Source organism: Chiloscyllium plagiosum, unplaced genomic scaffold (genome assembly GCF_037043375.1).
Source record: "Chiloscyllium plagiosum isolate Xiang-an unplaced genomic scaffold, Cpla_swu_hap1 HiC_scaffold_12, whole genome shotgun sequence".
NCBI classification, from domain to species: Eukaryota; Metazoa; Chordata; class Chondrichthyes; order Orectolobiformes; family Hemiscylliidae; genus Chiloscyllium; species Chiloscyllium plagiosum.
In genome coordinates this window covers 34751365-35036850 of record NW_028270150.1, presented here as the reverse complement: position 1 = coordinate 35036850, position 285486 = coordinate 34751365, and the positions used below count along the sequence as shown (strand labels likewise).

The following is a 285486-nucleotide window of genomic DNA, read 5'->3' as shown; positions in this document are numbered from 1 at the left end:
CAATCTTAATGTTCTTTAACGTCTTTTTTTGAATTAAAACTTTATTAGAAATCGTTTTGAAAATAAAACCTATGATACCCACGATTGACTTAAAAGTAATGACCAATGCTTAAAATATTAGTACTTGCTGAAAAGCATTTGGTAACAACATGCAAATTCCTTATGAAAACCCTACATTGTGTGACAAAAAAATAGATTTTTTTCTTATCAATAACACATTTTATGCCAACCATTTAATTGAAGATTCAATTTAGCAAGTCAGAATTTGACATAAAATGAAACTTATAGATTGGAAATGAAAGTTATAACAGTGATCAAGTAGTAAAATAAATGTCCTTCAGTACAATGATGCATCCTGATATTACATTTTGTTGCAACTGTAAAACAATTATTCATTTCCTTTTATTCAGTTTTTCAAGGAGACAAGGAAATGGGGCAATCACTTTTTTAAATTGGTGCTAAAATTAATGGCTATTAGGCTTCATCCTGATGGCATTTATCTTTAAATCGTCGTTAGTACTTGAGTTGTTTTCCCTTCTCCTCCAAATGAAGAGATTCTCCTTGATGTCAGAGAGCATTGCACTCCAAGAACCAACACAAATCTGAATGACTTTCTGGACTCACATTCAAGCCCACATGTTGTCCTTTGCAATTTCTCCAAAATGCTAACTTGAAACAGATGGTTCCACTACCAGAAACTTAGATCCAGATACTGTTAGAAAAATGGTCACTCTGTGTGGTGTGACAGTAATTTAGAATGAATATACACCATATGGTGAACAGAAATCCCTCACTGGAAGGGTGATATCTGGGCCATCCACCAAAACATCCTGAAGTTTGTCATCTTTTCCATGCATGTCTGCACTTTAGCATATGTAAACAATGTCATGATGTAGAAAAATATGCTGCACAGTCAAAGTAAATAAATCATTTAAAAAATCAACAAATTATAGTAAATATCTGGTCGGCATGGACAAATTGGACTGAACAGTCTATTTCTGTGCCGTACATCTCTATGACTCTGTCACCACTTAGCTGTATGTTTCCTTTGGGGAATTGTTGATCATGTCCTAAGTGTAGCTGAACCTTAAATGTCAGGAAACCCATGATCTTGTATGACAGACTATCAACATCACTGAAAGGTCAGGTTACAGCCAGCACCCGACAATTCCATATCATAAGTACAAAATTCAGAAACTATCCATTCAAAACCAGCTAGTTGTTCCTTTCATCCAAACAGCCATCTGGAGTTGTAATCAGCCAGCAAAAGCTAGACACCAATCACCAGCAGCCTGCCAGTGGCACCCAGCTATCGATAATCAATTCACAGATAAGCTGGGTGGACTGGAAGATGATGTGTTTAGAGAAAGTTGAGGGTTTGTCATCAAGGGAGAGTTTGGAAGCTAATCTCTCAAAGAAATTGACAGCTGAAACTACTACGATCTACCCAGGAGATGAAAAAGAGGGTAGTGCAGTATTTGGTTGCCAAAAGACATGCTTACACACAATGGAAGGTAACCCATGAGGTGAGAGAGGTGTGCTTCAGAACCTGGCTGTAGGTAACCTCAATAGAACATATAAGTATCTTCAGTTTCCCTTTTGGGATTAAACAGTATTTTCTCCCACCCACCTTTCTCCCCATTCTCCTATTCATTGTTGTAAAATTTACTACACTCCTTCCTGGTCTAGGTAGGCACAGTGTCCTACCCCTGCATCACCACAGTTGCCACTTGACTTCATATTCTGCCATTTCCAATTTCACCTCACTCCCAATGCTGTCATTGCATTTCCTTGTCCATCAACAAAACTCTGAGTTACTCTTCTCACATTCCATTACCAAAGTTAATGCCACCGTTGCCTGCTTTAATCCTATCTGAATGGTGATGCTGCTCCTTTTTAATTCTGGTTTTATCCTAGTAAAAGAGGAATGAATTGATGGTTAGATGTTATACATATGTTTAATTTTTTTCCCCTTGTACAAAGCTAGAAGCAAGCTACAATAGTGAGGCAGGAATGTTTCGGTAGGAGACTGTCTGGGAATTTAGGACCATTCATTAATTACATCTATGATAGTGCATGGGACTGGTTCAGTCAAGTGGGCAAAAGCTTAAAGTGTACACCAAAACCTTATGTAGACTCTCCACTGCATGAGAACAGAAGACTATGATGGGAAACCTGAAACTAGAGAAAATAATATGTACATATCCAATGCAAGAAGTTATATTTCTGTACTGAACCCCAGAGTGACCAATATATTTCAGAGTCTTTCTGATTAAGAATTTGTGTGAAATGTATATTGATATTAAAAATATTATTTTTGGTTTTAAAACCTGCCAAAACAATAACATTATAAGACATTTAAGAACTCTGTCTTTTAGTGCGTAATTGATGAACATTTTCTTGGTACTTAATAAAGTGTAACTACATGCAAATTTCAAAAAAATGCAGGAGATATTTAGGCAATTACAAAGTACTCCTTTGTCCATATATAGTTTACTTTCAAGTAAATATTAAAATCTTTCTGTGCATTCCTCCAGATATTTTCAGTCCTATATATTTGTGTACTCAATTTTGAAATGTTAAACATTTAGAAAAAAGTCATATTTATATGTAATTTACAAGATATGTTTTGAGAATCATGTTTTGAGAATCAGAATTGATGTGTAGCATATAATGGATAGAATATGAAAGCTTGAATACATAAAAATAAAGTAACCATCGCAATTTTTGTAGAGTTAATATTTTATATGCAAATACATTTTGGATAAATTTAGATTTCTCTCTTTTGTAATATATTGTAGTTAAATAATTAGATTATACCTCAAATGAAATGAATATTTATTTTCTATGACTGAGAAAAGTTATATTATTTACTTCTCTTACTTTGTAAAACAAGTACAAATTTTGGCAATACTTTATTTCTTAACTTAATTTAAATATTGTCTCCTATGTGTAGTTGATTCAGTTTTGCCAATTAACCTGTCAACGCAATATTAATCAGTAAAGACCAAAGGAACATTTCAAAAAATTTAACTTCTAAAGTAAATTTTAAATATTCATTGATCATGAATCATTTTGTTTTCCATTTCATTGTAATACGTTCTATGGAATACACTAAACTTGGCAGGTTTTCAATGTCTTTAATATTTCTTATTATGAATACATTTTTCTGTTAAAAATAGCAATGTGTACTGTGTTTAGACATTTACATGAATATACCAATGTGTTGTCATAATGCAGTTGTATTATTGGTGAAGGTTTGAAAAAAAAGATTCTCTTTGTCAACTTTATTCAACAATGAATTATCAAAAACGTTTTGTCCAGTTTTGAAGAATGCCTGCAGATTATGTTGAATTACTACTATCTTCTGAAGTTACTGTCATAAACTTAGCTGTGAATGAGAAGTCTCTACTTTATTCTAATTAAAATAATTTCTTAAATATACTTACTTTGCATTATTCCATAAATTATGTTAAATTGTGAATGACTGAGTGAATCATTATGCAAGTGAAAGGACAGTCAAGATTTGAAAAGGATATTCAGTTCTTCAAAACTTAGATCTCAAATGCTGTTTAGCTCAGCATCCAACAACATTTGAACAACCCTCAGTATGCAACAGTGCCACTACTTCAAAGGCCACATAATTTGCTTGAGACACTTTGGGTCACAAAATTCTTCCAAACTTGCATGATTCTTTTAATAATTATTTTCTGAAGAATATGTTGCTTTCCTTGAAATTACATCTGTGTGTAATCATCCTGTTCTTAATTGAACATTTAAATTTTAACCAACTTCAACTGATATAATCTCTTAATTTTGAGCTCCTTTTTGTCAATTCTTGTATGGGTGCAGTTATTTTAGCTAAATCCTTCAAAAGAGTTCTACAACAGGTAAACAATCCAAAGATCTATCTGTCAGAGCAGGGCATTCACAGTCTCTATATTGCCTCCAATTGATTGCGGGCATGTTCCCACTTTTTATTCAGGCTGGCTTTAAAACACAGCTGATTCCAGCAGCTTGGAGATACTCAGCTTTGATAAGGAACACAATTAGAAGATCATCCATATGTTGGATTACTGTGCTGCTTCTTAAATGTCATGTAATTTTCCACTAAGTGCTTCAAATAGCAACTTCTATCAAATGACTTATCAGACTCCATTTCAGAAACAAATATGGTAAATAATGTAATGTAGACTTGGTGATTTTAAACGGTGCTTCTTAGATGCCAAATACAAGTCATTGGAGTCAAAGATTCTCCCATTTTCGAACACTTCGTCTCAAAAAGCTCGAACATGGGCATGACTGGTCAAGGGCAAATCTCTAAAAGGGAAAGTCTTTAATCCAAATTGGATTCCTGTAAATTTATAAAAGCACACATCTAGTAATGTGGAAATTAAAAGAAAGGTGCCAGCACAAAGTTAAATCTGCTGATGTGAGAAGGGTCAGGGCACTGAGTGATATGTCTTAATTTCCCTCTGTTTTAGAAATCTGAGTTCAAATTGGATGTCCGACAAAGTGCAGCTTTTCTGTGTTTTGGAACAATTTGAGCTTAAACAACACAAAAACAATGTTTTCAAATTAAAATCAAAAAATACAGTTTACTCCATTTCCAAACATTTGTCCAATCTTTACTATGACAATCTTTAACTATAGGGTGAGAGACCGCCTTTTCGCACTGGGGTGCATGGCCCAAGTAAAAAGTGGAAATATCCCCGCAGTCAATTGGAGGCTATAGGGAGACTGACAAGGCCCTGGATGTGCCAGATGGAGCTTGGGATTGTTTACTTATTGTAGGACCCTTTTTGAAGGATTTAGCTAAAATAGCTGCACCTATGCAAGAACTGGCAGAAGGGAGCACAGAGCTAAAGAGACTGTATCAGTTGAAGTTGTTTAAATGTTCAATCAAGAAGCTATAGTCTTTTCATCTTTTAACTGTTTCTACCATATCGTCATCAAAGCCTGCCGCAGCTACTAACCCTGCGGTCGTTTCTTATATTAGCAGTAACTCATCTGCACAATTGATGGCAGAGCGGTAGATGTGATCTATATGGACTTCAGTAATGCATTCAACAAGGTTCCCCAAGGGAGACTGGTTAGCAAGGTTAGATCTCACGGAATGCAGGGAGAACTAGCCATTTGGATACAGAACTGGCTCAAAGGTAGAGGACAGAGGGTGGTGGTGGAGGTTGTTTTTCAGACTGGAGGCCTGTGACCAGTGGAGTGCCACAAGGATCGGTGCTGGGTTCTCTACTTTTTATCATTTACATAAATGATTTGGATGTGAGCATAAGAGGTATAATTAGTAAATTTGCAGATGACACCAAAATTGGAGGTGTAAGTGGACAGTGAAGAAGGTTACCTCAGACTACAACAGGATCTTGATCAGATGGGCCAATGGGCTGAGAAGTGGCAGATGGAGTTTAATTCAGATAAATGCGAGGTGCTACATTTTGGGAAAGCAAATCTTAGCAGGACATGTACACTTAATGGTAAGGTCCTCGGGAGTGTTGCTGAACAAAGAGGCCTTGGAGTGCAGGTTCATAGCTCCTTGAAAGTGGAGTCGTAGCTAGATAGGATATTGAAGAAGGCTTTTGGTATGCTTTCTTTTATTGGTCAGAATATTGAGTACAGGAGTTGGGAGGTCATGTTGCAGCTGTACAGGACATTGGTTAGGCCACTGTTGGAATATTGCATGCAATTCTGGTCTCCTTCCTATTGGAAAGATGTTGTGAAACTTGAAAGGATTCAGAAAAGATTTACAAGGATGTTGCCAGGGTTGGAGGATTTGAGCTATGGGGAGAGACTGTACAGGCTGGGGCTGTTTTCCCTGGCGTGACAGAGGTTCAGGGGTGACCTTATAGAGGTTTACAAATTCATGAGGGACATGGATAGGATAAATAGACAAAGTATTTTCCCTGGGGTCAGGGAGTCCAGAACTAGAGGGCATAGGTTTAGGGTGAGAGGGGCAAGATATAAAAGAGGCTAATTGGGCAACTTTTTCACACAGGGTGGTACGTGTATGGAATGAGATGCCAGAGAAAGTGGTGGATGCTGGTACAATTGCAACATTTAAAAGGCATTTGGATATGTTTACGAATAGGAAGGGTTTGGAGGGATATGGGCCGGGTGCTGGCAGGTGGGACTAGATTGGGTTGGGATATGTGGTCGGCATGGACGGGTTGGACTGAAGGGTCTGTTTCCATGCTGTACATCTCTATGACTCTCTAATTACAAATAGAAAGTGGTAATGATCATTTCGCTTTTTTTCTGATGCATCTACCAACTTTTTGTTCGTGGTGGGCGGGAATCCCCGTGGATCCCAATTATCTTTCAGCTTCCTCTTTATCATGTTTGACTGTCGTTCTGCTATAAACCAGGTGATGGAGCTCTCTGACCCACTCAAAGTTTACAGCCTTTCCCTGTTCCACGATTAGCAAGGTTAGATCTCATAGAATATAGGGAGAACTAGCCACTTGGATACAGAACTCGCTCAAAGATAGAAGACAGAGGGTGGTGGCGGAAGGTTGTTTTTCAGACTGGATAACATCCCTATGGATAACATCCCTATGACTCTATGACATGAGTCATTTATTTCGCCTGCCTGTAGTGTGCTATCTTCCTGGTCAGCACATCTTCCCACTAGTAGTTCCTGAAACGGTCTGACTACTCAGTGTGGCTTTTTGCCTTTTCTCCCCTAACACTCTCCCATTCTGCTAGCCTGGATATACCTTCTTGTCCGGCAGCTGTTGACCTGCGTCCTTTTTCAGATCTTTGGATTTCGTCCAGAACTGCCTGTATAGCTCTCTGCTCTAACTTGGGTTGGTAATTTGAAACATACTTACCCAAGTGCAATGCTAGTGCCTGGGATGTGACATAACTACCGGTGACCGCACCATACTGTTATAGGGATACTTGAAAATTGATTTTTAACTTTGTCCACCCCAGTCCAATACCAGCACCTCCAAATCATGAAATATTGAAAGAGGACTCCAGAAGAACAAATGGCGATCGTTTATTTGACTTGGAGGTGCTGGTGTTGGACTGGAGTAGACAAAGTTAAAAATCACACAACGTCATGTTATAGTCTAACAGGTTTATTTGGAAGCACCAGCTTTCAGAGTGCCACTCTTTCATCAGGTAATAAGATCATGATCACAGAATTTATAGCCAAAGTAGTCCAGTGTATTGGAGATGTGATACAGTAAACAATCTTAGATTAAAACTTTCATCTCTTAGAATGGGATATGCTGGTTTCTGTTCTTTTAAATTACATTCTCAAGATAGCTCAGCTTTTCTAACAATAGGTGTGAAGTCTGTCTGTGTCCCAATGTTGAGTCAGACTGACAAGCCCTCTGCATAGTTGTATGGAGTTTTACATGGATTCATGCAGTTTTTGAGCAAAATGAAATGTAATTCTGCAAAAACAAATTCACACCATGAATTTATATGTGTGCACGTGTAGGAACAACAAAGTGAGTGTGCATGTGAGTTGTGTATGTTTGGGTGTGAGTGCACATGATATAGTGTGTGTATATGTGTGTGTGTAAGTTTGGTTAAGTGTGTGTGTGAGTGTAACGGGGTATGTGTCTGTGAGAGGGTGTGTGTGGGGGTGCGGAGGTATGTGTGTGCATATGAGAGAGAGCTTGTGGATGAGAGGGTCTGCGTGGATGTGTGAGTATGTAGGAGTGCGTATGTGTGAGAGAGAGTGTATTGTGCAGTGGGGTCACCTGTAGTGTGACATGAACCCGAGGTCTTGGTTGAAGCCATTTCCATGAATACAGAGCTTCTACTCAGCCACACTGCATTGTTGCTTGTCCCGAAGTCCGCTTTGGAGAATGGGAGAATGGTCACCTGAAGGTCTGAGGCTGAATGTCCTGGACCTAAGCTTATGGGGTGAACTTATTTTTGCAGAATTACATTTTATTTTGCTCAAAAACTGCATGAATCCATGGAATACTGTTTTGAGGCCTGGGACCGATTGGCCATGATCTGTTGAATGACAGAGCAAGCTTGAAGGACTCTGTATGTTCTTATTGACACTTAGCTGATCCTGGGTTAAATTAAGTTTCATTTCCCACTTTCTTACGAGGATCTACAATGTTTGTACGTTACAATTGCGGCTTAGCCAGACATGATGCAAATCTGGTCTGTCATGCAGTCTCGGACTGTTGAGATCATGGCTACAGACCTCAGCATTCTGCAGGGCAGGTGGGTGAAAGTGCCTGATAAGGGGGAGTCATGATTGCAGGAAAGGTGAGGCAGTGGTGTGGACTCTGGGACAGGTGAGGGGGTGGTGCAGACTCTGGGACAGGTGAGTGGGCAGTGACAACTCTGGGACCGGTGATGGTGGTAGTGCAGGTTCTGGGACAGGTGAGGGGGCAGGGCAGACTCTGGGACAGGTGATGGTGGTAATGCATACTGTGGGACAGGTGAGGGTGCAGGGCAGACTCTGGGAGAGGTGATGGTGGTAGTGCAGACACTGAGACAGGTGAGGGGGCAGGGCAGACTCTGGGACAGGTGATGGTGGTAATGCATACTGTGGGACAGGTGAGGGTGCAGGACAGACTCGGACAGGTGATGGTGGTAGTGCAGACACTGGGACAGGTGAGGGGGCAGGGCAGACTCTGGGACAGGTGATGGTGGTAGTGCAGACACTGGGACAGGTGAGGGTGCAGGACAGACTCTGGGACAGGTGATGGTGGTAATGCATACTGTGGGACAGGTGAGGGTGCAGGACAGACTCGGACAGGTGATGGTGGTAGTGCAGACACTGGGACAGGTGAGGGGGCAGGGCAGACTCTGGGACAGGTGATGGTGGTAGTGCAGACACTGGGACAGGTGAGGGTGCAGGACAGACTCTGGGACAGGTGATGGTGGTAATGCATACTGTGGGACAGGTGAGGGTGCAGGACAGACTCGGACAGGTGATGGTGGTAGTGCAGACACTGGGACAGGTGAGGGTGCAGGACAGACTCTGGGACAGGTGATGGTGGTAATGCATACTGTGGGACAGGTGAGGGTGCAGGACAGACTCGGACAGGTGATGGTGGTAGTGCAGACACTGGGACAGGTGAGTGGGCAGTGACAACTCTGGGACCGGTGATGGTGGTAGTGCAGGTTCTGGGACAGGTGAGGGTGCAGGGCAGACTCTGGGACAGGTGATGGTGGTAATGCATACTGTGGGACAGGTGAGGGGGCAGGGCAGACTCTGGGAGAGGTGATGGTGATAGTGTAGACTCTGGGACAAGTGAGGGTCTTAGTGCATGCGATGGGACAGAACAGACTCTGGGACAGGTGAAGTTGGTCGTGCATACTCTGGGACAGGTAAGGGGGCGGAGCCAGCTGACGTGTGGGGGCGTGGTCCCGGTATCAATGCGTGTGCGCATGCTCGTGCGGGTTCAGCGCCTGCGCGGTGTTTCCCGGAGGTAGCCGGGCTGTGTTTACCGAGCGGCCGCGGACCCGGAGTCGGGGACATGGATAAACTGAAGAAAGTGCTGAACGGGAACGACTCGGCGGAGGACGGAGGTGCCCTGAGTGAGGTCAGCCTCCCCTGGTTTCATTAGGAATACTGACCTGGAGTTACATGAGGCCGGGGCCAGGACTCAGGGACCAAGTGGGGCAGAGGCTGGTTACAGGAGGAGGACATCTGTGTGGAGGCCAGGTCTGGCTGTGATACACACACACAGTGTAGGCTCCCTCTGACTACCATGAGGAACCTGCCTCTCAACCCTTCAGTGTTACTGTGAAACATCAGGCTCAGTGATGGGTTAAAACAAGGAACAGCCTGGGGTTGTAATCAGGGTGATAAGTGAATTGCGATCGTCGAACACCTACCATTAGTTTTCACGTAATAAAACATCCCAAGCTGTTTCGCCTTAGCATTGCCAGCCAACCTTGGCATGAGCTGCATAGAGACATTAGAGTAAGCATCCGAAAGCTCGATCAAAGAGGTGCTTTTAAATAGCGTCTTAAAAATGCAGAGGGTTAATGAGTCTGCGCCAGGGCTGAAGGTCTAGGCATCTAAAGTGATGGAATTTGGAAATGTACAAGTGGCCAGAATTTGAGAGTGAATGAGAACATGTTGGGAAATGTAGGGTAGGGTGCTGTGGTGAGTGTATATATAGTACATACAAGGATGAGGATTTTGCATTGCAGAATCTGGATCAGTATCCATCAGTGTTGTGACGATGGGTGAAAGGGATTTAGTGCTGGTAGTTCTATATGAGCTGAAATTTATGGAGGCTGGAAGGAAAGTCCTGAAATCTGGCTGCACAAAAAGCATATTTGAATGTTTCAATTTGGAGTGAATGAAGGTGAAAGTAGTCTATCTTGCTCATAGTATTGATTCAGATAGTGATTTTTTTGAAGTGGTATTTTGTCCAACTAGCTTAACAAGTGTGCTCAGAGATATGCTACACTGATTAGCAGCATGAGTAGTCAATTCCCTGACCCTGCTCTGCTTTTCAACGAGGCTATATCCATTCTGATCGTGGCCCCAAATGCACATTCCTGACTACATCTGATAACCTTTGACTCCCTTTTGAGTCAAGGATCTATTTTGTGCTGCCTTAAATATATTCAGTGACTCACCTCCACCATTATCTAGGAGAAAGAGTTCCAATGACTTATTATCCTTTTGAGAGATAAAGAATTCCTCAACTCCATCTTAAATGGGAAAGTGCTTATTTTTAAATTACCTCTTTAATTTTCTTAGATTATCTTTAATCTAATCTGTCCCACAAAGGGAATTACCCTTACACCATCCACCCTTTTAAGTCTCCTCAGGGTCATCTGTACATGAAGTTCAAAGCTCCAATTGATGTAGGACCAGGGGTCTGACCTTTCTTTTTTAAAATATAACAGCCCCACCTCCAATCCCAGATATCATTCACATTTAAATGAGCATTCTCTGAATGACTTCTAACATATTAACATCCCATCTTAAAATAAAGACAACAAATATTCCAGATAGGGCCTCACCAACACTCTGCCTGTCCCTCCTTGTATATATTCTCTTGCTTAAATTTTACCTTTCTAATCAAGCAGTACCTGTGTATATAAGCTACCAACCCCAAAAAAAAATCTTTGGAGTTCTCAGTCTTGCTTTCTATTGTATCTTATATCTACTTTATAGTATCATGCGTGTTGAGTCTGAATGCACAAGCCTGGCTTATTGATATTTACTATCTTTCAACACAGTCAATGGAATCCCATATGGTGGTATATGTAAGGGTGCAAGTTTCAGTTCATGGGCATTTCAATAAACAGATTGAGTCAGTCTACTGTGAATTCAAGATTAAGTGCTGGAAAATGGCTTCATGGTGTTAACAAGTTCCTTGGTCTGACTGCGAAAGTCAAAAGCAGAGCTTTTTTGTATCTGCACATATGTAATTCCTCTCCGCTCATGGTTATTCCAATATTATATCTGATTTCCAGAACCATTTGCAGTTTAAATAGAGCCAATTTGAAAATAAAAGAATTATAGAACAGCTATTGCTGGAATCAATTTCTGTTGTTCATCCTTTTAGGCTTGTGTTTCTGTGTGAACTTCACTACACTTCATGCACTCTACAGATGCTTTTTAGAAGTTTTACACAATCATAAGCAGGGCCTGTGATACTATGTGAAATGTGACAATTGTGAAATTTAATAACTTGCAGTTCTAGATGTATCATTTCTATACTTAGTGTTATGCACAAGTAACAGCATATCAATTTTGGGCTGACACAACGTGAGCAATTTACATTGGTGTATCAATAGGGCAGAGTTGTACTATAAATTTGTGCGCTGCTACTTTGTAGTAATATATTACAGTCAAAAAAAAACTTTTGTATTGCTCTTTTGTTTATAATTCACTGTCTCTCATCTGGATGATGTAGTACTATAGAGACTTATCTGTGTTGAATGTTATGGGCATGAAGATGGAAACTTTATGTAGGAGTTTTTAGCATTAGGAGTTAATGCCTGAAGAAATTAAGTTGTATTTCTTACACATCCCAGTCTGAAGGTGTGTGTATTTGGATTCACCAGACCCTGCTTTTGTTCTGCTTCATATCATATCAGAATTGTTCAGTCAAACCTTTTTTAGCTATTTGTAGTTTCCCTGAGTTTTGACTGGACCCTTAACCATGTCCACTTTTTTTTTAAACCATGTGTTTATTTGTTTTTACTGTGTTTCCTTCCAAATTCAGTAGTCTCATTCAAGCTCACCAGTTTCCTATTCCATTTAATTATCTTGCAATTTCAGCTACCTCCAGCGTGATGGCACCACCAAAGACTTCTTTTTCCTCCCTTTCAACTTAATACACTCCACTAAACCATGCATACTTCTGCACCCACACAAAAGACCCAGCTTTTCTGCCCCCTTTTCTTGGAATGGCAACTTTTGGTGATTCAGCAGTTTCCAATCAGGCCTTCCCCTCTTTGATGCTTTATTCATCCAATTGCCATCTCCCTTTTTATCATTTATTCTTTCTTCTCTTTCACATTTTCACACATCTTGCCTTTTGTTCTCCATGAAATCCCCACCCAATCCATTCTTCCTCTGCTTCTGCAATTGCTTAAAACTAACCACTTCTAATTCGAAAGGCCTTTGACCTGGAATGTTAATTCTGTTTCTTTCTCCACAGATGCTGCCAGGTCTGGTGAGTATTTCTAGCATTATCTACCTTTATTTTCTGAGCTAATATTTGCATTCCCTTCATCAGAACCTTGATGTTGGTGTAGCTTCTTCCTATTTCTCTTTTGCATTCCTGCTCTCTTCTAGCATCTATCTATGGATGTTTCATTTCTGTGAAGGGTTTTGGTCTCTGGCATGTCAAAACTGCTGCACAAGCTTGCTCCACTTCAATTTATTTTAGTTCTGTTTTATTTAAGAATTTGCAGCTGGTAGGCCACCTTTGGCAAAAGTAACGTCAAAAAGCCTTGAATGCTTTTGTTGAAACTTAGCCTTATTTATGGACCAAATGCATAGCTTGGGATATACAGTACTCTGCCCAAGCGGCAAGGCACTTGAGGGAATTATTTTGATATCGGTCTTCTGAAATTCGAATTAATACACTTCTCCAATCTGCCTCCTAAATAGGATTACAAGGCAATAAGAACTGTAAGAAGGAGTAGTCATTCGGCCTTTTGAGAATTCTTCGCCATCTAATAAGATGATTTCTGATGTGATTGCGCCCTTAACTGTACTTTCCTATGTGGCATTGATAACACCTGTAGATTAAAAACCTATCTAGGAGAGTCTTCAATTATCCAGCCTGTACCACTCAACATGGGGAAGAATTCCAAAGGATAACAATCAATTCCTTCTGAAATCCATCTTAAATGGGAGACCCCTTATTTTTAAACTGCCCCCAATTCTAGATCCCACAACAAGGGGAAGTATCCTTTTGCCTCAAGGTACTGAGGCATCTTCCCTGTCAAGCTCCATCAAATTCTGTATATTTCAGTAAATCACTTTAAATGTATAGAGCCAATTTGTTCAACTTTTTTCATAAATTCTTCATCTCAGGAATCAGATGAATACCCCTTCTCATGAGCTCTCGATGCAAATATATCCATCCTTAAGTAACAGATAAATATGTACACAGTACTCCAGATATTGTCTCACCAATGCCCACTACCATTGTAACAACACTCTACTTTATAGTTTGTCCCCCTCGCAATAAAGGTTAACATCCCATTTTCTTGCCAAATTACTTGTTGTGCCTACATTCTGACCTTTTGTGATTCATGCACAGGAGCATCCAAATCTCCTCTTACAACAGCTTTCTGCACTTTGTAGTGGCAAAGTATTGTGGATGCTAGAAATCTGAAACAAATAGTGCTAGAGAAACTCAGCAGTCTCACAATTCTGAAGTCATACCAGACTTGTAACATTACTCTGTTTCTTGCTCGACAGATGCTGACAGACCTGCTGAGTTTCTGTCCATTTAACGTCCAAAATTGTCTATGTATTTAATAATCTGTATAATTCTTCCAAAGAGAAATCCATTTGTCTTTGCATTATTTTCTTTAGTAATTTTGACTGCATGAGCTATAGTTAATTCCAGGTATGTCTACCACTTGGAAAGCTTTAATTATGTAACATTTGTGTTAGCATACCCAAGGGAATCTCAAGCTGCTGATGTTTTGAAGCCATTTAGATGCTGCTCCCAAATGAAAACTAAGCTAGTTCTGTATTCTTTCATCGGAACACGTAAAATGTAGAGTGTTAATTTTTACGGTGAATACACTTCCTTTCTGGCTTTCAGAATTGCTTCTAAAGTGTCTGGATAAATTTCCATCAAAGTTCACCACAACATATTCAAATTATTACAAAACAGATTCTTATTTGTGTAAATTTGCATCTGAACACAGGTAGGAGTTGTGTATTTATCCCAGATGGATTTTTACATGTTGACTTATCAGTAGGAAGTAGCCATCTGTTCTTACAGTCACAGCTTTTTAAAAAGAATATTTAGTTAAAGAATATTGTTCAGTGATGCAGTAAGTAATTAGCCATGATCCACAATGGACTAGAGACATCTCTCTCCATTAATTTTTTTTAAATTCACTGGCAGGATATGGTTGCTCTGGCTGTTATCAATATAAAGCAGTTTACTAATCTTCAAGTATTTTTGTAGGACTGTATTGCTTTCTCAATCACTTTGTATTTTGCTTATATAAGGAAACCTTTGCAGCTGTAAAATGCAAAGCATTGAGAGTATTTCAGCCTTCCTATTGAGTAATTGTTCATGAACCATTTGAGAACTTACTTTGCTTTTTACACTACACAGCAGTTTTTCAAAAATAACTGTTCATTGCAACAATCTGTCAAAGCATTTCAACTTGCAGTGATCAGTCCAATTCTCAAGAATACCAATAAGGGGAAAACCAACATTTATAATGTGTGAAAGAGGAGTTTCTAAATTCATTCATGGGATGTGGGTGATTCTGACGGGGTAAGTATTTCTTGCCACTCTTTAGTTGCTGTTGAGAAAGTATTGGTGAGCTGCCTTCTTAAACCCACATAGTTCATTTGGTAATCACCCATTATGTTATTAGGGAAGGACTTTGACCCAGCAACACTGAAGAAACAGTGATATAGAGTCATAGAGATGTACAGCATGGAAACAGACCCTTCGGTCTAACCCGTCCATGCCAACCAGATATCCCAACCCAATCTAGTCCCACCTGCCAGCACCAAGCCCCTATCCCTCCAAACCCTTCCTATTCATATACCCATCCATGCCTCTTAAATGTTGCAATTGTACCAGCATCCACCACATCCCCTGGCAGCTCATTCCATACATGTACCACGCTCTGCGTGGAAAAAGTTGCCCCTTAGGTCTTTTTATATATTTTCCCTCACTCTAAACCTATGCCCTCTAGTTCTGGACTCCCCGATTCCAGGGAAAAGACTTTGTCTATTTATCCTATCCATGCCCCTCATAATTTTGTAAACCTCTATAAGGTCACCCCTCAGCCTCCAACGCTTCAGGGAAAACAGCCCCAGCCTGTTCAGTCTCTCCCCATAGCTCAAATCCTCCAACCCTGGCAACATCCTTGTAAATCTTTTCTGAATCCTTTCAAGTTTCACAACATCTTTCCGATAGGAAGGACACCAGAATTGCATGCAATATTCCAACAGTGGCCTAACCAATGTCCTATACAGCCGCAACATGACCTCCCAACTCCTGTACTCAATAAGGTAAAAACAATGACTGCAGATGCTGGAAACCAGATTCTGGATTCGTGGTGCTGGAAAAGCACAGCAGTTCAGGCAGCATCTGAGGAGTACTCAATACTCTGATCAATAAAGGAAAGCATACCAAACGATATGTTTCCAAATTGGAATGATCAGTGACTTGGAGGGGTACTTGTAGTTGGTGGTGTTCCTTGTATATCTGCTGCCCTTGTCCTTCCAGGTGGTATTGGTCAGGGTTTGGAAGCTTATGTCAAAGGAACATTAATGAAATTCTGCAGTGCATCTTGTAAAGTGGTGGACCGAGTGAAAGTTTAAAGGTGTGGTGCCATTCAAGTGGGCTGCTTTGTCCTGACTGGTGTTAAACTTCTTGAATGTTGTTGGAGCTACACTTGTCCAGGCAAGTGGGAGTATTCCATCAAACTCCTGACTCATACATTGTACGTGGTGGCCAGGAGGTGAATTACTCAATGCAAGATTCCTAGCCTGTCACATACGATATTAGTAATAATATTTATCTATCCAGTCTATTTCAATTTCTGGTCGATGGTAACTTCTGTGATGGGTGATAGTTGTGGATCCAGTATTTGTAATGCCTTCACTCGTCAAAGGGTAATGGTTCATTTCTTTTGGCAGTTAGTGCCAGGAAATGGCTTTCAGTCCGAGCCTAAAGCTGCATGTGGTAATGGATTGCTTCAGTATTTCACTGTCATTGATGAAATAGCTAAAGATGACTGGGATTAGCACACCAGCCAGAGAAGCTGAGTGGCAAGATAGAGGAACTGAGATGATTGCATTCGGCAATCAACAACCAACTTTTCTTTTTGATAGGTATGACTTCAACTGGCAGAGTTTTCTTGATTCCTGTTGATTTTGGTTTGGTTTGCTAGGCCTCTTTAAGTCACTGTCATCTCAAAAAGAGTTCAGCTTTGCTAATGCTGTAGTTAAATCAGGAGCTCAATGTGCATGACTTCGGAGCCCAAACTGGGCTTCGATGAACAGGTTCTTACTGAACATGCAACTTGACACCACTCAGTGACCACATGCAGTACCTTATGCTTGATCAAGAGTATATGGAGTGTGGTAATTAGGTAGGTTGGAAGTATCTTGCCTTTTTCTGAATATGATATACGTGGGCAGTTTTGCACATTGTTGGCTAGCTGCCAATGCTGTAGCAGTATTTGGCTAGAGTTGTAGGTAATTCGAAAGAGCAAGAATTTAATGCTGTTGCTGGAATGCTGTCAGGAACTTTAGCCTTTGCAGTAGAACATAGAACAATACAGCGCACAACAGGCCCTTCGGCCCTCAATGTTGTGCTGATCTGTGAGGTAGGAGGAGAAAGTGAGGGCTGCAGATGCTGGAACTGTGCGGAGGCCTATAAAGAACTCAGAGCAGTGTGGCCTCTCCTCTCCTGTTTCTAACCTCAACCCATACTATCTCAGTAGATAGGTCCTCGTCAAAAGTTCTTTCAGCCACCGTTATACTGTCCTTGACTAACAAGGACACACCTCACCTTTTTACCGCTTTGCCTGTTCTTAATGAAAGATCTAAACCTTGGAACCTGCAACATCCATTCCTCACCCTGCTCTATTCATGTCTCTGAAATGGCCATAACATCGAAGTCCCAGGTAACTATCCATGCTGCAAGATCACCTGCCTTATTTTGGATACTTCTGGCATTGAAGTAGACACACTTCAAACCAGCACATTCCTGTGACCGTGAAATCCTGTCCATGCCCTCCCTACTCTCATCCCCCTTGTGCACTGGAACTACACCTCAGGTTCCCATCCCCTGCTGAGCTAGTTTAAACCCACCCGAATAGCACCAGCAAATTTCCCACCCAAGATATTAAAACCCTCTGGTTCAAATGAAGACTGTCCTGTTTGTAGAGGTTCCACCTTCCCCAGAATGAATCCCAATTATCCAAGTACCTGAAACACTCCCTCCTGCACCATCCCTGCCTATTCCTTGCCTCGCTATCACGTGGTATGGGTAACAAACCAGAGATATAACTGTTTGTTTTAGCTCCCTAAAATCCTGCCTGACATCCCTATCCCTCTTTTTACCTATGTCATTGGGACTATGTGGACCACGACTTGGTGCTGGTCACCCTCTCCCTTCTGGACCCAAAAGACACAATCTGAGACATCACGGACCCTGGCACCTGGGAGGCAACACAACAACCATGAGTCTCATTCGTTCCCAACAAACCTTCTATGTTACCCTCTAACTACTGAGTTCCCAATGACTAACACTCTCCTCCTCCCTTCTGTGCAATAGTGAAAGACTCTGTGCCAGAGACCTGCACCCCACTGCATATCCCTGGTAAGTCCGCCCCCAACAGTATCCAAAATGGTATATTTGTTTTTCAGCGGAACAACCAAAGGGGATCCCTCCACCGACTTTTTTTTCCCTTCAAACAGTTACCCAGCTTACTTCGTGCCTAGGAGCAACTGTTTCTCTGTAACTCTTATCTATCACAGCCTCTGCCTCCCGAATGATCCGAAATTCATCCAGCTCTCACTCCAGTTCCCTAACACGGTCTTGGAGGAGCGAGAGTTGCAGAGGTACTTGGATGGAACTCTAATGGCGTCCCACACCTCAAGCATCATGCAGGAGGAACATTCCTCTCCTTGCACCGCCATCCCTGCTAGTCCCTTTAACAGAAAGTGAAAAGGAAGAGAAGCTTACCTGATGTGTCCTTGGTGTTTAAGGTTAGAGGAGATGATTGGGTGGGAGGCCCTACAAAGGTGGGGTCTCTGGTTTAGAAAGCACTCACTTATATAGCTGGTGGGAAATGGAAAGTCCCTCCTTTCCTAGAAACCTCTGCTCTCTGATGTCAAATGTAAAAGCTCAAATCAGTGACTCACCACTCCTGACAGGCCCCTGGTCCAAGCTCCCACCCTTCGAGCTGCTGCTGAAAAACAGAAATGGAGGACTCCCGTATTCGAGGTAAGTTTTAAGTGCTTCAGCAGTTTCTTGGTATTTATGTAGGGTGAATCAGAATTGGTTAAAGAATGACAACTGTGATGCTTGGAATCTTAGGATCATTCACTCTGCACTTCAGGTTGAAGATGTTTGTCACTTATTTAATTGTCCACCATCATTCGCAGTTGAGTTATGGCAGGATTGTGGTACTCTGATTTAATTCGTTCATTGTGACATTACTTAGCTCTATCAATTGTGTGTTACTTATTTGCTCGACATGCAAGTAGTCTGTTCTGTTGCTTCACCAGGTTGACAACTTATTTTTAAGTACACCAGATGTTGCTTCTCGTGTCATTTTGCACTCTTTGTTGAACAAGGATGATCCCCATGCTTAGTGATGTTAAGTTGGCGGATGTGCCACGTCATGACATTACGGATTGTGATTGATTGCAGTTCTGTTGCTACTGATGACCCACAGCATTTCATGAATGCACAAGTTTGAGTTTCTACATCTGTTCCATCTCTATCCCTTTTAGCACAGTGGTGCCATACAGCATAATCAGTAAGGAGCATTGTCAATGTGAATGTGAAGGAGCCTTTGACCAAGTGAGACAGCGCCCCGACCTTTATACCGCTGAGGCTAAATGCCAGCTCGCGGACACCTCCTCCTACTGCCCCCTTGACCATGACCCAAACCATCATCTCCCAGACCATCCAGAACCTCATCACCTCAGGGGATCTCCCAACCACCGCCTCCAACCTCATGGTCCCACAACCCCGCACCGCCCGTTTCTACCTCCTGCCCAAAATCCACAAACCTGACTGCCCTGGCCGACCCATTGTCTCAGTCTGCTCCTGCCCCACAGAACTCATCTCTGCATACCTCGACACGGTCCTGTCCCCCTTAGTCCAAGAACTCCCCACCTACGTTCGGGACACCACCCACGCCCTCCACCTCCTCCATGATTTTCGCTTCCCCGGTCCCCAACGCCTTATCTTCACCATGGACATCCAGTCCCTATACACCTCCATCCCCCATCACGAAGGACTCAAAGCCCTCCGCTTCTTCCTTTCCCGCCGTACCAACCAGTACCCTTCCACTGATACCCTCCTTCGACTGACTGAACTGGTCCTCACCCTGAACAACTTCTCTTTCCAATCCTCCCACTTCCTTCAAACCAAAGGAGTAGCCATGGGCCCCAGCTATGCCTGCCTCTTCGTAGGATATGTGGAACAGTCCATCTTCCGCAGCTACACTGGCACCACCCCCCACCTTTTCCTCCGCTACATTGATGACTGTATCGGTGCTGCCTCGTGCTCCCATGAGGAGGTTGAACAGTTCATCCACTTTACCAACACCTTCCACCCCGACCTCAAATTCACCTGGACCGTCTCAGACTCCTCCCTCCCCTTCCTAGACCTTTCCATTTCTATCTCGGGTGACCGAATTGACACGGACATCTACTATAAACCGACCGACTCCCACAGCTACCTAGACTACACCACCTCCCACCCTGCCCCCTGTAAAAACGCCATCCCATAATCCCAATTCCTTCGTCTCCGCCGCATCTGCTCCCAGGAGGACCAGTTCCAAGGACCGCAATTTCCCCCCCAACGTGGTCGACGATGCCCTCCACCGCATCTCTTCCACTTCCCGCTCCTCTGCCCTTGAGCCCCGCCCCTCCAACTGCCACCAGGACAGAACCCCACTGGTCCTCACCTACCACCCCACCAATCTCCATGTACAGCGCATCATCCGCCGTCATTTCTGCCACCTCCAAACGACCCCACCACCAGGGATATATTTCCCTCCCCTCCCCTATCAGCGTTCCAAAAAGATCACTCTCTCCGTGACTCCCTCGTTAGGTCCACACCCCCCACCAACCCAACCTCCACTCCCGGCACCTTCCCCTGCAACCGCAAGAAATGCAAAACTTGTGCCCACACCTCCCCCCTTACTTCCCTCCAAGGCCCCAAGGGATACTTCCATATCCGCCACAAATTCACCTGCACCTCCACACACATCATCTATTGCATCCGCTGCACCCGATGTGGCCTCCTCTATATTGGGGAGACAGGCCGCCTACTTGCGGAACGGTTCAGAGAACACCTCTGGGACACCCGGACCGACCAACCAACCCAACCCAACACTTGAGTGGCTCAACACTTCAACTCCCCCTCCCACTCCACCAAGGACATGCAGGTACTTGGACTCCTCCATCGCCAGACCATAGCAACACGACAGTTGGAGGAAGAGCGCCTCATCTTCCACCTAGGAACCCTCCAACCACAAAGGATGAACTCAGATTTCTCCAGTTTCCTCATTTCCCCTCCACCCACCTTGTCTCGGTCAAATCCCCCGAACTCAGCACCGCCTTCCTAACTTGCAATCTTCTTCCTGACCTCTCCGCCCCAACCCACTCTGGTCTATCACCCTCACCTTGACCTCCTTCCACCTATCGCATTTCCAATGCCCCTCCCCCAAGTCCTTCCTCCCTACCTTTTATCTTAGCCTGCTGGACACACTTTCCTCATTCCTGAAGAAGGGCTTATGCCCGAAACATCGATTCTCCTGTTCCTTGGACGCTGCCTGACCTGCTGCGCTTTTCCAGCAACACATTTTCAGCTCTGATCTCCAGCATCTGCAGTCCTCACTTTCTCCAAGTGAGACAGTGGTCAGTTGAATATATTTGGAATGTTGTTCTAAGTGGGAATTTGGTAAAAAGGAGAACAGAGTTACTTCAAGGTTTTACTGCAAGATGTAAAGACTGTAGAGTGAGAGGTGGATGGGAGAAGATAAAGGACTATAATTGAGAGACCCGCCTGCAGTGAGACAAGCATCAGATTGGTATCGCAAACCACGACGTGAAGCGATTGTCGCGAAAGCAGCTGAATTTATTTTATTGATTCGTTGGATATGGGCGTCGCAAACTAGACCAGTAGTTCTTATCCATCTTTAATTGTCCAGTGGGCAGTTAACAGCCTACTACATTGTTGTAGGCCTGGAATCACACACAGGCCAGGTCAGATAGAGATGGCAGGTTAGTGAACCAGAGCGGTTTTTATGGCAAACGACAATGGCTGATGGTTACTATTCAGCCAGCTTTTTATTGAATTCATATTTTACCACCTATGGTGGGACTCTAACCTATCACTAGACTATCAATCTAGGAACTCTCAGCTGATGTTCCAGGTTCAAATCCTGCCAATAGGAATCTAGAAGAAAATTCTCTACCAGTTGAAGTCATACCTATCAAAAATTAAAGTTGGACATTGATTGTTGAATGTAATCTGTAGGGCTGGAAATAAAGATGGCACATTTTCTACCCTAAAGGCCATTAGTGAACCAAGTTTTTTTTTGAGAATGTGTAATGGTTTATTATCACCATTAATTATTATCACCCTAGCTTTTAGTTCCAGGTTTATTAGTTGAATTCAAATTCCAACATGTTGTAGTGAGTTTTGAACCAATGTCCCCAGTCCATTAGCCTGGACCTCTAGATTGAGCTCAGTGATATTACCATTATGCCAATCCCTGCACACTCTGGATTGCATTGTGCAATAAACTGGCTTGCATGTCCCAGAAAATCTGGAAAGCTCAAGTTGAAATCATGCAACTAAGTATTACAATGGGGCCTTGATGAACTATTTGGGGTGACAAACATTTTTCAGAGCTTTCAGATAGTTGAACATATGGGTAAAGTCTTTGATACTCTGTGTGGGTTGATGGGCCAGATGGAGTTTTCAAATTCACTGCATGTTTGTCAAATAATGAGCAAAACTGCATCATTTTCTATTCAGGCAGCCTTTCTACTCAGTGGAAGCAGTAGAGCAAAAATGAGCTGGCAAAGATTAAATGCTGCAAGGAAGGAGGGATCATGTTAATTTTAAATTGTTTTCATTCTGTTAAATTGATTTGGTTTTTGAATTTCCGAGACTAGAATGTTCACTTACCTCAAATAAGTTTGTATGTCGAATTTTTCAGTGCTAGCATAAGACAGATGAGAGTTACACTTCTGTGAAAACAATGCTGAAAGAAGAGGAATTAATGCTGATTTTCAGGTAGTTTCTCACATCAAGGGAATTGCTACCAGTGGTGCTTATCAGTGGTATAGATTCTAAACTTTATGGGATAACTATTTGATGTTAGTGCAGTGAGAGGCAACAATGTAATCAAATGCTGTGAATGATCATTGATTCAGTGAAATTAGTTCTCTTGATTAAGAAAATTAGCAAGCAATGTCTACCAGAACAGGCTTATCTTGAATGTTGCAAAGCTTCTTAACATTAAAGCTGCATTCATCCGGACATGCAGAAATTATTTTGTCACACTCTTGATTTTGGGCTTTGAAAGCTTTAGGGAGTCTACTGTCCGAATCCTCCAACTCTGGGATGGTGGGTAAAGTTTCCAGCTGATGCACATTGTGATACATATATCTTTAAGCCTGAAGGTGATATCAGTGACAGCAGAGAACCAAAACCTTTGGCACATTTTTAAAAAAAATTTGCTAGCTAAATCGTGTTAATCATTAACATCAAAAGGCCAAGGATCAGAAGGTAATGACCTAAACAAAGGCTCAAATGGAATGCAGAACATTGGTGCTCTGTTATCCCCTCCAGAATCCACAATGATACATTTCCAAAAAAAAAATTGAATAAGAAAATAATTGATGCAAGCATAATGTTGTACATAAGGTAGACTTCTTAGCTCCATCAATTTTGCCATTAATGTGAGGAAATAGGCTCATCCTATTCTCATACTTTAATATTACCTTTTCCTTCATTCCCCTATGCAATTTCACTTTGAACATAGCTTCTACCTCAACCAGTAATGCTTGAAGAAGCCCATTCCACAGTTGACTCCGATTTGCTAGGCTACTTTAGCAACGTGTACATTCACTTGCAAAAAGCATGTGTTGATGCTTTAAGAGGAGTATCCCCCACTGCTTCCTCAGGATGACTATGGGTGATCAATAAATGTCAGTTTTGTCTGTGATGCTCAAATCTGAAGCAAATTTTCCTTGTAAAAATATTCAGTTACACTGAAGGGAGATGTCAACAATGATTTACATGACGTCAGATTAAAGCAATAATGTAGGCCATTTATCCTTTTTATAATGTACCTTTTCTTTTTAACTAGAATTTATGTACAGTAGGTAGATGACAAAGGTATCCATGATAACTGGAAATTGTTGAAAAATTTTCCTTTCACACACTCTGCTTTTCCCCATGCAGGTAATTGAGGGAACCACCTTAGGATGGGGAACCAGAGTGAAAGGCTTTCTTGCCTGCTTCGTAGCAGGGATTATTTGTTCCATATTGGTAAGTTGATTTGGAAATACTGTGTGCTTTGGAAATAATAAATGAAAAACTACTATATAATTTTACTGAATCCTCATGCCCCAAAATAATGTTAGACATGCTAGAAGACACTACATTTTATGTTGCCAGAAGTTGTTTTCATTTCAATTTCGATATGGAATGTCCAGAACTATATTTGCAGTGAACAGGGACAAATATATCCAAAGTGCTTTATGTTCTGTGAAGGAATGAACTTGATGATTTGTTTTTAATGAGTGCAGAGGTGGGTGTGTGAGATTGAGTATGGGGGATGGTAGTGTACTAAAGCTATCACAGCTTTAACTGTAATCCCATTTGAGTATCTTGGCCATTATTAATGAAATATGCCTGCTTCAAGCTTATCCAAATTAACATAAAGGCAAGCTCTACAAACCTCTCAGTTTGGGACATGCCAGAGTAATTCACCTCTTGACTTCATTACAATCTTTGTCCAAACATGGATGGGTAGGGGATTACTCTCTGCTAGGAGTTGAGTGTACTACAAAGGTAGATGATTTGAGGTCAGTCATCTCAATTCCTGTTCATCTCTGCCAGAGTTCCTAATGTCCTAGGACTAGTCGTCTTTAGTTGCTTCATCAATGACCTTCTCTCCGTCATAAGATCAGAACTGGGGATGTTCACCAATAATTGCGCAGTGTTCAGCACTATTCATGACTCATCAGATACTGAAGCAGACAGTGTACATATGCAGCATAATCTGGATAACATGCAGACTTGGGCTGAGAAGCGACAAGTAACATTCCAGCCATATAAGTGCCAGACAATAACTGTCTCAGTGAATCTAACCATCTTCCCTTGATGTATAATGGTATTACCATCATTTAGCAGCATCACAATCCTTTGGGTTAGCTTTAATTTGAAACCGACCTGAACCAGCCATATTGTGGTTTTGAGAAGAGATCAAAAACTGGGAATTCTGCAGTGGCTAACACATCTCCTGACCCCAAAAGCCACAAAGTACAAGACAGAAGTGTGATGAAATACTTGCCCAGATTAGTGCAGCTCCAAAACAACTAAAGAAACTTGACACCATCCAGTACCAATCGTGCCTGCTAGATGATACCATCTAGATGATGCCATTCAGCACCCATCAATGTTCCTTCAACAGCACCTTTCAAATCCAAGACTATCTCGTCTAGAAAGACTAGATTGGCAGATGCATGGGTAAACAAGTTTACCTCCAAGTCAAACATCATTTTGATTTGAGGAATTAATTGCTGTTCTTTCACTATCAGTGGATCACAATTCTGGCATGGTCTTTCTAACAGTGTTATTGGTGTACCTACCTGAAAGACTATGGCTTCAATAAAAGACACAACCACCAACTTTTCAAGGGCAGTTGGTGAATGGCAATAAATGCTGGCCCATCAACAATTTCCCACATCTCGTGAATAGATTTAAAACAAAATTAAAACAAAATTCCGCATGCTTCTTGCTGGATAGCGTGAAAATGTCTTGTTCACTGATCTTTACATTTTCCTTGGATTTCTGGTCCATTTGAACCTGTCTCTGAAAAGGTTCAGTCTGCATGCTGAACCTTGTTTGTGAAAAACTCAATGCTAATAAACAGGAATATTTTAAAAATTGCTTTAAAGTTGATTAATTTAAATCATTCAACAGCTTAGCGAGAACTCTAGATTTTCTGTTGACTCAGTGTTATTATTCAGTTCACTTGTGCGGCACAATTTATAGAACATCAAAAACTCATCAAACATTGAGAGTACAGTCATACAATGTTATTCATTGGGAGATGTAATGTGAATTGTAATGATATATCCACTGCAAAATTTGATATACTTGCAAACTATGTTACTGTTGAATTCTGGAGGAGGAAGGACTAAATGGAGGTGAGGAAGAGAACAATTAAAAAAACCTGAGAATCCATATTGGAAACGAGATGAAGACCAGGAGGTAGACCAAATATGGGCAAAGACAGTGAAACAACTTAAAACCAGAACCTGGACACCATTTTGATGTAGCAGCAGGGGCATTGATCCTTGCAAATAAATGATAGCTAAGACTTCTTTGGAAAATCAATGAGTTAGAAGCTAAATCATTAATTAATGTTAAGGATGCTCTCTGCCTTGTCCAGGATATGATGATGTGATTTAAAGGATGTTGCAAAGATTTGGAAATCTGATAAAATGTTTATAATCATTATGAACTGGTCATGTATTTTCATCAAATTTATAGTATCTGCCACTCAATTATTGACCAGTTCTCTTGACACCACCTCTGCTCATGAATGGATTTGAAAAATATTATGAAAGGTTTGCATGGTTTAAATCAGAGAAATGTTTAGATATGTTCCGCTCAAACCAGAAACTCCTCATGATTCGTGGTCTTTGAAAAACTTCTGGAATGGAGACTTCAGAGGATACCACTAAACAAAATAAGAACTGGCATCATATAAAAATCTTTATAAAAACAAAATCTTGATCAAAGGTTTCTTCCATAAAATTTCCTATTTTTCTTCTGCCCTGCCATAGGTGGCCAATGTTCAATACTTTTCTACTGGGTCTTTCTCTGTGATATTGTATATTTAATTCTGTTGTTTGTCGCAATTTAGCCAGGAAAAGTAATCTGATAATCCAGTTTCAATGTTCCACAAACTGTCACAACATGTAAAAAATCAACTTAACCATTAGGGTGATCAATTTCAAAACAGAAATTGCTGGAAAAGCTAAGCAGGACTGGCAGCATCTATGGAGAGGAATCAGAATTAACATTTCGGATCCAGTGACCCTTTGTCAGAACTCAAAGGGTGATCAATTTGTCTGACTGCTATTCATGACAAAAACAATTCACATCAGTTTGTTATTAAGTGTGAAGGAGCAAAAATGGCCTTTCATAGAGTGATATGCGCTTCTTGTCAGACTTGTGAGTTTAAGGAGCGTTTATGGGTTACTGTGGATTATATCTGCAATAAATGCGGTTGGTTGCGAATCCTATCAGATCGAATGGAACGGTTGGAGAGACAGTTAGAGGTAATGAGGAACTTTCAACAGCAACGGTATGTGATGGATGGCAGTTATAGGAAGGGGAAATAGTCGCAGATATGGTCACATAGATGGGTTAACTCCAGGAAAGGTAAGAGAGATAGGCAGTTGGCGCAGGAGTTTTCTGTGACTATCCCCATTTCAAACAAGTATGCTGTTTTGGTAAAAGTAGAGGGTGATGGATTCACAGGGGAACGTAGCACGAACAGCAAGTTTCTGATATTGACACTGGCTCTAATGCAATGAGGGGTACGTCGGGTTGCGAGAGATCAATTATGTTAGTGGGCTCTCTAGTCCAAGGTACAGACAGATGTTTCTGTGGTCAGCAGTGAAAAATCAGAATGGTTATGTTGCTTTCCTGGTGCCAGGGTCAAGGATGTCTCAGAGGGTGCAGAATGTCCTCAAGGGAGAGGGGGGCCAGCAAGAAGTCAGTGTCCACAATGGAACCAAAGACATAGGAAGGGAAAAGGTTGAGATTCTGAAGGGAGATTACAGAGTGTTAGGCAGGAATTTAAAAAGGAGGTCCTCGAGAGTAGTAATATCTGGATTACTCCCAGTGCTATAAGCTAGTGAGGGCAGGAATAGGAGAATAGAGCAGATGAATACATGGCTGAGGAGCAGGTGTATGGGAGAAGGATTCACATTTATGGGTAATTGGAATCTCTTTTGGAGTAGAAGTGTCCTGTATAAAAAGGACGGATTGCACCTAAATTAGAAGGGGACTAATATACTGGCAGGGAAATTTGCTAGAAATGCATGGGAGGGTTTAGACTAGTAAAGTGGGGGGATGGGACCCAGGGAGATAGTGAGGAAAGAGATCAATTTGAGACTGGTACAGTTGAGAACAGAAGTGAGTCAAACAGTCAGGGCAGGCAGAGGCAAGGTAGGACTAATAAATTAACCTGCATTTATTTCAATGCAGGGGGCCTAACGGGAAAGGCAGATGAACTTGGCATGGTTAGGAACATGGGACTAGGATATCATAGCAATTACAGGAACATGGCTCAGGGATGGACAGGACTGGCAGCTTAATGTTCCAGAATACAAATGCTACAGGAAGGATAGAAAGGGAGGCAAGAGAGGAGAGGAAGTGGTGTTTTTGATAAGAGATAGCATTACAACTGTACTGAGGGAGGATGTTTCTGGAAATAGGTGCAAGCAAGTTATTTGGGTGGAACTGAGAAATAAGAAAGGGATGATCACCATATTGGGATTGTATTATAGACCCTTTAATAATCAGAGGGAAATTGAGAAACAAAGTTGTAAGTAGATCTCAGCTATCCGTAAGAATAATAGGGTGGTTATGGTAGAGTATTTTAACTTTCCAAACATAAACTGGGACTGCCATAGTGTTAAAGGATTAGATGGAGAGGAATTTCTTAAGTGTGTACAAGACAATTTTCTGATTCAGTATGTGGACGTACCTACTAGAGAAGGTGCAAACCTTGACCTATGCACTGGAAATGAGGCAGGACAGGTGACTGAGGTGTCAGTGGGGGAGCACTTTGGGGCCAGCAGCCATAATTCTATTAGATTTAAAATAGTGATGGAAAAGGACAAACCAGATCTAAAAGTTGAAGTTCTAAATTGGAGAAAGGCCAATTTTGATGGTATTAGGCAAGAACTTTCAAAACCTGATTGGGGGAAGATGTTTGTAGATAAAGGGATGGCTGAAAAATGGGAAGCCTTCAGAAATGAGATAACGAGAATCCAAAGAAAGCATATTCCTGTTAGGGTGAAAGGAAAGGCTGGTAGGTATAGGGATGACTAAAGAAATTGAGGGTTTGGTTCAGAAAAGAAGGAAGCACATGTTAAGGTATAGACAGGATAGATTGAGTGAATCCTTAGAGTAAAAAGGCAGTAGGAGTATACTTAAGAGGGAAATCAGGAGGGCAAAAAGGGGACATGAGATAGCTTTGGCAAAGAGAGTTAAGGAGAATCCAAAGGGTTTTTACAAATACATTAAGGACAAAAGGTAACTAGGGAGAGAATAGGGTCCTTCAAAGATCAACAAGGCGGCCTTTGTGTGGAGCCGCAGAAAATGAGGGAGATACTAACTAGTATTTTGCATCATTATTTACTGTGGAAAAGAACATGGAAGATATAGAATGTAGGGAAATAGATGGTGACATTTTGAAAAATGTCCATATTACAGAGGAGGAAGTGCTGGATGTCTTGGAACGCATCAAGGTGGATAAATCCCCAGGCCCTGATCAGGTGTACCCTAGAACTCTGGGAAGCTAGGGAAGTGATTGCTGGGCCTCTTGCTGAGAGATTTGTATCATCGATAGTCACAGGTGAGGTGCCGGAAGACTGGAGGTTGGCTAACGTGGTGCCACTGTTTAAGAAGGGTGGTAAGGATAAGCCAGGGAACTATAGATCAGTGAGCCTGTCGTCAGTGGTGGGCAAGTTGTTGGAGGGAATCCTGAGGGACAGGATGTTCATGTATTTGGAAAGGCAAGGACTGATTTGGGACAGTCAACACTGCTTTGTGCATGAGAAATCATGTCTCACAAACTTGATTGAGTTTTTTGAAGAAGTAACAAAGATGATTGATGAGGGCAGAGTAGTAGATGTGATCCATATGGACTTCAGTAAGGCATTCGATTTGGTTCGCCATGGGAGACTGTTTAGCAAGGTTAGATCTCACAGAATACAGAGAATTAGCCAATTGGATACAGAACTGGCTCAAAGGTAGAAGACAGAGGATGGTAGTGGAGGGTTGTTTTTCAGACTGGAGGCCTGTGACCAGTGGAGTGCCACAAGAATCAGTGCTGCGTCCTCTACTTTTTATCATTTATATAAATGATTTGGATGTGAGCATAAGAGGTACAGTTAGTAAGTTTGCAGATGACACCAAAATTGGAGGTGTAAGTAGACAACGAAGAAGGTTACCTCAGATTACAACGGGATCTTGACCAGATGGGCCAATGGGCTGAGGAGTGGCAGATGGAGTTTAATTCAGATAAATGTGAGGTGTTTGTTTTGGGAAAGCAAATCTTAGCTGGACGTGTATACTTAATGGTAAGGTCCTCGGGAGTGTTGCTGAACAAAGAGACCTTGGAGTGCAGGTTCATAGCTCCTTGAAAATGGAGTCGCAGGTAGATAGGATAGTAAAGAAGATTCTGGATTAATGGTGCTGGAAGAGCACAGCAGTTCAGGCAGCATCCAAGGAGCTTTGAAATCGACGTTTTGGGCAAAAGCCCTTCATCAGGAATAAAGATGATGTTTGGTATGCTTTCTTTTATTGGTCAGAGTATTGTGTACAGGAGTTGGGGCTGTACAGGATATTAGTTAGGCTACTGTTGGAGTATTGCATGCAATTCTGGCCTCCTTACTGTCTGAAAGATGTTATGAGACTTGAGAGGATTCCAAAAAGATTTACAGGGATGTTGCCAGGGTTGGAGGATTTGAGCTGTAGGGAGAGGCTGAACAGGCTGTTTTCCCTGGAGCATCGGAAGCTGAGGGGTGACCCTATAGAGGTTTACAAAATCATGAGGGGCATGGATAGGGTAAACAGATAGTCTTTTCCCTGGGTTGGGGAGTCCAGAACTAGAGGGCATAGGTTTAGGGTGAGAGGGGAAAGGTATGAAAGGGACCTTGGGGCAACTTTTTTATGCAGAGGGTGATATGTCTATGGAATGAGCTGCCAGAGGAAGTGGTGGAGTCTTGTAAAATTGCAACATTTAAAAGGCATTTGGATGGATATATGAATAGGAAGGGTTTGGAGGGATATGGGCTGGGTGTTGGCAGGTGGGACTAGATTGAATTGGGATATCTGGTCGGTGTGGATGGGTTGGACCGAAGAGTCTGTTTCGTGCTGTACATCTGACTCTATTAACAGAAATTAATTCAATTTATTGTACATGCAACTTTAACAAATGGCAGAGAAAAGAAAGATTGCTAATCGACTATTATGCAATTTAAACTCTATCCCTTTAAAACTCCAATGCCCCCACACATTCACAAATAAAATAGACAGAAGTCAGAATTTGATACACATTATGAATGGAAACATATAGATTGGGAAATGAAGTTTGCAGGGCAAAATTAGAGATCCCAAGGATGGGTTAAATTGTTCTTCACAGTTTTTGATTTTTAACAATGCTGACAATATTGTTTGTAAAGTCATAGTAGTTCTGCACGTTAGTAGTTGATTTTCTGGGCATGAGTATTGTCTTAAATAACTTTGTTTAAAATTGCTGGGTTTTCTGTATTTTCACTCTCGCAAAGAAAAGGGGCAGAGAGACATTTTCTCTGCCATATTTGGCGGTCTCTGGATCAAGATGCAGCTTAACCCATCGGAGAGCTGTTGTCAGACTTGCTTTCCTTAATTTGGAGATTTCTGGAGCTATTCTGTTTCAAAGTAACAATCTCACTGCTTTGAAAAGCAACATTTCCTTGCTCAGCTAAAAATGGCTGCCATCTGATCTTTCCAAGTCACGAAATTCTCTTGGCATTTCAGCTTTATAACAGTTTCTGACTTCCATTCCAGTTTATAGTCCAAACAGGAAAAACATTTTGTTCCTTACATCTTTCCTGTTGCAGTACATAGGGACATTCCCAGTGGTTTCTGCTACAGTTAAATATGGTGTTCTCAAAGATTTCAGACTTGATGTAATTACTTTCATGCTTTCCTTCAATTCTACTTTCACTGGAAGCCAACAGCACTTAACTACATCTCTTTAATGTTATCACTGACTGCAGACCTATTGCTATTTGTAGCTCCAGTTTTGACAAAACTGAAGTTTTTATTTGGATCCTTTAGAGTTTTTTTTCTCCACTTTCCGTTGAACTCTGAACCCAGCTATGGTTTTAAGCTCAAGTTAAATATTTCTCTTATTCCGAATGAAAACTCACTTCAGCATGTCTTTTCTACCTGAAAAATAAAATGTGGTATAACACCTACAGTAATCAAATTGTGTTTCCGAAGGGTTGACCAGAAATAGGCTTCAAGTTCATTGTGTCTTGAGTTCTGTGGTGGGAAGGAAAAACCCCATCAGACTAGAAACAGTGTGCCATTGACAGAACTGTAGAGACTAATGTATAAATTGCTCTCAGGATTATTCTTGTTCATTAGAGATGTAGGTGTAGCTGGAAAACATTACATTTGTCACTCAGCGATAGGTGCTGGGATTCTGAGTTTTAAAAAAGACTGAAGATTTTAGAAAGATGCAGCGGGTTTGGGAGCATCTATGAGCAGAGAAAGCGTCAACATTTTGAGTTCAATATAACTTTTCTTTCAGGACTAGAAGCATTGTTTCCATCTTAGATACTGCCAGATATCTTGCGTTTCTCTAGCATTCTGTTTTCATTTATTTGTTCCTAATTGCAACTGCAAAGATGTACCAGGACATCATCTTGGAGTATTACAATTCTTGCAGGGAAGGTGCTCTTGCTGTACTGCTAGTAAGTGTTATTTTTTTAACATCAGTAAAATAATATAATCATTTAAATTCTTAGCTCTGCTGTGACAACCAATTGAAACTTGCTCATGCCTCCACCAATACTGATCCAACTTCTGTTTAGACACAAAAGCACAAAAATTGTCTTGTCATTATTTCCTAAATTTTTGTGTATAAAATTGTGGTGCGAGTTTGTGATAGTTGATGAATGTTTTGTTTGCTGCAATTCTTTCTCAGGGTGTCTGTTTTCTCTGGATTCCAAAAAGAGGCTTAATACTTTTCGCTGTCTTTTATAGCATTGGAAACATAGCATCCATTGGTAGGTAAGTAACTATTAAATTGCAAATATTAAGGCTATTCGACTGCAGTAGAATCAGAGCAACTGTGCTGCATTTTAATAATTTGTCAGATTTGTAAAATAACTCTGAGGTTGTGGTTCCAAACTTTAGCTGTGGGAATCATGCTTACTTTGAGCTTGTATCTTATTTAAAATGTATTAGTTTCAATCTTTAAACATTACAAATTAAATCTATTCTCAACATTTTGCTGATGTTATTTTATGTTGAGCAGATTTCAATATTGTTGGTGTATCAATGTTAGAAATCTCTTTTGTCTTTGCTTCTGGTTACATTCGTTTGCTGTAAATTGTGACTGAATGAGATGTCAGTGCTTTTATTTTTCACATTCAATGTACATTGTAGTTTCACAAGGCACAGAATAAAGCTCCTTTCTACAGTGTCCCAGTTGTGTGATTTAGCTCTAGTGACTTGGAACTATTCTGCTCCCCATTATTTTCTCAATCCCTAAACTGGGTATGCTGTTGCACTTCTGAGGGAAGCATTTGAAATTGAGGTGAGACAGTTTGAATTCACTTGATTTGCATTTGTGTAGACTGTTTTTTATATTCTCTTGCTTTGGGCTGCGTTTAAGAGGAGTCTGTTAGAATAGGTTCTACCAAGAAATTCGTGGTCCTGTTATTTGAACTGGATTTGCATTATTCCATGAGCAATATTAGAGGTCCAGCAGGAATTTAGAAACTTGCAACTTGTTGTGGTGTTGATCTGCAAAATAATAGTTAAAAGTTTTTAAAAAGTTGTCTCTCGACTGCTAGACTTCTTGTAAGGTTTCTTACTAGTTGCATGATGTATCAATGGTATGCCTTCTAGGTTTCCTTGGTTAATAAAAATGTGTATTGGCATCCCCTTGAATGCAAAGAGCATCGTGGCTGAACTTGATACAGTTCCTTCCATTCCTTGAATGATTGGGATGTTTGGGTGTTCGCAGGAACTCTAGCTAGTTGGCAACTGTCTACTTTATTACATTGAAATAATTGTACTGTATTACTAATGCAGAAGAAATATCTTGCTGCTCAGATCAGCAAACCAGGCAAAAAGGATTAAACGTGGGACCTTCTTAAATTGCTTGACTCAACTACTTGCTCCCTTATTAACCTAATCCAGGGGATCGTTCTTAACCAAAACAAATTATTAATAAACTTGACATGATTTGTATTCATCAAGTACTTAAGTAGTTTCTTGCACAAAGTAGATCTGCCTTGATATTTGTATGTTTTTCTGTATTGTGATACTAATTTAAAATGTTAGAGAATGTTAATTTCTCAACAACAAGTTACTAATTTGTAAAAACTAATGATTTTATCAGGTTGCAGTTTGAATATATTGTGTTTAGTTTCAAATATCAGATTGACAAATTGTTTTGGAAACCAAGTTATCATGTCAAAGTTGAAAGCAGAATGGAAAACATTGAAATGATCTTTGAAATTTTTGTAATGTAACAGGGCAGTGTTTCAAAAACGTTTCCATTCTGTTTTGTTGGAATTTATTCCAACTTCCATTACTGCAGAAGGAAAGAGCAATCTTATCACATAAACATGATAATTGGTTTGTATTCAATCAGAAATAATGTAACTTGCAATTTTTGTGACACATTGTACTGTCTTATTTTTCATCATAGTACGTTATTTCTGATGGGACCTGTGAAACAAATCAAAAAAATGTTTGAGCCTACTCGTTTGGCTGCTACCATTGTGATGCTTGTAAGTTTCAAAATACTATTGTCATTATCTGTCTGCTGGAGCTATTGTTAATTCTCTTCTGTATTTAAAAGCAGACTGACCTTTGAGTAATTAGCTAGTACTTAATTTAGTTTTGATTTACTGCAAGCATGATTTCTCATTTGTAATCTTGTTTATCTTGGCTAAAAAGGGAGCTAGAACAGAAAATTTAAACAACCTTCAAAATTAGAAATGGAGATTGTTCCTCTTCATACTAAGAGGAGTGACAAATGAGTTTCCATGTATATGCTGATAGTAGCCTCCTTTGCCTCTGGCTTTACCTTGCTGTTTACAACCTTGCTGCTGTACTTGACTGAGAGATGAGCTTTAAGTCACATATCCTTACCACCATCAAGACCACCTCTTTCCACTTTCTTAACATCACTCATTCAACAAGTACTCCTGTTCCATTAATTTTTGCCTTTGTTGATTGTTCTAGCATGTTCCCAGTCAATTCTGCATAAACCTTAAATTACTTAAAACTCTCCTGCTGTTGTCCTAGTTTGTGCAAGTATTATTCATTCATTGCCCGTGTGCTTACTGCCTTAGCACTGGATCTCAGTTAAACAATGATGACTTCAACTTGTCATCCTTGATCTCAACCTCTTTGGTAATATTTTCAAACTCAACAAACCTTCATGATATCTATGCTTCTCTAATTCTATCTTTTTGAATATCTCCACTTTTAATTGCTCCATCGCTGTCTTCAACTGCTTAGGCCGTATGCTCTTTCATTCTCTCCTCAAAACGTCTTCCCCTCTTGGCAAATCATTTCCTCCTTTTAAGACTCTCCTGAAAACTTATATCTTTAGTCATACACCTGGTTGTCTGATCTACCTATTTTATGTGGCGTGTTATCATATTTTATATATTCATTTATATATTTCATATATTAGAATACTTCTGTGAAGTGCTTTGGGATATTACTATGGTGGCAAATGCTGTATAAATACAAATTAGTTATTAAGAAGTATAAGTGGGCTGAGTTTATTTCCTCTTGATACCCCTGAACAGTTTGAGCTTTTACAATTTTTGCTTACAGAGCCAATTGCAACAGATGTTGGAAATCTGAAATAAGAACAAAACTGCTTAAAATACTCAGCAGGTTTTGCAACACCTGTGGAAAGAAACACAGTTCATGTTTTAGGTGGAGATGATCTTTCATTTGTTCTGAAGACAGGTCATTTCGACCTGAAATGAAATGATACTGATCAAGGGATCCGCATTTACATGCATCAAGTTTGGAGTACTGCAAATACAACATTATCAAATTCAGAACATGTTATGGAGCTGTTATTCCACAAAATCATTCATTTATTTGACAATAGCAATTATGCCATCTCATTCTAGTTCTACATTTGAACTGATCATGCTCCATCCTTTTTCATCTGGGCACTTAAACTTTCATGTTATTTTCTTTTATTTATAACTGCGTTATTTATAATTGGTCTGGAACACCAGAAATTGCTTTAAAAATATTTATTACAGTTAGATTTATCACTTCAAAGCAAACAAGGACTCATTACCAGAACCAGAGTGAAATATACCAAATGACTTCATTTAAAAACTGTACTCATGTTTTAATTGGATTGAGCAATTTTATTTTCTGACAGTTTGGTAGGAAGTGGTACAGAGAATGTTTGTTTGAAAAATGGCTATTTTGAAATTAGTTATTTCAGAAGAGGATATAGTTATATTTATGTAATCTACCACACTCCAGTCTAAATGTTTGTTTTTTAAATTAACATTCAATAGTTGAATCGAAATGGAAATGGTTTTTCAAATTTACATACTGTTCAATTGTTTAATAATGCATTGCCTGAGAAGGAATTGTAGCTAAAATCACTTTATTCAATTAATTCAATACAGATGAAACTATTTTAGTCAAATAAGACTAGTTATGTTCAAAATAACTTCATTCTCAGAGAAGAGGAGAATGATTGTTCTATTATGTCATAGACTACAGTGCAATTGTATTTCAGTCCTGATTAATGATGAACCATTTTATATTTATGAACATCGGAACAGGAGTAGGCCATTCAGCCCCTTGAACCTGCTCTGCCATTCGATTAGATTATGGCTGATCTGTGACTTAACTCCATATGCCTGCTTGTGCCCATATCTCTTAATACTCTTGCTCGATAAAGTTATCTAACTCAGATTTAAAGTTAACAATTGAATTAGTATTGACTATCATTTGAGGAACTACTCTTTACCTGTGGAAGTGCTTTCTAACATATCTCCTGAATGGCCTGGTCCTAATTCTTAGACCACGGCTCTGGTTCTAGAACATTAACCAATGAAAACAGTTTACCTTTATCTACCCTGTTAATATCCTGAAGACCTTGATTAGATCACCCCTTAACCTGCTAAATTCTCATGAAAATGTGACTAATTTGTCTAATCTCTCCTTATAATGTAACCCCTGAGGTCCAGGTATCATACTTGTAAGGCTGTGTTGAACTCCCTCCAGGCTCAAAAAATGTTTTTCCTAAGGCGTAGTGTCCAGATCTGCTCTCAGTAAATGAAGTAGGATTTTATGTAACTGGATGTAAGTTTGCTCGCTGAGCTGCAAAGTTTGTTTTCAGACGTTTTGTCACTAGGTCACTAGGTAATACCTTCAGTGAGCCTCCGAAAGAAGCACTGGTCATGTAGCCCACTTTCTATTTTTATGTTTGGGTTTCCTTAGGCTGGTGATGTCATTTGCTGTGATGACACACTTTCCTGTGATGTTTTTTCCTGTTCTTTCTCTGGGGGTGGTAAATGAGATCCAAGTCAATGTGTTTGTTGATAAAGGTCCAGTTGGAATGCCATGTTTCTGGGAATTCTCGTCTGTGTCTCTGTTTGGCTTGTCCTAGAATGGATGTGTTGTCCCAGTCAAACTGGTGTCCTTCCTCATCTGTATGTAAGGATACTGGTGATAATTGACAAATCTCCTGGCCCCGATGGGCTACATCCTAGAGTTCTGAGGGAGGTGGCTGAGGAAATAGTGGAGGCGTTGGTTGAGATCTTTCAAAAGTCACTGGAGTCAGGGAAAGTCCCGGATGATTGGAAGACCGCTGTTGTAACCCCATTGTTCAAGAAAGGATCAAGACAAAAGATGGAAAATTATAGGCCAATTAGCCTAACCTCGGTTGTTGGTAAAATTCTAGAATCCATCGTTAAGGATGAGGTTTCTAAATTCTTGGAAGAGGAGGATCGGATTAGAACAAGTCAACATGGATTTAGTAAGGGGAGGTTGTGCCTGACAAACCTGTTAGAATTCTTTGAAGAGGTGACAAGTAGGTTAGACCGGGGAAACCCAGTGGATGTGGTCTATCTAGACTTCTAAAAGGCCTTTGATAAGGTGCCACACGGGAGGCTGCTGAGTAAGGTGAGGGCCCATGGTGTTCGATGTGAGCTACTGGCATGGATTGAGGATTGGCTGTCTGACAGAAGGCAGAGAGTTGGGATAAGAGGTTCTTTTTCGGAATGGCAGTCGGTGACAAGCGGTGTCCCGCAGGGTTCAGTGTTGGGGCCGCAGCTGTTCACGTTATATATTAATGATCTGGATGAAAGGACTGGGGGCATTCTAGCGAAGTTTGCCGATGATACGAAGTTAGGTGGACAGGCAGGTAGTACTGAAGTGGGGAGGCTGCAGAAGGATCTCGACAGTTTGGGAGAGTGGTCCAGGAAATGGCTGATGAAGTTCAATGTGAGCAAATGCGAGGTCTTGCACTTTGGAAAAAAGAATATAAGCATAGACTACTTTCTAAACGGTGAGAAAATTCATAAAGCTAAAGTACAAAGGGATCTGGGAGTGCTAGTTGAGGATTCTCTAAAGGTAAACATGCAGGTTGAATATGTGATTTAGAAAACGAATGCAATGTTGTCATTTATCTCCAAGAAGGTTGGAATATAAAAGCAGCGATGTGCTACTGAGACTTTATAAAGCTCTGGTTAGGCCCCATTTGGAGTACTGTGTCCAGTTTTGGGCCCCACACCTCAGCAGGGACATACTGATACTGGAGCATGTCCAGCGGAGATTCACACGGATGATCCCTGGCATGGTAGGTCTAACATACGAGGAACGGCTGAGGATCTTGGGATTGTACTCATTGGAGTTTAGAAGATTAAGGGGCGATCTAATAGAAACTTATAAGATAATACATGGCTTGGAGAGGGTGAATGCTAGGAAATTGTTTCCGTTAGGCGAGGAGACTAGGACCCGTGGGCACAGCCTTAAAATTAGAGGGGGTCAATTCAGAACAGAAATGCGGAGACATTTCTTCAGCCAGAGAATGGTGGGCCTGTGGAATTCACTGCCGCGGAGTGCAGTGGAGGCCGGAACGCTAAATGTCTACAAGGCAGAAATTGATAAATTCTTGATGTCACAAGGAATTAAGGGCTACGGGGAGAATGCAGGTAAGTGGAGTTGAAATACCCATCAGCCATGATTAAATGGCGGAGTGGATTCGATGGGCCGAATGGCCTTCCTTGCACTCCTATGTCTTATGGTCTTATGTTCTTAATGGGTCATGTCGTTTTGTAGCTAGTTTTCTGCCTGTTTGTCCAATGTAGTGTTTGTTACAGTTCTTGCAAGGTATTTTGTAGATGACATTAGTTTTGCTTGTTGCCTGTATAAGGTCTTTATAGCTGCTGTTTTAGTATGCTGGTGGGGTTTGTGGGCTACCATGATGCCAAGGGGTCTGAGTAGTCTGGCAGTCATTTCTGAGATATCTTTGTAGGGGAGAGTGGCGAGGGTTTCTGGGTGTGTTTTATCTGTTTGTTTGGGTTTGTTGCTCAGAAATCGGCGTACTGTGTTCATTGGGTATCCAGTCTTTTTGAATACACTGTATAGGTGATTTTGCCTCTGCTTTGCTCTGCCCTCCTTCCCCTTTTAACAATCATCAGGTCCTGGAGATTTGTCATTCTTCAGTTCCATTAATTCCCCCATTATCGACTGACTTAAGCCAATTTTATTTAGACCCTGTCCCTCATCCTCAGTTAATTTCAGGGCAGCATGGTGGCTCAGTGGTTAGCACTGTTGCCTCACAGTGCCAGGGACCTGGGTTCAATTCCAGCCTCTGGCAACTGTCTGTGTGGAGTTTACACATTCTCCCCGTGTCTGCGTGGGTTTCCTCCGGGTGCTCCGGTTTCCCCCCACAGTCACAAAGTTATGCAGGTGAAATGGCTATGCCAAATTGCCCATAGTGTTACATGAATTAGTCAGATGGAAATAGGTCGAGATGGGTTACTCTTCGGAGGGTGGTGTGGACTTGTTGGGCCGAAGGGCCTGTTTCCACACAGTAGGGAACCTAATCTAATTTCTTTGGGACTTGCAGCAAGTTATCCTCCTCTCTGCTGTGAATACTGAAGCAAAATATTCATTCGCTATGTCTGTCATTTCCCCATGATCACTGACAATATCCCCACTCTCAGCCCTTCAATGGGCCAGTAATTCTCTTAACCAGCTGCTTTCTCTTTATGTAACTATAAAATATCTTGCAAGAAGTTTGACATGAAGAACAATAAGTTTCCTTTCATAATTGTTTTGAGTTGCTTTATAACCATTTTTATAAGCCACTTTGTAGTCCTCTGTTGGTCTCTGTATTTGTCTCATTCTATGGGATCTATACTGCTCTTTACGTTTTTATAAGCCCTTTCTTTTAATTTTATGCTGCCCTTAACGCCTCAGATGTCTACTGCTGCTTTTTTTGAGAGATGGAACTTTTTGCTTTTCATGATGACAAACTGCTTCTGAATAGCATTAAATGTTTCTTTGAATATCCTCCACTTCCTTGGTTGTTTTATCTATTAGCAGAGCTTCCCAGTTAAAGTCAGCTTTGCTTAACTCCAGAATTCTAGTATCCACTCTTTTTACTAATTTCCTATAACTATGACATAAAACTTAATCATGTTATGATCATTATTTGAAAAACAGCGCGCTCACTTAATAAATTAGGCTGATTGCTCATCAATAGATCCAGTATTGCTTGTTTATTTGTCAAATCCAACTCACATTGTTATAGGAAACTATCCCAGACACATTCTAGGATTTTGCAACCTTTCTGGCAGGTGCTTGTCTATCACTCTAAGATTAAAATGCCCCATTAATACTATTCTGCCTTTGTGACGTAGTTGTCTTATTTCAGCATTTATTTAACCTAGTACTTATGAGCCGCTACCAAGTGGTCTATATATGATAGTTATTTCAGTTTTAGTTCCTATAGGCTCCTCGGTTCCACCCATAAGGCCTTCACTGATGTTTTCATCTCATTAAATCACTCCACCATATTTGCTTGTTAAATTTGAATAAATTGTTACCTGAACTGCATTAACTAATAAAAGTGCAAACTTGTAAATAAGAGCAGCAGATCCCAGTGGGTACTTATCAGTGAGGTTAAGACAAGCACTGTTCAAGCACAGCTAATAGGAAACTTTAGGCTGTAGATCCATTATAGACTTGTATGGTCCCTTTGTAGCAACAGATGTTTGGACACTTATGATAATACAATACACAACTCTGTACTGTTGTAAATCTGGGTATTCCCATGTGGTCCTTTGTTGCTATGTAGTGTAAGTCTAGGTATTTCCATGTAGCACTATGTTAGGTACTAACAGCATTACAAAATGGTAGTCATGATTTGGAGACACCAGTGTTGGACTGGGGTGTACAAAGTTAAAAAATCACACAACACCAGGTTATAGTCCAACAGGTTTATTTGGAAGCTCTAGCTTTCGGAGCGCTGCTCCTTCAGGTGGTTGTGGAGAATAAGATTGTAAGACACAGAATTTATAGCAAAAGTTTACAGTATGATATAACTGAAATTATATATTGAAAAAGACCTGGATTGTTTAAGTCTCTCATCTTTTAGAATGACCATGTTGGTTTCAGGTCATTCTTATGTAAATCGCACAAACTTTTTTAAAAGTTACATTCTCAAGTGAACTTTAACAATTAGTGTCATGTCTGCCCAGATAATGTCTTGAAGGTGTTAGCTTCCCTGTGTGGGTCAGTTTGTGCCACAATGGTCAGACTGATTCTCATCAAAAGGATGGATTTACAGAATCTTATATGAATCCATAAATCCATCTTTCGATTAGAATCAATCTGACCATTGTAGTACAAACAGACCCACACAGGGAAGCTAACACCTTCAAGATATTATCTGGGCCAACATGACTCCAATTGTTAAAGTTCACTTGAGAATGTAACTTTTAAAAAAGTTTGTGCGATTTACATAAGAATGAATTGAAACCAACATGGTCATTCTAAAAAATGAGAAACTTAAAAAAAAAAAAAATCCAGGTCTTTTTCAATATATTTCAGTTATATCACACTGTAAACTTTCACTGTAAATTGTGTCTTACAACCTTATTCTCCACAACCACCTGATGAAGGAGCAGTGCTCCGAAAGCTAGTGTTTCCAAATAAACCTGTTGTACTATATCCTGGTGTTGTGAGATTTTTAACTTTACAAAATGGTGGTAGTTCAGTAGGATTTCCATTGGTGATCTTTTGCTATGGGACTTTCCTCCTTCATGAATCTGATTATTATCTTTTGGTAAACTTTATCCTAGTACTATCCCCAGCTAAAAAGTGTGTTCCTTTTCTGCTCTATTCCTAAATTTCTGTATTCCTAGATTGATTTGTATCTTAAAGAGTAACAGTCCGTTATCTTGCAACTAAATTTCCTACCATTTGTATTTCCATGACGACTTTTGAATGAATTGTAAGGGACCGGGGAATGAAGGCACGGCAAGTGTAGTTCTGAATATTTAGCCTGGATATTTACCAAGGAATGAAGTGTGCAAGATTCAGAAAAGATTGTGGGGAGAAAATATTATTCAAACTGCCTTTTTTCTTAAAACCACAAATATAGATTTGTAAAGTGATTAATAATGTGTTTGTTAATAGAGTAGTTTTACTTTGATGATCCAGTCAGCGCATGTGTGTCGGAATGCTAAATTTTATAGTTATGTTGAGAGTTTGTCTCAGTGTGACATTTTTATCTTGCAGCTTTGCCTCGTGTGTACACTATGCTCTGCTTTTTGGGTATGTTTTATTTATCCTAACTAAAATAAATATAATCAGGCTGTTTGGAAATCAGGCCCATTTTATGCAAATGTCTAATCTACCTTCATTTTCAATTGCAGTGGAAGAAGGCAGCACTTGCTTTAATATTTTGTGTCTTGCAGTTCTTTGCTATGGCCTGGTAAGTAAGCATTTGTGTGCTCAATTTTTTAAAACAAGATGAGGCTTTTTGTCCATTTACATGCATGGCATAATTAATATACTTATTTGATGCTTTACATATTCACTGTAAATGAAATGATTTTTCATTTTGATTTTTCAACTCATTGCAAAATGTCAAGAAAACTGGGCCAAAATGGCATGCGTTACATTACAAGCAAAATTATCTAACAACAGCAGTGTAGGTAATGGTTATGGAAAATTTGCTGCTCTCCTTCTTCACTCAGTACAAACAAGTTCCTGAACAGGGCCTTCTAATCAGCTGGATTCAAAATTAGTTTGTGAGAAGGTGACATTTTCTCCTGGTTTCAAAACCTACTCACTAGTTTGGACAAGTAGTATAATCATTTGAGTATGTTAAATTTGTGAATTTAAAAATAATCTCAAAACTGCTGGGAGAGCTGGTGTAATTTGGAAACAAGGGTGCATTGTGAGTAAACTAGCTCAACAAACCTCGAGGGCACACCTCAATTGACCTGATTTTACTGTTCGAGTGAAAGCAACAGCTTTGACCTTCCAGGATTCTGTCAGAAGATTATTTTTAAACAAAACATTGAATTGTAGACTATCTATAAGCTTTGAATATTTGCAAGTTTAAAGTTGCATGCATTTCTAATAACAAAACTTGTATATATTCAAGAGTAATGGAGCCGAGAGTAATGGATACATCTGTGTGCTGTCTTCACCAACTAAAAACAGGCTCCTGGAAACAGCCTCATAGCCAGCAAAGGGCTAGATTCAAATTTTATTAAATAAAAAAATTAGTTCTAAATTAGTCAGCTGAGAAGGTGACACTTTCTCCTGGTTTCATTATATTGTATAAAATAAAAACAGTAACGCGATTGTGTTTACTGTTCCCATTTGTCATTTTCTATACAAATAAATTGATGCAACCTCATAGGATTACACAATATTTGCTTTGCCATGAGCTCATTACCTTAAAAAAAAACAATGTGTTCTTCTGTTCCTTGATTGAAAGTGATAGTTTGAACTGTGAATCAACTCAGTCAGTTTATTAACTTGCATTCTTATGTTAATGAATCTAAGACTGAGCATAATGTAAATTCCTTGCTACAGTTGTTAGTTTTTCTATTGAAAAGCTCTGTAGAATATAAAAATTGTGTATCAGAGGCATCCAATTATATTATTTTATACATAGAAATATTGACCAAAAAAATTAGTCACAAGGTTGAACTTAAACAGATTCAATCAGCTTTGTGTTCAGTTTATTTACCGGTTATGCATAATGCTGTTTTTTGCATACTCCAGGCAAGGGAAGCCCATGGCTGGGCTGTCCTTTTTGATGAAGTAGAACTGTTTCAAATAAGTTACCAAGAATAAGTGGTTCAGTTTAGTGTTGGTACAGTAACTCCAGTGACTCTTGTCTCCCTCTCTTTGTTACAGGTATAGTATATCATACATTCCATTTGCAAGGTGAGTTGTACAATAATCATGAACTAGGTTGACTGTGCTTCAGGGCAAGAAATAAAATTCAAGAAATACACAAATGCATGTTTAGGTGCACTCTTCAACAGAATTGAAAGTTGAAGATGTTTTTTTTTTAAAAACCTCTTAGCCTGATTTCTTCCCAGCTCTGATGTTTGGACTCTCTATATTTTACCTCCACATCAAAGAAGTATTAAAATGAGTGTTATCAATCTGAGTTAATGATTCTGGTGGTGACTTTTTCCACTGGAGTCAATTATGAACATCCCTACTTGTAGGGCTATTGAGGCAGCAAGAGGTCACTGTCCACATTGGAACTAACGACATAGGAAGGGAAAAGGTTGAGATTCTGAAGAGTGATTCCAGAGAGTTAGGCAGGAATTTGAAAAAAAGGTTCTCAAGAGTAGTAATATCTGGATTACTCCCAGTGCTACGAGCTAGTGAGGGCAGGAATAGGAGGATAGAGCAGATTAATGCATGGCTGAGAAGCTGGTGTATGGGAGAAGGATTCACATTTTTGGATCATTGGAATCTCTTTCGGGGTAGAAGTAACTTGTACAAGAAGGACAGATTGCACCTAAATTGGAAGGGGACTAATATACTGGCAGGCAAATTTGCCAGAGCTGCTCGGGAGGATTTAAACTAGTAAGGTGGTGGTGGGGGATTGAAACTAGTATAGTGTGGGGGCCGGGGGGGGGGGGGGTGGGGGGGAGAACCCAGGGTGATATTGAGGAAAGAGATCAATCTGAGACTGGTACAGTTGAGAACAGAAGTGAGTCAAACAGTCAGGGCAGGCAGAGACAAGGTAGGACTAATAAATTAAACTGCATTTATTTCAATGCAAGGGACCGAACAGGGAAGGCAGATGAACTCCGGGCATGGTTAGGAACATGGGACTGGGATATCATAGCAATTAAAGAAACGTGGCTCAGGGATAGGCAGCTTAATGTTCCAGGATACAAATGCTACAGGAAGGATTGAAGGGGAGGCAAGAGAGGAGGAGGAGTGGTGTTTTTGATAAGGGATAGCATTACAGCTGTACTGAGGGAGGATATTCCCAGAAATACATCCAGGGAAGTTATTTGGGTGGAACTGAGAAATAAGAAAGGGATGATCACCTTATTGGGATTGTATTATAGACCCCCTAATAGTCAGAGGGAAATTGAGAAACAAACTTGTAAGGAGATCTCACCTATCTGTAAGAATAATAGGGTGGTTATGGTAGGGGATTTTAACGTTCCAAACATAGACTGGGACTGCCATAATGTTAAGGGTTCAGATGGAGAGGAATTTGTTATATATGTGCAAGAAAATTTTCTGATTCAGTATGTGGATGCACCTACTAGAGAAGGTGCAAAGCTTGACTTACACACTGAAAATAAGGCAGGGTAGTGGAGGTGTCAGTGGGGGGAGCACTTTTGGGCCAGCGACCATAATTCTATTAGATTTAAAATAGTGATGGAAAAGGACAAACCAGATCTAAAAGGTTGAAGTTCTAAATTGGAGGAAGGCAAATTTTGACGGTATTAGGCAAGAACTTTCAAAAGCTGATTGGGAACAGATGTTCGCAGGTAAAGGGACAGCTGGAAAATGGGGAGCCTTCAGAAATGAGATAACGAGAATCCAGAGAAAGTATTTTCCTGTCAGGGTGAAAGGAAAGGCTGGTAAGTATAGGGAATGCTGGATGACTAAAGAAATTGAGGGTTTGGGTTAAGAAAAAGAAGGAAGCATATGTAAGGTATAGACAGGATAGATCGAGTGAATCCTTAGAAGAGTGTAAAGGCAGTAGGAGTATACTTAAGAGGGAAACTAGGAGGGCAAAAAGGGGACATGAGATAGCTTTGGCAAATAGAATTAAGGAGAATCTAAAGAGTTTTTACAAATACATTAAGGACAAAAGGGTAACTAGGGAGAGAATAGGGCCCCTCAAAGATCAGCAAGGTGGCCTTTGTGTGGAGCTGCAGAAAATGGTGGAGATACTAAACAAGTATTTTGCATCAGTATTCACTGTGGAAAAGGATATGGAAGATACAGACTGTAGCGAAATAGATGGTGACATCTTGCAAAATGTCCAGATTACAGAGGAGGAAGTGCTGGATGTCTTGAAACGGGTAAAGGTGGATAAATCTCCAGGACCTGATCAGGTGTATCCTAGAACTCTGTGGGAAGGGGGAGAAGTGATTGCTGGGCCTCTTGCTGAGATATTTGTATCATCGATAGTCACAGGTGAGGTGTCGGAAGATTGGAGGTTGGCTAACGTGGTGCCACTGTTTAAGAAGGGTGGTAAGGACAAGCCAGGGAACTAAAGGTCAGTGAGCCTGACGTTGGTGGTGGGCAAGTTGTTGGTGGGAATCCTGAGGGATAGGATGTTCATGTATTTGGAAAGGCAAGGACTGATTAGGGATAGTCAACATGGCTTTGTGTGTGGGAAAGCATGTCTCATAAACGTAATTGAGTTTTTTTTTCAAGAAGTAACAAAGAGGATTGAAGAGGGCAGAGCAGTGGATGTGATCTATATGGACTTCAGTAAGGTGTTCGACAAGGTTCGCCATGGGAGACTGATTAGCAAGGTTAGATATCACAGAATACAGGGAGAACTAGCCAATTGGATACAGAACTGGCTCAAAGGTAGAAGACAGAGGGTGGTGGTGGAGTCCACAAACCCACACCGACCTTCAGAAGAGTGACCCACCAGACCCATTTCCCTCTGACTAATGCACCTAACACTATGAGCAATTTCGCATGGCCAATTCACCTGACCTGCACATCTTTGGACTGTGGGAGGAAACCAGAGCACCCGGAGGAAACCCACGCAGACACTGGGAGAATGTGCAAACTCCACACAGTCACCCAAGGCTGGAAAACTTCCTGGGACCCTGGTGCTGTGAGGCAGCAGTGTGAACCACTGAGCCACTCTACCGCACCTACAGTTAGTAAGTTTGCAGATGACACCAAAATTGGAAGTGTAGTGGACAGTGAAGAAGGTTACTCAGATTACAACAGGATCATGATTAGATGGGCCAATGGGCTGAGAAGTGGCAGATGGAGTTTAATTCAGATAAATGCGAGGTGCTGCATTTTGGGAAAGCAAATCTTAGCAGGACTTATACACTTAATGGTAAGGTCCTCGGGAGTGTTGCTGAACAAAGAGACCTTGGAGTGCAGGTTCATAGCTCCTTGAAAGTGGAGTCGCAGGTAGATAGGATAGTGAAGAAGGCTTTTGGTATGCTTTCTTTTATTGGTCAGGGTATTGAAAACAAGAGTTGGGAGGTCATTTTGCGGCTGTACAGGACATTGGTTAGGCCATTGTTGGAATATTGCATGCAGTTCTGGTCTCCTTCCTATCAGAAAGATGTTGTGAAACTTGAAAGGGTTCAAAAAAGATTTACAAGGATGTTGCTAGGGTTGGAGGATTTGAGCTATAGGGAGAGGATGAACAGGCTGGGGCTGTTTTCCCTGGAGTGTCAGAGGTTGAGGGGTGACCTTATAGAGGTTTACAAAATCATGAGAGGCATGGATAGGATAAATAGGCAAAGTTTTTTCCCTGGGGTCAGGAAGTCCAGATCTAGAGGGCATATGTTTAGGGTGAGAGGGAAAAGATATAAAAGAGACCTTGGAGGCAACCTTTTCACAGAGGGTGGTACGTATATGGAATGAGCTGCCAGAGGAAGTGATGGAGGCTGATACAATTGCAACATTAAAAGGCATTTGGATGGGTATATGAGTAGGAAGGGTTTGGAGGGATATGGGCCGGGTGCTGGCAGGTGGTACTAGATTGGGTTGGGATATCTGGTTGGCATGCACGGGTTGGACCGAAGGGTCTGTTTCCATGCTGTACATCTATGACTCAGTGCTCAGTCATTCTGAACAAAAGTGTGCATGTCATTAACTGATCAAATATGGATTGTTAGTCTTTCAGATTGCTTCTGAAAGGAGGTGTCTGACCTAATACGTTAATTCCGCTGTCGACACTGGTGCTGTTTGATCTGCCTATTTTGAACCTTTTCTAATTGTATTTCAGTTTCTAGCACCTATTTTGTTTTGTCATCAATTTAACACTAAATTTGAAAGTATGAAAATCTTCATCCTGCTAAGTTACATTTTAAACAAAAAAACTACTTCCTGAATGCATACTGCATTACATTTAAGAGAAAACATGCTGTAACTTTGAATAAGTAGTCTAAGCTTCCCTTAATTCAGGGTACAGCCCTTGTATATTTTTGTATTCACACAACAGTAAGAACAATTCATGGAGGCTACTTGTGTCGTCAATTTTGCATTTAAAATAGTCTTTCTCATCTTTCTCATTTGGTATAGTAATTGTTTTCTCCAAATCAGAAGGCTGTGGATTCTGAATTCTAAGTTGGAATTTCAGTGAAGCATGATTAAAAGTGCCATGGTTATGTTGAAGCTTGATGTTTGCTCAGGTGTTTGTCAAAGAATCCATGATGCCTTGTGCAAATTACCGATATATTCTTATTCCCTGTTCAATCTTAATTCCTCAACCTAAATAGATTAACTGGTCTTTTATTTAACTGCTGTTCATGGTACCTTTCGGGGAGCAATTTGGTTGTCACCTTTTCCTGCACAAAATCATTTCAACAATTAAAAGGTGTTCTATAAAAATAATTCATTGTGGTCCAATTTGTATGAAAGCCCTGCGCATCCCAGATGCTACCACTTAACATCAAAGTTACATACAAGTGATATCTGCTGTTGCTGCTGCCTTCTGGTCATATTCTTTCTCCTTATCAATAGGCTCATTGTCTTATTACCTGCAGTACACACTTCCAGGATAATTTTGCTTGCATTTTGCCTGCTATGCATAGCCTTTTAATGATCTTATCATGCCACTTTAACAGTTCAGACTGCTGCTACTATCAAAGGAGATCTTGTTGGTTTTATAAAACAATTTTGGTACATATGTTAGTATTTCTTATCGAAATTTATAATGTCTTAAATTTTGTCCAGACTATACTTGTTAAAAAAAATTCAGAGTTTTAGGTCTGGCATAAGTGAAATTGTCAAGGTTTCAATTATTACTTAACATAAATCATGTTTTGTGTGTTTGGGAAACAATTCAACCATCTGTGTTTTAAAAATGCTAAATATTGATTTTCTAAATGGTTGAGTACAAGAAGTGACGTTTGAATATTTTTTATTTTATAGAGATGCAGTGATAAAGTGCTTTACAACATGTTTGGCATGAAGCTACGTATAATGGAGGAGGAACACTATGCTAAGAGTGGGGCATCTGTTATGTTTTTTGTGCCTGTTTACACACAATCCTCTAAGTGTCTTAATGTATGCTGCAGTTAATTCTCTCTCTCTCTTTCCTAAAGCATAATTTCTTACCCACAATTGGATAGTTTACAAATTTTGTTACCCTTTTCATAATTTTAAAAGGGTGATTGTTATCCTGAAAAGCAACATTCCATTTTCTAGGTAAAGATATGGTCAATACAAATTCATACTTTGAACACAGTGTGTAACTTTTCAAAAAATGCTGAGTCATTTTTAAAAACAAACAAGTAATTTCTAACAGTCTTTCAGAAATTGTACTATCACTTTTATTTTCACAAATTGATCCAGGAATATGGTGATTTAACAAGTGAAATCCCAAATTGAAAACACTGAAATTTATTTAGATATTGATAACTGTGCTAAACATTCGTTCTTAAATTCTGGTTAAAGAGTGACCTGATGATGTAAATGTATTGCCTTAACAGTGTGGTTAGTGCTAATACTTCTACTGTTTGACATTTGCGGTTTTTACAAAAGTGACTATAAATTATCAAATGGCTTAAGATGTTACTGTTAAGCCTGTTAACATTTTCAACAAAACAAATTTGATGATCATGACAAATGATTTGCATTCCAAATTTAAGATCAATAAAAGTGCCTTCATTTTGGGGAATTCCAAAAATTATTTCCAGTCATCAGCTGCAGTCTGAGTTGAACAGTTTTCAATATACAGTACTGATATCTAAAAGACCATGTAATTGCTAAACAGGTTTCTTAATGTATTTTTATGCCTTAGATGTTTGAAGATGTGCCTTTTGTGTCAATATGATGTGTCTCTAATAAATATAAAGCTGAAGTAAACCTAGTTGTGTACAAGATTTCTAGAGGCTTATAGTTTTTGCTGTATTTTACTTCAGACTGCCTGCAAATTATGCTTAATTGAAATGGTCAGAGCTTCATAAATGTATAATTTTTTTGCCATAATATTTAATACAGATGTCTTCAACACTATATTACTATTTTACTGAGTAGTTTTAAATCTTAATTACTTCTATAACCTATAATTTTGGTAAACTGCATCTTTGCTTATTGCAACACCTTCCCACCACCAAGCCTAGAATTCACTGTTTAAAGAATTAATGTTTATAGACAGCTATTCCAATCAATAATTTTATGATCTGTAATGACACGATGTAAAATACTGCACAGTTTTGATTTGTACTACTCTTTTCTGGTTATGAAGTTTTGACTTTATAGACTCTTCTTGAAGAGAATGTGAAAAGAAATTCCCAAACAATTTAACACATTTTCCATTCTGGATTTTAGTAAAATGTAATGGGATCAGGTTAATATATTATTCTGGAGATAACTGTAGCTTCCAGTAGTAATGGAAGTAGATAAAAATTGATGCTATTTTTGAGATCAGAGATGACTACGTAACACTTACAATTCATAAACAGTTTGCCACATATACAATTGCTAACACTATCATCTTTAACATAACAAACATTATGCCTGCTTAAAGTGGGGTTGTGTATTTTGTTTTTATTTCTTTTTGAATTTGCTTTCTTACTTTCTCCCTCCTTTTTCTGAGATCCATTGCATATTGAGTAATGTGAATATTAAAATAGTTCCAATTTTCTATTACATTTGTATGTAATCAGAGATTGTCTTGTATTCTGACTTAGTGTACTTATTACAATCTGCTGTGCCTACATTTGAGCAATGAGTGCCTTAGAGCACATGTGCATTTTGGAATTATGAAGTGCTTCTTTGTTTGGCTGCTTTGTTTACAACCAAATTTGAATCTTTATTACATTGTCTTAAATACTGGTAAACTAATTGTCCTGAAGATATTTATTATTTCTCTCTTTGCCTCTTGAAATTTTACCAGTCTATTAAACACTTTGAGAGCATTTGAACACTAATTACATTTTGTATTGGACGGTTCAGTCATAACTTTAAACAAATGAAAATATATCTTTCAAATGTAATCTTCAAGGAAATTGAAATCCATTATTGTGCATATTACTGTTGAGCTGAACTCAGTACAGATGGAGGGCTAACCTTAGCAATAACAAAACCAGAGAGACACAATATTTGCAGCACTCTGCCTTTAATAAATGTTTCTAGTGGATGTGGAAAATTGGAAGGGGAAAAATATCCACCTTTATTTTTCTTTTGTCACCCTCTATTACTTGGCCATTCTATCTTTCCATTTAGTGACAATTAACGGTAAATAAATCTTACAAGTGTAGGTGCAAAAGCCACTAAACAAAATTAAAAGTTGCTTGTTTATGAAGCCATGAGGTCAGCATGTTCTAGCATTTGTTATAATGTTTTACATAATTTAGTATTTGTATAATTTGAGTTTTTGATGAATTTTTTTTGTCTCGATCTAGAGTTGCCTGTGTGAATCATTTTGCTGCAGTTATTCCATGTAGTATTTATACCAACTATGAATGGAATGCTGACATCTTGCACTTTTTTATATTTGAAGTCTCCTTTGGTTCAATTTATTTTGTAACTTTGAAAATCTACATTAAAATTGTGCAGTTACATTTTTAACTGGTGCAGTTTCAAGAAAAATTACAGACATGTGTATTAGATTATTTTCACTTTTGACAATTCATGTGATAGATGAATTAAGAAGGATACTATATACAGGTTTGTTTTTTTTAAAGCTGTTTCTCCATTTCCAATAACAATGGTATTTGCATGTAGAGGCAACTGGCTTCAAGCTAGAATTTAATTTTGTGGGCAACAATTCAATATTAATATGTTGAAAGTTATGGTGGAACTTGTGTAAATGACAGTGTACTTCTATAATTGTATTGCATATTTTGGAATCTATTCGTATTTTTCTGGATATTGGTGTGGCAGATTAATTTCAGTTGTATATAGATTAGTGTAAAGTAAGTAAAATAAAATGCATGAACTAACTACTTTTTGTGAAGATGCAAAATCTACGTACACTAATGCTATGTCTAACTTTGTATTAGTGCAACCTGTTTTCATTAAAATGAAGCCAAAAAACAATATATTGTATTTAACATTTTACTTCCCTAAATGGAATCAAAATCATCAGTTACCGTAATTTTGATATAAGAAGTTGTTTCAAGTTTCACTAAATACCCAGAGGTCCATAATTGTTATTGGAACTTTGATCATTGCCTCTTTCTTTAATGTTTTAATATCCAATTCTTGATTAACATATCAGTTGTTAACTTAAAACTTTTGAGAAGCTAGCAACATGAGAATCTAGGTACAAATATCATTTAAAATGTCATGAACAGACACTGGAATCAAGCAAACTGAATGCTTTAATATGTCTAGAGAACTAGAAAACATTGTGGAAAAGTAGAACAAGAACACCAAAGAAATTATCTTGGGGATACTGCTGGCTTTGGAGAGTGTGGTATAGATTTGCCAAAATAATACCTGGACTTCCAGGGTAAATTATAATCTAAGATTACAGAAACTAGGGTTGGAAACCTCGGAATTTAGATGGTGTAAGGATAATTTGATTGAAGTTTTCATGGTAATAAGGAAAACAGATCAAGTAGATGATGGAAGCTATTCCTGCTGAATGAGGAGTTTATGACTTGGGTCAGAATCTAAAATTTATAGCAAAATCACTTAGGAATGAAATTAGGAAGCACGTCTGCATGTAAACGGGTACATAATTGGAACACTCCTACAAACAATCAGCTCCACCCCAGGCCATTGTTGGAGGTGTTTCTCAGTGTCCAAGGTCCAACCATCTTCAATTGCTTCATCAGTGGCCTTCCTCAAATTTTGAGGTCAGAAGTGAAGATGTTCACTGGTTTGCATTCAGTAATATTCACAATACCTCGAGCTGCATAGATTGCTTCATTAACACATAGATGACGTTCAGATTTAAGCCGTTATGTTGCAAGTCATGTTTAAACCAGACTAGTACGTGACAAGACGATCTCAACCAAGAGAGAATCTTAGCATCCCTTTTCATACTGTAGCTGAGTTCCCCAGCATCAACATCCTAATAATTTTTAACCAGACCCTTAACTGAATCAGCCAATCATATACATGTCAGTACAAGAGCATGTCAGAGGCTGGAAATTCTGCATTAGGTATTATATTTCCTATCTCCCAAAGCCTGTCATCTCTAAATCTGAAGTTGAATGTTGTAGTATATTCTTCATGTATCTGGAAGTGTGCAGTTCTAACAACATTTATGAAGCTTACTATTCCGTTGAAATAGTCTGCTTGCTTGCTTGATATTCCATCCACATTGTAAAAATTCTGCCACTGTTACACTGAGGTTGCAGTTTGTACCATGCACCACAGCAACTCGCCAAGACTTTTCCAACAACACCTTTTAAAGATCTGCAACATATAGAAGAACAAGGAACACTATCATCTCCAAATCTCCATGAAAGACATATGCCATCCTAACTTGGAACAGTATTACTGTTTTTAAAACAGTAATCCCCTCCCCAGCACCAGTGTGAATGCAGGCCAGCTGCCACATAAAGTAGTTAAGCAGTTCACAACTACCACCTTGAGGGGAATTGGTGATTACTAATAAATAATATTCTTGTCAGTTATATCCACATAGAATCATAAAACATTTACAGCACAGAAAAAAAGTCACTAGAACCATCAAGTCTGTACCAATCAATTTACAAAAGTTTACTTAAACAATAGCCTTGCAAGTTATGGCCATTCAGGTGCAGTCCTGATATCTGTTAATGCTTCCGCTAACCTTCCAGGGAGTAAGCTCTTGATCTCTGCCAACTTCTGGCTGAAGAAATTTTTTTCTCAAGTTCTCTAATCTTTCTACTTTAAATCTATCCCCTTAGTCACTGCCAAGCCAAATAAGCACTTTTCACTTCTTTTTCAAGCCTTCACAATTTCATACATCTCAATCAATACTCCCCTCAACCTTTTTGGTTCCAAAAAGAACCCCAACCCATTCAATCTTTCCTAATAGCTGCATTATTCCAGTACCAACAACATCCTCTTAAATGTCTGAATGCTCCTCAGGGGAAATACATCTTTTCAATGGAGGTGATCAGAACTGTGCACACTATTCAGAAAGATTGTAGCCTAACTTAACGATTTGTAGATTTTAATCAACCGGTTAGGAAATTGTATGATGCATGCAAAAACAGGAAGGGCTGGAGAAAACCCTGCACATCTGGTAGCATCTGTAAAAGGAAAACACTTAATATTTTGAGTCCAGTGACCCTCCTTCAGAGCTCTGTAGCCACTCAGTCCCATGGTTGACCCTAGTGCTAGGGAGGTAGTACATTGTCACAGATTCATGTTTGCAGCCACTGAAATGCTTATCTACTGCCTTAGTTATCAAATTATATATCACTGTCTTCTAGAATTTCTTTTGTCTACTGGGAAGCTGAGTCACTCCTAGTATCATCATTGTCCTCCCCTGTGTGATATCAGTTTTTAAAAATGCGTTTTTGTAAATCATCTTCTCCAGTTGACCACTTAAAGTATCCTAATAATTTAAATAAAATAACTTCTCAAAAATCTGATCTGGAACAAAATTGAAAAGCCGCCTTAGAGCAGAGTGAATAAATTAGGAAAAAGCTATTACCTGCTCTGTTGACAGTTGTCTTATTAACTATTCTTGTTCTGTCTCAAAAAATAATCTATTCATCGTTAAAGATGTACAAACAGTATTCTTGCGGCATTTTCAAAGATATATTAAATTAGCAAAATGCTTTTTGTGGTCATTTCAATATTGGATACATATTTGCTTACTTTTTTTCACAAAAAGCAAAAAAAAATCTAAATCCTCTACTTAGCGGAGTCTGTCGTCTTGAGTTTGAATGCTGAACTGATTATTAACAATGAACATAAATCCCAAGGTGAAAATCCTGACTACAAAGTCCCAACTCATTGGAGAGATTGATTCCTTCACGTGCTTCATAAATATCTTCAGTCTTATGGCGCTTTGCCCAAGGAGTTATTCTTTAAGTGTGAACATCAATTTCTGCAGTCAGAACGCCAGGGTCATCAAGACTGAAACCATTTCTGCTACTGATATCTTGTATTTAGTTGCCAATTTTAAATGGAAAACATCCCAAAGGATTTTACAGGAATGCTACCAACTGATCAACTTAAAATCCATAAGCAATAGTCCTGCCTATTGTTCCACACGAGCAAGTCTCATACTGTGTACCAGTGTTATGCCAGGAAGTTCAACCAATGTCACTTCAGCTGACTTGGGAATCTTCTGCAGGTCAGATGGCAGGACAAAATATCAAATTCTGAAGTGCTCAGTTGAGCTGATCTGCTCAGCATCAACATTATAGTGGGAGACCAAAACTGATTTGGATTGGACATATAGTCAAACACTCACCAAAGTTAATATTCTTTGGAGAGCTTGATTCTGAGGCAAATGCTCATGAGACCAAAGGAAATACTGCAAAAAGGCTCCACTGAGGTATTTTGGTGTTGACTTGAAGTCCTGGGAGATGTACTTGCTACCAAATAATAAATGGTATGGCCTCTATTTCAGAAGACAAAAGCAAGACACAAGGAGAGGAAAGCCTGTGCCAGCAGTTTGTCCAAAGCTCAAATCTTTGAGGTGTCCTGCCCTATTTACACCTGGCCTTTCAAGGCACAAAACAAATTTAGTAGTCAACTACATGCCCATCAGAAAGTATCCAGTAGGAACATGACTCAGCATAGTGCAGGGCTCTAATACTTCTCCTTCTCACCCTGGGCATCGCTCACCTGCACCCTCCATTCATGGAGGCTGGTGTTGGTCAAGTACCAGCGTTATCACAGCATCATGGGACATCTCCCACTCATAATACAGTGCAGCATTTCAATACTGCACTTTGGAGCTCACTGACACCCATTGACAGGCTGCTTTGCATACAAAGCCAGGCACACACTTCATATATCAGAACAGGGTGTGCAATTGAGCCCTTTTCTTGCACTCTTAGCATGCAGTCAATTTGCACCTATATGGATGTTAATGACATCTCTGACTTATCTCTGACTTGCCTCTTTGCCCATTGGCACCTCATTCACAACTTAAAGGTTCACAGAACTTCTATCTTGACTTGCCTTTTTACACAGAAGGCAAGCAACTTGTCATGTTTGCAAGCAATGATCAATCAAGGGGTGGGCTTATTGGTATACAGCACCTTACTGCATTAATGTCACATCTCTAGTGTGTGCCAGCAGTTTATACAGCAAACACAAAGTCTGATGGAATACTCTTCTGTTAACTCAAGAGTACAATCATCATACAGGATTAATTGCACAATAAGTCATGGGATTCATCTGAAACCAATCCAGAGGCTTGGACACAGTCGACCACTTGGGGCATTTAGGGTCAGGGTTCCATTTCATTATAGTCCAGGAATTGGGCCATGATCAATCCTGCAAATTGAGTGCAACCAATCTAGGGATTGATTTAAGTCAGTTGTCCAGGGCAGCACAGTGATCAGTGAGATATCTGGTCAGTCATCAGTCAGGACTGATATTTGAATTTGGTAAGGGGAAGTGGGCTACAGTCACTCTAAGGGGTCTGTTCACTGCTGAAGGTGGTTGACAGGAGCCAATGTTTTGGTGACGAAGTTAGGGAAGTAAAATGTGGGATGCAGAGGAAGCAAAAATAGCAAAAGGTGATAAGTCAACATGTAAAGACAATAGAGCATGGGGAGGGCAAGGGTCATCGTGGAGGCCAAGGAGGTAGTTGTGGATATGTTCACTGAGCTAAGAAGTCGATTTGCAGTCATTTCATCCCCTGTCTAGGTGACATCTTCAGTGCTTTGGAGCCTGTTGTGAAGTGCTGCTGTGTTGTGTCTGCTGTTAGTCTTGGTCACCACCACCCTGGCTTCAGCTAGGGACAATGCATTGCAGTGTTTGCCATGATTAAGCTGTGGTCCTAGAGGTCAGGGGTAAAGTAAGAGAAGAAGAGTTGAATAAAAAAGTTTGGTCAGAACAGGGGGAGTCTCAAACCTCATCAGATCGCAAGTGAAGGCAAGGCAGAAAGAATTGTGAAGGTTTGTTGGGTCATGTAGATTGACAAGGTAACTCTGCAACTTACTCTATGTTGCCTTCCATCTTTATCTGCACAGCAAATGCACAGTGGAAATGAAAAATGCCAGCTCTCCATGGCACCTACCACCTTGTCAATGCAGATGACCAGTCCCAGATGCATGAGTACCGGAGGCAGCAAGATACAGATGACATTGATGGACTCCTCCAACCTTCAATCCAATTTCTTGAGTGTCTCTGAGAAAACCTGTTTCTGTTTGTGCATTTGATTGAAACCAATAATAGCCAACACCATCTTCAGACTAGGGCTAAGCAAGCGCACAGTCTCCAATAGTTCTCTGACTGCCAGCAGTCTGGGGTGTCTCTTCCTTAGCCAGCTGTGGAAATGTGCAAGTTGTGTGCTCACCAGTATGTGCACCAGAGTCTAATTTAGCAGAAATACCCAACAAGCTGCCAGTGTCTGAGCTGGTGGATGGTACAGGCGACAGATTGGCTACTACTTGTTCTGAATGAAGTCTTCCTTTGTCTTTTTCATGAGAGGTGCATGAGGTGGGGTTTGGAGGATTTCCTCTCTTTAGAGTGGAGACTGTGCAGATGATGTTCATGCCTGCAGAAGATGAGAGATGGAATTAATTGAAAAATAGTCACATTAAGAATACTGTCCTCATCTGCTTAAGCAAGAATTCTAATATCATAGGTACTGAGCAAAATGTCATGCACCCCGCCAACCATCTTGGCCTTCTCTGACCTATTGTGGGCAGCTTTCTCTTGAAATGAAACAAAAGGAGCAAATGAATGAACTGGAAATGGCACCGCTGTTGGTGTTGAAACAAGTGAAGACAGACAGTGAGTTGACCCAAGTGAATGAGTAGGAAGCAGAAAGGATAGGCAGGGTTAGCTGTCTGGGTGATCGTGGTGGATGTTAGCAATTCAGGGAAGAAGTTGCATGCAATAGTGATAATGGTGGACCATAAGCCTTAGTGGGAGGTGTGTGCAGTGTAGCATTAGAGTGAGTATGAGGTAGCAAAAAGAAGATTGTGTCTCATACCCTTGCAGAGCACAGAAGGCCATTAACCTTTTTATGATATTGCTGGCTATGCCCCTGAACTGTATTGACACAGTGCTGTCTTCAAACCACCTAACAGGTCTGCTGTCTCCTCCAACACTCAGTCCAGCAGGACTCCCAGGTTACTGCCAGTAAAGTGGGGTGCCAACTTACCTCTGAGCCATTTCCTGTGTAGTCCTATGAAGGGCAGTTCCAAGCTTGCAGTATTTGAACTGGGTTGAAACTTTATTGCTGGAACAGCACAGCAGGTCAGGCAGCATCCAGGGAACAGGAGATTCGACGTTTCGGGCACAGACTCTTCTTCAGGAATGAGCAGAGAGTGTTCAGCAGGAGAAGATAAAAGGTAGGGAGGAGGGACTTGGAGGAGGGGCGTTGGAAATGTGATAGGTGGAAAGAGGTCAAGGTGAGGGTGATAGGTCGGAGTAGGATGGAGGCGGAGAGGTCAAGAAGAAGACTGCAGGTCAGGAAGGCGGTGCCGGGCTGGAGGGATTCGGCTGAGACAAGGTGGGGGGAGGGGGGATGAAGAAACTGGTGAAGTCCAAGTTCATCCCCTGTGGTTGGAGGGTTCCCAGTCGGAAGATAAGACGCTCCTCGTCCGACCGTCGCGTTGTTGTGGTTTGGCGGTGGATGAGTCCAATGACCTGCATATCCTCGGTGGAGTGGGAGGGGGGAGTTGAAATGCTGTGCTACAGGGTGGTTGGGTTGGTTCGTCCGGGTGGCCCAGAGGTGCTCTCTGAATCGCTCCGCAAGTAGGCAGCCTGTCTCCCCAATATAGAGGAGGCCACACCGGCTGCAGCGGATGCAGTAGATGATGTGGGTGGAGGTGCAGGTGAATCTGTGGCGGATATGGAAGTTTCCTTTGGGGCCTTGGAGAGAAGTGAGGGGGGAGGTGTGGGCGCAAGTGTTGCACCTCCTGCGGTTGCAAGGGAAGGTGCCGGGAGTGGAGGTTGGGTCGGTGGGGGGTGTGGATCTGACAAGGGAGTCGCGGAGGGAGTGGTCTCTACGGAAAGCTGATAGGGGAGGGGAGGGAAATATATCCTTGGTGCTGGGGTCTGTTTGGAGGTGGCGGAAGTGACGGCGGATGATGCGCTGTACATGGAGATTGGTGGGGTGGTAGGTGAGGACCAGTGGGGTTCTGTCCTGGTGGCGGTTGGAGGGGCGGGGCTCAAGGGCGGAGGAGCGGGAAGTGGAGGAGATGCGGTGGAGGGCACCGTCGACCACGTCGGGGGGGAAATTGCGGTCCTTGAAGAAGGAGGCCATCTGTGTTGTACGTATTTTGAACTGGTCCTCCTGGGAGCAGATGCGGCGGAGACGAAGGAATTGGGAGAATGGGATGGCGTTTTTACAGGGGGCAGGATGGGAGGAGGTGTAGTCCAGGTAGCTGTGGGAGTCGGTTGGTTTGTAGTAGATGTCCGTGTTGATTCGGTCGCCTGAGATAGAAACAGAAAGGTCTAGGAAGGGGAGGGAGGAGTCTGAGACTGTCCAGGTGAATTTGAGGTCGGGGTGGAAGGTGTTAGTGTAGTGGATGAACTGTTCAACCTCCTCGTGGGAGCACGAGGTAGCGCCGATACAGTCATCAATGTAGCGAAGGAAAAGATGGGGGGTGGGGCCAGTGTAGTTGCGGAAGATGGATTGTTCCACATACCCTACAAAGAGGCAGGCATAGCTGGGGCCCATGCGGGTGCCCATGGCTACTCCTTTTGTTTGGAGAAAGTGGGAGGATTGGAAAGAAAAGTTGTTCAGGGTGAAGACCAGTTCGGTCAGTCGAAGGAGGGTGTCGGTGGAAGGGTACTGGGTGGTACGGCGGGAAAGGAAGAAGCGGAGTGCTTTGAGTCCTTCGTGATGGGGGATGGAGGTGTACAGGGACTGGATGTCCATGGTGAAGATGAGGCGTTGGGGACCAGGGAAGCGGAAATCCTGGAGGAGGTGGAGGGCGTGGATGGTGTCACGAACGTAGGTGGGGAGTTCTTGGACTAATGGGGACAGGACCGTGTCGAGGTATGCCGAGATGAGTTCGGTTGGGCAGGAGCAGGCTGAGACGATGGGTCGTCCGGGGCAGTCAGGTTTGTGGATTTTGGGCAGGAGGTAGAAACGGGCGGTGCGGGGTTGTGGGACTATGAGGTTGGAGGCGGTGGATGGGAGGTCCCCTGAGGTGATGAGATTATGGATGGTCTGGGAGATGATGGTTTGGTGGTGGGGGGTGGGGTCATGGTCAAGGGGACGGTAGGAGGAGGTATCTGCGAGCTGGCGTTTGGCCTCAGCGGTGTAAAGGTCAGTGCGCCAAACTACTACTGTGCCTCCCTTGTCAGCTGGTTTGATGGTGAGGTTGGGGTTGGAATGGAGGGAGTGGAGGGCTGCGCGTTCCGAGGGTGAGAGGTTGGAGTGGGTGGGAGGGGTGTGGGAGTTCAGGTAGCGGTTGAACTGGTCAATAGCTGGATAACAAAAATGGAGCTGGTGCTGGGAAACCCAGCAATTATAAGCATTCCCGTGGCTGGTGAGCACAAGATAGCAGAAAAGTTTTGCTGTGGAGGCATGGTGCAGAGTTAATGATGTGAGCAGCATAAAATTGCATGAGAAAACATGTAAGAGCTCACATAGACAAAGTCTCCGTGAGCCTCATTTGGGGAAATTCAGACCGTTGTTGCAAAGTGGCTGATTCATAACTATTCTTTGACGTTCTGTAAAAAACATTATTCAGTTCCCTTTGGTCCTCAGGCCAGGAAAGGGAACTTAATGTCGCCCCTACCAGCGACACCTGAGAAAGAATTCTTAAAAAGTGATTGTGGGATCCTGTTGGTTTATACCACTTAAATTCACAAGAAACTTTTATTCTCAATTTTATTCAAACGATGAAGAATGCAATGCTAATATTTCCATTAACTGTGAAAACTGAGTACCAAACTGGTTTGTATCATCAGTACTACAATAGAAAAATATTCTTCACAGGAATTCTTCATTTTGGTATGAGCCAATGTTAATATATCATACAATAATCAAGGAAACATTATATTTACTATAGGCGAAGTCCCATTATGAAATTTCTACTTTAGTATTTTTAACAACCTGAAATTGTAAGAAAGGATTGGGTTGAATTTGTAATTTTACAACAGACTTCAACTATTAATAAAAAACAGTTAATCTACATTAAATCATGTTAAGTTGTATAATCCTAGGGTACAGTCTATCTGTGATTAAAAGCATGACTGGGCAGATGGCTATTTTAGTAATTCAATTATATCTTCACCCTGTGCAAAGCAAAATGCTGCTTGAGGTTGACGACAATATTGTACAGAGTAGGAGATTGAGTTTCTGGGAGATTAGGCTTCTGTAGGCTCTGGTACATTCAGGACCATGTTCTTCTTTCAATTATTTGGATAATGTACAGGAGATGGAAATATTAGTCAACTATCTTCTTTACATTTCAGCTGATGTGGGAGATTTTGTCCAGAATTGTGAAGGGAGTAGGAACAAAGAACAAAGCAGGATGCTCATATATCAGCTGGGTGGTTGACAGTTAATACCTTTCCTTAGTTATTCAAAACACCTGTCGACATTTATAGATTAAGTAGTTTAAACGAATATCTCAGACAAGACAATGATAAAAGCTTAGCATATGTAATCTCATTCGTGACTACAAATTACAATCACCAAAATGTTTGTTAATGAAATTAGGATTTTTCCTTTTTAAAGCTTTTATTGTTCTCACCTTGTGTGAAGCTTATGTAGGATTTATGGTGCATCTTTTGCTTCTTTCTGTCTCTATTGTTAGAATATTTCCTAAGTTTTATCTGCTTCCATAACAAATTACACTTTGAAAAAAATAAAGAGTGATACAAAATTGAAATGACAGGCTCAATAGAGCTTTTAACAGAATGAAACAATCTCAAATTTTCTTACATTGTTCCTACTTTTATTGAACGTAGAATACCTAAGTGATCTGTTTGTTACATATGGTTGTGAGATGTATTAGATATTTGTAATTCCAATTCACTGTTAGACTTATTCACTGGCTCTGTTTTTCTCAGAAACTATCTAAATTAGCAGCAATGGAAAAATTAGGAATTGTTTGTTACCACATGTTAGATTAGATAGTTTGGAAACATTGTGATGTGAATGAATTAATTTAATATTTTACTGGCTGTGTAATTACTTATCATATACAAAGTGATTCTGATATTAAGGAAAAATGCCCAACAAGGAATATATTTTATCTGAGATTTGGGACAATATCCCTTCAAAAGAATTTCATGCTTTATTAATATTAAACCATTTTTAAAGCCACAAAGGAAAATATCTATTTTTCTAAACAACCTATTCAGATATATCATATGTCTGGAGCAGGTAAGACTTGAACCCAGGCCTCCATGGTCTAAGGTAGGGACTCTACCACTGCACCACATAAGGGCCAAGGCTCATATTTAAATAGATGCACCTGCTGTAGTGTAATCTGTGAAAGTGGATAATTGGAGCTTTGCAGACTCGACAGTTTGTTGCTAGTTGCTCTGGGAACAGAACCTAACATCACAACCTCCGATAATGTTTGTATAACACCTTCTGAATTAATTTTAGTTTTTCCCAAGTCTTAATGGAGTTGATATGTTATTGGCACTGCTTCTTTCTTTTTATTCTATCTCCATTGTCACACTCTTTTGCAGCCCTATAGTGAATTGTATTTTCAAATAAGTGAAAAGTCATCTGTCACTGAAAAGGACCAGAGAAAAAAATAAGAAGTTCAATTCAGAAGCAATGATTCCTCCGGGTGCTCCGGTGTCCTCCCACAGTCCAAAAATGTGCAGGTTAGGTGAATTGGCTATGCTAAATTTCCCGTAGTGTTAGGTGCAGGGGTAAATGTAGGGGAATGGGTCTGGGTGGGTGTGCTTCGGCGGGTCGGTGTGGACTTGTTGGGCCGAAGGGCCTGTTTCCACACTGTAAGTAATCTAAGTAATCTAAATACTGAAAGGAGCTGCTCTTAGCTTGTTGCTGTAGCTCATTCAAGATATAATTTAGTACAACTTCTTGATGAATTTATGCGTGCCACTTGCCCTAAATTATAGCTTAATAACTCCCAGGATCTATATTGTGTCAAAGAATCATTGCTTGAACTGGTTTAGAGCAGACAATGTGATACCATTCCAGCTGATTATGACATTTAGTTGTGTACCTATAACAGTCCACCCTGATCAAAAAAACCCACACAGAACTGCAGATGCTGGAAATCAGAAACAATAGGAGAAATTGCTGGAAAATAGCAGCGTCTGTGGAGAGAAAGCAGAGGTAATGTTATGTTCTGAAGAATGGTCACTGGGCCCAAAATATTAACCTGCTGAGTTTTTCCAGCAAATTCTGTTTTTGTACCATCCCCTCTGATGTCTGGCTGTTGAAAGTCACGCGACAGGAGTGCAGGAGACATGGGAAGACTGACATTCTAATATTTTGCCTGAATTTTTCCAAAGAATCTGAATTAGGGGCAGTTTAGTCCATTTGACATCAATTATAAGGGTACTGCAGAGCAAATGAGGAATTGTTGATTATTTTTCATAAATTATTGTGAACTAGAATATTTCTGGTGACAATTATTTCAGAAAAAAATTAAAACCAGCAGAAACATTTTGCACAATACCATTTATGGAAAATGGAAACAGATAACTATCTATTTGAAACAAGTAAAACAGATAAAATCAATGAGAAGAAAGAAAGGAAATTGAATATTTGTAACTATTATTCCCTCTCCTCGGGTACCATTCCCCAGCTTTCAAATCCATTACAGAAGGGCTCATGCCCGAAATGTCGATTCTCCTGCTCCTTGGATGCTGCCTGACCTGCTGCGCTTTTCCAGCAACACATTTTCAGCTATAAAACTAGTGCCACCATCTCCAATCTGGCCTCACCAATCTATGCCCAATTTTCCAATAAATCACTTTTTGAATAACTCCAAACAGAAGTTGGTTCCTACCTCTGGCAAAATGCTGAAACAGGCCTTATCAAAGTTATGAGTGCCATCCCCTGTAGTTAACCATGATGCATTTTCTTTCTTTGAAAGGTAATTAATTTAGATAAGGATAGGCTTATACATATCAATAGGGCCAGCACAGAATAGGCATGTTTGTTGCAGGGATTAATGCTGAAAAAGATATACCTGTCATCGTGCACTGATCACTGAAGTTTAATGAGTAATGTTGAAAAACTGTAGCTAAAGCTAATTGGGGTCTTATTAATGGAAGCATTCAGTATAGATAAAAGGATATCATTTTAACAATATACATATTGCCGGTTAGCTCATATCTGGAGGGCTATAACTAGTTTTGCTCTTCCTGCAAATTATATGATATAAAAACCTTGGAAAAGCTCCAGAGGAGACCTTTAAGAATGAATCCTTATTTAAATAACTATAGTTAATCAGTTATGATCACTCATATGCACAAATTAGGAGTAGGAGCAGACCATTTGACCCTTGAACCTGCTCTGTTGTTCAATAAACTCACAACTAATCTCACGACGATTATGCACTCAACTCCACTTTCCTGCATACCTAAAATGCAGTTTGACTAGCTTGTTAATCAAGAATCCATTTACTTCAATCTTGAAAATATTCTTTGATCCTGTCTCCACCAATCTCTGGAAGAGTATTCCACAGGTGTCAAACTTCTAAGAGGCATGTTTCTTGCCATCCCATCTTAAATAGGTGACCTCTTATTTTTAAACTTCCTAGTTCTAGGGTCTCCCACAAAAGGAAACATCCTTTCAGCAAAGAACCTATCAAGTTCCTTCAGGAACTTACAAACATGGGAACAAACAAATGTGGAGCAAGCATAGCCAGTTTGACCACTCAAATCTGTCCCACTATTCAATAAGATCAAGGCTGACATGATGGAAACATCAAATTTCTGCCTATCCCAAATAACCTCTCACCCCCATGCAAATTAAGAATCTACATTTGCTTTAAAAATATTCATGGATGATGCTTTTACCACCTTTAAAAAAAGGAGTTCCAGACTGAGCTGCCCTGCCCTCAGAACGTACCCGACATGCAGTGTGATTTTTTTTCCTCAGCAGGCTTCTTCCCCTTCTAGTCCTGAAGATTACTTTTGTTTCTCCAAGAATATTAAGTTGGTAGGGTGTGGGCAGGAGATGTATTAGTTTGTAAAAAAGTGTTTATTCATTGTGGTATGTCCATCATTGTGTGGGGCAGGTTTGATTGATCAGCTGGTGCTTTCTTACCTGACAATCTTCTGCAGCCTTTGACTCAATTGACCAAAGATGTAAAATTAATTCAGCAAGTACATTTCATTCTAGCATACAAGCTGCATTTGTATCAAACCATTTTTGCATTGTTGACATTGGGACACTTTAAATCAGTATCAGCTTGATCTTATTATTGTTGATTATATTGATCGAGAGCTGTGTAACTGGTTAGGGAAAAGTTATACCACCTCATATGCACCATGAGGTATTTGAAATGAGTACACTACCACATCGAAGTATGTCACTTAAATTATGCAAATACATTTGATTTACTGTGGCTTGATTGCAGATATGAAGAATGAAGCCTATCTCATTTTTCACTCCCAGGTACAATGCAAATATTTAAACATGCACTTTTTGGATATTTTCAAAGATCTAAACTGACATTAAATAAAAATCAACTCACATTCAAAATCTGAAAATAATTTTGTAAACAAATTGCAGGAATTGTATGAAGTGTCTTAAGTAGGTGATTAAAATATGACCGGGCAGGTTAAATAAGTTATGCAGTTATTAAAATGTATAAATATGACAGATTAATATTAATAAGCTTTAAAACCTCCTGAAATGACAAGCTAACTTATCTTCAAAGTATTTCATTTGCTTTACAACTGATACTGATATTTATTTATTCAAAAATAAGAAATGAAATTCACAGCATTAAAGTTCTGTGAACCATCAGAAAACATTGAGCTATAAAAGGTAATTCAGCTCATCAAACATATTTATTTTAGAGACCTCAATTAATTTACCCTGATGTAGGCTGTACTCCACTTATCTAATCTACTCTGCTTCTTTTGGCACATTAGATCCATGGGTTATGTATTATTACTGTGATCCCTCCGTGTAAGCCTAATGGCATGTTGTTTTAATGGAGGTATTAGGCATTTAAGGGAAATGGATTAATGTTGTTAAAATAGAGAAATTTTGTGCATTCATATGCTAATATTTCAAGTAGTGACTGTTGGGGTCATGTAACTAACAACAAAATGTCTGTTCAGGGATTGTGGAGATCAGCTGATTTTTCTTCCACAAATATCTGGTTGAAAACATTTAAAGTGTATCATTAGTGTTAAACAGGCACACAGGTTTTTGGCTTTATAAAGGCAAATGTTACATAAGCAAGGCAAATGTTGTCAGCCATTGAACAGACTTATCAGATACAATCATGGGTATAATTCATTAAGAAGGCTATCAAAACTTTGGAGAGGATGGAGATAAAATTTGCTAGCTTGTGACCCAGAATGAGGCTCCTCAGTTACATGAAGGAGCTGAGAAGCTGGGATTGTTCTCCTTAGAATATAGAAACTTATGGTAAGATTTAAAAAGGCATTCACACTATGAAGGGTTTGACTGAAAAAAATAAAGAGAAACTACTTCCATAAGGATTGCAGGAAGCATATTTTTAGTCTCTATTTAATATTACTGCACAATCTGAAAGGATAGTATAGTGATTGGAACCAGGTAGATATTGTTGACTACAAGATCCTTGTTTGGGGTTGTTAACCTAGGCCCTGGCTGGCCAATACAAACAAGGGATCTACCGCTGTGTGGAAAAAGGAATATAACCAGGAAATTTAGAATCTTCTTGTATTAAAAAAAGAGGATTTAGAATTTCAGCCCAGGGGACTGACTCTGAGCTGGCTGGCCACACAACCAGTATGTATTGCTGCTTTTGGTTTCTGCTATGGAGGAGAGTTTTCTTCCTTTCCCAAAAAAAATATAAACAGGGGTTTAGAATCTCCTCAGTTGAAGACCACCTCACCTACCTGAACTTGGTAAGTCACGGGACCTCACCTTGCATCAACCTCACATCATACCCATACAGGGCCATTTCCATGGTTCCAGTACCAAACCTTGTCCCCTGAATTGAATTGTCCCTCTCGCTTAGAGGGGGCACTTGGCTGGCATTGGCCTTCCTGCTTCCATTTTACCCTCCCCCCAGGTATGGAAATATCAGGTTTAACCTGTTGCGGAATCTTCTCCCCATCATAACAACAGGGATAACTCCAGCTGGGTTAATCCAAGTTACTCTGGGGACTAACTCTGAGCTGGCTGACCACAGCCAATATATTGTGGACAAGTAAACAAAGGGTGACTTGATGATAGGATACCGACCTCTCTGCAGTTGTTTCTGATAATGGGAGGAATTTAGCAGAATTTTTTAATACAGCATTGTCTAAATATTTGATGGAGAGAACTTGTAAGGATATGGGAATGCTAAATGTTTTTTCAATGAGTTAGCATACACTGGATGACTGATTTCACTATTGCAATGTAGGTGATTTATTGATTCTATTTATTAGCTAATGCATTAAGAATAACTTGAAAGATGAAAACAGCACGAAAAGTGAAACTGAGATGTTTAAATAATTTCTTTACACCTGAGGTGGACCTTTCCCGACAAGCTTTGATTTGCATTGATCCAGGGAACAAGCATTGCTTAGAATCTACTAGGACTCCAAGTATAATTGAATAATGGAACAATACTTTAATATGTACATAATATAAGATCAAATTTCTCAGATAAGGAAATTTTGCTTTTCCTTCAAACCTAGGGATTGAGTAGTGGCAGGTACAGAGAAGAAAGAAACTTGAGCCTAGAGTCAGATTAGCAATGGTTCAAATGGGTTGAATGATCTACTCGTACTTCTAATTCTCCTGTTCCTATCTCACTTTGAACCATGGTAATTAAAATGTCATAATGCATAACAAGTGTAGAATTGAAAAACATGAAGCATAGAAAATAACATATAAAATATATAAAAACATATTTATAAATCACACTGACCAGGTGCCAAACATTTTTTCTTCACAACCCACATCACATAAATGAATATAAAAACCAGAATTACCAAAGGACTAAAAACAAGGAAAGCGAAAGCAATAAGGACTGATAACAACAAGGATACTGAAAGCTGTTTTCACTCTGTCAATCTCTCTCAAGCCAAGAAAGTAACAATGAAAAGCAACTTGGAATGATAGCATTGTACTAAGAGCTCCAACTCTAGGACATTTGTAGTTTTGTCCTTACAGAAGAGATAAGACACAATTAAATTAGAAATAGATCTTTTCATTCTCGCAACCCAAGAGACTCTTAAGATTTGTAATTGTATTTGCTTTTATTATCCTGTTTGTACTAGTTACCTTTCTCCTAAACCCATTTCTTTTAAAATATTAATGTCTATGTTCATGTGTTTGAAAACATATACTCTGATTCATTGTAAGAAAACCTCAAAATTGTGTCGCCTTCATTTTGACCTGGTTAATTACATTTTAGTGAAGGTGTGATAGCTGAATGCTCAAAGAAAATTGTTGCAATTGACTAAAATGGGGGGTTGAGAAAAAGGGAGCTGAACCCCCCCCTTCTTACCTGGTCATAACAAGAGACACACAATAAATGTTTCCATTCTGAATTGTGAAATATTAACTTTAAAAGTTGGTAGATTTGTATTAAAAGAAAAGAATTGACTGATGTATTTTTTGTTCAAATTGTGTTCTAGATACATCTTTGTATGGGCTGTACTTCTGAAAACCATATTATTATATGAGCTTATACAATTGATACTCTTTATTACCATGAAAATATAATGATTCTCATGCAATATTCATATGATTACCAAATAATTATGGACAGATCAAGCCATTTGTCTATCTGAGTGTGATCATCAGATCCAGTTTGGCACTAGTATCACTGCCAGTGCATGTGGAATTTGACATACCTTTGTGAGATCTCAGATGGGTCAACTGGTTCTTCTCTGAAGACAGCAGCTGCTTTAGAAGAATGTGTCCACCAAGTCCAATGAGATACATACAAACATAGCAAATAGGGATGGACTATTTGGCTCCTCTAGCCTGGTCCACCATTCAACAAAACCATATCATCCCAAGACATAGAAGCAGAAGTAGGTCATCCTGAATGGGGACATAGCTGAGTAGATAATTCTCAAGAGTCTCACTCGTTTTTTCCTAATAACACTTGATTCCCTTACTGAATAAAAATCTGTCTGTCTCAAAGTCAAATATTCTTAATGGCCCTGCCTAGAGTGCTCTCTACAGTAAAAAAGATTCCACACATTCACTACCTTCTGAGAAAATAAATTCCTTTTTATCTTTGTTGTAAATATGCGACTCCTTATTCAGAGCATGCCCTTTGTTACTGGACTCCTCCTCCAGGGAATCAACCTCTCCACATCTAACCAGTCATGTCCTCTAAGTAACTTGTTAAGGCTCAATAAGCTCAACTCTCATTCTTCTAAATTAGAATGAGCACAGGTCTAACTTATTCAACCTCTCCTCGAAACCTGGTATCAGCCGAGTGAAACTTGTCTGAACTGTCTCCAATATCAGTATACCTTTCTTTAGATAAAGGATCCAAAACTGTTCATGATTTTCCAACTGTGGTCTGATTAGTGCTTTGTGTACTTTTGTACTCCATTCTCATTGAAATGAAGGCCAAAATTCCATTACATTCCTTATTCAGTGCTGAACCTGAATGCCAGCTTTTTTGTGATGCATAGATGAGGCATCCCAAATCCTTCTGCTGTCTTTCTCTATTTAAATAGTCTTCAGCTCCTCTATTATTCCTGCAAAATAAACAGATTTAAATTTCCAACATTAGACTGTCAAATTTTCAACCACTCATGTTGCCTATCTACCTTTTTGTGTCTATAACTTTCTTACAGTTTCAGCAAACTTAGCTATTGTGTCTTCAAACCCTTCATCTAAGTAATTGATATAAACTATAAAAAGTTGATAGCTCAGCAATAGATTCCTGTAGGACTCCACTCATCACACCCTGCCAATCAAACATTTATATACATAGTCTCTGTTTTCTGCCAGCTGGTTAATCTTGTATCCATGCTAAGGTACCCACTACACCGTGAGCTTTTATTTTCCACAATAATCTTTGATGTGGCACCTTTCAAAATGCCTTCTGGAAATCCAAGTGTATATAGTATGCCTACAGACTCTTCCTTATCCACAACGCATGTTAATTCTTCAAAAAACACCATTAGATTGTTTAAACGTGAATTCCCATTGACAAAACTATGTAGACTCTTGCCAATTACCTGAAGTTTTTATAAGTGAGCAGTTAGACTTTCCTTGATGATCAATTTTAGTTCTCCATGATAGACGTCAATCTAATTGGTTTATAGTTTCCTGTTCTTCTACCTCCCTTCTATTTGAATAGAAACGTTATATTTGTCACTTTCATGTCCAGTGGAACATTTCCTGATCCTGGGAATTTTGAAACATTAATATAAACACATATTACCATTTTCCTTTGCTACCTTCTCTGTACTCTTTCATATACTACATTTTCCTATTTGATCTCTTTATCATTACTTAGTCTAAAATTCTTTGTACTTCCCCAGTTATATGTTTCACAAGAACACTGGCCGCAGGACAGTTCAGGTGTTCACTGCCTTAATAGTACGGCCTGCACTGTCTCCAGGTGCGACTGGCCTACAAACAGGAGCCTCCTTCTCCAACGCCAGTCTTTAAACCAAGTATTGATCCCTCTAATTATATGTACCCTTTTCCAATTTGTGCAAGATTTATTATCAGCTTATAACCTTTGAGGATTTTTTTTAAAGTTAGTGCCTAGTTCTTCATACTCTCTATGCAGAACCTCTTTCCTAATTATACCTATGTTGTTGGTACCTAGATGGACCACAACCACTGGATCCCACTGTTATGGACCAGGCCTGACACCCTCAAAACATTTCAAGAAAGTAGCCCAGACCCTAACTTTGCTAGTTGTTTTAAACAGGTGTTATTCCAGGATATTCCAGGATGGATGCAATTGGTCAAACTGTGTAGCTTTAAACAAAACAGAATTTATTTACAAGATTACCAAATGAAACACAAACAAAACAGAACAGTTTAGTGAATAACAACCTATTCAAAAACTAAATGATGCTGTTCCAAATACTTGCAACAGTCCCCATAAACACCCCTTGACACAAAAGGTACAATCAAACACAGGGTCTTACAGGGCCTTGTTAAAGGAGCAGCATCATCACACTAGCTCCGAGCAGATGTCCCAGGCCCTGGCACTGGGCAGGCAACATAGTCATCTAGACTGTCACTCTTTGTTGCAGAGAATGATGTCAATTTCCGCACAATATTATCACCTGCAACCACATTCCTTGTTGCTCCCCCTATTTGAATGGTTTCCTGTACTATTGTTTGGATAGTTTATTCAACCAACATAAAGCCCCCACTCTCATCCAAACAGACTGAGAGAGTACCAAACATTTTGGACAACTGCAGAGATTGATACACCTCCACAGATGCCCTCTGGAACCTCTTAATGACCTCAGTCACAGTCACACACTCCTGTCCCTGATTATTGACTGAATCAGAAGACTCCAACCTAAATGGTGTGACTCCTTCCTGGTACAAAGAATCCATGGTGGCATTTCAGTGTCTGTAGTTCAGGCTGCAGCTTGTAAACTCTGAAACTAATCAAACTTCAAACACTTATTGCAGTCACATTTGAGCTGGCTCACCATGTCATCCAGGAGTTCTCACATGCTTCAGACTTGAATCATCACCTGAATAGTAATCCTTAATCAATTTTAATCATTTAATTATATTATTAATTTACTAATGATGCATTTGATATATTTTATTAACTTTACCACTATTCTGCATGACATGTTAAAACTTAAGTACTCATCAAACAGTTGTTTTGTTTGCAGTACAGCAGGAATCACTTGCAATCAACTTCAATGAATCTAGCTCTGTCTCTGACTTCCTGCTGTGAAGTCATTTTCTTATCTGCACCTTGAGACGATGCTAACTCTCTGTTTTGGAGTTTCCTTCTTGCCTTCTCCGGTGGGAGATACAAGCTTCCTGATTTGTATTCTCAGCTCCCCCTGTCGTCTAGGTACTGCTGACAGCTTGGACCAACACCCACTTCTCACCTACTTCTCTTGGAAGCAATGTATGTCAAACCACTGGGTTGAGGTCTCAACGTGCAATTCAGAATGCCTCCGAAGAAGAGACATGTCGGCACATACAGGTCATCAGAACATCTTATGAAATTTCTCAATAATGTGGAAGTCAAAAATCCAACTGGTAGCCAAGCCTAGATTATTAAACTGGTTTTATCCCAAGCTCAACACATGGAGAAGATGCAAGGAGTTATATCTGGCGCAATCAAGTTTACACGTATTTGAATAATGGTGCCCTCAACAAATAACCAAAGTCCTCTGGTGCAACTCTGTCACGAACACAGCAAGGTCTGAAGGGGCACAACATAACCCACTGTATTTCCGAATTGTAATTGGTTCAGGCAATCTCATCTGTCCCTTTATAGAAACATTGTGAAGTGGAGAGGGTCCTGCAGGCACCGTAGCCAAGTTGTCCTTACAGAATGAGATAGCTGGGGTGCTTGCAGCAGCAGTGACTCTGATCCCTCACAATCAAGAATGACATTTGCCAGGCTGTGTGTCTTCCAATGATTGAAGAACCTAGTTTCAAATAAGCAAGTTTTTATTTTCCACAGTGGGAGCAAGTTGGTGCATGGGGAAATGGCACTCCCAACCTCAGGTTGACTCTCTTTTCCTTCTTCTATCATTTGCATGCTGTGGTCAGTCACTGAGCCCTGAAGTGGCTTGAAAGTTGATGGATTAGGCGGTTCCATGCCAAATGGTTGGCAGTTTTGTCCTCCCTAGCAGTGGTGTCAACATCTCTGTGTTTTAGGGTGGCATTGAACATATCTCTTTCCTTTACCATCCTTTTGAGTGTTGGCCAATGGGGAGGAGAGAACTTGCCATGGGAGGTGACTGTCGGGCATCGAGATACAATGACTTGTCCATCAGAGTTGATCTCTTCTAGAGCACCGCTTTGAGGTTGGTAGACTCAGCTTCATGGTCAACACTCTCATTGATCTGGCAGTTCACCCATTGATCTCCAGGATCTGTTATAGGCACCACTGGTCAATGATTTTAATGTGATGTCAGTAGTCAGTCTTGAATTCACTGCAGTAGAGGTGGGTAATCAACACAACAGCCCTATTGACCAGCACCTCCATTGACTTCCAGAGCTCCCAATTGTCAGGGATATGTTGTCACAGCTTGAGGAAGGCATCGCTGGCACAGATGACTCAGTGCTTGACTTCTTTATTGATGGTAGTTCCTTTGGGAGAGGGTGGCTGCCAGGTTTTGGGAAGTGCCCTACATAGTCCAGCGTCACCCTGGGTCATGGTTAGGATTAGGGTTAGAGGTCGAGAAGCAGATTCCTGCAATCATGCAGTGAAGTAACTCCACAGAGGCCAGTATCCCCTCACCAAGTCACCCTTTATTTACATGTGGCAAGTCTTTGACACTGATCCAACTTTCTTAGAGCCAACTCTCAAAATGAAGAGAACCTCTGACACTCCTGTTTATATCTGTCAGCCAGTGCTCCCTGATTGCAGCAGATTAACAGCCCCAAACAGGGAACTCATATTCTGTGAGGTCCACCTGACTGACCTCACTACAAACACTACATGCAGGACCTACAAAAGTAATCAATTTGGGCTTTATACAACATGAACTATGCACAAGGCAATGAAGCCTCAAAATATCCAGCAGTCTTCTGCTGGTGAAGTAAGGAAACCAGTTTTGTGCTACTTAGGAGTCTATGTCTTCTAATATTTCCTTGTTTTCCATATATTGTAAGCCCAAGAACACATAGTAATTCAACTCATCAAGCTCGTTCTCTCCATACACTGTATTCTGTTTTGCAGTTTACTCTGTCCTACTAACTTTGCTCATGCTGGGGAGAGCTCAGTATCATTTCTCTAACTCCCAGAGGTCATTGAGAAAATGTCTGCACTACTTTCCTTACATTCCATCTCCATAATTTAATCTGGCAATTTCCTTTTGCACAGCAATCGGACCATTTTGTTCCACTGAGTGAGAAACAGAGTCCCATCGGTTTACTTTCTGGTTCTCTCTCCACAGGTGCTGGGTTTAACCAGCATTTTCTGTTTTATTTCAAATCTCCAACATCTACTGTATTGTTGATTTCTTTCAGCATGTTGTAATCTTTTGTATTGAGTATTTTGTGATATTTACTCGGGAGCCATGGGGGCTGCTGGCTGCCAGTGTTATTAGTTGTCCCTAGTTAGACTTCAGTAGAAGGTCGTGAGCTGCCTTCATGGACCACTGCAGTCCATGTGCTGTAGGTAGACCCACACTTCCCTTAGAGAGGGAATTCCAGGATTTTGACATGGCGGTGTGAAGAAACAGCAATATATTTCTAAGTTAGGATGGTGAGCAGCTTGGAGGGGGTGGTATTCTCATGTATCTGCTGCCTTGCCATTCTAGATGGAAATGGTCATTAGTTAGGACAGTGCTGCTGAAGGATGTTTGGTGAATTTCTGCAGTGCATCTTGCAGAAATAGTACACACTAATGCTACTGAGCGTCTGGGTGGAGAGTGTGCATACTTGTATACTTGGTGCCAATCAAGCGGGCTGCTTTGACCTGCATGGTGTCAAGCATCCTGAGAGTTACTGGAACTGCACCTATCCAGGCAAGTGAGCAGTATTCTATCACACAGCTTGTGGAAGGTGGTCAGGCTTTGAGAAGTCAAGAGGTGCCACAGTATTCTGAGACTCTGACCTACTCTTGTAGTTTATGTGGTGAGTTTGGTTGAGTTTCTGGTCTATGGTAACTTCTAGGATGTTGATGGGAGGGTTTCATGATGGTAATACTATTGAATGTTAAGGGGTAGTGGCTAGATTGTGTCTTATTGGAAGAAAGTGAGGACTTTAGATGCTGGAGATCAGAGTCGCGAATGTGGTGCTAGAAAAGCACAGCCAATTAGGCAGCATCCGATGAGCAGGAGAATTGATGTTTTGAGCATAAGCTCTTCATCGGGAATGAGGGTCATTCCTGATGAAGACCATATGCCCGAAATGTCGATTCTCCTGCTGCTCGGATTCTGCCTGACTGGCTGTGCTTTTCCGGCATCACATTCTCTTGTCTCTTATTGGAGATGATCATAGCCTGGCATTTGTGTGGGGTGAATGTTATTTGCCATTTTCAGACCAAACCTTGATATTGTTTTGATCTTGTTGAAAAAAGACTGTTTCAATATCTGAAGAGTTGCGAATAGTGCTGAACATTGGGCAATCATCGGCAAACATCCCCACTTCTGACCTTATGATGGAGGGATGGTCATTGATGAAGCAATTAAAGGTGGTTGTCATAGGACACTTGGAGCTCCTGTAGAGATGTCCTGGAGCTGAGAAGACTGACCACGACCACCTTCCTATATGCCAGGTATGAGATAATCCTAGATGGAGGATGGGAAAATTTTCTGGCTGTAAGAGCTGCTCCTTTTTTTGAGGTATTTTAGGTGTTGGAGGTGATTTCCTCGAATTCCAGGAGCAGCAATTACTGTTTTATATGCTGTTCCATTGTTTTGAAACTTTGAAAAAAAAAGTCAAAACACCAGCAGTTTTAAACGGGAGAAGAGCAGACAAAGGAAGCACATGGTGAGGACAGTGTAGGAGATAGAGAGAGAGAGAGAGAGAGAGAGACCCTGCACAGTTACTGCCTTTGCTGTTTGAATTCATGTATCGCTGGACATCAGAGTGCATCTGGGAAAATTAACAAACAGTGAAATTCACAACTAATCTTGGAGGAACTGTTGGGTGAAGTTCACAGCACAGAATCAATTAAGTTAATTGTTGTTCTAAGTCTGTCCAAGAGAAAGGCTGCAGTAGTGAGTATAGTGGATTCTTTCTTGATTAAATGTTTTTGGAGATAAGTCTCTTTATTAAACTTAAAATATAAGCCATAGCTATTAATTTAACCTGGGGCAGTGTTTGTAGAGGAATAAGACGGTGTTATTTTCTGGGTCTGTAGATTGTGAAGGAACAAAAATGGCCTTTGCAGTGATATGTACTTCTTGTCAGATGTGGGAGTTTAAAGAGAGTTCAAGGGTTACTGCGGATTATATCTGCCATAAATGCTGTTGGATGCGAATCTTATCAGATCGAGTCGATCGGTTGGAGAGACAGATAGAAACGATGAGGAATTTACAACAGCAACAGTATGTGATGGATGGCAGTTACAGGAAGGAGGGAAAGTCTCAGATACAGTCACATAGGTGGGTTAACTCCAGGAAAGGTGAGAGAGGTCGGCACCTAGGGCAGGAGTCTTTTGTGGATATACCCATTTCAAACAGGTATGCTGTTTTGGAAAATGTAGGGGGTGATGGATTCTCAAGGGAACATAGCACGAACAGCCAAGTTTCTGGTAGTGAGACTGGCTCTAATGCAACGAGGGGTACATAAGCTTCCAAGAGATCAATTGTATTAGGGGATTCTGTAGTCAGAAGTACAGACAGATGTTTCTGTGGCCAGCAGAGAAAAAGCAGAATGGTGTGTTGCTTCCCTGGTGTCAGGATCAAGGATGTCTCAGAGAGGGTGCAGAATGTTCTCACGGGGGAGAGGGACCAACAGGAGGTCATTGTCCACATTGGAACCAACGACATTGGAAGGGAAAAGGTTGAGATTCTGAAGAGAGATTACAGAGAGTTAGGCAGAAATTTAAAAAGGAGGTCCTCGAGAGTAGTAATAGCTGGATTACTCCCAGTGCTACCAACTAGTGAGGGCAGGAATAGGAGGATAGAGCAGATGAATGCATGGCTGAGGAGCTGGTGTATGGGAGAAGGATTCACATTTTTGGATCATTGGAATCTCTTTTGGGGTAGAAGTGACCTGTGCAAGAAGGACAGATTGCACCTAAATTGGAAGGGGACAAATATACTGGCAGGGAAATTTGCTAGAACTGCTTGGGAGGATTTAAACTAGTAAGGTGGGGGGGTTGGGACCCAGGGAGATAGTGAGGAAAGAGATCGATCTGAGACGGGTACAGCTGAGAACAGAAGCGAGTCAAACAGTCAGGGCAGGCAGGGACAAGGTAGGACTAATAAATTAAACTGCATTTATTTCAATGCAAGGGGCCTAACAGGGAAGGTAGATGAACTCAGGGCATGGTTAGGAACATGGGACTGGGATATCATAACAATTACAGAAACATGGCTCAATGATGGGCAGGACTGGCAGCTTAATATTCCAGGATACAAATGCTACAGGAAGGATAGAAAGGGAGGCAAGAGAGGAGGGGGAGTGGCATTTTTGTTAAGGGATCGCATTACGGCTGTACTGAGGGAAGATATTCCCAGAAATACATCCAGGGAAGTTATTTGGGTGGAACTGAGAAATAAGAAAGGGATAATCACCTTATTGGAATTGTATTATAGACCCCCCAATAGTCAGAGGGAAATTGAGAAACAAATTTGCAAGGAGATCTCAGCTATCTGTAAGAATAATAGGGTAGTTATGGTAGGGGATTTTAACTTTCCAAACAAAGACTGGGACTGCCATAGTGTTAAAGGTTTAGATGGAGAGGAATTTCTTAAGTGTGTACAAGACAATTTTCTGATTCAGTATGTGGACGTACCTACTAGAGAAGTTGCAAAACTCGACCTGCTCTTGGGAAATAAGGCAGGGCAGGTGATTGAGGTGTCAGTGGGGGAGCACTTTGGGGCCAGCAATCATAATTCTATTCGTTTTAAAATAGTGATGGAAAAGGATAGACCCCAGATCAAAAATTTGAAGTTCTAAATTGGAGAAAGATCAATTTTGATAGTATTAGGCAAGAACTGATTGGAGGCAGATGTTCACAGATAAAGGGACGGCTGGAAAATGGGAAGCCTTCAGAAATGAGATAACAAGAACCCAGAGAAAGTATATTCCTGTCAGGGTGAAAGGGAAGGCTGGTAGGTATAGGGAATGCTGGATGACTAAAGAAATTGAAGGTTTGGGTTAAGAAAAAGAAGGAAGCAAATTCAGGTACATACAGGATAGATCGAGTGAATCCTTAGAAGAGTGTAAAGGCAGTAGGAGTATACTTAAGAGGGAAATCAGGAGGGCAAAACGGGGACATGAGATAGCTTTGGCAAATAGAATTAAGGAGAATCCAAAGGGTGTTTACAAATATATTAAGGACAAAAGGGCGATGAGGGAGAGAATAGGGCCCCTCACAGATCAGCAAGGCAGCCTTTGTGTGGAGCCACAGAAAATAGGGGAGATACTAAACAAATATTTTGCATCAGTATTTACTGTGGAAAAGGACATGGAAGATATAGACTGTAGGGAAATAGATGGTGACATCTTGCAAAATATCCAGATTAAAGAGGAGGAAGTGCTGGATGTCTTGAAATTGTTAAAAGTGGATAAATCCCCAGGACCTGATCAGGTGTACCTGAGAACTCTGTGGGAAGCTAGAGAAGTGATTGCTGGGCTTCTTGCTGAGATATCTGTATCACCAATAGTCACAGGTGAGGTGCTGGAAGACTGGAGGTTTGCAAACGTGGTTTGCCACTGTTTAAGAAGGTGGTTAAGACAAGCCTGGGAACTATAGACCGGTGAGCCTGACCTCGGTGGTGGGCAAGTTGTTGGTAGTAATCCTGAGGGACAGGATGTACATGTATTTGAAAAGGCAAGGACTGATTCGGGATAGTCAACATGGCTTTGTGCATGGGAAGTCATGTCTCACAAACTTGATTGAGTTTTTTGAAGAAGTAATAAAGAAGATTGAAGCGGGCAGAGCAGTAGATGTGATCTATATGAACTTCAGTAAGGTGTTCGACAATGTTCCCCATGGGAGACTGATTAGCAAGGTTAGATCTCATGGAATACAGGGAGAACTAGCCATTTGGATACAGAACTGGCTCAAAGGTAGAAGACAGAGGTTGGTGCTGGAGGGTTGTTTTTCAGACTGGAGGCCTGAGACCAGCGGAGTGCCACAAGGATCGGTGCTGGGCCCTCTACTTTTTGTCATTTACATAAATGATTTGGATGCGAGCATAAGAGGTACAGTTAGTAAGTTTACAGATGACACCAAAATTGGAGGTGTAGTGGACAGTGAAGAGGGTTACCTCAGATTACAACAGGATCTGGACTAGATGGGCCAATGGGCTGAGAAGTGGCAGATGGAGCTTTATTCAGATAAATGCGAGGTACTGCATTTTGGGAAAGCAAATCTTAGCAGGACGTATACTCTTAATGGTAAGGTCCTCGGGAGTGTCGCTGAACAAAGAGACCTTGGAATGCAGGTTCATAGCTCCTTGAAAGTAGAGTCGCAGGTAGATAGGATAGTGAAGAAGGCATTTGGTATGCTTTCCTTTATTGGTCAGAGTATTGAGTACAGGAGGTGGGAGGTCATGTTGCGGCTGTACAGGACATTGGTTAGGCCACTGTTGGAATATTGCATGCAATTCTCGTCTCCTTCCTATCGGAAAGATGTTGTGAAACATGAAAGGGTTCAGAAAAGATTTACAAGGATGTTGCCAGGGTTGGAGGATCTGAGCTACAGGGAGAGGCTGAACAGGCTGAGGCTGTTTTCCTTGGAGCGTCGGAGACTGAGGGGTGACCTTATAGAGGGTTACAAAATCATGAGGGGCATGGATAGGATAAATAGACAAAGTCTTTTCCCTGAGGTCGGGGAGTCCAGAACTAGAGGGCATAGGTTTAGGGTGAGAGGAGAAAGATATAAAAGGGACCTAAGGGGCAACTTTTTCATGCAGAGGGTAGTACATGTATGGAATGAGCTGCCAGACGATGTGGTGGAGACTGGTACAATTGCAACATTTAAAAGGCATTTGGATGGGTATATGAATAGGAAGGGTTTGGAGGGATATGGGCCAGGTGCTGGCAGGTGGGACTAGATTGGATTGGGATATCTGGTCGGTATGGATGGGTTGGACCAAAGGGTCTGTTTCCATGCTGTACATCTCTATGACTCTATGACTCTATCCAATGGAGAGTTTGCCCCCTCATTGCCATTGACTCCGTTTAACTGGATGTCTTGATTTGGTTGAATGCAGCCTTCATATGGAGGGCTATCACTCTCACCGCACCTTTGGAATTCAGCTCCTTTGTCCATGTTTGACCCAAAACTATGATGAAGTCAGGGGCTGAGTGGCCCTATCGGAACTCAAACTGAGCATCATTGAGCAGGTTATTGCTGAGTAACTGCTGCTTGAAAGCACTGTTGATGGCATCTTCCATCACTTTACTGATGATTGATTAGGCAGTAATTGCCTGAGCTGATCTTTTCCTTTATTTGTGTACTAGGCATTTGCCACATTGTCAGGTAGATACTAGTTTTATAATTATACTGGAAGAGCTTGTCTAGTGGAAAAGTACATTCTGGAGCTCAAATCTTCAGAACTATTGCTGCATTGTTGTCAGGGTCCATAGCCTTTGCAGTATCCAGTGTCTCCAACTGTTTCTTGATACCACGTGAATTGAATCGAATTTGCTGAACACTGTTATCTGTGATGCTGGGAACAACTGGAAGAGACTGAGATGAATCATCCACTTGGCAAATCCTTCAGCCTTATCTTTTGCATTGATTGTTAGGCTCTTCTGTCATTGAAGATGGGAATATTTCTGAAGCCTTCTCCTCCAGTGAGTTGTTTAATTGTCCACTACCATTTATGACTAGATATATCAGGACTATAGAGCTTAGGTCTGATCAATTAGTTGTGGGAACTCTTATCTCTCTGTCTATCACTTTCTGCTTATGCTGTTGGCATTTAAATAGTCCAGTTTGGTGACTTCACCAGGTTGACACCTTATCTTCAGGTATGCCTGATGTTGCGCCTGGTATGCCCTCCTGCACATTCCATTGAACCAGGGTTGATCCCTGGCTTGATGTTAATGGTTGAGTGGGGGTAATGCTGGGGGATGAGGTTGCAGATTATACTGGAATACAATTCTACTGCTGTTGGTGACTCTCAGCACCTCATGGATACTGAGTCTTAAATTGCTAGGTCTGTTGAAGTCTGTCCAATTTAGCATAGTGACAGTGCCACACAACATGATGAAGAGTATTCTCAATGTGAATGTGAGACTTTGACTCCACACAGATTGTGCATTGGTCACTCTTACTGAGGGTCAGGAGTCAATGTTAAGTACTCCCGGAGCAAGTTTCTCCCAACTTTGTCCCACTATGTTGCCACCTCTGCTGGGTTTGTCCTGCCAGTGGAATAGGATATATCCAGAGGTGGTGATAGTGGTGTCTGGGGCATTGTCTGTCAGGTATGATTCTGTGAGCATGACTATATCAGACTGTTGATGACTAGTCTGTGTGACAGCTCTCCCAGTTTTGCTATTAGTTCCCAGCTGTTAGTAAAGACGACTTTGTAAGGTTGACAGGACTATTTCTGCTGTTGTCTTTTCTGCTGTCTAGATTGATGCCAAGTGATCTGTCCAGTTTAATTTCTTTGTTGAGACTTTGCAGCGATTAATACAATTGAGTGGCTTGCTGAACCATTTCAGTGGGTAATTGAGAGTTATCCACATTGCTGTGGATCTGGAGGTACCTGTATGCCAGACCAGGTATGGAATGGCAGATTTCCTTCTCTGAAGCACATTAGAGAGTCAGATGATTTTTTTTCCTGACAATTGGTAATGGTCAGGTGTTTTCATTGTGTGAAAAGTGATTGAAGTAATTCTGACATGAAGTGATGTCTCATTTGCACAAATTCAAGCACTTTAACTTTGGCTGCCCAACAAGGTGATTGGCACCATCGAGCTCACCATATAGTGCATACAATTAGACATACCTGGATAATTAGACATGCAACTTTGGTCCCCATGCACTAGGAAGGATGTAATTGCCATAAAGAAAGTAGAATGATAATTCACCAGATTTGTTCCCAGGATGACAGAAGAGTCCTATGAAAAGGGATTGGTGAAACTGGGTGTGCATTCTCAAGAGTTTCGAAGAATGGGAGGTAATCTCATGAAAACCTGTAAAATAGATGCATGTAAGATGTACCTCCTGGTTGAGAAGCCTAGAACTAAGGGTCACAATTTCAAATAAGGGTGAAGTCATTTAGGATGGAGATTAGCGTTTATTTTGACTCAGAGGACTACAAATCTTCAGAATTTTCTACAGCATGGAAGCTCAGTCTTGAGGATATTTAAAGTAGAGATTGATAGATTTCTAAATACTAATGAGTTAAAGGAGGTATTGTGGGGAAAAAAAGCATTGAAGTGAATGATCAGCCATTGTGAAATTGAATGGTGGAGTTGCCTTGATGGTTTGGATGGCCTACTCTGATTCTATGTTTTTATATCTTTCGATTGGTGATCATCATCCATTCTAGTTACATGGCCTACCTATTGGAGTTAGTCTCACTTGCACGTTATCATGATGATTGACAGTTATCAAGACAATAAACTTAACAGTTTGCATCTTGCTGTTTATGGCACATAGTGGACATATCCTTTCACAATTGCAGTGCTCCTGTCAAAGGCAGATCTCCTAAGTTTGTTAACACCAATGAAACAGGCAGTTTTCTTGGCTCAGGCACATCTGTAGGATGGATGATGGTAGTACATCCAAGAACTTTCTATAAGGTGAAGGAGCTGGAGCTAGTTGACCAGCAGGACATCCGAAGCTTAATATCAAGCATATTTGAAAGGAAAGACCCTTACATTGATTACTGGTCCTGGAGGTCAACAAAAGTGAATAACGACACCTACTGGGGGTTAATTTACACCATTGTGATCAATAGCAACAGCAGCTTGGCATCATATGTGAAGGCCAGAAATAATAACCCATAATGATATTTGGCAGTTTTATGTGGCAGCACCTATCTCTTAAGGATTAGTGTCTTCAGCCATCAGCAAATGTGTCCATTGTGGAGACTGATTCTGAAGTTAATGTTTTGCTACATGCCCATCATCTTTCATAAATGACAAGATGTTCCTGTTGTTGCTGAAACTGGATATGATGCATTGAAAGAACAGATTAAGATTTTTCCCTGATAATCAACATGGAAATCCCTTTTGAGTTCCTCTTTTTATCTTTCATCTAAAGAAAAAGCCCACACACTCAGCAATCAGCCAACAGAACTGTGCCACAATATTTCATGATTTCTAACTAGAATAAGCATAATTGTATCGCAAAATAATTAAATTAAGACTTTATAAGTCTCTACTAAAGACATGCTATTAACTGAGATTGACTTTATACACAACACACACACACACTTACCCCCCCCCCACCACCTCTCCAAAATATTCAGGCACTGTGATCTATTTTAATTCCTCTCTCTATTCAAACTTTCTTCTCAAAGTATGAGATTTCTGGGGATCATCCCATTAGATTTTGTCTTTTAAATTTCCTTTAAAGATCTTAGAACTGTAGAATGTCCTGTGCCTTGTTCTGGCTTGGTATGTACATAGACTGTGTAGCCCCATTCTGATCCCATAGCTTCCAGAATGATTTATATTTCTCATTGACATTATTGCCCACCCTCTAGACCCGGCTCCAATACAATACTAGAGCTGAATTATTCATTGTTCATTTTCTACCCACTGTTCATTCCAGGCTAACTATTTAAGCTAACTTCATTTTGCCTTAAGACTATGTGAGGATCATTGTAAACCTCTCCCAATAATCTTCTTGAAAGTGGAATTGCAGATAGATAGGATAGTGAAGAAGGCATTTGGTATGCTTGTCTTTATTGGTCAGTGCAATGAGTATAGGAGTTAGGAGATCATGTTGCTGCTGTACAGGATATTTGTTAGGTCACGATTGAAATATTGTGACCAATTCTGGTCTGTCTACTGTAGGAAGGAGGTTGTGAAACTTGAAAGGTTCAGAAAAAATTGACATGGATGTTGCCAGGGTTGGAAGGTTTGAGCTATCGGAAAAGGCTGAATAGGCTGGGACTGTTTTCTCTGGAGCATCGGAGGCTGAGGGGTGACCTTATAGAGGTTTATAAAATCATGAGGGGCATGGATAGGGTAAATAGACAAGGTCTTTTCCCTGGGGTGGGGGAGTCCAGAACTAGAGGACATAGATTTAAAGTGAGAGGGGAAAGATTTAAAAGGATCTAGGAGGCAACGTTTCACACAGAGGATGGTACATGTATGGAATGAGCAGCCAGGGCAAGTGGTGGAAGCTGGTACAATTACAACACTTAAAAGGCATCTGGATAGATATGAGTAAGAATGGTTTAGAGGGATATGGGCCAAACACTGGCAAATGGAACTAAATTAGTTTAGGATATCAGGTTGGCATGGATGAGTTGGACTAAAGGGCCTGTTTCCATACTGTATATCTCTATGACTCTGTGTCAACCTAGAATAAATCTTCCAGGTACTTTTCCTTCACAAACTCCTAAGTAAACTGTTTGCTTCTGTCATTAAACACAAACAGATAAATTAAAGAACTTTCTGACAAAGACTCGAATCTGAGTCATTATTTCTTTGGCAACATGACATGTTTTGCAAGTAATCAATTAGAAATGCAAATGGATTATTTTACCTTCAATATAATGTTTTGGTTCTGCAACTCATATGAATGATTCATAATTCTCATTGGTATTATTGACATCTCTCTAGACACAGCTCCAATACTATAGCTGAATCATTCATTATTCATTTTCTTCCCACTGTCAATTCTGACTTTGCAAAATAAATACATTTTTAAATGTAATAAATTTGAAAAAGTAATATGAATTAATATTTAGTTTAGTTGCATATCAGTTTCTCAATCAGATACCCTCATTTTCTACATTTAATCTTTTGTGCGTGTGTGAGAAAGAGAGAGCGAGAGAGAGAGAGAGAGACTGGAGGTTTGTGCCTAATGAGGTTCTGTAGAGATCAGTGTTGAATGTAAGAGACTTGAGTAAGTTCACAGCTGATACAAAGATGGTGGGGTGGTAAATAATGAGGAGGTTATCCTTACATTACAAGAGAATACAGATGGGCTGGTCAGATAGGCTGATCAGTGGCAAATGGAATCAATCTGGATCAGTGTAAAATGATGCATTTGAGCAGGACAAAGAAGCAAGGGAATACATGATGAATAGCAGGACCCTGGGAAATATCAGGGATCAGATAGACCTTGGTGTGCATATCCGCCAGTCTGTTAAGATAGCAGGACAGACAAATAAAGTGATTTAAAAAGCAGATGGAAAACTTGCCTTTACTAATTGGGACACAGATTTCATGAACTGGGAGATGTTACTGAAACTATATTAAATATTGGTTAGGCCACAGCTAGAGTATTGTGTGCAATTCTGGAATGCACATTGTAGGAGGAATGTGATTGCACTGCAGAGGATGCAATGGATGTTGTCTGGGTTGGAGAGTTTTAGTGATGAAGAGAGATTGGACAAACTGAGGATGTTTTTGTTGGAGTATAGGAGACTGAAGGGTAATATAATGGAGATGTATGAAATTATGAGAGGTATAGACAGGGTAGACAAGAGGAAACACTTCCCATTGGTGGAGAAATCAATCACCAGAGGGCACAGATTAAAGGACTGGAAGGGATGTGAGGAAAAACTTGTTAACCAGAGGATGGTGGGATTCTGGAACTCACTGCCTGTAAGGATGGCAGAGGCAGAAACTCTCATAACATTTTAAAAATATTTAGATGTACACTTACAATGCCAGGGCATACAAGGCTCTGGGCCAAGTGCTCCAAATGAGATTAGAACAGTTGGGTGGGTGATTTGATTGGTGCAGACTCAATGGGCTGAAGGGCCTTTTTCTGTGCTGTAACATTATGACTCTATGCCGTTTATTCCTAAAACTAAAATGTATATATTAAAACACATGAATTACAAATTAAATATTCATAACAATTTGTTAAACCACAAAAAGGTAATGAAGAAACTAACATTGCAAATCACAAAGCCATGAGAAATGAATTACTCTAAATACAGATTAGAAACAGTTAAAACTGTAAATATTAACTATTTATCCTTACTTACTTTGGCTCTGAAAGAACCAAATTACAGCATTGTTTAGTGCAATACTAACACGGTGTTTGTTAACTCTTTATCTAATTAATAAGAATTTATTCTTTTTGATAATGTGTACTATTAATAAAAAAATGAAGATTCGGAGAGAATAGATTTGCTTCTGACCAAAATGATCTATGATTTTGTTGGCTGTGAGTTATCGGATGGGATGTATAGCACATCTACCAATCTTGATGGTGCATTATCTAATTTCATCACCTTATTTAATAACTGAATGCAATTTGTTGGCATATAAAGGCAAAGTTAATGTCATCCAAACTGATATGATGGATCACATCCTGTATTCAATATTATAAAATGTTTATACAAATCTACTAGATCCTTGTATGGACTGACTTTCCACTTTAACATTAATAGTCATTTGAAATCCATTGCTTGCTCTAGTTTAGAAAATGAAGCTAGAATTCCCAAACTATCACTCTTCCATTACAATGCACAATGGATTCAGACCACAAAAATGAGGATACAACTGATACTATTGTCAGTCTTTAGGAAAGCGTTCAACAGTCTTGGATAACTTCACCATTTACAGCAATGAAAGAGATTGAGTCCTGCATTCAGCTGAATTATCTAGTTGGTTTAAAGTTATACCAACACAATATTTACTATCAAGTAAGGTATTCTAATACCATAGGCGCCTTGTATTTATAAGGTAAAAACAATGACTGCAGATGCTGGAAACCAGATTCTGGATTAGTGGTGCTGGAAGAGCACAGCAGTTCAGGCAGCATCCGAGGAGCTTCGAAATCGACGTTTCGGGCAAAAGCCCCTCATCAGGAATAAAGGCTTTTGGCCGAAACGTCGATTTCGAAGCTCCTTGGATGCTGCCTGAACTGCTGTGCTCTTCCAGCACCACTAATCCAGAGCCTTGTATTTATATCATCACCGCTATTTCATTCCTAGCTCTTTATTATTCGGATTATTTTGAATGGTAAACGAAAGAGAAACAAACATCTAAGATTCCATGACAGCTGAATATGAAAATAAATGCTTAAAGGGTAATGAATAAATTGCACATTCTCAGCTACTGCTGGACAGACGGATATTTGATCTCATACATTGTGTAATTTGGTTCGAATATCCTTTAGGGAAGAAAACTACCATCCTTACCCGGTCTGGACTACATGTGACTCCAGACCCACAGTCATGTGATTGACCCTCAAGTGTCCTCTGGGCAATTAAGAGTGGGCAATAACCGTTGGCCGAGCCCGAGGAGCCAGTATCCTGTGAATGAATAAAAAAAACCATCATTAGAATTGTCCAATGATACGCTGCAAGACATATTCGGATCAATGTGAGGCAGTCACGTTATTTCTTTCTTGCCTAACAAAGCCAATGCTGAATACTGCACTGATCTTCGAAAAGAGGCAGGAAGATGGAGCAAGAAACGAAACGAATTCCCCAATGCATTACCTGTGCAAACATTACCAAAGAAATACCATAGGCCTCTCCAATTATCTCCTAGCCTTTGTGATTCTGTACTTGACTCTGATGAAAGGACAATGACTTGCTCTGTCTCTCTGTCCCAATGATGATGCCAGACCTGCTGAGTATATGCAGTACGTTCTGTTTTCATTTCAATCATGTGTTTACAGATTTTGACTCCACTCAATAATGGTGCACTTTTCGCACGATTCCCAGAGATAAGATTCCCCAACCGTGCTACAAAGGCTCCTCCTCAATCGTGTTCCCGAGTGGGTTTTATTTTAATCTCCACGTGTTTTCTTTTTACATCCCGTTCTGTGCGTTCACTCCATAATCTCCCACCCTTTGTGAAGGATAATGAAGAACTGCTGGTACAAAGGATCTTTAATGGGGCAAAGCGGGGTTACAAAGGGAAAATAATCACAGGTGATCAGCTGGGGAAGGATAACAGTGAAAAAAACACCAAAAGTCAGAAAATTAGAAAAAAGGGAATCAGCAGGTGCTTTTTTAACGACCTGTCGACAGATAATTTAAACTAAATCCTGTAAGTGAGGCTTGCAAATGCCAACTATAATTAGAAGAAACTAATGCTATAGTGTACCCTGTATTAATATACAGGCAAATCATTGACTTAGATCAAAAATAATTGGAATCTACTGCTTTTAATCATCACAATCGTCATCCTTTAGAAACTATTGAAAGAATAACACTTGTATTCGATATCCCGGTTGTATTAAACTCAACATTGGAGCTTAAAGTAAATAGGGCTCTCTGACCATTGGTGAACTGTAATAGAAAGTTGCAATTAACTGGTGACAAAGGCTGCTGGAGGCTTTAATGCAGTCTTATGAATTTCAAATCCTCTGAATAACACGGGGTTATTCTTCCACTATATCACCAAGTTACGTTTACAGAGCTGCACGGTGGGAATGATAAGGCACTCAGATTTTAAACTCAACATCACCTGAAGGCAAATATTGACATTTTTTCTCATTCAGAATGCAACAACCACGATCTTAAATGCGTAAAAGTCACACTGAGGAGAATCGTGTGAGCAATAAGGCGTGATTTAGTTCCCGCATTAAAGCTAACTGACCAACCGCGCAAAGATAGACAATGATAGAAAATACGCAGGAGAGTTGTTGGTTCAATTAGTTGACTTCTCTTCAGGTTCTGCAAAGTAACTAATCAAAATCGAAAAATGTATTCTGAAACAGATTGAATGAACTGAAATAACTCGTGCTTATAAAGAAAACATTGCAGTTGGGTAAAATATATGAAAATAGACAACCATCATGCTCTCGTGTGAGAATCAGAAACTACCGCACGCGCGACCTTTCGGGAATGGTTAGCTGGCAACATTGTGTACAACTCCAGAATGCTGAGTACTCTATGGAATATGACAAAGGGAAAATAATCACAGGTGACCAGCAGGGGAAGGATAACCGTGAAAACGAACAGTCTTGTGAATTTCAAATCCTCTGAGTAACACGGGGTTATTCTTCCACTATATCACCAAGTTTACACAGCTGTATGGTGGAAATGATAAGGAACTCAGACTTTAACTCAACAGGGTCTGAAAGACTAAACGCTACTTGACCATGTTTTGGTTTTTTTTTCCACCTCGATTCTACAGATTTCTTGTTTGTTTTTGGTATAACTACATTTCGTTCAGTAAGGACCTTTGCACATAATTCTGAAATTTGCAGTTTATTAGATAACGGCACGAACATTGCGAGCACAAATCACCAAGACAGCGAAAGTGACAAGAAGTGAAATTTGAAGCATTTGATTTGTCGATACATCGGTGGGAAATTGTCAATTATTCTGATCATTGGATTTTCCCCCTTCACGAAACTCGTTTGTTGTCAGAAACTTGTTAGTGACTATGTTTCGTTGCGCTTTGCATCGCTGTTCTCCTCAGATCCTCAATAGTTATAATTAATCTGGAGGATTGGGCATGTTAACAATTGTGCAAATAGCAAGTCAATTTTTTATATCGAATTTGTGTCATTGAAATAGTTCAGAACCCCCTGATTTTTCGGCGTTCTGTTTCTCACAGTTACGACTGGTACACAATGTATACTCCTTCTCTTCGTTTAAGGTCGACTAGGGTGACACTAACATATGGAACAAGGCACCTGCAGGGAGACACAGGTTTTATTTATGGTAAAGCGCCAATATCCCTTAATGTTTGATATGAGGCGCTGTCTATGAATTTGACATATTTATGTGTCATTCGCGCACACGTCTATTTAGTCTGTTACATTCTGTGCGTCATTTATAAGGTGACTATCCTGCAAAAGAGCTATAGCAAAGAAAGACAATTTTAAATTACTTGATTACTTTTTGGAAATGGAAGTCAATCGAATATTACAAAGCAAAAGGATTAAATGTGTAAATAAAGTTTGAAGAAACGTTATTCTTCATCTCCCAAATATCAATTATTTTTCCTTTTTAGCATATTTTATTTGAGAAAATGTGCATATATTATAAAATTATTGTGAAGTCTATCACTCGATATATTACAGATGTTATATATTATACTGAATTTAAATTTGGATTATTTGCAGCATATTTGGTAAAGAAAAGTAACTCACTGATCATAAATAACTAAGGCTGGTAAGTATGGTTATAATAATTGCTGGACTCTGACTATACATACAAGTGAAATGGACCAGCTAATGCAACTGACAGTAACACAAATAAACCAATAGCAATTTGGACGAATGCCACGTGACAGGAAAAGTCATTAGTGTAAAGTTTATTTAATCATCATCCAATGGTAGACTTTACTTGTAATGAGACTGTGCACTGACTAGCTGCTGTGTAATATTGTCTTGTTTCAATTTGAGTTAATTTCAGCTTGGCGGCAAGAGTGTCATTTGGTGAAAATGAATGAAACGGAGGGTAAGAGCAGCGTGGCTCGTTTGCTCGATGCTCTTGAGTGTGAGTTAGTAGCAGGCAGTGAGAAAGGAGATCCCACCGAAAAGCAACTGAAAGTCACATTGGAAGACGCAAATCTTTGGCAAAAATTCAAAGCAGTCACCAACGAAATGATTGTCACCAAAAATGGAAGGTTAGTAAAAAATGGAATGCTTTCATATAGATATACAACTTTCTGATACTAGAAAGGTATTTTGAATTGTTGAAATTGATTAAATTCACAGTGAAATGCTTTGTTTTAAATAATTGATTACATGCATTCAATAGGCAAAGTTTCAACCAGTTTAGCATAAAATATTTGTTAAATGTATTTGGATTAAATGAGTTTTCCACGATGTTCACATTTTCTATTCAAATAAAGCTGTTCCATTATTTTATGTCATGATTTGACTTTTTTTTAAGGTGGCTTTGTTCTGTATGTTTGCCTTATAAGACAGAAGAGTAGAAGCACTCAGGACTAAAGTATGCTTTCACTCCTGCAGATAGGGCATTTTCTTCCTTTAATCTACTTTCATACTATTCTTTGCTTCTGTTACAATCCCCTTTCTTCCTTGTCCATTTTCTTTCTGAACTCTGTTGTATTATTCTATGCATCTATTCTTTGCCTTGTTTTCCTTTTTGACATGCCTCTTTCTATCTGCCTTTTCATCTGTTTGCCCTGTTCATTTTTTTTTGTGAGGTGCCCAGATCTCTGCCTCTACTGTTGTATGTTGCAACTTTAGAGGACTACAGCTTTCCTGTGAAAATAATGAAAGTCAATACATATTATTTGCAAATCCGTATAACAATAATTGTATAGTTTATGTGAGCTTCAAAATTTCAGATCATTTCGTGGGGGTTGCTTGTGTACAGCCACATTTTGACTAATATGATTAAAATACCGGGGGTATTGCTGGCTGGGTCAGTATTTATTGCCCATCCCTAAGTGCCTCTTGAGAAGGTGGTGATGATCTGCCTTCTTGAACCACTGCAATCCATTTCGTGGGGAAAAGCAAGTATTTGTCCCAATATTAATAAATTTGATCACTAAGGGCTGCTGGCATATGTCTTTCATTTCTACTAATAACTGTGCAGATATTAATATAGAATCCCTACAGCGTGGAAGCAGGCCATTTGGATGACTGAGTCCACACTGACCCTCTGAAGAACAGCCCACCCAGACAAATCCCCCTACCCTATCCCTGTAACACTGCATTTCTGATGGCTAGTCTGCACCTCCCTGAACACTTTGGCCAACTTAGCATTACCAATCCACCTAACCTGCACATTTTGGACTGTAAGAGGAAACTTACACAAACATGAGGAGAATGTACAAACTCCACACAGCCAACCACCTGAGGGTGGAATTGAACCTGCATCCCCAGCGCTGTGAGACAGCAGTGCTAACCACTGAGCAACTGAGTCACCCTAATAGAGTCAAACAGTGTGGTGCTGGAAAAGCACAGCCAGTCAGGTAGCATCCGAGAAGCAGGAGAGTCTACATTTTGAGCATATGCTCTTCATAAGGAATGAAGAGCTGATGCTCAAAACATCGACTCTCCTGCTCTTCGGGTGCTGCCTGACCAGCTGTGCTTTTCCAGCACCACACCTTTTGACTGAACTCCAGCATCTGCAGTCCCCACTTTCTCTTGAGCCACTCTGAATCTTCCTTATAAGTTTCCATTTATATTAGAAAAGTAGCTCATTTATAGAATGAACTCTTTGAGAAATTATAAGCAACAGTAACAAAGAAAATATTTTAACTGCAGGCAATTAGCATTACCTGGATGGAAGAGTGAATATATGAAACAAATTTCAAATTTGAGTGTAAGGTAGTCCTCAATGAAATCTACTAAATAATAAATTCCTTTGTCATACAATAAAATTGAGGTGTCCTGATAAATTAAAAATCTTTCTTTGATTATTTTATTTAACTAAATTAAGACACTGAGTTGGTACTTTGCGAAGTAGTGAGGCAAGAATGAATTCTTACAAGACTGTAAGCTTCAAAATCTCCTATTCTACATAATGTGTTAGTGAAACTTATGAAAGAAGACTTTGCTCCACTTTCAGGATTTAACTTTTGATGGCACCAATTATCAAATTGAACAGTGACGGATTATATAAGTCATCACATGATCTGATTAAAGTGCTACTGACCCCATAACAAACTGCAGCTGTTTTTGATTTTATGCTACTGTATGATAAAGTAATATACTAATGTGTCATTCAATCTTGAAAGAAAGTATGTGATCTCTGTAACAAAAAAATTAAGATGGTCTCATTGAAACACATTTTACATTATAATTCCTTCAATTTACTAATGGAAAACTTGTATTTACACAATGCCTCTTACCTCAACATGTGTGTATACTGAATTACTTCTGAAGTGCAGAGACCACTTTTGTGCAGTTGAATATATCTATTAATCCTGATGGTAATACTTGAAGTAAGGTTTTCATTATTTTTGTTATTTCTGAACTAATATTCCTCTCTTTGTCACCAATTAGTTTAACCTGTTCCCCCCCACCACATCCACGCCATTCCCCACAACTAACATACAAAGTGCACACCCTGTTTTCAAGCTGCTATTAAATGTTCTGCAGCTGTTTACATAAATTCTGAAGATGTTCCCAATATATGCCATCCACCTAATTATGGTAGATTGGAAAATTTATGCTGTCTATGTTGATGGTGAAGATAGTGTTCAGATGGGTGCAAAATGGAGCTTAATAAACAATTTAAATAAAGTAAAGCACGTGCAAAGAAATGACAGCATTTACCAACCAAAAAAAAAATGCATCTTTTGGTTGTGGTGCTGTCTCTAATGGCAGCATAATTGGCATGTTTGTCTCTGCCATAAATTGCAGCAATCTCATTTGCTGCTTAGTGGGCTAAGTACATAATTTTTACCCATTTTAGACCAGTGAATGGATGCAACTCTGGTAGCAATTATTATTTGATTATCCGTAGTTCCATCATTGTGTGAAAATGCAGTAGAACTGGCTCGAATACCTCCTTGTGAATTTAGGACGTTCTCTTCAGCCTGAGCATGGACAGAGCGTTGAATTTGTAAAGAAACCATGTCTGATAGACCCGAATTTTAATGTGAGATACCAATAAAACTGATTGAAGAATGAATTATAAAACTTTCTGGCATTTTCTAGGTCTTAATTAGTTCTCTTGTAAACATGGAAGAACCAAAATAGTGAAAGCATCAAGTTTGTTAAGAGGAAAGCCACAACAAAATATTTTCACAATCATCCCAGCTAGCTGACTAAAGAAATTTCAAGAAGCTTTACACTATTCAGGTCAAAGCAACCAGCTTGACTGGCACCACATCTACAAACATTCAATTCCCCCACCACTGGCGCTCAGTAGCAGCAGTGTGTACTACCTACAAGATGCACTGCAGAGATTCACCAATGATCCTTAGACAGCATCTTCCAAACCCACGGCCACTTCCATCTAGAAGGGCAAGAGCAACAAATATATGGGAACACCACCACCTGCAAGTTCCCCTCCAAACCACTCACCACCCTGACATGGAAATATACCACCGTTCCTTCACAGTCGTTGGGTCAAAATCCTGGAATTCCCTCCCTACCGGCATTGTGGGTCAACTCACAGCAAGTGGACTGCAGTGATTCAAGAACGCAGCTCACCACCGCATTCTCAAGGGCAATTAGGGATGGGCTATCAATGCTGGCCAGCCAGCGACGCCCAAGTCCCACAAATGAACATTAAAAACAAATACAATAAAACACTAAAAATACTCAGCAGGTATTTCAGACTCTGTGGTGACAGAAACATTTTTAAATTTTTAGGTACGGAATTAAAATTGAGAATAATTACAAATGACAATTTTGAACAAGTGAGGCATGGGGTAGCGGTTTAAAAAAAAAGGGAAAGTCCACGGTACTATGAAGAACAAGAGAGACTAAATTATAAAAGGTTTTAAGTTGCAAGGCCAAAGTGAGTGGGAGTAGTAAGAAAAAATCTAGATGAGATGGGAATGGCAGGGTCGCTGTTGTCTGCATATAACATAAGGTTTTTTTATAAATCAAGAGACAACACAAATCCAGCAAAAGCTGATAGAAGGGTTGGATTTGAAGAATTAGTGTGACACAGTCTTGCACAACACAAGTGTATATTAAGAACTTAGCTGTGCATCAGGCAAAATTTTCCATCCATTAAAATGAAAAGACTGAAAATGATGACCTCCACATCTCAAATCCAAATTGTGCTGCTGTGATTCGGAGCACTTCAGAAGGAGATAAAAAATTTAAAATTTCCTCCCATTGTGCAAAACATGACAGAATTAATTTAAAGAATGTGCCACATGAGAAAAATCAAAGATTCTTATTCAGTCTGTGCTCGAATGGACCCCAATTCTTACAAGAGAAAGGACCCTGCACTAAATTGCAGAAATATCCAGCCCTCATAAATAATTATTTTAATTCTGGAGAAATTTGTTTTACTTGTAGTTACTCGACAGTTTATAACAGATCTTTTTTAACGTGTGCATATACATATACAGGTGTGTATATATAAATGTGCATGTGTATGTATGAAGCACTCAGTTATGTCAAAAATCAAACATGGCTAAATTCAGAACTCCACTGCATAAAAAGTTATCTGTTAAACAAAGGTTATCATATTTTCTCCTTTTTAATGTACTCACAGGTGAGTACCAATTAAGGTCCACTTTTTTGTGAGATGGAATGTGTTGCAACTGACATTGAACTAAAGGGCAAGTACTGTATATATTTGTGATGTGGCTGTGAACTACTACCCAAGTAATTATTGATCAGGCATCTTCAAAATGTTTCTATTTTTCATGTGCACTTCAAAACAAATGAATGTATTTGTTCCAAATAGCTCTGATGAAAATATGAGAAATCGAGGGGAAATTATTTTTCAACTTTTGCCTTGCCATTGGAAAATAGCAATTGCAGCAGTTGAAAACTGAGGAATATTTTGCTGATCTTTGTGATTTTCAGGCATGCCTTGAAATAAGTTGGTCAGTGCTTCTGCCCATAACAGTTTTAGTAAAATCTTTAAATTGGAGTCCTGTAGCCATTGGAGGACTCTGATGCCATCCTCATGTATAATTAGGCACTTTGCATTCTATGCTTATAATGCCAGGCTCACAGAATTATCACAGTGCTGAAGGACACCCTTCGGCCCATTGTGTTTACACTGGCTCTTTGAATGAGCATTATAACTGTGTTTTTCTCCTGTCTTTTCCACTGTATTGATGCAAATTATTTAAGTGGAAACTATCATCTAATACTTTCTTGAATGTTTTATTGAACTGCATCCATCACAATTCCAGATAGTGCATTCCAAACCTCACTGGAAATATTTTTTAGAATGTTGTATATGATTCATTTGTAAATTATCTTAAATCTCTATCATTTTGTAAGTGGGAAAGCTCTTGCTTATATACTCTGACTGGCCCTCTCATGATTTTGAGAACTTCTACCTAAATTCTCTTAGTATTTTTCTCTGCAAGAAAAACAGTCCCAACTTCTTCATCGATATTCATAATTGAAATTTCTTATCCCGGGAACCATTCTTCTACACCTCTCCACAATGTCTCCAATGTATTTGCATTCTTAAGTGTAGTACCCAGCGCCAAAAACAATGCTACAGCTTGTGAAGGAATAAGAGATAAAATATATCTGGTGATGACCCTTACTCAGGACAATCATTCTTGCTACCCATAATAATATGCCATTCTTTACTCTGGTCTCTCTGGATCCAAAAAGGTTTCAGTTCTGGTTGTGATGGCCCCATCACCACCAGCTGTTTTAGTTTTGCCAGGACCAGATCTTTGTGTCCAAAGTCTGACATTGTCAGCAGTGACTGAAACAGTGTTCAGAAAATTAAAAACTGTTATGGACTCTTTCAGTGGGGGTATCATCAATGATGTATCTGCCGGTGGGAGGGGGCGCAAATACTGCATTGGCTAGTTAGCCTCCCAAATGGTGTTCCAACTTGTAATTATGCACCCTTAGTACAAGAGCCCACTGCTGAATTCGCCCTGAAGCTAAGGGTGGCACTGCCTTGTTATTTTTAAGTACGCCTAGCAGGGGTTTTGGTCCATTAATATTATAAATTTACACCCGTAAAGGTATTGGTGAAACACTCTGACTCCGAATATGACCGCTAAACCTTCCTTCACTATCTGGAAATATTTACACTCTGTATTAGCCAAAATCCTGGATGCATACACTATTGGGCATTCCCCTCCTTTGGCCCTCTATAAGCTAATACTACCCTGATTCAATACAAGGAAGCATTGCATGTCAATACTAGATCTCACTTGGGATAATAGTATGCCAAAACCTTAGAAGATAATAGCTGTTTTTTCACTTCCCTGAAAGCTGTGGCTTGGCTATGCCACATTTCCAAAGCTGATCCTTTTTTAAGAGTTGATGCAAGGGTGCCAGCGTAGATGCCAGGTTAGGTATGAACTTGCTGTAATAGTTCACCAGCCCAAGAAAAGACTTAAGCTCCCATACAGACATGGGAGCCCAGGCACCTTTGTTTGACCTCACTTTATCTTCTGACCAGTAGAACCCAGCCTTTTCAAATCTGTAGCCCAAGTAGATCATTTGAGATGCCTGGAACACATTTTTCCTTTCTAAGGTGTACACCCGTCTGAGAGAAACATCTAAGGACTATGTCCAAGTTCTCTAAGGGCTTCTTATTGGTCTTCCCTATTATTAGCATGTCATCTAGATAAATGGTCCTGGGGTAGACCTTGTAAAATGTCCTGCATTGTCCACTGAGAAATTGCACTGGCTGATGATACCCCAGATGGCAGTCTCATACGTTGGCGCAAACCCTGATGGGAATTAATTGTCGTAATATCTGGGAATCCTCATCTAACCACAACTGCAATGATGCACGGCTTGTGTCTAGCTTTGTGAAGGACAGATCCCCTGCCGGCTTTGTGTATAAATCCTCCAAGTGAGGGATTGGATATTTATCCAGCTGCGAAAAGTGGTTTACCGTTTGTTGAAAATCCAGACAAAAGTGAACCAATCCATCGAGCTTCACTATCGGTATGACCAGTGCTGGCCATTTCACAAACTGGAGACTGGTTTGATGATTCCTTTACTTTCTATCCTACTGATTTCTGCATTTACTTTTGCACATAAGGCAAATGGTGCTGGGCTGGCCTTGCAAAATCGAGGAATTACTTTCTGGTCAACATGCAAGGTGGCCTTAGCTCCTTTGATGGTCTCTAGACCTTCCTGAAAAACCTCCCGATATTTAATTCAGGCAGCCATTTTCTAATTCAAAAATGTTGAATCAATCTAGGTGAATCTTCCTCAACCAATTTCACCTCACCAAGCTTGGATTTAGCCTTTCAGTACAACCAGCAGTTACTGAACCAGCTGCTTCTCTTAAGAGATTGGAACTGAAGTTATGCCCTTCAGGTGTAAAGGTTCCCCACTATAAGTTCTGAGTCTAGCCGAGATCTTGCACAAACTTAAGGGTTGGAGTCCAGAGCGAATTTTGTTAAAGACTGCCCTGTGATCACTGAAATGGCCATGCAGGTATTGACCTCAATTCGAACCAGGTGACCATTTAACCTGATGTTTATTTTGATTGGTTCTGATTGGGATGTTGCTAAGCATTTTAACTGTTCCAAAGCATATGTAGGTAGACTTTCCAGGGTGTGCATTCTGCTGGACACTGGCCTGTGAGTTTGCTTTACTCAGTTTATGTCTAGTGGGACTCTTGCTGTCTTGAATCTGCATACCAGCAGCAACTACAATGGTGTGCCAGTCCAGATCCTGAAGAAAATTTTAATCCTTTAACCATAGCTTAGCATTGTTTAGATCTAGAGTGCCTCTGTTCAGGATATTTCCTAAGTGAGGCTATGCAATTACCGGCAGTCAAGTTGCATCTGCCAAGCTCAGTTAGATTGGCAAGGTGTCCACTTCCATCGGAATATCCTGCATCTCACTTGCTCCACTTGCTGCATTTTCCAAAGATAAAACCAGTTGTAGTACTTGTTTGAAGTCCAATAGGACTTCAACTAATAGGCGCATTTACATCATTAATCCCAAATGCCTAGTCTCTCAGCATCTCATTTAGGTTAAACCAAAGTCATGTGCACCTGTCAATTGTCTTAACCTAATCAAAAATCCCAATGTGGATTCCCCGGTTCTCAAATAACTCAGAATTGGAGGAGACTGGTAATGTTCCTTAACCAAATCCATCAAGTCTTGAAAGATTTTAATATCTGGTGCCTCAGGGAAAGTTAGGCTCCTAATAACCAAAAAGGCTCCTGGTCCACAAACTGTCGGGAGAATTACTCGTTGGTTTTCATCTGCCCCAATGTCATTTGCCTGGAAAAAAATAACACATTTTTTCTCACACACTGAACTCAGCCTTCGAACGGCAGGATCAAGCTAGTCAAGCTTCCCATATAATGAGTTGTGTCACTGTAGAACATAATTGGCATATAAATGCTTCATACCATTAGATTAGATTAGATTACTTAGTGTGGAAACAGGCCCTTCGGCCCAACAAGTCCACACTGCCCCGCCGAAGCGCAACCCACCCATACCCCTACATTTACCCCTTACCTAACACTACGGGCAATTTAGCATGGCCAATTCACCTGACCTGCACATATTTGGACTGTGGGAGGAAACCGGAGCACCCGGAGGAAACCCACGCAGACACAGGGAGAATGTGCAAACTCCACACAGTCAGTCGCCTGAGGCGGGAATTGAACCCGGGTCTCTGGCGCTGTGAGGCAGCAGTGCTAACCACTGTGCCACCGTGCCGCCCAGAGATCATTGTGAGATCATGGAATGCTTACCCCAACTCAAAGACCACTATTGCAAGCAAGTTATTTCAGAAGTGTGCTTTGCTCTCATTGCTACTTGAGTAACTCCACAGAGGCAGGATCCCATCATCAAGTCACTCTTTATTCACACGTGGTAGGTCCTTGACCCTGATCCAGCTCCCTCAGAGCCAGGTCCCAGAGTGACAGGATGTCTGACAGTCCTGTTTTTCCTTTTTTTTTCTCTAGAGGCTGATATCCTGTCACTAAATCACTCTTCTTTTTCACATGGAGAATCCTTGACAACGATCCAGCTCCCTCAGAGCCAGCTCTCAGAATGACGTCTGATACTTCTGCTTATTTTTTGTTCCTTTTCTTTCTTCCTCCACACCCATATTGTGTGTGTGCGGGTGTGAGACACAGTGACAATCCTGTTTTTTTTTTAGGAATAAATGTTAACAAACTGGCTGTGTAGATCAGCCAGTTCAGGAATCAGGTTTCCCCCAAAAAACACAGAAACCAACAGCAGTAGTACACAATGGCTGTGTGGCCAGCCAGCTCAGTCAGTCCCCTGACACAAATGGAGGGTCCTTGACACTGATCCAGCTCCCTCAGAGCCAGCTCTCTCAGTCAACAGGATGTCTGACACTCCTGTTTATTTTTTTTTCCTTTTATTTTACCCCCCCACACTACCGCCTAACTGCCTATTTTTTCCCCAGCACCCATGTTGTGTGTGTGCAGGTGTGAGACACAAGGTGCACAAATCTTTATTCAGTTTCCACCACCAGGAAGAAAAGAAACACCTAAGTGGCCAGTGACAAGCAGTGCCCTTGACATCAGAGGGCAAAGCTGTGTGATCAAACAGTGAAGGGGAGGGCAGGGATTAAATCAAAATAGAGTTGGAGGGGGAAATGATGCACTCCACTCCCTGCGGCGCCCACCTCTCCCTGAACAACTCCAGGGTGTTGGTGGACACTGCATGCTCCTTCTCCAAGGACACCCGGGCTCTAACGTAACACAGTCCTGTTTTTTTTCCCCCGAAACAGCCTCCATGCCAGATGAAATAACTCCCGTATCCCATTGCTAAATAACCCTTTACTTACAGGCGGAGAGTCATTGACAATGATCCAGCTCCCTCAGAGTCAGCTTTCAGAGTGAACAGGATGTCTGACACTCCTGTTTATTTTTAAAAACTTTTTTTTCTTTTTTAAATTTTTTTTCCCCAGCACCCATGGTGTGTGCGTGCAGGTGTGAGACACAGTGAGAGACACAAAGTGCACGAATCTTTATTCAGTTTCCACCACCAGGAAGATAGGAAACACCCGAGTGGCCAGTGACAAACACTGCCCTTCACATCAAAGGGCAGTGCTGTGTGATCAAACAGTGAAGGGGAGGGTGGGGACTAAATCAAAATAGAGTTAGAGGAGCAAATAATGCACTCCACTCCCTGCGGCACCCACCTCTCCCTGAACAACTCCAGGGTGTTGGTAGACACCGCGTGCTCCTTCTCCAAGGACACCCGGGCTCTAACGTAACCACGGAAGAGGGGCAGGCAGTCGGCCCTAACGACCCCCTCCACGGCCCGCTGCCTCGACCTGTTGATGGCCAGTTTGGCCAGGCCCAGGAGCAGACCCACGAGGAGGTCTTCAGACCCGCCCTCCCTTCACCGTACCGGGTGCCCAAAGATCAGGAGCGTGGGACCAAAAGCAGAGGAGGAGGTTTCTCAGAAAATCAAAAAGGGATTGCAAACGCCCACACCCAATATACACGTGGTCCACGGACTCCACAGCGCCACAGAACAAGCAGTTGGGCTGGGAGTCCGTGAACCACCGCAATCTGCGGTTGCAGGGGACAGCTGCGTGCAGCACCCTCCACCCCAGATCCCCGAGAGAAAGGGGGAGGACTCCCGCGTAGAGAGCCCTCCACTGGGGATCCCCACCGCCCGGTGCAAATGTGCACGCTAAGGCGTGTCCGGACGGTGGATGAGGGAGAAGAGGTGGATGGTGTGCAGCAGCAGTCTATACAGGGCCCTCCTTTTTACCCCCTGGAAGGGAACAAAATTAAAATTCTGGAGGTGGCTCAGGTTGTGGGGCACAGGCTCCCGCGGGAAGTACGGGACCTTGGGGCCAATGTGAAATTCCGTCCGGGCTGGGGTGAGCACGGACGGGATCCCACCACACACGTGAGCATCCTCCAACTGGTGCACTACATCCGAGCACCGCCGTTTTAAGGAGTCGGATGGTGGTGGCCACATACCGGACGTCTATGTCCTGCGGCAGCGTCCAGCCCAGGCCCCCAGCACCCAGCACGTCCCCGACCCTGGTCACCCTCGCCGCCACAGCCCTCCCCTCCGACAGCCGCTCGAACCCGCGAGTACAGAGGTGCGGATTCCTGAGCAACGGCTCCCTGACAACAGCCGCTACTCCTGCCGGAGGGTACGCGCGGCGCGATTCGACCATGTTCCAAACAGTGATCAGGTCCCGGTAAAAGACAGGCAGCGCCTTGAGGGCGACCTCCAAACCGTCACGATCGACGAACAGGAGCTGCGTGTCGTAGTTGAGGTTACGCACCTGGCGGAAAAAATACGTCGCCAGGGCGCGCCACCTAGGAGGAGGCTCGACGTAAAGGTATCGCTGCAAGGTCTGAAGGCAGACCGTTGCGACCTGGGTGCGGATGCACACAAGCGACTGACCGCCCTCCTCAATAGGGAGACTCAGGACCTGCGCAGCGACCCAGTGCATCTTTTTGTCCCAGAAGAAGTCGACCAACGTTCTCTGGATGTCAGCAACAAAGCCAGGAGGAGGGACCAAAGTGACCAGCCGGTACCACATCATGGCGGCCACCAGCTGGTTTATGACCAGCACTCGACTCCTGTAAGATAGCACTCGGAGCAGTCCTGTCCAGCGGCCTAGGCGAGCAGAGACTTTGGCCTCCAGCTCCTGCCAGTTGGCCGGCCAGGATTCCTCAGCTGGGCTGAGGTAGACCCACACGTAGAGGGGATGGGTGGTACTCTAACTGAACCCCTGTAACTCCTCCGGCAGAGAGTCAACCCACCACGGACTGACCAGTAGTCCGGAACATTTGGCCCAGTTGATCCTGGCAGAAGACGTTGCCGAGTACACGGCCTGGCACTCGCGCATCCTCCCCAGGTCAGCCGGGTCGGTGAAAGTGAGGAGCACGCCGTCGGCGTAGGCCAAGAGGACCACCCCCATGCCCACGCTGCGCAGAACCAGCCCCAACAACCTCCTCCGCAAGAGGCGCAGGAAAGGCTCCACGCACAGGGAATACAGCTGGCCGGACGGGGGCAGCCTTGACGCACTCCTCTCCCGAAGCGAAGGGGCGCCATCAGGGACCCGTTAACTTTAACCAGACACACTGCAGCGGCGTACAAAAGTCGGATCCGGGCGATGAACTGCATCCCGAACCCGAATGCCCGCAGAGTCCCGAGCAGGTACTCGTGATTGACCCTGTCGAACGCCTTCTCCTGGTCGAGAGACAGGAAGGCGCTCGGCAGACCAGCCCGTCGACAGAAATGGATCAGGTCCCGGACCAGGTGGACGTTCTCTGTTTCCTCCGGCCCGGGACCGTGTAGGACTGGTCCGGGTGAATCATGTGGGCCAGCACGGAGGCCAGGCGACAAGACAACACCCTGGCGAAGATTTTGTAGTCCGTGCTGAGGAGGGAGACCGGACGCCAGTTCTTCAAAGAACGAAGGTCCCCCTTCTTTGGCAGCAGGACAATGACTGCCCTGCGCCAAGAAAGGGGCAGCTCTCCGGCATTTAGACACTCCCCCGGGACCTGTGCGTAGTCGCTTCCCAGGACATCCCAGTACGCCCTGAAGAACTCCACAGTTAGCCCGTCCAGCCCCGGGGTTTTGCCCCTCGAGAGCTGGTCGAGGGTGCTGGTCAGCTCCTCTAAAGTGACGGGAGCGTCGAGCCTTCCGGCGTCCTCCGGGCTGAGCTGCGGCAGGTCCTCCCACAGAACTCTGCGAGCATCCTCGCTGGACAGATCCGGAGAGAACAGAGCCGTGTAATAGTTTCGGACGTGGGCCCTGATGCCCTCCGAATCCGAGACGAGGGACCCGTCGTCGGCCAGCAGCACAAGGAGCTGCTGACGGGTGCCACGCCTTTTTTCCAGCGAGTAGAAGCAGGGGGAGCCGCGGTCCAGGTCCTGGAGGAGCTGGAGCCGCGACCTCACGTACGCGCCCCGAGCCCCGACGAGCTGCAGGTCCCGGAGCGCGGCCTTCTTCTCTTCATACGCCCCGCGCAGGGCCGGGTCCGCGTCGGGCTGACCGAGGCGTGACTCCAGGTCGAGCATCTCCCTCTCCAACTCCCCGATCCTGGATTTCTGCCTCGTCGTTGACCCCCTCGTGTACTCCTGACAGAAGACACGGATGTGAGCCTTGCCCACGTCCCACCATAGTCTCAGGGAGGGGAAGCTTACCCGCTTCCTTCTCCAGCCGGCCCAGAAACGACAAAACGAGTCCCGGAACCGCTCGTCCTCCAGCAGCAGGTTGTTAAAGTGCCAGTACGCGGAGCCGAGCCTGGCACCGAACGGAAGGAGTTCCGCCCACACCAGGTGATGATCCGTGCACGACACCTGCCGCGTGGAGGCTTTCGGAAAACAGGAGGCGTACGCCCACGAAACGTACAGGTGGTCGATTCTGGACGCTCCAACCACAGGCCTCACGAAGGTGAAGGCGATGGAGATTCCACTAGACGTCCACCAGGTCGAAGGACTTGATCAAGTCCCCCAACTTCCTCCCCGATGCCCAACCAGTGCGGGCACCGCCGTGGTCCCTGCCCTCGAGGACGCAGTTAAAATCTCCCCCAAGGATGACGCACTGGTTCTCGTCGATGGAGGCGAGATGAGCGGACACTTTTTCAAAGAAGCTCGCTTGCCTCGGCCCAGCCAGGGGAGCGTAGACGTTCACCAAGTGAAGCACCACGCCCCCCCAGCCGAACCGTCAGGTGAAGCAAACGGCCTGGCACAGGCTCCCTGACCCCCAAGATCTCTGGCTGAAAATGTGGGGCCAACAGGATAGCCACCCTGTCAGATCTGTGGGTGAGGTGACTCATGTAGACCCCCCCTCGCCACTCCAGGAGCCAGGTGGCTTAGTCTCCCGGGGTAGTGTGGGTTTCTTGCAGGAAGCACACTGCATACCTCCCGTCCCGGAGGACCGAGAGGGTCTGGAATCTGCACTGTGACTCCCTGCTGCCGTTGATGTTGAGGCTGGCTATAGTTGTCTCCATGTCGGAAGCGTTGTGCAACCAAAACCAGTACAGGTAAAAACTGATTTATACATTTACTGGGAGGACGGGCACAGAAGTCCTTCGCCCTCACCAGGAGTGCCCCCAGGAAGTTCCTGATTCGCTTTCGCTCATTCACGTCGAGCCCAGGTACCTGGCGAGCAGCGTGGGCTGACCAGTAAACTCTTTCAAAGGAGCTCCAGCGGTCAAGCGCCAGTTGGGTTCTATCCCGGCAACTCCGAGTTTCCTTGACAAATTCCCAGAGTTCCTCGAGGGGGATGAGGGGGGGAGATCGGTGAGGGGCACCTGGGACTCAAATGTTGCTGCAGACAGGGTCCGTGTCGTCCCCGGTGTCCGCCACCGATCCCAAACCCTCCTCTGGGAGGTCGCCATCCCCCACCGAGAGGATGGGGGCTGGTCTGGCGCCGCCAACTGGCCTCAAACCCCTGGCAACCCCACCCCCAGGGTCACCGGCGGTACCTTCCTTGGCGCACCCCTTCCCAGAATGCCCCGAGTTCGGGTCGTCGGGCAGCAGAGGTTCGGGGACCCGCTCCTCTCCCGACACCGGGACACCCGGCTCCTCCGGGAAAAGGTCCTTCCCCAGGGCCAAGGCCCCCGGAAAAACAGTCTGGAAGGGAGGAGCGAGGATAACACCTTCCTCCCCTCTACCACTCGACGACCCAGCAAAGGGTTCCCCGTTGTCGCCCGCACCACAGCCCACGTGGTTTTTAAAGTCCTCCCCAGGGGCCGGAGGAGTCGAGGCAGCAGGAGGCCCTGCTGTAGCCCCTGGGGGTTTGGGTAGGTCGGGCCGCGGTGTGGGACAGTCAAGAGGCACCGTTGGCTTGTCCCCTGGAGAGGGGCAGCGCTACTGGAGTGTCTCTCCCCTCCAAGTGCCGGCGCCTCTTCCCCAGAGAGACAGGGGGGCATTTATGGGCCTTCCCCTCCCTGCCCGCCTTGGTGGTCATGGGGCCCGAGGTCCCTCCCCATAGCCTTTCCCAAAATACGATTGGCTGGGGGAAGACAGGGGGCGTGGCCAGGGTGGGGAAGGTCAGTCATGTCACTTCCTGCCCCACCCCTGGTTTATCAGGTGATGGTGGGCGGGGTGGGGCGGGGCAGGGGCAGGGGCCCAGTTCCCCCTCCGGGGCCCAGTTTCCCCTCCGGGGCCCAGAGACACGGTCGCTGCAGGAGGTAGGGCAGCGGAGGTTTCCCCCAGGTTAGTGCCAGGATTTGGCTGGGTGGGGCGAGGCTCGGGCTCAGGGGCCCCCGGGCCAGGTGTCACAGCGCCAGGGGCAGGCGTTGAAGCCCCAGGGGTTTCTCTAATGGGGTGGGGGGTGGATGTGGGGTCAGGATCAGATATGGGTTTGGGGGGTTGGGGGTCAGGGTTCCCACGCCGGGGTGACGCTGGCACGGCCGCAGGGGCATTGTCGTGCCGGGGCGGGGCAGGTCGTGGGCTAGGTGTTGGGGAAGGGAATAGGGTGGTCTTCCTATGGGCGGGCCTGACGCGTCGCGTCTTCTTCAGCGCCTTCTGGCCGGCCGGATGCTCACCCCCTCCCTGCCAGAGGCTGGAGCAATAGAAGCCTCTGGCTTAGCCCCGGGGCCTGTGGTGTTGACTTCGGGGGAAGGGGAGTGGGTGCGGCGGCACCACCATCAGCTGTTGGCATGGGCTGGGCAGCCTTCTGGGTGGGGCAGTTTTTTCTAATGTGCCCCACCTCACAGCACAGGTGGCACCGCACGCCGTCCGCCGTCCAGAAGGCGCGGTAGGCCGCACCCTCGTGGAGGAGGGTGAAAGAGCCCTCAGTGACCTCCTCCTGTGCCAGGCAAATGAACACCTGGCGTCAGGAGTATATGTGTCGGAGGGCGGGGTCCTTAAGACCGAGCAGGAGTGGTTGGACACCCGACCTGATCTCCCCCAAGGTGTTGAGGTGGGGAAGAAGGAGATCACTGGAAATGAAGGGCGGGACGTTGGAGATCACGACCCTCTGGGCCGTGACCTCCAAAGGGTCGACGGGCAAATGTGTCCCGCCCACAGTGAGCCCCCTCTCCATGGCCAGTTGGACCGCCTGCTCGGTCTTAAGGAAAAAGACGGCCTTCCCGTACATCCGGGCCGCAGCGACGATGGCCAGTGGGCCGACCACACTAGCCTTGGCCTTACTGCAGGCCTTGATGGACATGTTGGGGTGGGGATAAGCCTTAACCCCCAGGCGTTTAGTCAAGTGCCTGAAGGGGGTTGCGGTTGCGGCCGGGGTTGGGACAGCCGAGCCTAAGGCAGCGGCTACCCCGGCGTTGGTGCGGCTGGGCCCCGCGACCTTCGGGCTCGCCATATTCTGCTGCTGAATGTTAGTAGGTCCCAAGCAGCAGCGTTGGAGGTGGGCCTCTGGCAGCAACAGTGGTGGAGGTTGTGTGGAGGGGCCCAAGGCGAGTCCCAGACAGCGACGGTGGAGACCGGCCTCAGGCAACAGCAGCGGTGGGGGCAGGCCTCGAGCGAGTCCCAGATAGGCCCTTGGTCACAGCGGTGGGGGGCAGACCTGTTGGGGAGGGTCCCCAAGGCAAGTCCCAGGCAGCCCCAAATTGAGTCCCAGGCAGCAGTAGTGGTGGAGGTTGTGTGGAGGGGCCCAGGGCGAGTCCCAGGCCGCGGTGGTGGAGGCAGGCCCCAGCGCTGTGGGGCAGACCTGTTGGGGAGGGTCCCCAAGGCAAGTCCCAGGTAGCCCAAAAATTGAGTCCTGGGGCAGCAGTAGTGGTGGAAGGGCCCCAAGGTGAGTCCCAGGCAGCGGTTGTGGAAGTGGGCCTCCAGCAGCAGTAGTGGTGGAGGTTACGGGGAGGGGCCCAAGGCGAATCCCAGGCAGCGGTGGTGGAGGCAGGCCTCTGGCAAGTCCTAGGCAGTTCCTTGGTCGCAGCGGTGGGGGCAGACCTGTTGGAGAGGGTCCCGAGGCAAGTCCCAGGCAGCAGCAGTGGAAGTGGGCCTCTAATAACAGCTGCAGTGGTGGAAGTCCTGGGAGGGGCCCCAAGGCAAGTCCCAGGCAGCAGCAGTGAGGCAGACCCCAAGCAGCAACAGCTGAGGCAGGTCTGGGCGGGGGCCCAGAGACCAGCAGTAGGAGTTGGCCCCAGGTCAGCAGCAACACTCCCTTGACCTGGGTGAGGCCCAGGCTGCAGCTCCAAAAGTAGGCCCCAGACTCAAAAGCTCTCTCCTCCTTCTGCTTCTGCCTCCTTCTTTCTTCCTTCTTCTTCTTCCTTCCTTCCTCTCTCTCAATGTGGGGCAGCTGGTCCAGGGACAGTCCCCTTCAAGGAGGAGAGTCCTTGCACGTACGCACTCACACTGATCCAACTCTCAAAAGGGAAAACACCCAAGTGGTTAGTGACAAGCAGTGCCCTTCCCATCAAAGGGCAATGCTCACAATCCTTTTTTTAAAAAAAGTATTTATTTTTTTTTTAGGAAAACACCCGAGTGGCGACACTCCTGTTTATTTATTTTTTTTCCTTTTTTCTTTTTTTTTTAAACTCCCACACTACCGCCTAACTGTGGTAGTGCTTATTGTTTCCACAGCACCCATGGTGTGTGTGTGCAGGTGTGAGACACAGTGAGAGACACAAGGTGTACGAATCTTTATTCAATTTCCACCACCAGGAAGATAGGAAAACACCTGAGTGGCCAGTGACAAGCACTGCCCTTCACATCAAAGGACAGTGCTGTATGATCAAACAGTGAAGGGGAGGGTAGGGACTAAATCAAAATAGATTTGGAGGGGGAAATAATGCACTCCACACAGTCCTGTTTTTTTTTTAAATTTAACCCCCACACTACCGCCTAACTGCGGTAGTGCTTATTTTTCCCCAGCACTCATGGTGTGTGTGTGTAGGTGAGAGACACAAGGTGCACAAATCTTTATTCAATTTCCACCACCAGGAAGATAGGAAAACACCCGGGTGGCCAGTGACAAACACTGCCCTTCACATCAGAGGGCAGTGCTGTGTGATCAAAACAGTGAAGGGGAGGGTAGGTACTAAATCAAAATAGAGTTGGAGGGAGAAATGATGCACTCCACACAGTCCTGTTTTTTTTTCTTTCTTTTTTCTTATTCTTTTTTTTAGGAAAACACCCGGGTGGCCAGTGACAAACACTGCCCTTCACATCAAAGGGCAGTGCTGTGTGATCAAAACAGTGAGGGGGAGGGTAGGGACTAAATCAAAATAGAGTTGGAGGGAGAAATGATGCACTCCACTCCCTGCGGCGCACACCTCTCCCTGAACAACTCCAGGGTGTTGGTGGACACCGCGTGCTCCTTCTCCAAGGACACCCGGGCTCTAACGTAACCGCGGAAGAGGGGCAGGCAGTCGGCCCTAACGACCCCCTCCACGGCCCGCTGCCTGGACCTGTTGATGGCCAGTTTGGCCAGGCCCAGGAGCAGACCCACGAGGAGGTCTTCAGACCTGCCCTCCTTCCTCCGTACCGGATGCCCAAAGATCAGGAGCGTGGGACTGAAGTGCAGCCAAAAACAGAGGAGAAGGTTTTTAAGATGTCCTCTTTTATTTATTTATTTTTTGAGACACAGTGAAAGACACAAAGTGCACGAATCTTTATTCAATTTCCACCACCAGGAAGATAGGAAAAACACCCAGGTGGCCAGTGACAAACACTGCCCTTCACATCAAAGGACAGTGCTGTGTGATCAAAAACAGTGAAGGGGAGGGTAGGGACTAAATCAAAATAGAGTTGGAGGGAGAAATGATGCACTCCACACAGTCCTGTTTTTCTGTCAGTCAGGCCTTTCTGACTGGACCAAATTAATAGCCCCAATCAGGGATCTCATATTCTGTGAAGCCTACTGGTTGACTTTGTTACAATTACTTCACATCTTTACTTAAAATTTAATTGTACTTATTTAATCTTCCATACTAAAGGTCTATTTGGTGGTGGAATATTTTCTGAAGAGTTTCATCCAAACCCTTATGATATCTGGAAAAATTCCAACCTAGCTAAAAAAAAATATATATTTTAGGCTACTAAGAGGAAGGCAACACCCTTGTTTGGCTTTCTTTCTTTGATTGGCTACTAGTTGGACTCTGTGGGCCCCAAATTACATGTCCTAGAATCAAGCTACCTCTGGCTGAAGTTGAGTGAAATTAGTTGAGTGATACACCTGATCCTAATAGCTCCGAGTTTGGAGTTAAAATTGTAAAAAAAAACACCACAAGCTAAGGTCTAATATAAGGTTAGTGTAGCCTTCTTGCTCTTGTACACTTATCCCTAATTAATGAAACCTAGGGATTGAACTTATCAGATATCATGGACTCCATTTATGCATCTCGCTACTGTGGAAAAGCTGCCAATATCATCAATGATCCATCTCACCTCGGCAATGCTCTCCTACAACCTCTTCCATCAGGCAGAAGGTATGGAAGCTTGACTTATATGCACCATCAGGTTCAAGAAACAGCTTCTTCCCTGCAATTATTAGACTGATGAATGGATTCTCTAACTTCAAATAATGCTGATCTTGCGAATGTTATCTTGTCTAGTGCACATCTTGTGTGGTGTAACCTGTATGCCTTACACAGTCCAAGTTTTTTTTCACCGTATGATCTGTATGTCCTTGCTTATTATGATCAGCCCATACTGCTCGCAAAAAAAAGCTTTTCACTGCACTTGGGTACACATGACCATAAATCAAATCAATCAATCAATCCTTTAAAGGACTGCTGGAGGCCACTGAAAAAACTGTTTAAAAAATACCAGATGCACTGAGGCCAGAAGCTGCCAAATTGGTGCAGTCCATATCCTCACTCTGCCACTCTGATTGGATTGTCTCCTTCGCCGTTCTTGGGCCTCACTTCTGGCAGTTGCATGGAGGAGCATTGATGCATTTTATCGCCTTTTGCTGCTCATTTTATTACTGACTTACATAGGTCTGGAATGTTTTAAAATGGAGTGGAAAATCCATTGTACGTTAAAATGCCTTAACATATTATTGGTGCAATATTTTTCAATATTTTTTACAGAATTGAAAACAATGTGATTACCTTCAAAAGGTTAAAGCTGTTGTGCACCTATTTGAGACCTTTAAAAAGCGAAAATAATGAAAGAACAAAGCATTCATTGAATGAAGTGAAATATTGAATGAAATATGCGGTTGAAGAGGAACAATTATTGTTTTACTTTGCCTTTTTTACTTAAATATTGAAACTGTAACAGGGACATAGAACATCTAAAACTAACTACTGCACTTGACATTGTAAATGGCAAAAGCATTTAGTAACTTGTTTAATAACATTACGACCATAAAAAGGACAATATGAAGCCAGGGATATGTAAAACTGAAACTTAATGCTTTACTTTATATCTTTGATAAAAATATAACTAAACAAATCCCAGGTAATGTTCTGGAGACCATGGATTCAAATCCTGCCATGGCAGATGGTAGAGTTTGAATTCAATAAAAGTCTGGAATTAAGAGTCTATTGATGACCATGAAAACATTGCCGATGGTCAGGAAAAAAATCCATCTAGTTCACCTATGTTCTTTAGGGAAGGACACTGCCATCCTTACCTGGTCAGACCTAAATGTGACTCCAGACCCAGAGCAACCGGGGAGGCAATAGTCTAGTGGTATTACTGCTGGATTGTTAATCTGGAGACCCAGGAAATGCTCTGGGGACCAAATTTGAGTCCCATTATCGCAAATGGTGGAATTTGAATTTAATAAATATCTGGAATAAAGAATCCATTGCCAATTGCCCGAAAAACCCATTTGGTTCACTAATGTCCTTCAGATCCACAGCAATATGGTTGACACTTAACTGCCCTGTGGGCAGTCAGAGAAGGGCAATAAATGCTGGCCTAGCTATTGATGTCCTCATTCCATGAACAAATAACAAACATCATGTAAAGAAGCTGCCACTGAAGCAGAATACTGCCACACTCAACACTTTTAGGCTACAAAGCAAGTCATAATAGCATTTAATTCCTCCTTTCTTTGCAGAAAGAAGTGACACACCACAATCTGTAAATGTATCTGAAGGACTATATAATAATTTTATCTTATTGAAAAATGAAATACAATAAGAATACCAGGCAAATGTAGTAAATTTTAAAGTGTATTTGTTAAGAATATGCTAACATGATGTATAGGATAATTCACAATCCTAATAGTGATTTTTAGATTGCAACTTGTCAGCTCCGTATTCTCCAACACACACTGTTCTGTCCTGTAAAAAGGATCTGATGTCCTTCCATCCATGGTAAAATATAGTAAATGCACCCAGTCAGAGATTTTGGCATTTGAAAGGGATTCCTAATAGGGTAGTCTCTTTTTCTAAAGTTTCCTTATCTTTTTATCTGTATTGTTACTCTGTTTTTTTTCTCTGCTTTACATCATGTTATGTCATGTACATTGCATTTCATGTTACATTAATAGTAGGTCTGCACAACCATTATACCCTACCTGAAGAATTTGAAACAAATTCTTCCTAGCTGGAAAAGAACAATATTAATATAGAATTAGTCTGTTTATTTGCCACACCTGCTCACAACTGGGAACCATTTCCGGAGCTTGGGTAACCATTAGCAACTGCTTCATTAACACTAATGTACTTATAGCATTTGATGTCCACAATGGATAGAGAATATGTTCATCAAGTAACATGGAGTGAAATATTATCATGGTAGCTTTTTTCATATTTTATATATATATTATATATATTACATTTTTTAAATGGTAAATTTATTATGGAGGTGAATCGTAAATTATTGCTACCTGGAAGAAAAATGCAAAAATTATTCCTTTTCCAAACCTGTTACTCTTCATCCTGCTTGCACTTTGCAATGACTTTTGAATCAACTGCTGAACATGTATTAATCTATTTACTTACTGTGATGCCAATCTGCATGTTTGGATTAATAGGAAAATTAGTCTCTGGATGTAAATGGTAGCCAAGCCTTTTTTTTTTTGCAAAGGTTATTATGCTTTTCTCTGTTATTGAACGCAATTACCATTATGTGCTTTCCCAAAAGGAAAGGTTGATTTTACTTTCTCTCCCTCCATCTCATTCACTTTTTCAGGCGGATGTTTCCAGTTTTGAAAATAAGTGTATCTGGATTGGATCCAAATGCCATGTATTCATTCCTACTGGACTTTGTTGCTGCTGACAGTCATCGTTGGAAATACGTGAATGGTGAATGGATTCCAGCTGGCAAACCAGAACCCCTGACACAGAGTTGTGTTTACATCCACCCTGACTCCCCTAACTTTGGGGCACACTGGATGAAAGCTCCAATCTCTTTCAGTAAAGTCAAGTTAACAAATAAAGTCGACACTGGTGGACAGGTACAGCTTTCTCCTCCCATCTCATTTGCAGTAACAAACAGGGCAATTGTGAAATATCAAGTGTGCATTAACGTAATTATACCAATCCTCTCAGCCTACTCTACTCATATAGACCATTGTTTGAAAGGAAACCAAACATAAACAAGAATAAACAGGTCTAATTGGCACTTTCTGAGTTTAATGGACAGCGTGTTTTAGTCAGAAAAAGAGGTTTTGCTTGATGCAGTCCAGCAAGCATTAAGAGATATCCAAATGAGTACAATTTCATGTAAAAACGTTTGTAATGAGTTCAGTCATTTATGTTTTCCTTGGCACAGATTTTATTAAAATTGACATTGAACAAAAGTAAATGTTTTATGCAAAATTACATAATTAGAGTTGTTTTGTAATTATGAAATTAACTGCATTTTTTACAGGCAGAAAAAGGATGACAAATCGTAGTAACTCATTATGCAACATATTTATTGGAGGACAAATCTGTATCACTTCAGTTCTGGAACAATGTTACAGAGATGTCTCTTTCTTTTAAAATAAGTAACAACCAAGATGTAGCACTTGTATTCTAGCTAAATGTGATGTAATATGTTTAGTATTTCAAAATATCATGAGTAATATCTTCTCTCTTTTATGCTTTCTCTATTTTACTTGCACACGTAGATCTGTTAGGAATGTCTTTATTAATTGTTTTTGTTTTGCACTTAAGATTGAGTTGTCAGTAGTAGGGAATGGAACACCTTTTGATTTTTCCCCCTACTGTCAGCAGCAAGCAGTAGTCTAAAATGGTCAGGTACAAAGCAAACTTTTGAATGAAATTATTGAAGATTATCAGGATACAGAATGGCATTTTGCAGGGCAAGATAAGCTCTATTTTGGGTGATGTAGCTCACCAAGGCAAGAGTTACTGGCTGCCCATATTTAGTGGTTTCCTTGTAATTATTTTCCAGTGCAGGACTCGACAGTCTATTCAAAAAACTGCTCTGCAAATGCCCAAACCACTGGTTTTAACTAAAATCTTTCAATGGTAAATAGAGGATTTAATGTTTTCCCCATATATTTTTCCTGCAGCTGCTGATTTATAACAGTGTAAATATCCGTCAATTGCTCGGGTTTCTTTTAGGCTTTTTGATGAAGGTGGATCTGTCCAGTTATAACTTTTCCTTGCCTTCAACCCTGCCACTAACCTGACCTAACTGTCCAGCAAACTTGACTGGCACAATATTTCTGGCTATTAACTTCAGTGTACTCATTTGCTTTTTGTTTAATTTTATCTAAATGGTTGAATGACACCAAAATAGGTGGTTTGGTGGATAGTGAAGAAGGTTACCTCTGAGTATAATGTGACCTTGATCAGATGGGCCAATGGTGCGGTAGATGGAGTTTTATTTACTTAAATGGGAGACTATTTTATTAAGGCCAACCAGGGCAGGACTTATTCAGGTTAGTGAAACTTGAACGGGTTCAGAAAAGATTTACAAGGATGTTGCCAGGGTTGGAGGATTTGAGCTATAGGGAGAGGCTGAATAGGCTGGGGCTGTTTTCCCTGGAGCGTCTGAGGCTGAGGGGTGACCTTATAAAATCATGCCGGGCATGAATTGGATTATTAGACAAAGTCTCTTCCCTGGGTTGGGGGAATCCAGAACTAAAGGGCATAGGTTTAAGGTGAGAGGGGAAAAATATAAAAGAGATCTCCTAAGAGGCAACTTTTTCATGCAGAGGGTGGTACGTGTATGGAATGAGCTGCTGGAGGAAGTGGTGGAGGCTGGTACAATTGCAACATTTTAAAGGCATCTGGATGGATATGTGAATAGAAAGGGTTTGGAGGGATATGGGCTGGGTGCTGGCAGGTGGGACTAGATTGGGTTAGGATATCTGGTCGGCATGGACGGGTTGGACGGAAGGGTCTGTTTCCGTGCTGTACATCTGTATGACTCTAAGTTTGAAGTGTCAGTGGGAGAACATTCAGAAGGCAGTGATAATTATATCATAAGGTTCTGCATGGTGTTGGAAAATGACATGCAATAATTTGAGTAAGCAAAATCAGCTAGTGGTGAGCTAACTTTAATGGGGCAAGAAGAGAGCTGAGCACATTTGATTGGAAGAAGAGTCAGAAAGTTCAGGTAGAGTCAAGGTATATTCTTTCAAATGGAAAAGGTGCAACAACTAAATCCAGAGTTCCCTGGATTAAAAAAGAATAAGAATTAATATTAGGGAGAAAATGTGTGCATATGACAGGTGTAAGGCAAAAAGTACAACTGATGATCAATTGGAAAACCAAAGGTTTAGGGGGAGGTGGAAAAGAAAATTGGAGAAGCAAAGAGAAACTTTTTTTAAAAAAGTCTATTGGCATATACACAGTAAGAGATTAGAAAGAGGAATAGAGTGATGAGAGACCAAAAAGGCAAGTTACACACAGAGGCAGGGGCATGGCTGAGGTGTTAAATGAATCCTTTATTCTGTGTTTATTAAAGAAGAGGATACTGCCCATGCCATGGTGACAGAGGAGAAAACTCTATCACTAGAAGTGTTCAAAGTTAATTATAAAGAAGTGTTGGCTATATTATTGGCACTTAAAGTTAACAAGACCAGTTGAAACTTATCTAAATATTTTGAAGAAAGGTGGGGTAGAAATTGTGGGGCATTGAGTATAATCTTTCAATCTTGCCTAGACTTGGGGGAGGCACCAGAAGATTGGAGAATTGCAAATATTATGGCCTTGTTCAAGAAAGGTTGTAAGGATAATCCCAGCAATTAAAGACTAGTCAGTTTAACATCAGTGGTGGCGAAATTACTGGAACAGCTATTCAGGATAGAACTAGTGATCGTTTGGAAAAAAAACGTGTTGATTAGAAAGAATCAGCATGGATTTTGAATGGGGCAATTGTATTTAGCTCACTTACTGGGGCTTTTTGAAGAGGAACCAGAAAGAGTCAATGAGGCTAGCACAATTGATGTGGTATATCTGGATTTCCAGTAGACTTTTGATACAGTGCCACGCAACAGACCTGTGAGGATAGTTTTAGGTCATAGTGTAAAAAGGACTGCAGCAACACGGATACAAAATTAGCTGAGTGATAGGAAAGAGAGAATTTATTTGGGTTGGAGAAAGGTTTGGAGGGAGTTCTCCAGGCATCAATATTGCTTTTTCTGATGATCTGGATCTTGGTGTACAGGGGACAATTTCAAAGTTTGCAGGTGACATGAAACTTGGAGGAATTATAGACCGTAAGGGGGATTGTGTGGAACTTCAAAGTGATGTGCAAACAAAACAAACCTTTTCACAGTGAATGGTTAAAGTATGGAATGCAATGCCTGGAAATATACTATGATGTGGGGGTGCCGGTGTTGGACTGGGGTGGACAACGTCAGAAGTCAGACAACACTATGTTATAGTCCAACATATTTATTTGAAGTTAAAAATCACACAACACAATATGCTGCTCCTTCATTAAGTAGCTGTCCGCATCATCAGCAGCGCTCCAAAAGCTAAAGCTTCCAAATAAATCTGTTGGACTATAACCTGGTGTTGTGTGATTTTTAACTTTGTGAAAGTGAGGACTGCAGATGCTGGAGATTAGAATCAAGATTAGAGTGATGCTGGAAAAGCACATCAGGTTATGCAGCATCTGAGGAGCAGGAAAATCGCTATTGATTTTCCTGCTCCTCGGAAGCTGCCTGACCTGCTGTGCTTTTCCAGCATCACTCTAATCTTGATTTTTCACTTTGTCCACCTCTGTCCAACACTGGCACCTCCACATCATGTTTTGAAATCACAAGCTTTTTGGAAATATGCTGGAGGCAAATTCAATTGAAACATTCAAGAGGATATTTGATAATTATTTGGATAGTAATGGTGTGCTGGGATATAAAGAAAAGGCAGGAGATTGGTACTAGGTGACAGAAGTGTTGCAGGCACAATGTGCCAAATAGCCTCCCTTCTGTTCCCTAACAATTCTGTGATCCTGAGTAGCAGCATTAGTGCAATTGTGTATTAATGTAGTTCAACCACAATTTAGTTACAAAATTATGGTTTACCAAGAAATGTTTTGCCATGTTTTTACAGGTAATTCTAAATTCTCTGCATAAGTACAAGCCTCAAATTCATATAGTGCGTGTAGGTGGTCCTCGCAGGATGGTTTCAAATCACTCTTTTCCAGAGACCCAGTTCATTGCAGTGACTGCATATCAGAATGAAGAGGTCAGTGCAGACATCATTACAATATTGGTTTACATTTATCTTCTCATAATTATGTTGGTTAGATGTTTTTACATGAGGTATTGTAGATACTTCTCTTCATTCATTACTGATCATTTAAGGTTTAGGAAGAGAATGCTGAGTAAGCATTTACACTTATTTTTATTCCCTATTGCAGTGAATCTAGATCATAAAAAGTATGTGGATGAATTGTCAGTTTGAGGCTCTCGATGTGGAGCTTGCCAATGATAACATTGAGCCTAATGCCTGTTCTCTCATATCCTGGTTATTAAGAGATAATACCATCTTCACAGCAGTGTCTGTGCTAGCTAATATTTCCTTCTTCTTCGTCGAATTGCTTTCCACCTGATCAACAGGAAACTCGGATGTTTTCCTTATTCCGAATGTTACTGCTGTAACTGCATAGACCCAGATTTTCCAATGGTCAGATAATAGTTTCTGAATTGTAGATAGGAATTGCACATGAGGATACTGTGGACTTCCCATTGTAATAGACTCGAAAGGATTTGCCCAGGAAATTGGAAATTATGCTATGCAATTTCCTTTCACTGGGAACTTTGTGAAAGTTTGCATTTTAATCGCAGAATTTGGAAGAGTAAGGAAACTTAGACTTATCTAGTTTAACTTTTGCATAACTATTAAATTTACCTCCCAACTTGCCTTATTGCTTGAACTACACTCCCCTCAAATCCTAAAACTCCACAAAATCTGACATGGCTCTATGCTGAAATCTGACACCCACTCTGCATCCACACTAGAATCCAAAATCCCTTCCTGCCCCTGCTGGTGGACTCTACCACCAACCACAGCACACCTGAGATCTGACAACTTTCCCACAGACCTGGGAGCCACTACCACCTACCCTTATTCCTTCCAGTTGTGATATCTCCCAGACACCCTAAGGAATCCTACACACTTCACCACATACTTCATCCTTTTGTTACCTTGCACCCTGTTGTTTACCCATCTGGCACCCTACCCATTGACATGCTACACCTTACCAACTTGCACCCTATCTTCTGTCTACTTGGTACCATACTCACCTGGCACCCCTCCCCCTTCCTCACTTACCTGCCACTCTAACCATATACATATCTTATGCACTTAATATTTCACAACAGTTATTAAAGTGTCTGTCTGCGACATTGGAAATTTAAATTTCAGAATACCGCCACCTGATTCTGTGAATAAAGAGGTGTGGTTTGCTCTCCCATGTCTGTTCTACAACATGAGGGACCTGTTGAAATGGAAATACCACCTCGTTTTTGAAGGATCTCCAGTTGGAATCCCCTGGTAGAAATGCTGAGCTCTTTTGTTGCGAAAAGAAATAATCTTTGAGATTACTACTCCTCAGAAAATCCAACTGTATGTTTTGAGGTTCATTTTTTTTTTTGCCTTGATTTTTTGATTTGGGATTGAGGTATAAATATTAGCAATCAGTGCAGAAGTGAGGCTGCTATGTTTGCAATGATGTTGTTGAAGGATGTGAAAAAGTCATGTGGACAGCTAAGAAAAAGAGCTAAGCACTGAAATAGATAATAGCATAAGAGAGAAAGTAATAAAGTCTAAATGTGTCCAACTGTATTTTTCTAGTTCAACAAAAAAGGAGACACCACTATGTCCTTTAGATGAGGAGGGCTAAGTTGATTAAATGACAATGGGAAACATTTAGGGGATAGTGATCTTCATTTCATAACATTAAAAATGAAGTTGTAAAATGACATGGGTTGATCCAGAGCAAGAAAATGAACTGTTGGAGAGATCACTTCAATGGTGCAAAAATGGAGCAAAGCCAAATAGACTTGGGCTAAAGGCTGGCGGGAAAATCAGTCATAGAACAATGATTATCTTCAAAGAGGAAATGGTTTGGGTGCAGTCAGGGTATATCTCTCTGAAGGGAAAGTTAGCACAAACAAATCCAGAGTTCCCTGGATGACAAAGGAGATAGAAATTAAGTTAAAGAAGAAAAAGTGGGTTATGACAGATGAAAACCAAACTGATTAAAAAAGTATCAGAAGGAGAATGAAAAAGCAGGTACAAAAAACAAAGAGATTCTGAGAAAAACACTGGCAACTAACATAAGGGGAAATCTAAAGTCTTCCATGAGCACATCAATAAGAAAAGGAGGGATTCAGCTGATTCAAAAGAAAGAAGGAATTTACATTTGGAGGCAGGTGGCATGGCTGAAATAGTAAAATGAATACTTTGCATCTGTCTTTACCTTACAAGACAGATGTTGTCCAGACTATGGTGACAGAGGAAGAAGCTAAGTCACCAAAACGATACAAGAGAAGTCAACAAAAACAAAGAAGTGCAAACGCTGGAAATCTGAAACAAAAACAGAAGTTACTGGAGAAACTCAGCAGGTCGGGCAGCATCTGTGGAGAGAAAGCAAGTTAATGTTTCAGGTCCAGTGACTCTTCCTCAGCACTTCAGATTGGCAATTACAGACCAGTCTTAGATTAGATTATTTAGTGTGGAAACAGGTCTTTCAGCCCAACAAGTCCACACCGACCTGCCAAAGCACAACCCACCCATACCCCTACATTTACCCCTTCACCTAACACTACGGGCAATTTAGCATGGTGAATCCACCTAACCTGCACATCTTTGGACTGTGGGAGGAAACCCACGCAGACACTGGGAGAATGTGCAAACTCCACACAGTCAGTCGCCTGAGGTGGGAATTGAACCCGGGTCTCTGGCGCTGTGAGACAACAGTGTTAGCCACTGTGCCACCCACCTGTGCCACCCAGTCAATTTATCTTTGGTGAGCAGGAAACCTCGAGAAACCACTTTTTGGGATAGAATTAAGTCACATGGAAAATGTTGATTTAGAAGTGTCAGCATAGATTTGTTGAGGTAAAATTGAGTCTGATTTGCTGGAATATTTTTGAAGACCGAACAGAAAGGGTTGATTGGGTCAAATATGTTGATGCTGTGTACAGGGAGTGCCAGAAGGTGTTTCAAGATGTGTGAGAAAAATTATTGGTCATGGGATAAAACGAACAGTAGAAACATAGATACAAAACTGACTGAGTGATAGGAAACAGAATAATGATTAATGATTTCTTTTTGGGCCAGCTGAATTTGATAGTGGAGTTCCTGAGATGCCGGTATTGGGACTTTTGATTGGCCTGATACATATCCATGATCTAGACATTGATGTGCAGGTGACAATTTCAAAGTTTGTGGCTAAGGCATAACTTGATAGCAATGTATGTTGTGAGGAGGATCAGTAGAACTCCAAAAAGATTTGAGTTGGTGGAAAGGTGAATATTTGACAAATGAAGCACAGTGTGGAGAATGTGAGGTGATTTACTTTGGTACAAGAACGTGGAGAGACATTATGAAATGAAAGGTATTACTTTCAAGGATGTTGAGGAGCAGAGCAGCTTGCTGTATATGTATATTAGAACAAATGGAGAGAGCAGATAATAAAGCATGCATCATTCTTGACTTCATTAACAGAGGCATAGAGTTAGATTATGATAAACTTACAAAAGACACTGGTTAGGCCACATTTGGAGTACTGTATACAGATATAGGTGCCACACAATGGGAAAGATGTAATTGGACTGAAGAGAGTGATGAAGAAATTTATGGATGGTTAAGGGGTTGAGATGTATTGGTTATAAGGAAAGACTTGAGAAGCTAGGACAGTTTTCCTTAGTAAGGAGAAATTTGATAGAAGTTTTCAAAATCATGAACAGTCCAGACAGAGTAGATAGGGAGATACAGTTCGCATTCATAAATGGATCAAGGATCAAAGGGAAGAGTTTTAAAGTGATTTGCAACAAAGTGAAAAAACATTCTCAGACAATGAGTAGCTAGAGTTTGGGATGCACCAGCTGGAAGTCTGGTGAGGGTGGGTTCGAGTGAGGTGTTCAAGAGGTCACTAGATAATTATTAAAATAGAAACAATGTAGGACTGTGGGTAAAATGCAGAAGATTAGCACTAGGTTTAAGATATTAACTTAGTCAGTGCAGACATGCTGGATTGAATAGCTTCCTTCTGCCCTGTAACAATCCTATGAATTTAAATATTTGTGTTGCTGCAACACTGTCATATGTGGCCAACTGTACCCATTTACAGAGTCTTTCTCTTATAGTCATACTGAGAGCTCATTTGAACACTTTGTAGATTTTCTCAAGACTTTCTGGTCTTAAGACCTGCAGAAGAGAGCTTAATTGCAGAGTGAAGCTGTAGCCAGAAGGAACAATAAACAGATGAAGGGTTTTTGCCTGAAATGTCGATTTTCCTGCTTCTCGGTTGCTGCCTGACCTGCTCTGCTTTTCCAGCACCACACTAACCTTGACTCTAATCTGCAGTACCCACTTCCGCTTAATAAACAGCAAGTCAAGGGAACTGAGTAAACTTTGCCTCACAGTTCCATCAATAATTCAATGAATTGAAGAGGGATTAGGAGGAAGAGTGCTTGTGTGGATTAGCTGCTAGAAGGTGACAGTTTATGAATATCCTGTAGACCAGAAGGCAGAGGACTGTATACAAATGAAAATCTTCTCACTTTACAAATGTTCAAAGGTATATTGGTTGTCAGAGAAAAAAAGTAGCCTGTACCTTAGTGTTAATTGCCTTAAGATTTATATTGAGAATTCTTTGTATAATTCACTATCTACATTTTGGGTTTTATGTGTTTTGTCTTAAGGTTACAGCTCTGAAGATCAAGAACAATCCTTTTGCAAAAGCATTCCTGGATGCCAAAGAAAGGTTTGTCAACAGTAAGCAGTAAAATCATGCAATGACACTTTTTATGGATTGGTTGTTACTTGATGTCTCTCTTGTCTTTCTAATGATACGTTTACAATAATTTTAAAATATATTTTGCTGTATATTGCGCAAAGTAAAAATAATATGTGGGAAGCCACTATTATACTAAATTTATTTACATCTCCTTAACTGACGGGCAATATAACAAAATACCAGGGTGTAACAATATACAATGGTTGCAGTTTTGGTTTACTGGTAATGTGCCAATAGATTATAGAATATTACAGAATCGATAAGCCCCACAACTGGCAACACTGTAGTCCTGACTTAAAGAAAAATTAAACTGTAAAAATCCAATTGGGAGCAAGTAAAAAGGCATTCACTGGTATTAGAAGAGGTATCATGGTAAGTGATTTTTTAAATTCATCTATGGGATGTGAATGTCACTGGATGGCCAGCATTTGCTGACAAAAGCAATTTGGGTTTGAAAGTGGTGGTGTGCCATTTTATTGAAATGTATGTACCTTTGCATATATTGCTATTCCCTTTTGACAAGACATAGTGCCAGTACAACTACCTGTGAGTGTACAGTCAGGGAAATGACCTGCCAAGTTAGCACACATTGCTGGTTCCTTTTATCAGCAATTCTTTGTTCCTCAGAAATTAAGTTGCCATTTGGGACCAGTATTACATGTACAGAGTTCTTGAGAGTTTAATCACAAAAGGGGCATCTTACAAAATTGCTTTGTAAAGTTATGAGAAATGCTTAGGACTGAAGACAAGTCTCCCTTCAATTGTGCAACTTCCTAACATCATTAAATCTATTTGTTTGTACAGCTCAGTGCCTAAAATCATCGAGAGAACCAGGACCACAGCTGACCAGGAATAATAAAGCAGTTCTTGGACTTGAAGGGATATTATGAGTATAGACATGTTTACATAACTGGAGAGGTCATTTTTAGCCATCCTGCTGCAATCCAGCATGTATCCTCCCTTTGCTATAATCAGAGTCCATTTCAATATCCCAACAATAGGATATTAATTTCATAATCGGTTGTTTCAAACATTAAGAACATTTGACCTTGCTTACTTTAAAGCTGCTGTCCACAAAAAAATTGAAAAATCTGTTCCCTTTTCTTCCTGCAGATTCTTCTCAAGATGAGAGCCTAAAGAATTGATGGTTTAATGCATGTTGGGTCAAGCATTGCATCTGACTGCATTCTTTTTTTCAAAAGACGGTTGATAATCTGAGTGATACACAGATTATACAGCCTGGGTTTACCTCACATCAAGTTTGTTTTGAAGGGGAAGCATTCTATCAGACAAATGGCCCTACATGGTACAAAATTAATTTGGGAAAAATAGGAGGGCAGGCTTTGGTTATATGCTCATCATGGCCTATTACTACTCTTCAACTACTTGTTGCTGGAGCACACCAAACGTCCTTGTAAATAACCTTTTGTTTCTGTTTCTTGTTCATTCTCTACTCATTGCTAATGTGGTGTTTTGCTCTCTGAATGAAAAGTACCTGAAAACAAGAGAAAGAAGCTGAGGAAGCACAGGCAGATCCAGTTGCCTTGGTGTATTCGAGCAATTCATTCTCTTTCCCTAGATGAATACAAACCTATTGTTATGCACCAGAGGGCCCTTTTGATAATTCACAAACTGCACCGTTTTATACCTATGCAATGTGAGTATAAAAGAATTGACTTCGAGCCTGATACTCTTCAGCATGAGTCAGCACATTTCCCTCAGCAAACAATCAATAGACATTCATCTCACACAGGGACATAAACAGTTCATTCAGTAGCTCAAGCCTGTTCTGCCACTCAATGAGTTTGTAACTGATCTATAGCCTAACTCCATCCATATTCTTTAATATTCTTTGCCATGTAAGGTATCTATATCTGTGAACTTAGAGTCATAGAGATGTACAGCATGGATACAGACCCTTCGGTCCAACCCGTCCATGCTGACCAGATGTCCAATCTAGTCCCACCTGCCAGTACCCAGCCCACATCCCTCCAAACCCTTCCTATTCATATACTCATCCAAATGCCTTTGAAATATTGCAATTTTACCAGCCTCCACCACTTCCTCTGGCAGCTCATTCCATACACTTTTAGATTAGATTAGATTACATTAGAGTGTGGAAACATGCCCTTCGGCCCAACAAGTCCACACCGACCCGCCGAAGCGCAACCCACCCATACCCCTACATTTACCCCTTACCTAACACTACTTGCAATTTAGCATGGCCAATTCACCTGACCTGCACATCTTTGTGATTGTGGGAGGAAACCGGAGCACCCGGAGGAAATCCACGCAGACACGGGGAGAATGTGCAAACTCCACACAGTTAGTCGCCTGAGGCGGGAACTGAACCCGGGTCTCCGGCGCTGTGAGGCAGCAGTGCTAACCATTGTGCCGCCCACCGCCCTCTGTGTGAAAAAGTTGCCCCTTAGGTCCCTTTTATATCTTTCCCCTCTGACCCTAAACCCATGCCCTCTAATTCTGGACTCCCTGACCCCAAGGAAAAGACTTTGTCTATTTATCCTATCGATGCCCCTCTTAATTTTGTAAACCTTTATAAGGTCACCCCTCAGCCTCTGCTCCAGGGAAAACAGCCCCAGCCTATTCAACCTCTCCCTATAGCTCCATCCCTGGCAACAATCTTCTAAATATTTTCTGAACCCTTTCAAGTTTCACAACATCTTTCTGTTAGGAAGGAGACCAGAACTTCAACTGTTAATTGAACCAACATCTATAATTTTCAGAACGTTTCACATTTCTACATGGAGACAAGTTTTCAAGCTTCTCTCTTAATTCAATGGTGTATTTCAAAATTAAAGGCCATGTCCCGTATCCTACAGTCACCTACCAATGGAAAATGTCTCTTCATCGACCTACACACCTTTTTGAAAGCCTAAAAAAAAGTTCAATCCACTCATCTTTTTTACCTTCTGTATTCCTGTGAATACAAAACTACTTCATTTCCTCTGTTCTCATAATTCAATGCTTAGAGACCAAAGAATTCCATGGCTCTCACACTGATGCCATGCTCAAACACCAGTTTTTGAGGCAGACTGAAATAAGCTTGTAGCATGGAATTTAAACTGAATGATCATCTTTGCAACCACCGACCTTGGATTGGATGATTTACAGTTCAGTTTGTAGTATATGACACTATTCATAGGCTCCTTTTCAAGGAAAACGAGCTCATCCTGATTCACTGCCCCTCTTTGAGCTGTGGGTAGATACAGCAGGATTGGTACATATTCTGGTTAGCTGGATACCAGCAGAGTTAATGTTTTAGGTTCAGTGACCTTTCATCAAAACTCCTGAAACTCTAAAACTACTGGAGTTCTGCTGAAGGGTGACTGAACCTGAAGCATAAACAGAAATTTCTGGAAAAACTCTGCAGGTCTGGCAGCATCTGTGGAGAGAAACCAGATTAATGTTTCAGGTCCAGTGACCCTTCTTCAGAATTGATGATAGTTAGGAAAAAGATGTTTTTTATGCAAAAGATACAGTGGGGGAAGGGGTTAAGGAGTAAACAATAGGTGAACATAGAGCCCAAAAAGACAGAAGAACACTTTGACAGACAAAGGAATGGATAGCGGTCAGCCTGGGAAGATGAATAGCTAATATTGGGGACTATTAGTGGCTAACAATGAGCTGTGTGTAATAGCAGACCATGTGATAACAAGGCCTGGTGTGTAGGGATTGGGGTAAGGACATGGGAGAATGACTGACTGAACCTGAACTGTTGCCTCTGCTTTCTTTCCACAGATGCTGCTGGACCTGCTGAGTTTCTCCAGCAATTTCTGTTTTTATTGTAGAACTCGCAACTGCAGTTCTTGGTTTTACTTGAACATTTTCTTTTATAGTCTTACTGAATTAACAATGCAACAGAGGTACATCTTGTGCAACAGCAGTGTACTACAAGTGGTGGGCTTGTTAGTGGGTGAACATTTTGGTGATGGTGACCACAATTCTGTGACTTTCACCTTGGTTATGGAGAGAGATAGGTGCGCACAACAAGGTAGATTTTATAATTGGGGGAAGGGAAATTACGATGCTGTAAGGCAGGATTTGAGGAGCATACGTTGGGAGCATAGGCTGTCAGGGAAGGATGTGGTGGAAATGTGGAACTTTTTCAAAGAGCAGATACGACGTGTCCATGATATGTATGTACCTATCAGGCAGGAAAGAAATGGTCGTGTGAGGGAGCCTTGGTTGACGAGAGAGGTTGAATGTCTGGTAAAGAGGAAGAAGGAGGCTTACATAAGGTTGAGGAAACAGGATTCAGACAGAGCAGTGGAGGGATACAGGATAGCCAGAAGGGACCTGAAGAAAGGGATTAGGAGAGCTAAGAGAGGGCATGAAAAATCGTTGGCGGATAGGATCAAGGATAACCCCAAGGCATTTTATGCGTATGTGAGAAACCTGAGAATGACGAGAACGAGGGTAGGTCCGATCAAGGACAGTAGTGGGAGACTGTGTATTGAGTCGGAAGAGATAGGAGAGGTCTTGAACAAGTACTTCTCTTCAGTATTTACGAACGAGAGGGACCGTATTGTAGAAGAGGAGAGTGTGAAATGGACTGGTAAGCTAGAAGAGATACCTGTTAGAAAGGAAGATGTGTTGGACATTTTGAACAACTTGAGGATAGACAAGTCCCCCGGGCCTGACGGGATATATCCTAGGATTATGTGGGAAGCAAGAGAGGAAATTGCAGTACCATTGGCAATGATCTTCTCGTCTTCACTGGCAACGGGGGTGGTACCAGGGGACTGGAGAGTAGCGAATGTTGTGCCCCTGTTCAAAAAAGGGAATAGGGATAACCCCGGGAATTACAGGCCTGTTAGTCTTACTTCTGTGGTAGGCAAAGTAATGGAAAGGGTACTGAGGGATAGGATTTATGAGTATCTGGAAAGACACTGCTTGATTAGGGACAGCCAGCACGGATTTGTCAAGGGTAGGTCTTGCCTTACAAGTCTTATTGAATTCTTCGAGGAGGTGACCAAGCATGTGGATGAGGGAAGAGCAGTGGATGTAGTGTACATGGATTTTAGTAAGGCATTTGATAAGGTTCCCCATGGTAGGCTTATGCGGAAAGTCAGGAGGCATGGGATAGAGGGAAATTTGGCCAATTGGATAGAAAACTGGCTAACCGGTCGAAGGCAGAGAGTGGTGGTAGATGGTAAATATTCAGCCTGGAGCCCAGTTACAAGTGGAGTTCCGCAGGGATCAGTTCTGGGTCCTCTGCTGTTTGTAATTTTTATTAATGACTTAGATGAGGGAGTCGAAGGGTGGGTCAGTAAATTTGCAGATGATACGAAGATAGGTGGAGTTGTGGACAGTGAGGAGGGCTGTTGTCGGCTGCAGAGGGACTTAGATATAATGCAGAGCTGGGCTGAGGAGTGGCAGATGGAGTTCAACCCTGCCAAGTGTGAGGTTGTCCATTTTGGAAGAACAAATAAGAATGCGGAATACAGGGTTAATGGTAGGGTTCTTAGTCAGGTGGAGGAACAGAGGGATCTTGGGGTCTATGTACATAGATCTTTGAAGGTTGCCACTCAGGTGGATAGAGTTTGTAAGAAGGCCTATGGAGTTTTATCGTTCATTAGCAGAGGGATTGAATTCAAGAGTCGTGAAGTGATGTTGCAGCTGTACAGGACTTTGGTTAGGCCACAGTTGGAGTACTGTGTGCAGTTCTGGTCGCCTCACTTTAGGAAAGATGTGGAAGCTTTGGAGAGGGTGCAGAGAAGATTTACCAGGATGTTGCCTGGAATGGAGAGGAAGTCGTACGAGGATAGGTTGAGAGTTCTCGGCCTTTTCTCGTTGGAACGGCGAAGGATGAGGGGTGACTTGATAGAGGTTTATAAGATGATCAGAGGAATAGATAGAGTAGACAGTCAGAAACTTTTTCCCCGGGTACAACAGAGTGTTACAAGGGGACATAAATTTAAGGTGAAGGGTGGAAGGTATAGGGGAGATGTCAGGGGTGGGTTCTTTACCCAGAGAGTGGTGGGGGCATGGAATGCGCTGCCCGTGGGAGTGGTGGAGTCGGAATCATTGGCGACCTTTAAGCGGCATTTGGATAGGTACATGGATGGGTACTTAATCTAGGTTAGAAGTTCGGCACAACATCGTGGGCCGAAGGGCCTGTTCTGTGCTGTATTGTTCTATGTTCTATGTTCTATGTTCTATGTACACAACACATAATGGCATTATACTTCTTTTGGAAATAGATAGAATGTAGAACATTACAGCGCAGTATAGGCACTTTGGCCCTTAATGTTGCGCCAACCTATGAAACCAATCTGAAGCCCATCTAACCTTCATGATTCCATTCTCATCCATATGTCTATCCAATGAACATTTAAATGCCCTTAAAGTTGTCAGGTTTAATACTGTTGCAGGCAGGGCATTCCATGCTCTTACTACTGAGTGCAGAAACTACCTCTGACATCTGCCTATCACCCCTCAATTTAAAGCTATGTCCCCTTGTCCTAGCCATCACCATCCAAGGAAAAAGGCTCTCACTGTACACCCTATCTAAACATCTGATTATTTCATATGTTTCAATGAAGTCACCTCTCAACCTTCTCTCTAACGAAAACAGCCTCAAGTCCCTCAACCTTTCCTCATAAGACCTTCCCTCCATACCAGGCAACATCCTAGTAAATCTCCTCTGAACCCTTTCCGAAGCTTCCACATCCTTCCGATAATGCAGTGACCAGAACTGTTTGCAAAGTTCCAAGTGCAGCCGTACCAGAGGTTTGTGCAGCTGCAGCATGATCTCATGGCTCCGAAACTCAATCAATCTACCAATAAAAGCTAACACACCTGTTTGTCTTCTTAACAAGCCTATCAACCTGAGTTGGCAACTTTCAGGGATCTATGTACATGGATCCTATCTGCTATGATCTCTCTGTTCATCTATACTATCACAAATCTTCCCATTATCCCAGTACTCTTTATTCCTGTTGCTCCTTCCAAAGTGAATCACCTCACACTTTTCGACATTAAACTCTATTTGTCACCTCTCAGCCCAGCTCTGCAGCTTATCTATGTTCCTCTGTATCCTTCGGTACTATGAGGAGAAAGTGAGGTCTGCAGATGCTGGAGATCAGAGATGGAAATGTGTTGCTGGAAAAGCGCAGCAGGTCAGGCAGCATCTAGGGAACAGGAGAATCGACGTTTCGGGCATTCCTGAAGAAGGGCTAATGCCTGAAACGTCGATTCTCCTGTTCCCTAGATGCTGCCTGACCTGCTGCGCTTTTCCAGCAACACATTTCCATCTCCTTCGGTACTATCCAAAACTCCACCAACCTGATTGTCATCCGCAAATTTATGAACACATCCTTCTACGCCTTCATCCAGGTAATTTATAAAAATGACAAACAACAGTGGCCCCAAAACAGATCCTTGCAGTACACCACTAGTAACTGAACTCCAGGATGAATACTTTCCATCAACCATCACCCTCTGTCGTCTTTTAGCTAACCAATTTTTGATATAAACCACTGATTCACCCTCAATTCCATGCCTCCATATTTTGTGCAATAACCTACCATGGGGAACCTTAGCAATCACTTTACTAAAATCCATATACACCACTTCAACCGCTTTACCCTCATCCACCTGTTTGGTCATCTCAGAACTCAGTAAGGTTTGTAAGGCATGACCTACCCTTCACAAAACTGTGTTGACTATTCCTTTTTAGATGATGATAAATCCTATCTCATATAACCTTTTCCAACACTTTACCCACTACTGAAGTAAGGCTAACAGGTCTATAATTACCAGGGTTTTCTCTACTCCCCTTTTTAAACAAGGGGACAACATTTGCTATTCTCCAGTCTTCTGGCACTATTCCTGTAGACCATGATGACATAAAGACCAAAGCCAAACGCTCTGCAATCTCCTCCCTGGATTCCCAGGGAATCATAGGATAAATCCCATTTGGCCCAGGGGACTTATCTATTTTTATACTTTCCAGGATTGCTAACACCTCCCCCTTCTGAACTCAATTCCATCTAGTCTAGTAGCCTGTATCTCCGTATTCTCCTCGACAACATTGTCTTTTTCCGGTGTGAATACTGATGAAAAATATTCATTTAGCCCTTCATTTATCTCCTCAGAGTCCGCACAACTTCCCACTACTATCCTTGATTGGCCCTAATCTTACTCTAGCCATTCTTTTCTTCCTGATAAACCTATGGAAAGCTTTAGGGATTTCCTTGATCCTATCTGCCAACGAATTCTCATGTCCCCTCTTGGTTCTTCTTAATCTCTCTTTAGGTCTGTCCTGGCTAAATTATAACTCCTCAAGCCCCCTAGCTGAGCCTTCATGTCTCATCCTAATATACACTGCCTTCTTCCTCTTGACAAGAGATTCAACTTCCTTAGTAAACCACGGCTCTCTTGTTCGACAACTTATTCTCTGCCTGACAGGTACATACTTATCAAGGACACGCAGTAACTGTTCCTTGAATAAGCTCCACATTTCAATTGTGCCCATCCTGTGCAGTTTCCTTCCCCATTCTATGCATCCTGAATCTTGCCTTAATCACATCACTATTTCCTTTCTCCCAGTTATAACTCTTGCCCTGCGGTATATACGTATCCCTTTCCATTGCTAAAGTAAACATAACTGAATTGTGGTCACCATTGCCAAAGTGCTCACCTACCTTGAAATGTAACACCTGGCCAGGTTCATTACCCAGTACCAAATCCAATGTGGCCTTGCCCCTTGTTGGCCTGTTTACATAATGTGTCAGGAAACCCTCCTGTATACATTTGACAAAGGCTGACCCATCTCAAGTACTCGAATTATTGTATTTTCAGTCAATATTTGGAAAGTTAAAGACCCCCATAACAACTAGGGCACGGTGGCACAGTGGTTAGCACTGCTGCCTCACAGCGCCAGAAACCCGGGTTCAATTCCTCCCTTGGGCAACTGTCTTGTGGAGTTTGTACATTCTCCCCGTGTCTGCGTGGGTTTCCTCCGGGTGCTCCGGTTTCCTCCCACAGTCCAAAAATGTGCAGGTTAGGTGAATTGACCATGCTAAATTGCCCATAGTGTTAGGTGCAGGGGTAAATGTAGGGGTCTGGGTGGGTTGCGGGTCGGTGTGGACATGTTGCGCTGAAGGACCTGTTCCACACTGTGTAAGTAATTTAATCTACCCTGTCACTCTCGCTCCTATTCAGAATCATCTTTGCTATCATTTCCTCTAAATCTCTGAAACTATTCGGAAGCCTATAGAAAACTCCCAACAGGGTAACCTCTCCTTTCCTGTTTCTAACCTCAGCTCATACTACCTCAATAGATGAGTCCTCAAAGTCCTTTCTGCCACCTGTAATACTAACCCTGACTAACAATGACCCCCACCCCTCCTTTTTACCATCTTATCTGTTTTTACTGAAACATATAAATCCTGGAACCTGCAACAACCATTCCTGTCCCTGCTCTATCCATGTTTCTGAAATGGCCACAACATCGAAGTCCCAACTACAACCCATGCTGCAAGTTCACCCACCTTATTCCGGATGCTCCTGGTGGTGAAGTAGACACACATCAAACCAATTTCCTGCTTGCCGGTACACTCTTGTAACATTGAAACCTTATTTTTGACCTCACCACTCTCAACCTCCTGGACACTGCAACTACAATTTAGGTCTCATTCCCCTGCTGAATTAGTTTGAACCCTCCTGAAGAGTATTAGCAAACATTCCCCACCCCCAGGATATTGGAACTCCTCTGGTTCAGGAGTAGACCATTCTGTTTTTAGATGTCCCACCGAACCTTGGATGAGCTCCCAATTATCCAGGTATCTGAAAGCCTCCCTGCTGCACCATCCCTGCAGCCACGTATTCAACTCCTCTCTCTCCCTGTTCCTCGTTTCGCTAGCACATGACAAGGGAAACGAACCAGATCTAATAACTCTGTTTGTTATAGCTCTAAGATTCCACCCTAGCTCCCTGAATTTCTGCCTTAAATCACGATCCTTTTCTTACCTATGTTGTTAGTACCTATGTGGACCATGATTTGGGGCTGCTCCCATCCCCTCAAGAATCCCAAAAACACAATCAGAAACATCACGAACCCTGACACCTGGGAGGCAACACACCAACTGTGAGTCTCTCTCGTTCCCACAGAACTTCCTATCTGTCCCCCTAGCTATGGAGTCCCCAGTGACGAATGGTCTGCTCCTTTTCCCCCATCCTTTCTGAGCAACAGGGACAGACTCTGTGCCAGAGATGTGTACTCCATGGTTTACCCTGGTAAGTCATCCCCACCCAACAGAATTCAAAACAGTCTACTTTTTGTTGAGGGGAATGACCACAGGGGATCCCTGCACTGCCTGCCAGTTCCCTTTCCGTCCCCTAACTGTAACCCATCTGCCTTTTTCTTGTACCTGAGGTGTGACTACCTCCCTGTAACTCCACCTCCTGAATGATCTGAAGTTCATCCAGTTCTAGCTCCAGTTCCCTAATGCAGTTTTTGAGAAGCTGGAGTTAGATGTACCTACCACAGATGAAGTTAGCAGGGACACTGGAGGTGATGCTTACCTCCCACATTCTGCAGGAGGAACATTCAATTGCCCTAACCTTCATTCCCACTATTCTAAATTCCAATGCCCAAATATTGTTTTGGGTAACGCAACCACCCAAATATATTACTTCACATACTCAGCAGTCCTGTGTCCACTCCTGCTCCCATGTATGCTCCCCCTATTCATGAGGTAAGTTTTAAAATTAACGATTAACCTTCCTGTTGGCCCCCGAGCCGACATTCCTGCTCTTCCTGCTGCTGAAACAAAAAAAAATTGATTTCTGCCATTATGTGTATGTTTTGTAATACTGGTGTACTATGCTAAGGTACAAGTTGTTCTGTTCACAGAATACCACATCACATGCATTGCTTAGTGCAGAGTCATTCATTCATTCATTGTTAGTCAATGAGGTTAATGAGGGGACGGTGGGTGAAACACTCAGTAAAAGTGAAAAGAGAATGGCTAATGTGTCAGCATCAATCAGGAAGCAGCTGCTGGTGGGATCAGCTCCACGTGTATAGCTTAGCAATTGATACAACACAGGACCTGCCTTTGCGAGGAAATTACTGAATAGGTAAAAGGCCTTCCAAACAACTCTGATCTTGTACAACACCTGATATCTCCATGGCAATGATAATATATCCACTTAGGGCATATGGAATTCCACGGCCATCTGCAGACGAGGGTCCAAGATTGAGAGCTCAAGTCATACTTTTTACTGAATACTGTGAATGGGATCATGAGGATATTGAACTCTAAACTGGTGCTTGATTTTGCACATCAACCTCCTGCATAGTGCTCCAGAGGCTGATCCCGAAGTAGATCGTGGGCATCCTAAAGAAACCTCCCATAGTGGAAGTACAAACAGAAGAAAGCACTGATTAGATTATTTCTTCGAAGAGGAACTGCATATCTGTTGATTTCATTCAGCCTCTCCAAGGATTCGTGAGGCAGAGGAGAATGTGGATACTCTCTTCTTCGGCTTCCTATACAGTCCTTCAGGGTCAAGAATAACTAGCTTCCATTCTAGCTTGGTGGATTCTGAGATGGATGCTAAGTTCAATGCATGATCTGTAGACTCTGCCATATATGTTGCAGGTGCTTTCAGATATCCAAGTCTCTGAATCATATAGGAGTGTAGGGCTTGTCATCTGTTTGGAATAGCACCAATTCCTGCATCTTGAGCAACAAAGCCATTTCTATTCTGTAAGATCTCAGAAGCAGCTTTCTTGGTCATGATTATGCATCATACAAGTTAGTTTCAATGTATGAAAATCATAAAATGCAAGCAGAACAAAGTGTTGTGTTTTTCATTAGTTTGCATTCAGAATAAAGTAAAGAATTACATTTTTTCAAAATATTCATTACCTTCTTTTGAGAATGGGTGGAAAAGTGGATAAACATCCTCAGAGGAGGGATGAAGGATTTTTGTTTGGATTCAGCAAAAGCTGACTGCACTTTTATACCTGTTAAAATGCATACATACCTAATCCAGGTGTGATTTTGCCTGGGATGGGTTTGCAGGTCATAATGGATTGCATGAAGAGTGAGTATGGAGGTGGCCTGTTAAAAGTCTCACCTCAGTCCTCTAATGCAGCATCCCAGCTCCCAATATTATCTATCGGTCCCTTCTACTTCACCTCTCACTCTTTGTTACCATTGCCCCCTTGGTTGGATTGTCCCCTCAGATCATCCCATACTACCTCCATGCCCTTCACCCACTTCCATGCCACCCCATGCTCTATTAGAATATCAAGCCACCTTCAGGTACTCCCATGTATCCAGCATTGTTTTTCACCATAGCACACTACATTGAGTTATGGCAATAGCAATGGGTATTATTTAAAAGTCATGGTGAAAGAATTAATCTGTAACAATCTAGTACAGTATCTGCAACACCATCACACCGAGCATGGGGTTCCCCCCAGGGCTGTGTGCTCAGTCCACTCTGTTCACCCTGCTGATACATGACTGTGCACCGATGCACAGGTTGAATCACATCATCAAGTTCGCTGATGATATGACTGTAGTGGGTCTCATCAGCACGAGTGACGAGTCAGCATATAGAAAGGAAGTGCAGTGGCTAACAGGCTGGTGCAGAGCCAACAACCTGTCTCTGAACATGGACAAGATGAAAGAGATGGTTGCTGACTTCAGGAGGGCACGGAGCGACCACTCTCCACTGAACATTGATGGTTCCCCCATGGACATCGTGAAGAGCACCAAATTTCTTGGCGTACACCTGGCAGAGAATCTCACCTGGGCCCTCAACACCAGCTCCATAGCCAAGAAAGCCCATCAGCATCTCTACTCTCTGTGCAGGTTGAGGAAAGCCCACCTCCCACTTCCCTTATCCTCACCACATTCTACACAGGGTTCATTGAGAGCACCCTGAGCTGCTGCATCATTGCCTGGTTCAGGAATTGCATCATCTCTGATTGTAAGACCCAACAACAGATAGTGAGGACAGCTGAGAACATCATCGAGGTCCCTCTTCCCTCCATTCCACGCATTTATGCCACATGCTGCATCTGAAGGGCTGATCATTGTGAAAGATCCAGACACCCCTCACTCAAACTCTTCTCCCTCCTGCCATCTGACAGAAGATACCAGAGCATTTAGTCTCTCACAGCCAGACTGTGCAACAGTTTCTTCCCCCAAGCCATCAGGCTTCTTAATATAGTGTGATCGGACTCTTTCCCATCTGAAATTTTTAGCACAACTTCAAATTGCTGATAGAAAAATGTCTTTTACTTATCATTCTTCTATTGCACTGTAACTTGCTTGTTTTATACTGATGCACTTTATGCTGTGTATGAGTGTGTAGTTTGTGCTGTCCATGTAGCATCCTTGGTCCTGGAGGAACACTGTCTTGATTTTACTGTGTCAGTTGTATATGGTAGAAATGACAAATAAAAGCTACTCTATTCTACTCTACAACCTGTAATTCAAGCACTCTATCATTGATATTGAAAAGCCAAAGAAAATATACACCACTGCAAAATATATTGTAATCTTATAAGTTCCTATCCGGTTTAAAATCAATTGAGAAAATATAGCCAAGGCTTTACGGTCATTGCAATTTTGTTTTAAAGTTCAATTCATTTTTAAAGCAATAGATGACCTACTAAGCTGAAAGTCATTATCTAGCTTTTGAAAGCCAAGCATTCATAATGGCTACAGCTGTCTTAACAGAAGCTTCCAACTACATTGTCTAAAACTAGCAGAATAAAATTCTGCTCAATTTTAATTTCAAAATAAAGTGGCTGTCAGTCAATGAGGGCTACAGTGCTTTTTTTCAAAAGTAGGAATTTACTAAACAAACATAACCATCATACCACTTAAGTCCAGCACAAAATATTACAGTAGATGCTGACAGAACATTTTTCTTTTTAACTTTTTTTCTGTGATTTGGCACTTTTGACAATGGGAAAAGTAGCAGAATGTGAGACAATGATTACATATTGCTGGTTAATCTACGGGTCAACTTACCTTTGCAATAGAGAGCCTGAGGATGAATTACTGCATTAAAAACCTTACAATGCAGCATTTAATAGTGACATTCAAATGTGTTGAAACATTTGCACACACCTTTCCAAATGCATCTGACTCCCAGCAGTCTTCACTTCCCCCAACTGTCTTCCCCATTTCCATTGGAAGTTTTTCCTCTCAAGGAAGTGTGTGTGTTTTTTTTTCAGGATTACAAAACCCACACCAGCACATGAAAATAGTATAGTCTGTAAGAACAAAAAGAAATTCCTATAGTCTCATAACAGGGTCTCTGGCCTGAGAAGAGGTGTATGTATGATTTAAGGCCTACCTGAACTACAAAAAAGGCAAGATGAAAATGGTTTCGGGTGGAGAAGGCACAGAAAAATTATTTTTCCATCAAAAACAAAACTAAATTCAGCATTTCATCACCCAGTTTGCACTTCTATTGGGAAACAGAAATTTGGCCAATATGTGAGTTGGAATGGTATTTAAGGATATGTTTCATAATGTTCTAGTTAACTGTTGTTGTTGAAGCTGACCAGCCTGGACTAGATAGTATAACTAAGGTGACAGTAACTGAGATGGACAGGTATGTTAACCTTGGTCTATAATTATGCATTCTGATTGAAGGAAGGAATGGTACATAGCACCTGTGGTATATTCATACCTATCTATCTTAAAATCTGAATTAATTAATCTCCCTTCTGTAATTCTTGAAAAGTTGGAACTCCCACAGGAATTAGCATCTTACAAATTTTGTACAGATCAAATTGCAACAGTGCTTAAAACTATGTTAGGCAAATAAGAGATAACTAACAGCCTTGCATTGCAAAGATGTGTATTTATTATTTTCTTGCCATTCCTAATCACCCAAAATGGGTGTTAGATTGCCTTGTTGAACTACTGCATTCCATGTTGGTGTCAGTACACCCACAGTGCTGTTTGGAAGGTAATTCCTGGATTTTGATCCAGCGACCATGAAGAAACACAGTACAGTTACAAGTCAAGCTGCTGTGTGGTTTGATCGGCACCTTTTAACTTATGGTCTTCCTATGCATCTTCTGCCCTTGTCCTGCTAAATGGTCATGGGTTTCAAAGGTACTGTAAAAAGGTATATAATAATGCATATTAAGGGTTTTTTAAACAAAACTTTAAACAAAACTTTCTCACCAGTAAGCAGCTGGTTGATTCCCAATGCTGAGGCTATTTGTGCACCAACAAGTCCGAGTTATCAATACTGTGCTGCCTTACATACTTAGGAAAGAGAGCATCCAGTCAGACACTAAGGGTACCTGCTTATACTGGTAACCTGCTCTATAGCAGTAAGTGAAGTTCAGTTATATGATCAGAGGCCCTTTGTTTTGGCATGGAGAAAGCCAGGATTTATATATTGTTTTAACTGAATGATGGAACAATTAGGCACAAAGCTCTTCCAAGGTCTATAATTCCAAAACTTTATCTGAACTCTTACAGAGCCAGTTATAAGGATTGCACAGATGACTCTGAAAGTCAGCACATAAGTTATTCTCAAAGTAAGTACAGTATTAAATTTTGAATAGGCATGGTAATATGTAAAACATTGGTGCGATAATGACCATTGAGTTCAGTAATGACTAGATTATTGGAGCTATGAAGGAGATGGTTTTATAGTTTCTCTGGATGAATTGCAGGGAGGAAGTGAACTGGGTGTTGTTAATTGAATCTGGAATGATTAAAATACAGTACCTATGTATCTTTCATGTTTAGAGCATTGGTGGTGATTTGACTTTTTTTTAATTTCTAAAAACAAGCCATTATTTATTTTGCCCTGGTGGTATTTTAAAATCTGACTCTTATTTATACACCAAAATCTTATCTGTAGCAAGAAATAGATGCAACATTTATATTATTTTCATTCAACTCTGTATGTTCTCAATATGACATAGAAATGTACTGCACAACCTGGATACTGCATGTAATTATTTCACTGGTAAATTCTGAATAATTCATATTATTTATGGATGAAGCTTTGTTTTGGGTATCCATAGGCACTGCATAATTCTACATTTCAAAAAAAAAAGCATCCAACATAGATAATATTTTCAAATTCGAAACCTCAGGGACAGCGTCAAATTTGAGAACATTGCCTGAGTTCTGGCAATTTCTTTGATAAATTGTTAAGACCAAAGAGCATCCAGAGAACGAGAAAACAATGCTATAAAAGGAAAATTGTTAACAGACAGATTTCATCCATAATTACATTGAGAACTTCTTTCAGGTTTAGTTTTGTTGTAAATGAATACCTGCACTCCCTTTCTTTCTATAATTCAGCCTATAATACTGAATTTCTTATGAAGACATAAGATCACGATGATTGAACCAAAATTATAATTTATTTTATTGCTTACTGCGCAGTTTAATAGCAGCTGCTTTGAGATGAGAAGTCTAAATAGGACATTTTGCAAAAACACATTCTCATTTTTACAACATTTTTTGTCTGTTTTCCAAAATTGTGTTACTTTCAAATGCTGAAATCAACAACCTTCTTATCCTAACACACATTTTATTGCAAACTAAATATTAAAATTTAAGAAAGACATAAATACCAATACTTTAGAATTTTAAAAAGTTATTTTTTGATTACATAATGGAAGTATAGTGCAGGCAGAATAGTTGATGTAAAACGATTAAGAACATAATTTCTGAACTATTATCTTCACTGATTTTACTGGAATTATTCTTTTTTCTTCTCACCAGTAAGCAGCTGGTTGATTCCCAATGCTGAGGCTATTTGTGCACCAACAAGTCCGAGTTATCAATACTGTGCTGCCTTACCGCTGCCTAGTGCCCATGGGTACCATAGCTGTGAACGCTATCCCTCACGGCACAGGCACCTTGCCAGTCCATATCCAACATCCTACATACACAGAAATTACTCAACAGGTAAGATCAAACCTATTAATTAAACTGTCAATTGATGGATTACACTGATTAATCAGCAATAGTAATTCACCATTTGAAAATGCTTTTACAAAACTATGAAACATACAATCTGTAATGGATTTAAACCATTAGTGGTTTAATTATTTTAACGAGTTAATTGATGTTTATTATAGGAACCGCAGTAGACCATTCAGCACCTCAAGGCTGTTCCGCCATGGCTGATCTGTGACTCAACTCCATATAGCTGCCTTTGTCCCATATGCCTTAATATCTTTGCTTAACAAAAACAAAACAATCTCAGACTTAACATTAGCAACTGATTTGGCAGAATGCCTCATCATCAGAACTTTCAAACAAGCACTAAGGTGTAGCTTGGTTGATGATGAGGAAGACACTTCCTGTCAAATTGTTCGTGTACACACACCTGGGTTCTCTATGCTACTGTACAGTGCCCTGGAGAAAGCTGCTGTGGTGAAGAGACTGTCACACATCTCCTTCTAAAATGTGCCTGTGCAAAGAAACTCTGGAGAGAAATGTTCTGTTGTGTTGTTAAGATTTGAACCTGAGCCCCTCTGTGATGCACAAGTCTATGCTGTAGGGGCATCCCATGGATTCACACTGAGACAAACATCAACTCTGACTGGAGGACCATCCACTCAGTGAAAAGTGCTCTTTGGTCTAGCCCCGAAAATATTGGTCTTCCAGTGCAAAGAATTGTCCGCAATCCAGTGTTGAAGACTGGCACATTCCCAGGTCTAGGCCAACATGAAACAAAGATCTGTGGATGCTGATGATCAGACACACAAAAAGAAATTGCAGGAATAGTTGCAGAACATGAAATGTTAACACTGCTTTCTCTCCACAGGTGCTGCCAGACTTGCTGAGTTTCTCCAATAATTTCTGTTTTGGTCCAGGACTTTTTGTTGAGTGAATAATAGAATCATATGGCGGCCTTGCACCTCTTCAAGCCCATATTGCCAAAAACATACTACTTTCCGGCACTCGTCCCACTTTCCTGCACCAGGCCCATAGTCTTATCACAATTAAAGTGCTCTTCCGAATTCTTTTTAAAGGTTGTGAGGTTTCCTGCCTTTATTGTCCTTTAAACTAAGGAGAAAAGTTGTTTTCTATTCACTATTCCCTTGCCATACTAATGGCTAGGGCAGCTATCACAAAGACACAATGAGGAAAGGTCACTGCTATAGAGTTTCTGCCACAGTGTACTGAGTGGCTGCTAACTTATAAAACTCTTCAGGGTATATGTGTGTAACAAAATGCATATAGCTTTGGTTATAATGAATTAATACTGCAATTTGTAATTGGATTGAAGCAGCTACTGTACTCAAACACAATCCCTAACCTCATGGCCTGACATCTCATAATGTTGTGGTTCTGTTCGCCAAGCTGGAAATTTTTGTTGCAAACGTTTCATCCCCTGTCTAGGTGACATCCTCAGGGCTTGGGAGCCTCCTGTGAAGTGCTTCTGTGGTGTTTCCTCCGGCATTTATAGTGGCCTGTCCCTGCCGCTTCCGGTTGTCAGTTTCAGCTGTCCGCTGTAGTGGCCGATATATTGGGTCCAGGTCGATGTGTTTGTTAGTGGAGTTTGTGGATGAGTGCCATGCTTCTAGGCAGACGCGCACAACAGACTTCACAAATACAGACAAGAAATTGCGTGCCAAAAGTCGTTAATTTCAAAAACCACTAATCAGGAATGGACCCAGACCATAGAACGGGCTGTCACCATAGGACAGAACAGGACCACACACCGCAAAAAAACTAAAAGAAAAAATGGCCAAACTAACACACAACAAAGAGGACACCACAACACACACCTGGGTTAAAAACCTCTCCACAGACAGCTCACAGACACGGAAAGAACAATACTGGCCAAGGGACTCAACTACAACCACAGGGACGCCAAGACAGCAGACTTCCTAGCAGCACTAGAATGCACACTCAGGAACAATGGACTGACAGAAGAGACACAACAAACAGTGAGGCAAAGTATCGTACCTCTGATAACAAGGAAAAGACAAACACGTAACCTCAACACCAAGGAGAGGGAAGCACTAAAATCACTAAGAAACGATAAGAACATAATCATACTACCAGCAGACAAAGGCAGAATGACGGTCATCCTGGACAAAGCAGAATACACCCAAAAAGCACAACAACTACTTGCAGATACCAACACCTACCAAAAGAGGGAGTTTGACCCCACCCCACAGCTCACCAATAGGATAAATAACACACTGAGGAATCTACAAAAAAACGGACAGATAACCAGGTCGGACCTAACCTAGAAGCATGGCACTCATCCACAAACTCCATCAACAAACACATCGACCTGCACCCAATATACCGGCCACTACAGCGGACAGCTGAAACTGACAACCGGAAATGGCAGGGACAGGCCACTATAAATGCCGGAGAAAACACCACAGAAGCGCTTCACAGGAGGCTCCCAAGCACTGAGGATGTCACCTAGACAGGGGACGAAACATTTGCAACAAAAATTTCCAGCTCGGCGAACAGAACCACAACAACGAGCACCCGAGTTACAAATCTTCACCCAAACGTTGAATATCTCTTACTCCACATTACCATCAAGCCGAGGGATTAACCCTGGTTTAGTGAAGAGTGCAGGAAGGTATGCCAAGGAACAGCACCAGAACTGGGATGTCAACCTGATTAAACTCCAAAACAGGACTACTTGCGTGTCAAACAGCAAAGCAGCAAGTGACAGACAGGAGATTCCAAACTAATGGATCAGATCTAAATCCTGCCACAATCAGTTATGAATAGAGACAGACAATTAAACAAATCACTGGAGAAGGACGCTCCACAAATATCCCTATCCTCAATGTTTGAAGTGCTCAACAAATCTGTGTAAACGTTGAGGCTGAAATATTCGCAACAATCTTCAGTCAGAAATCTGAGTGGATGACCCATCTTGGCCTCCTCCAGAGGTCCCAGCGTCACACAGTTCAGTTTTCAGCCAATTTTATTCACATGATATGAAAAACCAGCTGAATGCAGTGAATGCTATGTGCCCTGACAACATTCCAGCAATACTTCTAAAGATTTGTGTTCCTGAACTTGCTGCACTCCTAGCCGGGTAGTTCCAGTAGAGCTAAAACATTCTTGTAACCACTTGATAATGTGAAAAATTGTCCAAATTTATCATAGAGCCATAGAGATGTATAGCTCGGAAACAGACCCTTCGGTCCAACCTGTCCATGCCGACCAGATATCCCACCTGCCAGTACACACTGTTGCTACTGAGGCCATATTCCTCCAAACCCTTCCTACTCACAAACCCATCCAGATGCCTTTTAAATGTTACAATTGTACTAGCCTCCACCACTTCCTCTGGCAGCTCATTTCATACATGGACCACCCACTGCGTGAAAAAGGTGCCCCTTAGTTCTCTTTTATATTTTTCCCCTCTCACCCTAGAAAACTAGTTCTAGAAAATAGAGTCCAAGCCCCAACCATATTTGTCAATTTCATCAATGACTGTCCCTCCATCATAAGGTCAGGTGGGGTTGTTCACTGATAATTCCACAGTATTCAAAAATATTCGTGACTCTTCCGATACTAAAGCAATTGATGTCCAAACTCGGCAAGACCTGGACAATATTCAGCTTTGGATTAACAAGAGATAAGTAAAGTTCACAACACACAAATGCTAGGCAATGACCATCTCCACAAAGAGACAATCTCACCATCGCCCCTTGACATCCAATAGTGTTACTATCACTGAAGCTCCCACTACCAACGTTCTGGAGTTATCATTAAAGATAAACTGATCTGGACTGGCCATAAAAATATTGCGGCTACAAGAGCAAGTCAGAGGCTGTAAACCTAAGGAATTATATACCTCCTGTGTCCCCAAAACCTTCTCACCATCTTTAAGCCAGAAGTCAGGAGTGTGATGGAACACTGCCCACTCCCCTAGATGATTGCAGTTTCAACATCACTCAAGAAGCTTGACACCTTCCAGGACAAAGCAGCCTGCTTAATTGGCACCACATCCAAAAACATTCATTCCTTCCACCACTGGCCTCAGTAGCAGCAGTGTGTATTATCTACATGATGCAGCAGTTCGCCATTCTCCTTAGATAGCATCTTCAAAATCCACAACCACTAGAATGGCAAGAGCAGCAGATACATGGGAACACCATCACCTGCAAGTTCCCCTCCAAGGCAGTCATCATCCTAACTTGGAACTCCACTGCTTAGCCTCTGCTGTTTATTCAGTATCGAAATTTCGGAACACTCTCCCTGATGGTACTGTGGGGATTCATGTATTGCACAGAAATGCATCACTTCAGAAGGCAGTTTACCAGTCTTATATGCTGCTAGGAACAGGCAATAAATGCTGGATCAGCAAGCAATGTCCTCATCCAGACAATGAATGAAAGAAGAGTGCAAAATGCTCGATTGAGAAACATGCTATTTTCTGTAATGTACAAATTGAAAAGTTTGTAGATATTTTATTAATAAAGTATGTTTTTGCAAAGAAAAGACAAAAGAAGGGAGAAGCAAGAGGTGAAAAGCAATGAAGTTGTCATTCTGTTATTTCATTAAAAATATAATGGATATTTGTAGACAGAATTTAAATTAGGAAAGTCAAAATGATTCAGACCTGGTTGTACAGTCAACTTTAAATGGCTTCAGGGAATATTTTTAAAAAGACGACAACATCAATTAAGGCTTTAGCTAATGCATCTGGTTAAAATAAAGATATTGTAGGTGCTTCCTGTTAAAAGAATATCGTAACTGTACATTCTTAAGAAGAAATAAAAGAAAAGAAAATGGTGCATTCTTATTTTTGCACAGTTCTTAAATTAAAAAGCTTCTCCAAACTTCTTGCCACATTTCCATTATAGCCATATTGAAGAAACTGCTGCTCACCGTCTCCTTCCCTAACCTTCCCACTCCACCTACCCTTCCATACATTAGTTCGCTCCCTGTCTTTACTTCTTTCCATCCCACTCGCTGACTCTCCTGCTCCCTCCCAGCCACTTGCAATTTCACTTGCTTCTCACTCTTTCCCTATCTCTCCCAAGCCCAGAGATTCGGGAAAGGCATTGGTGAGGGAAGTGTTGAGTGGGAGGGTAGGGGAACAGGAGAGGTGACATAATACCAGAAGATATAGGAGCAGAATTAGACCATTTGGCCCATCAAGTCTGCTCCACTGTTCAATCACAACCTTTTTGTTTCTCAACCCCATTCTCCTGCCTTTTCCCCATAAACTTTGATCCATTTACTAATCAAGAACCTATCTATATCTGTCTTAAATATAGTCAATGACTTGGCCTCCACAGTCTTCTGTGGCAATGAGTTCCACAAATTTACCTTGAGCTGAAGAAATTCCTTGTCATCTCAATTTTAAAAGATTGTCCCTTCATTCGGAAGCTGTCTTTCGAGTACAAGTCTTTTCTACTAATGGAAACATCTTCCCTATTTCTACTCTATCCAGGCCTTTCAGTATTTTGTAAATTTCAATGAGATCCTCCCTCATCCTTCTAAACTCTATCTAGTACAGACCTAGAGTTCCCCATATGACAAACCTTTCATCCCTGGGATCATTCTTGTAATCCCCTTGTGTACCCCCTCCAAGGCCAGCAAATCTTTCGTGAGATTTGGGGCACAAAACTTGAATTGAATTGAATTGAATTTACTGTCATGTGTACTGAGGCACACTGAAAAGCTTGGTCTTGTGATCAAGACATGCAGATCACATAGTTAAATAGCATAGATAAGTAAATAATAGATAAACAGCGGCAAAAACAAAAACACAGGTACAGGCGAATGCTAAGAGTTTGTGAGTCCATTCAATACTCTAACACCAGGAGGGTAGAAACTATTTCAAAACTGGCTGGTGTGTGTGTGTGTTCAGGCTTTTGTACCTTCTCCCCGATGGTAGAGGTCGTGAAAAGCATCGCCAGGGTGGGATGGATCTTTGAGAATGCTGGCAGCCTTTCCTTGACAGTGGGCCATGGATTCTATCGATGGGAGGTTGGCCTTTGTGATTGTCCGGGCCGAGTTCACCACTCTCTGTAACTGTCTCCGATCTTGAATGGTATAGTTGCCATACCAGGTAGTGATGCTCTCAATAGCACACCTATAAAGGTTGGCAAGGGTATTCACCATCATGAAACTTTATTGCTGGAACAGCACAGCAGGTCAGGCAGCATCTAGGGAACAGAAGATTCGACGTTTCGGGCACATGCCCTTCTTCAGGAATGAGCAGAGAGTGTTCAGCAGGAGAAGATAAAAGGTAGGGAGGAGGGACTTGGAGGAGGGGCGTTGGAAATGTGATAGGTGGAAAGAGGTCAAGGTGAGGGTGATAGGTCGGAGTAGGGTGGAGGCGGAGAGGTCAAGAAGAAGACTGCAGGTCAGGAAGGCGGTGCCGGGCTGGAGGGATTCGGCTGAGACAAGGTGGGGGGAGGGGGGGATGAAGAAACTGGTGAAGTCCAAGTTCATCCCCTGTGGTTGGAGGAGTTTCTTCATCCCCCCTCCCCCCACCTTGTCTCAGCCGAATCCCTCCAGCCCGGCACCGCCTTCCTGACCTGCAGTCTTCTTCTTGACCTCTCCGCCTCCACCCTACTCCGACCTATCACCCTCACCTTGACCTCTTTCCACCTATCACATTTCCAACGCCCCTCCTCCAAGTCCCTCCTCCCTACCTTTTATCTTCTCATGCTGAACACTCTCTGCTCATTCCTGAAGAAGGGCATGTGCCCGAAACGTCGAATCTTCTGTTCCCTAGATGCTGCCTGACCTGCTGTGCTGTTCCAGCAATAAAGTTTCAGCTTTGATCTCCAGCGTCTGCAGACCTCACTTTCTCCTATTCACCATCATGCCAGATTTTCTCAGCTGCCTGAGGAAGAAGAGATGTTGTTGGGTCTTTGTAACCAGTGCGTCCACATGAAGAGTCCAAGAAAGCTTGTTGTTGATGACCACTCCCAGGAGCTTGACACTTACCACTTGCTCACAATATTCAAAATGCTGCCTGACCACTGTCTTATATAGTCTCAGCATTTCATCCCTGCTCTTGCATTCTAGCCCTCTTGAAATGAATGCTGATATTTCATTTGCCTTTCCCACGGCTAACTGAACCTACATGTTATGTTAAGCAAGAAGGTTTGAGAAGGGAGGAGGACAAAAAGCATACTGGAAATTTGGGAGAGGCAATGACAATGAGGTAAGTTGAAAGAGTTAGAAGTGCAAGTTATTAAGAAATTGGTAAGGAGTCAATTAATGTCAAAGTTACGAGTCAGAATTGTAGTCAAACCTTTTATGCTTACTTACGAGAAATTTGTTTTTGTTAAGTATACTTTTGTTTCATAACAATTTTGGAATACAAAATAAATCATATTGCATTCTGAAGCACAACTTGTGAAACGTGTTCACAAGTCCACAACCCTGACCTCTAAACTGAGTAATGAATTTACTGATGTTAGCATCCGAATGGGAAGGAAACTGGGTGACATTTTTTAATTACAAATACAATCTGATTGATTTACTCATCAGTGTTATGTTTTACCAAGTGTCCATTTCAGAAAACTCCAACAACAGCCTTCAGGCTTTACCAGCACATGACAACTGGTCAACGTTGCCACCTCCACCATATGCCAACATGTTACCAGTGACTCATACAGCTGGAACTGGATCTAATGCCAGGTGAGGTATACAGGTCACATACATGGGTAGGATTGTTCCGGGGTTTACATTATTATAGATGATGAGATTTCTAAACAGGTCATCACACTTCTAAAATTCTTATTATTAATACCACTTTATTGTGGAAATTCAATTGACGTAGAAGTATTCAGCTTGTTGCATTTGGCATCTTTTTGTTTCATTTAGGCAGTGCAGGTGACTGAGGTGTCAGTGGGGGAGCACTTTGGGGCCAGTGACCATAATTCTACTGTTTAAAATAGTGATGGAAAAGGATAGACCAGATCTAAAAGTTGAACTTCTAAATTGGAGAGAGGCCAATTTTGATGGTATTAGGCAACAACTTTCAAAAGCTGATTGGGGGCAAATGTTTCCAGGTAAAGGGACAGCTGGAAAATGGAAAGCCTTCAGAAGTGAGATAACAAGACCCCAGAGAAAGTATATTCCTGTTAGGGTGAAAGGAAAGGCCGGTAGGTATAGGGAATGCTAAATGACTAACAAAATTGAGGGTTTGGTTAAGGAAAAGAAGGAAGCATATGTCAGGTATAGATAGGATAGATCGAGTGAATTCTTAGAAGAGTAGAAAGGCAGTAGGAGTATACTTAAGAGGGAAATCAAGGAGGGCAAAAAGGGGACATGAGATAGCTTTGGCAAATAGAGTTCAGGAGAATTCAAAGAGTTTTTACAAATGCATTAAGGGCAAAAGGCTAATTAGGGATAGAATAGGGCCTCTTAAAGATCAGCAAGGCAGCCTTTGTGTGGAGCCACAGAAAATGGGGGAGATACTAAATGAGTATTTTGCATCAGCGTTTACTGTGGAAAAGAACATGGAAGATACAGAATATAGGGAAATAGATGGTGACATCTTGAAAAATGTCCTTATTACAGAGGAGGAAGTACTGGATGTCTTGAAAGGCATAAAAGTGGATAAATCCCCAGGACCTGATCAGGTATACCGTAGAACCCTGTGGGAAGCTAGGGAAATGATTGCTGGGCCTCTTACAGAAATATTTGTATCATTGATAGTCACAGGTGACATGCCAAAAGACTGGAGATTGGCTAACGTGGTACCACTGTTTAAGAAAGGTGGTAAAGACAAATCAGAGAACTATAGACCATTGAACCTGATGTCGGTGGTGGGCAAGTTGTTGGATGGAATCCTGAGGGACAGGATTGACACGTATTTGAAAAGGCAAGGACTGATTAGGGATATCAATGTGGCTTTGTCTGTAGGAAAGCATGTCTCACAGACTTGATTGAGTTTTTTGAAGAAGTAACAAAGAGATTGATGAGGGCAGAGGGGTAGATGTGATCTATATGGACTTCAGTCAGGCATTTGACAAGGTTCCCATGGGAGACTGGTTAGCACGGTTAGATCTCACGGAATACAGAGAGACCAAGCCATTGAAGAAGGTTTTATGCCCGAAACGTCGATTCTCCTGTTCCCTGGATGCTGCCTGACCTGCTGCGCTTTTCCAGCAACACATTTTCAGCTCTGATCTCCAGCATCTGCAGACCTCACTTTCACCATTTGGATACAGAACTGGCTTGAAGGTAGAAGACAGAGGTTGGTGCTGGAGGGTTGTTTTTCAGACTGGAGGCCTGAGACCAGTGGAGTGCCACAAGGATCGGTGCTGGGCCCTCTACTTTTTGTCATTTACATAAATGATTTGGATGTGAGCATAAGAGGTATAGTTAGTAAGTTTGTAGATGACACCAAAATTGGAGGTGTAGTGGACAGTGAAGAAGGTTACCTCAGATTACAACAGAATCTGGACCAGATGGGCCAATGGGCTGAGAAGTGGCAGATGGAGTTTAATTCAGATAAATGGGAGGTGCTGCATTTTGGGAAAGCAAATCTTAGAAGGACTTATACACTTAATGGTAAGGTCCTACGGAGTGTTGCTGAACTAAGTGACCTTAGAATGCAGGTTCATAGCTCCGTGAAAGTGGAGTCATAGGTAGATAGGATAGTGAAGAAAGCGTTTGGTATGCTTTCGTTTATTGGTCAGAGTATTGAGTATAGGAGTTGGGAGGTCATGTTGCGGCTGTACAGGACATTGGTTAGGCCACTGTTGGAATATTGCATTCACTTTTGGTCTCCTTCCTATCGGAAAATGTTGTGAAACTTGAAAGGGTTCAGAAAAGATTTACAAGGAAGTTGCCAGGGTTGGAGAATTTGAGCTATAGGGAGAGGTTGAACAGCTTGGGGCTGTTTTCCCTGGATCGTTGGAGGCTGAGGGGTGACCTTACAGAGGTTTACAAAAGTATGAGGGGCATGGATAGGATAAATAGACAAAATCTTTTCCCTGGGATGGGTGAGACAGCATCCTCTTCCTCCTTCTACAAGTTTGAAGAAGCTCTCTTCCTCCCTCTACAAGTCTCCTGCTCCTTGGATGCTGCCTGACCTGCTGTGCTTTTCCAGCAACACATTTTCAGCTCTGATCTCCAGCATCTGCAGTCCTCACTTTCTCCTGGGGTGGGTGAGTCCAGAACTAGAGGGCATAGGTTTAAGGTGAGAAGGGAAAGATATAAAAGAGACTTAAGGGGCAATGTTTTCTCACAGAGGGTGGCATGTGTATGGAATGAGCCGCCGGAGGAAGTGGTGGAAGCTGGTACAATTGCAACATTTAAAAGGAATTTGGATGGGTATATGAATAGGAAGGGTTTGGAGGGATATGGGCTGGGTGCTGGCAGGTGGGACTAGATTGGGTTGGGATATCTGGTCTGGTGAATTGGCCATGCTAAATTGCCTGTAGTGTTAGGTAAGGGGTAAATGTAGGGGTATGGGTGGGTTGCGCTTTGGCGGGTCAGTGTGGACTTGTTGGGCCGAAGGGCCTGTTTCCACACTGTAATCTAATCTAATCTGAAAAAGGAGTTGGGAGGTCATGTTGCAGCTGTACAGGACATTGGTTAGGCCACAGTCGGAATACTGCATGCAATTCTGGTCTCCTTCCTATCGGAAAGATGTTGTGAAACTTGAAAGGATTCAGAAAAGATTTACAAGCATTTGCCTGGTTTGGAGGATCTGAGCTACAGGGAGAGGCTGAGCAGGCTGGGGCTGTTTTCCCTGGAGCGTCAGAGGCTGAGGGGTGACCTTACAGAAGTTTACAAAATTATGAGGGGCATGGATAGGATAAATAGACAAAGTATTTTCCCTGGGGTCAGGGAGTCCAGAACTAGAGGGCATAGGTTTAGGGTGAGAGGGAAAGATATAAAAAAGACCTAAGGGGCAACTTTTTTCATGCAGAGAGTGGTATGTGTATGGAATGAGCTGCCAGAGAATGTGGTGGAGGCTGGTACAATTGCAACATTTAAGAGGAATTTGGATGGGTATATGAATAGGAAGGGTTTGGAGGGATATGGGCCGGGTGTTGGCAGGTGAAACTAGATTGGGTTGGGATATCTGGTCGGCATGGACGGGTAGGACCGAAGGGTCTATTTCCATGCCGTACATCTCTATGACTCTATGACTCTATCTGAATTTAGGATTATCTGAACAAGATCTCAAGGTCCTGTAAAAACGGCAGTAGGCAACTCAGCATTCAGTTACTAGTTAAACAGCATTATGGTGTGCATTGCCAGATAACCGAGAATTGGGCGGCACGGTGGCTCAGTGATTAGCACTGCTGCCTCACAGCACCACGACCCTGGGTTCAATTCCCACGTCAGGCAACTGTCTGTGTGGAGTTTGCACATTCTCCCTGCGTCTGTGTGGGTTTGCTCTGGGTGCTCCGGTTTCTTCCCACAGTCCAAAGATGTGCAGGTTAGGTGAATTGGCCATACTAAATTGCCCATAATATTAAGTGCATTAGTTACGGGAATGGGTCCGTGTGGGTTACTCTTCGGAGGGTTGGTGTGGACTTGTTGGGCCAAAGGGCCTGTGTCCACACTGTAGGGAATCTAATCTAAAAAAGTTTGATAATTGGCACTCAATTTACTGCTTGTTTACGTTGGTTAAATGGCATTATGGTGGATATTGCCGGATAACCGTGAAATATTCAGATAACTGGCACTCATAAATTACTGCTCGTTTCCAGTTATCCGAACGATCAATTATCCAAACAAAATACTCCCTGCCCGTCTTGTTTGGATAATCGTGGTTCTACTGTCCTTGAGTAGGGATTGGGGCACCTGTGAACAGAGAAAGCAATGGTACATCCCCTTAACCACAGTGAAAAAGAAAAAGATTTTGAAAGTCACCTTTTTTTAAATCAGCAGTCATTAAACTCTTAAGGGGTGTGACACATGCTTTAAAAATCCATTTTCAAAGGTTGTTTTGTGGTGGTTAACACTGTTTAAAATTTACATTTGAATAGACAAGATCCAATATTGTTGGTGGGCAAATACATGAATTTCATCCTATCCCTTATAAAGAGAAATCTCGATTATCCGGCATTCGCTTAACCAAATTTCATACTATCCGAACAAGATCGCAAGGTCCCAATGCTTGGTTAACTACGTTATCCGGCATTCGGTTATCTAGCTTTTGATTAACAGAACAAAATACTTCCCGCCCATGTCCTTCGGATAACTGAAGTTCCTCTTTCAATGCTAAATCTCTCTGTAAAATACTGGTACATCAAAACTTCTGGAAGATGAGGTCAACTTAAACTGTAGCTTCTAATTCCATTGTTACTTTTGGATGGATGGATGCTGCTATTTGCAGTCTCATTTACCCTTGTCTGAAATAGTGAGTGCTCATAATCTCCTCAATATTTATACAGTAAAATTCAGGGTGTAAACACTTGACAATTAATCCTGAGAAATAAATAACTTTTTTTCAGTATCTAAAATCAACTAAAATGTTCACTGAAATCAGTGTTGTCAATATTCACGACACTGTGATTATGCATTATTCTTGCAATATATGCAACTCACCAGAATTGAAGCAAGTTGCAGATTTTTCCACACTGTCCCTTCTACCTTTGCTTTTAACCTGAATATTCACAATTGTGTTGAATACATTAAAATTAAAATGCAATAAATTATTTAGAAAATAATTCTTGAGAAGTGACAGCTTTACTGGATACCTATTAAATGGCATCTATTAAGATGGGATGATGCATCCTAACCACCCACAATTCTCTCTCACTTCGCTTGAAGATACTTGGGTATGTTTCTGCATTTATTTTTTTGTGCATATGTTATCCATTAAGTCATTTGTTTCTGTGATTGGTGTCCTTTGAAAAACCTATGGAAATGAACTGTGCCTGCAGACAGAAACAGTTGAGAACTGATTGGGCACAGGAGTTTGAATATTTTGCTAATCAAAAGGGAAAATAGGAAATTAACAGAAAAATCTGATATTTTCATCCTGCCTGTAATTTATTTTTCTATTTCTCTATCTAACTGGCCTGTTGACAGCATTCCAAATCTGTGCAAATAAGTTAAACACAGTAATTTCTTCTATAGCGTGATGGTTGTGTTCCGGTGCAACCCCATGCCATACGAGAATCACATAATACAAATAACATGTAAATTGTTGGTGATGCAATCACACTACAGCCAAGACATACTTTAAAAGTTTGTGCTTTAGAAACAGTGTCTCTATCCATTACAGTGAATTCGTATTGAGGAAATGCATGTTATAGCAGAACGACTTGTACTGCTGTCAGAAATAAACATTGTGAGCAAGCTTCATAATTATCCTGACGTTTACCTTGCAACAATATATTTGTTTACAATCATTGTTTCCTACAGTACAGCAGTGACTACATGTCAAAAGGACATCATTGGCTTTAAAGAGCTTTTGGAGATCCTGTGCACATGATGGGCACTGCAAATAATGCAAGTCTTTCTTTTCTGTCTCTAATCAACGTAATATAACACTAGGAAGTAGTAAAATAACCTGCAACTGCCACAATTCATAAAATTGAAATTGGAAGCATCTTTTCAGATTTGTGCTGAGTGGACATTTATTTGCATTTGTACTTTTAGCCATTATACATGCCACTGGACAGTTGGTAATGGTTCTGTGACCCCAAGCAACACACTGAGCTCAGCTTCTGGAAACCCTCAAAGCCCATTTATTGGAGGAAGCCTGAGTTTGCCGACAACTGCTTCATCCTTGGCCACTATGACAAGTTCAAGTGAAACAGCAATGGAGGTACTCAGTGACTCTCCACTCGCTAGACTGGCGGCATCGTCATGGAACTCAGCTTCATCCTCATTCTGATGGTGCAATGCATATCACATTTGATTGGTGTAGTCATCTATTTCAGAATGACTGGGAATTAAAACAGTTCCTACTGTTCTATATATTTATGAAGTTTAGTTTTAAGTATTTCTGCTGTGAATTGTGGGTGAGAATGGTTTCCAAGGGAATAAATGGTGCTCTAGGTTAGAAGGTAACCTAGGAAAGAAGTCTTTCTGACTGAAAATCCCCACCAGCTAAAATGAATTCAAAACAAGCATATTGTATGAGCACAATTCAGTTTACACTGAACCTAAAGTTAAAGTTAAAGTACAAAATTTAATATAGTTTTATAGTGATCTTAAAATCTAAGTTGAAGAAGCTGTATTGTTTGCTAACTGGTCCAATGCATTCCTAATTAGACTACCCGCATTTCGGCCTCTGTAAATTTGAAGTCACTAAAAAGCAGCCTGCGTCCTAACTCTCACCAAGTCACATTCAGCCATTGCACCAGTGTTCACTTTACCGTCTCCTTAAGCCATGCCTTGATTTAGAAATTTTCTTCCTTAATTGTTTTCAAATCCCGACATGATTTCTGTTTACCAAGTTTACTATGCAGCCTCCCAACCCACTGAGATATCTGTGTTCCACTCAATCTGATTGCATGAGCATCTTCCATTTTAAGTGATCCAAACTTGGAGCTGTGCCAAAAGACTAAAATCTGAAATTTCCTCCCAACATTTCTTGGCATTTTTGCTCCTTTCAGGCACTCAATAACACCTTCCCCTTTGATGTATGTGGATCAGAGTCTTTTTTTTCTTGATCCTGTTTGCTAAGACAACTTATAAATGCAAGACATTATTGATAAAGTGAAGAGTGAAAATAATGTGGTAGGGGTACTGTCAAATTAGCTTTGCATTATATCTAATGCCAATATCAAATTTGGGTGTGCTTAATATTAAGATACTGTAAATAAAAAGATCAACTCCTGGTGGTAGATTTCCTCTTAATCCCAAAATACATTATAGCAGAATTGACATGGAGTTACATTGTGTTGTTTCCTTTAACTGCAATTTGCCCGATGTGGTGAACATGAACTATTGAGGACCTGAAACTTAGATTGTGTTCAGTACAAATACAATTTCTGTAATTTTTTGTGCTGAAAGCAGTTCTTGCTCATAAAATTGGTCAAATATCCCAAATCCAATTAACTACCATAATGTATTTCTGCTAATTGTCCTCATTTGTGGGCCTGAGAAAGTTCTTAACATTGAGGCTTTTTGTACAGATAAGGATGCTAAACCGCATAGAATCATAGTTTCATTTCAGCACAAAATAGGGCTAATTGACCCATCATGTCTGTGCTAACCCACTACCAGAGGAATTCGCCTCACATCACTCCATTTCTGTAGCCTTATAAATGCTTCCACTTTAGATTATGGTCTAATCCTCAGATGAAAGCAATGACTGAAACCGCCCTAACCATAAAAGATTATTATCTTTTAAAAGCTTCAAAATATTTAATATACCAAAACCTTCTTGCCGTAATGAAATGAATAAATGGTTCACTGTGGTTTTCTCTGTACACAACTGAAAATACTTTTAATCAAGTTATTCAAGACTGGTTGAGCAACACTCTGATTAAATTTTTTATTTTTTTTGTTCTGGACCATTTTTATGTGAATAAATAAAACTAGACCACATTGCCATGTATGTCAAGAAATACTTCTTAAAAAGGGGGCTCAAAAACAATTGCATTATGAAACACAGCCCTATTGTGCTGGCTAATAAATTATTGCATGGTATGTAAATAAGTTGGATATCAGAGTAAACAAATTCAATTCCAAAACCTGGTACAGAATGCACCCAAAGTGGAAACTCACTCCCACAGTGTAAAACAGCTTGTTCACATTTTTAAGATGAATATGTGCTTCAAAATGACCACAAAAATATTTAATCCTTTCAGTACTGGAAAGATCTTAATACTTTCTAATGAGGGAAGAGGATATTGTTCAATTTCAGTTCTATATGTGTTTGAATATTTGTTTCTGTACAGAATCTGTTTAAATGTACTTGTATACAATGTTATGATATTAAAAATTGAGGTCAAAACCTTAGTCATTTGTTATAATTTAATTTTCTAATTAAGCTGTTTTCTCTCAATCAATTCACTTTGGCTTCATGTCATCAAACAGTTGTTTCAGAGGTAAACTAGATTTTGCAGAATTATGTGATTTAGGGATCCACGATTGTCCTACTGCCCTCAACTGTTTGTTACTCACTGCATCTTAACTTCAGATTGGTGAAGTTGGAGTATCAATCCAGAAGGTGGAGCATCAGGAAGATGGAATATCAATTGCTAATATTTGAAACAATACTGGATATTGCTAGAGAAATTCAACAGGTCTGGCAGCACCTGTGGAGAGAAAGCCAGAGTTAACATTTTGAGTTCAGTGACACTTCTTCAGAATTGATAGTAGCTTTGGGAGGTCAAATGCTAGAGGAAAGTACCTTTTCACTGTCAACGGGGGTGGTACCAGGGGACTGGAGAGTGGTGAATGTTGTGCCCCTGTTCAAAAAAGGGAATAGGGATAACCCCGGGAATTACAGGCCAGTTAGTCTTACTTCGGTGGTAGGCAAAGTAATGGAAAGGGTACTGATGGATAGAATTTATGAGTATCTGCTTGATTAGGGACAGCCAGCACGGATTTGAGAAGGGTAGGTCTTGCCTTACAAGTCTTATTGAATTCTTTGAGGAGGTGACCAAGCATGTGGATGAGGGTAGAGCAGTGGATGTAGTGTACATGGATTTTAGTAAGGCATTTGATAAGGTTCCCCATGGTAGGCTTATGCGGAAAGTCAGGAGGCATGGGATAGAGGGAAATTTGGCCAGTTGGATAGAAAACTGGCTAACCGGTCAAAGTCAGAGAGTGGTGGTAGATGGTAAATATTCAGCCTGGAGCCCAGTTACAAGTGGAGTTCCGCAGGGATCAGTTCTGGGTCCTCTGCTATTTGTAATTTTTATTAATGACTTGGAAGAGGGAGTCGAAGGGTGGGTCAGTAAATTTGCAGATGATACGAAGATTGGTGGAGTTGTGGATAGTGAGGAGGGCTGTTGTCAGCTGCAAAGGGACTTAGATATGATGCAGAGCTGGGCTGAGGAGTGGCAGATGGAGTTCAACCCTGTCAAGTGTGAGGTTGTCCGTTTTGGAAGGACAAATAAGAATGCGGAATACAGGGTTAACGGTAGGGTTCTTAATAAGGTGGAGGAGCAGAGGGATCTTGAGATCTATGTTCATAGATCTTTGAAAGTTGCCACTCAGGTGAATAGAGCTTGTAAGAAGAAGGCCTATGGTGTATTAGTGTTCATTAGCAGAGGGATTGAATTCAAGAGTTGTGAAGTGATGTTGCAGCTGTACAGGACCTTGGTAAGGCCACATTTGGAGTACTGTGTGCAGTTCTGGATGCCTCACTTTAGGAAAGATGTGGAAGCTTTGGAGAGGGTGCAGAGAAGATTTACCAGGATGTTGCCTGGAATGGAGAATAGGTCATACGACGATAGGGTGAGAATGCTAGGCCTTTTCTCATTGGAACGGCGAAGGATGAGGGGTGACTTGATAGAGGTTTATAAGATGATCAAAGGAATAGATAGAGTAGACAGTCAGAAACTTTTTCCCCGGGTACAACAGAGTGTTACAAGGGGACATAAATTTAAGGTGAAGGGTGGAAAATATAGGGGGGATGTCAGGGGTAGATTCTTTACCCAGAGAGTGGTGGGGGTGGCAGAGTCAGAATCATTGGCGACCTTTAAGCGGCAATTGGATAGGTACATGGATGGATGCTTAAGCTAGGACAAATGTTCGGCACAACATCGTGGGCCGAAGGGCCTTTTCTGTGCTGTATGGTTCTATGTTCTATGTTCTAAAGTATACAGTAAATGGCAGAACCCTGACCAGCATTGGTATACAAAGGGAGCATGGGGTGCAAGTCCACACCTCAATGAAAGTGGCAGCATAAGTGGGTAAGGTGGTAAAGGAGGTGTATGGCATGCTTGCCTTCGTCTGTCATTGAATATAAAAGTTGGCAAGCAATGTTGCAATTGTAATAAACTTTAGTGAGGCCACATTTGGAGTATTGTGTGCAGTTTTGGTCACCACATTATAGGAAGTTAAAAATCACATAATATCAGGTTATAGTCCAACAGGTTTATTTGGAAGCACTAGCTTTCAGAGAACTGCTCCTTCATCAGGTGGTTGTGGAGTATAAGATCGTAAGACACAGAATTTATAGCAAAAGCTTACAGTGTGATGTAACCGAAATTATATATTGAAAAAGACCTGGATTGTTTGTTAAATCTCTCATGTTTTAGAATGATCATGTTGGTTTCAGTTCTTTCATATGTAAATTGCAAAACTTTTTTAAAAGTTATGTTCTCAAGTAAACTGTAACAATTGGTGTCATGTTGGCCCAGATAACGTATTGAAGGTGTTAGCTTCCCTGTGTGGGTCTGTCTGTGCTACAATGGTCAGACTGATACTAATCTAAAAAACGGATTTACAGAATCTTACATGGATTCATGCAGTTTTTGAGCAAAGTAAAATGTACTTCTGCAAGTACAAATTCACCCCACAAACTTATGTGTGTGTGTGTGTGTGTTCTGTCTGTCTGTGTGTATAGTGCAATGGAGTCACCTGTATTGTGACATGAACCCAAGGTCCCGGTTGAGGCCATCCCTGAACTTGGCTCTCAGCCTCTGCTCGGCCACTTTTCGTTGTTGCCTGTCCTGAAGTCCGCCTTGGAGGATGGTCACCCGAAGGTCCGAGGTTGAATGTTCCGGACCGCTGAAGTGTTCTTCAACTGGGAGGGAACATTCCTGTCTGTTGATTGTTGTGCAGTGTCCATTCATCCATTGCCACAGCCTCTGCTTGGTGTCGCCATTGTCTTAAACTCCACAACCATCTGATGAAGAAGCAGCGCTCCGAAAGCTAGTGCTTCCAGATAAACCTGTTGCACTATAATCTGGTGTTGTGTGATTTTTAACTTTGTACACCTGAGTCCAACACCGGCATCTCCAAAACATTATAGGAAGGATGTGGAGGCTTTGGAGAGGTTGCAAAGAAGGTTTATCAGGATTTTTCCTGGATTGGAGTGTATTAGCCAGAAAGAGAAATTGGAAAAACTTGAATTCTTTTTGCTAGGGCATCAGAGACTGATAGAAGTAAGTAAAATTATGACAAGCATGGATAGAGTGGACAGTCAGAATCTTTTTCCCAGGGTGGAAATGTCAATTACTAGGGAACATAGATTTAAGATGAGAGGGGGGAAAAGTTAAAAGAGATATGTGAGTTAAGCTTTTACAACTTGGAGTCTGGAACCTACTGCCAGAATAGGTGTTAGAAGCAGATACAACAGCAACTTTTAAAAGGCATTTAGATAGACACATGAACAGGCAGGGAACAGAGGGAAATGGACCATGTGAGTGAGCAGACAAAGCCCAAATAGAGAGAAAGACAGTTAGGCAGACAAAGGAATGGCTGTTAGTAAGCCAGAGAAAGCAAAAAGCAATATCAGTTTCTCATTGCCTTTCTGATTGTCTTTCTGTTTCTCTGGGGTCTGCCATCACCAACCCACTCACTCATTTCCGCACCGACTCCCTTGTCATCAGCGTAAGTACCACCTTTTCCTAGCTACTGCCATTAACTTGCTTTCTCTCCACAGATGCTGCCAGACCTGCTGAGTTTCTCTAGTAATTTCTGTTTTTGAATTAGATCTTCAGTATCCACAGTTTGATGTAATCACTTATACATGTTTGCTGGTGTACATACAGATGCAGTGCAAAACATTTGATACTTATCAAGGTAGTTAAAAATGTGTAGTAATCTAATCAATCTTCATTAGAAATACTTATGAAAATACTAAGTTATTTTGGAAAACACGTTAATGGTTACCACTAAACCAAATTTGGCAGTTTTTGCTTCTCAGATATCTCTTTCAGTCTCACAATGACACAAATAATCTTACTGTGATAGGGGATGAATAAAAAAGTTCCTTTATTCTGTTGACACAATAAAAATCTGGAGCATTGCAATGGTGCTCAGTCTTTCAGAATTAAACATTCAATTTTTTCAATTCAGGTTTCAGACACAATTATACAAATCAAAAATGCAAAAGTCATAGCCAACACTATAAATATATAAAAATAAAGCTGGAGCTTTACTTGATACAAAGTCTAAGTCCTTTCCATGGCATTTTTAGTGCATTGTACTAGCCACCTCAACATGCTGAGGTAATTGAACAGAGAATTGTCCTGAGCAACATTGTAGTAATGTGCAATAAAAGGGATGTGGAGTTGAATTGCTGGAATAGGAAAGTGGACTTAGTGAGAAATTCTACCATTTTTGGAATTCATAGCCATTTCTTGGAGCTGTATTTGGAGGATGGGATGTTGCCTTCCTGATGTACTAGTTTTGAAAATGTCATGGAAAAAAAATTGTAATGGGAAGAAGAACTACTAAAACCTATGGTGCAAGCAAGACAGAAGTGGAAGTATTTTGAGGTCTTATAGAAGAAATTTAAGAATTTGGGAACCAGTCTGAAAAATAGACAGTAGTCGCATGATTGGAATGTTGCAGACAATTCTGGGAAAGATGTAATGGCCCTGAACAAAGTGCAGAGGAAGCTCACCATGATGTTACCAGAGATAAAGCAGTTAAGTTATGCGGAAGGATTTGAAAAATTTGGACCTTTCTCATTGGAATCATAGAATGGTTGTACTGTATCACCGAAGCAGGCCATTCATCCTGAACAACTCAGCTAAACAACTCCACTGTCCGTGGTTCTTGGAACAGAGAAGCAGAACAGATGACTATTCAGTAGTTTAAGTAAGAGAAATTTGAGAAATTGGAGAGATAAACTAAGACCCCCCCGCCCCGCCCCAAAGTCAGAGGGAAATTGAAAAATAAATTTGTAAGTAGATTTCAGTTATCTGTAAAAGTAATAGGGGTGATTATGGCAGGGGATTTTAACTTTCCAAACATAGACTGGGACTGCCATAGTATTAAGGGTTTGGATGGAGAGGAATTTGTTAAGTGTGAACAGGAAAATTTTCTGATTCAGTATGTGGATGAACCTACTAGAGAAGGTGCAAAACTTGACCTACTCTTGACCTACTACAGGGTAGGTGACTGAGGTGTCAGTGGGGCCAGCAACCATAATTCTATTAGATTTAAAATAGTATTGGAAAGGATAGACCAGATCTAAAAGTTGAAGTTCTAAATTGGAGAAAGGCCAATTTTGACAATATTAGGCAAGAACTTTGAAAAGCTGACGGGGGGCAGATGTTCACAGGTAAAGCGACGGCTGGAAAATGGGAAGCCTTCAGAAATGATATAATGAGAGTCCAGAGACAGTATATTCTTGTTAGTGTGAAAGGAAAGGCTGGTAGGCATAGGGAATGCTGGATGACTCGAGAAATTGAGGTTTTGGTTAAGAAAATGAAAGAAGCATGTGTCAGGTATAGACAGGAGAGATTGAATGAATCTTTCAAAGAGTATAAAGGCAGTAGAAGTATGCTTAAGAGGGTAGTCAGGAGGGCAAAAAGGGGACATGAGATAGCATTGGCAAATATGCTTAAGGAGGATCCGAAGGGATTTTATAAATACATTAAGGACAAAAGAGTAACTAGGAATAGAAGAGGGCCCCTCAAAGACCAGCAAGGCAGCCTCTGTGTGGAGCAGCAAAAAAATAGTGGTGATACAAAATGAGTATTTTGCATCAGAGTTTACATTGGTGAAGGACATGGAAGATGTAGAATGTGGGGAAATAGATGGTGACATCTTGAAAAATGTTCATATTATAAAGGAGGAGATGCTGGATGCCTTGAAACATTTCAAAGTGGATAAATCTCCAGGTCTTCATCACGTATGCCCTAGAACTCTGTGGGAAGCAAGGAAAATGATTGCTGGGCCCCTTGCTGAGATATTTGTATCATCGATACTCACAAGTGAGTTGCTGGAAGACTGGAAGTTGCTAACGTGCTGCCACTGTTTAAGAAAAGTAGTAAGTAAAAGCCAGGGAACTAAGGACCGGTGAGCCTGACATCGGTGGTGAGCAGGTTGTTGGCAGGAATCCTGAGGGACAGGATTTACATGTATTTGGAAAGGCAAGGACTAATTAGGGACAGTCAGCATAGCTTTGTGCGTGTGAAATCATGTCTCAAGAACTTGATTGAGATTTCTGAAGAAGTAACAAAGAGGGTTGATGAGGGCCGAGCGGTTGATGTAATCTATATGGACTTCAGTAAGGCGTTCGACAAGGTTCCCCATGGGAGACTGGTTAGCAAGTTAGATCTCATGGAATACAGGGAAAACTAGCCATTTGGATACAGAATTGGCTTGAAGGTAAAAGACAGATGGTGATGGTGGAGTGTTGCTTTTCAGACTGGAGGCCTGTGACCAGTGGAGTGCCACAAGGATCGCTGCTGGATCCACTGCTTTTCGTCATTTATATGAATGGTGAGGATGTGAACATAGGAGGTATAGTTGGTAAGTGTGCAGATGACACCAAACTTGGAGGTGTAGTGGACAGCGAAGAAGGTTACCTCAGAGTACAACAGGATCTTGATAAGATGGGCCAATGAGCTGAGATGTGGCAGATGGAGTTTAATTTAGATAAATGCAAGGTGCTGCATTTTCAAAAAGCAAATCTGGGTGTACTTATACACTTAATGGTAAGGTCCTAGGGAGTGTTGCTGAGTAAAGAGACCTTGAAGTGCAGGTTCATAATTACTTGAAAGTAGAGTCGCAGGTAGATAGAATAGTGAAGAAGGTATGCTTTTATTGGTCAGAGCATTGAGTAAAGGAGTTGGGAGGTCATGTTGCAGGAAATTAGTTAGGCCACTTTTGGAATATTGCGTGCAATTCTGGTCTCCTTCCTATCAGAAAGATGTTGTGAAACTTGTAGGGGTTCAGAAAAGATTTACAAGGATATTGCCAAGTTTGGAGGATTTGAGCTTTAAGGAGAGACTGAATAGGCTGGGGCTGTTTTCCTTGGAGCATCAGAGGCTGAGGGGTGACCTAAGAGATGTTTGTAAAACCATCAGAGGCATGTATACGATAAAAAGACAAGGTCTTTTCCCTGGGGTGGGGGAGTCCAGAACTAGATAGAATAGGTGTAGAGTGAGAGGGGAAAGATATAAAAGGGATTTAAGGAGTAACATTTTCGCATAGAGGGTGGTGCGTGTATGGAACAAGCTGCCAGAGAAAGTGGTGGAGGCTGTACAATTACAGCATTTAAATGCATTTGAATGGATATATGAATAGGAAGGGTTTAGAGGTATATGGGCCATGTTCTGGCAGATTTGATTAGGATATCTGGCTGGCATGGATGAGTTGGACCGGAAGGTCTGTACATCTCTTTGACTTTATAACTTGAAAGTACGAACACCTAATTCTCTTCAAGTATGTAGCCAACCTGGTGTATAATGAGATCCCACATAGTTCAATTTAAATATTTCAATCTGCAATATCTTCAGACGTTTAAATAATGAATGAATCACTTTGTAAGGGAGCTTTCTTTTCTTCTCAAGGTGCTGGTGTTGGACTGGGGTGGACAAAATCGGATGTCACACAATACCAGGTTGCAGTCCAACAGGTTTATTTGAAATCACAAGCTTTCAGAGCGCTGTTCCTTCATCAGGTCCTGTTGCAGGAGCAGCGTTCTGAAAGCTTGTGGTTTCAAATGAACCTGTTGGACCATAACCTGGTATTGTGTGACTTCTGACTACTTATTTGTCTCAATACATTGTAGCCTCATTCTATGGCTTTATTTTGTAGGCCATTTGTTACTGGATAACCCATTATGATAAATTTATTCCATTATAGCAAGGTTGGTATCAGCTCAAATTAAATGCAATTAAAGAAAATCTACTATATAAATGTTGTAACAATGAAACATTTCCAAAGTGTAAAATGTAATACTTTCCTTCATTTATGTTGTACTTTGGTTAAATGTGTGTCCAATCTGTTGTAATATGCAGCTATTGTGACTATTTGTTCTATTTTATTGTTAAATAAACAATTAAATATTTAAGGTAAACACAAACAAAATGAATTTTAAAAAGCCTTCAGCAAAACAGATAACTCATTTAGAAAAATGTCTTTGTTAAAGATCTAGCGTTATGGGGATTCAAGATGGTGGTGACTCAGTAGGTCTGCCCTGTTGAGCTCTGCACCAGAACCCAGACAAAGTGGTGCACTTATCCTCCGTTATTACCCATTGTGGTAGAAATTGTTAGTTTTTGACCCCCAGAATTGTTCTGTGTTAGTTTAAAATAGTTAGAAAAATGACTAAAGGGAAGAGACCATGAGGATCACAGCAAGCAGGGCACTCCTCTGCAGCAATGGACACGCCTGTGGCTGCAGCGTCAGCCTCCGCGAATGCCCCAGAGGACTCACTTGTGGAGCAGAGTCTGGTCTTGGAATTTGTGGAACTCCAAGGGAATTTTCATTCAGCAGTGGAGGAGACCTGGGCCGGGTTGGAAGCAATCTCGGTCACGCTGCAGAAACATGACCAGGAGATCCAGCGTCTCGAGTAGCGCTTCATGGAGGTGGAACAATGGACCGCGGCCTCTGAAACTGTGGCAGAATTCTCGGTCGGTTGGGTCCAGGCCCTGGAACAGCAGGTCAACGACCTCAAAAATCGAGGCCGACGGAAGAACATTGTCTGGTGGGCTTCTGGAACAGGAGGAAGGCGGCCAGCTCATCAGCTTCTTGGAGCAATGGCTCCCATAGGTTTTGAAGCTGGAAGTCAAGGCAGACCGGGTGCGGGTTGAGCGGGCCCACCACGTTGCCATGCACAGGCCCCGATCGGACCAGCACACCTGCCCAGTCCTAGTGCGATTCCAGCATTACAGAAATAAGCAAATGGTGTTGGAAGCCTCTAGAGCACTGGGGAAGTATCCACAGGCTCTGATATACAAAGGATCACAAATTATGCTTTTCCAAGACTTTTCTGCAGTTGTGATTCATAAGAGGAAGGCTTTTGATGAGGTAAAAAGATGACTGAGGGACTTGAATATCTAGTATTCCATAAGATATCCGGCAATATTATGTTTCAGGCACGGAGGGTCTGTGTTCAATTTTGACTCACTGGAAAAGGCAAAGGACTGCCTGAATACTTTAAAATAGACTGGCTGGCTCGAATAATATGGACAGTAATGTTTACTTTGTTTTTCTCTGTAATTTCTCTGTATTTGCCGGGTTTTTTAAAATATATGTGGGGGTCCTAATTGATTTTTTTTCTTTTTCTTTCTCTTCTCCCTTCCCTCTCGTTATCCTTTGTTCCTTTTTCTGATAATTTCCTTCCTTGGTATGGGATAGGGGGAGGCGAGGGGTTTATATATTTCTTTTCCATCAGGAGTGCCTAGGGTTAAAGTATGGATGGGAGGGGTTATAAGATGTGTGTAACTTTTTCTTAAAAATAATTTGTGTTGCTTGGGACTAGGGCACGGCTTCAGCTAGAAGGAACCATGGAGGGGTGAGTGGGTAGTATGAACCCCCGTGTAGGCAAAGGGGAAAGTCTCCTTTAATTTGTGTTATATATTGGTCTGTTGTAAAAGTAGTTATTAGAAGTTTTGATTTGGTAGTTGTATTATTAAATTTATACGAACTGTTTGCTGTTTTCACTCGGCGCACTATGAGTGGGGTTCTTTCCACTGAGGGGGTCACAGACTGTTTCGGACGGCTATGGCTAACCGTTCATTTAAATGGTGCACCTGGAATGTTGAGGGGAGTCATTCACCAATTAAGAGAAAAAAAGATACTTTCAAGCCATTAGAAAAGATAGGGTTGCTGTAGCCTTGCTGCAAGAAACACATTCAACTGATCAGGAGCACTTGAAGTTACAGCAGGGAGAATTTGAACGAGTGTTTTTCTCATCCTTTAATTCGAAAAGTAGAGGAGTTTCTATACTCATCTACAAGAATCTCCCATTTCAACATTTAGACCAAGTTAAGGATGAATATGGGTGGTTTATGATTCTTAAAGCTTTAATGCATGGAGAGGAGTATGGGATTTTGAATGTTTATTGCCCCCCAGCACATCTCCTCAAATTTTTAACAAATGCGCTTTCCAGGTTGATGGTCCTTGGGGAGCATTGTACAATTATAGGGGGTGACTTTAATTGTCTTATTGACCCCGAAGTGGACAGGATGCCCAGGGGTCTTACAGGTATGCCCCTGCAATCCAGGCAGCTGGTGGACCTGAACAGGGTGCTGGGGTTGGTGGATGCATAGAGATGTCTTCACCCTGAAGGTAAGTGCTATACTAGGATTGACATGTTTTTTGCCCCATTGACCTTTTTGAATTCAGTGCTGTCTTGCAGAATTGGGAACATAGCCATTTCCGATTATGAGGCAGTGTAAATGGAGGTCAAGGTCGGTTGTAACAGGACAGGCCGTGGCACTGACGCATGTATCCTTTCCACTTGAAGGATAGCAAGTTTATTGAGTATTTTGTGCAGCTATTTAAAATCTTTTGTGAAATTAATTTGGGTATGGCCAGTAATCTGTCAGTGCTCTGGGAGACTATCAAGGCCTACACACGGAGTTTGATTATTTCTTACACGGTGACCCGGAAGCGGCAGAGGGGAGAGCAGCAGCGTTTGCTTGAGGCTTGCCTGAAGTTAGCTGAGACAGCACACTTTGACAGACTGTCTGTAACCAAATTGCAGTGGATTACAGCCCTCAGGGCTACTTTGAATGCTGCACTCACCCAGACAGCAAAGAGGGAAATTTCTTTTGCGAAAGAGGTTATTTGAGTATGGTGATAAACCGGGTAGATACCTAGTGTACCAGAAAGAAGAATGCCCCCCAAACTATTACATCCATTAGAGAGAGTGCTAGTACTCTTACTTGCGATGCCAAAAGATTAATGTAGCATTTAGGAAGTTCGATTTTGAGCTGTACCAGTCGGAGGGCAGTGAGGACTATTACCCTAGATTCCCTTACTGATAAGAAATCTGTATCTGTCCATTTTGAATATACATAATGTCCTCGCCTCCACAGCTGTCTGCATTAAAGACTGCTCCAGATTAATTCTCCTATAAAAGAAGAAATTCGTCCTCACCTGTCTTACAAGTGCAATTTTTTATTATGCCCCCTGGTCGTAGATGCTCCCATGAGGGAAAACAACCTTTCTGCATCTACCTATCAAGTGACCTATGAATGGTTCAAATAGGTCTCCTCTCATTCTTCCATATTCTAACAAGAGACAGGCCCAGCCTACTCAACCTCTTCTCATAAGACTGTTCCTCCACACCTGCTATCAGCCTAGTGCACCTTCTCAGAACTGTCCCTAGTGCCACTATATACTTCCTTAGGTAAAGTACATAAAACAGTTTACAAATTTCACCTGAGATCGGAGTAGTGCCTTGTATAGTTTTAGCAAATCCTCTACTTCTATGCTCCATTCCTTTTGAAATAAAGGTCAAATTTCCATTTTACCATTTCTTCCATTTAACTACTGAACTTGGATGCTAGGCTTTTGTAATTAGTAGATGAAGATGCCAAATCTTTCTGTTCCATAGGTTTTTGCAGTCTTGCTCTGGTTTAGTAATATTTAGTTCCTCCGTTCTTCCTGCCGAAGGGCATAACCTCACATTTTTCCAAATTATATTCCATTTACCAAGCTTTTGCCCACATGATTAACCTGTCTACACCCCTCTGTATCTGTGTCATCCTCACCACTTGCTCTCCCACTTATTTTTGAGTCATCCGCAAACTTGGCTAGAGTGTATCCACTTTCCTCATACAGGTCATTAATATATATTATGAGTAATTTTGATGCCAGCACTGATCCCTGTGATGCTCAATAGCTACAGATTGCTATCCTGAAATTGCCCCCTTACCCCAATTCTTTGTCTTCTATTACTTAGCCAGACCTCTATCCATGTTAAAATATCACATCCAACATTCAGGTCTTTTATCTTATTAAGTAGCCTAATATATTAAAACTTATCAAATATTTTCTGAAAATTCATCCATTGCTTCCTCTTTATCTATACTGTTTGTTAATTCCTCAAAGAATTCCAATAAATTTGTCAGCAATCATTTCCCCATTATGAAGCCATGGTGACTCTGCTTGATCATATTGTGTATTTCTAAATGCTCTGCTATTACATTGCTTACTGGATTTGAATTATTTGTCACATGTGCCTAAGTAGAGTGAAAAGCTTTGTTTACAAGCAGAACAGGCAAATCATAGTAAGCAAGGATGTATAGACCATAGGGTGAAAAAAAAAGAGGTATACTGAGCATGCACTAGGCATGATCAACATTAGCAAAAGCGAGATTATTTGAAGTTAGAGTCCATTCATCAGACTAATAACAGCCAGGAAGAAGCGGTTCCTGAATCTGTTGGTGTGTCTGTGTGTGTGTGTCTGTCTGTGTCTGTGTGTGTGTGTCTGTCTGTGTGTGTGTGTGTGACTGTCTGTGTCTGTGTGTGTGTGTGTCTGTGTGTGTCTGCGTGTGTGTCTCTGTGTGTGTGTGTCTGTGTGTGTGTGTCTGTGTTTGTGTTCAAGCTTCTGTATCTCCTGCTTGATGGAAGAGATTTTAGGAGATTATTACCAGGGTGTGATGGGTTTTTCATGATGTTGGCAGCCTTTCTGCAGCAACAACATGTGTAAATAGAATCCATGGATGAAAGCTTGGTTTTTGTGATGGTCTGGGCTGTGCAGACAACCTTCTTTACTTTCTCACAATCCTGGGCAGAGCAGTTGCCGTATCAAACCACTACGCACCTGAACAGTATGTTTTCAATGGTGCATCTATAACAGTTGGTGAGGGTTCTTATGGATATGCCAAATTTTCTGAGCCGCCTGAGGAAGAAGAGGCTTTGTTAGGAAGTTCAGGGCAGACTGTCGGTTATCATCACTCCCATGAACTTGATGCTCTCCAGCCTCTCACCCTATTCAGCCTCTCCCTATAGCACAAACCCTCCAATCCTGATAACATCTTTGTAAATCTTTTCTGAACCCTTTTGAGATATAGGCTTGAGCTATAGGAAGAGGCTGAATAGACTTGGGTTGTTTTCCCTGGAGTGTTGGAGGCTGAGGGGTGACTTTATGAAGGTTCATAAAATCATGAGGGCCATGTATAGGATAACAGGCAAGTTCTTTGCCCTGGAGTGGGGGAGTCCAGAACTAGAAGGTGTACATTTAAGGTGAGAGTGGAAAGATTTAAAAGGGACCAAAGGGGCAACATTTTCATAAAGCTGGTGGTGTGTATGGAATGAGCTGCCAGAGGAAGTGGTGGAGGCTGGTACAATTACAACATTTAAAAGGCATTTAAATGAGTATCTGCATAGGAAGAGTTTAGAAGGATATGGGCCAAATGCTGGTAAATGGGACCAGATTTATTTGATACATCTAAATGGACGAGTTGGACTGAAGGGTCTGTTTCTGTGCCGTAGACCTCTGCGACTCTAACATTCTAACATATTCCCAATGACAGACATTAAGTGAACTGCTTGAAAATTACCTGTTTTTGTCTCTTTCCCTTTTCAAATAAAGGTATTAAATCGGCAGTTATCCAATCCTCTGGGACTTTTCTAGAATCTAGGGATTCCTGAAAGATTAATACCCACACATTTATTATCTTTGTAACTACTTCCTTTAAGATCCTAAGATGCATCCCATCATTTCCAAGGCTAATGATCTTTAGTCCCATTAGTTCCCCTTCTATTTCTTTCTCTACTGATGCTTATTTATTTCTTCTTATTTTGACCCTGAAATATTCAATAATTTTGCAATGCTATTTGTGTTTTATACTGTCAAGACCGATAGAAAGTATTTATTTAACTCTTCTGCCATTTCCTGGTTCCCCATTACTATTTCCTCAGCCTCATTCTCTAGGGGGCCGATAATCCTTCTTGGCTTCTCTCTTCCTTCTTATAAATTGAAAGAAGATCTTTCTATCCATCTTGATATTACTTGCAAGCTTACTCTTAAGGCTTATTTTCTCAGTCCTCTTTTTTTGGTCTTCTTTTGTTAGTTTTTAAAACTTGTCCAATCCTCTGGTAAACTACTAATCTTTGCTACATTGTCTGTTTTCCTTTCGATTTGACGCGACCATTAACTTCCCTGATTAACCCATGGTTAGCTTACTCCCTTCCTAGAACCCCTCTTTCTCACTGGAATATGCCTTTGCTCTGAACCATGAACTATTTTCTTACACATCAGCCACTGTTCTTCAACTGTCTTTGCTGCTAACCAGTCCACTCCAGCCAGCTCTGCCCTCTTTCCTTTGTAATTATCCTTTTCCAAGCTTAGCACAGTTTTTTTCATCCCAATTCCTCTCTCTCAAACTGAATGCTAAACTCTATCATGTTATAATCACTGTTTGAGGAAATGCTTTTACCCTGAGATCATTCTTTCAATTACATCTCATTACAAATCATCAGATCAAAAACAAACTGATCCCTGGTTGGAGCCACCAGATATTGTTCTCGAAAACTATCCCAAATACACACTGAATTTTCCCTCATCACTTCTTCTGCCAATCTGGCTACCTCAATCTATATGTATAAAGTTGAAAGTCACATAAACCAGGTTGTAATCCAACAGGTGTATTTGGAAGCTACCTGAAGGAGCAGCGCTCCAAAAGCTAGTGCTTCCTAATAAACCAGTTGGACCATAACCTGGTGTTGTGTGATTTTTAACTTTGTCCATCCCAGTCCAACACCAGCACCTCCACATCAATCTACGTACAGATTAAAGTCTTCCATGATTAACTATTGCTTTAGACAAACACCCTCATTATCTCCTGATTTATTCTCAATCCCACCGTAAAGCTACTGTTAGGGAGCCTATAGACTACGCCTATCTTTATCTTTCTTTCCTTTCTATTTCTCAACTGCACTCAAATGGATTCAACATCTTCCAATTCAAAACCAGTTCTTGCTATCACATTTATTTCAACCCATACTAATAATATTACTCTTTCTTGGGTTTCCACTTTCGTCTGGAGGAAGTGGGAGGATTCGAAACACCCGCATAGCCAACAAAGAGATAGGCGTAGTTGGGGCCTATGTGGAACAATCTATCTTCTGCAGTTATACCAGCACCACTTCCCCACCTTTTCCTCTGCTACATTGATGACTGCATCAGTGCCACCTCATGCTCCCACGAGGAGGTTGAACAGTTCATCAACCAACACATTCCACCCCGACCTTAAATTCACCTGGACCATCTCTGACACCTCTCTCTCTCTCCTTCCTGGACCTCTCCATCTACAGTTACATTTTCTACAAATCCACCTACTCCCATAGCTACCTGGATTACGCCTCCTCTCACTCCATCTCCTGCAAAAAGGATATCCCTTATTCCCGATTCATCCACTTCTGCTGCATCTGCTCCCAAGAGGACCAGTTCCACAACAGAACATACGAGATGGCCCCCTTCTTTAACGATCACAATTTCCCCACCCACATGGTCGATGATGCCCTCCAGCACATCTCATCCACTTCGTGCACCACCGCCCTTGAACCCCACCCCTCCAGCTGCAATAAGGACAAATCCCCCTTGGCCTTAACCTTCCACCCCACCAACCAACGTATACATCACATCATCCTCCACCATTTCCACCACAACCTACAAACGGACCCAACCAGAGATATACTTCGCTCCCCAGCTCCATCCGCTTTCCGTAAAGACTGTTCCCTCTGCAACTACCTCGTCAGGTTCACGCCCCCCAACAACACACCCTCCCTTCCCGGCACCTTCCTCTGCCACCGTAAGAATTGCACAACCTGCGCCCACACCTCCCCCCTCACCTCCGTCCAAGGCCTCAAAGGAGCCTTCCACGTCCATCAAAGTTTCACCTGCACTTTCACACGTCATTTACTGCATCCGTTGCTCCTGATGCGGTCTCCTCTACATTGGGGAGATAGGATGCCTATTCACAGAGCAATTTAGAGAACATTTCCGGGACACCCACACCAACCAACCCCACTGCCCCACAATCCAAAAACGATGCGCATGTCAGGTGAATTTGCTATGCTAAAAATTGGGTAAATATTGGGTAGGGGGATGGGTTACTCTTCAGAGGGTTGGTGTAGACTTGTTGGGCTGAAGCACCTGTTTCCATACTGTGGAGAATCTAATCTATAGACTCGAATTGTTTTTATGGATTGGAGGGATGGACAGGGGAATATTTATTCATGTTATTTATATGGACTTCAAGAAGGCACTTGATAAAAGTCCCACATAAAAGGCTGTAACTGAGGTAGAAGCCCACTGAATTGAAGGCAAATTTCTGACATAGTTGCAAAAATGCATTATCAGCAGGCAACAGAAATAGATAATTGGTTCATATTGAAATTGGCAAAATATGATTAGTAGTATCCCATGAGGATCTATATTAGGGTTAGTTACATAAATTTATTAATGATTTGGATAATAGCATAGAAAGTCATATATCCAAATTTGTTGATGACATAAACTGAGGTGGCATTGTCAATAATAGCACAACATTATAAAGGGATATTGACAGACTAAGTGCATGGGCAAAACTGTCAGATGGATTTCAATATAAGCAGGTGTGTGGTTATTAATTTTCAATCAAAAAGAGTATAGATCAGGTTACTTTGTAGATGATATAAAAAATAGTCAAATTCCAAAGAGGCTTTGGGTGTACAGGAGCATAGATCTTTAAAATGCTAAACAGATGCAGAAAATAATCAATGTAATTAACTTTATATCTAAAGCTGTGCAGGTCAGGTGAATTGGCTATGTTCAATTGCCCATAGTGGTAGATGCATTAATCAGGGGTAAATATAGGGTAGGAGAACAGGTCAGGATGGGTTACTCTTTGGAGGGTCAGTGTGGACTTGTTGGGCCGAAGGGGCTGCTTCCATAATGTAGGGAATCTAATCTAATCTAGTGAGCTGGAGTATAAGGATACAGAAGCTATGTTGCACCTATACAAAACCCTGGTTCGGCATCATCTGGAGTACCATAAGCAGATCTGGGCACCACATCTTAGGAAGGATATGTTGGCCTTGGAGATTTATCAGAATAATACCTAGACTTGGGTTAAATTATGAGGAGAGATTATACAAATAAGGCCTGTTTCCCCTCAAATTTAGAAGTTTAAGGGATGAAAGCTGATCAATAACAATGCAAGACAATGTAGATAAAGGTAAACCATTGCTACTGGTTGGAGTTATTAGAACTGGCCTCATTCCTGAAGAAGGGCCTGTGCCCGAATCGTCGAATCTCCTGTTCCCTGGATGCTGCCTGACCTGCTGTGCTGTTCCAGCAATAAAGTTTCAACTTTGATCTCCAGCATCTGCAGACCTCACTTTCTCCTCTAAGAAAGAGGGCCAGACCACTCAGAAGAGTCTTAGGAAGCACCTCCATACCCAAACAATAGTAGAGGTTTGGAATTCTTTTCTACTAAAGGCAATTGTTAAGTTGATTTAAATTTGAGATAGATTCCTGTTGTTCAGCAAAGGTTTTAAGGGATATGAGCCAAAGGCTGGTGTATGGAGTTAGGTCACAGATCAGCCATGATCTCAGAGTGGTGGAACAGACAAGATGACTTACACCTTTCAAATTTAACATAAAGCACAATTGCACTCTGAGCTCTAATCTCTAGGCAATCTTTTACTAGATTACTAATTAACTTAACATTTAAAAAAAATGATAATGCATTGTTCACAGCTGCAACATCTTCCAAACCTGCAATCTCAACCACCTAGAACAACAAATGTATCACCATTGCTTCAATGGTTGGGTCAGTACTCGAACTAATTCCTAAGCACACTCTGTCTATCCCTGCACTACATGAATTGCAGTGGTTCACCATCAATTTCAAGGTTAATTAGGAGTGATATAAAAAAAAGCAATGATCACATATCTGTGCTGGTTATAACCGTGAAAACGCCAAATGCATATGCCCTGTGCAGGAATAGACTATGTACCCTCTACTTAACTTCTTGACGTCTAACAACACACATTCTGACACCAGAAGTTATTTATAATTTTACACGAGTTCTGTTACTGTATCAACGTGTTTGCAACATTCATTTTAACTTAATATTATTGAAAGTCCTTTTATATCCTTGTCTCTCTTGGATTCTCCATCTCTGATTGAAAACTCTTATAAAATATAGCACCTTGCTGTCAGCTGCACACTCTGCTGCCTTTACTGGAAACAGTCCACCCACTTCCCATTTGTTTCATCATCAGAAAGTCCACCCACATCTTGCGCGTGGCAGAAGACTTTGCCCACCCTTTATTTCATCACGGGAGACTACGCCCATTCCCTTTATTTCGTCACGGGACATTCCGCTAATTCTATTCATCATAGTAGACTCCGCCCGTTCCCCCGGGTTCATCACAGAGGACTCCGCCCACACACTTATTTCCTCACGGGAGACTACGCCCATCTCATTTACGTCATCACCGACTCCACCTATTTCATTTCATTCGTCACGGAGACTCCGCCCCCAGTTTTGTCACGGGATGATCCCGCCCATTTATGCCGTTTCCCCCCCTCACCGGGAGGAGGTCACTCTTGTCTGGGTGCGGCACGTTCTTTAGTGTTGGAGGTCTTCCGGCGGCAATCAGTTGGTCTCTGGTGTTCTGAAAAAAATTCCGGCTGCACAGAAAAAGTCAGACATGGCTCACTTTGTACAAAATCTTCGCAACTTACTCAGTAACCAGCCGGAAGAGTTTGAACAAGTTGAGGAGGAGGATGTTAGGAGGTGGGGGTTGACAGGTCAGTGCTGTTTAAACGGATTGTAGCTGACTCCTGGATAGGGCTGAGGACACCTGACAGGTCACAGGCCTCACTTGGTAAACCTTCGACTCCATCTGACACCTCAAACAATTTCTCGCAGGCCTCTCCTTTAAGTCGTAAGGCGCACTCAACAGTTACTGCCCCCAATATAATCTACTTCTTGGTCACTTTTTAAATAATTCTCACTTTCTGATAATTAGGCAGTGATGGTGACCTGTCGGTGTGTTTTTCAAAAATAACTACTTTGCAATAACTGCACTGAACCGATTCTCTTCACTCGCGGAGGAGTGATACAGCTGTAAACAGTTTAGTGCAAAGTTCTCAAAGTGTCCAATCAGATTCTAAACTACCAATCAGCTGCTGGAGCAATCTGAATGTTGCTTTTTAAAAAATAAATAATTGCAATAAGCATCTTGACTTGCTAAGCATAACTAAGACATGGTCTTGGTTGTGTTTGTTTCACAAATATTCTACTGGTGGTGGTTAGAGGAGCAGTTTGAGTGGACGAATTAAGTATATAGAACACAAATGCATTTGTACAGCATTAACAATATTAATCTTATCAGCACTATTTGACTCAATAGGCTTATTGATGAGAAATGAACTGAAATAACAAATGCATTTTCCTATCTTGTTTATCTGAAATAATTGAGACTTAACCCTGTTCTGTGTTTTAAAAATCATAAGAACTGCAGATGCTGTAAATCAGAAACAAAACCAGAAGTTGCTGGAAAAGCTCAGCAGGTCTGGTAGCATCTGTGGAGAGAAATCAGAGTTGAAGTTTCAGGTCAAGTGACTCCTCTTCTGAAAAGTTCTAAGGTACATCAAGAAAATTTATTACTAATCAGAAAATTGCAAGAATAAATTAACATGAGCAGGAGTAAGCCATTCAGCTCTTCACTCCAAATTTGCTATTCAGTAAGATTGTGGTTGATCTGATTATTTGACAACCTGATAACCTTGCACTTGCTAATCAGCAATCCTTCTCCTACTGACTTAAAAATGTTCAGTTAAACCTCTACCACTATCACCATTTGAAGAGATCCATAGGCACTTGACCTACTGAGAAAAATAATTCTGTCTTAAATGAACAGTCCCTTAATTATAAACAGTGACCCCTAGTTCAGTTATCCCTCGACAGGAAATATCCTTATCATATTTATCTTTCAAAACTCTAAGGATCTTGTATGTTTCACTCAAATTGCCTTTTACTAAATTCCAGCAGATATAAGCCTAACCCATCCAACCTTTTCACATCAGTCAACTCAGAGAAAGTGAAGGCTGAGGATGCTGCCAGACCTGACTGTTTCCAACACTACACATCAATCAATCTGGATGTAGGTTTGCTCACTGAGCTGGAATGTTCATTTCCTAATGTTTTGTCACCCTACTAGGTAACATCTTCAGTGGGCCTCCAGGTGAAGCACTGTATGTGATTCCTGCTTACTGTTATATGTTTGGGTTTCTTTGGGTTGATGATGTCATTTCCAGTTCTTTTGCTCAGGGGGTGGTAGATGGGGTCTAACGTGATGTGTTTGTTGATAGAATTCTGGTTGGAATGCCATGCTTCTATCAACACATCAAGTTAGACCCTATCTCCCACCCCCTGAGAAAGAGAATAGGAAATGACATCAACCCAAAGGAACCCAAACATATAAATAGAAAGCAGGAATCACATAGTGCTTCGCCTGGAGACCCACTGAAAATGTTACCTAGTAGGGTGATGAAACCTCAACCTGAGCTACAAATCTTCTGAAAACTCATCAATCAACTTACCTATTTCAAGCCTAGTAAATCTTCTAAAATTGCTTAATATTGTTGCTAATATATTTGTGCTTCCTTAAATAAGGAGCACCATGGTGTCCACAGAATGCCAGATGTGATCTTATCTGCATAACTTAATTCTTCTTGCACAAAACTATAACATTCCATTGAACTTTCCTATTTGCTTGCTGTACTTGTTTGCAGTTTCTGCATGAGAGCACCTAGGTCCCTCCATAGGTCAGAGTTCTGCAACCCTTGTCATTTATAGAGTCATAGAGATGTACAGCATGGAAACATACCTTTTGGTCCAACCCATCCATGCCGACCAGATATCCCAACCCAATCTAGTCCCCCTGCCAGCACCTGGCCCGTATCCCTCCAAACCCTTCCTATTTATATACCCATCCAAATGCCTTTTAAATGTTGCAATTGTACCAGCCTCCACCACTTCCTCTGTCTGCTCATTCAATATTGCCTTTTTAATTTTCCTGCTAAAGTGCTCAATTTCCCACATTATACTGCATTTGTTATGTCTTTGCCCACGCATCTACCTTTACCTCTTTGTAGCCTACTAGCATTCTCTTCACAACTTAATTTTTCTACCTTTCCTTTGTGATCAGCAAATTTAGCAACCATACCTTTGCTCCCTTCATCCAAGTCATTTATGTAAATTGTAAAGTTGAGCCCCAGCATCTATTCCTGTGACACAACAGGGTAGATGACATACTGGTACTGTCACTAGATTGATAATCCAGTTGAGAGTGTAGTGCTGGAAAAGCACAACATGTAAGGCAACATCCGAGGAGCAGGAGAATCAACGTTTCAGGCAAGAGCCCTTCAGGAATGAGACTTGTGAGCTGAGGGGGGTGAGTGTGAGGGGAAGACAGCTGAGAGTTTGATAGCTAGATGGAGGCAGGGGTAATGGTAATAAGTCGGAGAGAAGGATGGAGAAGATAGTTGGGAAGGAAGATGGTTATGTAGGACAGGTCATGAGGGAGGTGCTGATTTGGAAGGTTGGAACTGGGATAAGGTTGTGGAGAGGGGAAATGAGGATAATCCAGTCAGCCAAGCTAATACTCTGAGGGCATGAGTTCCAGTCCTGTAGTGATGACTATGCAGTCATTATCAGTTGTTTTAAAACCCATCTGGTTCTCTAATGTCCTTTGCAGAAGGAAATTTTCCATTCTTACCTCGTCTGGCTTATGCGTGACTCTACCCCTTCAGCAATGTGGTTAATTCTTTATTGTCCTCTAAGAAGCCTTCAATTCCCACTTTGTATTCCTTTTTGAATAAAGGAGTTAAATTTGCTATTCCCTAATCTAAAGGAACATTCTCTGAAACTAAGGAATGTTGGAAAATTAAAACCAATAAATTAATCATCTCACAAGCTGCTACATTTCAGATTCCAGGATAAGTCCATCAAGAGCTAAGGACTTGTCAGCCCATTTGCAACAGTTTGTACAATGCTGCTTCCCTGGTGATTGTAATATTTGGATTCTTCCCTTTCTTCCACTTCCCGATTTACAACAATATCTGGAATGTAACTTCTATCTCCATAATGAAGATCAATACAAAATACCTGTTCAGTAAATCCTCAATTTCTTATTTTCCCTTATTAATAACCCAAGTTTACTTTGTAAGGGACCAAAGCTCACTCTGTTAACTTTTTAAAAATATGAGAACTGTTATCTGTTTTTACATTTCAGCGAGACTTTTCTTTTACATATTTTCCCCCTTAATCATTTTTTGAAGTTTTTCATAGTCTGTACAGTTGTCTGACCTACCACTCATTTTTGTGCTTATCATTGTTGTTGGTTGTTCAACGTTAATGTTTTTAGTTAACCATTGGTTCTAGGTCTTTAGAATTTTCTTGCATTGATATATAACTGCTCTGTCTATTGGTCTATCCCTTAACAGAATTTTCCAATCCACATGACCTATCTCTCTTTTTATGCCATTCCAAATGTATTAACATGACTATACACATGAAGGAAAAGTTTTGTTTTTACAAAGAAGGTGTTGTTAGAAGGTGCAATGAGCTTTCAGGGAAAAAATAAAATTGGAGTCTTTCAAATGAAACAGGCAAAAATTTGAAACGAAGGATAAAAATGAAAGGCAGGGGAAATGGAAATGGTTACGTCATTCAAAGCAGTGACGAGTTCCTTTGTGTGCTTACCTACATTGGCTCTATCTCATTCAGGATATGTTTAGTTTCCGAATGCTTCTAAAATTTATTATTTGATATTTTCTAAATTAAAACATATATGTCTATCTTGCTAGCCTTAGCTATGTTCTCCTCCCATTTAAAACCCTCATCGCAATTCTTTATATCTCTAGTCTAGCATGAGCAAAGAAATGACATTGTTCTTTAGACTCTTAAATCCAGATCATGTTGTAAATATGAGGAGTCCCAACACTGAGCAACACTCATAAATTACCTGTCTGGAATTCTTTCTTTTATGCTTACCTTTTCCTTCTGCTTTCCAACTTTCTCATGAGCTATATCCTTTTATTTCATTTATTTTATTTTATTTTGTTTTTACCAAAGCTCTCCCATTTTGGACGATATCAAATAGTGGGCTCTGTTACCAGTCATATTTTCTTTTCAGGTATACGTCTTCGTCCATACCAACTTATTGGTTTAAATTGGCTGATTAGATGCCACAGTATTCAACATGGCAGCATCCTTGCAGATGAAATGGGTCTTGGTAAAACATGTCAGGTAGGCTAGCTTCAACAATGGCAGTTTTTTGTGTACTGGTCTTTTGAAAAAAAAATGCTGATTGGTTGATATTGCCATTGAGACAGTGTATTGCAAATAGTAATAGATTACTAATGTCACTTTTTCCCAAATCCCATTGGCAATTATAATTGTGACACAGTTGGTGGTCAACAACTAATTACTGATTTATCATTTCTAAAGCAATTCACGTGGATGTATTTGAAAAATTAAATGCTGAGCTGAAATAAGAAGTAATCAAGCAGAAGTCCAAGAGCTTTGTCAAAGAGGTGACTTTTAAGTGAACAAAGTGAATTGTAGGGATCATTTAGTGAACTCTCAATTTTGGGGCCAAGAAGGCAGTTCCTCCAGTGACAGGGAGAAGGAATACACCAAAGATTAGTCTCAGAGAAGCAAGTAATTTGTCAGAATAGTTGTAGGGCTGAAGGAGCACATGGTGAAAGGGAAGTATTTGGAAATGAAGGGTTGGAGGGAGTGCAAGATCTATTGATTACAATGTAATCTCAAATACCAACATTAATTTCTTAATTTGAAACTTTAACCAACAGGAAATAGTCTGGTGTAGTAATTTTGGAAGACTTACTTAGGTTATAAATGATACCTATCAAAGCAGGGCACCAATTTAGTGGGTGCATTACAGCTTTCCTGTACAGTTCAGGGTGCAGGTCAACACTTGATCTCTGGCCAACACCGAGAGGGCTTTGTCCTTTCAATCGATTGGCAGGATAGTTTCACTTTCAAACTTTGTAGCCTTATATTACTGAAAGATGTTGCTTATACTCCTTCCCAAGCCATAACCCACAACATGATCAGTTACATCATTACATTGTGATTCACCCAGCTTAGACTAGGCTTGTTGCTACCAAAACAGAAATTGCTGGAGAAACTCAGCAGATCTGGCAGCATCTCTGAAAACAGTGTTAACGTTTCAGGTCCAGTGACTCTTCGGAACTCACTTGACTGAGAAAATACCCACTAAATCAGGCACTTATGACTACCTATTCGAGTTTTGTTTAGAGCCATCAGTTAGCTGATGTTTGTTTTCATTCCTGCTGTGTTTGAATGCTTGGGAAAATGTTTACGTTGACTTTTTTAAAGGCAACAGATCATGTATAAAAAGTTGCTTATAACTTCGCAACTATATAAAAACTAATACAGAAGAATACAAAGTGCTAATCTAAATAAAGTATTATGCAGTTATGTAAAAGAGTGAAGTAGTGAAATATTATTTGATATACAGCCTGAGCTAATGAAATTTTAAAGGATCACAGAATTACAAACGTTACACAGTTAATTCTGATAAAAAGATTACATTTAATCATCTTGAATTGTCTCACTTCTAAAGTAAATTAAAATAACAACAATATAGAAGCATAGCTATGACTTATGATCTCTTGATAAAGGCTAACAATATCGGAATGTATCAACTCTGCCTTCTTTGGCCTGAAGAAGGCATGTTCTCTCAATTATGAAATTGGAGTCAGTTAAAAAAAGAGGCCTGCTTCAACCTTGCAGTTATACTCCTAAAACATTAAATGTGTTGTCTTCACTCTGTTCACAATCCCATGATGCACTTCTTTAAGTGAGGCTAAACTTGCTATTCAAGTACCATGATCTACATTGATATGATTAAGCAGACTATATAACACTGGATTAGAGGGCTCTTGTGGTGCAATGGTAATGTCTCTATCACTGGACTGGGAGGTCTCGGTTTAAGTCGCACCTGCTCCAGAGGTGTTTCATAACATCTCTGAACAGGTTCATTAAAAATACCCCCTTACCTCCGGGAGGCCCTGGTAAAAGTCTCACCTGCTCTGTCATAGTCTGTCTGATCAAATATCTACAATATTAGATTAATCATTGAGTATTTTTAATTGTGTGATCATAACTAAATTAAGTCAATCATAAAATGCAAGTTTCCTAATAATCTTATAGAAATTTGGTATATTTGTGTTGGTCAGCAAGGACTGGAAATGTGGCCATTTGAGATTTGATGCAGACTTGCACATATTGCAAATGTTGTGACATTTCTGCTTTCATTTTTTCAGTCAATATGCTTTCTTCTCTGCCTAACCGGAAGACAAAAGGAGAAAGGTCCTTTTTTGATCCTGTGCCCACTGTCAGTACTGAAGAACTGGACAGAAGAACTGGCAGGGTAAACATTTAAAATATAATTAAACAGTTTTCTGGATTGCTTTGATGTTTAGTTCCTCTTAACTTATCATTATTTGAGAGAACAGTGAAGTAAAAACAGGTGCTTTGAATAGATGAAAATTAGCTTGCCTAAGTATTCCACGTTAAGAACACTGTAGAGATCATTCTGATTTTGGGTAACAAACACAATATGGAATGCATCTTATACATTTCTCCCAATTTTCATTTTGTACACCTCAGTTAAAAATTAAACTTGAGGTATTTAGTTTGCATTTGAATCACTACCACCCAAAATTGTGGTCAGGCTTTGGGGAGTCAGGAGGTGAGTTATTTGCGAGATTTGTAGCCTCTTACCTACTGTTGCCACAGTACTTGTATGACTAGCTTTGTTTCCCACAGAATAACAGTGAATATGCTTCAAAAATACTTAGAAAGCATTTTTGGAGATAGTGATCAGTGCTACATGCATGTTTTTTCTCTCATTGATGTGATTTAAATGAATAACCAGTCATACCTTGTGCCACAGAAACAAACCTGCATTTTACTGAATGTTCATGTTGGAGGTTCAATGTGCTGTAGTACTATAACGCTTTTATTTGAATGAATATAGATATATAGTTTTTCATTTATGCAGGTTTGCTCCACGACTTTCAGTGGTTGTTTACACAGGAGATAGGGATACAAGACAAGCTTTGCAACAAGACTTGAAAAATTGCAATTTCCATGTACTTCTCACCACTTATGAGGTAATAATGATAACCAATGTCAACTTATAAAGTGTATACAATTGCTAATCCATTATCGTAACATCTTTTTATAAGGCATAAGTACACATCAAGCTTAACCAGTTGTTCTATCTGTCATCGGTGGATGCATGTGAGCCGAATGCCAATTTTGTTGTCTTGTTTAATTAACATTTTAGATGTAAATCATAAAATAGGAGTTTCTATTTGCATAGAATTTTGTTCATAGTGTATGGGTATTTTTAATGTTAGATGTAGTTGCTAAATAAATTAGTTAAACTGTATCATTTTGGATCTGCTTGAAATATTGTTGCAGTTGGGGAAAAACAGACTTAAACTTATACGTGCTCAACTGATGACTTCAAAAATTTAATGTCTGAAGGTAACTGTCCATGTTAGAAATGCAAATCCCTTTAAGGATCACACAGGACAGCTTCAGATCTGGACTTTGCATTTAAGAGTTGGGTTCCCCCAGAGTGGGGAGTGCAAAGTTGAAAATTGCTGTTTGTGTTAAACTATAGATTTGCAATTAAATCCTTAAAAAATCTTTGAATCTTTTACTGCCTACTTCAACATATGACTATCAGTCTGTTAAGCCATAACGATGTCGGTATTAGTTGATGCAGTGCATTGTTGTCCATGGCCAGGATGCATAATTGTTGCTGTATTGATTTGTTGCAAACAATTTCACACAAAATAATTAATGTTTTTATTTATTTCATTTAGATTTGCTTGAAAGATGCTTCTTTCCTGAGTAGGTGAGTTACTGTACAACTTAGTTTTTGCTATTGGAAGCAAATAACAAAGGTAATTGCTTTTATTAAAGCTCTTTTATCAACATCTACGTCACCTGTTATAATTAGTTCTAAGAAAATTATAAAATAAAGTGAAATAATATCAAAGTGAAACAATGTTCTGGTGTTATACTGAACATTATATTTATGCACTTAGCATTTCCAATGCAAATTGGTATTTGCTGAGTGAGGGTAGTGTATATGTAATTGATCGACAAAATATCAAGAGTGATTCACTAATCGCTGTGCTGTGTCGATTATAATGCAGTCTTCATCAGTTCTATCTGCAATAGTTGAATCCAAATTGACAACTTGTATCTCATTAAGTAATTGGTCGATGAGAACACCATCATTTGTAAACTCCCCATTAAATCATTCATCATGCTAACCTGGAATTATGTTAATATGTCTCCATAAATAAGTCAAAGTTATCAATTAGGGATGGGGTAATAAATGCTGGTCTCACCAGCAACACCTATCCTGTGAATAAATGAATATTTTAAAAATGCTTCAGGGAACAGTGACTTTACTCAAATAAATTGAAGATGAATAAGTACAGGTAGACATTTTTGAAAAGGTTGTCAAAAATAAAAATTAGTTGTCAGCTAGAGATTGGGCAATATATAGCATTAACCGTCCAGGTAGAAACGCAATTTGCCAAAGTTAGCTGGATACATGAGGAACAAATTGGTTTAATTACACTTACTTTTCTTTCAATCTTCGACTCTGCGAAACTCTACAATAACATATATGTATTGTGTTCCAGATCGAATTGGAGTGTACTGATTGTGGATGAGGCCCACAGGTTGAAGAACCAGAACTCTTTACTGCATAAGACTCTGAAATCGGTAGGACATTCTTAACACATGACATTCTTTTTTTTGTGAGATGTTTTTGTAATTTTCGAATTTCCCTGAAGAATGAAAACAGTTTTGTAGGCATGCACCTGCCAATGAATGCTGATTGTTTACTGATAGTTTTCAGTACGATTCACACTGCTGCTAACTGGAACACCAGCACAGAACAACCTTCATGAGCTCTATTCGCTGCTAAGCTTTGTGGAACCAAAGGTGTTCTCAGGGGATGAAGTGGATGAATTTATTAAATATTACAGCAACGTAGAAGAGGATGCAGTAAACGGTATGCACTTATTTTACAAATCCTTTAACTTTACCACATTTGAATAATATTTTTTTCCAATTATATCCAACATCAATTTTCTATCTTTCTGTATAACGCATTTGTTTCAGAACTATGCTGCAATTGGCTTATAGTTTCTGATTTCTGCTAATCCCAGCTGTTCGCAGTGTATAGATGGCATGTGTTCCATTTTGCTAACAAATATTCTGCCAGCTGTCTGTGTCTCAACAGCGTTGCAGCTGAACTTAGAATCTTTGTCATGTGAGGGAATACAGATATGTCAAATGTGTAATGTGGTAAGAAACACAATTTACTAAATTAAATTGACAATAGTATCTTGTTATTATGGAAGTTTTACATTACGAATGACCTCAGGATTGTTATCTAGAATTAGAAAGAATGCTGATCTATGCTATTGCACTGGGTTTCATACATTTGTACCCAATACTTAAATCAATTGAACAGCTGAGACCAGACGTAAGGGGGCCTCTAGCAGAATGGCAGCATAAGTTAAAAATAAGAGATTTATCATAATGGCAAGAACAGCAGTAATTTCTTTGCATTTCCATTCATCCAACTATAGAGGGCATATTTTACATTGGCAACATTCATTCTGCCACAGTTCAAGGTTTTTGGGTTGTGAGCTGTGAGGCAGCAATTGCTGCCATGGAGCTTAGTTTAAATTGTAACAGATGTGAAGTTCCTTTAAGTCCTAGCATTTTTTTTTCATTTGGTGGGTGTGAGGGCTTATTGACAAGATCTTTGTAGGTCTGGTTGTAACTGTTAAAAAAAAAAAAATATTGTTTTTGTTTGCAACGTAGGAGCAGGAGGAAGCTATTTAGCTCATTGAGTCTGCTCTACCATTTAATATGATAGTGACTGATCGAGCACTTCAATGCCTTTTTAAGCATAGTCAAAGGCTCAGCTTCCACAGCTCTCCAGGAGAGAGAATTCCAAAGATTAAGAATCCTCTGAGTAAAAGAACTCCTTATCTTGATCCTAAATGGCATTCCCTTTAATAATTTTCAATTTTGTCCCTGGATGTAGACTTCACAACCGGGGAAAGTTTTACCTGCTCCTTCCGTGTCTGTTCTTATAAGTATTTTGTAAGTTTCAATGAGATCACCTCTCGTTCTTCAAAACTCTAAAAAAAAAATACAGACCTAGTATGCCCAATCTCTCTTCACAGGACTGTCCTGCTATCCTGGGAACAAAGCTAATGAACCGTTCTGAAGAAGGGTCACTGGACCTGAAATGAAAACTCTGATTTCTCTCCACAGATGCTGCCAGACCTGCTGGGTTTTTCAAACAATGTCTATTTTTCTTTATGTTGAACTTTGGTAGCACTCCTTCTTTAGCAATAATGTCTTTTCTGATGTAAGAAGACGCAAACTGCGCAGATTATTCCTGGTGTAGAAGAGCAAAGCTCCAGTACAATTGTAGGAAGACTTCAAGATTTTTATGCTCAAATCCTCTTGAAGTAAAGACTAATATTCCATCGGTCTTCCTAAATAGGTTGCTGCTCCTGCAAGTTGGTCTTCAGTGCATTACTGACAACTACACCCAAGTCCCTTTGCACATCTACATTTTCCACTCTCTCATCAGTTATGAAATACACTGCACACCTGTTTTTCCTTCCAAAGTGGATAACCTCGCATTCTTTCACATTATATTCCATTGCCATGTCTTGCCCAATCACTAAGCCAATCTAACTCCTCCTGAAAACGTTTTATATCTTCCTTACAAAATATATTCCTGCTTAGCTCTTCAAATTTTGAAATATTGTGTCCAAATCATTGATAAATATAGTGAACTGCTGGGGTCCATTGTGGTACCCACTAGTCACAGGTTACCAATATAAGAATGATTCATATTCCTGTTCTTTCTTTCTGTCCTTTAGCCAATCCTTAATCCATTCCAGTACATTACCTCTTATGCCATGTGCTTTCATTTTGCTCCTGTTGAGAACTTCAAATGCTTTCCAACATCCAAATATACTACATCCACTGATTTTAGTAACATCCTCTGAAAATGTCAAACAAGTTTGTCAAACATGACACTAAGGCCAATCAGTGCATTTTTTTTAAACCATGTGTGTTTATTCTTCATTCTAGAATTTTCCCTACTGCTGATGTAAGCCTAATAGGTCTATAGTTCCCTGTTTATTTTCTTGCTTTTTTTAAAATAGTGCTGTCACATTTGCAGGAATCATTTCAGAATTTTATAACTTTGGAAGATGGTTTTCTAATGCATCCTCAATCTCTATAGATACATCCTTCAATATTCTGGGACACAGACTATCAGGTTCAGGGACCTATCAAGTTCCAGCCTGATTAATTTCTCCAGTACAACCTCCTTACCATACCAATGCGAATTTCCTTCAACTCTTTCTTTCTAGTCATTTGGATTTCTAATTCGGGAGGAGTTCTTTTATCTTCCTCAATAAAAACAGACAAAAAAAAAATAGTTTAGCTTCTGTTCTATTTCTTTATTCTCATTATGAATTCTCCTGACTTTGTTTTTAAAGGACTCACATCTGTCTTATCCAAACATTTGATTTACAGTCATAGAGATGGACAGCATGGTAACAGATCCTTCAGTCCAATTTGTCCATGTCCACCAGACATTCCAACCCAATCTAGTCCCACCTGCCAGCACCCTCGAAACCCTTCCTATTATGTACCTATCCAGATGCCTTTTAAATGTTGCAATTGTACAACCCTCCATGGCTTCCTCTGGCAGCTCATTCCATACACATACCACTCTCTGCGTGAAAAAGGTTGCCCCCAGGTCTCTTTTATATCTTTCCCCTCTTGCCCTAAGCCTATGCCCTCTATTTCTCGACTCCCCAACCCCAGAGAAAAAACTTTGTCTATTTATCCTATCCATGCCCTTCGACTTTATAAACATCTATAAGATCATCCTTCAGCCTCCGACGCTCCAGGGAAAACAACCCTAGCCTATTCAACCTCTCCCTATAGCTCAAATCCTCCAACCCTGGCAACATCCTTGTAAATATTTTCTGAACCCTTTCAAGTTTCACAACATCTTTCCGATAGGAAGGAGAACAGAATTGCATGCAATATTCCAACAGTGGCCTAACCAATGTCCTGTACAGCTGCAACATGACCTCTCAACTCCTGTACTCAATGCCCTGACCAATAAAGGAAAGCATACCAAACGCCTTCTTCACTATCCTATCTACCTGCGACTCCACTTTCAAGGAACTATGAGCCTGCACTCCAAGGTCTCTTTGTCAGCGACACTCCCTTGGACCTTGATTCTGGGTAGTCCATGATGGAGGACGGAAATAATTTCTGGCTGTAACAGGCTGCTCCTTTTTAAGGTATTTTAGGTGTTGGAGGTAATTTCCTCAAATTTCAGGAGCAGCATTTACTGTTTTATATGCTGTTGCATTGTTTTGGAATCTTGGAGAAAAGTCAAAACAACGGGAATACATGGTGAGATCAGAGCAGGAAAGAGAGAGAGAGAAAGAGAAAGAAACCCACACTACTAACTGACAGCAGTGATCCTGCACAGTTACTGCCTTTGCTGTTTGAATTCATGTATCACTGGACATCGGAGTGCATCTGGGAAAATGAACAAGCAGTGAAATTCACAACTAATCTTGGAGGAACTTGTTTGGGAGAGGTGGCAGCACAGAAACCGATAAGTGAATATTTTGAGTGTGGCCTTACTGTAAGTCTGCAGTAGTGAGTAGAGTGGGTTCTTTCTTGATTATATGTTATATTGAGATATGTGTCTTGATTAAACTTAAAAATATAAGCCATACATACTAATTTAACCTGGAGCAGTGTTTTGTAGAGGAATAAGACAGTGCTATTTTCTGGGTCTGTAGATTGAAAGAAGCAAAAACGGCCTTCAGTAGAGTGATATGCTCTTCTCATCAGATGTGAGTGTTTCGGGAGAGTTTACGTGTTACTGAGTATTATATCTGCAATAAATGCAGTTGGTTGCGAATCCTATCAGATTGAATGGATCGGTTGGAGAGACAGTTAGAGGCAATGAGAAATTTACAAGAGCAAGGGGATGTGATGGACGGCAGCTTTAGGAAGGGGAAAAAGTTACAGATACAGTCACATTGATGGGCTAACTCCAGGAAAAGTAAGAGAGGTAGGGGTAGTGTAAGAGTCTTCTGTGGCTATCCCCATTTAAAACAAGTATGCTGCTTTGGAAAATGTAAGGGGTGATGGACTCTCAGGGGAACATAGCACAAACAGCCAAATTTCTTGCATTGAAACTGGCTTGAATACAATGAGGTGTACGTCGGGTTCCAAGAGATCGATTGTGTTAGTCCGACTCTAGTCCGAGGTACAGACAGACGTTTCTGTGGCCAGGAGCGAAAAATCAGAATGGTGTTGCTTCCCTGGTGCCAGGATCAAGGATGTCTCAGAGAGGGTGCAGAATGTTCTCACGGGAGAGAAGGGCCAGCAAGAGGTTATTATCCACATTGGAACCAAAGACATAGGAAGGGAAAAGGTTGAGATTCTGAAGGGTGGTTACAGAGAGTTAGGCAGGAATTTAAAAAGGAGGTCCTTGGGAGTAGTAATATCAGGATTACTCCCAGTGCTACGAGCTAGTGAGGGCAGGAATAGGAGGATAGAGCAGATGAATGCATAGCTTAAGAGCTGGTGCATGGGGGAAGGATTCACATTTTTGGATCATTGAAATCTCTTTTGGAGTAGAAGTGACCTGTACAAGAAGGGAGGATTGCACCTGAATCGGAAGGGGCATGGAGATTTGCTAGAACTGCTCGGGAGGATTTAAACTAGTAGGATGGTGTGGTGGGACCCAGGGAGATAGTGAGGAAAGAGATCAATCTGAGACTGGTACAGTTGAGAACAGAAGTGAGTCAAACAGTCATGGCAGGCAGGGCAAAGCAGAGAATGAGGAGGGACTGATAAATTAAACTGCATTTATTTCAATGCAAGGGGCCTAGCAGGGAAGGCAGATGAACTCGGCATGGTTAGGAACATGGGACTGGGATATCATAACAGAAACAGAAATGTAGCTCAAGGATGCACAGGACTAGCAGCGTAGTGTTCCAGGATACAAATGCTACAGGAACAGAAAGGGAGGCAAGAGAGGAGGGGAAATTTGATAAGGGATAGCAATACAGCTGTACTGAGGGAGGATATTCCCGGAAATACATTTAGGGAAGTTATTTGGGTGGAACTGAGGAATAAAAAAGGGATGATCACCTTATTGGGATTGTATTATAGACCCAGTCGATTTTTATGGCTTTTTTTTTTGCTGGATTAGATTTATATTTTATTCTTCCGTTCGTTGTCAGTTTCTTAGTTTCCATTTGCTGCATTGTAAAAACTTTCCAAATCCTCAGATCTATTATTATTTCTGGCAATTTTATAAGTCTCTCCTTCTAGTCTTATACAATCCTTAACTTCCTTTATCAGCCACAATTGTTATGGACTAGGCCAGACCACCTAAAAACATTTCAAGAAAGTAGCCTGGACTCTAACTTTGCTAGTTTTAAGCAGATGTAAGGTTGATATTCCAGGAGTGATGTGGCTGGCCCAACCACTTAGTTTCAAACAAAGCAGAATTTATTTGCAAGATTACCGAATGAAACACAAATACAAGAGAACAGAATATAGAATACCTGAACAAATCCAAAAACCCAACAAACTATCCCAACTTAATGATGCTGTTCCAAATTCCTGCAACAATCCCCATAAACACCCTTTGACAAAAAGGTAAAATCAAACACAGGAGTTACAGAAGAGAGAGAGATGGCAGAGAGTTTCAGCATGGAACACCTTCTTCCTTGGAGCTGTTTCTTTAACCAGAGGCCTCAAAAGATTGACTGCTTGCTAAAACTGAACCAAACCAAACTAGAGAAAAGCTGAGCTGGAAGAACTGACCACTCCCCTTTCATTGTACAAGTGTTTGTATAAAATCTTTAAAGCTTCTTCAAGTGGATAAACTTGGAATCTCTGTGTTTATGACCACTCTTTTTAAAAAAAAACCCCAAGGACAGCATAATCTTGTTAAAGGAGCAGTATCATCACACTTCCCCCTCATTTAAAAAAAATGAACATCAATATACAAAGGTGGCTTCATTTTAAAACTTCTTAATCTTAAATTGTTAGTATACAGCAATACCCATATACACTACATTAACGATAAGCAAGCATTCTAAAGCCTGTCACAATCTGTTTTACTCCTGCCATTGAACGCCTGTTTCTCATCCAAGTCTTGACAAATCGTCTGTGATCACATTTTCTGTCATGCCAAAGGCACAGTTTTTGAATTGAATGGCTATAACAAGTTCCTCCTGGAATTTGTGTCCTTAAATTTCTCCACAAATTTCAGTGGGTTATGATCAGTATGTATGTTGGTCTTAGATACATTACTGGAAACATAAATATTGAAATTTTGTAACACCAACGCAAAGCTCAAAGTCTCCTTCTCAACTGCTGAATATTTCTGCTGATGAATGTTCGCTTTCCTGCAAAAATACCCACTAGATCTTTTCATCTTTTTGTTGTCTTCCTGTAAGAGCACAACACTGACACCCACATCACTTGCATCGATAGTCACCTTGAATGGCTTTGCATAATTAGGTGTGGATAGTACTGGGGCAGTGGTTAACACAGCTTTCAGGCTGTCAAGTGCATTGACAGTCCACTGTCCTCTGAAACTTCTTGCCTTTCTTTAGCAATTCAGTGAGTGGAGCAGCCACACTGCTAAAATTTGGTATGGGTTTAGGATAAAATCCATTCAATCCCAGGAATGGTAGTACTGCTGTTTTTGTCAATGGTATGGGAACTCCCCAAATATCTTTTGTTTTGCATCCCGTGGGGCCATTTGTCCATGTCCAGTAAATGGGGAGAAAGTGAGATCTGCAGATGCTGGAGATCAGAGCTGAAAATGTGTTGCTGGAAAAGCGCAGCAGGTCAGGCAGCATCCAGGGAACAGGAGAATCGACGTTTCGGGCATAAGCCTGAAGAAGCCGAAGAAGGGCTTTTCCAGCAACACATTTTCAGCTCATGTCCAGTAAATGGTCTAGGAAGGTTACTCAGGCTTTGGCAAATTCACTTTTAGCCAGGTTTATCACCAAGCCTACCTCCCGAAGTTGATTGAACAATTCTAATAAGTGTTACACATACTCTTTCCATGTGTAACTAAAAAGCACCAAGTCATCTATACATAAGACACAGTTGAATAATCCAGCAATGACCTATTGGTTAGTCTCTGAAATGTGGCTGGCGCATTTTTCATACCAAATTGCATCACTTTAAATTAATACAGTCCATTCGGCATTACGAAAACCTGAATTATTTTCACTCTTTGCCAGTACCCTCTGAGCCAGTCCAACTTAGAAATTTAAGTTGCTTGTCCCACCTTTTCAACACAGTCTTCCAAATGTGGAAATGAATGCACATAAGTCATTGTAACTGCATTGACTTTGCGGTAGTCCACATATAACCATTGGGTATTATCTGGTTTTGGCACCCATTACTATCAGTGTCACTGTACCTCACTTTGATTATGTTGCCTTGGAGCATGCATTCAATATCCTTTTGAACCTGTGCCAATTTTATAGGATTATGCCTATAAGGATGCTGCTTATTCAGAACTGCATCTCCTATATCGACATCAAGTACAAATAGGTAAAAGCAATGACTGCAGATGCTGGAAACCAGATTCTGGATTAGTGGTGCTGGAAGAGCACAGCAGTTCAGGCAGCATCCAAGGAGCTTCGAAATCGACGTTTCGGGCAAAAGCCCTTCATCAGGAATAAAGGCAGTGAGCCTGAAGCGTGGAGAGATAAGCTAGAGGAGGGTGGGGGTGGGGAGAAAGTAGCATAGAGTACAATGGGTGCGTGGGGTAGGGGTTGAAGGTGATAGGTCAGGGAGGAGAGGGTGGAGTGGATAGGTGGAAAAGGAGATAGGCAGGTAGGACAAGTCCGGGCCAGTCATGGGGACAGTGCTGAGCTGGAAGTTTAGAACTAGGGTGAGGTGGGGGAAGGAGAAATTAGGAAACTGTTGAAGTCCACATTGATGCCCTGGGGTTGAAGTGTTCCGAGGCGGAAGATGAGGCGTTCTTCCTCCAGGCATCTGGTGGTGAGGGATCGGCGGTGAAGGAGGTCCAGGACGTCCATGTCCTCGGCAGAGTGGGAGAGGGAGTTGAAATGTTGGGCCACGGGACGGTGTGGTTGATTGGTGTGGGTGTCCCGGAGATGTTCCCTAAAGCGCTCTGCTAGGAGGTGCCCAGTCTCCCCAATGTAGAGAAGACCGCATCGGGAGCAACGGATACAATAAATGATATTAGTGGATGTGCAAGTAAAACTTTGGATGTGGAAGGCTCCTTTAGGGCCTTGGATAGAGGTGAGGGAGGAGGTGTGGACGCAGGTTTTACAGTTCCTGCGGTGGCAGGGGAAAGTGCCAGGATGGGAGGGTGGGTTGTAGGGGGGGGGGGGCGTGGACCTGACCAGGTAGTCACGGAGGGAACGGTCTTTGCGGAAGGCGGAAAGGGTTGGGGAGGGAAATATATCCCTGGTGGTGGGGTCTGTTTGGAGGTGGCGGAAATGTCGGCGGATGATTTAGTTTATGCGAAGGCTGGTAGGGTGGAAGGTGAGCACCAGGGGCGTTCTGTCCTTGTTACGGTTGGAGGGGTGGGGTCTGAGGGCGGAGGTGCGAGATGTAGACGAGACGCGTTGGAGGGCATCTTTAACCACGTGGGAAGGGAAATTACGGTCTCTAAAGAAGGAGGCCATCTGGTGTGTTCTGTGGTGGAACTGGTCCTCCTGGGAGCAGATCCGGCGGAGGCGGAGGAATTGGGAAAACGGGATAGCATTTTTGCAAGAGGTAGGGTGGGAAGAGGTGTAATCCAGGTAGCTGTGGGAGTCGGTGGGTTTGTAAAAAATGTCAGTGTCAAGTCGGTCGTCATTAATGGAGATGGAGAGGTCCAGGAAGGGGAGGGAGGTGTCAGAGATGGTCCAGGTAAACTTAAGGTCAGGGTGGAATGTGTTGGTGAAGTTGATGAATTGCTCAACCTCGCGGGAGCATGAGGTGGCGCCAATGCAGTCATCAATGTAACTGAGGAAGAGGTGGGGAGTGGTGCCGGTGTAATTACGGAAGATCAACTGCTGTACGTAGCCAACAAAGAGACAGGCATAGCTGGGGTCCATACGTGTGCCCATGGCTACCCTTTTGGTCTGGAGGAAGTGGGAGGATTCAAAGGAGAAATTGTTAAGGGTGTGAACCAGTTCGGCCAAACGAATGAATGTCGGTGGAAGGGTACTGTTGGGGATGTCTGGAGAGGAAAAAATGGAGGGCTTTTGTACTCTATGCTACTTTCTCCCCACCCCCACCCTCCTCTAGCTTATCTCTCCATGCCCCAGGCTCACTGTCTTTATTCCTGATGAAGGGCTTTTGCCCGAAACGTCGATTTCGAAGCTCCTTGGATGCTGCCTGAACTGCTGTGCTCTTCCAGCACCACTAATCTAGAATCATGTACAATTAGGTTAGTACATCCCAGCTTATTTTACATATCTCCCCATGCGATAGCAATAACTCTTTCAAGTCATTTTGATTTTCTTCTGTAAGATAACTCAATAATATATCCCAGTTTTTGACAACTTCTTCATTGTCCAATTTAATTTGAGGAATGTCCAATTCAGAATCCTCTGAAGAACTTGGTTCTTCCCTCTGTGTTATAACCAATAACACAGTCTCCTTTGGCTTTCCTTCCCTGTCAAAATACCTTTTGAGCATATTCACATGAAACACCCTGTGAGAATTTTTTCTGTCTGGAGTCCTTGGCAAGTAGTTCACCTCACTCAATCTCCTTTCAACATGATAAGATCCACTAAACCTAGCTTTTAACGGTTCACCTATCCCTGGAAGTAACACCAACATTTTATCCCTGACAATAAAATTGCAAGTTTTTGATTTCTTGTCTGCTTCCTGTTTCATTGTCCGCTGTGATACTTTTAAATGCTGTCTAGCCAACTCCCCAGCTCTATTCAGTTGTTCTCTAAAATCTGACACGTAGTCCAAATATGTGGTCTCCGGATTCTGACTTTCCAATTTCTCCTTAATCAATTTTAACAGTCCTCTCACTTCATGCCGAAAACCTAATTGAAATGGACTGAATTTGGTCAATTCATTCGGTGCATCTCTGATGACACAAAGTACAAACAGAATTCCTTTATCCCAACCATCTGGGTAGTCTTGACTATAAGCCCTCAACTTGGTCTTTAATGTCTGATGCCACCTTTCTAGCGCTCCTTGCAATTCTAGATTTGAATTGTTTTATTCCTAAACTGTCCATAACTTCTTTGAATAATTTCGATGTGAGTTTTGACCCTTAATCTGCTTCTGTCTCTGTGGGAGTCCATATCTAGTGAAAATTTTGAGCAACTCTACAATTCTTTTAGCTGTGGTATTGCATAATGGTATGGCCTCTGGAAATCTAGTACATGTACCCCATTATTGTTAACAAATACTGATTCCCACTTTTTGTTTTAGATAGGGGTCCTACACGATCAATTAAAACTCTTATGAAAGGTTCCTCAAATGCAGGAATGGGTATTAAAGGTGTGGATTTTATTACGGCCTGTGGTTTTTCAATTACTTGACATGTGACATATTTGGCAAAACTCAACTGCATTCTTGTGCGGTCCAGGCCATTGGAAATGTATTTGTATTTTAGCTTGTTTCTTATTACCTCTAAATGACCCCCAATAGTAGTTCATGTGTTACCCGCAACACCACCTTTCTATAACCCGCTGACAATATGACTTGGTGAACTTCTGCCCATTTCTAATCTGCCTAAATATGTGATGTCATCAATTCCTCACTAAAGACATCATTTTTAAGATAGTAGCACACCGGGTTACATCTAAATTCTTCTTCTGTGTATGCTTTTTGATCCAATTAGTTAAGTTTCTCATCTTTCTGCTGTAATTCACTTAATTTGTCTGAACTAAAGATGTCTGCTTTGTCATCTATTTGCTCCCGATTTTGTCAACTATTTGATCAACAGGGTCTCTGCTAATTCCACTTCAACTTTCTTATGTGTTCTCTTTGACCTTTCCTGTTTCAGCTGGTGACTTTGTCATCTCATGATCACACCAGTCTGGAAAAATCCCAGGATGTGACCTGCGATAGTTAAGTTGCTTGAGTTTCCACTGGTTTTTCAACCACAGTAGACAGCACTACTACTTGTGAGGCAGCTATAATCATTAGCAAGGACAGATTTTATTTCTGGAACTGAGAGTTTTTCCAGTATTCCTACTATGACTTCTCCACTTTTCACTGGACACCTCGCTCTACATAATTAAGCACATCTTTTGTCTCACTGTAAATTCCTGTTACTAGCACCTATTTTGGCAATAATCCTTCAGAGGTACATATCTCCTCATCTTTCAACATCCTTTCAACAGATTGAGGGGATCCTGTATCTCTTAATATTGTAACCTCTTTACCTGCTACTCCTGGCCTATACAAGTAAACTTTATCTTCGCAAGTTTATGGTTTAAGAAAATCTGGCGCTTCCTCCTTAATCAACCTCTGACCTGGTTGTACATTCTGGTGCAGCTTTTTAGCCTCCACTGTGCTTTCCATTACCAATCCATCAAAATTCATTGGCTTATCTGGTTTTCCTCCATTTGGCTTCCCAGTGCTTTTCTTAACTCACCAACACTGTGATTTCATATGGCCTACTTTATTGCAGTGGAAACACCAGAGCTTTTTAACTTCTCTTTCCCTTTCAAAGGTTTCCTTTTTAACCCTGTGGTAAGTTATCCTTATGATCGTCTAAGCGATCGACCTTTTCCTTTCCCGGTGAGGATTTCTCTTTTCCCTCATTTCTATACTTCATGGATTGGAATTGATTTTGGAAGTTAAACTTTGATTTATGGACCAACTCAAAGTAATCAGCCATTTCAGCTGCTAATCTTGCTGTTTTAACTCTCTGCTCTTCCACATGAGTTCTCACTACCTCAGTAAGTGAATTTTTGAACTCCCATCTAAGTCATAACTTCTCAAGTTCAAATTCTCTCTTTCTTCCTTTCCTCTCTCCTCTCTTTTCTCGCTCTCTTTTCCTTTTTGTTCTGCTAAAGCGATTCATTCTTTTTCTGTTTTCTGCTTTTAATTGTAATTCAAATAGTTTTGTTTTTTGTTTGCCCTTTCTTTGTCTTTTGCCTCTAACTCAAGCTGCTTCATTTTCAATTGAATTTTAGCCATCTCTAAAGATTCTAATGTGTTCCAGCAAATTTAAATGCTGAGCTGTTGCTGTAATTATCTGTCCTTTCCTCATGGAAGGAAGCAGCCCCAAATCCCGATTGTCTGCTAATTCCAGCAGCTTGGCCTCCTTCACCTTTTGTAAGCCCCCCAAAATCACTACTTCCACTCCCAGGAAACTCTTAGTGACTGAAAGAAGCATTGCTATCCCAAGCACCGTTTAAACTAACCCAAATTAACACCCAGAACAAAAGACACTAACACCTGCCACTCGCTGTCTTCAAGTCCAGCAGTCCTCATTCCAAATTGAAACTACAGAACAGACGAGCCCCTGGTCTGTTATGGACCAGGCCAAACCCCTCAAAACATTTCAAGAAAGTAGCCTGGACTCTAACTTTTCTAGTCGTTTTACGCAGGTGTACAGGGGATATTCCAGGAGTGATGCAGCTGGTCGAACCACTTAGTTTCAAACAAAACAGAATTTGTTTTCAAGATTACTGAATGAAACACAAACTAAAGAGAACAGACTATAGAATAACAACCTATCCGACAGACTATTCCAACTTAATGATGCTGTACCAAATTCCTGCAACAATCCCCATAAACACCCCTTGGTAAAAAGGTAAAATCAAACACAGGAGTTACAGGAGAGAGAGAGATGGCAAAGAGTGTCAGCATGGAGCACCTTCTCCCATGGAACTGTTTCTTTAACCAGCAGCCTGAAAAGACTGAGTGCTTCCTAAAACCAAACCAAACCAGAGAAAAGCTGAGCTGGGAGAACTGGCCACTCCCTTTTCATTGTACAGGTGTTAGTTTAAAAACTTAAAAGTTTCTTCAAGTAGATAAACCCAGACATTTCGGTATCTCTGCATTTACGACCACACTGAGGAAAAAAAACCAAGGACAATTTGACCTTGTTAAAGGAGCATCATCATCCCATAATTGATTGAACGTTTTTATTTTTGTTTTTGCACCTTGAAGAAATTTACAGTTGATGTAAACCATGAAATAGTTCTTTAAAGACTATCCATTACCTATTTACAGTCATTAGTTTTAATATACTTTTCTAATTTAAGACAACTCCGACAACTTAAGCCTCATGTTTTTGTAATTTCTTTTATTCAAACTTAACAGTCTTGATTCAAATTGAATTACCTCTCATTCAAATATAATGTAAAATTCTATCATATTGTGGTCACTCATCCCTAATAGTTCTTTTACAAGAAGATTATCAATTAGCTCTTTTTCATTACATAATAATCTCTAGTTGGCTTTTCAATACTCTGTTGTAGAAAACCATTTCAAAGGTACTCCAGAAACCTTGACTCCCACAGCTTTAATGCTTAATTCCTTTACCCAATCTACATGTAGGTTGAAGTCACCCATGATTATGGTATTACACATGTTGCAAACATCTGTCCTGATTTATGTCATGCCCTGCAGTATTAATACTGTTTATTGGTCTACAAATAAGTCTAACCAAAATCTGTTGCTTCTTGCTGTTTCTTGGTTCCACCATAATAGATTCCACATTTTGTTCTTCCATACGAGATCTTCCCTGACCAACATACTAATCCAACACCATATTATCAGTGCAACTCCACCTCCTTTTCCTTGTCTATCTTTCCTGAATATTGAATATCTTGCAATGTTCAGCTCCCAATTCCGGACACAATGCAGTCATGTGGGTACAATTACAAAGTTTAAAAGACATTTGGATAAGTACGTGAATGGGAAAGGTTTGGCGGGATATGGGCCAGGAGCAAGCAGCTGGGACTAGTTTCATTTGGAATTATGTTCGGCATAGACTGGTTGGACGGAAGGGTCTGTTTCCATACTGTATCAGTCTATCACTCTGTGTTTCCAGAATGGCAATCATATCATAACAATTTACATCTATCTGTGCCTTTAGATCATCTATCTTGTTGTGCATGCTGCATCTATTCTGGTATCATATAATCCTTACAATATGGAAACAGGCCATTGGGCCCAACAAGTCCACATCAACCCTCTGAAGAGTATCTGACCCACACCCATTCCCCTACCCTCTTGCGCTACATTTCCCCTGACTAATGCACCCCCTTAGTCAGGAATACCATTGGCAATTTCTCATGGTCAGTTCACCTAACCTGCACACTTTCGGAGGAAACCGGAGCATCCAGAGGAAGCCCACACAGACACTGGGTGAATGTGCAAACTCCACACAGACAGTCGCCTGAGACTGGAGTCGAAATGAGAAGCAGCAGTGCTGATCACTGAGCTACTGTCTGCCAGACAGAGTGCTCTTAATTTTGTCTTTTTCACAACATTCCATGTTCAAGGCATATTTGATGCTTGGCTTTGTTTAACCCATCTTTTAGTCTCCCTTGCAGCTTTTCTATTCCCAGTTATCAGTTTTTTTTGCCGACTTGGGTTACTGTTCACAAGCTAGTTTAAAACAACCGAAACAGAACTAGCAAATCTCCCTGTGAGGATATCAGTGCCATTCCTGGTAATATGTAATGTGTCCAGCTTGTACGGGGGAAACCTGCCCAGAACTGGTCCCAAAGCCTCCAGATCTCTGTTGCCCTCCCTTCTCCACCAGTTTTCCAACCATATGTTCAATCAACTGATCCTTCTACTCCTGTACTGACTAATATGCGGCTCTGGGAGTAATATCGAAGTTACTTGAGGCCCTGCTTTTTGATTTCCTTCCTTTCTCTCTAAGTACTGCTATCAGGACCTCACCCCTCTTCCTAACTGTATCGTTGGTAGCAATGTGGACCATGAGTTCTGGCTGATCTCTTCCCGTAGAAGGTCATCCTGCCGCTCCATGGCATCTTAGACCCTGGAGGCAACACACCATCCTAAATTCACGTTTCATGCTGTAGAAACTCCTATCTGATCCCTTGGCTATGAAAGCCCCAATCACTGTTGTTGACCTGTACATCTGAGACATTGTTATTGCCATGGCCCTTTCTCAGGCTTTATTCCATTGAACAGCTATTGCTTTCACTATTTTCCAAAATGGAATACGGATTGGCAAGCACAATAGACTCAAGGGACTACTGCATTAACTGCCAGGTTTCCTTTTACCATTTTGAAGTCACTTATTTCTTCTTTACCTGTATGCTTCTAATCTGTGATGTGTCTCCTCCCTATGTTTCTATCCATGTAGTCTCTACTCTGTGGATTCACAATGCTCCAACTGCTGTTCAAGTTCAAAAACTCGGAACTCAAGCTTGTATAGCTAGTGATACTTCCTGCAGGTGTATTTGTCTGAAAAATATCATTATGTTCATGACTTCACACATGCCACAGCATGTACACTCCACTTGTACCTGATTTGCTGTTCTGTAACTCTGAAAATGTTCTGCTTCTCTTAGAATAAATATAAACTTCATGTAAAACACTATCAGTAATTTAACTTCACTTATATTACTTATTTTTCTTTGGTTTTACATTATTATTTTAATTTACTTGATTTATTTTTCTTTACCATTTGTTAATGTTTGTGCTTTACATCCAAATAGCTGCTCCTCCTTTATAAATGATTTTTTAATTTTAAGCCATTAGACTCATACTTAACAGTAGCTTCTCAACACCATAAAAACTTGCAGGTTTCCTAAAGTATCACTCTTAGATCATTTTTACCCTCACACACAATGTAACTTGGCCTTGCATTCAGAAAGAAGCCACTCTTTACTCTGTGTGGTCTTTAGGTCTTGCCTCTCCTCCCTTGGTGCTGTGTTCAGAATGAAGCAATTTCCCCACTCTCTGCACTCCTGCTGTCTCCTCTTCTGGTTCTGTGTTCAGAATCTTTACTTTTATTTCTAAAAACTCCTGCAGTTTGACCCAAACTTCTCCCCATTGCTCCTCCGTTAATAAGGTCCCTTTCCTCACCAAAGGAATTAATAGTTGGAATTTGATTGTATCTTTGTGTATGTAATAAGTCTGGATCATATAAGACACATTACCAAGACATCAATGTTGTGAACCTTTATAGGAGAAGACTTTATATTTGGTTTGGTCTGGTAGTGAAGCATTTGGGTGAACACAGCTCCATCAATAATGTCCTGTGTCAATAAAGCTCCTCACAAAAACAATATTCTGTTGTTTACTAAGGAAAATGTAACCACTCAGAGTGAAAAGTTTAAAGTGCAATGTTGGCTGCAACATCATTCTAAGTTCAAGTGTAATATTTTGGTTAAATCACAAATCACAGTGCTAAAGATTAGAGTATTAACAATCATGTTTATTTTGTTGGTTGTATGTTTCTGACTTTCCCCAGCTAAAGAGTTGCACAGTCTTATGCATCCATTCCTCCTGAGAAGAATTAAAGCTGATGTTGCTGCAGAGTTACCTAAGAGGATGGACATTATTCTATATCATGGGATGTCTGTACTGCAGAAAAAGTATTATAAAGCCATTCTAATGAAGGACTTGGGTAAGTGCGAAGTACCTAATTGTAAATCAGTGAGTTTTAAAAAAATTGCTTATGAAGTCATATTCGCCCATTGTCTATCAATAGCTAACTGCCTGTCATTTAAATGTGTATCAAATGCTTGATAGAAATTTTAAGTCTTTGTAACCTTGGTCTTCCAAATATTGCAGAATCCTATCCATTGTGCTTTCTCACATTCAGCACTACTGAAACAATCGGTGCATTACCTTTTTGAACCATTGTGTTCAATTTGTGTCAGTACCTCATAGAGCCCTAACATATCTCCTTAAGTAGCATTGTGTCAAAGTTTTTGTCACTGCTCGTGTGATGCACAATGGGATGTTTTACTGCATTAAAGGTACTATATAAATGCAAATTCTTAATGCGTCTGAACTAATGCTGTGTTATCCTAATAAATTTGTCACAAACCACTATGGATAGATTAATATTACAGATAAGAATGATGCTTTAGAATAGACAGTTCATTGAATGTAAAGATAACAGTGAAATATCATTACTCATGAAGTTTTCACTTGCATGTAAGCCCAGTTTATTGCGTTTACCATTCCTGATTGTGATCTTCTCGTTTTGGAAAACCTTAAAGGTCATTTGGCGATGTAAAAGGTACTGTATAAATGCAAGTTGCTGTTGTATTGCTAAATTACCATCTTTCGTTATATTTTCCACTCCAGCCATCAGCCTGGAACCCACAACTTTTTAACTCAAGCTTTAAGTAAACCTAGCTGAGGTTTAAATTGGAGCGTTTAAATAAATAGTAATGTATAAGGTGAATCTGAGATTGAATGTCTTAAATAAAAGCAAAAATATTCCAGATGCTGGAATTCGGAAATAAATATACAAAATACTGGAGAGAGAAATAGAGTTCATGTTTTGAGTCCAGTCTGACACCTCTTCCAAAATTCTAGCTGCAATTTTTAATCTCATTGACATATTGAATGCATCTTTTTATTTAGAACATAATTTTTAAAAATTCAGTTATGGTTTGGGTGATTGTGTATACCACTGTGCTAAGTGTGGGGGTTGTATGTTAACTTCATGTTTAACGGTACTTTCCAAAAGTTATGTTCCTTGGGAAAGGGAGCTCCACAGAGGCATAATACTGCATATGCTGAAACAAAACTTGAAAATGCTGGAGAAACCCAGCAAGTCTGGCAGCATCTGTAAATAGAGAAACAGTGAATGTTTCATTCCATTCTGACCATTTTTCAGAACTGTAGGGTGGTAGAAATGTGGATGGGTTTTATGAGATTGAAAGGAAAGAAGGAAGAAAAGGGAAGACCAAGGATAGGGTAGAAGTCTGGAAAGGTTAAACGTCAAAGGTCATGGATCAAAAGGCAAAGGGAGTGGCAATGACTGCAGTGGAAAAAAAACAAAGCATTTGTCCAGAAAGAGTGTAAATGACAGAATGATCAGTCTAAAAGCAAGAACATGAAAAAGAAACTTCATTTGGCAAAAGAATCAGAATCAAAACAGGGGACAGATCTCGTATCTGAAGTTGTTGAACTCAGTGTTGAGACCAGAAGGCTGTAAAACGTTTAATTGGAAGATGACGGATTGTTCCCCAAGCTTGTTTTGAACATCACTGGAACCCTGCAGCAGGCTGTGGACAGACATGGTGTTGAATTAAAATGGCAAGCAGTCCAAAGCAGTATAGAGACCGGAGTACAAAAATCTAGACTGATGATTCAAGACTGAGGGAGTGCTACACGTTATGAGTGGCGTCTTTCAAAGAAAACAAAACCCTGTGTGCCCTCTCGAGTGGATGTTAAAGATTCCGTTGCATTATTCTGAAGAAAGGTGGGGGAATTATCCTGGGCATACTGGTTAATTTTTATATCTCAATATTGCAAAATTATAGATGACCCTGTGATTAACACATTGCTGTTTAAGGAGCTTGCTGTGAGCAAATTAGCGGCTACGTTTCCTCAGCATCAATAATCATTTCATAATGAGAATACTGTGACACTTCGTATAAATACATGTTGTTTCCTAATGTTTATCAGAATGTAGTTCCTTATTAATTGAGTTTGTTATATTTATAAGTCGATGGTGATTATAGAAAATGGCAATAAAACCCAGGTTTGTTTGTTGACATTGCTGGAAGAGTTTGGGGTGGGGGAATGAAGAGGGGAAGGGTGTGATTGCTGAGAAAATTAACATAAAATGAATTAAAGACGAATTAAAATTAGGTTTCTTGATATTTCATTGATAACAATAAAAGTTTATATTTATAAAGCACCTTTAACATAATGCAGCCTTTGCAACTTGTGTCACAGGACATTAGTATTAGGACTGTTACACCAGCCACTAGGAAGATATTAGGATAAAGTTTGGTCGAAGAAGTAGGTTAGCAGAAGGGTCTTACAAGAGGCTAGAGAGGTAGAGAGATGTTAGATGGGAATCCCAGAGTTTGGGGCCAAATCAACATTGTGGGTACAGTTATAAGGTTTAAAAGACATTTGGATAAGTACATGAATAAGAAATATTTGGAGTGATTTGGGCCAGCGCAGGCAGATGGGACTAGTTTAATTTGGGATTACGGTCATCTTGGACTGGTTGGACCGAAGGCTGTGTTTCTGTGCTGTACACTCTATAAACTCTTGTTTTAGAATGATAATTTAGACACAGGTCATACTGATGTCTATTTTGTCTGTACAGGCAAGCCTTATTCACCAGTACAAAAATCCTTTGGTGGTACTACAGCTGGTGTGTTTTTGATAGTAAAAATGGATATGAAAACAAACATATTGTTCATGGCATTTTATTTAAATTGTAAGTATTATACTTAAAGTAGACTATACACATCATTTATTTGTTTAGAGATAAAAGGGCTAAAGCAATCTTTTCATATTTTTAACATATGAATCTTTTGATTACATTCGCTCGGTGAGTTTTGTTAAAAAATGTCACTGGTTAAATCAAAGAGGTTGTTTGGCCTTAATCTAAAACAGTTGAATTGAATCAATGGGCATTTGAATATTATTTGCAAGTTTGAAATGGCAGAATACAGAGAGGTGATTGTCATAATATCTTTTTGCTTATTAACTACTGAAGTACTTTGCCTCCCCGACTCTCAGCTTGATTAACAAAACAAGCCCGATTTTAAAGGATTTTTCAGAGTATGAAAATCTGTCACCTTTGAAGAATTTGGTTTGATCTGGTAGTGAAACATTTGGGTGAATGCAGCTCCATCAATAATCAATAAAGCTCGTCTAAAAGCAATATTCTGTTTACTGAAGAAAATGTAATTCCTCAAACTGTAAAGTGCATTGTCAGCTAGCCCCTACAATGGAGAACACACAGAGAGAGAGAGAGACTAATAGTCTTATTTGACAATCAGGTCAGATTGCTGCATTTTTGTATCTGAGAGGAAAATGTTTCAAAACATTGAATTACAAGCAATGCAAATACATTACCAAAATAAATTTGCTTTTCGTTGTCATGCATTGTAAAATTACTCCAATGATGACAAGAAGAAACGTATTCTGTATATATTTCTGATTTTGAGGAACCTATTAAATCAACCAAAACAATGTCAATGATGTGGAAGACAGTTGGGACAATAGCTCACATTGGAGGATCACTTTTTTGTAGAACTGTTGATATGTTTTCATTGGTCTATTTCAAGAGTATTCATCTGCTACAGGAAAATGAGGCCAAGAGCGTTGTCCATGTCATGCAAACTGCAGTTCATATTGGTTAAATAATCCTGGTTTCAGATCTTTCCATAGTCTTTTCAAGTCAGATTTTACACTCACTGGAGCAAAGATGTGATTAATACTCTGATAAGAGATGTCCCATATCTGAGCTTTAGAAAGATTGAACGTTGTTTCTGCTATCTGATACTCCTGTGAGAGGTCGCTAGCAAAAACACCTTTGCCATCAGTCTGGAGGAATAGAAAAACATCAGCAATAAATTAAAGTTTTGGAAATGCAGAAAAATACATATCCCTGATTTCGGAAGTCTTATCAATTTAAAAAAGCCTAATTTTGTTAGCTATTAGTTTAAGTCTGTTTGTTTTCTTTTGGTTTCTGTTTTAATCTGCAGCAACACAAGAAATTGCACTGATTATAATGTCAACTAGATAAATTGCAAATAAATATTTAATAGATATGGAGGGCTGATATGGAGAAGCAGTTGACAGGACCTGGCAGTAATATTGATATTAAATTACTGACAGGCATTTTTTTGTTTCCATTTAACATTGCATTCGTGCAGACCTAGTTTGCAAAACTTTTAAATATGAATCAGAATTTTATTCAGCCTACCAGTTTTATATTAACAGACAACTCCTCAGTTCAAACCTGAAACAGCATTTATACGCCATTACATCACCAAAATATACTTACACACAATCAATTAAGGAAGTGCTCCCATTGCCCTGGCTAATATTTGGAATTTATCTCAAGTTTCCTATGTTTCAAATAATGGCTGTAATTCAAAAATACTTAGCTGCAATTGTTCTGACATTATGAAAAATGTCGCTTGTTTGTCCTGGCCAACCGTACAAAAGATAGTAGGACGAATTATCACTGGGATATGGAACAGTGATGAGATTAGATTAGATTTCCTACAGTGTGGGACAGGCCCTTCGGCCCAACAAGTCCACACTGACCCTCTGAAAAGTAACCCACCTAGACCCATTTCCTTCTTACTAATGCACCTAACACTATGGGTAATTTAGCAAGGCCAATTCACCTGACCTGCACATCTTTGGACTGTAGGAGGAAACCGGAGCAGACACAGGGAGAATGTGCAAACTCCACACAGACAGTCACCCAAGGCTGGAATCAAACCCGGGTCCCTGGCGCTGTGAGGCAGCAGTGCTACCCACTGAGCCATGGTGCCATTCCTTCTGGCTAATGCATGTACTAACTGACAAAGCTACATTTTGAACTGAGCAATTTCTAGAGTACAGAAAAGTGACAAATATTTTGATCACTTATTAACTGAATATCATGAGAGATTTCTCATCAAATTACCAATGTCTGAGCATGAATGATTGGCGGTGAGAGATCATGTAATGAAACATCACAATATAGTTTGACTAGAGTTAGGAATCCAACTGGAAGAGACTGTAGAATAGTGTTACTGGCACGAGAGGTAATTTAGAGGTCAAGCTGATGTTCTTGGGGAAAGGGCTCAAAATCCCATTACAGCAGCCAGTAGAAGTTGAATTCATGACAATTGTTGATTGTCATAAAAACCCATCTGATACACAAATGTTTTTAGGGTCCTTACCAGGTCTGGCCTATATGTGACTGCATCTACAGCAATATGAATGACTGAAACGTCCTTGCAAGCCACTCAGTACAAAGGCAGTTTTAAAGATGTGCATCAAAGCTGGCCTTGCCAGTGACACCCATATCCCATGAAACAATAATATTTCTAGAACAGTGTTGGACCTTAGCTGGAGTGCTGTGGACAGGTTTGGCCACTACACATTAGAAAAAATGTCAAGGCTTTGCAGAGTGTGCAAAGGAGATTTACTGGAATGTTGTTAGGGATGAAACATTTCAGTTATATGGCAAGATTGGAAAAGCTGGGGCTCTACTTAAAACAGAGAATGTTAAGGGAGACTTAACAAAGGTGTTCAAAATGAGCAAATAAAGAAGTGTTGGCAGTGATTTAGATTACTTACAGTGTGGAAACAGGCCCTTTGGCCCAACAAGTCCACACCAACCCGCCGAAGCGTAACCCACCCAGACCCATTCCCCTACATTTACCTCTGCACCTAACACTACGGGCAATTTAGCATGGCTAATTCACCTAACCTGCACATTTTTGGACTGGGAGGAAACCGGAGCACCCAGAGGAAACCCACGTAGACACGGGGAGAATGTGCAAACTCCACAAAGTCAGTCGCCTGATGTGAAGGGTCAGGATAAGAATCACAGATTTAAGCTAATTAAAAGATGTTTCAAAGGTGACAGGAAGGAGAAATAATTGTAGAGGGTTATGTTATCACTGTAAAGAAGGGCAGTGAAATTAAATTCATTTACAAACTCCAAAACCAACTGCATAAGGACTTGAGAAGGAACAATTTGTAGTTCCATGGGTAAAGTCGGTAAAAACAATGACTGCAGATACTGGAAACCAGATTCTGGATTAGAGTGGTGCTGGAAAAGCACAGCAGTTCAGGCTGCATCCGAGGAGCAGGAAAATCGATGTTTCGGGCAAAAGCCCTTCATCAGAAATAGATCAGATATTCCTGATGAAGAGCTTTTGCCCGAAACGTCGATTTTCCTGCTCCTCGGATGCTGCCTGACCTGCTGTGCTTTTCCAGCACCACTCTTAATCCAGAAAGTGTAGAGTAGAACTGTTGGCAAGCTCTATCAAAGAGCCAGAACAGGTACAGTGAACCCAATAGTGTTACTATGTTACGCTATTCTATAATTCTACAGAACAGATCTCTGACCCAGTTGTAAGCGCAACCAATTCAAGCAAGTTGACATTCATGCAACAAGGGTATGATACTTCACTGGAAATGTGTTGCTGGAAAAGCGCAGCAGGTCAGGCAGCATCCAGGGAACAGGAGAATCGACGTTTCGGGCATAAGCCCTTCTTCAGCCTTTCGGGCTTATGCCCGAAACGTCGATTCTCCTGTTCCCTGGATGCTGCCTGACCTGCTGCGCTTTTCCAGCAACACATTTCCAGCTCTGATCTCCAGCATCTGCAGACCTCACTTTCTCCTATGATACTTCACTGTAGCTTTGTGTATTTCCTTGTGTGATATTTATGGCCAATATGTTTCTGAACTTGATCAGGCCAGATGGGAGAAACAAGTATGTTGCCAGATCTACTAATCCGAAATAAACAGTTGTTTTGTGTTGTGAGCTTTTATAAGTACGAACTGAATTGAAGCTGTTCTGAGATTTCTATGTGGATCAGTAGAGTAGAAAAGAGATTAATTCCATTGACCCACTAAGTCCTCTACAAATAGTGAATGTCTGTGTTTTTACATTACAGTACTTGCAACATTGTTTAGTAGCTGAAAGTAATTGAACTTACACAAATTACACAGGAGTGTCCACGATTGTACCAGTATTTGAAATGGTGCTGGTCATATGAAGATACAGTTTGACCTTTGAGATTTGATGTCAAACAAAGCTCTGGAAAATAGACGATTGAAATTACTTAAAACAATTCCCAGTTTTTTTTCTTCTTTTACTCTAATAATGCTAACATTTTTTGAAGAAAGAAAATATTTTATTTGTTAGATGATTCTCACAGGGCTGTAAGACTTTTTTCTCCAATGTTATTTATCTTTTTCAGGTATTATCTGTGTAGTTTTAAGGGAATACTATACAGTTGGGAGGGGACACTATTCAAATGAAACATTATACCAAAGCCCCAGTTAAAACCTTTGGTGGAGGCAAACGATCGCATGATATCAGGAATAATTTGAAACATTGCAACACCAGAGTGACATCTTGTATCATTTTATTTATTTATGATATATGGGCATTGCTGACAAGGACAGAATGCATTACCAATTCCTAACTCTCACTGTGAATTTGGAAGATGAACCAATTGTGTTAATGGGTGGTTGTTTAAGATTTGTTACCTAGGAAGAGTGATACATCGGGAAGGTGTGACTTGGAGAGGAACTTATAGTTGATGTTCCCATGCATCTGATGCTGTTACTACTCTAGGTGGTAGAGGTCATGAATTTGGAAGATCCTGTCAAAATAGTCTTGGAAAGATGCTGCAGTACATCTTTAGATGATACACAATGCTTACCATCATGTTTCATTGGTATAGGAACTAAATGTTAAAAGTGATGGATAGGATGCTATTCAAGTGACTGGTTTGTCTCAGATAGTATTGGAACAACAACTATCCAAGCAAATGGAAGATATTCATCATGATCCTCATGTGGCCTCTGTAGATGCTGGACAGGCTTTCAGGAGGCAAGAGTTTTAGCTGTGGAATTTCAAGTATTTGACCTCGCTTTGTAACCACAGTATTGACATGGGTAGTTCAGTTAAATGTTTTAACTGTTAAATATTATCTGCCAGAATGTTGATGGTGGGGATTCAAAACTGGTAATGCTGGATAATCCCAAAGGGAAATGGTTAAATTCCTTATTGTTTGCAGACAATTATTACAGTTTTATGTTTTACATTTTAGGTAAATATATTGACAGTTTTTTCAGTTAATGAAATTATGGCGAGATATTTTAATGTCATTCCACACTCAAGTATTTCTGAATCCAAGAATAACTTAGCTCTATGCATTCTGGGGAGGTTACAGTGTATTAGGCCCCAGGGTTTCTGAGAAAATAATTTTTACAATTATTTTTCTTAAGCTATATTAAGGAGAACAACAATACTCTTAAATATTTTCTCATTTAAATAGAACATAAATCTCATTACCAATAGGTATTTGATGTTTGACAATGATGTCAACCAGATATTCTGAACCCCCAACTTCAGGGTGAAGGAATGTACCATGGCCAATCCTGTCTGGAGGAAGACCAAGAAACAATTCCACTTCTTCATTTTGATGGGGAATCTTAAAAAAAAAAAAAAAATTTAAAAAAGTTTGCAGTACTTAAGTGATTTGGTATTGTTTAGTGCAACCATAAGTAAATTTTTTATTCATATCTAAAATATCTGGTCATACAATATTAATTCACCTATAATATTAATAGTGATTTTTGAATAATACTGTTTGTTCTATTTTAGAATATATCAAAAATAAATATTGCCCCAGATTTACAAATGTTTTACCTCAGCCATGTGTACAGCAAGCTTAAGTCCTATATTTCGAGCTGCTTGAAGCGGGGCAATATAATTCTTGGCATGTTCTACCTTAAAAAGAAAAACAAAAAACTGTTGACACTCTTATATTGTTCCAGTGAAGCCAGTGCATTACTGTAATATAAAAAGTCTTGAAGTTTCCTTCTCTTTGCATAACAAAAGCAAAATACTGCAGATGGTGGAAAACTGAAATTAAAACAAAGTGCTGGGAGGAAAAAAAAGAGAAACAGAGACAGACTTAAGGTTTTGAGTCCAGTTTGACTCATCTTCAGAACAATGAAGATTATAGATCAGATTTGAAATGTTAATTGTGTTTCTTGTTCCATAGATGCTGCCAGATTTGCTGAGTTTTTCCAACATGTTCTGTTTTATCTCTTAAACAAATGTGTTAGAGGCATGGTCAGTTACCAATACGCATCCATTAACCTGTCTGTTAATTCATGTATGGGAAGTGGGCATCACTGGCTGGGTATGTATTAATTGCCCATCTGTAGCTGGACATGATGAGTTGTCATCTAGAACAGCTGTAGTCCACAATGCCACTCGGGAAGGAGCTCCAGTATTTTGACCCACTGAAAGAATGGTGTTATATTTCCAAGTCAGGATCATGAGTGGCTTAGAGGGGAGCTTGCAGGTGGTGGTGGCCCATACAGAAGGGCAAGGGAAGCAGATAGTATTCGTGGTGGGTTTGAAAGATATTGTTTAAGCAGCCTTTGTAAATTTCTGCAGAGCATCTTATAGATGGTGTACATTGCTGCTACTGAGAATTGGTGGTGGATTGAGTGAGTTTGTGGATGTTGTGCCAATCTATCAGGCTCCTTTGTCCTGAATGTTCTCGTGCATCTTGTGTAGCTGGAGCTGTACTCATTCAGGCAAATAGGGAGTATTCCATTACAATCCTCACTTGGGTCTTGAAAATAGTTGACAGGCTTTGAGAAGTTACTGCTGCGGAATTACTAGCCTCTGACCTGCTCTCATAGCCACAATATCTATTTAGCTGGCACATTTAAGTTTCTGGTCAATGGTAACCCCCAGGATGTTGATATTGGAAGGTTCTGTGATGGTAAGGCCATGAGTGTCAAGGGGTGATGGTTAGATTCTCTCTTGTTGTAGATATTCATTACCTGGCACTTGTGTGGTGCAAACATCATTTGCTTTTCAGCTTAAGTTTGGACAGTGTCCAGATCATGTTTCATTTAGACATAGACAGTACCTGAGGAATTGTGAATAGCACAGAATATTATGCAGCCACCAGCAAGTATCCCCACTCCTGACCTTATGAAGGCGGGAGGGTCACTAATGAGGCAGCTAAAGATAATTGGGCCTAAAGTCATGAGGAACTCTTAAGTGATGCCCTGAAGATGAGATGACTGACCTCCAACAATGACAACCTTCTTCCTTCATGCCAGGTATAGCTCCAATCAGTGGACAGTCTTTATATACAGGGCAATCTGATGTTATGCCTTTATAAACATTGATTACTAATAGTTTTTATTAATTTCAAAAATGACTATCATGCTGTTTTACAATTTGTACACATCTCAAAAACTTGTGTTAATGAATGTAAATACAGATGCACCTCGATTTTCCGAACGCGATGGGTGGGCACTATTTTGTTCAGATAATTGATTATTCGGTTAATTGATTGAATGCCTTTCCTCTGGGCTTGGAGTTTTCTGAAGGTTCCTTTTTCCTCGCTCTGCCTGTCTTGCTCCCTGTCTCTGTCTCAGGATTTGTTTCTGAGCAGACACACACTTGTGTGTCAGGGACCTGCAGCATTGCTGAAGCCTCGAGCAGTGTTGGAAACACCTCTTTGATGTAATGTTTCTAACGGGATCTTGCGATCTTCTTCGGATAATCTGAAATTCGGATAATTGAGATTTGGATAATCGAGGTTCCTCTGTATGTAGTACTGTCTGTATAGAAGTTACTCCAATCACTTACTGATCTTATGTAATTTAAATAACTAAATATAAGAGCATATATAACAGCATACAGTCCTTTCACAGATAGTATTTTGGAACACAGTCTCTCAGGCTTTGTGACTTTTTAAAGCTCTTTTACAGTCAGTTAACAGGAACTCTTGTCACTCATTCAGTGTAAGTGGTTAAAAGATTGCTCCACAAGTCAGTTCACTGGAACACACGCTTTCTGTGTACAGAGAAACCTTGATTATCTGAATACCAATTATCCGAAAATTGGATTATTTGAAGGAGATCTTGAGGTCCCGATGGGAACATTACATCAAAGACGTGTTTCCAACAGTGATTAAACAGGCACCATCTCCAAATGACTGACTGCCTGCTCTCTCTCACTCTCCCCACACTTTCCCTGGAGTTCTACACAGGAGTGTACCCTAAACCCACTTCCCCACATAATCTCTCAAACATTGTCCTGTACAGGGCAAAGGTGGAACCTGTCAAAAGGTTGCGTGTGTGTATGTGCACACGCTATTTGGAGAGTTACACCACAAAGGCAACTGAAGCAGCAGTCTTGTTGTTGATGTACAGTCTGGCTGCCCTGGAGAGGGAGCAGGAGTGTACGAGGTTGGGGGTGGGGGGGTGTTGGGGGCGGGGGGCACAGTGTTGGGGCGGTGTCTTGCACGCTGTATGCTGCTGTAGTCTCCTGAATGGGGAGCAGACTTTAAAAATTCAGAGTCCCAGAGTAAAGGCATTTAATTGATTAACCGAATAATCAATTATCCGAATGAAATAGTGCCCGCCCATCACGTTCGGATAATCGGATAACCTGTACCTGGTTTATAGCTCTTTGCACAGTCAGTTATTTGAACCACATGCTCTGTTACTGGTTATAGCTCACTCCAGTGCCTGCTAACTGAAACACCTTGTCTCTCACTCTGTAACTGCTTAGTCTACAGTCAGTTCAATGGGGCACACTCTCTGCAGCTGGTTATAACTCACTCCACAGCATAAGATATTGCATTACTAAAATCTGTGGTGAGCATACACACACACTTGATCGTAATCAGATTACGACACCAGCTGTCTGTCTTTAAGTCTTTTTAAGTAAATGAAGGAAGTTATTGAGAAGATATTGTATCCTGCAGTTCTGAATCAACACAGCTCACGGGAAACAAATTACTCACTGCCGGATCTCCACTTAGATCCACACCAACTATCAGTCCATCAGTAGATGCAAAGAATTCTTCTGCAAGTTTCACGGTTTCCATTGCAACTACTGGTCCACGTCTTCTATCTATGGATAATAGAAATCTAGGGAAATAAAATTTAATGTTGCTATTTATTTTTCACACATTTTATGCTGACTGGTTAATAGCAATTTGTATTTATATAGTGCCCTTAACATTATAAAATGCTCCAATACATGTAAAAAATGCACAACAAAGACAATAAAAAGTAGGAGCAAAAGTATGCTATTCAGTCCATCAAGCCTGCTCCACCATTCAATAAAATCATGGCTGATATGATGTAATAAGTTCACCCCTCATTCTTCTGAGTCCAAACCCAACTTGCTCAATGTGGGGAGGTGATGGTGTAGTGATAACTGGACTAATAATCCAGACTAATGTTCTGAGGACCTGGGTTTGATACCCACCCTGGCAGATGATGAAATTTGATTTCAGTGCTATGTAGGCCCTTGGTGTTTATGTGCTGACAATACACGTAGAGGCAGGCAAGGGTAACTCCTATTGATACAGGGTGGGGAGAAAAAAAACTGGAAAGTCATGTGGCTGATCTTGTTTGCCTGTTGTACAGGCTTCTTATTCCCAGGTTGTCAACTTGTCTTTGCAGGCATCTACAACAAGACTAAAAGATGGGACAGCAACAAGAGAGTGTTGGGGTAGTAGTAATAGGATCATTTATTGTATCTGTATTAGGGGGGTGGGGCAGTGCAAGAGAAGCTTTTTGTTGTGTGGGTTTGGGGTAAAGATCTGATTGCTATGTATGTGTTGGGGAAGGGTGACTAATTAGTGCATGGTGGAAATGGATAAAAACCATGTGGGTGGGGCAGTGGTGCTAGACGACAAGCTGATTACCATGTGTGGGGGATAGTGGTGAAAGTGACTCATTCCTTGCTGATGGTTGCAGTTTCTCTCAAACTGCTATCCAAATACCTCATGTTATTGAACACCTTGAACAAATTCTGTCTCATCATCTACATCATCATTTTTTAAAACTAATGTTTAGAAAAATTGAGTGGACTAATAATTACAACATAGAATAGTTTACATGTAGTTCCCAATCAAAAAAGTGACAGATGAAGCAAAAGAATGTCAAGTCGACAGTACAATTGGGAAGAAGATAGAAAAACTCACAAAAGGTTAAGATAAAATCTCTTTGTATTGGAAGTAATATATTGGCATTGATAGAGAATTGATTAATAGGCAGGAAATGACGAGTAAGAATAAGTGGTACTTTTTAAGAGTTAGCGACCTGTGACCAGTGAGGTTTCGCAGGCATCAGTGCTGAGACTGTAACTATCTGCAATATATGTTAATGACTTGTACAAAAGAAGTGAGTGTACTGTAGCCACATTTTCAGACAAAACTAAAATAGATGGAAAGGCATGTTGTGATAAGGATACAAACAATTTACAGAGAGATTGATAGGTTAAGTAAGTGGCAAAAAGTTAGCAAATGGAGTATAATGGTGGAAAAATGCAAAGTTGTTCATTTTGGAAGGAAGAATAAAAAAAAGAATACTATTTAAATGGAGAAAGACTGAAGATAGCTGTAACACAAAGGGACATGGGGTTATTTGTGCCTGAAACACCCAAAGCTAGCATCGAGGTGCAGCAAGGTAATCACTGTTGGCCCTTATTTCAGGCAAATCTCACTGCAACTATACAAGCTGGTGGTGAGGCTACATTTGAAGTACTGTGAGCAGTTGTGATGTCCTTATTTAAGAAAAAATATGAATTCATGAGAAGCTTCACAATGATGATTTCAGGTATGCACGGATTGTCTTGTGAGCAAAGGTTAAAAAGGTTGGCACTCTACTCATTGGAGTTTAGAAGAATGGGAGATGATCTCATTGAAATATAGAATTCTTAAGGGTCTTGACAGGGTAAATGTTGAGAGAATGTTTCCTCTCATGGGATATCTCAGAACAAAGGGCATTGTCTCATTATTAAGGGCTGGCAGTTTAAGGCTAATATTAGGAAGAATTTCTTAAGGGTTAAATGTCTTTGGAAATCCTTGACACAGTTGTGGGGGCACAGCCCTTGTGTATATTTAAGGCTGTATAGGTGAATTCATGGTCAGAATGAGAATCAAATGTAATTGGGAAAGGACAGGAAAGTGGACCTGAGGAATGCTGGATCAGCCATGATCCTACTGTGGGTGGCACAGTGGTTAGCACTGCTGCCTCACAGCGCCAGAGACCCGGGTTCAATTCCCGACTCAGGCGACTGACTGTGTGGAGTTTGCACATTCTCCCCATGTCTGCGTGGGTTTCCTCCGGGTGCTCCGGTTTCCTCCCACAGTCCAAAAGATTGAATTGGCCATGCTAAATTGCCCATAGTGTTAAGTAAAGGAGTAAATGTAGGGGAATGGGTGGGTTGCGCTTCGGTGGGTCGGTGTGGACTTGTTGGGCCGAAGGGCCTGCTTCCACACTGTAAGTAATCTAATCTAATTTAATCTGCTGAATGTCAGAACAGGCTTGATGGGCCAGATGGCCTACTCCTGTTCCTATTTCTTATGGTTTTAGAAGGCTCAGAGTGGAATAGAAAAAGCAAATAACAAAAGTTATGAGAGAAAGAGAGAGTATGAGAAGAGACTTGCAGCTAATATAAAGCAGAAACCAAATTATCATTGACAGACATAAAAATGGTAAGTAGATGGCAAGAGAAGGAATGGAGCTGATTAGAGACCAAAAAAATTCTGCATGGTGGCTAGGGCCATCACTGAGGTACTAAATAAATATGTTTCACTGCCTTTACCAAGGAGGAAAGTGCTTCCAAGTCATTATTACAGAGGAAGTTGTTCAGACATTGAAATTGATAAGAGGTATTATATAACTGCCTGTAATTAAATCTGCAAAGGCAACCTGACCACGAAAGCCAACTAAAGATTCTAAAGTAAGAAAGAATGGAAATTGTGTTGGCACTGGCCATAATCTTCCAAACTTCCTTTGACTCCACATAGAGTCATAGAGATGTACAGCATGGAAACAGACCCTTCGGTCCAACATGTCCATGCCGACCAGATATCCCAACTCAATTGAGTCCCACCTGCCAACACCCGGCCCATATCCCTCCAAACCCTTCCTAATCATATCGGAATGATTTTGAGACACTGGAAAGGATTCAGAAAAGATTTACAAGCATGTTGCCAGAGTTGGAGGGTTTAATATAGGGAGTGACTGAATAGGCTGGGGCTGTTTTCCCTGGAGCTTCAGAGGCTGAAGGGTGACCTTATAGAGGTTTATAAAATCATGAGGGGAATCGATTGGGTAAATGGACAAGGTCTTTTCCCTGGGATGGGTGAGTCCAGAACTAGAAGGCATAGGTTTAGGGTAAGAGAGGAAAACTTTAAAAGGGACCTAAGGGGCAACTTCTTCATGCAGAGGGTGGTGCGTATATGGAATGAGCTGCCAAAGGAAGTGGTGGAGGCTGGTACAATTACAACATTTAAAAGGCACCTGGATGGGTAAATGAATAGGAAGGGTTTGGAGGGATATGGGCCGGGTGCTGGCAGGTGGGACTAGATTGGGTTAGGATATCTGGTTGGCGTGGATTGGTTGGACCGAAGGGTCTGTTTCCATGCTGTACATCTCTATGATTCTATAAATGGAACCAGATTAATTTAGGATTTCTGGTTGGATGGACGAGTTGGACCAAAGAGTCTGTTTCTCTGCTATACATCTCTATGACTCCAAGGTGATGCCAGAGGGCTGGAGAATTGGAAATATTATACCCTTATTCAATAAAAGCAGTAATGATAAGCTTAACAACTACAGAACTGTCAATTTAACCTCGGTGGTGGAATAAGCTTCCAGAAACATTAACTTAGCACAATATTAATATTTACTGAGGCAGTTGTGCATTAATTAAACAAAGACAATATGTGTTTAAACGACTTACTTGAGTTTATTAATGAGATAACATAGAGAGTTTGTTGCTAATGTTGTTGATTCACATACAAAGAAAAAGGCATTTGATAAAACGATACAGACTCACGAGCAAAGTTAGAGTAATGGTTAATGGATGTTTTTGATTATTTAGAGTTGAATTCTCATGGACCAAAGTATATAGGGTACAATTTTAACATTTTCAGAATATATGAAATTTGATTGTTTTGTGAATTATGGAGGGTAATGTACAACTTCAAAAGGACCTAGATTGCTGGATGGGTGGACAAGTGATGGATGAAATTTAATGCAGACGAATGTGGAATGATTCATATTGGGAGGAAGAAAATGAGAGGTAATATAAAATGAAGGATACAATTATACAGTGGGTGAAATAGCAGAGCGACCAAGGCTTATATATGTTTTTAAATCACTGAAAGTGGCAAAGCAGATTGAGAGTTTGATTAATAAAGTGTATTGCACCCTGGGCTTGATCAACGGGAAAAACTACTAAAGTAAGGAAGTTAAGGTAAACCTCTGTAAAGCACTGGTTCCATCTCAAATAGTTTCTAGTTTTGGACATGACACGTGAAGACATTGTTCTTGGTATGAGGAACTTCAGTTATGTAAAAATATTGGAGAGATTAGAACTGTTCTGTTTGCAGGAGAAAAGGTTGAGAGTAGATTTGGTAGACATTTTGAAAATCATGGCAGTCTGGGCAGAGTAAATAAGAAGACTCTGTTCCCACTGGCAGAAGATTGAGAACTGGAGGGCACAGATTGAAAATAACTGACAAAGGAACCAATGGCAATTGCAGGGAGTGATTAGGATCTGGAATGTGCTTTTCGAGAGAGTGCAGCATCAGCTGAGGCTTTCAAAGGGTTGCTATCTGAAAAGAAGAAAATTGCAAGACTATGGAGAAAGGACAGAAAAATTACATTGTGAGTTGCTCCATTGGAAGACCAGGAGACATGACCAGCTTAAACGCCTCCTACCATACTGTAATAATTCTATATAATTATTCTCAATAATGATTTGGAGATGCTGGTGTTGGACTGGGGTGGGCAAAGTTGAAAATCACACAATACCAAGTTATAGTCCAACACTAACTTTCGAAGTACTGCTTCTTCTTCAGCTAGCACTTCCACATAAACTTGTTGGACTATAACCTGGTGTTGTGTGATTTTTAACTTGCTCACAATAATATAGCTTGATCTAACCTCAAGATGTACTTACTTATCCTCTGAAGGCTATGAGTCAAGTATTCATTCTGCAAGTTGCAGTAAATTAAACACATCTCTATTTGAACACCTAACCATTATGATTTAGAATATGTTACAATAATTATTGCACTGAAATCCTAGAATAGGGAAGTCAGCAGATAAACTTAAAACAATCACATACTTTACATCGATGTCCACACCCTCTTGTTTACATTGTTTTATAGCTTCAATTATTGCCTCGACGTAAGACTTCTTGGTCATTCCTGTATAGAGAGATCAAATGCTATGATTGTTAACTAGTCAACTTAGTTATGCAAGATTAATCAACAACAATATGATTGCAAGCTAGTAATCTGTTCAATCTTGCAAACAATTAAACTCAGATGGGCAAATAATCAAGTTTCAACTTCTACTTATAATGCCCTACATTTTGTCAAGTTATATTAATCTGAAAACATCCATTTCTTGGAATGATTATCATGAACTGATGTCTTGATTAATTGTAATCTGATTTGCAATTTGGAGCTATAGTTCACAGAATAGTGGTCTTCTTGATATAAGCAAGGGTGACTAACCCCTTAAATATCCTGTTTTACACATTTTGAACAAGTTAGTCTTATATTTCTTTCTCGATATTTCTAGACCTTTCCTTCATTATTAATGAGTTTAGTAACAGACAACATCATACATGCAGGTTTACAATTAAGATTATGATGAGCAATAAATGCTGCTTGGCCAGCGATGCCTTCACCCCATTAATTGATTTGTTTTTAAAAAAAAATCAAAGATTTATTTTCATTTGCTTTCACTGGAAGCAATAATCTAGGTTTTGAAGGTTGGACCTCCCATTCACAATAAAAGATTAAACATCTGTTACCATAATGCTGTAACAGTCATTTGTCATTTTATGTTGGTGTTAGTTTGAGCAACTGTTTATTTCACATGCTGACAATACATATGTGTCAATTCAGTGATATCATCAAAAGGCTAATATCCTACTAAATTACAGTATAGATTCTAATATTTGACCTTTGCTAATTTTGACGCAAGTATATAATCACATAATACTACCTGTAGTGCTTTCCTCTCGTGGTGTGCTTCGTAGCTCAAGGTATTTTACTCCGTCAGCTGCAAACTCTTTGATGACCTCTTTGGCCACCTAAAAGAAAAATATTCACTTCATTATATAAAATGTACATCTTTTGGGTGCTACTGTATGTATACCACTTCAGTAGTGTATTTTCTGGACAGCAGATGGAAAAAGATCATACCAGCTCTTCAACATCTGATCCATCAGTGCAACTGATGGTATTTTGCATGTGCTGCCAGCAAGTGGAAATTACTTTTGAAGGTTACAGAACAAACTACGACAATTGAAAAATCAAATTGAATTCCAGAACTTGTATCTGAGGTCTACTGAAATTTTATAAATTACCTTATAATTGCTTCCAGTTAACAGATAATACTTTTGTGAGGATGACTATACTTCTCTAAATGGTACTTCACCTTTTAAATGGTAGCAGTGCAAGGTGGATGAATTTCACCATGTAGATAACCTGTCAATGTGCAAATAAGTCCCAAACTTCAGAATTGGCCAGGTGTCACATTATTCGATTGGACAGCCCAACAGGTGGTTTAACACACTGAGAAAATAACTTGTCCAGTGATACAAAAGCAAAATCATGTTTGTATCATGAGGAAGGAAGACTAATATAGATAATCACAAATCTAATTTGGAATATCTTTCTATGAAAAAGTAAACATGTTATTTACCATGAAAATGTCTTCAATGCTGACAGTTAGTTGATGTATTACTTTAAACATATCAAAGCATCTATGAAGGAAACAAATGCAATGTAACCAAAAGATAAATTAGCAGACAAGCTTGCATTTACCCTCAGGGTTTAGATCATTGTCAAATTCTGTTTTGGCTTCACATCAATACTGAATTTGCATTGAAAAGTTAAAAATTGTCCGAGATCTGAATTAGTTTTTATCCCAATTTTAATGTTGCATTTACAGTACAAATGTTCACAAGCTTCACGCAAAAGAGCACTACACCATTGCTGCGGTTGAAGATATGTTCATTATTAGCTCTAACCTTGTTTTTAATTTTCTTTATCACCTACCCAAACCTTAATATGCTGTGTACATTTTAAAGACACCTGTAAGCCTATTGAACACAAATTTAAATGTCAATACCAATTCAGATACCTTAACATGTAAAACATAATGGCACCATAAGACATGTTTTTATTTATCAAATCGTTTAAGTGACCTCTGATAAATTTGTATTTTAACTTTTATTTATCGGATTTATTAACCGTTTCAAAACATCATCAAGTTTGACTCATTCTTCTCTAGGTAAATCAGCTTAAGCTGTTAAAACTCATGAGAATCTTAAGCTCATTGTCATAGATACACACTCATCCATGGTCCTTTTTTGGCCTTTTCTGATTGCTGTCATATAATGCTGAATGTTGAGATGTGGTTTCTGCTGTATTAGCTTCTCCATGGTAGTAGTGCTGATTGAGGTGTTGAGATGAGCATGGAGTTCCTAAAGGGGATAATGAGATCATTAGTACATGTTGTTTGCTGAATTTACAAATGATAAACCATCACAAATCCTGTTCTAACATAGCTCTTGGCACTAAATGTCATTTCGTTAAATTTCCATTTATTCAATCAATCAATGTGAAAACACCATCCTTAAGGTTTTTTTGCTAACATTTAAAGTAAAAGATATCCTCCAATTTGCTGTATTCTGTATGAAATTAAAATTTATGGAATTGTGCTGAGCTTCTATACAGTTTCAAGTGTAAATTGCATTACCTAAATATAGATTTTAAGTATTTTTTACAGTCTTATTCCTCTTGCCAGAATCAATACTCTAATCTCATTGAATATTTTTGTTGTATACAGTATTGATCTAATGACAAACAAGATATTTCAGATCTAGTTAATTGCACTATCTAGTTTATGATTGTGATATTTTCATTTCCATAATTATTCCATATGTCTAAAGCAAATCTACAATGTTTAATTTGTCTGACCTAGAAGTAGGACTGTCAACAACTATATTATTGCTTCAGGCTTGATTTTCTTTCCAGTGAGAAATGTATCAAGTAATCAGTCTGAAACTTCAGCTGTAAACAGTTGTATTTGTTCCAGGTACCAGCATGGTTTTGTTCTTGTAAACAGACAAAGAACATCAGAATTTTAAACAGGCAGTTGGGCATCTGAGCCTCATTACACTTTTTGCAGAAATTAGATTTGATTTTTGATTACAGCTTGACTCTATACTATTGGTTTACACATTGTAGCTTCTGCTATGGGCTCAGTTCCTTTGCTTAGCATCATCTGCTAGCCATCAAAAAAATTAAAACACAACTAAATGTCACTTCAGGGAAGCCCAAATCTCAACGATAAAATGGTTAAACATTCTGTTACAATACAATAATGATCTGCCCTGAGAAAAATGTAAAGACAGGATGATGAAAATCACTACAGCCCAATCAATTGTACCCCATAGTTTGGGAGGGTTGGAAATTCCGGCAAAAATGCACTGCTTCTGGATACAAATGAAGTGTAATTTGGAATAGCATACGTAAAGGCTAAACAGTTAACTACACTTTAAAGGACACTGTGGCTAACTGTTGAAAAACTTCTGCCAATGAACTAGTCTGGGATGCAGTTGTGGGGTTAAGTCTAGGGCTCACAATCATGCATTATGGAATTGATTAATGTTTTCAGTTTTAGTGCAACACTTACAACTTTAGGCAAAGCCTGATAAAAGTTCATCGTTGTCTTTGTCGTCATATTATCAGGAATGGTGCTGTGAAGATCGCTCAAGACTGCAGTACCAATGTTGCAGAAACTGATGGCTGTTTAGTCAGATCTAGGAAATAAATTTGCAGATGACGGCAAACATAGTTGTTCGTTGTCTTATTATTATTGCTTATAGTTTGTATTTTGTACTGGATTAACTTTAGTAAAAGGTTGTCATCTGAGAAAGGACAGGAGTGTGGGAGGCGGGGAGAAGCGGATGGGAAGCAAGCAGTTAGGGAGGAAGGTTTGAAGGGTTGGTGAGAATGGTAGAGAAGGGCGGGGAAGATTGTTGACAGCTGGAGGGGAAGGTGTTGGCTGGTGGAGGAAAGGATGAGCGGGGGTAAAATGGGAGTGAAGGGAAGATGGGAGGATGAGACTAAGTCGGGAGAACACGGGAACGGAGGGGAGGAAGTTGGTGGAGAAAGGAAGGGTTGTTTTAGGGGAGGACAAAAGTAAAGGAGTGGAGGGTTGCAGACGGGTGCAAGGGGCAAAGGACGAGGGCAGATGAAGGTTACGTGATTTGTGATCTCCTGTGGTATGTTGCCACATGGTATGCACGGAGGCGGCCTGAGCAAGTGTAATTAATAAAACACCGGGTGAATGTATCTCTTCCACCCCTGCTTCCCCCACCAGCTGCTGACACGCTGAGCTGTAAGTAATGAGACTTAGATCAAAAGTCCTTGGCCGCATTTAAACCCGGAACCTGCTGAAACATACAAGAGCGACAGCAAAAGGATTCTTGCATTTCTCAGATCGAGACTCGCGATCATTAAACATTTATAGACGATTCTTTTCTCCAAGATAAGATACAGAATTGTACATTTTAGCAGCTCACCCTATTCCGGAAGTCCAGCTTTCACTGCTAATGACAACTTCCTTCACCTTACAGAGGAGTTGCAATTTGAAACTAACACGTGTTGCTTTTTCTTTTCCTTTTTATCTTTGTTCTTGCCTTTTCTATTTTCTTGTCTCCTTCTTTATTTCTTTTCCTTTTCTATCCAAACTGACTGAGACATTTACAGCACTGCATGAAGTATCTCAAAGACGAGGTTTTGTACTTTGCAAATTGCTGCGAGCTACCAGAGGCAAACTTGTGTTCAGCAATTAATGTTAAGCAATTTGTTGTTGAACATTACAAAATGTAGAAAAAAAGTCATTTTCTACGTTTATTTTCAAATCCCTCCATGGATTTACACCTCTCAATTCTTCTCCAACTTATCAATCTTTTGAAATATCTGCACTTCTCAAACCCTGGGCTCAAGAATTAATTAGCAACATGGTCACATTCTGAATTAAACCTGCTCCGTTGTTAATGATTATACCTTTAACTGCATAGCTCCAAACTTTGAAACGCCCTCTCCCAGCTCTCCACTTATTACGAAAAGGGGCGGCACGGTGGCTCAGTGGTTAGCACTGCTGCCTCACAGTACCAGTCCCAGGTTCGATTCCGGCCTCAGGATGGAATCTGTACATTCTCCCCGTATCTGCGTGGGTTACCTCCGTGTGCTACAGTTTCCTCCCACTGTCCAAAGACCTGCAGGTCAGGTGAATTGGCCATAGTGTTAGGTGCATTAGTCAGAAGGAAATGGGTCTGGGTGGGTTACCCTTCGGAGGGTCGGTGTGGACCACACTGTAGGTAATCTAATCTTCAAGGTGTTTCTTTAAATCAACCTGCCAAACTTGATCATCTGACCTAATGTCTCCTTAATCGTCCCACGGTATGTTTTATAATGTTCCGGTGAAAAGTGCTTATTGGATATTTCAGTAATTTGAAGATGGTATATAAATATAACTTGTTTTATTTTGAATATTCCCTTAATTTGCAGATTTCGTGTAGCCTGATATACTGTGACAATGAGAATAATACAGTTAAACATATTTTCTATATAGAATTGTAACAGAATGGAGTTCTTTTGCAAATGGTTTTTGATGGTTTAATTTTAGTTTTAATTTTAATTTTAGATGCATTTGAGAATGAAATGGGCAAGAAAACACGATTGATGAATATCTTAATCCAACTCAGAAAATGTGTTGATCATCCTTATCTTTTTGATGGTAAGTGGAACTCTGATATTTCATTTCTGGGATCAAGATTTAAATTTAACCCAGGTACTGGAAGAGAATAGGAATTTTAAGGATTCCAGTTAAGATGGTTTGGGATAATTTTTAATGCTTAAAGCTAACAATGAAATGGCAGCTTTTACTCAAAGTCGACTGAAACTGTGTAGCAATGACTGAGCTTGTGTTTTTATGGGGATTTCTCAGATTCTTTGGATGCTGAAAAATGCCTCATAATCAGTTTATTATTTGAGAATTGCAGTCATTGTAATTAGATAGGAAAATACAGCCGCTAATTTGTGCGCAAGGTCACCCAGGTGACAGGTTAGTTATTCTCTTATTGGTGGTTTTGGTTAAGGAAGGAACGTTGGGTGCTTCACTGGAAAAAAGAACTCTACTTCTCTTAGAAATGTTGAGTTTGTGATATATTAAATAGAGTCAAAGAGATATACAGCACAGAAACAGACCCTTTGGTCCCACTTGTCCATATCGACCAGATATCCCAGCCCAACCTAGTCTCACCTGCCAGCACCCGGCCCATATCCCTCCAAACCCTTCCTATTCATATACCTATCTAGGTGCCTTTTAAATGTTGCAATTGTATTAGCTTCCACCACTTCCATTTGGCAGCTCATTCCATACACATAATACCATCTGCATGAAAACATTGCTTCTTAGATCTCTTTTATATCTTTCCCTCTCACCCGAAACCTATGCCCTCTACTTCTAGACTCCCCCACTCCAGGTGAAAGATTTTGTCTATTTATCCTATCAATGCCCCTCATGATGTTATAAACTGTCCCTAATGAACAAAATGGAACAGTTTTGCCTTTTCGTGAATTTATACACTACTTCTTTTTCAGAACATGTGCACTTGCTGCCAACGGAAAATGTGTTTATCTCTGCTGAATGTGCAAAAACGTCAATACGCAAATTAAGGAATTTGAAAAGTCAAGTTTCTATAATGAATTATTGATTCATATTTTACAGGAATTGCTGTATTCATTTCTGAAAGAATGAACGGAAATAATAAGTATGCTGAGTTTTCAGTCTTATAGTCTTTCCTGAATTTGCTACTCTTGGATTTTTTCCTTAGGTGTGGAACCGGAACCATTCCAGATTGGGGATCATCTTGTGGAAGCAAGTGGCAAACTTCACTTACTGGACAAATTGCTAGCATTCCTGCATTCCAGGTCTGAGTGCTAGAAATTAATCTGAAATCACAATATTAGTGCAGTGAAATTATTTTACATTGGTTGACATGCACAAACTTAGTCATGTTTTTTATCATGATTCAAGTTTTATATCAGTATCTGCTTAAGGGATGCAGAACTACCCGAGTACAAGAAGTAAAACTGGCTCTCGTCATTGATAGCAGTATAATATCAATTTTCATTTTTAAGGTTGTCTGAAATTTTAGCTAAAATGTGACTGATGAAATATTTCATTATTGATTAAAGCTAAATCATTTGTAAACAAGACACCACCCACGCCCTCCACCTCCTCCAAGACTTCCATTTCCCTGGCCCCCAACGCCTTATCTTCACCATGGATATCCAATCCCTCTACACCTCCATCCGCAATGATCAGGGCCTCCAAGCCCTCCGGTTTTTCCTCTCCAGACGTCCCCAACAGTACCCTTCCACCGACACTCTCATTCGTTTGGCCAAACTGGTCCTCACCCTTAACAATTTCTCCTTTGAATCCTTCCACTTCCTCCAGACCTAAGGGGTAGCCATGGGCACACGTATGGGCCCCAGCTATGCCTGTCTCTTTGTTGGCTACGTAGAGCAGTTGATCTTCCGTAATTACACCGGCACCACTCCCCAGCTCTTCCTCCGCTACATTGATGACTGCATTGGCGCCACCTCGTGCTCCCGCGAGGAGGTTGAGCATTTCATCAACTTCACCAACACATTCCACCCTGACCTTAAATTTACCTGGACCATCTCTGACACCTCCCTCCCCTTCCTGGACCTCTCCATCTCCATTAATGACGACCGACTTGACACTGACATTTTTTACAAACCCACCGACTCCCACAGCTACCTGGATTACACCTCTTCCCACCCTACCTCTTGCAAAAATGCAATCCTGTATTCCCAATTCCTCCGCCTCTGCCGGATCTGCTTCCAGGAGGACCAGTTCCACCACAGAACACACCAGATGGCCTCCTTCTTTAGAGAGCACAATTTCCCTTCCCACGTGGTTAAAGATGCCCTCCAATGCATCTCATCTACATCCCGCACCTCCGCCCTCAGACCCCACCCCTCCAACCATAACAAGGACAGAACGCCCCTGGTGCTCACCTTCCACCCTACCAACCTTCGCATAAACCAAATCATCCGCCGACATTTCCGCCACCTCCAAACAGACCCCACCAGGGATATATTTCCCTCCCCACCCCTTTCCACCCTCCGCAAAGACCGTTCCCTCCGTGACTACCTGGTCAGGTCCATGCCCCCCTACAACCCACCCTCCCATCCTGGCACTTTCCCCTGCCACCGCAGGAATTGTAAAACCTGCGTCCACACCTCCTCCCTCACCTCTATCCAAGGCTCTAAAGGGGCCTTCCACATCCATCAAAGTTTTACTTGCACATCCACTAATATCGTTTATTGTATCCGTTGCTCTCGATGTGGTCTCCTCTACATTGGGAAGACTGGGCACCTTCTAGCAGAGCGCTTTAGGGAACATCTCCGAGACACCCGCACCAATCAACCAAACCGCCCCGTGGCCCAACATTTCAACTCCCCCTCCCACTCTGCCGAGGACATGGAGGTCCTGGGCCTCCTTCACCGCCGCTCCCTCACCACCAGATGCCTGGAGGAAGAACGCCTCATCTTCCGCCTCGGAACACTTCAACCCCAGGGCATCAATGTGGACTTCAACAGTTTCCTCATTTCTCCTTCCCCCACCTCACCCTAGTTCTAAACTTGCAGCTCAGCACTGTCCCCATGACTTGTCCGGACTTGTCCTACCTGCCTATCTCCTTTTCCACCTATCCACTTCACCCTCTCCTCCCTGACCTATCACCTTAATCCCCTCCCCCACTCACCCATTGTACTCTATGCTACTTTCTCCCCACCCCCACCCTCCTCTAGCTTATCTCTCCACGCTCCAGGCTCACTGCCTTTATTCCTGATGAAGGGCTTTTGCCCGAAACGTCGATTTCGAAGCTCCTTGGATGCTGCCTGAACTGCTGTGCTCTTCCAGCACCACTAATCCAAAATATATAGCATACTGGCTTAAAAATCATGCATTCAAGTACGTTTTTTTGACTGCATGCCATACATGCACAGATATAGTCAATATTTTTCAAGCCATTTTTCTGGACTTATTTAGTTCGTTGAGTTTGTAGTATTTAAAGAATTTGATTATAAGAACAATATGCAATCAATATTACATTAATAGGAAACTGTTGCAAATTATATTATATAGATTTGAGTTTATGCCTCGAAGATTAATCTTGTAGTTTCCACGAACATAAGAATAGAAAGAAAACATTAATGTATGAAGCTTAAAGATTTGTTTTGGTCTTTTTTGTAATATTTAGCACATTTTATTCCTACACTAAGATAAATGAACAATTTAGTTACTTTAAATATGGTTAAAAATAAACTAGTTGAATTTGAAGGGGAAAAGTAAAGTTGCCCAAGTCTTATCAGACCATAATGCTGTTTTCTCATTAGAGACCACAATGTTGCTGTATCATTAGAGAGAGATGACTGATGGTTATTCAACCTGACGGTCATGATGCCTCAGGCGAGGGGAGAGGTTAAAAAGAAGTGTCCTTCGTGGTGAGCTCAGTGCAGAAATTGAGTCTGCGCTGTTGGAAGCACTCTATATCGTTAACCAATCTGTAGTATAAATACTATCATCCAGCAGGGAAACTGTATCAAGTTGTTTCATTATCTTAGCAGAGTCATTTGTGTACAATCGTGTTACTTGTAAAGGGAGATCAAACCTGAATCAACTTAACTAATTGATATATATTCAGCTACAATTTTACATTAATCTTACAGAGGTCATCGTGTGTTGGTGTTTTCTCAGATGGCAAGAATGCTGGATATCTTGCAGGATTACATGGAATATCGAGGTAAAAACCACGAATGATTTTGTATATTGATTATGTTTAAACCAAAATGTTGAAAATAAACAGTTGCGGAACATTATAGTTTGCTTCATTTTCCAGTAATGTAACCATCTGAGGTTTCAGAAATGTCCTCCATTTTGCCTGATGTCAGCTGAACTTCTAAGTCTTGGCAAAATAAAAACAGAATGGTAGTATTTCATTGTGTTACTTGATGTTACTTTGAATTAAAAAAAATTCTTATTGCTGCTTGCATTAGTGGACAAGTTAGAACTACAAACATCTTGTCCTGAAAGTGACGAGTGAAAAGAAAACAGATGATTTTGGTTATTTCCAACAAAGTGTGAAATGTGTGTTGTATGTAGTAATTTTGAACACTGCTTGTGGAAGGTGATGTTGAAAGAAGGGATACATGGTGGTGTGATTCGCTGAAGGTGGCCTCCCTACATCCACCTTGACTCACGTTGTTATATTTACAAATCGAAGCTCACTAATCTTCAGTTGTCTGAAGACAGGTGTTGGTTTATACTAAATGCCATCAGAGAGGCATGCTACAGTCTTAACATATAACTCATTTCTACGCAGGAGTGACACTATCTGATCCTCCAACATGTCCAATAAGTGAACATGATATGTACTTCAGTCCAAGCTCTCCTTCTATCAGTGTATGCACTCATGAAAGATTCTTGTGTGATATGAAAAAAATGAGTCATTTGGCTCAGTTACAGGTGCCTATGGTGTTACTATGTGACCATAATCTATTGCAGTTGTGCTGAGTGCAATAGGTGTTGGCCAGTTAACACGTCTGTTGTGATGTTGCTATAACATCTATAAGAATGTTGTGCAGAGAAGCAAGTTAGGCTAGATGATGTTCTGATAGCAACCTTCTTTTACAAAGGCATCTCATTGGGTCTGATTACCTGAATGTAGTAGAACATAAACTGGCATTTGGAAGCAGGGGTTTCTCTTCCATATCTATCATAGCAAGAGCTCTTTTTGCTTTCCTATATAAAAAGAAATGAACTGTGGATGCTGGAAATTTTAAACAAAAGCTAAACGTGCTAACAAAATACAACATGCCTGGCATGGTCTGGTAGAGTTAAGGTTAAGTGACCATTGATTTTGCCTTGTGCAACTTCCCTAAACTGTTCCAGTGCCAGCTACAGCTTGATAATCCTTCAAAATGTGGCTTTGCTGTCTTGTGCAAGCAGAAATAATGGTGACATTTTGGAATTTGAAGAAAGAATATTTAAATGCCTCTATTACTTGTATGCAGGTAACATAGTCCCTGTTTCAGGCCTGAGAAAACCAGTTGTCTATCTAGTGAACTTATTGTGGATAAGCCTATCTAGCTCTTTGTTGAAACCCATTAAGAATTCTTCTTCCAGCAGGTGGTTCATTCCCCACACTTGCCAAATATTTTGTTGAAGTGATTGTATATCATGAAGCTTGAAAGTGTTTTATTGGTAGAATAGTTTCAGGACGAAACTTTAGAGCTGTGAGTTTAACAGAGTTTGAAAATGAAATGCTCATGCTGAAATGTACTAAACTTGAAACCTGAATTTGATTCCTGCTCTCCAGCCAGACAATGATATCTGCTGGTTCAGGATGGAATTAATGTCTGGGTATAGAAATGCAGCTCAGCGGTTGACATTTTTGGAAGTCTGTTCAGGTGGAAGGAGAATCTTCTCTTATTGTTTCTACAAATGTTTTATCTCTCAAACAACAGCACTAAACAGATTATCTATCAATTTATCTTAATACCACATTTGCTTGCGTAATGGTGATTATTTGGTGGAGAAAGTGAACAGCAATGTTTACATCTTTCATTCTGAAACTAAAGAATGACCCTGTGTCTGTCTCCCCTGAGGAGAATATCAAGTACCAATTAGGGAATTCTTCTTCATGATTTATTTTGTCCTAGTAGAATTTCTAAGGAGATCTGTCTCTTGATTAAATTTAAAAAATGTAAATCATAAGTATTAAGTTAGCCTGGAACGGTGTTTTCTTTTAAGAACAGTAAGACTGTGCTATTTTCTGGGTCTGTAGATTGTGAAGGAGCAAAGGTGGCCTTTAGAAGAGTGATATGCTGCTAGTTGGATGTAGGAGTTTGGGAGAAAGTGAGGACTGCAGATGCTGTAGATAAGAGCTGATAATGTGTTGCTGGAAAAACGCAGCAGGTCAGGCAGCATCCAAGGAGCAGGAGAATCGACATTTCGGGCATGAGCGCTTCTTCAGCCCATTCCTGAAGAAGAGCTCATGCCCGAAACGTCAATTCTCCTGCTCCTTGGATGCTGCCTGACCTGCTGCGCTTTTCCAGCAACACATTATCAGCTGTAGGAGTTTAGATTAGATTACTTACAGTGTGGAAACAGGCCCTTCGGCCCAACAAGTCCACACCGACCCGTTGAAGCGTAACCCACCCATACCCCTACATTTACCCCTTTACCTAACACTACGGGCAATTTAGCATGGCCAATTCACCTGACTTGCACATCTTTGGACTGTGGAGGAAACCGGAGCACCCGGAGGAAACCCATGCAGACACGGGGAGAACGTGCAAACTCCACACAGTCAGTCGCCTGAGTCGGGAATTGAACCCGGGTCTCTGGCGCTGCGAGGCAGCAGTGCTAACCACTGTGCCACCGTGCTGCCCACAAGGGAGAGCTTGTACATAACAGAGGATTATGTCTGCAGGAAATGTCTTCGGTTGTGAATCCTATCGGACTCAATGGATCGATTGGAGCGACAGTTACAGGCAGTGAGGAATTTACAAGAGCTAGAGTGTGTTATGATTGGCAATTACAGAAAGGGAGAAAAGCTGCAGATACAGTCAGATAGATGAGTTAACTCCAGGAACGGTAGAAGAGGTAGGCAGACAGTGTGGAGTGTTCTGTGGCTTTCCCCATTTCAAACAAGTATGCTGTTTTGGAAAATGTAGGGGGTGATGGATTTACAGGGGAATGTAGCATGAGCAGCCAAGTTTCTGGTAGCAAGACAGGCTCTAAAGTAATGAGGGGTACGTCGGGTTCCAAGCGATTGATTGTGATAGGGGACTCTCTAGTCACAGACACAGTCAGACGTTTCTGCGGCCAGCAGCGAACAATCAGAATGGTGTGTTGCCTCCCTGGTGCCAGGATCAAGGATGCCTCAGAGAGTGTGCACAGTGTTCTCAAAGGGGAGAGGGACCAGCAGGAGGTCATTGTACACCTTGGAACCAAGGAAGGGAAAATGAGATTCTGAAGGGAGAATATAGAAAGTTGGGCAGGAATTTAAAAAGGAGGTCCTCGAGAGTAGTAATATCTGGATTACTCCTGATGCTATGAGCTCATGAGGGCAGGAATAGGAGGATAGAGCAGATGAATGTGTGGCTGAGGAGCTAGTGCATGGAAGAAGGGTTCATATTTTTGGATTATTGGGATCTCTTCTGGGATAGAAGTGACCTGTACAAGAAGGATTGATTGGAAGGGGCATACTATACTGGGAGGGAGATTTGCTAGAGATGCTCATGAGGATTTAAACTAATAAGGTGGGAGGAAGTGGGACCCAGGGAAATAGTGATGAAAGAGATCAATCTAAGATCGGTACAGTTGGGAAAAGGAGTGAGTCAAACAGTCAGAGCAGGCAGGGACAAAGCAGAGAACAAAGTAGGATTGAGAAATTAAAGTGCATTTACTTCAATCCAAGAGGCCTAACATTGAAGGCAGATGAACTCAGGGCATGACTAGGAAGATAGGACTGGGATATCATAGCAATTGCAGAAATGTGGCTCAGCGATGGACAGGACTGGCAGCTTAATGTTCCAGCTTAATGTAATGATACAAATGCTACAGGAAGGACAGAAAGGGAGGCAAGAGAGGAGGGGGAGTGGTGTTTTTGATGAGGGATAGCATTACAGCTGCACTGAAGGAGGTTATTCCTGGAAATACATCCAGGGAAGTTATCTGGTTGGAACTGAGAAATAAGAAAGGGATGATCACCTTATTGGATTGTATTATTGACCCCCTAATAGTCAGTGCGAAATTTGAGAAACAAATTTGTAAGGAGATTTCAGTTACCTGTAAGAATAATAAAGTCATTATTGTAGGGGATTTTAACTTTTCAATCCTAGACTGGGACTGCCATAGTTTAAGGGTTTAAATGGAGAGGAATTTAAGAGTGTACAAGAAAATTTTCTGATTCAGTATGTGGATGTACCTACTAGGGAAAGTGCAAAACTTGACCTACTCTTGGGAAATAAGGCAGGGCAGGTGACTGAGGTGCCAGCGGAGCCGCACTTTGAGGACAGCGACCATAATTCTATCCGAAAGGCTGAAGTTCAAAATTGGAGGAAGGCTAATTTTGACGGTTTTAAGCAAGGACTTTCAAAAGCTGATTGGAGGCAGATTTTCGCAGGTAAAGTGACAGCTCGAAAATGGGAAGCCTTTAGAAATGAGATAACAAGAGTCCAGAGACTGTATATTCCTGTTAGGGTGAAAGGAAAGGCTTGTAGGTGTAGGGAATGCTGGATGACTAGAGAAATTGAGGTATTGGTGAAGAAAAAGAAGGAAGCATATCTCAGATATAGACAGGATAGATCGAGTCAATCCTTAGAACCGTATAAAGGCAGTAGGAGTATACTTAAGAGAGACATCAGAAGGGCAAAAAGGGCACATGAGATGGCTTTGGTAAATATGGTTAAGGAGAATCCAAAGGGTTTTTTCAAATACGTTAAGGACAAAATGGTAACTAGGGAGAGACAAGGGCCCCTCAGAGATCAGCAAGGCGGCCTTTGGGTGGAGCTGCAGGAGATGGGGGAGATACTAAACGAGTATTTTGCATCAGTATTTACTGTGGAAAAGGACATGGAAGATATAGAATGTAGGTTATAGATGGTGTCCATATTACAGAAGAGCAAGTGCTGGATGTCTTGAAACCCATAAAAGTGGATAAATTCCGATGACCTGATCAGGTGTACCGAGGGAAGTAAGGGTCATGATTGCCCCTTCCTGAGGTATTTGTATCATTGATGGTCACAGGTGAGGTGCCGGAAGGCTGGAGGTTAGTTAGCGTGGTGCCACTATTTAAGAAAGGTGGTAAGGGAAAGCCAGAGAACTATCGACTGTTATAAGCCTGACATTGGTGGTGGACAAGTTGTTGGAGGGGATCCTGAGGGACAGGATTAATATGTGTTTGGAAAGGCAAGGACCGATTAGGGATAGTCAACATGGCTTTGTATGTGGGAAATCATGTCTCACAAACTTGACTTGAGTTTTTTGAAAAAGTAACAAAGCGGATTGATGAAGGCAGAGTGGTGGATGTAATCTATGTGGACTTCAGTAAGGCATTCAACAAGGTTTCCCATGGGATACTGATTAGCAAGGTTAGATCTGATGGCATACAGGGAGAACTAGCCATTTGGATACAGAACTGGCTCAAATGTAGAAGACAGAGGGTGTTGCTGGAGGGTTGCTTTTCAGACTGGAGGCCTGTGATCAGTGGATTGCAACAAAGTTCTGTGCTAGATCCACTACTTTTTGTCATTTATATAAATGACTTGGATGTGAATATGGGTATAGTTAGTAAGTTTGCAGATGACACCAAAGTTAGAGGTGTGGTGGACAGCGAAGGAAGTTATCTCAGAGTAAATCAGGATCTTGATGAGATGGGCCAATGGGTTGAGTGGTAGCTGGAGTTTAATTTAGATAAGTGAGAGTTGCAGGACTTATGCACTTAATGGTAAGGTCCTAGGGAGTGTTGCTGAACAAAGAGACCTTGGCGTGCAGGTTCATAGTTCCTTGAAAGTCAAGTCGCAGTAGATAGGATAGTTAAGACGGCGTTTGTAATGCTTTCCTTTATTGCGTATAGAAATTGGGAAGTCATGTTGCAGCTGTACAGGACATTGGTTAGGCCACTTTTGGAATATTGTGTGCAATTCTGGTCTCCTTTCTATTGGTAGGATGTTGTGATGCTTGGAAGGGTTCAGAAAAGATTTACAAGGATGTTGCCAGGGTTGGAGGATTTAAGCTCTAGGGAGAGGCTGAGTAGGCTGGGGAGAGTAGGCTGTTTTCTATGGAGCGTCAGAGGCTGAGGGGTGACCTTACAGAGGTTTATAAAATCATGAGAGGCATGGATAAGAGAAATAGACAAAGTCTCTTCCTTGGGGTGGGGAAGTCCAGAACTAGAGGGAATATGTTTAGGCTGAGAGGGGAAAAGATATAAAAGGGACCTAAGAGGCAACTTTTTCACACACCGGGTGGTGCATGTATGGATTGAGCTGTCAGAGAAAGTGGAGGCTGGTACATTTGCAGCATTTAAAAGGCATCTGGAAGAGTATATCAATAGGCAGGATTGAGAGGGATATGGATTAGAGTGGTACTGGAAAAGCATAGCAGGTCAGGCAGCATCCAAGGAGCAGGAAAATCGATGTTTCGGGCAAAAGCCCTTAAGGATCCAGGATCTGCAGTCCTCACTTTCGCCTTAGAGGGATATGGGCCAAGTGCCGGCAAATGGGACTAGATTAGGTTAGGATATTTGGTCGGCATGGACGAGTTGGACCAAAAGGTCTGTTCAATGCTGTACATCTCTACGAATCTATGACTCCAAAATAGACTGATAGAGTCCCCATTACCTGCCAAACTCCTAAGTGTATGTTTTGCTAGGGATATTGGACCAGTTTTGTTATTCGTAGGCTTTTTGTTTTGTATTCAAGATAAGAAAGATTAATTAATAACAAAACCTGCTGGAGAAACTCAGCAGGTCTGGCAGCATCTGTGGGGAGAAATCAAGTTTATGTTTGGGCTCAAGTGACCCTTCCTAAAACCAAAATCAATTAATAACTTAGAGGGATTGAGGGCTTTCTTACAGGAACTGCATTCAGAACAGTGCAAGGAGCATATCTAAATAAAGTCCCAGAAATGTACCAACTGATGAGCAGAACTACTGACACAAAATAACAGTAACATATGAATTTATATTTCAGACATCCCAGAAGTTTTTGTGTTCAAATTCCATTCCAGAGATTTGAGCATATAACTTTTGTTAACACTCTAATTTAGGACTGAGGGAATAAGACACTTGGAATTGCTGAATTTTCAAAGAGATATTAAATGTTTGTCTTTTCTGAGCAATGATACCTCTTCAGCAAAGAGCAGGGCATTCTCAATGGTGACTGGCCCAATAGTTATCCTTCAACAAACATCCCTAAAAATAAATAATCTAGTCACTTTTACATTGTGAGTTAAAAACAGAAAATGTCTGGCAGCATTTGTGAAGAGATATTGTAGTTGCAGTTCTGTGGTTTGCAGTTCTGAAGAAGGGTCACTGGACCCGAATTGTTGTTTCTGTTTTCTCACCACAGATGCTGCCAGATCTGCTGAGTTTCTCTTGCAGTTTCTGTTTTAGTTTCAGATTTTGAACATCAACAGTTGGTTTTTTGATTACATTGTGAGACTTTGCTGTGCTTTGCCACATTTTCTCTCATACAACAGCAACTACACATCATAATACTTAATTGCTATAAAGTACTGTGAGAAGTCCTAAAATCTTGTAAAGCACTCTCTAAATGCAAGACTTTCTTTTGTACTTGTATGATTCTTTTCTTCAGGTTACAGCTATGAACGCTTGGATGGATCAGTACGAGGGGAGGAGCGATATCTTGCTATCAAAAACTTTAATCAACACGATATTTTTGTTTTTCTTTTAAGCACCCGAGCAGGTTAGTAGAAAGACATGTTGTTCTAAAATTAGTCTCTCAGTTTGGAATCTTTGAATTTTACAGCATAGTCCTGACTGTCTGAAAGTGTTATGAAAACCCTATTCCTGTACTCTTTATATGTTTCTTTTTCAAATGTAGAATGGTTACAGCACAGAGGAGACCATTCAACCTGTCTTGTCCAAACTGGCTCTCTGTCAGAATGACTTAATTAGTCCCACTTCTGTCTTATCTCTATAGCCCTGCAAATATTTTCTGTTCAGATAATTATCCAATTCCCTTTTGAAAACCATGATTAGGTCCTCCTCCTTCTCAGGAAGTTCATTCCTGAACTTAATCACATAAACCCAAGTTTATTTTTCTCATTATCCCCTTCAATTCTTTTGCAACTCACATTAATTTCAAACCCCTGATTCTTGACCTTTCCACCAGTGGGATGCATTTCTAAGGGGAACCACCTCAACTTCACCCGTAGAACAGTACAGCATTGTACAGGCCCTTCAGTCCTCGATGTTGTGCTGATCTTTTATCTTACTCTAAGATCAGACTAGCCTACATACCCTTCATTGTACTATTTTCCATGTGCCTATCCAGTTGCTTAAATGTATCTGATTCTACTTTCACTGCTGGCAGTTCATTCCACGCACCCACCACTCTGACATCCCCCTAAACCTTCCTCCAAATCACCTTAATATTATGCTCCTTCATGAAAGACATTTCTGCCATGGGGAAAGTCTCTGGCTATCTATTCTCGCCTCTCATCATCTTGTACACCTCTATCAAGTCAACTCTCATCCTCTTTCGCTCCAGTGAGAAAAGCCCTAGCTCCCTCAACCAAAAGGTTGCCCTAGCTCCCTCATTTGACCCTTGTTCATTGTCTTTGTCAAGCATTTCACCAAGTTTAACAACCCTAACAAAACTAGAGTATTGGAAATCTGGGTAAACTCTCTACTACTTTAAGTCATAGCTAGCACAGAGGAAGATAGTTGTGGTTGGAGTTCAGTCATTTCAACTCCACATCTCTGCAGGAGCTCCTCAGGGTAGATATTTTTAATCACCCTGTTAAGAAAGGTTAAGCAAGATACATTTCTGGAGCAGGTGGAACATGAACCCAGGCTGTCTGGCTCAGTGATTGGGATCAGCAGAGTGAACATCAGCCTCTAATGCCAGTATATCTCCCCTTAGAAAAGGGGCCCAAAACCTTTTCAGCTGCCGTCTAACAAGTGCTTTGTATAGTTTTAGCAAGACTTCCCGATTTTAGTACTCTGTTTCCTTGGAAATAAAAGCCAGCATTCCATTTGCCTTCTCTATTATCTGCTGAACTTGTATGCTACCTTTTTGAGATTTATGCACCCATTTTTTTCTGTTCTGTAGCTCTTGCTATATTTCTCTATTTAAATAATATTCTGCTCATCTATTCTTCCTGACAAAGTGTATAGCCTCACATTTTTCCCGCATTTCTTCCATCTGCCAATTTTTGCCACTTAACATGTCTATATCCCTCTGCAGACTGTGTCATTGTTACCACTTGCCTTCCCATCTATTTTTGTGTCATCCACAAACTTGGTTATAGTATATTCATTTTGCTCATCCGAGCATATATATAAATACTTGTGGCTCTGGTTCTGATCCCTGTGGCAATCAGTTACAGTTACTTTCCTGAAAATGTTCCCCAAAATTCCAACTCTCTGCCTTCTATTGGTTAGCTAATCCTCTATCCAGCTAATGTACTTCGGGGAATCGATTTAGCTCAGTTGGCTGGATTGTTAGTTTACAGTGCAATTTGATACCAACAGTGTGGGTTCAATTCCCATCACCATTTGAGGTTACTATGAAGAATTCTCCTTCTCAACCTCTTCCCTCTCCTGATGTCTTGTGACTCTCAGGTTATCACCACCAGTCAATTCTCTCTAATGAGAGAAGCCCCTACGGTCTGGTAAGACTATGGTGACACAACAAAATGTACTACCTCCAACATCGTGGACTCATCCTAAGTAGCCTAATGTGTGTACCTTATCAAATGCTTCAGAAAATCCAAATATATTACATCCACTGCTTTCATTTTATCTATCCTGCAATAGAGTTAGGATTGCTTTTGTTTCTTCTTCAAGGAATTGTAAATTTGGCAGACTTGGTTTTCCCCCTCATGAAACCATCTGCTTGATCATATTATGTATTTATAAATGATGTACTCTTACATCATTTGCAAAGACTCTAATAATTTTCCAAGAACAGATATTAAGCTAACTGGTGTGTTGTCTCCTTCACATAGAACATAGAACAATACAGCACAGAACAGGCCCTTCGGCCCACGATGTTGTGCCGAACATTTGTCCTAGCTTAAGCACCCATCCATGTACCTATCCAATTGCTGCTTAAAGGTCACCAAAGATCCTGACTCTACCACTCCCACAGGCAGCGCATTCCATGCCCCCACCACTCTCTGGGTAAAGAACCCACCCCTGACATCTCCCCTATACGTTCCACCCTTTACCTTAAATTTATGTCCCCTTGTAACACTCTGTTGTACCCGGGGAAAAAGTTTCTGACTGTCTATTCCTCTGATCATTTTATAAACCTCTATCAAGTCACCCCTCATCCTTTGCCGTTCCAACGAGAAAAGGCCTAGTACTCTCAACCTATCCTCGTACGACCTATTCTCCATTCCAGGCAACATCCTGGTAAATCGTCTCTGCACCCTCTCCAAAGCTTCCACATCTTTCCTAAAGTGAGGCGACCAGAACTGCACACAGTACACCAAATGTGGCCTAACCAAAGTCCTGTACAGTTGCAACATCACTTCACGACTCTTGAATTCAATCCCTCTTCTAATGAACGCTAATACACCATAGGCCTTCTTACAAAGCTCTATCCACCTGAGTGGCAACTTTCAAAGATCTATGAACATAGACCCCAAGATCCCTCTGTTCCTCCACCTGACTAAGAACCCTACCGTTAACCCTGAATTCCGCATTCTTATTTGTCTTTCCAAAATGGACAACCTCACACTTGGCAGGGTTGAACTCCATCTGCCACTCCTCAGCCCAGCTCTGCATCATATCTAAGTCCCTTTGCAGCCGACAAGAGCCCTCCTCACTCTCCACAACTCCACCAATCTTCGTATCATCTGCAAATTTACTGACCCACCCTTCGACTCCCTCTTCCAAGTCATTAATAAAAATTACGAACAGCAGAGGACCCAAAACTGATCCCTGCGGAACTCCACTTGTAACTGGGCTCTAGGCTGAATATTTACCATCTACCACCACTCTCTGACTTCGACCGGTTAGCCAGTTTTCTATCCGACTGGCCAAATTTCCCTCTATCCCATGCCTCCTGACTTTCCGCATAAGCCTACCATGGGGAACCTTATCAAATGCCTTACTAAAATCCATGTATACTACATCCACTGCTCTACCCTCATCCACATGCTTGGTCACCTCCTCAAAGAATTCAATCAGACTTGTAAGGCAAGACCTACCCTTCACAAATCCGTGCTGGCTGTCCCTAATCAAGCAGTGTCTTTCCAGATACTCATAAATCCTATCCCTCGGTACCCTTTCCATTACTTTACCTGCCACCGAAGTAAGACTAACTGGCCTGTAATTCCCGGGGTTATCCCTATTCCCTTTTTTGAACAGGGGCACAACATTCGCCACTCTCCAGTCCCCTGGTACCACCCCCGTTGACAGTGAAGATGAAAAGATCATTGCCAACGGTACTGCAATTTCCTCTCTTGCTTCCCACATAATCCTAGGATATATCCCATCAGGCCCAGGGGACTTGTCTATCCTCAAGTTGTTCAAAATGTCCAACACATCTTCCTTCCTAACAAGTATCTCCTTTAGCTTACCAGTCTATTTCACACTCTCCTCTTCAACAATACGGTCCCTCTCATTCGTAAATACTGAAGAAAAGTACTCATTCAAGATCTCTCCTATCTCTTCCGACTCAATACACAGTCTCCCACTACTGTCCTTGATTGGACCTACCCTCGTCTCGTCATTCTCATGTTTCTCAAATACGCATAAAATGCCTTTGGGTTATCCTTGATCCTATCCGCCAAAGACTTTCATGCCCTCTCTTAGCTCTCCTTATCCCTTTCTTCAGGTCCCTTCTGGCTATCCTGTATCCCTCCACTGCTCTGTCTGAACCCTGTTTCCTCAACCTTATGTAAGCCTCCTTCTTCCTCTTTACAAGACATTCAACCTCCCTCGTCAACCAAGATTCCCTCACACGACCATTTCTTTCCTGCCAGACAGGTACATACATATCAAGGACATGTCGCATCTGTTCCTTGAAAATGTTCCACATTTCCACGACATCCTTCCCTGACAGCCTACGCTCCCAACTTATGCTCCTCAGATCCTGTCTTACAGCATCGTAATTACCCTTCCCCCAATTGTAAAACCTACCCTGTTGCACGCACCTATCTCTCTCCATAACCAAGGTGAAAGTCACAGAATTGTGGTCACCATCACCAAAATGTTCACCCACTAACAAGCTCATCACTTGTCCCGGTTCATTACCGAGTACCAAATCCAAAATGGCCTCCCCTCTGGTCGGGCAATCTACATACTGAGTTAGAAAAGCTTCCTGGACACACTGCACAAACACCGCCCCATCCAATCTACTTGATCTAAAGAGCTTCCAATCAATATTTGGGAAGTTGAAATCGCCCATGACTACTACCCTGTGGCTTCTGCACCTTTCCAAAATCTGTTTCTCCACATCTCTGCTGCTATTGGGGGGCCTATAGTAAACACCCAACAAGGTGACTGCACCTTTCCTATTTCTGACTTCAGCCCATACTACCTCTAAAGGCAGATCCCCCTCGAACTGCCTTTCTGCAGCCGTTATACCATTTCTAATTAGCAAAGCCACATCCCCTCCTTTTTTACCACCCTCCCTAATCCTACTGAAACATCTGTAACCAGGAACCGCCAACAACCATTCCTGTCCCTCTTCTATCCACGTTTCCGTGATGGCCACATCGTAGTCCCAGGTACCGATCCACGCCTTAAGTTCACCCACCTTATTTCTGATACTCCTTGCGTTGAAGTATACGCACTTGAATCCATCTCTGTGTCCGCAAGTATTCCCTGTCAGTGCTACCTTCTTCACAGCCTCCCTACATTCTTGGACATCCTGACAAACAGCTAGCCTACTTGCTGGACTACAAGTCCGGATCCCATCCCCCTGCCAAATTAGTTTAAACCCCCCCCGAAGATAGCTAGCAAACCTATCCCCCAGGATATTGGTGCCCTTCTGGTTCAGGTGCAACCCGTCCTGCTTGTACAGGTCCCACCTTCCCCAGAATGCAGTCCAATTGTCCAAATACCTGAAGCCCTCCCTCCTACACCATCCTTGCAGCCACATGTTCAACTGCACTCTCTCCCTATTCCTTGCCTCACTGTCACGTGGCACCGGCAACAACCCAGAGATGACGACTCTGTCTGTCCTAGCTTTTAGCTTCCAGCCTAACTCCCTGAGCTCCCCACCTCTCTTCCTACCTATGTCGTTGGTGCCAACGTGCACCACGACTTATGGCTGCACACCCTCCCCCTTAAGGATTCTGAAGACACGGTCCGAGACGTCTCGGACCCTGGCACCCGGGAGGCAACAAGCCATCCGAGAGTCTCGCCCATGCCCACAGAACCGCCTGTCCGTCCCTCTAACTAGAGAGTCTCCTATAACTCGCGCTCTCCTCCTCTCCCCCTTTCCCTTCTGAGTCTCAGAGCCAGACCTCACGCCACAGACCTGGTCACTGCAGCTTACCCCTGCTAGGCTGTTCCCCCCCCACCAGTATCCAAAGCGGTATATTTATTGTTTAGGGGAATGACACAGGGGATCCCTGCATTGCCTGCTTCCTCCCCTTCCCACCTCTAACTGTTACCCAGCTACCTCTGTTCTCTGGCGTAACTATGTCCCTGTAGCTTCTATCTATCACCTTCTCAGCCTCTCGAATAATCCTCAGTTCATCCAACTCCAATTCCAGTTCCCTAACTCGTTCTGTGAGGAGTAGGATCTGACTGCATTTCCTGCAGATGAAGTCGGCGGGAGTATCGGTTGTCACCCCTACCTCAAGCGTCCTGCAGGAGGAACATTCCACTGCCTGTGCTGCCATTACTCTACACTTCGTCTCCAAAGCAAGAACACTGAGTAGCTTACCTGTGAACTTTAAATTTAGGTTAGAGGAGGAGGATGGGAGGGAGGCCCTACTGTGTAGGGCCTGGGGACTAGAACACACCCACTCAAATATCAATCACTTACCTTCCCGACTAGCTCTGCGCTCCAACCTCACTTCCGCCCAGCTCGCGCCGCTCTCTGCTGAGAAAAGACCGTTGGCGTCGAGGTAAGTTCTTTATATATCACTTACCTTCCCGACCAGCTCTGCGCTCCAATCTCACTTCCGCCCAGCTCACGCCGCTCTCTGCTGAGAAAATTATTAATAATAACCAAAGGGCAAAAGGAGGAGAGAAAATAAATACAATAACTATCACCTTTCAAATAAAGGTGTGACATTGGCAATTTTCCAGTCCTCTGGAACTTTTCCAGAATCTAAGGATTCCTAGAAGATTACTACCAATGCGTCCACTATCTCTGAAGCCACTTTCTTTAATATCCTAAAATGCATCCTATCAGATCCAGGGGATGTATTGTTCTTTGGTCCATTAGTCTCTCTAGTGATAGTTATTGTATTTATTTTCTCTCCTCCTTTTGCCCTTTGGTTATTATTAATAATTTTGCTTTGCTATTAGTGTGTTGTACTGTGAAGAGGCTTCCTCTAAGGAGGCCACTGTTTCTGCAGTTTCCACCCTTGCTTCCTTAGATGGATGTCATCGAGGCTCATTGATTTATTAATATCAAGTGCAACCAGCTTATCTATTACCAGATTGTAGTCCATTTATTATTTAAACAACTTCCTCATTCATCTGCCATAATGAAGATTGATGTGATTAACGCTTTAGTTGTGTCCTCTGCTTCTGCTATTTTAAAATAAACTAATTGAGCCAATGAAACTAAATTAGAATCGTTGGGCACTAAGGGTCACTGTAACAAAAATCAAATCAGATGGGAAACTTATAATTAAAGGTTGGTGGCATTTTTAAGGTAATAGTGCCCATAGTTGGGAAGGTCTGAAACGTTTCAGCAGACACCAAATATTCCCTTTCAAAGGGCACCCATGCATGGTTTTAACCGCACTAATGAGGACTTGGCTTTAGGACGCAATGTTACATACAGTGGACCCCTCCAGAGCCCACTGTCCGCACCTGTTTGTGACCACCTGGGCCAGAAGCAGTTGCACTAGGAAGCCCTTTGATCTGCTTGTCCTCTCCTTACCAAGATCAGGAGCATGGGGCTGAAGTCCAACCAGAAATTTAAAGGAGCCACCGACAATACCAAACAAAAGGGACTGCAGCCTATTATAATCCATATATTCATTGTACACGAACTCCTTGAACCAGTCAAAAATATACACAAGCTAACAGTATCTGAACCTGTAAGGCACAGGAGCAGAAATTAGGACATTCAGCCCATTAAGTCTGCTCCGCTATTCAGTCATGGCTGATAAGTTGCTCAGCCCCATTCTCCTGCTTTCTCCCCATAACACTTGATCCCCTTGGTACTCAAGAACCTCTCTATCTCAGTCTTAAATATACAGAATGTCTTGTTTTCCACAGCCTTTCATAGATTGAATTCCATAGATTCACCGCTCTCTGGCTGAAGAAGTTTCTCCTTATCTCTGTTCTAAAAGGTCTTCCCTTTAGCCTATGGCTGTGCCCTTGGGTCCTAGTTTCTCCTACCAATGGAGATATCTTCCCAAAACCTACTTAGACTATGATTGTGCAGGACAGCTGTTTTCTGCCTCTACAATTTTAAGTGAACCAAATTAATGTTGACAGCCCCCAAGGGACTGTATGAAAGAAAATCAAAATTTCAAAGGACACTTGTCAAATTTAAATTAAAATACCATCTTGTGATGGAACGGTACACTCCAGCATCTGTGGTACCTACTGATCACAGTAGACCTGAAGCCAGTGGATACTATGTGCTACTTCTCCAAGGACACCCTGATGTGGACATAACTATGGATGAAAGGCAGGCAGTCAATTTTAATGAGTCTCTTCCATGGCCCACTGCCTGGACATATTAATAACCCCTTCAGCCAGACCATGAAGCAGTGCCACATCTGACGTGTGCTGCCTGTCCTTTGTTTCTACTATTGCAAGTAAACAAAATAGTTGACCAAATTAAACCAAGCTAGAACTGAGAGCCCTTTATAGTACTCTGTAAGAAAAATAAAATGAGAAAGGAAACTTACAGAATTTTAATTTTAAATATCATTTTGAGGGTTGATGATGCACCCCAGTTCTCATGGTGCCCAGCGGTTGGAGAAGGCCTGAATAATATTGGTGGATAAAGTGTGCTCCCTCTCCAAGGGCACGCTGACATGAATGTAATCATAGCAGTCAGATTCAACTCTCTCCTCCAAAGCATGATGTCTGGATTTATTAATGGTCCCCTTAGTCAGACCCAGGGGGACACCCACAAGGAAATCCTCTGTCCTTTCCACCTTTTTCTGCACAAGGTGGCCAAAGATTAGGAACATGGAGCTGATACAAAACCAAAAATGTAATAATAACTCCTTTAAAAATCTGACAGAGGGCTGTAGTCTACAGTATTTAAATATGCACAATATACAGACTTCTCAAGTCTGCTAAAATCTGTGCCTCTATATGTGCATCCTGCTTTTGATCACTAATTGCTCCGACCCCTTCAAATTTGATTACCCGGTTTAACTCCTTAGTAATTCAGAACACCTCTATCAGGTCCTCCTTTGATCTTGCTGTTATAATTAAAACAGCAACAGTTTCATTAACCTTACCTTATCATTAAAGATATTTTTATCAACCTGTCGAGACATGTTATGATCCACCTCAGGAACAGGTGGGACTTAAATCCACATCTCCCTGTCCAGAGATGGGGACAATACAATTGCAGCACAAGAGACCCTCCTGATTCCCAACACATCATGTGGAGGTGCCAGTATTCGGCTAGGGTGGACAAGATCAGAAGTCCTACGACACTCAGTTATAGTCCAACAGGTTTATTTGAAATCACAAGCTTTCAGAGTGCTGCTCCCTCGTCAAGTGAAATGAAGGACTTCACCTGACGAAGGAGCAGCACTCCAAGTGCTTGTGATTTCAAATAAACCTGTTGGACTATAACCTGGTGTCATGTGACTTCAGACCTATTCCCAATATACTTCACCTTCTGCAAAGTTGAGTTGATCTGTTTTTTAACTAGGTGGTGTTGGAATGAATCTTACTGCTGCTGACACTGTGATATTTGTGGACAGTGATTTTAATCCTCAAAATGATCTCCAGGCAGCAGCACGGGCTCACAGGATTGGCCAGAAAAAGTAAGTGAATGAATACTCTATAGAATCTTTATTTCATATCTAATGCTGATAATTATGAATTCTTGAAGGATTTTGGTGTCACTTCAAATGTCTGGATTGTGCATCTTTTGTAAGCTTGTTAAAAACGTAGTCAATTTTCATCTTCTATAAAGTTTCTTTTTAAAATGTATTCCGCAGAGTTCTTTTGTTTGCAGTTAATCATTGAAGGTTGATATTGTTTGTCATTGCTGTCATTTTTATTTCACAGAGCCAATCTGTTTCATCTTGTTAGCCTAAATTGTTGAAAATAGATTTTTGTTTCTAAGATATTGATAAAACAATTGATGACAATTCTGCAAGTGGGAACCAGATCAAATACTATAGGTTGAGATGGCACATTGACTTGCAAAGAGAGAATCCAAGTACAAAATGGCAGTTAACATTGAAGGAACTGAGGAATCTTCTACCGACATGCAAATAGCAAGTAGTAATAGTCTTACATCATGCTTTTGGTCCCTAATAGGATTTTAGGCTAGAATACTTTATAAGTACTTATCTGAATAAGATCTTTGCTTCCTCATTCTCCACTGGAGTTGTACCGGAGGATTGGAGGGAGGCAAATGTTGTTCTCTTTTCAAGAAGGGGAATAGGGAAATCCCTGACAATTACAGACCAGTTAGTCTTGTGTCTGTGGTCAGCAAGGAGTTGGAAAGAATTGAGGGATAGGATTTATGACTATTTGGAAAAGCATAGAGTGATTAAAGGCAGTCAGCATGGCTTTGTGAGGGGCAGGTCGTGCCTCACAAATCTTATTGAGTTTTTTGAGGAGGTGATGAGACAGGTCGAGCAGTGGATGTGGCGTACATGGACGTCAGCAAGGCATTTGATAAGGTTCCCCATGGTAGGCTCATACATAAAGTCAGGAAGTATGGGATGCAGGGAGATCTGGCTGTCTGGATTCAGAATTGGTTGGCTGACAGAAGGAAGAGAGCGGTTGTAGATTGAAAGAAGGTCAGTGGTATCCCACAGGGCTCTGTTCTTGGGCCTTTGCTCTTTTTATAATTTTTATAAATGACTTGAATGAGGAGATTGAAGGGTGCGTTCATAAATTTGCTGGTGACGCAAAGGTTGGAGGTGCTGTAGATAGTATCGAAGGCTATTGCAGGCTGCAGCACGACATAGACAGGATGCAGAACTGGCCTGAGAAATAGCAGGTGGACATTAACCTGGATAAATGCGAACTGATGCATTTTGGAAGGTCAAACTTGAATGTTGAATATAAGATTAAAGACAGGATTCTTGGCAGTGTGGAGGAACATAGATCCCTCAAAGTTGCCACCCAAGTGGATAGGGTTGTTAAGAAAGCATATGGTATTTTAGCTTTCATTAACAGTGGGATCGAGTTTAAGAGCTGCGATGTTTGGCTGCAGTTCTGCAAGACCCTGGTGAGACCACACTTGGAATATTGTGTCCAGTTCTGGTCGCCCTACTATAGGAAAATTGCGGAGGCTTTGGAGACGGTGCAAAGAAGGTTTAGCAGGATGCTGCCTGGACTGGAGGGCTTGTCTTACGAAGAGATTAGATTAGATTTCTTAGTGTGGAAACAGGCCCTTCGGCCCAACAAGTCCACACCGACCCGCCGAAGCGTAACCCACCCATACCCCTACATTTACCTAACACTACGGGCAATTTAGCATGGCCAATTCACCTGACTTGCACATCTTTGGACTGTGGGAGGAAACCGGAGCCCCCGGAGGAAACCCACGCAGACACGGGGAGAACGTGCAAACTCCACACAGTCAGTCGCCTGAGTCGGGAATTGAACCCGGGTCTCTGGCGCTGCGAGGCAGCAGTGCTAACCACTGTGCCACCGTGCCGCCCACTGGTTGACTAAGCTCGGACTTTACTCTCTGGAGAGGAGGAAGAGGAAGAGAGGTAACCTGATCGAGGTATACAACATAATGAGAGGCATGGATAGAGTCAATAGCCAGAGACTTTTCCCTAGGGCAGGATTGACTGGCATGAGGGGTCATCATTTTAAGAGATTAGGAGGAAGGTGTAGAGGAGATGTCAGAGGTAGGTTCTTTTTGCAGAGAGTTGTGAATGCATAGAATGCATTGCCAGTGGTGGTGGTGGTGGAAGCAGAGTCATTAGGGACATTTAAGCGCCTGCTGGACACGCACATAGACAGTAGTGAATTGAGGAATGTGTAGGATAGGTTATCTTATTTTCGATTAGGAATATTCCTCGGCACAACATCGTGGGCCGAAGGGCCTGTTCTGTATTGTACTTTTGTATGTTCCTTTGTAAACACTGATACAATGTGGTTAAAAATCAGTTGATAGAGAAAAACAATGGAAAATTGCAGGATATGCTGCAAAGGTGGCCATGTCTGGAATAGAGAAATCATCTGGTATGGCTTTGCTTCCCAGAATGTGAAGGGAAGTTTGTGTGATGACAGTAGGAGAGTTTGCCAAGGAAAGGCGACAAAGGACTGGAGGGTGAAAATCTGACACCCTTAATCAAGAGAGTATATAACGACATTGCTGATTTCTACAGGTTGGTTGGTTTAACATCAGTGGAGGATAAGGTTGCCATTGGGGCAAAGGCATGCAATTTTACTTGTTCCCCGGTTCTGGTTATATGCCACATTAACTTGTTAGAGAAAGGCAGTGTGTCACTAAATGTGCTGCCATTTGTTTCACTTATCTGGCTGGCAAAGTAGAATAGTTGTTGGTGTGTACAGATAGTGAGCTGTGGGTATGAGCCTTGCAGCAATGGAATTTGTGATTTTGCATCCCCTATTAAGTTGTGTATTCATCCAACAGCACGTTTACTACCATCTGCACAATACAATCATTAAATTAGCAGGCAGCAGTAAGCTAGCCCAATGCCTACATTGGAAGCAATAAGTACTGGGTATTCCTGCATCACAATCCCCAAATCCACTTTTGTTCACTGCCTAATTTTGCTCTAATAATTTGAAGTTCAACTTGTTAATAAATTAAATGCATACTTTCTCATTTCTTTTTGAAAGTGTGTTTCAATGACAAAAGTGTTACGTATTTCTGTCAGCAAGATCTAAAGTGTAATTTTGACAACTTATGTGAAAAGAATTGAAACTATTTTGATTTTCTTCTGTATTAAATTGTGGGACCAGTGTCTCACTGTTGCCATTTGTATAAACATTGAGTTTATGCTTGACTAAATTTATAAAATCTTGCATGGCATCATACATATTAAAGCCAGGTGCTCACTTGTCAAGATAATTTGAAACCACAAAAACAGTTCTCTCCTGTAAAGTGACGTCTTTATATTGAAAGGCCAGTCAAAATTATTCGGCTAATTGGAAGAGACACCGTCGAAGAATTGATTTACAGACGAGCTATGTCGAAACTGAAATTGACAAACACATTGATTGAAGGTGGTCAGTTCTCTATGAAGGAGGGAGAAGAATTACCTGCAACTTTTGATATGCAGGTGAGAGTCTGTTTGCACTTACTGTCTAAATGGACAGAGGGTTCATGGTTTTCTCTTGCATCTTTTATTGCCATTGTTGACCATTAGTTTGTCTTTCATTTTCTGCAAATGAAATTTGCTTTTGAAGCAATATGAAGAATTTGATTTTCTGTGTAAAGATCTACTAATTTTCTAACTCTTCTGCCAACTGTTTTGATTTTTTTGCTCCTGCTAGTTCTTATTTATTCGTTAATGGCGATAATTTGTTAATGGGATCAGTCACCATTTACACACTGCAAAGAATATGCTGTAAATTTTGCATGAAGCCTTTAGCAAGTTGGTAATGGATTCTACTGTTGTCTTTCTAGTATTCCCCATCAATATGCAAGACTTTAATTGTGCATACAGTATCATCACTTTCAGCAACTCCAGTGAAGTGCTCATCTGAATTTTCCTGAGCAGAGCCTTTGGCAATCTTCAACCCATGCTATACTCACCCTTGTCCTGCCTGCAGGCCGCTCATGACTGGTGTCTCACCATCTGCTGATCTTTCCTCAAATACAGGCTTTAAATTAATGGTGCTGTAGTAACACTGAATTTAAATCAGTGACTCGATACAAATTGAATAACAATTGATTTCTACTATTAAAAGACTGAGTTATAATAAAAAATTGGAGAACATTTGACTCCTTGGAAATAGGTAATTCAAATGCAACTATGAGGAGAAATATAATAAATCATAGAATAAAATAAAGATGGAACATCATAATTAAATTGACAGTATAACCTAGCACAGGGGTGAAGGTTAGTAAAAACAAATTAATATTAATGTCAGGAAATTCTTATCTCAAAGAGTAAGCAACAAATTGAACAGTTGACATGGTAAGATAGATTAAAAAAAAAACCCAGAAATCATTTAAGAAACTACTAGTTCTTGATTTGAATGATGCACTGAAGGAGATTAAAATCCTTTCCAGGTGGCTGAACCCCTGAACCTGAGCTTTCCAACTTAGCCCTCATCTTGTGTTATATTAGTAGGAAACTGATCAAGGTTTGCATTCACTACTGAAACAAGCAGACCTTAAAGGTATTAAATAGTCTGTTGCAAAAGAAATTGTGTAGATCAGATAATTTGGCCATGTTAAATTGCCCATAGTGTTAGGTGCATTAGTCAGAGGGAAATGGGTCTGGGTGGGTTACTCTTTGGAGGGTAGGTGTGACTGGTTGGGCCGAAGGGCATGTTTCCACACTGTAGGAAATCTAATCTAATCTAAAAAATGTAGCTTTCTTTCATAATTGTAAATGAATAAAAAGGTTGAAAATACCAAGTCAACATAAAATCAAGGTTAGTTGACTTGTTTTATTCTGCTGTTTAAAAAAAAAATTATTTATTTAGTGGTGATTAGAGAGCCTTTGCCATAAATAAATTTACTTGGCTTTTTTCGTTTAGTTAAGTGACATCCTGAAATTTGGTCTGGATAAATTACTGTCTACTGAAGAGAGCACGATTGAAGATGTTGATATGGAAAATATTTTAGGTGAAACCAGGAATGGATTGTGGATCACCAAGGAGCAATCAGTGCAGACAATAGAAGAAGAGTCAAAGGGAACAAGTATGTGTTTGTGATTTACTACAAGTATCAATGCTTGTAAGGCTTGAAGATCTTTGCTATTCATTTGAGTTATTCAGTTCCTTCAAAATTTTTAAATTTCGTTAATTGTTCTAATCTATATGCTTAATTCATGGTCTCCACTTTGAGGATAACCTTTATTATGTTTTGTAGCACTATTACCACACTAAATGATTTGAACAGATCTAGCACTCAAGACTGTGAATCAACAACACCCTCTGGGCCGCCGTACATAATCTGCAATCTCATGGCACCCTCCACTCAACTAATATCTTCAAGCCAAGGATCAGCCTAGATCAGTGAAATGTAAAATGTGGCATGCCAACTAGGCAAAGTTAAGAGTTAGATGGCAGCCTGGTGAAGCTTTAACACGGGGCTAATTGCATGTTAAAAAAAAAATCAGCAGCGAGTGATAGAGCGAGGTGATTCCACATTCCACATTAAGCCTACATTCTGCAGTCCTATTCCATCTATTCATGAATAGTTCAAAGGTTGTGAGAAGATTTGTAGCTCGGGTGCTCATTGTTGTGGTTCTGTTCGCCGAGCTGGGAATTTGTGTTGCAGGCGTTTCGTCCCCTGTCTAGGTGACATCCTCGGTGCTTGGGAGCCTCCTGTGAAGCGCTTCTGTGATGTTTCCTCCGGCATTTATAGTGGTTTGAATCTGCCGCTTCTGGTTGTCAGTTCCAGCTGTCCGTTGAAGTGGTCGGTATATTGGGTCCAGGTTGATGTGCTTATTGATTGAATCTGTGGATGAGTGCCATGCCTCTAGGAATTCCCTGGCTGCTCTCTGATTGTCTTGTCCTATAATAGTAGTGTTGTCCCAGTCGAATTCATGTTGCTTGTCAACACACAAAAGAAGTTGCATCAAGACACTATTAAAAAGGGCCACAACACACTGCAGTACACCAGAACTGCAAAAAGAGGAAGAAAAACACATATACAATGTATTCGCCAAAAACGGATACCAGCGCAATTTCATCAACAGATGCCTAAGGGAAAGACAACAGAACGAGGACATGACGCAACCCAAAGGACTAGCCACACTACCATACATCAGGAGCATTTCCGAACTGACAGCCAGACTACTGCGACCACTAGGACTCATAACAGCACACAAACCAACAGCCACTCTCGGACAACAACTCACCAGAACGAAGGACCCGATACCCAGCATGAGCAAAACCAATGTAGTGTACAAAATCCCATGCAAGGACTGCACAAAACACTACATAGGACAAACAGGAAGACAGCTAACAATCCGCATCCATGAACACCAACTAGCCACAAAACGACACAACCAGCTATCCTTAGTAGCCACACACGCAGATGACAAGCAACATGAATTCGACTGGGACAACACTAATATTATAGGACAAGCCAAACAGAGAACAGCCAGGGAATTCCTAGAGGAATGGCACTCATCCACAGATTCAATCAATAAGCACATCGACCTGGACCCAATATACCGACCACTGCAACAGACAGCTGGAACTGACAACCGGAAGCAGCAAATTCAAACCACTACAAATGCCAGAGGAAACATCACAGAAGTGCTTCACAGGAGGCTCCCAAGCACTGAGGATGTCACCTAGACAGGGGATGAAACGTCTGCAACACAAATTCCCAGCTCGGCGAACAGAACCACAACAATGAACCAGGCCAGGTGTTAGAATTAGAGGTAGGTGAGCACTTTGGGGACAGTGACCACAATTCGGTGACTTTTACTCTAGTGATGGAGAGGGATAAGTGTGCACTACAGGGCAAGAGTTATAGCTGGGGGCAGGGAAATTATGATGCGGTGAGGCATGACTTAGGATGTGTGGCTTGGAAAAGTAAGCTTCAAGGCAAGGGTGTAATTGATATGTGGAGCTTGTTCAAGGAGCAACTATTGAGTGTCCTTGATAAGTATGTACCCGTCAGGCAGGGAGGAAAGGGTCGTGTGAGGGAGCCGTGGTTTAATAAGGAATTGGAATCCCTTGTTAAAGGGAAGAGGGCGGCCTATGTAAAGATGAGGCGTGAAGGTTCAATTGGGGCGATTGAGAGTTATCAGGTAGCCAGGAAGGACCTGAAGAGAGAGCTAAGAGCAGCAAGGAGGGGACATGAAAGGTCCTTAGTTGGTAGGATTAGGGAAAACCCTAAAGCTTTCTATAGGTATGTCAGGAATGAAAGAATGACTAGGGTAGGAATAGGTCCAGTTAAGGATAGTAGTGGGAAGTTGCGTGTGGAGGCTGAAGAGATTGGGGAGACACTGAATACTGACGAAAAGTATTCAATCAGGAACAGGACATTGTTGTCAATGCGAGTACTGAGTCACAATTAAGTAGAATGGATGGCTTTGAGGTATGTAGAGAAGAGGTGTTGGAAATTCTGGAAAGGGTGAAAATAGATAAGTCCCCTGGGCCTGATGGCATTTATCCTAGGATTCTCTGGGAAGCAAGGGAGGAGATTGCAGAGCCATTGGCCTTGATTTTTATGTCCTCGTTGTCTACAGGAGTAGTACCAGAAGATTGGAGGCTAGCAAATGTGGTTCCCTTGTTCAAGAAGGGGAGTAGGGATAACCCTAGTAACTATAGGCCGGTGAGTCTCACTTCTGTTGTGGGCAAAATCTTAGCGAGAATTGTAAGGGATAGGATTTTTGAACATCTGGATAGGAATAATGTGATCAAGGATAGTCAGCATGGTTTTGTGAAGGGCAGGTCGTGCCTCACAAACCTTATTGAATTCTTTGAGAAGGTGACTAAGGAGGTGGACGAGGGGAAAGCGGTAGATGTGGTGTATGTGGATTTTAGTAAGGCGTTTGATAAAGTTCCCCATGGTAGACTACTGCAAAAAATACGGAGGTATGGCATTGAGGGTGAGTTGGAGGTTTGGATTAGGAGTTGGCTGGCTGGAAGAAGACAGAGGGTAGTAGTTGATGGCAAAGGTTCATCTTGGAGTGCCGTCACTAGCGGTGTTCCGCAAGGATCGGTTTTGGGACCATTGCTGTTTGTCATTTTTATAAATGACCTGGAGGAGGGGTTAGAAGGTTGGGTGAGCAAGTTTGCGGATGATACGAAAGTCGGAGGAGTTGTAGACAGAGGAAGGATATGGCAGGTTACAGGGGGATATAGATAAGCTGCAGAACTGGGCAGAAAGGTGGCAAATGGAGTTCAATGTAGCTAAGTGTGAGGTGATTCACTTTGGTAAGAGTAATAAAAAGATGGGGTACTGGGCTAATGGTCGGATACTTGGTAGTGTGGATGAGTAGAGGGATCTTGGTGTCCATGTACACAGATCTTTGAAAGTTGCCACCCAGGTAAATAGTGCGGTGAAGAAGGCATATGGCGTACTCGCTTTTATTGGTAGAGGAATTGAGTTCCGGAGTGCTGAGGTCATGTTGCAGTTGTATAAGACTCTGGTGCGGCCGCATCTGGAGTATTGTGTGCAGTTTTGGTCGCCATATTATAGGAAGGATGTGGAGGCACTGGAACGGGTGCAGAGGAGGTTTACCAGGATGTTGCCTGGTATGGTAGAAAGATCGTATGAGGAAAGGCTGAGGCACTTGGGGTTGTTTTCATTGGAGAAAAGAAGGTTTAGGGGTGACTTGATAGAGGTGTACAAGATGATTAGGGGTTTAGATAGGGTCGACAGAATCTTTTTCCACGTATGGAGTCAGCTATTACAAGGGGGCATAGCTTTAAATTAAGGGGGGGGTAGGTATAGGACAGATGTTAGGGGTAGGTTCTTTACTCAGCGAGTCGTGAGTTCATGGAATGCCCTGCCAGTAGCAGTAGTGGACTCTCCCTCATTATGGGCATTTAAGCGGGCATTGGATAGGCATATGGAGGATAGTAGGCTAGTGTAGGTTAGGTGGGCTTGGATCGGCGCAACATCGAGGGTCGAAGGGCCTGTACTGCGTTGTATTGTTCTATGTTCTATTCATGAATAGTGGCGGGCAATTAAACCGCTTAAAAGGGAATATCCCTATTCTCAATAATGAAGGAGCCCAGCACATCAATGAAAAATAAAAAGGCTAAAGCATTTGCAACAGTCTTCAGCCAGAAGTGCAGTGGATAATTCATCTCCACCTGCTCTGGATTCCCTCCTGAACAGTATTGTCATGTACCTGTGGGCTGCAGTGATTCAAGAACACAGCTCCCCACCACCTTCATGAGGCAATTAAGGATGGGCAAAAAGTGCTTACCCAGCCAGAGAAGCCCATATATTCCCTGAGTGTTTTTTTTAATATAGATATTTTTATTAGAAATTTAACATTTTAACAAGTTTACAAAAATAAACAAAACTCTCAAGTACAAACATTGATATACAATTAAATCTTAAATATATAATAACCAAAATTTAACAGAAGGAAAATACCGAGGAAAAAAAAACAAAACTCAACTAACTACTAATCTAACCTACAACTAACCAGAGTGTATATTTAAGTCTCTTACATTATTCAAATAAGAGAAAGAGAAAAAAAAACAGCGGATAACATAGAAATTGGGTAGTGAGATACATGCTCGGAATGTGTTAACATCAAATGTAACAAAACCCGTATTCGTGTGGGATTCCTCTCCCAAGGGGCCCCGGACCAGTCAGGTTTGTAATCTCAATTAAATAAAAGCCCTTGTTAGGATAGCCGAAATATCTGTATTCATATAATTCAAGAAGGGTTGCCATATTTTATAAAATAATTCGGTCTTTTGGTGCACCATATTTGTAAGGAAGTCAAGGGGAATACATTCCATAATTAATCTGTGCCAATTTGAAAGTCCAGGGGAGCCCTCAGCCACCCAGTTTACCAAAATATTTTTCCTTGTACAGAAAGAGAGAATAGAAAATAGTCTCTTCCCGTGCATGTCCAGGGAGGATAAGTTCGAAAAGCCCAAAAGGAGAGATACGGGGTCCACTTTAATTTCCGTTCCTAAAGTTTCTATCAGGGCACTTGCTACTTTAGTCCAGTATCTATGGATCTTATGACAGGTCCATAGACAATGTACAAGAGTGCCCACCTCTATTTTACATTTGGGACACATTGGGGATGCCCCTGCCTTAAATTTTGCCAATCGATCCGGTGCTATATGGGCCCTATGAAGTATCTTCAGCTGGATAGCCTGAGTTCTGTTACAGATGGTGATTCTTCTGGCGTTTCCCCAAATGTCATTCCACGTTTCTATAGAGATTTCTAGTCCCAATTCCTGATCCCGTGTTTTAAGCAGATTGTCCATATCTCCTGATACTTCATCATGTAGTAAATGATAAATAGTACTGATGGAGGATATCCCCATTGGTCGTAGTACTCTACATTCTCTATCTGATTTATAAAGACTATCTAATAACGTAGTCTTCTTCTGTATATAGTCTCGAATTTGGAAGTATCGATAGAGGTCTCCAATAGGTAATCCGAATTTCTGACGCAGCTGTTCAAAAGACATCAGGACCCCATCTTCAAATAGGTCCCCTAGACATGAGATACCCCTGGATCTCCAGAGTTTAAAAGTGGCATCTGTAAACCCCGGTTGGAATCCCCATGCTCCCACTATCGGCGCACAGGGGGATGTTTTATGTGAGTTGCCCTCATTTTGCCGCATTATATTTCAAGCTTTAATTGTGTGTAGTATTATAGGGTTTTTACAGTGATCCGTAATGATTTTCCTCTTGTCTGAAAATAAAAGGTTAATAAGTGGGCATTTTACTTGAGAAGCTTCGATGTCCAGCCAGATTGATTGTGGATCAAACAAGACCCAATCAGCTATGTAACTTAATAAAGAACTTCCCAGATTTTAGGAAATATCAGTTAAGTCCAATCCTCCCCTTGCCTGTGGAAGCTGTAGCTTCTTCAGCTTAATGAGGGGCCGTCTATGATTCCAGATAAAGGAACCCAACCAGCCATATAATTTACATAGTGCCAGCCTCGGCAGCATCACCGGAAGCATTCTCATAGGGTACAGGAGACGGAGCATGACATTCATTTTAATTAGTGCTATTCTACCCAGCCAGGAAATTGGAAGGTCTCCCCATCGCTGGAGGTCCTGCCTTATCCTTTCCAGTAAATGCACAAAGTTAGCCTTGTATAACTGACCAAATACTGGGGTAATAAAAATACCTAAATATAAGAAACCCTCCAGGGACCAACGAAAGGGAAAATGGGATCCATCCACTAAGTGGGGTATCATAGCAAGGCCACCCATTGGCATAGCCTCCGATTTTGAGAAATTAATTTTATAGCCTGAGAATGCGCTAAATGTATTAATAACTTGGATTAAGCGAGGTACGGACATCAGAGGATTACTGAGGAATAGAAAAACATCATCTGCATACAGGGTAATTTTATGTTTACCTGTACCAATCCTCGGGGCCATTATATTAGGATCAGCCCGTATAGCTTCTGCTCGTGGTTCAATTACTGGCGTAAATAACAATGGCGAGAGAGGACATCCCTGACGGCAGCCCCTACCCACACTGAAGCTATCCGAACTTAATCCATTGGTAACCACAACTGCTTTGGGATCACTATACAATGTTGAGACCCATTTGGTAAACACCTTTCCAATGCCAAACCTTTCCAATGTGTAAAACAAATATGACCATTCAACCCTATCAAATGCCTTTTCCGCGTCTAATGAAGCTACTACTCCTGGTATCTCTCCCTAATGGCAGGCTTGAATCATATTCAAAACCCTTCTAATATTATTGGATGATCTATGGCCCTTAATAAACCCCGTCTGATCCTCCTTTATGATATGTGGCAGTACCCTTTCTAGTCTCAATGCTAACGTTTTAGAAAGGTTTTTAAAATCTACATTTAGCAAGGATATTGGTCTGTATGATGTACAATCTTCAGGATCCTTTCCTTTTTTAAGGATAAGAGAGATATTTGCCTCTTTCAGTGAAGGCGGGAGACAGCCCTGACTATATGCATTGTTATACATGTCCATAAGTGGACCAGCCAATATTTCTGTAAATTCTTTATAGAATTCAGCTTGAAAACCATCTGGGCCAGGTGTCTTACCGCTCTGAAGTTGCCTATTGCGTCAAGTATTTCTTGGACTGTTAGGGGAGCATTTAAGACCGATACCTGTTCTGGAGTTAGGCCCGGAAAGGTCAAATTTTAAAAAAATGATTGCATCCTCCTAGTCCTGTCTTCACAATCCTGCGATTTGTATAAATCAGAATAAAATTTTCTAAAGATTGCATTAATCTTTTTATGATCATGAGTCAAAATACCCGTATTTTCCTTGATAGACGTGATAGTTTGAGGGGCCTTTTTTTTTCTTTGCAAGAAATGCTAAGTATCTACCCGGTTTGTCGCCAAATTCATATAACCTTTGTTTTGCAAATAATATTTCCCTCTTAGCCGTTTGGGTAAGTGTAGTGTTTAGAGCTGTCCTAAGGGTCGTAATCCTTTGCAATTTAATAATAGAAGGTCTATCAGCGTATGCAGTTTCAGCTGCTTTTAAGCGTGCTTTGAGCAGGCACTGTTGTTCTCCCTTTAATTTTTTCTGGGTCGCTGAGTAGGAGATGATCAAACCTCGCGTGTAAGCTTTGATGGTCTCCCACATCATTGATGGGTTGCTAGCTGTCCCTAAATTAATTTCTAAAAAAGTTTTAAATTCTTGAGAGAAGTACTTTACAAATTTACTGTCTTTCATTAGGAAGGGGTCCATATGCCAATGCCGAGGGGATATCCCATTGTTCCTTGCCTTGGTTTCCATATATACAGCAGCATGGTCGGAAATTGCTATATTACCTATTTTACAGGATGATATGGAATTTTAAAAAAATCGAGGGGGCAAAAAACATATCAATTCTGGTATGGCATTTATATGAATTGGAGTAAAAAGAAAAATCTCTGCCCTGTGGATGAAGACATCTCCATACATCATCTAATCTTAATTCTTTGTTCAGATCCACCAATTGTCTAGATCTGGGAGATACTCCTGCAGTACTCTTGGGAATCCTATCTATTTCCGGATCCATAATACAATTAAAGTCTCCCCCTATAATTGTATGACAGGCACCAAAAGCCATCAATTTTGAGAAGGCTTCCGTTATAAATTTAAAGGGGTGTGCCGGGGGGCAGTACAAATTTAAAATCCCATATTCCTCTCCATTTATAAGGGCTTTAATCAGAATATATCGTCCAGATTCGTCTTTTATCTGATTTAGGATTTTGAAAGGGAAATTCTTCTGAACAAGAATAACAACTCCCCTACTTTTTGAGCTAAAAGAAGAAAAAAAGGCCTGATCAAATCCACCCTGTCGTAATTTCAAGTGTTCTTTATCCAACAGATATGTCTCCTGTAGGAGAGCTATATCAACTCTTTCTTTCTTAAGATTTGATAATATTTTCTTCCTTTTGACTGGGGAATTACTCCCCTTGACATTCCAGGTGCACCACTTAACCGACTGATCAACCATAATCATCCGGGCAAATCCGAGACCCCTCTGGAGGGGAAACCCTATCCAAAATATCCCGAGCATAGAGCACATAAAATTCACAAAAATAAAGGCTCTCTAATACACTCACAACAGTATAATAAAAAACTATTTCTAAATAATAAAAAAAAACGTATTTAAATGGAGATTTTCCCCCTTGTTCCCAGGGGGTATCACCTCCTTTCCAAAGGTCCATCTTATCCTCTCCAACCAATGCCCCACCCTTCACCCAGGCGCTCCTCAATAGGATGAGGAGAATTCAAATATAATACAAAGCTAGAGTTAACAGTGAGCACCCTAACCCCCCCACCCCCGGACCACCACCACCCTCCCCTGGATATATTTGGTAATGTTAATACCATGTATAAACATATATAACTATAAAATGACAACCTCAACAAATAATAATTAAATATAATAATACAAAATAGCAAGGGAAAACAACCCCGCTCCTCGAGACAGAGGTAAAATAGAATAAGGTAACCACCTCCCCCCACCAACATTAACTAAACTCCCCGGCTTATATATATATATATATATATATATACACACACACACATACGTTCACATATATATACATACACACATACATAAATAGAATAATAAAAACAAACCCCAAGGGGAGGAGAAAATCGTTAAATAGAGAACAAATAAATAAATCCCTCTCCCCACCCCCCAAGATAATATTAAACAGTAAGGTAAGAAAAGAGAAAAAGGAGGGGGATATAAATCGGAGTGGGGGAACGGCAAACCAACATCCATTGTCTCTTACAATTTATCTAAGAGAGTCCAAAAATTCCTTAGCCTTTTCTGGCGATCCGAAGTTATACACGGATCCTTCATGGTTGCTGGGTAGCGTAAGGAGTACTGAATATTTAAGTCCCTTAAACACTTCTTCGCCTCATCGAATGCCTTCCTCTTTCAGGCCTGGGGAAAAGTCCTGGAATGACATAATCTTGGATCCTTTATAGATCATGGCTTGGGAATCTTTTCCAAGATTTCTAGAGGCTTCTAGGAGTATCTGCCTCTCCCTATAGCTCTGCAGCCAGAACAGGACCGGGCAGGGGTGCTGGTTCGAGCTGGGCCCATGTATTGCAACCCGGTAGGCCCATTCCACCCTTACCTGGCCTGATCCATCTTCCAGGTTTAAAAGCTGTGGCAGCCACTGCTCGAGAAACGCTGTAAGCTGGCCTTTCTCTTCCCGTTCGGGAAGGCCCAGCAAACGAATATTTTTTCGGCGACCTCGATTATCGAGGTCATCAATATGTTTCTCTAAGGTCTGGACTCGCTGTTCGAGAGTCCGGACCTGATCCACAGCCCATTGCACTGTAGTTTCGGAGGTCGCGGCCTTTAGCTCTGCCCCTCTGACTCAGCGCTCGATTTCTTTAATGTCTCGGTCGTGCGGCCGAGAGTGAGTCCCATCGACTTCGGGATTCTTCAATGAAAGCGTCGATCTTCGCATCCAGTTTGGAGATGATTTCCACAAGGCTTGCCACTTAGGTAAGTCCCCCGAAGCGGCTGCGGACGCCTCTGCTGCAGCTGGAGAGGGTGGGGGAGGGGTTCCTGCTTGCTGAAAACTGTGGGCTCCCTTCCCTTTAGTAATTTTTACTAAAGATTAGGTTGTTTAAATTTAATACTAAGCAACTAATTAAATTAAACAGCTATTTTAAATGATTTGGTGAGTGTGGTGGGGGTGGGTGGCCCACTTTGCCCAAGTCTTGGGAGGAGCACTATCGACTCAGACTTGCTGGGTCGCCGCCATCTTGGATCCCCCGAGTGTCTCATTTTTAAAAAAAAATCAGATATTCAAAAAACAATCTTCTTACAGTAAAACATTTACTTTCAGAACTGTGCTGCTTGCATATTGTCCCCTTAGTTTTGTTAAGTCAAATGCTGCAAAGTCTCAAGATACTTCTTTGCTACCAAATTTCAAAATCGCTATCCCTTTTCTTGCCAAACCAAGAGCTGCCCTCCATTTTATAGAATTCACCTTCACCCACAATATTCTGAATGCTGCTGAATGGTATCTAATAATGTAATTTGACATATTTAGTTGCCATAAATCAGGGGCCTGTTGATAATATAGAACAATATACATGGCATAACAAAGCTGTATATCATTGTACTGCATCAATTTAATAGTTACCCCACAAGTGTCATTAACTTGTTGCTTTGCAACCAAAGGAACTTAAAAGTATATGATTTTAATCTAAGTGTTAAACTAGTTTAATCTGCAGCCAAGGTATGATCCCTTTGGGTGCAGAAAATTGTTTTGTTTTAAATGGTTAATTAGAGTCAAGCTTGTTAAACTGCAAATTATTACCAAAGGCTTATTTATTTTAGGCCACATGTATCAATATGAGGGGAAAGATTATTCTAAAGAACCCAGTGCAGCAGATCAGAAAACTTTTGAGCAACTTCTGGATCTTCACAAAATGGTACTTGAAGAAGCCAGTAAAGGAGGAAGATCACTCCGCACAAAGTCTAATGTAAGACAGCTGTGCTAATTCTAAGGATTCTATGTAAATTGCATATGCAAACCTTGTGTTGTTTTGTAATAATTTTCATCATATCCTTTAATGTGCCTTTAATCATATCCTTGAATGTACTGACAGTTAATCTGTAATAATATTAGTAAATTAAAGATAAATTATAAAAGAGTAACAAAATTTGTAAAGTCATAGAAGGTCACACCTGATCCCAATTAATAATAATTTATTTATAGGATCAGTGTATGCCATTTTGCCAACTGAGCTTGCTCTTCCATTTAGTGACACCATGATATTCCGCAAACTACCTCCATATGCTCCTAATATCTTTGGCAAATAAAATTCCATCCATGTCTATCCTAGATTCAACATCAATTACTATTTGCAGAAGAGAATTCCAAATATCTACCATTCTTTGTATGAAGAAATATTTCTTAATTTCATTCCTGAATGATCTGATTCTAATTTTTAGAATATCCTACCATACCCTACACTCATCAACCAGTGAAAAAATGTTTTACTTGCTAATCTACTGTTTCAATCATTATCAACTTTCAACGTTCTAGGGAACACAACTCTAGTTTGTTTAATCCTTATTTCTTAACTCAGAGTCCTAGTATCATTTTAGAAAACTCTCTGTTGCTGATATATCTTCCCTAAGATAGGACATGCAAAACTGTTTGCAGTAGTCCCTATTTGGGTCAACCTAGAACTTTGTATAACTGAAACATGTCTTCCAACCCCCTGTATTCCAGTCCTCCAGATATCATTTTTTTTTTGTTACCCAGAAGGATATTTGAGGAATGTGGTGCCAAAATCAGGCACTGATTCAAAATCCATCCACATAGGATTCCAAAGTCAAAGACCGTATCAAACTTAAAAAAAAAGACATTTGTTTGTGCAAAGACAAGTGGCAGGTCAGAAGGTTGGACAGGATATAAAAAACAGCAAAGAATTGCAAAAATATTAACAAGGGAAAATGTAGCCAAAGTAAAGAGAATGTTAGTCAAAAAATATAGAAGCAAATAGGAAAGGTTTCTCCAGAAAGTTAAAAAGTAAAGGTTTTAACAAAGTGACTATTGGTCCTGTACAAAATGAGTCTGGGGAGCTGGTAATGGAGGATGAAGAGATGTTGAACAAATTGAATAGACATTTTGTATTGGTCTTCACTAAAAAGGATGCAGGTTGCATCCCAGAACTAGCTGTAAATCAGAAATTGAAAGGAAGTGGGATCTTGAAAATTACTGTTACCAGGAGGATTACTGAAAATTACTGTTACTCTCAATTTAAAATTGAGAGGAGGAATTCATTTCTTTGAGGGTTTTGAGTCTTTGGAACTCCTTGCCACAGAGTTATGGACTAGGGTATTTGTGCATATTTAAGGTATGATTAGCAGGGAAATCAAGAGTTGTGGGGAAAACACAGGAAAGTAGACGTAAGAACTGTTGAATTTCAGTCTCCAGATCCTGATGGATTTCATCCTAGTAGCTAGCGAGATAGTTGATACATTGGGTTTAATTTTCTCAAACTCATTATGTTCTGGGAAGGTTCTTTTATATTGGAAAAAAAGCTATTTAACTTTATTCAAAAAAGGGAGGGAGACAAAAATCAGGAAACTATAGGTGGGATGCTTTTAGTGGGTCAATGTGGACTCGATGGGCCAAATGGCCTGCTTCCCACACTGTAGGGATTCTGTGATTTTATCACTTTCTTATTTCTTATCTGTACAGGTGCTTTTGACTGCTCCACTGGATCTGTCCATTAGGAAAAAACGAATATTGTCACCTGAAGAACTTGAGCAACGGCGTCAGAAACGTCAAGAGGCAGCAGCTAAACGAGCAAAATTACTATCTGAAAAGAAACAGCAGCGAGAAGAGGAAGAACACAAAAAAAAGTAAGGAACTGCTTTATTGCCACTTCAAATTTTTTTTTGCTTGTTTAGGAAGGGTATTACTAAAAGTAGTGTCATAGATTAGCAAGTCCAATTGAAACAAAAATAAGCAATATATTTCTGGAGGGATAATATTGCTAATTAGGGAACCCAATCAGGGTAGTCAGGAATAACCGTTTTCCTCTTTGTATCCTTTTGTTGATTCTAGTTGCAAATAAGAAATGAACATTGGTTCTAGCATATCAATCCTGTTGTTTTCAGTTTTATTCTCTTTTTATTGGCAATTTTCTTCCCTTCAATCCTGAAGGCACTGATTTCCTGTAGAATTACAGTCCATTTCACAACACCTGCATTGACTGCCTGAAGATTGTGCATTTTTTGAGCAAAATAGAATGTATCTGCAAATAGAATTCACCCCATAGACTTAAATGTGTGTCCGTGTGCATGTGAGAGAGAGAGAGTGTGTGCATACGAGTGTGAGTACACGTGAGAGTGTATGTGTTTGCGTATGTGAAAGCTTGGTAAAATGTGGGTGTGAGGTGTATGTGTGTGTGTGTGTATGAGAGAGTGTGTGTATGAAGGAAGGTCTGCGCGAGTGTGACCTTGGATTCATGTTACACAACAGGTGACCCCACTATAGTTCTCTGTCTCTGTCTGTCTCTCTTTCTCTCTCCCTCTCTCTCTGTCTCTCTCAGCACTCCAAACGTTAGTACTTCTAAAGAAACCTGTTGGACTATAACCTGGTGTTGTGTGATTTTTAACTTTATCCACCCCAGTCCAAAACCAGCAGCTCCACATCATGAGTTCTATTCCTTCAATCTAATTCTAACACTTTATTGCAAATTATTTCTACATCATGGTAAGAATTGGCAGGCTGCTTGTTAGGTGGGTATATTGCGTACAAACTTAATCCTGTCTCCTCTGGATGTTGATATACATGAACCTCTAATAGATACAGAAATCAGCTAATTAAGAAAAAACTGAGAATAACATCTTGGCCATTGGTGGCTGAATCATTGTATTTCTTTCTATCTCCAATGGAAATAGTGTAAAGCAAACAAGGTTAATATTTTAAACCGCGAGTGAAGAAACGTATTGTTATATAGCACCGCTCGTACTCCCAGGATGTCCCAATGTACTTGAATTATTTTTGAATTATAAATGTTTTTATAGGCAAGCATGCCAGTTTACACACAGTCAAGTGCCACAAAAAGCATGAGATGAATGACCATTTAATCTGTCCTTGGCTCAGGATAAATACAAGTATGGCATAAGTGAGGACTGCAGATGCTGGAGATCAGAGTCCAGATTAGGCCTTCGTTCCTGATGAAGGGCTTTTGCCAAAAATGTCGATTTTCCTGCTCCTCGGATGGTGCCTGACCTGCTGTGCTCTTCCAGCACCACTCTAATCTAGACATAAATACAAGTATGGCCGCCAGGAAAAATACCTTGCTCTTCTTTCAAGGGGCAATCAAGTTCTGGCCTAAAGTCTATTCTAAAGATAGTATCTTGAAAATGAAATGCTCCTTCAGAACTGAATTGCTGGCCTAGATTATCTGCTGAACGTTTGGAGAAGGGTTTGACATTTATGCCATTCTGTTCTAGACTCATAGAATCCCTACAGTGTTGAAGCAAGCCATTAGGCCCATCGAGTCCACATTGACCCTCCAATGAGCATTCAACCAAGACCCCCACCAGCACGCGCGCACTCTATCCCTGCCACCCTGCATTTCCCATAGCTAATACACCTTACCTTCTCAGCCTTGGACATGAGTAATTTAGCGAGGATAATTCACTGAAGCTGATTTGGGCAGAACTTCATTACATTGAGGCTGATCACATGTTTCCTCTTCAAAAACACTTTGAAATACCATAATTGTTGTAGATTATAAAGGAAGAGCACAGAACCATGTGACACTTCATTAAACTATCAAAAGACCTCAAACAATTTCAGAACTAATTGCTTGCTTTAACAATATAATAACTGTTTTGGTTTTTTTTAAGAGCCTACACCAATTTTTTAAGCAGGGACCATATTTGTTTTAAATAGCAATAATGCAGTTATAAATAACATTTCTCCTTAGAATGGCTTGGTGGGAATCTCATGGCTACAGATCTCCCTGTCTTCCATCGTTGAGTAGTGAGAGTGAGGATGAATCCGAGGAGGATGGAAATGACCTTCCTGGTGATCTCGATTCTACAGATACAGAACAGACATCCATTCATTATGTTCTTGGGGATGTCACTCACCCAATGGCTGCTGATAAAGAGGATGCAATAATAGTGCATTGTGTTGGCAAGTAGAAAAATAATCGTTGTACTATAGAAGCCTTATATTATGGATGATAGAACCAAGTCCTGTTCAACCATCACTCTTGTATTTGTTGGTCTACGCTGGCACTTGGAGTAGTAATACTTTGGTTTTAAAGTTCTCATAAGTGAGGTTCAATTTCCTTCATGCTCTTGCTCCTTCATACCTTTACAGTCTCTTCCAGCTCTGGTTTATGTGTACTTCTCCACTTTGTTTGCACATCTTTGATTTTTATATCTCCACCATTATTTGGATACCTACAATTGCCTAAATACTTAGCTCATGGATTAGCTGCCTACCTTACTCACCTTCTCGGAGTCATTCTGTAAAATTTCTTTCATGTGTGAATGTTTAGGTCACTGTCAGACTGCCCTTGTTAGGTTTGCAATGTGACATTTGGCTTGTGCATGGAATAATACCTACAGATTTCTGCCTTCAGACGTTCTGACAGGAATTTACCACAAGCTTCAGAACAAAATGGGGTTCCAGAGGAAGCAGCAACCAGCTCAGAAATTCCAAGCTAAAATGTCAGGCAAGAAATGTTGGCAACTTGAGCCTTGACAGCACTACTGGTGCTGCTGAAGATAGCTCAGACCAAGAGAGCTCCCTCAGAGCAGAAAGTGTTAAATTAAATCAGATGGATTGTGAAGATAGCCTGTCTTGATGCTGGATGGTCCAAAGGTACGGAGCCTTCAGATACCCAAGGGCTATCACAGAGTGGCCACTTGTATGAATTGGAGGGTTGTGGAGGTGAGGTGGGTGGTTGATTCAGTTGCTGACCAAATGCTGAATATTGACCATAATACGATCCTATGAGTTTTAATAGGAGATATGTACACTATCTCACACTTCTGTTTGGCAACAGACTTACATCAGTGAGCCAAGAATGTGGTGCTGGAAAAGCGCAGCAGGTCAGGCAGCATCTGAGGAGTAGGAGAATTGGTGTTTCAGGCATAAGCCCTTCATCAGGACTGGCTGGCTGATGAAATGCTTATGTGCGAAACATCGATTCTCCTGCTCCTCGGATGCTGCCTGACCTGCTGTGCTTTTCCAGCGCCACAGACTCAACTCTGACCTCAAGCATCTGCAGTCCTCACTTTCTCCCCATACATCAGTGAGCCACCGTGATTTTGCTCTTTGCTTTTTTTTCCTGGCCAACCTGCCATCCCAGGGCTAGGAAAATCCTGCCCACTGACTCTGTTCAGTTGAATAGATCCATTATTCCTGTAAGTGACAAGCAGCATTTGTAAAGCTGGCTAGAGTGGTTTCACATAAGCATGGATTTCTGTTCCAGCTGTGATCTAAGGAAGCTGCCTATAATTTCCTAACTACTTACTTTATTTCAGCAACAACATTTGCAGCTTTTAACGTAATGAAGTGTCTCAAGGTGGCCCACAGGAGCATTATAAAATGAAATATGATAACGAACCACATAAGGAGATTTTAGGTTTGATGATCACAGTTTGGTCAATGTGATAGGTTTTAAGGCATGTCTTAAAGTAAGAAAGTGAGTTGTGGAAGGGGAGATCTATAGGGAGGTCATTCCAGAATTAGATGCTATATAATGCAGGCATAAATAAAATTGGGGATGTATAAGAGGCCAGAATTAGAGGAACACTGATTTTTGAAAAGATTCTTTGTTGACGCAGTTTTTTCACTCATGCAAGTAGGTTAATACCAGACCATCTTTTATCCATGAAAACCTACAGATGTATCTAGTTCTGCCCTAGATTTCCTGCTGCAGTTATTATTGCTGTGCCCATTAATCGCCTAAAAATATTTTTGAAAATTCATGTTGCTGGATTCTTACAGTAGCACAATGTTAAAAGCAATCTTCTGTAAATAAACTATCAAAATTAATAATTTTGGAGTCCGAGACCCCCCCTCACGAATGCAGTTTGGTTCAATCCAAATAATTGTGTCTTAAGGCAAGTTTAATTTGGTTTTACGTACATTTGTCTTTCATTAAACATTCTTTCAATATTTACAATTTTTAGATGACTCTGGAAGATGGGGAAAAGGAGGTTTGTTTACAGCTTTGGAAGCTAGGTCAGATGAACCAAGAAAGCATTATGGACGAGCAGGGAAAATGAAAGGTACAAGAGAGTAAATTTTAGTAGTTGATATCTTTTTTTGTTTCTTTAATATATTCAAAATTTAAAAATAAACTACCTCGGTGGAGCAATTTATGAATGTGTTGTTTTGCTTAGAAGTCTATTTAAGCCTGAAAAATATGTTGCATGTAGTAAGCAAAACTGAACTACAGTTCAGTCGTGCTGTGAAGAACAGTAGTGACATGTGTTTCATACAGTAAGTCAAAAGGGGAAATGCTAAACAAACTCTCTGAAAATATAACTAGCCAATGATTAATAAAATAATTAACAATTAGATCATACAAAATTTCATTATTGGTGAACATATTTCTCATTTATATCATTTGTCATTGGTATTTCTATTACAATTATTTTGTCATTCCAGACCTTTCTCTGGGAAGTGTTCTTCTATTTCCCATTGATGACAAGGAGTCAAGAAATACAGGGCAAGACCTGGTAGGGATAGATTGCTTATTCTGTATTAACTTTACCAATTATCCTTTAGCAAAACCAAAATGTGTTGATACTTTGTCTGCCCTAAGTTTAGCTAACATATTTTCATTGTCTTCTGTTCATTTGATAATACAAAACATGAATATTACTGAAAAAATACACATTTTTCAAATCATTTTGTCCTGATAAGTGCAAGCAAGAATCTTCAATAAAACATATTTTTTCAGGAATACTTATTTTCATTATTATAATTTAAGATCAACTAATTGCCTCCATTGTTTCATCTATATGTTGGACTTACATGCAGTAATAGCAGAGAGAGCAGTAACTATTGCCAACATTGCCCAGAAATGCATTGGAAGAAAGGCAGAGATCCCAGGAGTGTGAATCATCCTGATGGCTATGTATCAGTAGTCGATTCCTACCCCCTGTTCCCAACTCCCAATGGCCTTAGTGCAACCACTTATATTTCTGGCACCTACTCTCAAAAATACTCTGGGAGTGTTGTTGAAGATCTAAATGGTAAGGCAAGCCTGAAGTGTTTAAATAACTATGTCCTGCCCCTTGTTTGGCCTTTATATCATGGGCTTGCTATTGGGCATCTGTTCACCAGATTATTCCAAGCAATGTAATTCCTAACAGAATAGAAAATTAAAATATTGTTGAATTTCCAATGCATGTATGGAATGAACTGCCAGAGGAAATGGTGGAAGCTGGTACAGTTACAACATTTAAAAGATATTTCAGTGGGTATACGAATAGGAGGAGTTTGGAGGGATTTGTGCCAAATGCTGGAAAGTGGGACTAGATTAATTTAGGATATCTGGTTGGCATGGACGAGTTGGACCGAAGGGTCAGTTTCCATGCTGTATTACTCTATAACTCTATGACTAGTTTATTCCCTCTTTCCAACTCTGACCAATGATTAAAATTGTAGTTTGCCTTTCTTTTATCTCTTACTCATGATTATTATTTCAATCCTGTGGTTTTCATGACATCACAAGCTACAAAAGTATTTTATTATCCCTGAAAATTACGCCTGTACATAGTTTGGTAAGTCAATACCTTAATTTTCCCTCTGAACCATTCTTCATACTTGTACAGGTTCCAGTTGTCCATTTTGTGGGCATTTAAACAGCTGATAATACTTAGGTTTAATGTGTTTGACCAAGCAATTGTTTTTCTAGTTAGCATTGATAGTTGCACAGCAAAGAGATCGTTCCAACAATCTTTCTGGAATCAAGCTGACCGCTTTAGAAGAAGGGCTACAAAAACTTTACAGAGCTGCCAAGAAAAGGAATGGTAAGTGAATACTAAAATAATCATGTAAATGTAGCCTCAGAAAATAATCCATGGAAGGTGAAAGCTTGGTGGTACTATTTTTGGACTATTAATCCAGATACCCAGATAGTTTTAATGGGTCAAATCTTGCCATGGTGTATGATAGAATTTGAATTCAGTAAAAATCTAGAGGTGAGAGTCTAATGATGACCATGAAGCCATTGTCGATTATCAGGAAAAAAAACTCATTTGGTTCACTGATACCTTTTGGGGAAGGAAGTTGCCAACCTAGTCTACATGTGTCCACACACTCATTCTCAACTGCCTTCTAGGCAATTAGGGGTAGCCTAGCTGGTGATCCCCTCATCCAGTGAATGTATTTTTAAAAATCAAAGCAAAAGGATTTTCTGTGCACTGATAGGTAAATTATGTAGAAATCTGGCACTACAGAGTGGCTAAGACTCATTTCATTTCACAAAAACAAAAGCATTGCGAATGCTGGAAATCAGAAACAAAAACAGAAATTGCTAGAAATACTCAGCAGTTTTGGGCAGCATCTGTGGAGAGAAAGCAGAATTAACATATTGTGAACAGCTACCTTCAGAAAGAAGGGTGTCTTCAGTTCTGAAGAAAGGTCACTGAGCCTGAAAAATCGATTCTGCTTTCTCTCCACAGATGCTGCCAGACATGCTGAATTTTTTCAGCAATTTCTGTTATTTTTGTGTACTCGCTTCATTTTGTTTCCTAGATAGTTTTGTGACCTGAGTATGAATTTGCATTATAACTTGAGTATTGGTATGAAGTGAAATAGCTTCAACACCTGCACTGTGGTTGTAATATAAACAAAACAGAAATTTGACAGCACAGAAATAAGGCCTTATGGCCTGACATTCTCCACTATTTTTCAAATATATTCATGGGTTATTGGTTTTGCTGGCTAGCCCAGTGTTTATTGCCTACTTCTAACTGCTCTTGAGAAGTTGGTGATGAGCTGCAGCCTTGCGATGTAGCCCACAGAGCTCTTAGGAAGAGATTTCCAGGATGTTGACCCAGTTACAGAGCAGGAGTAGTTCCAAATCCCAAGTCAGAATGGTATGTGTCTTTTGTGGGCTCCCATGCATCTGCAGGCTTTGTCCTAGGTGGTAGTATTTGTGGGGTTGGAGAGTGCTATTGAAGGAGCCCAGGTAAGTTGTCATTGTCCATCTTGTAGATGGTACAAGCTGTTGCCATTGTGGTCTGGTGGTGAAGGGAAAGAATGCCGAGAGTGCCAATGAAGCAGGCTGCTTTGTCTTGAGGGCACAAGATGTGAGTTACTCACCACAGATGTCCCAGCCTTGGAACTGCTTTTGTACTCTCAGCATTTATATGCCTGGTTCAGTTCAGTTTCTAGTCAGTGGTAAAACCCGGGATGATGTTATTGGGGATTTATGAATGATGATGCTATTGAATGTCAAGGGAAATAGTTAGATTCTCTTTATTTGAGATGATCATCACCTGGCATTAGAGTGGTGTGAATGTTACTTGCTACTTATCAGCTCAAGCTTGATGTTGTTTGGGTCTTTCTGCATATGGGTATGGGCTACATCAGTAATTGAGGGGTCATGAAAGACACTGAACATTGTGCAATCATCAGTGAATGTTGCCACTTCAGAACTTTCATTGGAGGGAAGGCCATTGAAGCAGCTGATGATGTTTGGGGCCAGGACACTATCCTGAATGCAGATGTCTCCTTAGACTGAGATGACTGACTTCCAATATTCACAACTATCATCCTTTATGCTGGGTATGACTGACAAATGGAGTTTTCACTCTGATCCCTATTGATTCCAGGATCACTAAAGTTCCTTGATGCCATACTTAGTCCATTGCTATCTGGATGTCAAAGGTAGCTACTCTCAATCACCTCTGCTGTTCAGCATTTTGGGGCCAAGATTGGAGTGGTGCTGGAAAAGCACAGCAGGTCAGGCAGCATCCGAGGAGCAGAAAAACCGACGTTTCAGACAAAAGCACATTTTATCCATCATTGGGCCAAGGCTAATCAGATGAGAAGCTGTGATCAGATTAGGCTGTACCAGCATATGAGCATGTGTCTCTTGAGTGCACTGTCGATGACCGTTCTATCACTTTTCTGATAATCGAAAGTAGATTAATAGGGCAGTAATTAGCCAGGTTGAATTGACCTGCTTTTTGTGAATAGGACTTACATCCAAACTACATTTTGAGTGTACCTGTACTAGATGAATAGTGTTCGTTTAAGGCGGCGGCTCACCCCAACTTCTCAAGAACAGTGTAGGATAGACAACAAATGCTGCCTTTCAGTAGCCATTACATTTCATGAAAGAATTTAAAATAAAAGGAACATTTAAGGTCTGTTAACATTTGTTTTGAATACTATCAGCTTGATATTTTTTCTATTAATTCCTCTTCAAATTGTTTTCCCCAAGCATTTTATTTAATTGTATTGATATACCATTGCATGCGCAATTATATTTTAACAGTGTATCTTTGAATCACATTTAATCCTTCATTTTCAGCAAGTGTGCATCTCCCACGAATAGGGCATACAACCAAAGGATTTAACTGGTATGGCACTGAAAGACTTATTCGGAAGTACCTTTCCTCGAGAGGCATATCAACCTACATGTATCCTTGTTTTATCCATAACGTGATGATAGCTCACATGTTATAAAAGTTTCCTGGACTAACAATTTCAAGAACAAATATTGTAGATGTGAGTTAGACACCCTGATTGTCATAAAATTCCATATACTGCATGAGAAATTCATTTGTCAAAGTATTACTTTGTTGAATTCTTAGAAAAATGGAATGTCTCAGTAGGAACTGAAGGAAGTCCTTACCATGCTAATGATATTCTCATGTTTAATTACTAATTCAATCACATTTTGCTAAAATTCCCTAGTTCAAAACACGTTCTAAGTTCCCTAGTTCTAAGCTCCTACTTTGGCCTGATAGACCTTTACTACCTCTTTCTTGCTGAACTTGGTGTGTGGAAATTGGACATTTCAATTATTTGCAATTCATGGTTTCCCACCTAGATCTGAAGATACTTTGATAGCCTGAAGACAGAGACGACTAAGTTGAAGCAAACCATGATTAAAAACTGTGAAGCAGCCCACGACCAAATGTAGCAAAACCTGGACAGCATTCAGGCTTGGGCTGATCAGTGGCAAGAAGCATGCACACTAAGCAATGATTATCGCCTACAAGACAGAATGTTACCATCATTCCTTGACATTCAATAGTATTACCATCATTGAATCCACCACTATCAAAATCCTGGGGCTTACCATTGGCCAGAAGCTGAACTGTATCAGCCAGATATAAATACTGTGGCCACAAAAACAGATCAGAAGCTGGGAGTTTAGTGATGAATACCTCACTCCTAACTCTGCCTTCCTCAAAAGCGCCTATAACAACATGGACTTTAGGTCCAATGAGGCAACTCAATACCACCTTCTCAACAGTGTTTAAGGCTGGACAATAAATGCCTACTGAGAGAAATTCTCGTCCTATGGATGAATTTTAAACGTGCAGTTTTAACTTGATCAAAGAAGCTGCTATATGAAATAGAGCTACTACAGTTAACTGCCTTACTGTTACGAAGGGGAAAAGGTCAACCCCCTCTGATAATTAAACAGAAATACAAGTCCCAATCTGTTATGGCAGGAGTAGAGGTTCCCTTTTAATAATTAAACTCGAAACACCCAGAGAAGCTTGCCTTGCCCCTTGTAATCTTTTAAAAGAGTGGTTACATGAAAGGAATCCATGATACTAAGTTTATAAGCAACAAGTAACAATTTATTTATCTAACTCTTAATAGTGAATAACTTAACAGAATTATTAACAAACCGAACAATTCCCCTCTAACTACTAACTATTCCCTTATTGAACTAAATTCTGCTGGTATGCTGTTCCAATAAACGCTGGTCCCACTTATATAAATTCAAATAATAAGAAAACAATAAATTAACATTTAGTCTCTCAAAGTTCGCACAGAATCTGTCTTCTGGAATGCACTGCCTTTTCTGCTGTCTCTGCAGCCTTTCTTCTGCTAATCCTGCTGTGAGGGATGTTTTCTCTGTAATTTCTTCTGTTCTGAATGCCTCTCTCTGTTGAATTCTGGTGTCAGGAATATTATCTAAGAGTGCCATGTATCTTTACGAATAGATGGTGCTTTTTTTCTGAGAGCTGAAATGGCTAACCACCATTTGAAGAGAGAGCCTTCATCTTTTATACCCTTGATGACCTATTAAATTCTTTACAATCTGGTTCCAGGTAATCAAAGCTACCAGATTTTAAATTTCATTGGGTTTTGATGTCTAGGGCTTGGTTTAAATTAAGTGGCTAATATTCAAGCTGGTTGCCTTAACATCAAAACCAGCCTAAGTTGCCAACCACACAGTCAATTGATACATATTTCAATTTCAGAATTGTCTGTAATCTGCAGCTAATCACAGACACATTCTCTGTATAAAGCTTTAAGCTTAGGAAAGCACTTTATCTCTTAAAGGGACCACCAACTCTTTCGACCTATCATTTTCACAAACAAATTCTAGCTTCCTGCCTTTCACTTCATGAATACAGTACACAACTTCGTAGCACCTACCAATCCATTGCCTTTTTACTAGGGGTATACATGATGAGGGGGGAGCAAAAAATGAGAAATAATTATATGTTGTTAACAATACTGAAAAGATCATGGATAAATTCAAAAGAGAGTGGAAAAAAATATGGTTTCCAATCAAGGTTTCATATTTTGGGAACTATTGACTACCCTTTCACAGGGACGATTTAAAGTGAAGTTGCTTTAAGTTCACAGTGAAACATACTTGGGGTTAAATTGACTGCTGGCCGCCCCGCCGACATAATGATGAATCTCCTTCCTAAAATGGGTAGATTCGATCCATATTAAATATTACGCCTTGGACCTTGATTGAATTTACTCTCAAGCGTGGATACTTGCATTGCATAACCAGATAGGGTACTGTTAAAGCAGATTTATATTTCAGGGCATTGTTTTGCTTGCCCATGCTACCAAATAGTGTATGGTTTTTAGAAACGCTGCTAGAGCACTTGTTTCCTCATTGCTCCATTTAGCAGAGACATGAATGCGGATTTTCTGATGGTCAGATAATCATTTTTGAAGCTGAGATGGGATTTTCACATGGGCCCCTGCAGTCTCAGAAGAAATTGCCTGAAACATACCGCTAGGCAAGTTTTCCTATGCCTGAAAGCTTCCAAAAGACTTTAAATCTGTTTACGTCGGAGTATACAAAGGGTCCTGCTGCAATGAAGTAAATGGTTACTCAAGAAATGTTAGACTATTAAACACGTCGTAGATTCTGAGTGAGTATTCAACTGACCTTTAACTTAGCTCACACAACCTCAACTACACCTTCTTGAGACCCCTAAAACCCACTCAGACACCAACCCATCATGCCACTGGACATGATATCTCCCTCTGCTCGGGACATGATAACTTGGACCCAGTGCTGGACTAGGCCAACCCACCCACCTTCCCCTGCTCTGGAACTGACTGAAAGCACAGCTCGTATTTCAGAAGGAGCCCTGATTGGAATCCGGTTGTCAGAAATGCAGAGCTCTTTAGTTGTGTTAAAAAGGAGTGGAATGCTAATCTACATGAGATTGCAGCTCCTCAAAAAAAAAGTTGGCACTATATTTTTAAATATGGAATTGTTTGAGTTCTTTAGGAGTCCCTTTAAGTACACTTCAATGAAAGTTTGATACTGTGGATGTTGGAGAACTGAAACAAAGTTGGAAACTGCTGAGAAGTTCAGGTGTGACAGCATCTATGGGGAGAGAAATGATTACCATTTTGAGTTAAATGTAAATGTTCTTCAGAACCCAAAGAAGTTATTTTCTTGTTTCTTTATTCAGAGATGCTGCCAGACTCTTCAACACTTTGTTTTTGTTCCTTTATGTACAATCATTTAGGAAGCATTAGGTAGATAGGATTGTACAGAATTGCAGAAGGTCTCATTTCAAAACAAGGGTCACAAAACAGCCACTTGACATTTATGTGCATATGCATAATTGTAGCTCTGATAGACACTTGAAGTGAAATAGATCCAAATGGCTTGATGTTTTGCAAACCCACCAAGTGTTTGCCCAGCTATCTTCAGAGAGAGTTATAGATATATTTCTGAATGCCACACAGAACATATTTATTTTCATTTATTGATGCTTGTTACTGATTTATCACACAAGCTAGCCAACAATTCTTTGTGTAACTTGATTCAGAAGCCTTTAAGTAAATTCATAGGGAGACAGTCCATATATACCTTTTAATCATCAACTTCAGATTCAGAGAACAGGTAATACAACTGTCTACCTCTGAAGTATGAATGAAGCATTTTAAAAGAAACGTGGACAGGGAGAATAGATAAAAACAAACTTGAAAGTGTTGCGTCTTGATAAATATAAATCTCAATGGCATTCAGTTTGATTAGATATTGATGTTTTGTCACAATCAAAAGAAAACGAAGTCAATCCTGTTCACTCATTGAACCTTTTAGATGCTTTATTATTTGATTTTATGGTAATGTTATGGTTAAGATGCTTCAGTGAGCTCTGTATTTATGGTCGTCTTTATGAAACCAAATTTAACATCTCCTTTACAAGAAATGCCAGCTACTATTTCAAAAGGTATAGTGCATCTGCTTCTGGATCCTCCGATTCTGCTGACAACATATCAACAAAGCAGGATAAAGCAAACAAAAGTAGGACTGAGGGAGATGCTGCCGAACAATCCGCAGAAAGTTCAGCTATTCTACCAGATTTCATGTCTGGTGTAAATGTTTACTTCTTCAATATATCAGAAAAGAAGAGGCTAAGCCGTTATTTGATTACATATCCTTTTTCTTTAGATGGTGAGGTTGTCTAATGTATTGTGATCATTTTCTCATAGCTTTTTAATTTTTGAAACTGGGCAGCATTGCTAAAGCAGTTACTTTCCAATATTTAATGTGGGCGTTTTCAATTTAAATGACTTAATCACGAAATGTAGTCTTCTAGTTCATGGTGAATATTTATAATTGTCTTTTATATTTTAATTTTGTGCTGAGAATTTGAGAGGGTGTTCGTACAGGAGGTTGACTTTGTGTATGTTTGTTCAAATCTAAATGATTTGCTAATTTTATGACTGTTATCACAAAATACTTGATTCAAATTGCTTTGCACTCAGTTTGAACATTCTCCTTGAATTGGAGCATGAATGGAGGCAAAGGAGAGAATGACTAAAATGCAGTATGTTGGTTCTTTGACATCGAGACAAGAAATAAACCGAAAGTCTAATACTTAACAAAGTGACCCTGTCATATTGGAGAACTTGGCATGATTTCTATCGATTTTAGGTAAGTTTATCCTGGCAACCAGTGTTCCAGCAGTGTTGCACACAGCCACATAGCAGCCAAGAAGCTATTGTTCAGGCCTTTCCTAGTGAGAAATGAAGGAAATTGCACTGAAACAAACTTTTTGGAAACACCAATTAAATAGAACATTGCTGGCACATGTTTAGAGCTTATTGGAAGAAGGCACACAAATCAAGAAAAAAAAATCAAGGAAGCTCAGGTTCATGAAAATGAACTACATCTCATGACGGAGAAGACCAGGAGACCAGCAGCTTTATGTTTCCTCAAGTGTTCCTTCATCCTTGCCCCACTTAGAATCAGGATTGTGAAACAAAATTTGATCCCAAATGCAAATATGTTTTATATCTCATTTCTAGAAAGGTATATGGTTCTATGTTTTGTACTGTGGTATTTTCACTTTTCATTTTCCCCATTTTCATAGGTACGTTTTGCTCACGAGTATTGTAAGTATGATCAGTGTTACACTTTCACTTAACGAGCTAATCTTAGGACACTCTCAGACAGCTATGTTGTACTAAATTATAGACACACGGAGCTGTAGACTGATATTGACTATGAAATAAATGAATATTACCTCAGATCATTTCACCTTGCAGTCCTTACATACATATTCCAATTTAGGTTGAAGAAAGAAGCAATAACAATGTATATTTATGTAAAACCTATAGAGTAGAAAAGTGTCCTTAGCACTCCATAGAGGTAGAAGGAAAACTGACCCAGAGACATGAGGGAGAAATCAGGAGGCGTTTTAGGAATAGGCTTAAAGGAACAAAGGAAGTTGAGGAATTTTAGGGCCTGGTGGAGATAATTCCAGGAAAGAATCCGGAATAATGAGGGAGCTAGATTAGTGCAAATAAAGAGTATTTTTGAAGAGGGGGGAAATGGTGTCATGTCATTTGAAAAGAGCAAACTATTTACAACTTAAGTCAAAAGGGATCTTCCAAAGGAACTGTATAGTCATGAGTTTGTTGGGGATAGACTTGAAAGTGATGAAAGGAGATTTCATAAATGAGCTGAGCAAATGAAGAAAACATAGAGTCATAGTGATGGACAGTATGGAAACAGACCCTTCGGTCCAACCCGTCCATGCCGACCAGATATCCCAACCCAATCTAATCCCACCTACCAGCACCTGGCCCATATCCCTCCAAACCCTTCCTATTCATATACCCATCCAAATGCCTCTTAAATGTTGCAGTTAATACCAACCTCCACCACTTCCTTTGGCAGCTCATTCCATACACATATACCACCCTCTGTGTGAAAAAGTTGACCCGTTGGTCTCTTTTTTATCTTTCCCCCCTCACCCTAAACCTATGCCCTCTAGTTTTGGATACCCCGACCCCAGGGAGAAGACTTTGCCTATTTACCCTATCCATGCCCCTCATAATCTTATACACCTCTATAAGGGGGCAAAGTTAGATGAGGATAAAGATTCAAGTCAAGGGCAGGGATAGACGTGGAGGCATTTTGATTTAATGGGCAAGAAACTGGAATATCATAGCAATTGTAGAGACATGGCTCAGAGATAGACAGGACTGGCAGCTTAATGTTCCAGGGTACAACTGCAATAGGAAGGAGAGAAAGGGGGACAAAGGTGGAGGGGGAGTGGCATTTTTGATAAGGGATAACATTTAGGCAATACTTGAGGATATTCCTGGGAATATGTCCAGGCAAGTTATTTGGGTGGAACTGAAAAATAAGAAAGGGATGATCACCTTATTGGGATTGTATTATAGACCCACGCCCAATAGTTGATGGGAAATTGAGAAACAAATTTGTAAGGAGATCTTAGTTAACTGTAAGAATAATAGGATGGTTATGATCATAGATTTTAACTTTCCAAACATAGACTGGACTGCCATAGTGTTAAGGGTTTAGATGGAGAGGAATTTGTTAAGTATGTACTAGAAACTTTTCTGATTCAGTATGTGGATGTACCTACTAGAGGAAGGTGCAAAACTTGACCTCCTTTTGGGAAATAAGGCAGGGCAGGTGACTGAGGTGTCAGTTGGGGAGCACTTTGGGGCCAGCGACCATATTTCTATTAGTTTTAAAATAGAGATAGTAAAGGATAGAATGGATCTGAAAGTTCAAGTTCTAAATTGGAGGAAGGCCAATTTCGACGGTATTAGGCAAGACGTTTCAAAAGTTGATTTGGAAATTTGCAGGTAAAGGGACGGTTGGAAAATAGGAAACCTTCAAAAATGAGATAACGAGAGTCCATCGATAGTATATTCCTGTTAGGGTGAAAGGCAAAGCTGGTAAGTGTAAGAAATGCTGGATGACTAGAGAAATTGAGGTTTTGGTTAAGAAAAAGAAGGAAGTATATGTCAGGTATAGACAGCAGAGATCAAGTGAATCCTTAGAAAAGTACAAATGCAGTAGGAGTATACTTAAGAGAGAAATCAGGAGGGTAAAAAGGAGACATGAAATAGCTTTGGCAAATAAATTTAAAAACAATCCAAAGGGATTGTATAAATACATTAAGGACAAAAGGGTAACTAGGGAGAGAATAGGGCCCCTCAATGATCAAAGCTGAAACTTTATTGCTGGAACAGCACAGCAGGTCAGGCAGCATCTAGGGAACAGAAGATTCGACGTTTCGGGCACATGCCCTTCTTCAGGAATGAGCAGAGAGTGTTCAACAGGAGAAGATAAAAGGTAGGGAGGAGGGACTTGGAGGAGGGGCGTTGGAAATGTGATAGGTGGAAAGAGGTCAAGGTGAGGGTGATAGGTCGGAGTAGGGTGGAGGCGGAGAAGCCCACGTGTGGAACCGCAGGAGAAAGGGGAGATACTAAATAAGTATTTTGCATCAGTGTTTACTGTGCAGAAGGGCATGAAAGATATAGAATGTGATGAAATAGATGTTGAATCTTCAAAAATGTCCATATTACAGAAGAGAAGGTGTTGGATGTCTTAAAATGCATAGAAGTGGATAAATCCTCAGGACCTGATTAGGTGTAGCTTGGAACTCTGTGGGAAGCTAGGGAAGTGATTGCTGGGCCCGTGCTGAGATAATTGTATTGTTGATAGTCACAGGTGAGTTCCCAGAAGATGGGAGGTTGCTAACATGGTGCCACTGTTTAAGGAAGGTGGTAAGGAAAAGCCAGAGAACTATAGACCGGTGAGCCTGATGTTGGTGGTGGGCAAGTTGTTGGAGGGAATCCTGAGGGATAAGATTTACATGTATTTGGAAAGGCAAGGACTGATTAAGGATAATCAACATGACTTTGTGCAATGGAAATCATATCTCATTAACTTGATTGTGTTTTTTGAAGAAGTAAAAAAGATTGGTGTGAGCAGAGTGGTGGATGTGATCCATATGCACTTCAGTAAGGCGTTCGACAAGGTTCCTCATGGTAGACTGATCAGCAAGGTTAGACCTCATGGAATACAGGGAGAGCTAGCCATTTGGATATAGAATTGGCTTGAAGATAGAAGACAGAGGGTGGTGGTGGTGGAGGGTTGCCTTTCAGACTGGAGGCCTGTGACCAGTGGCATACCCCAAGGATCGGTCCTGGGTCCACTGCTTTTTGTCATTTATATAAGTGATTTGGATGTGAACATAGGAAGTATTGTTAGTCGGTTTGCAGATGACATCAAAATTGGAGGTGTAGTAGACAGCAAAGAAGGTTACCTCAGAGTTCAAAGGGATCTTGAAGAGATGGGCCAATGAGCTGAGGCGTTGCAGATGACGTTTAATTTAGATAAATGTGAGATACTGCATTTTGGAAAGGCAAATTGAGTTGGACTTATACACTGAATGGTAAGGTCCTGGGGAGTCTTGCTGAAGAAAGAGACCTTGGATTGCAGGTTCATAATTCCTTGAAAGTGGAGTCACAGGTAGATAGGATAGTGACGAAGGCGTTTGGTAAGCTTTCCTTTATTGATCAAAGCATTGGGTGCAGCAGTTGAGAGGTCATGTTGCGGCTGTACAGGACATTGGTTCGGCCACTTTTGGTACATTGTGTGCAATTCTGATCTCCCTCCTATCGGAAGGATGTTGTGAAACTTGAAAGGGTTCAGAAAAGATTTACAAGGATGTTGCCACAGTTGGAAGGTTTGAGCTATAGAGAGAGGCTGAATTGGCTAGGGCTGTTTTCCCTGGAGCGTCGGAGGCTGAGGGGTGACCTTATAGAGGTTTAGAAAATCATGACGAGCATGGGTAAGGTAAATAGACGACGGGGTGGGGGAGTCCAGAACTAGAGGGCATAGGTTTAGGGTGAGAGGGGAAAGATTTAAAAGCGACCTAAGGGACAACGTTTTCTCGCAGAGGGTGGTGCGTGTATGGAATGAGCTGCCAGAGGAAATCAACTAGGCAAAAGTGAGGACTGCAGATTCTGGAGATCAAAGTCTAGACTAGAGTGGTGCTGGAAATGCACAGCAGGTTAGGCAGCATCTGAGGAGCAGGAAAATCAACTTTTCGGTTAAAAGCCCTTTGCCGAAATGTCGATTTTCCTGCTTCTCGGATGCTGTCTGAGCTGCTGTGCTTTTCCAGCACCACTCTAATCTAGACTCTGCCAGAGGAAATGGTCGAGGCTGGTGCAATTATAATATTTGAAAGACATCTGCATGGATATATGAATAGGAAGGGTTTAGAGGGCTATGGTCCAAGTGTTGGCCAATGGGGCTCGATTAGGTTAGGATATCTGAGCAGGGACAGGTTGGACCGTAGGGTCTGTTTCTGTGCTGTACATCTCTGTGACTGTAAGAAGAAGGTGAGCAACAGCAGCAACCAAACATAATTTATCTTAGAGATGATGAAATCTATGAACTCTTCAAACTTGTCAGAATACTTTGGGAACTAAATGTTACATATTTCATAAAATGGTGAATGTCTTCCTTTCAGTTGTGAATTATTTTCATTTTCCTTCAATGGTAATTACTTTCTTTAATGTAAATGCACTTATAATGGTGATGTGGATCAGAATTTCTGTGCTGAAACCACTCATATTGTGGCACAAGTGGATGATTCTAGCCAATTGCAGGTAAACAGCATCAGTTTAAATTACATTTACCTTTTTTATATTTTTCATGTGCATGTTCCTTGGGATTACTTTCCCACATTTGCATATTAACTTCATACAGCATTTCTACAACACTCCAATGTATAGGAGTATGCCTTGGTAATCTGCATTGAGAGGAAAAAAGAATTTGTTGAGCAGGACGATAAAAAGGGAAAATAAAGGTGAAAATGCCAGAGTGAAGGTGAGGTACCAAAGATAAGATTGAGTTGGTACAGTTTTGACAACTGAAACAAGAAACGTGTTGGCAAACCCATCAGCTGAATAGCAGACTTTGTATGATAAGCATGGGAGATTTGAACTTCCCGAAACAACCTGTCAAGACTAAATAGTGAAATTAGAAAAGAAAAATGTTTTTGAAAAAGAAAATCTTGCATTTATTTAGCATTTTTCATGACCCCCCCCAGATGTCTCAAAGCACTTTGCAACAAGTGAACTATCATAAGATAATGCACTTTTGTACATAAATTGAATAGACTGGGAGTTTTTTTTTTAGGAAAATGAAGATTAGAGGTAATGTGAAAGGTGGAGTGTAAATACCAGCATGCACTAGTTGGGTTGATTGCCTTCTTTCTACACTGTTTACTCTGTGTTAACCCCATGCTTCTAGATAATAAATATTGCCTCGGAGTTATGTAAATAGTGAAGGACAAGTACCAAGGACTTTTAGATTATTCTAGAGATAACCATGTGAGCATGAGAGCAGCATAGGAGACATGAATCATTTATAATTGCTGTATAGAAATAGGTAATCTCAGGACAAGGAAAAGCATGCTGCAGATAGACTGCATAATAGAGAGCATGGCGGAACATGGGAGCAGCTGAACATGGCAAAAGAGAATAGGGATGGGGTGATGTTTGGGAAGAAAGAAATTCTGTGAATAAAGTATGCTTACAGTTATGTAGATATTGTTTCTGACCAAACTTTGGGCCAGAACTAGACTGGATTATCTTAAACAAGAATTGATCAAAGTGTAGTTGCTCAACTTTATACTTCCATTCCTTTTGATGTGGAGGCGCAGGTGTTGGACTGGGGTGGATGTGATCAGAAATCATGTGACACCAAGTTATAGTCCAACGGGCATATTTGAAATCACAAGCTTTCGGAGCACTGCTCCTTCAGGTGAAGTGACTTCACCTGACGAAGGATCAACTCTCTGAAAGCTTGTGATTTCAAATAAACCTGTTGGACTATAACCTGGTGTTGCGTGACTTCTGATCTACTCCTTTTGTCAGCACTGAATGTCAAGGTAATGTCACCTCACTGATGCTATTTGTGTCTTGATTCTAGGAGTTACAGAGCTACCTACAGGAGAATCCTACAGCAGTTGTAGTCCAAGCTCGATGGCTTGAAGTTTGTTTCTCAAAACAGCAGAAGGTTGACACATTTTCGTATGAAATTAAACTAACTAACTCTGAGTGAAGGTTGCATTTGCAAAAGTCATCCTGACACCACACTGAAAATACCATATATGTGGGCTTGGGGTTAAGTATGATAAAGTATCTGTTATACAAATGTTTTTTCATTTTATTTTTTTCAGTTTTTCTTATATTATAAATGTGGCTTTGGCACTGACTACTCAGATTTGACTTATTTCTCAATTTTCTAATGTTTACTGTTTTGACATTACATTAGTATTAAGACAAAAAAAAACTCAACTAACATTTTGCAAACACAAAAACAGAAACTGCTGGAAATCCGAGTTGGGTCGAGTGATCCTTCCTCAGAAGAGTGAGAGCTTGGCTTAGGTTCTGTTTTATTTTAAAGAGGTCAGAAAGTCATTTGGAACAGTGACCAAATATATCTTTTCCAAAAAGCTATATGATTCAATTAAGTGAGATAGCTGGGGTATTAATTGATTAAATGTTTAAACTACTGAGTCGATGAAAAACAGGCAAACAGATCAGATCAGTTTAGTTTGACTTCTGCTGGCTGAAGAATCTTGATTTCAGTTCAGGATAATAGTCATGTTTGCAGAATGGTTTTAGTTTGGAAGATCTCCAAGCTGTGAAAGTTTGTACAGAGGTTTTCAAGTTGTCAGAACTGAAAAGGGGTTAAGGCCATCAAAACTGAAAGTAAGTTTAGGCCAGTAGAACTAGCAAGAAGCCATGAAACCGTCTTAGTCGTCCAGGAAAGAGTCAGTTCAGAATGAAAGCAAGAATCGTAGTGGGAATTTGAATACCTGTGAAGGTATTCTGGAAAACTGGGTTGAAACAGTTTACGTTAAGATCTTTCTGAATTGTCTCTTTTTAACTTTTGTCAAATAGAATTGTGTTCTTTTGTTAATTGACATTGGCAGCTTTGTATGACCATGTTGTGTCTAAACATCATTGTAACCAACTGCAAAAAATAAGCTTCTAATCAAAACTTTACAGAACATTTGTTTTCATCTGTTAGAAAAGAATTCCAAGATAAATTATTTTTGGCTTTAAATATTAGATCTTTCCTCTCGTAAAGATGATGGACTATTGGCTAGATTTGCAACATAACTTCTTTTAAATATTTGGCCATTAGATATAAATCTGACCTCTCATTTCTATTTATTATGAGGTATCCCATGCTGTCATCTGTCAGCATGTAGCAATCTTATGACCTTTTTATGAGTTTTTTTTTGCCTTTAGCCTAATATGTATGAAGTTTTAAGCAAATTAACCCAGACTGGGTGAGTCTCTGAGTGGTCCCATCTCCAATGTTGTACAGAGTAGTTGCCTTGGGAAAAAGAATTGATGATAATTGAGTGCAGGCAGGTTTGTGTTTCTGAAAAATATTTAATAATTGCCAGCTTAAGACAGTGATCCTGTTTACTTTGCAGTCCTATGATATATACAGTACTCTGATTTGCAATTTTTGGAAACTACTGTGTTAAGCATGCCCTGCCACGTTTATTGTGTTTCAGCTGCAGATAAAAGTATCTTTGTGAGGCCAAGAGGAGCAGAATTGTTTAAACAATCGAAATCATAGAGCCTTCCAGCACTGAGGAGGCCATTTTCATTGAAAGAGCAGTCATACTTAGTTCCCACACCTTGCTTTTGTATCTGGAATGCTATTAAGTTCCTCATCCATAAATATGTGTTCAACATCCTTTAAAAATTATTTATGGAGTCCACTACCTTTTCAAACAGAGATTTTGAGAATCAAAAATGTGTCTTAACCTCCTCCTCCTCCTCCCCCATTCATCAGTGATTTTAAATGATTATTGATTGACTAGTAGTTGAGAAAGCGAGGACTGCAGATCCCGGAGAATCAAAGTTGAAAAGTCCAGCATTGGAAAAGCACAGCAGGTCAGGCAGCATCCGAGGAGCAGGAGAGTCGATGTTTTGGGCAAAAGCCCTTTATCAGGAATGTGGAGGGGGAAGGGGGCTGAGAGATAAATAGGGAGTTGGAGGTGGGGCTAGGGGGTGGTGGGTGGGGGCGTGTGGGGGCAGGGGCGGGCGGAGAGATATGCATATGGGAGGTAATTGTGACCCTCCAACCACATGTTTCAGGGACTGGAGTTTTTGGCTTATAAAAATAGGCTGGGACTCTTCCTTTTCACTGGAGCACAGGGGTTGAGGGGTGACCTTATAGAAGTTTATAAAATAATGAGGGGTAGTGTAATGGTAGTTGTCTTTTCCCTAAGGTAGAGGGGGCATTCTTAAAAGGTGAAAGGAGAAAGCATTAAAAAGGACAGGAGGGGCACCCTTTTTTATACAAAGTGGTCAGTGTATGTAATGAACTGCCAACGGAAGTGATGGATGCAGGTATAGTTATAATGTTTAAAAGAGAATTAGAAAATTACACAATTAGGAAAGGTTTAGAGGAATATGGGCTAAATGCAGCCAAGTGGGAATATGGTTGGCGTGGACTAGTTGGACCAAATCCTCTGTTTGCAGACTGTATGCCTCTAGAAGTGATTGTACGATTAGGTAAATGGGAGATCCAAAACTCGATAATGAAGAGTTTGAAATGGCAAATGCAAAGATTTACAAGGATGTTGCCAGGGTTGGAGGATTTGAGGGAGAAGCTAAATAGGCTGGGGCTGTTTTCGTGAAGCATCAGAGGCTGAGGGGTGACCTTATCGAGATTATAAAGTCATGAGGGGCATGGATAGGGTAAATAAACAGATCTTTTCCTGGGGTGGGGGGAGTCCAGAGCTAGAGGGAATAGGTTCAGGAGAGGGGAATGATTTAAAGCGGACCTAAAGGGCAACCTTTTCACATGTATGGATTGAGCTGCCAGAGGAAATGGTGGAGGCTGGTACAATGACAACATTTAAAAGGCATCTGGATGGGTATATGAATAGTCAAGGGTTTAGAGGGATATTGGCCAAATGCTGGCAAATAGGATTAGATTAATTTGGGATATCTGGTTGGCGTGAATGAGTTGGACCACCAAAAGGTCTGTTTAAATGCTGTACATCTCTATGACTGAATAATTTGGGGCAGATCAAAAAGAAACTGGAAGTAAAAACTATAGAAGGATGTAGCTGTGCAAGGAGAAATGGTACAGTAAGTGATTGCTATACTGATTCAATGTCATGGGGCTGGCAATGAATATGTTAGGGGAGCATATATGAAGCAAGAGGCTCAGAACTAAAGAAACCTCACACTTTATTGCCAGATAGTGTGGTTGAAACAAGCCAATTGGTTTTTAAAAAAGTAAAGACTTGCATGTGGGAACAAAGAAGAGACAGTTCTAGGGATAGGATAAAAAGGGGTAGTTAGAGTGGGAGGAAGCTCATGTAGAGTATTAATACTGGCACATACGAAATGTCTCTTTACCGTGAATTCAGTCATGTGAAGTCAGTGAACTAAAACAATATTTAGAAATCATGTACTTGGTTACCTATTAATTATATGACTTTTGAATAGGCTACTTTCATGTTATTTTATTACTGATCTCTCAGCAGCTGTAACTTTGTATCCTGTTCTGTTACCTTGATGCACTTGTACAGTACAATCTGCCTAAAGCATGCAAGGCAACACTTTTTTCACTGTGCCTTCATCCAAGTGACATAATAAATAAAATCAAGTC

The 285486-nt window shown here is 41.0% G+C and overlaps 4 protein-coding genes and 1 long non-coding RNA gene across 11 annotated transcripts; 3 read left to right on the top strand and 2 right to left on the bottom strand.

The window, feature by feature from the left end:
* The first annotated feature begins 9410 nt into the window (after positions 1-9410).
* LOC122555308 (vesicle transport protein SFT2B-like) lies at positions 9411-52421 on the top strand. Of its 3 annotated transcripts, none has more exons than XM_087992618.1 (8): positions 9411-9539; positions 23853-23939; positions 32679-32701; positions 34357-34438; positions 42459-42494; positions 42596-42654; positions 44097-44126; positions 49308-52421. In XM_087992618.1, exons 1-8 carry the CDS (start codon positions 9474-9476, stop codon positions 49345-49347), a joined length of 423 nt encoding a protein of 140 aa, XP_087848744.1. In that variant the 5' UTR covers positions 9411-9473; the 3' UTR covers positions 49348-52421. The 3 variants fall into 3 exon arrangements, with proteins under 3 accessions (XP_087848744.1, XP_043557109.1, XP_087848743.1); XM_043701174.2 differs by having other exon boundaries at positions 32620-32705; XM_087992617.1 differs by lacking the exon at positions 42459-42494 and having other exon boundaries at positions 32620-32705.
* Positions 52422-90904: 38483 nt separating this feature from the next.
* LOC122555307 (T-box transcription factor TBX19-like) lies at positions 90905-153114 on the top strand. The gene is made up of 8 exons (XM_087992613.1): positions 90905-91089; positions 113053-113317; positions 117378-117512; positions 122201-122262; positions 137796-137854; positions 139059-139244; positions 146807-146939; positions 152877-153114. Exons 1-8 carry the CDS (start codon positions 90905-90907, stop codon positions 153112-153114), a joined length of 1263 nt encoding a protein of 420 aa, XP_087848739.1.
* A 2036-nt stretch (positions 153115-155150) lies between these two features.
* Positions 155151-174159, bottom strand: LOC148148514 (uncharacterized). Of its 2 annotated transcripts, none has more exons than XR_015758828.1 (3): positions 173632-174159; positions 168608-168694; positions 155151-155488 (listed from the first exon to the last, which is right to left on the bottom strand). It is a non-coding gene; the product is annotated as an uncharacterized LOC148148514 (long non-coding RNA). The 2 variants fall into 2 exon arrangements; XR_015758827.1 differs by having other exon boundaries at positions 173786-174159.
* Positions 173642-282048, top strand: chd1l (chromodomain helicase DNA binding protein 1-like). The gene is made up of 25 exons (XM_043701160.2): positions 173642-173851; positions 178246-178358; positions 180425-180531; positions 181165-181276; positions 182000-182031; positions 182834-182915; positions 183045-183207; positions 199711-199866; positions 222717-222809; positions 223909-224005; positions 226838-226911; positions 234491-234601; positions 243911-244025; positions 247328-247484; positions 248914-249076; positions 259859-260004; positions 261735-261898; positions 263980-264191; positions 266204-266302; positions 266685-266755; positions 267940-268054; positions 270568-270676; positions 274706-274924; positions 280355-280436; positions 281764-282048. Exons 1-25 carry the CDS (start codon positions 173752-173754, stop codon positions 281893-281895), a joined length of 3024 nt encoding a protein of 1007 aa, XP_043557095.2. The 5' UTR covers positions 173642-173751; the 3' UTR covers positions 281896-282048.
* mapda (N6-Methyl-AMP deaminase) lies at positions 202630-221919 on the bottom strand. 4 transcript variants are annotated; one of them, XM_043701166.2, is made up of 11 exons: positions 221590-221919; positions 220698-220824; positions 219353-219483; positions 218700-218760; positions 217998-218085; positions 217108-217189; positions 211757-211883; positions 208621-208701; positions 208264-208402; positions 206897-206997; positions 202630-203771 (listed from the first exon to the last, which is right to left on the bottom strand). In XM_043701166.2, exons 2-11 carry the CDS (start codon positions 220743-220745, stop codon positions 203559-203561), a joined length of 1071 nt encoding a protein of 356 aa, XP_043557101.1. In that variant the 5' UTR covers positions 220746-220824; positions 221590-221919; the 3' UTR covers positions 202630-203558. The 4 variants fall into 4 exon arrangements, with proteins under 4 accessions (XP_043557101.1, XP_043557102.1, XP_043557099.1 ...); XM_043701167.2 differs by lacking the exon at positions 221590-221919 and adding an exon at positions 221472-221579; XM_043701164.2 differs by lacking the exon at positions 221590-221919 and adding an exon at positions 221270-221460.
* Positions 282049-285486: the final 3438 nt, after the last annotated feature.

Excerpts from the sequence above, each read along its gene's own strand:
- LOC122555308 (XM_043701174.2), top strand. The coding sequence starts at position 9,474 with ATGGATAAACTGAAGAAAGTGCTGAACGGGAACGACTCGGCGGAGGAC. Across the intron at positions 23,940-32,619 it reads GGATTATTTGTTCCATATTG|GGTGTCTGTTTTCTCTGGAT; the intron begins GTAAGTTGATTT and ends ATTCTTTCTCAG. Across the intron at positions 32,706-34,356 it reads AACATAGCATCCATTGGTAG|TACGTTATTTCTGATGGGAC; the intron begins GTAAGTAACTAT and ends TTTTCATCATAG.
- LOC122555307 (XM_087992613.1), top strand. The coding sequence starts at position 90,905 with ATGAATGAAACGGAGGGTAAGAGCAGCGTGGCTCGTTTGCTCGATGCT. Across the intron at positions 91,090-113,052 it reads ATTGTCACCAAAAATGGAAG|GCGGATGTTTCCAGTTTTGA; the intron begins GTTAGTAAAAAA and ends TCACTTTTTCAG. Across the intron at positions 117,513-122,200 it reads CTGCATATCAGAATGAAGAG|GTTACAGCTCTGAAGATCAA; the intron begins GTCAGTGCAGAC and ends TTTTGTCTTAAG.
- chd1l (XM_043701160.2), top strand. The coding sequence starts at position 173,752 with ATGGCTCACTTTGTACAAAATCTTCGCAACTTACTCAGTAACCAGCCG. Across the intron at positions 247,485-248,913 it reads CTGCAACTTTTGATATGCAG|TTAAGTGACATCCTGAAATT; the intron begins GTGAGAGTCTGT and ends TTTTTCGTTTAG. Across the intron at positions 268,055-270,567 it reads AGCTGCCAAGAAAAGGAATG|CAAGTGTGCATCTCCCACGA; the intron begins GTAAGTGAATAC and ends CTTCATTTTCAG.
- mapda (XM_043701166.2), bottom strand. The coding sequence starts at position 220,745 with ATGACGACAAAGACAACGATGAACTTTTATCAGGCTTTGCCTAAAGTT. Across the intron at positions 208,702-211,756 it reads ATCTAAGTGGAGATCCGGCA|GTAGAACATGCCAAGAATTA; the intron begins GTGAGTAATTTG and ends TTTCTTTTTAAG. Across the intron at positions 203,772-206,896 it reads GACACTCCTGTGTAATTTGT|ACTGATGGCAAAGGTGTTTT; the intron begins GTAAGTTCAATT and ends CTATTCCTCCAG.